This window comes from Bubalus bubalis, chromosome 18, assembly GCF_019923935.1.
Source record: "Bubalus bubalis isolate 160015118507 breed Murrah chromosome 18, NDDB_SH_1, whole genome shotgun sequence".
Taxonomy (NCBI): Eukaryota; Metazoa; Chordata; class Mammalia; order Artiodactyla; family Bovidae; genus Bubalus; species Bubalus bubalis.
Genome location: NC_059174.1, coordinates 24,936,860 through 25,202,094, shown reverse-complemented (window position 1 = coordinate 25,202,094; position 265,235 = coordinate 24,936,860). Strand labels below are relative to the sequence as shown.

Sequence of the window (265,235 nt, the reverse complement as noted above, 5' to 3'; positions counted from 1 at the left end):
ATGTATCTTAGGGACCACTCAAGGAGAAAAGGCAATGGCACCCCACTCCAGTACTCTTGCCTGGAAAATCCCATGGGCGGGCGAGCCTGGTAGGCTGCAGTCCATGGGGTCACTAAGAGTTGGACACGACTGAGCGACTTCACTTTCACTTTTCACTTTCATGCATTGGAGAAGGAAATGGCAACTCACTCCAGTGTTCATGCCTGGAGAATCCCAGGGACAGGGGAGTCTGGTGGGCTGCTGTCTATGGGATCGCATAGAGTCGGACACAACTGAAGTGACTTAGCAGCAGCAAGGAGAAAATACCTTTGGAATCAGACAGACTGGGATCCATTTGTACTTATTAATAGTTACGTGTCCTTGGAGAAGAGAATCATCTTTCAGAGCCTCAATTTTCCCACCTGTAAAATGGGCATAATAATAGTACCTTATTCAGGTGGCACTAGTGGTAAAGAACCCACCCGCCAATGCAGAAGATATGAGACACGGGTTCGATCCCTGAGCCAGGAAGATCCCCTGGAGGAAGGCACAGCAACCCACTTCAGTATTCTTGCCTAGAGAATCCTAAAGACAGAGGAGCCTGGCAGGCTATAGTCCATGGGGTTGCAAAGAGTCAGACATGACTGAACGACTAACACTTTCATATTGCAAGGACCGAATCTGGTGGCATTTGCAAGGCACACCGCTTGGCACAGAGCAGGCTCTCTATAAATGAGAAGCAGTTATTCTATATCCCCCCCAAGGATCTTGGAGGATGCAAACCACTGAGATCATCAGCCTTTGTCTGAGTGATGAAGTGGTTAATGAAATCAGTCCTTCCTGAAAGAAGCGGCTCTGGGAGTCACCAGTTTTATTAATGAATTGCTCGCTAAAGTTCTTCCTGTTTTGCTGACAGGCGCAATTAACTGCCTGCAGGCTGGTGGCCCTAACTAAATGATAACCAATTTGGGGGTTGGCCTGGAGGCAGGATATGGGTGTGTGGGAGCCCAGGCCTCAGGAGTGGGAGTTGTAGCACCTGCTTCAAAATCACCAGAGCCAAGGCCCCTTCCCAGGTCTGGCTCCCTCTGGGCATGGAGGCCTGGGGCTGCGAGGGCTGGGGAGCGGCCTCTAGCCCCTGAGGCCCGGCAGCAGGGGATGTCCGTGAGTGGGAATTCCTTTTTGGACTGACAGCTGCATCAGGCCCCGAGTGATTATCTCAGGGAATCCTCCCAGCCCTGTCACGTTGGTGTTGCCACTCTCCTCGTGCACAGATGAGGAGCCCTGAGGCTCAGAGAGGTCAGACAGTAGGCGGTCAGGGCACTCAGCGCCGCCTTTCCCCTGTGGTGGGGCCGGGTGGAGGTCCTCAAGTCCACACACTAGCAGGGACAGTCACACTTTCGCCTGATGGGCAGGTCACGTGGGGCTTTGGAGACTTATCCGTGCTGTCTCTGGTCCCATTTCACTGATGGGAGACTGAGACCCAGAGAGGGACAGAGACTGGCTTGAACCAGAGTCAGAAGCCAGAGTCTAGATGTCCTGCCGCAGCTCAGGGAAGACAAGACTGAGTAGGGCCCTGTGCCTGCCTGGGGCCTCCCAGCCAGAGAGCTGCTGTGAATTCTCACCCCTGTTATCTGTCCCTTCCCCTACACCCCTCTCCCTTCCCCCACCCCCCAACCCGACCGTGGGAAGCTACTTACCCAAGTCGGTGTCCGGGTAACACCTTCTAAGTGCTATAAGCGGTAGATGCAGCTGGTTTGAGGCTGCAAGTTCTCAAGCTTCTGGGTTCCTGGAAGGTGCTCTCATGACCCACTGCACATCCTCCCAGCCCGCTTGGATCCTTGAATCACCTCAGCAATTGCAACCCCCCAAAATCTCACAGAACAAACCATGGAGCTTGGTCAGAACACCCTTCGCTGGTCAGATGGAACTGGAGGCAGAGGGATGACTGGCCTTTCCTCCTGGTTCAACAATGGGGAAACCAAAGCCCAGAGAGGGAACAAGCCAGGCCACAGCCATACAGCCAGTCCGAGGGAGCAGAGGTGTAGCTGGGACCCTGAGTGGCCCTCTCCAGGTTAAGGAGGTGGTGGCCTGCTGGGCTGCTTTGTGGAATCCCTGCCCTCTCTGGGTCTCGGTTTCTCACCTCTAAACTGAAGGGTGGCAAGAGATTAAAAGAGCAAATGCAACAGTAATGTTGTGTTTATTATTACAGTTGACCTGGAGAGGTGCGTGAGACCTCATCCCATTTTAAAAAGATTTTATAAAGCCTCTTATGTTGCAGGCACTCTCTCAAGGGCATTACAATTATTGGCTAGTTAATTCTCCTATCAACTCTATAAGCTGGTTACTATTGTGCCCATCCCATATTACAGATCTGTCGCCTCAGGCCAGGAGAGGCTAGGTAGCTTCCCGGGTTGCATAACTCGTATGGGAGGGAGCTGCGACTTCTGCCCCGTCAGCAGTATCATCGGGCACAGTGCTGCGCTCATTTCACCAACCGTCCACGGAGGAGGCGGCAGGAGGTCCTTACAGTGGCAATCTGGGGACAAGTGGACGGAGGTGAGGTCACTGAGAGATGTGCCAGGAATTGAGGAGTCAGGCTCCACTTTCCTGCCTCCGTTCATCTGACCTTTTGCTGAGTTCTGCCGGCTGTATCTGACTCACTTCTGCTCACTCCGTCTCAGAGGATGCCAGCACCCTGGCAATGGTACACTACAGTGCAGACAAGCGGTAGGCTGGATGTGTGCAGACACTGGCATCATTAAAAAGAGAAGATTTTCTTTGATGCGACCCAACACAAAACGTCCCCTCAGACCCTCCAACACAGTAGATCTAAAACTGATCTTGAGATTTTTGTTTTCAGCAATGGCAGACTTCCTTTTACCTCTGAACACAGTTTAAAATGTTGAGTTAAAAAAAATTTTATTTGAAGCGCTAGAAAGATCGTGGGGAAGCAGCAGGCTAAATCTGAGAAGAAAATATCACCCCAGAGAGGTAAACAACACAACAGAAACACCAAAGCCACTTCCGTACGAAGGGTATTGACAGATGCCACCCACTTGGGCTTCAGTCTGTGGCCTTTGGAGCGAGCAGGACAGAAGTCAAGGCCAAAGACCAGTCCAGGGAGGGGAGACGTAAAGCAGGCCCTTCCCATGTAGGTTGGGACCCCCTCCTTGACAAAAACGTAAACCAGAACTGAGTCATGCCCCTCCCCTTGGCCCCAGAAAGCAATTTGGGATTGAGAAGAGCAGAAGCAGGGGAAGAGGCCCACTCTGAGAACGAGAGCTGTGGACTGGTGTGCACACACTTCATCACCCCAGGTACAGCAGACAGGGGCAGACCGGGGGCCTCAAGCTGTGAACTTGTCTGACATTTTTCCATCTGTAAGTGTCCCAACTGCCTATCAGAGACAAATACAAGAAGGGGAAGGTGGTTGGGAGGGATGGAGTGGGAGGTTGGGGTTAGCAGATGTAAGCTATTAAATATAGAATGGAAAAACAACAAGGCCCTACTGTGTAGTGCAGAGAACTGTATTCAAGACCCTATGATAAACCGTAAGGAGCAGGATTTTTAAAAAGGACGTATACGTATGTATGACTGGATCACTTTGCTGCGCAGCAGAAATTAACACAGCGCTGTAAATCGACTATGATAGGGCGGGCATGGGGTCTCACTGATGAGGCGGCTCATTATGTCAGCCTCGCAAACAAAGAATAAAATCACAGTGATCCGCTTGACTGACCAAACTGCCCGAATGGCATGCTGTTTTCTCGCTGGCGCCTATCTTCTCAAAGCTGCGAGATCACCAGATTCCAGACCTCCGGCTCTATGACCATCCCTTCAGAGAGTTTTTCGTTGTTGGCTATAAGAAGGACCCACCCCGTCAGAAAGGGAGGACGCTTGGTCTCCTTAAGAGCCAGTCACCCCCTCTTTTCCCTCTAGTAAATTTCCCTTTTCTTGCCTGACTGCCCAGCTCACTCTCTTTTTCTCTGCACTCGCCTTACAAACTAATTTTTTTTTAATATTAATAATTAAAAAAAGAAATAAATACAAGGCTTGAGGGGAACACATCCATTCCTCGGGGGAAATCCCACAATAATTTTTCGAAGCCAACAGCCATAACCAGGTCAAAAATGACAAACTACACAAAGACGAGGGGGAGTGTAAGTCAGAATCAGCAGCAACAGATCCATGGTTACTGCAGATATTTTAATGATCAGATAAAGAGGATTAAACAACTATTATTACTATATTCTACAAAAATGAACAACAAGCTGAAAATAGCTTCAGGGAATAGTAAACTATAGAAAGCAGCATAGCACATTTTTTAAAGGGTCAAAGGAAACTTCTAGAAACTTGAAGATGGATCAGAAGAAATTATTGAGAATGTACTCCATAAAGACAAAAAGATGGAGGATACTGATAAGATGGTAAGAAACACGGAGGATATAGTGAGAGAAAAATCTAACGTATATTTCATCAGAATCCCAAGGAGAGAGGAGAAAATATTTCAAGAGATGGTGGTTGAATATCTTGAGTATCTTTTCAGAATTGATGCAAGGTACAAGTGGCCCAGCCACAGATACAAGTGGCCCAGAAAATCTCAAACAGAACAAATTACAAAAAATTGATATTTAATAGAAATAGAAAAGTAAGGAGAAAATGTTAAAACCTAGCCAGAGAGAAAAAACCGTTTACTTTCAAAGCAATGGTGATTAGACTTACAAATCATTCTCAACAGCAATGATGGAAACCATAGAAAAGTGGAATGAATGAAATCTTTAATGTAATGAAGCAGAATAACTGCCAACCTAGACTCTATACTCAGCTAAAATATCTTTCAAGAATGAAGGCCAAATAAAGACATTTTCTTTCAAACAAAAACTGAGAGTTCATCACCAGCAAACCCTCACTAAAGAAAAAGTTAAAACATGGACTTGAGGCAGAAGGAAAATTATCTAGATGGGAGGGTAGAGGGTATAAAAAAAGAATAGGGACTAAAGAAAGTGGCTAGAAGAATACCGACAAAGGACATCCCCGGTGGTCCAGGGGTGGAGGGGCTGGCTGCCAATGCTAGGGTCATGGGTTCGACCCCTGGTCCAGGAAGATCCCACATGCTGCAGGGCAACTAAGCCCATGCAGCACAACTCATGTGCCCTGGAGCCTGTGCTCCACAACAAGAGAAGCCGCTGCAGTGAGAATCCCGCACACCGCAACTGGAGAGTAGCCCCGACTGGCCTCACGAGGAAAAGCCCAGGCAGCTACGAAGACCCAGCGCCACCAAAATACATAAATAAAATATGGACAAATGCATAAAACGTCATATGGAATAGTAATCATAAAGTATAATGGAATTTAAAATGAAAATACCAAACAATCTAACATGAACTGGGAGTGGGAAACAAATAGTATTAGAATGTTATAGGATCAATGGGGTATTCAGGCACATGATAAAGGTTTGATTAATTTCAGGCTTTAATAAATTAAGTGTGCATGTTACAATATCTAGGGTAAATACTAAAACAAGGATTAGGACACTGTTCCATGGATCAGATCCAGCTTGCTTTTGGTATGGCCTGCCAAATAAGAAGAGAGAAGGAAATAGCAACCCACTCCAGTGTTCTTGCCTGGAGAATCCCAGGGACGGGGGAGCTTGGTGGGCTGCCGTCTATGGGGTCGCACAGAGTCGGACACGACTGAAGCGACTTAGCAGCAGCAGCAGCCAAATAAGAATGGTTTCCACATATGAAAAGGGCTATAAAAATCCAATCAGAGAAGAATCTATGACAGACTATCAGTGGCACGCAAAGCCTAAAATATTTACCATCAGGCTTTTTACAGAAAAAAGTTACCAGCTCCTGCACTAAAGGAATAGAAAAAGAGTATATCATTTCAAACTTATCAACAGAGAAAATGATATGAGTTAAATGATAAAACATATACAGACAATTCTTTCAAGGCCAGAAAGAAAAGAGAAAAATAGGACGAGTAAGATAAGAAACACAAAATAAGACAGTAGATTTAATTCTAAATGTTTACAGTAGATGTACATTACATTTACATTTACCTAAACACAGTCATTAATTATAAATGGACTAAATGCTCCAGTAGATAATCACGATGGTGTCATCACTGACCTAGAGTCAGACAGCCTGGAATGTGAAGTCCAGTGGGCCTTAGAAAGCATCACTATGAACAAAGCTAGTGGAGGTGATGGAATTCCAGTTGAGCTCTTTCAAATCCTGAAAGATGATGCTGTGAAAGTGCTGCACTCCATATGCCAGCAAATTTGGAAAACTCAGCAGTGGCCACAGGATTGGAAAAGGTCAGTTTTCATTCCAATCTCAAAGAAAGGCAATGCCAAAGAATGCTCAAACTATTGCACAATTGCACTCATCTCACATGCTAGTAAAGTAATGCTCAAATTTCTCCAAGCCAGGCTTCAGCAATACGTGAACCATGAACTTCCTGATGTTCAAGCTGGTTTTAGAAAAGGCAGAGGAACCAGAGATCAAATTGCCAACATCCGCTGGATCATGGAAAAAGCAAGAGAGTTCCAGAAAAACATCTATTTCTGCTTTATTGACTATGCCAAAGCCTTTGACTGTGTGGATCACAATAAACTGGAAAATTCTGAAAGAGATGGGAATACCAGACCACCTGATCTGCCTCTTGAGAAATCTGCATGCAGGTCAGGAAGCAACAGTTAGAACTGGACATGGAACAACAGACTGGTTCCAAATAGGAAAAGGAGTACGTCAAGGCTGTATATTGTCACCCTGCTTATTTAACTTCTATGCAGAGTACATCATGAGAAACGCTGGACTGGAAGAAACACAAGCTGGAATCAAGATTGCCAGGAGAAATATCAATAACCTCAGATATGCAGAAGACACCACCCTTATGGCAGAAAGTGAAGAGGAACTAAAAAGCCTCTTGATGAAAGTGAAAGAGGAGAGTGAAAAAGTTGGCTTAAAGCTCAACATTCAGAAAACAAAGATCATGGCATCTGGTCCCATCACTTCATGGCAAATAGATGGGGAAACAGTGGAAACAGTGGCTGACTTTATTTTTCTGGGCTCCAAAATCACTGCAGATGGTGACTGCAGCCATGAAATTAAAAGACGCTTACTCCTTGGAAGGAAAGTTATGACCAACCTAGGTAGCATATTCAAAAGCAGAGACATTACTTTGCCAACAGAGGTCCGTCTAGTCAAGGCTATGGTTTTTCCTGTGGTCATGTATGGATGTAAGAGTTGGACTGTGAAGAAGGCTGAGCGCCGAAGAATTGATGCTTCGGAACTGTGGTGTTGGAGAAGACTCTTGAGAGTCCCTTGGACTGCAAGGAGATCCAACCAGTCCATTCTGAAGGAGATCAGCCCTGGGATTTCTTTGGAGGGAATGATGCTAAAGCTGAAACTCCAGTACTTTGGCCACCTCATGCGAAGAGTTGACTCATTGGAAAAGACTCTGATGCTCGGAGGGATTAGGGGCAGGAGGAGAAGGGGACGACAGAGGATGAGGTGGCTGGATGGCATCACTAACTCGATGGACATGAGTCTGAGTGAACTCCGGGAGTTGGTGATGGACAGGGAGGCCTGGCGTGCTGTGATTCATGGGGTTGCAAAGAGTCGGACATGACTGAGCAACTGAACTGAACTGAAATGCTCCAGTTAAAAGGCAAAAAGTTCAGACTGGATGGGGAGAAATTTATGTTGTTTAAAAATGAACGAACACATCTAAAACATAAGAATACAGAACATTTTAAGGCAATAAAATAAAAATACTAGTTTTCAAAATGCTAGTATAACTTTATTTGTAAAAGACAAAGTAGACTTTAAGGCAAAAATGCATTACTAGAGGTAAAGATAATAACAAAACAATTTCACTGACTCAATGAATATGAGTTTGAGCAAACTCCGGGAAATAGTGAAGGACAGGGAAGCTCGGCATGCTGCAGGACATGACTTAGCGACTGAATAACAACAAAAGTTTTAATGATCACTGCAAAGTATGAAAAAGAGATGTTTGACAAAATTCAATATCCATTCATGGTTTAAAAAAAAAATCTTAGGAAACTAGAAATATAAGGAACTTACTATATCTGATAAAGGGTACATACTGAAAAACAAACTTACAGCAAATATTATACTTCAGGGTGAAACTGTCAAAAACTTTCCCTTTGAGTTTGGTAGCAAGATGAGGAAGCTTACTATTACTATGCCAGTCCTGTATTGTTCTGTCAAGACCTAGCCTGTGCAATAAGAAAAGGAAGTGAGATAAGACAGACAAGCATCAAAAAAAATTAAAAAACCTCACCAATCATAGATGTGATGATGAGTATATTTTAAAAAATTGAAAAACTATTTAAAAAAATTGACAATCTATTAGAAATAACAAGAGAGTTCAGTAAATTTGCAGGATACAAAAAACAATGTTAAAACATCATTATGTAATACTATATAGTAGCCACAATTAGAAAGTAAAATTTTTAAAAAGTCACAGTAACAGGTTCTATTCATTATATGATGGTCCAAAATGATTCTGGCTTCCTGCTATCATGCCTTTATGTAATCCCCTCCTCTTGTGTGGGCTGCACTTAGTAACTTCAGTTCAGTCGCTCAGTTGTGTCCAACTCTTAGTGACCCCATGGACTACAGCATGCCAGGCTCCCCTGTCCTTCACCATCTCCTAGAATTTGCTCAGAATTATGTCCATTGAGTCAGTGATGCCATCCAATCATCTCATCCTCTGTCATCCCCTTATCCTCCTGCCTTCAATTTTTCCCAACATCAGGGTCTTTTCCAATAAGTCAGCTCTTCGCATCAGGTGGCCAAAGTATTGGAGCTTCAGCTTCAGCATCAGTCCTTCCGATGAGTATTCAGGGTTGATTTTTCTTTTAAGATCGACTGGTTTGATCTCCTTGCTGTCCAAGGGACTCTCAAGAGTTTTCTCCAACATCACAGTTCAAAAGCATCAATTCTTCGATGCTCATCTTTCTTAATGATCTATATTCTAATGAATAGAACATAGCAGAAATCATGACATGTCATTTCTGACATTAGGTTATTAAAAGGCTGCGGCTCCCATCTTGGGTGTTCTCTCGCCCTCTCAAATTACTTCCCTCCTGGGGAAGCCAGCTGTCACGTCAGGAGGCAGCCCTACTGGTCCCCTTCACAAGTCAAGCAAAGGTAGGAGGTGGATTGGTCCCAGGCTGGACAGCTGCAGCTGGTCTCCTGCTGACATTTCAAAATGGGATACCAGTGGGAGGATTGGGTCTTGAATGGAATGCATTCTTGTGGATTTCCCGGCCTGACGCATGCACAGAGAAGGCCTTCAGTCTAGGGGAAGGATGCAAGGATGAAGAAGACACCTGCTGGAATCCATCTGGCTGAGAGATGCATGGCCACACCAGGACCAAATATGGAGATGATTGACTAGGAAAACAAAACCAATGGAAACTGCCTCTATATAAGCCACCTAAGCTGCCTCTATTGGGCTGCTCACCTCGAGGTTGCCTCTGTGCCTTTGCACACATGTATTGTTTTTTCCACACATACTTTACTTCTTCCACACAAACAATGCTTTTAACTTTTTCACAATATTGGTCTCTTTGCTGAATTCTTTCTTCAAAGAAGACAAGAACCGAGCCTCTTCCACCAGCTTTTCATCATGGGAATCAAAGCCCTTAGATAAGACCACAGCCCTAGTACATGGACTTATAATATGACTTTGCAATTTCAATCCTAGGTATACACTCAAAAGAACTGAAAATGTATATTCACACAAAAACTTGTACATGAGTACCCATAGCAGCATTATTGAAAATGTGGAAGAAAGGCAAAATATTTACCAACAGATTAAAAAATAAATAAAAGTGTGGCGTGTCCACACAATGATATACTATTCATCAATAAAAAGGAATACATGCTACAACATGGAAAAACCTTGAAAATGTACTAGGTGAAAGAAACCAGTTATAAAGGCCACATATTGCATAAGTCTATTTCTATGAAATGTACTGAATAGGCAAATTTATACAGACAGAAAGTAGATTAATGGTTGCTCGATGCTGGGAGCTTGGGTGAAACGGAAATGAGGTAATGGGTATGAGGTTTCTTTTTGGGGTAAAATGAACACATTCTAAAATTGACTGTGGTGATGGCTGCACAATTCTGCACAACCAGATCTTGTGGAAAAAACCCAAATGAACTTTTGGGCCCACCCAATACTAGAAACTATTGAAATGTTACACTTAAAAAAGTAAGACCGCAGCCCTAGCCATCAACTTGACTGCAACCTCATAAAAGACCTGAAGGCAGAGCCTCCAGCTAGGTGAATAACCCACAAAAGCTGGAGATGATAAATGTTGGTGGTTTTACCACCAAGTTTGGGGATAATTTGTTACATGTTAATCAGATCAGATCAGATCAGATCAGTCGCTCAGTCGTGTCCGACTCTTTGCGACCCCAGCACGCCAGGCCTCCCTGTCCATCACCAACTCCCGGAGTTCACTCAGACTCACGTCCATCGAGTCAGTGATGCCATCCAGCCATCTCATCCTCTGTCGTCCCCTTCTCCTCCTGCCCCAATCCCTCCCAGCATCAGTCTTTTCCAATGAGTCAACTCTTCGCATGAGGTGGCCAAAGTACTGGAGTTTCAGCTTCAGCATCATTCCCTCCAAAGAAATCCCAGGGCTGATCTCCTTCAGAATGGACTGGCTGGATCTCCTTGCAGTCCAAGGGACTCTCAAGAGTCTTCTCCAGCACCACAGTTCAAAAGCATCAATTCTTCGGCGCTCAGCCTTCTTCACAGTCCAACTCTCACATCCATACGTGACCACAGGAAAAACCACAGCCTTGACTAGACAGACCTTTGTTGGCAAAGTAATGTCTCTGCTTTTGAATATGCTATCTAGGTTGGTCATAACTTGCCGATAACTAATATAACCACCACCATTTACAACACTTCAAAAATAGATCAAGTGGCTAGAAATAAATCTAACCAGAAAGGCACACAATTCAGATACAGTTCTAAAATTTAATTGGGACATGCAGAAATAGGCCAGAGCACTCACCAACAGTTCCACACATACGTGGCTGCCTGATTTACAACAGAGCTGGCGTTTCTGAGCATCAGGGAGAGGCTGGCGTTTATATGAATGGTGTTCAGACAGCTGGGTTTCCACAGGAGGAAAAAACAAAAACAAAATTCAACCCTAACACATACAAGCCACGAAAATCAATTGCAGGTAAATTTAAAGACCTGATGGTGAAAAGCTACAAAACTTCTTGGCAATGATATAGAAAGATGTCTTCCTGACTTTGAGTCAGGGAAGAATTTAACACAAAAATACTGGCCATCAGATAAATATTTAATCAACTAGAACATAATAAACTGAAGAATTTCTGTTCATCAAAAGACTATGAGTGGGGCTGGGGGGGCTTCCCTGGTGGCTTAGTGATAAGGAATCCACTTGCCAATGCAGGAGACACAGGTTTGATCCCTGATCCCATATGCCATGGAGCAGCTAAGCCCATGTGCCACAACTACGGAGTCCGAGCTCTAGAGCCCAGGAACCATAGCAAGAGAAGTCACCACAGTGAGAGCCCTGAGCACCACAGCTGGAGAGCGCCCCCACTCTCTGCACCTAGAGAAAAGCCCACGCAGCAGGGAAGACCAGCACAGCCAAAAATAATTATTTTTTTAAAAAAGACTGTAGGGGAAAAAAGTGAATAAGATCACCGAGTGGGAGAATATAATTGCAATAATATAACCGACAAAGAAGTCATATCCAGAATACATAAATATCCCCTAAAAATCAATAAGAACAAGAGGAGAAGGGAGACTGAGACAAGGGCTTGGGTGTCTAGAAGATGATGCTCACGGCAGGTGTGAGGGGTAGAGAGAGTGAGACGGGGCAGGTAGACATCCCAATGCCAGGATGTTATCAAGGCCACTGTTGTAGGTGGTGGGACCTCCAGGACTCCTGAGACAGTCGAGAGCTGTCTCCGTGAAGGTCAGGAGCTGGGGCGCCCGCCCATCAGCTATCATGCCCCCATTCCAGTCTTTTCCACAGTGTTAGAAAAGAACGTTGACAGGCTGGCTGTCTAGCAGTGGGAGCTTTGTGCCCTGCACAATGGCCAAAATTAGAGTGATGCTCACGCCGGGGCATATGTTACAAACAACCCAATAGAAACTAGGCAAAAGATTTAAACAGATGCTTTTAAAAGGGGAGGGACGAATCCAACCAGCCAATAAATATATGAAGAGATGCTCTACCTCATTAAATTGCCTTGGAAATGCAACTTACAGTAACATTGAGATACCACTACACACCCAGCAGATTAAGGAAGGGCTTCCCAGGTGGTGCCAGTGGTAAAGAAACCACCTGCCAATGCAAGAGACTTAAGAGACACAGGTTCAATCTCTGGATCAGGAAGATCCCCTGGAAGAGGGCATGGCAACCCACTCCAGCTTTCATGCCTAGAGAATCCCATGGACAGAGGAGCCTGGTGGGCTAGAATCCATAGATAGGATCACAAAGCGTCGGACACAACTGAAGCGACTTAGCAGGCACACATGTGTGGCACCAGAGAGCCACGGGGATACTCATCCGAGCAGAGAGGAACTGAAAATTTGTTCAACCACTTCAGAAAAATGGCATAGTCTAGTAAAGTTGAAGACGCAGATGACCTGTAGCCCAGAAATTCCACTCCTAGATACATAGCTTGGAGCAACACAAATACGCACCTCTATGTACATACAAGAACACTCATCGCTTACAATACCTCAGCCTGCAAGCATCCCAAACATCCGTCCACAGGAGAAAAGGTTCAGAGCTGTAGTGTGGTCCCGTGCTGGAATAGCATATAGCAATGAACTTGAATAAAATGTATTTACATCCAACAACACAGACGAATCCCACAAATTTAATGGTAAGGTGAAGAAACGTGGATTTTGTTTATATAAACTTCCAAAATAAGAAAAACCAAAACTATGTTGTTCAGAGATGCAGATACAGGTGGTAAAACTGTCAGTGCTAGTAAGGAAGTGATGCCTTTAGACAGCAGGATGTTTTCCTGCCCTGTGCAGGAGGGTGTGGGGTGGAGAAAGGAGGATGGAGGTTTCAGGGGCGGAGGAGGGGAGTTACATGGTGATTTGCTCTATAATTTTGGCTAAATTGTGTGTATATCCTGTGAACTCTCTATAGTTTACAATTTATTAATGTTCACCAATAAAGGATTACATCAACAAAACTGATGCACACACACCACCTGCTCTCCCTTTGTGAGTTCCCCACCGCAGTTACAGACAGGCCACCCCACCATTCAGGACCCACCATCAGACTTGATGGCTCCCGCCCACCTGGTGGCCAGGCAAGCTTTCCATCCTATGGGCTCCCCCACCCAACGCCCCTCTGAGCCTCGCCCCTCCCTCCATTCCTGCTGTCAGCACAACTCTGGATGCATTTCAGGTCCACCCAAGGACAACCAGAGACTGCTACGCCTCCCTGGATGTCCCTCCAACCTGTCTCCACCCACTGCCAGTGGCCCTGTGGAAACACCACTCAGATGGGGGACTCACCTGGTCAAAGAGCTTCAGTGCCTCCCTACTGCTCAAGCTCCATGCTGGGGCTCTTATCCCTCTGGTTTCTCTCTTGCCTCTCCTAACTTCATCCCTAAGCCCATGTGTCTGCACTCTCTCTTTCTCTCTTCCCTTTACCCCCAAACCTCCCCCTCCCCCCTTCCCCTGTCCTACTCTATTCAGCTAGAAGCCCTCTCTCGTAAGAAACTTCCTGCTGGACTTCTCTGGTGGTCCACTGGTTAAAATCCACCTGCCAATGCAGGGGACACGGGTTCGGTTTCTGATCTGGGAAGATTCCACATGCCGCAGAGCAACTAAGCCCATGGGCCACAACTACTGAAGCCCGTGCGCCTACAGCCTGTGCTCTGCAGCAAAGAATGGACCCCACTGACTGCAACCAGAGAAAGCCCACATGCAGCAACAAAGACCCAGGGCAACCAAAAATAAAAATAAATTATGTGGAAAAAAAAAAGGAGCCTTCCTGCCACCCTGGGTTACACTCCTCACCCTCCCCTAACACCCCACCGAAGGAAGCAGCCCAGCCCACAGGCTCTAGGCTCTGGGTTGGTTTGTGTTTCTGCAGCCTGGGTTCCTGGGGTGATAGAGCGAAGCCAGGGCCCGCCTGAGATGAGAGGCTCCCATTGCTGGAGAGGAAGGTCTGGGATGTCTATCAACAGGTAACTTCTCATCAAAGCATCCCTGCAAACCCTGGGGAGGAGCAGGGAGCCAGCTGACTAAGAGCCCCCATGGGCTCCAATACAAGGACATCAAAGTAGTGACTATGAGGCTGAAGTTGAACCAGAGGCCCTTTCCCCATTTTCCTTCCAGGAGCAACATAAGCCTCTCATTTTTGTTTAATTCATAGGCCTTCTCCACCAATGTCAATCCCCATGCAGAAGGTGGGAAAACCCTAATGTGATATAAAAATTAATAATGAAATGTGATATTTTTGCTACCCCAATTTTGTCCACACACATCATCTTATGTTACCATTGCCTGGTATATCCCTGGTCCCACCAGATGGTGAGCCTGGGGGAGAGGGGTGGTGCGAGCAGCAGCTGGCCTCCTCCCTGCATGGGGAACCCCAGGCTGAGCAAGCCTGCTCCAACGCAGTCTCTGCGCATGTGGGACAGATAGAGGGCAGGTAGACAGAGGTTGGGTATTGGGGGGATGGGAGGATGAATGGATGGATGGTGGCCAGGTGGTGGCTGGATAAAAGGACAGATAAGTGTATTCATGAACAAATGAAATGGAAAATAAAGGAATAATGAACAGATGGACAGACAGAACGATGAATGGATGGACAGACGCGTGAATGAACAGAGACAGATGGGTGGATAAAAGAACAGCAGACATTCCCACAGAAGGATGGGGAAATCTACCAGTTTCCTTCTTTAACAGAGCTGGGAAAGCCAGGTCAGAGCTCAGATGCACTCTTGCTGGAAATGTTCCCATCTTGCAGTTGGCAGGAATGTCCGGGTCCCCTAGGTCCTCTGCAGGCTGCCTCTGGGCTCTGGGACCAGGGAGAAAGGCAGGAGTGGTCAACCGCGACCCCTGGTGGTCAGAATAGGAATGACCGCCCCCGGGCCTAGCTCGGCAGCTCTGGCCATCCTGGCCCCGCTTGGGGAGCCTACCTTCACCCTAGTTCCAGGCGCTGACCTTCTGGCCCATAGGCTGAGGTTCCCATCTAAATGTCCTCGGACAGCTCACGGCACCGATGGTGTGCGAGGCAGCAGGCCAGGCGTTCACTCACACTGAAGGGCCTACAACTGACCAAGTCACACTCACCTCTCCCTGACCCCTCAGAGCAGCCTTGGAAATAGCTACTAGGCCCCCATTTTACAGGAGAGAAACCTAAGTCTCAGAGGGGCCTCAAGAGGCTTGCCAGGGTCTACAGTGAGTGAGTTGCAGAGCCAGGATTTGAACTCAGACTGTCTCAGATTCCCTCCTAGGCTAGCTCGCTGCCTCCCTGACAGATCCTGCTGGGACAATTGTGGCTGGCTATCTGAGCATCCCTGGTGGGTCCACAGCGCAAATACACACAGCCCCTGGCTCCACAGAATGTGCCATCTGGTGGGCTTGTTCCCACCCCTTCACGGTTCTGATAAGGAACCAGAGGCTGATTTGAATCTCAGCTCCGGCACTGAGTAGCTGTGCGACCTTGGGCAAGTCACTTAACCTTTCTGTGCTTCAGTTTCCTCATGGGTGGAATGAGTCTGACAATAATCAAACTTACATCACAGGGTTGTTGTGAAAATTAAGTGAGCTAATATATGTAGGACGTATCGGGTACATAGCAAGGGCTCCCTCTCACTGGTATTCCAGTGAGCGGAATGGGGCTCAGGGGAAGAAAAGGCTGAAAACTCACAAGTGTAGCAATGCCACGCTTACTTTCATTGTTTTTCAGAAGCAAGATGGAGACGAGGCTGCGCAGCAAAATGGGGAGGATGGCGGCTGTGGGCTCTATGGCGATGGTGGCAGCGGAGGACGTCTTCCAGAAGCTTTTCGGCTTCTACCTACAGAGCCGCCCCCGGGACCGTAGACCCGGGAGGGGACATCGACTTCCCACCAGCTCACACCCACGGCACAGGGCCTGGTGCCCACAAGGTGGTCAAATCTCAGCTAAATGTGTCCCTAGTCAGTGACCACAGTGACGGAGCAAGACTTCAGCCGGTCAGCAAGTGGCGAGCCTTTGGGCTGCAAGGCTATCTTGGATCTCTTTTTATCCCACACTCCTTCCCAGGTTACCAGTGGCACTGCATGAAGCACTGCCTCTAAGTCAGCGGTCTCCAGCCTATTTGGCACCAGGGACTGGTTTCATGGAGGACAAATTTTCCACAGACCAAGGTGGGGAGGTATGGTTTGGAGATGATTCAAGCAGTGAAAAAGTGAAAATGTTAGTCACTCAGTCATGTCCAACTCTTTGTGACCCCAAGGGCTATAGCCCACCAGGCTCCTCAATCCATGGATTTCTCCAAGCCAGAATACTGGAGTATTCCCTTCTCTGGGGTATCATCCCAACCCAGGGATCAAACCCAGATCTCCTGCATTGCAGGTGGAGTCTTTACCACTGAGCCACCAGGGTACATCACATTTATTGTGCACATTATTTCAATTATCATTACATCAGCAGCACCCCCTCCCCGAGATCATCAGATGTTAGATCCCAGAGGTTGGGGACCCCTGCTTAAGTTATATTCATATGACTAAGGAAGAGACCCAAGATTTGTGGGAACATAGCAAAGAGTTTCAAAGGTATAAAGAAGTGAGTAAATGGAAATCTCAAAGTTTATTAGAGAAAATGCATTAAGTGACCCTAGGCTACCATTTTAATGACCTGACTTTGACTTGACTTTCCTTTCAGAGTAAGTGGCCACTGATTATGTATTTCAGGGTTTTTGAGCTGAAGCCATGGCATGTTATCTGGCCAGAGCTTTTTCAATTTTTTGGAAATGCCGGTTCATGGGTTTTGCTCATTTTTCTCCTAAGTTGTTTATCTTTTCTTACTGATCCATAGGGTATCTTGATACCAACTCTGTGCTTACATCTTCTCCCAAATATGGCTTGTCTTTTCACTTCCTTTAAGGTGTATTTTGGGAAATAGAATTTTTTTATTGGAGTGTAGTTGATTTAAAATGTTGTGCTAATTTCTGCTGTACAGCAAAGTGATCAGTTAGTTGTACATATACATACATGTGCGTGCTCAGCCACTTCAGTCATGCCTGACTTTTTGAGACCCCATGGACTGTAGCCCGCCAGGCTCTTCTGTCCATAGGGATTCTCCAGGCAAAAATGCTGCCATACCCTCCTCCAGGGAATCTTCCCCACCCAGGGATCAAACCCAAGTTTCTTGTGGCTCCTGCATTGGAAGGTGGATTCTTTATCACTAGCACTGCCTGAGAAGCCCACATATACATATAGCCACTCTTTTTTTAGATTCTTTCCCCATATAGGTCATTACAGAATATTGAGGAGAGTTCCCTGTGCTTTACAGTAGATCCTTATTAGTTAAACTGAATCTATATAGTGGTGTGTGTATGTCAATCCAGTCTCCCATTTATCCCTCCCCTCCCTTTCCCCCTGGTAACCATGCTTGTTTTCTGCATCTGTGACTCCGTCTAAAACCCAAATAAGCATGTGGTCAATTGTATCCATCTTTTCATCATGGTTAACACTTTTTTGATATTTTCTTTAAGGGTTCTTTCCCCACCTTCAAGTCAGAAAGATGTTAATCTATATTTTCTTCAAACAGTACTAAAGGTGTGCTTTTGACATGTAAACCCTTAATTCATCTAGAGCTGATTCTTGTTTTTTGGGGTTTTGTTTTTATATTTGGTTTTGGGGTTGTTTTTTTTTTTTTTTTTTTTTTTTCAGATTTTTGGCCACTCCACAAGGCATGTGGGATCTTAGTTCCCCAACCAGAGATTGAACCTGCGCCCCCTGCAGTGGAACCCCGCGTTTTAATCTCTGGGCCACCACGGAAGTCCCTAGAGCTGATTCTTGAGTCCACTGTAAGGCAGAGATTTGAATGGACTTCTTTCCTACACGTGTCACCAGTTCCACATGGTCCCCCCCCTTCCCTGGTCTGCCAGCTTCCACCATCATATACCAGAGTCCCACGTATGTCTTCTCCTGCTCCCAGGCTCTCCTTTCCATTCCTTTGGTCAATTTGTTTATCCCAGTGACAAATTTCCAAACATGTGGGGATTTTTAAATTATATTTTTGTTATTACCAGCTCCACTTCATCGAGTTCAAAGAATGTGGTCTAATAGCAATTCTTTGCAATTTTTTTTTTTGAAGCTTGCTTTCTAATCTAGTCTACTGTCAGTTTTTAAAAATAGCCCTTAAGTGCTTAAGGAGAATCTGATTATGGGAGACAAAATTCAGTTAATGTCCATTACATCAAATCTGTTTCTTATGTCGTTCAGATCTTCTGTATCTTGGCTAGTTTGTTCAGCTTTGCCATCCTTAATTAAGAGAAGCATCTGAGGGACTTCCCTGATGGTCCAGTGGCTAAGACTCCATGTTCCCAATGCTGGGGATCCCAGCTTGATCCCTGGCTAGGTAATTAGATCCCACATGCTCAAACTAAGACCCAGCAAAGCCAAATAAAATAATATATATATATATATATATTTTTTTTTTTTTTTAATAAAAGAGAGAGAGAAGCATTTGAAACATCCCATGTTGCTAGAGGATTTGTCAGCTTCTCCCTAGTCTATCAATTTTTAAAAATCAGATTGGTCGAAGTAAACTTGCAGATGATAAAATTCACTTTTTAAATGATATGGATATCCACAACTACTGTTGCAAGGGAAGGAAAAAGGCTGTGGAGCCAAGAAAAGGCCCCATCCTAGCCTTTGAGGTAGGAGATAGACGGGGCCCCTGGACTGGACAGCTGGTGTTTGTCAAGTGGAGTAAAACCGAAGCTTTGTTCTCACCCAGACACTCCAAGGACAAAACTAGTTGCAAAAGCTGAGCTCTGCTAAAGTAGAGATAAGGTGCCTGCTCCTGAGGTCAGAAAAACTTTCCTGTCTGCACACGTGCATGTGGGTAATGTCCAGGAAGGACACTGGGGAGCAGGAAGGAGCAGGAAGACTCCCTGGGTTCAAAAAGGGAGGGGCACCTTCCATAATAAGCATGGAATGCACCCACAGGCCTCTGCTGTAGGGTCCAGCTTAGCAAGCAGTTGCACGCGCATCTTGGGGAGGGTGCTAGGACCAGTCAGGTATAAAGAAAAAAATGAAAGAGCTGGCCTAATGTAAACAAAGACCCGGAAGGACTGTCCTATAGGAGTGATCTGAATTGCCTCTTTACCACGCAGCTCATTCAGGACACCAGCACTCCTCTCCAGGTGTGTGTCTCTGCCTTGCTTCCGTCTTAAATAAACAAACTGCTTCTGTGTGCACTCCCACACCTTATGCTGTGTCTCTATTAATAACCTTTGTACCTGTTTTTACAGTTTTTGTCTTCTTGAAACATTCTTGCTTTCAAATGGGAGGAAAGAGCCAGGGTCACTTTGCATCTCACCTCCACCCCTGGGGACTAGGATTCCTGGTTTTCATCCAGGGTTACCCAGGTTCAATTCCTGGGCAGGGAACTAAGATCTCTCTTCAGGACTGCTCACTGCTCTCTCTCCAAAATCAGCTTTACTGGGCAAGGGCAGCTTCCTGGTCCAGACAGAGAAATCAGGAGAGGCTGCCAGACTGAGGTCATGAGGCTGCGTTGTCATCTTTCTGCAAATGAAAGACCTGAGAGACAGTGTTCTGGGAAGCTTGTACAAGGCCTGGAGGTGAGGAAGGACCTGTTCAAAGAATGTGAAGTAGTTGAGTATGGCAGGAACAAGAAGGACAAGGAAGGAATGACAGGTAGGAGCCCCAGGGCCTTTCAAGCTCCAATGGGAAGTTTGACTATGACGAGGGGGAGAGTATGGAAGGGTGTCAGCAGAGAAAAACATGTCAGCTTACAGGATGAAAAAATTCCCTCTCGCTTCTGAGTAAAGCTCAGACTGGGAGTGGGAAGCCAGGGAGAGCTGTGGAGAGGAGGATAGAGGCCAGGTCTGGACCACGGTTGATGGGAGGGGCACCAGAAGGCAGAGCCCTTGAGCATCCTAGTGGCAGCCTTGACTGGCAAGGGGAGCCCGGGAAGAGAAGCCCTGAGTGGAGATCAGGACTCACCCAGGGGGCAGAGGGTTCCCCAGTTGGCACACGGTGGATAGATGTGAAGGGTGAAGACTGCACGCCCCAGACCCCCGAGCCAGTGCTCCTTCCTAAGCAACATAAACTAAGCCTGTGCGGCACCACTGCCGAGGCCCCGTGCTACAACTACTGAAGCCCAAGAGCTCTCGAGTCTGTGCTCCGCAGCAAGCCACCACAGCGGGAAGTGCGTGCACAAATAGTACTAGCGCTCCACAACCAGTGTGCACAGCAACGGACACCCAGAACAGCCAAGAATTATATTTAAAAAAAAAGCATGTTGCCAGGCTTAGCAAAAGAACTAAAGAAAAAATAAGCAGATGGAGTCTATAGGGTGAAATTTGAATTTCAGATAAACAGTGAACTTTTTTTGTATCTGTCCCCCAGATCGAGCATCTTGTGCTTTATTGGGCAACCCTCATTCAATACTCCTCCCCCCGTACACACACTATGCCTTTCTGAAAAAACAGCAGCAAAGCAACACAGAAACTGCTAGTCTGTGGCCTTTCTGGCATCGACTTGTCATCCCTCACCAGGTGCCTCCTCGGAGTCTCCGGCCCTGAGCAGCGGCCCTGCCCAGACACGACCCGCGCCATCTTCCTGCTAAGTCTGGAAGCCCCTGAAAGCTGCGCCCGATGTGGAGTCCGGGCAAGGCCAGGACCCTGCTGGGAGTGAGAGGAGGACACAGAGGCCCGGCAAGGGCTCCCTCATCCCTGCCCCCACACCCAGCTGGGGCATTTCCAGAAAGTGGTCCCTGCCCAGAGCATGAACCCCGATCGGGCTCAGGGCCACATGCCTGGGGCCGCTTCCTGGAATTACTGCCCCATTCCGTGTCGTTGTGGCCACATCCTCCGTTGGCAGCCCAGGCTTGGTAGGATCTAACAGGCCAGGTCCGGGCTGGGGTGGGGAGGAGGGAGGGAGCTCCCAGGCAAGGCCCTGCTTTACTGGGCTGCAGAGTCAGCCTGGGACACTGCTCCCTGGAACTGCCGAAGAGAGGAGATGGAGATTCCCATGATCCTCAGGATCTTCATTGGAATGGGGACCCATCCCAAGGCTGGGGAGCCTGGTACAAGCCAGAGCTGGCCAAACCAGAGGAGCTCGGATAGGGGCTCACATCACCCTGATAGAGGCAGGGGGACACTCTGCCTGGAGTCAAAGTGGGAGAGAGACCTTCTCTGTGGGAAAATTGGAGCAATTTCATGGGAGACACAATAACTGAGCCCCTGAGAATTTCACTAGATCAGAGAATTGGGGAACGGAGGGGTAGGGTGGTCGGTGATAATGGCCTGGAGGCTGTGCCACGTGGAGAATGTTCCTAAAATGACCAAAGGCCAGCAAGGCTGGGGCAGAGGCAGCTCTGGGGAAAGTGGCAAAGCCAAGGGACACAAGATGTGACCAGAGAGGAGCTGGACCTGTGAGGACGAGCAGACCTGGACCTTAGATGGATCGGCCTCTGAAACTCAGATGGCACTGCTAACAATAATAACAAATATGAATGACAGCGGTAACCATTCACTGAGCACTTACTTACCCTCTGCTAAGTCTCTTTATAACCAGTCCATTCTAAAGGAGATCAGTCCCGGGTGTTCTTTGGAAGGACTGATGCTAAAGCTGAAACTCCAATACTTTGGCCACCTCATGCGAAGAGTTGACTCATTGGAAAAGACTCTGATGCTGGGAGGGATTGGGGGCAGGAGGAGAAGAGGACGACAGAAGATGAGATGGCTGGATGGCATCACTGACTCGATGGACATGAGTTTGAGTGAACTCCAGGAGTTGGTGATGGACAGGGAGGCCTGGTGTGCTGCGATTCATGGGGTTGCAAAAAGTTGGACAGGACTGAGCAACTGAACTGAACTGAAGCCTCTTTATATGGGTTATTTTATTTAACCTTCTAAATAGGTATTACTATTACCCCTGTCTTACAGATGGGAAAACTCAGGCACAGACAGGTGGAATGGTTTGTCCATGGTCACACAGCTGACAAGTGGCAGGGCTGGCATTTGATCCCAGGCCATCTAGCTCTGGAATTGAACCATTCACCACCGAATGAAAGGCTATTCGTGTAAGAAATGAACAGAGGGCAGAGGGTCCCCCTGGGAGAAAAGGGATCTGGCTCCAGTTCCCGCCCTGTGATGTTCAAAGCCACCAAAATCTGTCTGATGGCCCGGAGCCAGTCTCTGAGAACCTGTCCCAGCCCACAGCTCCAGTGCCAGATACGCCCAGAGCACGAGACACCAAGAGCCAGAGCGGGCAGCTGTGTTGGGAAAGAGAAATGGCTATGTAGGCAGGACTGGCATTCCTCCTGCTGGTCACTCAGCACGCACAGTCCTGGAGGCAGGGCCTCTCCATCTGGTGTGTCATCTCCACAGACAGGTGACCACAGCATCTCCATTGGTTTTGGACCCCACGGCTTCTGATGTGGACCAACATCGCCCCCTGGTGGAAAGTCTGGGAAATGCGCTGGCTTCCTGAGTGGTCTCCCACTCCGTCTATCAGGACAGGTCAAGGGCAATGGTGATTCTCTACAACAGTAACAGCTAACATAGCAAGTAAGAAGAAAACAAGAATGTGCAGCATGACAAAAGGCTTGCATAATTTATACCAATTTATAACACTGTAGGCGCCTCCCAGCTCCAAGAGTATATACCAACAAATGTGAGATTTAGAACACACATCCTCACACCTACCAGGGGAAATTCAAACCTGCCCAGTCATCAAAATGCCTGGCCACTGGAGCTCAGATGGAGGGGAATGAGGCACTCCCCTCCCACCTCCAGGAAGTCCTATGGCCCCAGTCACTAGTCTAAATGTCCTATAGGGGCCTGGGGAGCACTGGAGGAGGAGCCTCTGGGAAGGACAGGATTTTCTGATCTTCGGGAAAGGTGGGCTTGGAGTTAGTCCACATAATCTGGGAGCAAAAGGAAAAGAAACTTCGGACACAGGCTGATGAGGTCTCAAACACGAGGTGGGTCTCTAAGCACTGGGCTGGGGACTTCGGCCTGGGATGACCCTCTCCTCAAGGAAGGAAGCAGGGCCCAGCAGGCCTTTCCAGGACAGGCTGGTCAAGACCCTGCCCCCAGCTGCCCTAGGCCAGCTGCCCCACCCCACTATGACCTCTTCCTCCCTGGTCTCATTTAATCTTCATAGAACTCTGGGACAGGGCAAGACCAGAGCCATCTGTCCCCAGGTCACAGATGTGGAAACTGAGGGTCAGTGAGAAATGACAGGTCCAAGGTCAGACAGTGAGACTCAGAGCCAGGCGCTGAAACATGACCTTTTGACTCCGTGACCAGTGCTCTGGTCACAGGCCTGGCCAGCTGGGCCGAGGCACCAGGGGCGAGTTGGCTGCCCCCAGGTGGGGTTGACTTGCCTCGGAGCAGATTGCCAGAGGAGGTAGAGCAACATCCTGCCCCCGGGCCTGGGGAAGTCATGGAGGTGGAAAAGGCCCCCAAGAGGCAACAGTGGCCTCTGGCCTCCAGCAGCTGGGCTGCCATCTTCTCTTCTGCAGGCAGCCAGAGAGGCTGGGAGCTCCGGGCCAGAAAGTCCAGGTAGTCCAGACTACTGCACCATCTGGGAGGTGAACACCTCCATCTCTGCCTCGGCCTCTGCCTCTGAGCGGCACCTCTGAGAGCAGAACCACAGGAAGAGGAAGAAACCTGCAAGCAAAAGACTGGTCAGTGGAAGCACCACGGAGCACGTGGGGCCTCCCTCCAAATCCAGGCACCTTCTTGGTCGGGGCGAGCCAGGCCTCCCTGAGGCCCAGGAGTAATTCTCAGAAGCCCTCACTGTAGGAAGTCAAAAGGGATGGAGCATAGGAGCCGGAGGACCAGCCTCTGCAAGCCCATAGGTTGCCTTTGTGCAAATTACAAGGTGGTGCTCCCTTCCTGTGGGCTGGTGTAGCCCCAAACCAGCCTGTTTGGGGCCAGATTTCAGCCCCTGACCTGGAGCCCTTCAGCAGTAGACCAGTACCTGCTGTCCACCACCCAGCCCCCAGGGGTTTCCTCCATGCTGTCCACAGGCCCTACCGTAGAGCGAGTTGAAGATGGTGAAGAGGAAGAGCTGCGGCAGCAGGAAGACACTGAAGGAGAAGAAGGCCAAGGCCCAGGTGGTACCCAGCAGCACGGTGAGACCCAGCACGGTGACGGTGTCCCGGCAGGCCCGGGTGCCTGGCGCCTTCTCCTGTGCCCGCAGTTTGTTCAGGACCCTCAGCGCCCAGGCCAGCACCACCAGGTTGAAAAGGGACGTGAGGCCACCATAGCCCATGACCAGGACACTGTGCACCCAGGAGCTCTGCACCCAGCATCTGCAGGGGATGGGTAAGTGCTGGGGTGGGTATGGCTCCCAAGGCCCGAGGCAGGGAAGCCACCGTCTCCTAGGCCTCTGGACTGTCTCCTGAATCCTGTCCCCATCATTTCTTGCCTGACCGCACACATGGCAAAATCCAGAACCTGGCTTTCCAGCCAGGCCACAGGGTGTGGGGGTGGGTAAAAAATGGGTAAAGTGGGTCAAAGGTACAAACCTCCAGTTATAAAATAAGTAAGTCTTGGGGATCTAATGTACAGTATGATGACTATCGTTAATACTACTGCATTGCAAGGGAATTCCCTGGCAGTCCAGCCATTAAGGGTCTTTCTTGGAAGAGACCTTGATGCTGGGAAAGATTGAGGGCAGAGGAGAAGGGGATGACAGAGGATGAGATGGTTGGATGGCATCACTGACTCAATGGACATAAGTCTGAGCAAACTCCCAGAGATAGTGAAGGACACGGAAGCCTGGTGTGCCACAGTCCATGGGGTTGCAAAGAGGTGGACACGACTGGGCAACTGAACAACAACCACCACCAGCGGTTAAGACTCCACGCGTCCACTTCAGGGCGCACAGGTTCAATCCCTGGTCCATGAACTAAGATCCCACATGCTGTGAAGTGCGGCCAAAAAGTTCAAAATAAAATAAAAATAAATAATAATACTGCATTGCATATTTGAAAGTTGCTAAGAGAGTAGAGTTCTTACCACAGAAAAATAAATTCTATAACTACATATGGTGATGGATGTAACTACACATATTGCATGGTCATTTTGCAATATATATATAAATATCAAATCATTATGCTGTGTACCTGTAATTAATATAGTGTTATATGTCAAATGTTATAGGGCTTCCCTGATAGCTCAGGTGGTAAAGAATCTGCCTGCAATGCAGGAGACCCCGATTCAATTCCTGGGCTAGGAAGATCCACTGGAGAAGGGATAGGCTACCCACTCCAGTATTCTTGGGCTTCCCTTGTGGCTCAGCTGGTAAAGAATCCACCTGCAATGCAGGAGACCTGGGTTTGATCCCTGGGTTGGGAAGATCCCCTGGAGAAGGGAAAGACTACCCACTCCAGTATTCTGGCCTGGAGAATTCCATGAACTTTATAGTCCATGGTTGTAGCAGAGTTGGACACTACTGAGCGACTTTCACTTTCACTATATGTCAATCATACTTCAACTTAAAAAATAAAACATGTAAAAAAAATTTGTAAAGAATACATACATATGTAGTAAGGGTTTTTTAAATGCAAGTGAATGAAAGTTGCAAAATGCAGGGTGAGAGGAGAGGGGGAGAGGTGAGGAAGACTCAGGAGAAGCCAGTTCTTAGTTGGGGGGCTCACTAACACCTCTGCACTGACCCACTTCCTGTCCTATGGAAGCGTCACTTCAGTTATTTTGCCCATGTCAGCAAGTTCTATAATAAAACACACATTCAAAGAGTCCTAAGTCACACTTCCTCAGAAAAACCACCCAACCCTCACAGTGAGAGGAATTAACTTCACCTCAGCCTCACTCTCAAACACCACAGTTGAAAAGCATCAATTCTTTGGCACTCAGCCTTCTTTTTTTTGAACTGTGGTGTTAGAGAAGACTCTTGAGAGTCCCTTGGACTGCAAGGAGATCCAAACAGCCCATCCTAAAGGAAATCAGTCCTGAATATTCATTGGAAGGACTGATGCTGAAGCTCCAATACTCTGGCCACCTGATGTGAAGAACTGACTCATTGGAAAAGACCCAGATGCTGGGAAAAAATGAAGGCAGGAGGAGAAGGGACGACAGAGGATGAGATGGCTGGATGGCTTCACCGACAGGATGGACATGAGTTTGAGTAAACTCCGGGAGTTGGTGATGGACAGGGAGGCCTGGCGTGCTGCAGTCCCTGGGGCCGCAAAGAGTCGGGCACGATTGAGTGACTGAACTGAATTGAAAAGCCCCACATTGTGCCCAGAACCCTCACTTTCCGGAGGCTGGGGTGGGCAGAGGTTGGGGAGTCAGCCTGCCTGTGACCAAGTCCCACCTCTGCCTGCCCCCACTGGGTCTCCCTGGGCAGGGCTCCTCAGTTGCCTGTGCCTCAGTTTCCCCGACAGTAAAACAAGGGCTGACAATAGCACCTGCTCCCGCTGTGAGGATCAGTCAGCCCTGAGCAGGCCTGAGCTGATCTCAGTCAGGAGAGGGGAAAAGGCCACATGGCCATCTGCTGGTGATGGGTGTACAGGGAGTTATTAAGCTGTTCCTTCTATGTCGCCTGTTAGAAACATTTCATCACAAGGAAAAGATTAATGTCCTAGGGCACTGGAAGGACGGGCAGAGTCTGTCCCTCAGAGCCCCCAAGAGACCCCCCTCTCTCCCACACACATACGCTGTGCCCGGTCCCTGGGTTGTTCCCGGCCCCCACAACACTCTCTTCTCTGACCAGGAGGGTTTGAGGGCTGGCGGTGCCATCCTACGCACGGGTTGGGGGTGGGGAGGAGCCAAGAGAGTGAGCGAAGCAAGGTGATGAGGAGAAAGGAGAGTCGGGTACAAGCTGAGCTCCACCGCAGAGCCTGAGAGCCGGAGCCGGTCTGGCCGACAGCTGCCAGGAGGCAGGTGCTTCCTAAAGTTAGCTGGCGGCGATGTAATAACTCATCCAGCGGGAGACCTTGAGGAACCAGCCGAAGGGCGAGGCAAAGCCCCCTGGAAACCACGCCCTCTGGAAGCCGCAGCCCCCTCCCGGCCCCGCAGCCAGCGCCCCGCCCATAGGATGCCCCATCTAGAGCCCCAGGACCTAGTGACCCTGCTGCCAGAGCCAGGGAGTCTGCCGCAGCCTTGAGCAAACTCACATGGACGTGGTCTTGAAGCCCGTGCTGTTTCCGTGGCTATCGGAGAGTTGGATCTTGCAGGGTCCGTAAACTGAGCTCTTGACGGCAAGAAGGAACAGCACTAGGAAGGCCGGGACCCCTGAGGAGTAGAACAGAGGCTCAGTGTCTTGTCAGGAGATCCCAGAAATGAGCTGCTATAACAGTTCTACTGGGCAAGTAGTGGGGAAGGAAAGAGACTGCTCTGAGCCCCCAACCACTGTCAGTGTGGTCCAGACTTAGAGGAATTAGCCCGCCTGGTGGTTTTAGAGAAGGTGATCTTCCCAGGTAGTGCAGTGGTAAAGAATCTGTCTGCCAATGCAGGCGACGTGGGTTCCATCCCTGGGTCGGGAAGATCCCCTGGATAAGGAAATGGCAACCCACTCTAGTATCCTTGCCTGGGAAATCCCATGGACAGAGAAGCCTGGTGGGCTATAGTATATGGAGTCGCAAAAGAGTCCGACACAACTGAGTGCCCATGCTCACATACACGCTTAGAGAAGGCTGATACGAGTGAGGGCTCTCCGGTGGGATTATAGCTGTAGCAGTAGTGGTCCTGCTGGGAGGGTGTGGCTGGGAGGTAATTGGAGAGAGGATCTGGGAACTGGTGGAGAAGGCAATGGCACCCCACTCCAGTACTCTTGCCTGGAAAATCCCATGGACAGAGGAGCCTGGTAGGCTGCAGTCCATGCGGTCACAAAGTGTCAGACACGACTGAGCGACTTCACTTTCACTTTTCACTTTCACGCATTGGAGAAGGAAATGGCAACCCACTCCAGTATTCTTGCCTGGAGAATCCCAGGGACGGGGGAGCCTGGTGGCCTGCCATCTATGGGGTTGCACAGAGTCAGACATGACTGAAGCGACTTAGCAGCAGCAGCAGAGAAAACAATAGAGAGGCTAGGGATGCTGATGACGGTGGTACCAGAGATGGTGGTGAACACAAGGATGAGGACGGTGGTGGTGATGGAGGCTACGGTGGAGGTGATTGATGATGGTACTGGAGATGGTAATGAGAGTCGTTCTGGAGGTGGAAGTGGTGATAAGAATAGTCATGTAGGAAGTGGTGGTGGGTGTTGGCAGGGATGGTGACCATGGTCATGGCAATGGAGGAGAAAGAAAAGGACAGAGGGGACAGACACCCAAGACCTGCGGGAAGCCTCAGGAAGCAAGAGAACAGGGAGACCGTGCTTACCCCAGCCCACGGCACAGAGCTTGAGCACGTATCGGCGGATGTAGACGTTGTAGACGCGCCCGAGTAGGAGGTAGAGGTTGAAGCCTTCAATGGCCATCCAGGTGAGGCAGCTGAGCAGCGCGTAGTGCAGGGTGGCGGCCAGCACCACGCATGCTGCCCCGGGCACTGGGGGCGTGGCCAGCACAGGGCTCAGCAGGAAGGCGATGTTGAGGAGCAGCACGGAGGCATGCAGGTTCATATGGATGCGGGTTACGGAGTCACTCTGCTTCCTGCGGGTGGGAGCATGGCCTTCTGCGACCTGGATGTCACCAGGCAGCGCCGCCCCCTGGGCTCGTAGACACATAATGACCGGGACACGGGTCAAGAGGCTCGGGCAGGGACCCAACAGCAGCCACACACAATGAGGCTGGTCTCCTGCCTCCACTCCACCCCCACCCGCCTTCTGCCTTCCGGGAAAGCCCACCTGACTCTCGCGGGGCCAAGTAGAAAAGAAGGAGGCATTCTGGGCAGCAGAGGGCAGGATGCCCTGCATGAGGGCAGGGGAATACCTGGCCTGGAGGTGCAGCAAGACAGTGAGCAGCGAGGCCACGATGGAGATGCTGCAACCCACCAGGGAGATGTAGGTGAGAGGCGCCAGCAATTCTGCGGGGACAGGGGCCTGGGAGAGTTGCTGTGGGAGAAAAGGCAGGGGCAGAAGCATGGAAATGCCCTCCCCTGCCTGAATCAAAGACCTGACAAGATTTCAGCTCCAAGCCCCCGTCCCCTACAATCCCATCCGCGATCCTGACTTGAAAACAGCCGTGGCAGACACAGTGGCTTTTCAGTCTCTCAACTCCCATCTCTCCTTCCTCCCCACCTTCACTCTCTTAGGCACTGGGGTAGACCCTCCCCTGTTCCTGCTATGTGCAGTCAAGCACACCAGGCCTGGCCTATCAGAGCCCTCCCTCCTTCTTCCCACAGTGATTGGTTAAGGGATGGACATGTGACACACTCTAGGCCTATGGGACTCAGTCCCAAGATTTTGGCTGGCAGAATTGGTAAGAAACCTGAACCCTAGTAGGACCTACAACAGGAAACACTAGCAGCCATATTATTATTCCGTGGGGAGAGCCTATCTGAGAACTAAGCTAGCACAAAGCAAGCACATTGGAGAGACTGAGATAGAGTCCTGTCTTGGTAATATTGAGTCCCTGGATCAAGCCATGCCTGAAGCCTAACCCAACCTTTTAGGGAACATGAACTCATAAGTTTTTTTTTTTTTTTAACCCCCCTTTAAATCCCTTTGAGTTGGATTTCTGTCCCTTGCACCAACTTTTACCTTTCTGCTCTGTCCTAGATGTGGGGCCCTCTGCAGCTCTGACCACCCTCATCCAGACTGGATGCACACATACCATAAGAACAGCAAAGTAGGTGAGGTGGTTGCAGCGGCAGAGCACCTGGGAAGGTGTGGGCTGCTCTGTGTGACAGCCCTCAGGGCTCCAGGCCCCCCAGTGGTGCTTGCTGGCTCTCTCTTTCCAGAAGACACAGGTCACTGTGTAGCCTTCCTAAGGGGAAATGCTGGAGTTGGGTGCATCCAAGGGGTGGAGGGGAAGGCCATGGATCAGGGTCTGGAAATTGTGGGAGCCAAACATGACTCAGCTGCACCCTTGTCAACATTTTACCAGGCACCAGCTGTGCTTTGGCATCAGACAGACCCAGATTCCAGCTCCACCTCCATCCTGGACTCTGAGAGAGACCTGGGAAAGTCACAGAGGTTCTCTGAGCCTCAGTTTATTCATCTGCAAAATGGGATCATTTATACTCAAGATACAGGCTTCCCGGTTGGTGTTAGTGGCTAATGCAGGAGACATAAAAGATGCAGGTTCAATCCCTGGGTCAGGAAGATCCCCTAGAGGTGGGCATGGCAACCCACTCCAGTATTCTTGCCTGGAAAATCCCATGGACAGAGGAACCTGGCAGGCTACAGTCCATAGAGTCACAAAGAGTCGGACATGACTGAAGCAACTTAGCACGCATGCTCAAGTCACACAGAAGGTGGAGTCATCAAAGACAATGAGGATCTTGAGTACCCAGCTCTGGCCAATATAGCAGGTGCTCTATGATCAACTCTCCCACTTCCCCTCCTACCCATGGGAACAATGATGATCCAGACCCGTCCCAGTGAGGGAGAGAGTCATTTACAGACAACCCTGATGCCAAGCCGTGTGGTTGGAGAGGTAAGGGAAATGAAACAGGCACGCCATGGAAAGCCACAGAGGGAGGGGTGGAGGAGTCCTGAGAAGGGAAGGGACAACTAGGGGACTGAGGCCTTAAGGACACATCAGATTTTCTCTAAGTGGAGCAAGGACATACCAGGTGGCGGGAACTGCAGGGGCAAAAGCTCAGAAGAATGAAATGAAATGATGATGGAGAAATTGGGAGTGCAGAGCAGTTCTGATGAGATTGAGTGAAGATAGGGCCAGAGTGTAGAAGCTCTGGGCTTTGCAGGAATGCCATCAGGGCTTGTGTCCACCCAGCAGCCCTTCTTCCTTCTTTTGGCATCAACGTCTGTACTTTCCTTGAGGACCCACCCCTCTCCCAATGACAGGTCATATGAGTCCAGCCCAGTCCCTGGGCCATGTGACCGCAGCCTGGCCAGTCCACATGTTCCATCCCCCTGGGAACAGTGATGGTTCAGGGATGGACACATGATCCAACTGGACCTTTAGGATCTGTTATGGGATCCTGATTTGCACTGGCAAGAAAGAGCCCCCTGAGAAGAGGGGAAGGAGGTCCAGCACTTCAGCTGCCATCTTGCCACAGAATGAAAAGCCAAGGCAGGAAACCACTGCTGAGAAATGGAAACTGAGCCATTATGGCAGTGTATCAGCTCCTGGATCCAGCTGTACCTGAAGCAGTCTTGGACATTTCATGTACAGGAGGCAATAAATTCCCTTTTGTGTTCAAGCTGGCTTGAGCTGCTTTTCTATCATTTGTGATTCAAAGAATCCTGACCAATGCAGTGACTAAAAGCTTCTCTCTCATTTCTTTGGCAGGAATTTTCAAAACACTTCAAATTTTAAAGCAGTTTTTTTCTAAGATAGTTCCACAGGGCTGGGTTTGCTCAAACCAATATTCAACAGGATAGCTACAAGAGGGTAGGGATGGGCTGGAAATGGGGGTGTCCCCCAACAATACCAGGCTTTGGTTGTGCCAGAAGCTGATGTTCACTGGTTCACTGAGGTTGCTCACGTATCCATGGCTCAGCTGGGCCCCCAGAACATAGTTATTGAGCAGAGATGAGTTGATGTCTTTCTGGAAGGGCAAGAGAAGAAGGGCTGACTGGAGGGAACACAAGGAGACCCTGGATGAGGTCCAAGAGCCTCCTCCCTGGATGAGAATGAGCAGCATGGCTTTCATGTGCTCAGCTGTGCCAACCTCCTAGGCTTTGCACATTGCTGCCCCTTTCACCTCCTCACAACCTCCACCCTCACTTCCCATTTGTTAAATGGATTCCAGCCTTGTACTCTCCACCTCACCCTACCCCAACTCACTTTCAAAGCCAAGCTTAAAAGGCACCTCCTCTGGAAGCCCTCCTGGATTGCTCCTTGGGAACCATCCTGACCCCACCCTGACTCATTCATCCCTTTGAATCTCTATGATTATACTTAACCTTGAGCTAAAATTAAGTCTCTAAGGTCCTGGTCTAATTGTTGAGATAGAGAGTTCTCTGAGGACAAATATCTTGTGACCTACTTGTCTGCCTCCTGTTTAGGGACACGCGCACACACAGAAGATTTCTTAAGTCTCATTTGCACATTATAATGGTGCCTTCCTACTATTCTGCTCAAACGGAGGCCCAGAGAGGGGCGCTGACTGGCTGAGGTTGCAGAAGGCCAGGAGGAGACATGGATGCCTGCAAAGCCCCCAGGAAGGGGCCAGCACCCACCCTTCATGGCCCACCAGCAGGGGCTGACCTGGAAAAAGCGGGTGCTGGAGAAGTAGATACAGATGAGACGAAGATCCCTAGAGCGGGTCCTGCAGGCATTCTGGGTCAGCTCGGCCGGGAACTGCATGGCATGCTGGGGCCGGGCCTGCAAAGGGCCAGAGACAGGCTGGGCCCCATGTCCACAGTCCTCCGGACCCACAGCAACTTCACTGTTCCCCACTCACCAGGGAGCCCTCCCGGCCTTGCCCCCAGGCACTTCCTATCTTGGAGCCTCCACCCACAGAACCCTCTCCTGCCAGGCTGCGCCTCCACCCAAACTTGCAAGATCCTAGGCCTTCCCTTCAGGCTGTTCTGGTCTTGAGCTGGGGTCTTTTCTCCCCTCAAGTGGGGCCCTGAGGATGGAACATCAGCACCCAACACCCAGGCATTCTGCAGGAATCACACCAGGGCCCTCAAAGGGGGCTACCTCACCCCAGGAACCTGCAAAAGCAGGAAATCAACCCTGAATATTCATTGGAAGGACTGATGCTGAAGCTGAAGCTCCAGTACTTTGGGCACTTGATGTGAAGAACTGATTCATTGGAAAAGACCCTGATGCTGGGAAAGACTGAAGGCAGGAGGAGAAGGGGACGAGAGGACAAGATGGTTGGATGACATCACTGACTCAAGGGACATGAGTTTGAGCAAACTCCGGGAGACAGTGAAGGACAGGGAAGTCTGGTGTGCTGCAGCCCATGGGGTCACAAAGAGTTGGACACGAATGGGCGACTGAACAACTCACAGCTATTAAGGCAGAGTCCAAAGCCCGGACTGGTGGGAAGGTGGGTGATAGACCCTGAGGAAAGTCCAGACCTTCAACCCCTGGAGCATTTGTCGGGTAGAGGCTCTGGGTACCCTCAATCCCTGGGCATCTCTGACCTGGGGGACCTTCTCCAGAGCGGCACTGCTCAGAGAGAGGCCAGAGAAGTTGCAGTTCAGCTTGAAGGCCAGTGCCTGGATGATGTGCGTCTGCAAGGTGAGGTTGTGGCCCCCGAAGCTGGCATTGAGCAGCCTCAACTCTAGGCCATGAATGAGCCTGAGGGTTAGAGAGACAGCCAGAGCCCCGGAGTAAGGATGGAAGCAAGAGGGACCCTCCACAGCCTCCCCCATCCCACACCCCGGTCACTCCCAACTCCAAACATCTGCACACACAGTGTTCCTGGCACACCCTTACCTCTTCACCAGCCCCCGCATCTCCTTCTCCCATTAACTCTTGCTTGGGTCCCATTTTATTGCCACCTCCTCCAAGAAGCCTTCCCTGGCTGCTCCCTACTGGCTGAAATGCCCCACAGACCCCACACTTCCCTGTTAAGTCATCAGCATTAGCCTGTCACCCTGAGCACCTAGGGTTTTGAGTCAGAGACCTTGGAGAGCCCAGTCCATTCTTGGAGCCCCTTCCCAGAAAAATGCACAGAGACCCACGATTCTGCACTGGTTTCATGGCACCCACAGCTGAGGACCCCCAACCAGACAGTAAACTCAATGAGAACAGGGGTGCGTCCATCCCACAGCTCCAGAGCTTGGTGCCTGGCACACGGTAGGTACTCAGTAAATGAGTGTTGAATAAATGAATGAGCAGTCTACACTGGAGTGACCCTGGGCCACCGAGTCAAGATACAGGCTGGGGGTGGAGGCAGAGTAGACTCTGGGCAGGCGAGGAGGGATACCCAACTCACTCAGCAAAAGATGTGCTGCTCCTGCTCCTGGCTGCCACCTCCATTCTCTCCATCCAGGACAGGGTCTCCTGGGACGCCTCTGCGAGGAGCGAGTCCAACAACCGCCTCAGCCTCTGTCTGCAGCTGTCCCCCCCAGCATCCCCCACCCCTGGCCATCCCTTGGCCTCTGGCTCTTCTGCCCCAGGCTGCTGCCCCAGGGCAGAAGTGCCCCCTTTTCAATCTCCCTTGGTTTGAGGCTACCCCCGCTTCACATCAAAGTCAGGGGTCCGGGCTAGGATGGCTCTTGCAGCTCAGGGAAGCCCTCTTACCTGCCAACCTTCTCTGAGACGCCAAGAGGCACAGGTAGAGGAAAGGGGCCCAGCAGCAATTCATGTCGTGTATCAAATCTCCTCCAGGAACTGGCTCCCACCCTGGAAAACGTGCATGTCTCGTGACCACAGTAAATGAGCCTCCTCTCACCCTAGGCATCTGGCCTATCCCTAGATTAGTAGGGCAGCATCTTACCTGATCCTCACACTCCTGCATTCCACAGATGTGGAAACCGCGGCTCACAGAGCCAGGGGCTTGCTTCAAGTGAGGCTGCCTGAAGCCAGATCTCCTTGAAACCCGAATCCTGGACCATTTTTACCAAACCCTGGCATTCAAAGCTCTGTCTGAGTCACTCCCTCCTCCCCAAAAATGGTCTCTCTGGGGGCCTCCCCAGGACTCTGACCTCACCCATGGGAAAGTTGGGAGTTGCTTGTCATTAACCCTGTCCAGCCCTGTTATTCACCCACCATGTGACTTCGGGCAAGAATCTGAACCTCTCTAATGAAACTGCCAGCAGCAGCCACTGTGGGGAATTGGAAAATTAGAAGGGAAAAAGCAAGAACAAAGAGTTTTGGGAGAAGGATAGTTTTGATGATAATCATGGATGGTCAGGGGCCACCAAGAATCACGACAGCTGGAGGACAACAGGAGAACCACTGCCTTTGTCCACAAAGAATTCCCCCAATGCCCATTTTAAAGTAGAACGTGATTCGAACATACTCTTAAGTACTGTATTCAACATTTGCTTTGAAACCTCGTCTTCCTTTTCACCTATTTTTGTGACTGCCAGAAACCATAGCAGCTGCTACTTATGAAATAAGATGTCAGGCTCAAATTTGTGAAAATAAATCCAATGATTTGGTTTTTTTAAGAAAAGAATCCTGTCCCTTTCTGCCATAATTTCCCTCAGGTTTAAAATGAATGGACCAATTTCTGCTTAAACATAGCAAATTTATGTCTGCCCCTGAAACTCCACTAAAATGAGACTGAATGGGACATCCCTGGTGGTCCAGTGGTTGAGACTCGGTGCTTCCAATGCAGGGGACAGGAGTTCCATCCCTGGTTGGGAACTAAGATCCCACATGTATAGTGAGGCCAAACATTTGTTTTAGTTAAAGGAAAAAAAGAAAACAAATTTCTAAAAACTAAAAAAACAACATGAGAGTGAATGAATAAAACAGACACAAAGCGATGAAAGACAGAACAATGGGAAAGAAGACAACAGCAGATGAGCGATATCAGTAAAACTTTGGCGGTTACAAAGCAGGTGGCTACCTGGTTTTAAAAAAATAAAAGCAGACCATGAAATGTTGAACCCAAGTGCTAGCGTCAGGGAGAAGTGAGTACAGGGGGTGTGGGGTCAGTGAGGGACAGGGAGAAGGCAGCGAGGTCAACCACGGGGGAACTTAGGAACTAGAGGCTTTGGAATCTCTGAAAGCGGGATGGAGGGTGAGGCTAAACATGGGGGGTGGGGGCTGTTGGTTGTGAATCTTTAAAAGGACCAGCTGGGTCTCCATATCTCCTCTGTCACCTGGAACATCCAGGAGCCTTCCTCACCACCTTCCCCTCCCCAACCCTGTCCCAACTCAAAGTACGTTCCCTGAGACAGTGCACCAGAGAGACTCGGAAGAGTCCCATTCTGCGGGGTGCCATTCTGGTACAGGAAAATGAAGCCATATCCCCTCTCCACTGCCTCCTCCAGTCAGCTTCCGGAAGACTGCAGCAGCCAGGTAATGATGCTCCAAGGCAGGAGAAAATTTTTCTCTGAAGAACCAATCATGCCAAGAAAATTATCCTCTAGTTACTGACATTTTGGTGCTCCTTAATATAACAGCAAAGACCAAACTTAAGGTGAAGCTTCACCAGTTACCAAGCCCTACCAGGCAATTAAGTTTTTAGTGCTCAACCAAGGATCCCTCAGTTCAGTTCAGTTCAGTCGCTCAGTCGTGTCCAACTCTTTGTGACCCCATGAATCACAGCACAGGCCTCCCTGTCCATCACCAACTCCTGGAGTTCACTCAAACTCATGTCCATCGAGTCAGTGATGCCATCCAGCCATCTCATCCTCCGTCATCCCCTTCTCCTCCTGCCCCCAATCCCTCCCAGCATCAGGGTCTTTTCCAATGAGTCAACTCTTCACATGAGGTGGCCAAAGTATTGGAGTTTCAGCTTTCGCATCAGTCCTTCCAGTGAAAACCCAGGACTGATCTCCTTTAGAATGGACTGGTTGGATCTCCTTGCAGTCCCAGAGACTCTCAAGAGTCTTCTCCAACACCACAGTTCAAAAGCATTAATTCTTCGGCGCTCAGCTTTCTTCACAGTCCAACTCTCACATCCATACGTGACCACGGGAAAAACCATAGCCTTGACTAGATGGACCTTGTTGGCAAAGTAATGTCTCTGCTTTTCAATATGCTATCTAGGTTGGTCATAACTTTCCTTCCAAGGAGTAAGCATCTTTTAATTTCATGGCTGCAATCACCATCTGCAGTGATTTTGGAGCCCAAAAAAATAAAGTCAGCCACTGTTTCCACTGTTTCCCCATCTATTTGCCATGAAGTGATGGGACCAGATGCCATGATCTTCGTTTTCTGAATGTTGAGCTTTAAGCCAACTTTTTCACTCTCCTTTTTCACTTTCAACAAGAGGCTTTTTAGTTCCTCTTCACTTTCTGCCATAAGGGTGGTGTCATCTGCATATCTGAGGTTATTGATATTTCTCCCAGATTTTTAAATGTACACCTTTTTCAGGAAGCTGCTGGAGGATGTGTTCCACAAAATGAGAGAGTAAATCATGAAAGAACACACAGGGTACAGGAAAACCCACCAGAAGAGATGGGAAGCTACTCCCCAGAAAATGCATGAAGAGAAGGCCCAGGTTGATGGCTGGGCAGCAGGCCTAGGGCACAGCCCATCCAGAAGGAAGCAGAAGACAGTAAGTTTCCAGGAGGGACGTCTCAGTGTGTAAAAGAAAGAGGCGAATATACAGATTGTCTGACAGGTCGGAATACATAGGAAAATTATTTTGAGAAATGTCTTACAGAAAGCTTGCAAATGAAAAATAAAAAGGAAACAATTAATTTCAGGAAAACCAAGTTGTACAGGAAAGAAAACGTAATCTTGCTACACAAATTGACATAAAGTATAAGATGTTTATAGCATTATAAAAACTTTTTTTTTTTTTTTTTTTTTTTTGCTGTATCACTCTGTGCCACATTTTAGTTCCCTGACCAGGGATTGAACCCCAGGCCCTAGCAGGGAAAGTGCCAAGTCTTAACCACTGAACTGCCAGGGAATTCCCTATATTTTTAAAATTGTATAAAGACCATATAAAAATGATTTTGACTTCCATTTATGATGTAGAGAGCCACAAGAGAACATCACTCCCATCTTGACAATGGAAAAAGCCAAATGATATACAAAACTGGTTTTTTGAGCCTGTTAGAGAACTGAAGTCACAAAATAATCAGATAAACTGGTTTCCAATGGTTGATAAGCCCTTCGAGGATGAGGTGTTTCACCTCAGTGGTTACCAAAAAAACAGATAAGAACAACTGATACCGTAATGGATTCTTTTGTTAACTCCTTATTTTATATTGGAGTATCGCCAATTAACAGTGTTGTGATAGATTCAGGTGGACAGCAAAGGGACTCAGCTATACATATACATGTATCCATTCTCCCCTAAACTTCCCTCCCATCCAGGCTGCCGCATAACACTGAGCAGAGTTCCCTGTGCTATACGGTAGGTCCTTATTGCTTATCCATTTTATTTTTTCAATCATTCAGAAATATTGTTTAATAATATTCTTATCAAAATAAAACTTACAGAAAAGTTCACAAATCATGCATCTTGGTGAATTATCACTTGGGTTTCCTGGTGGCTCAGGCAGTAAAGAATCTGCAATGCAGGAAACCTAGGCTCGATCTTTGGGTTAGGAAGATCCCCTGGAAAAGGGAATGGCAACCCACTCCAGTATTCTTGCCTAGAGAATTCCATGGACAGAGGAGCCTGGCGGGCTACAGTCCATGGGGCCGCAAAGAGTTGGACACGACTGAGCAGTTAACACACTTCATCCATTTCAAATATAGCAATGTGTACGTGTCCATCTCAAACTCCCTAACTAGCCCTTCTCCCCTTCCTTCCCCTCTGGTAACCACAAGTTCGTTCCCTAACCTGTGAATCTGTTTCTGGTTTTTAAGTAAGTTCATTTGTATAATTTATTTTTAGATTCTGAATATAAGGGGTAGCATATGATCTTAGTGAATTCATAAAGGCTGAGTATGAATGAGAATGCCAGTTTAAAACCACTGAGAGCCCCAGACAAAAGGGGTGTCTATATCCACTTGACCATTTCTTCCCACAGTCCTCTGCTGGTGCTCATGAGGATGACTGGGTGGGGGGGGGGGTGGAGGGCAGGGACCTGAGAGGGCCCCTGTGGTGACATGCGCATGCTGAGGTTTGAGGGTGAAGCCTATATGAGCCCCAGGCCATGTGTGAGTACGTGATGGTAACTGGCTGCTGCGAGAGACAGACATCTGCGCCCTGGCATTGCCGTGATGAGACCCACATCCCTAGGTCCCTGACTCGTTATAAGGAAAAGGTCTGCTGCCTCTGGCAGAGAAGCGAAAAAAGTCCAGCAAGAGACTTTTCTGGTGGTCCAGTGGTTCAGACTCCACACTTTCAATGCAGGGGGCACAAGTTTGACCCCTGGTCAGGAAACTAAGATTCCACATGCAGCACAGTGCAGCCAAATAAAAACCACCTACCCCAGACCCTGCATGGACATTAGGCAAAAGCTATCTGCCACTGGTATGGAGTGGCCAAACCCACTAGTGCCCAGGATTTTGCACTGTTATAAAACAAGGGGCTGCTTGCTGCTGCTGCTGTGAGAAAGGCAGGAACTTCATTCACACCTAAGACACCTCCACCAATACATGGCAGGGTTTGGGCTCCATGAGGGTAAAGGAGAAGTCAGCCAGCACTGAAGAAGAGGCAGAAGTTGCCAGTCACTGAATGAGAAACGGGAAAGCTAAGAAAGCCCTGGTCGTGGGGCTCGGGCACAAGCCTAGCTAAGACTGAAACTTTGAGCAAGAGAACCAGAAATCTACTGCTTCCATCAAAAATTTTGCACCAAGTAATAAGCAACAGCTGTCTACCACTGGCAAAGGGACCAGAACACAAAGAAAGATTCCCTCTGTGTTGCATGCATGCAAGGATGAAAGTGGAGTAGGATTACTGAGAAAATCCATGTGGGACGCAAGGGCTCACACTAAACACAGAGTAATGTCCGTCCATCACTGGAGAAATGTGATGCTCATGCTGCAGAGAAGGTACCTGCAACAACAAAACTGTAACCCAAATCGACCACAGACTAGACTGACTCAGTGAATGCCTTCTACTTAAGCCACGACATAAGAAATACCCCCACTTTTTGGGATAGGCATAATTTGGGATAGGCATAATTATAATTTACCTCACTACTGTGCTTTCACACAATGCCTTGGTATTCAGTCAAAGCTTATAACACACACATAAAATCAAGAAAAAATAAAATACTCTTTGTCAAAAGATAAAAGAGACAAGAGAAGTAGAGCCAGAGATGACCAAAATGTTAAAACTATCAGATAGGGACTTAAAGATACATGAGTATGGAAAAGCAGGTGGTGGAAAGGTATACTCCTAAGGACAGATAGGAAATTTCAGGAGAGCAATGGAAACTATTAAGGAGAGACAGGTAGAAATGAAATACTCAATATCATTGATAAAGAATTTCTTCAATTGTGAAGTGAAAAAAAGTGAAAGTGTTAGTTGCTCAGTGTGTCCAACTCTTTGTGACCTCATGGGCTGTAGCCTGCTAGGCTCCTTTGTCCATGGAATTCTCCAGGCAAGAATTCTGGAGTGGATTGCCATTCCCTTTTGCAGGGGATCTTCCTGACCCAGGGATGGAACCCAGGTCTCCTGCATTGCAGGAAGATTCTTTGCCATCTGAGCCATTGAAGGCCTATTAATCAGCAAACCAGACACAGCAAAGTAATCAGTGAATTTGAAGATAGAACAATATAAATAATCTGAATTGAAACACAAAGAGTAAGAAAAGTCAAAATAAAACTCAAAACGGTAGGACAAGAGCAGATGGTCTAATAAACATGTAATTTGAGTCTCAAAAGGAAGAGAAAGAACATAGAAGAAATATTTGAAGAGATAATGGCTGAATTTTTTTCCAAAATTAGTGAAAGACAACATACTACAGATTTAAGAAGTTCTATAAAACTTAGCAGAATAAATATAAAGGAACCACACCTAGACATATCATAGTCAAACTGATGCAAAACCAAAGATTAAAAAAATCTTGAAGACAGAGAGAAAAAGAAATAATAGATACAGAAGATAAGAAATAAGAACAAGAGACTTCTCAAGAAACTATACAAACCAGAAGATAACACAACTACATATTTCAAGAAAAATGTGTTAACCTAGAATTCGATGCCCAGTGGAAATATGTTTCAAAAATGAAAATCAAATAAGGACTATTTCAGATAAGCAATGGCTTAAAAAATTCATTTCCAGCAGCTGTGCTGTGCTTAGTCGCTCAGTCGTGTCCAACTCTTTGCAGCCCCATGGACTGTAGCCCACCAGCCTCCTCTGTCCATGGGGATTCTCCAGGCAAGAGTACTGGACTGGAATGCCATGCCCTCCTCCAGGGGATCTTCCCAACCCAGGGATCAAATTCAGGTCTCCTGCATTGCGGGTGGATTCTTTACCATCTGACCCACCAGGGGAAGTTCAAGAATACTGGAGTTGGTAGCCTCTCCCTTCTTCAGAGGACCTTCCCAACCCAGGAATTGAACCAGGGTCTCCTGCATTGCAGGTGGATTCTTAACCAGGTGAGCTACCCAAAAGCCCCATTTCCAGCAGACCTGCACTAAAAGAAATATTAAAGGAAATTCTTTTGGCAGAAGAACATTTATACCAGGTGAAAACATGGACCTACACAGAGAAATGGAGTGTTGAAACTGATAAAAACATGTCAAATACAGAATGAATTTTCTCAATTTTAACATCTGTCTAATGTAAAAATGTCCAATGTAAAAATGGCAACACTATATTGTGAGGCCTTATAATACATGCATAAATTTTAATGTACCACAAAAAATAGCACTATGGCCAAAAAAACCACCTATATAAGGGAAAAGTGAATAGCTTGAATTTCATCAAAAATTAAAACTTCTAATCTTTGAAGATCATTGCTAAGACAGTGAGAATACAAATTATAGACTGAGAGGAAATATTTGAAAACACAAATTTGAAAAAAAAAGTGCATCTGGACTATATTGAGAATTCATAAAATTAAACAAGAAGACAAATAACCCAATTAAAAAGGCAAAAGATTTAAAGAGTCACTCAGCCAAAGAAGATACATAGATGCCAAAAAAGCGCATGAAAAGATATTCAGTATCACTAGTCATTAGGGAAAGGCAAATAAAACCACAAAGAGAAGTCACTACATACCTTCTGGTGGAGCTAAAAACAAAATGACTGGTAATATCTTGTGTTACTGAGAATATACAACAGCTGAATTCTCATGCATGGATGGAAAGAATGTAGAATGGGACAACTACTTTGAAAAAGGGCTTCCCTGGTGGCTCAGCAGTAAAGAATCTGCCTGCACTGTAGGAGTCTCAGGAGACACGGGTTCAGCCCCTGGTTTGGAAAGATCCCCCAGAGGAGGGCATGGCAACCCACTCCATTATTCTTGCTAGAAAATCCCACGGACAGAGGAGCTTGGCAGGCTACAGTCCATGGGGTCGCAAAGGGTTGGACATGACTGAAGCAACTTAGCATGCACACAGGCACTTTGAAAAATCTGAAAACTGAAAAATAAAAACCATATGATTATCTCAATAGATGCAGAGAAAGCCTTTGACAAAATTCAACATCCATTTATGATAAAAACTCTCCTGAAAGCAGGAATAGAAGGAACATACCTCAACATAATCAAAGCTATATATGACAAACCCACAGCAAACATTATCCTCAATGGTGAAAAATTGAAAGCATTTCCTCTAAAGTCAGGAACAAGACAAGGGTGCCCACTTTCACCATTACTATTCAACATAGTTTTGGAAGTTTTGGCCACAGCAATCAGAGCAGAAAAAGAAATAAAAGGAATCCAAATTGGAAAAGAAGAAGTAAAGCTCTCACTGTTTGCAGATGACATGATCCTCTACATAGAAAACCCTAAAGACTCCACCAGAAAATTACTAGAACTAATCAATGACTATAGTAAAGTTGCAGGATATAAAATCAACACACAGAAATCCCTTGCATTCCTATACACTAATAATGAGAAAACAGAAAGAGAAATTAAGGAAACAATTCCATTCACCATTGCAACGGAAAGAATAAAATACTTAGGAATATATCTACCTAAAGAAACTAAAGACCTATATATAGAAAACTATAAAACACTGGTGAAAGAAATCAAAGAGGACACTAACAGATGGAGAAATATACCATGTTCATGGATTGGAAGAATCAATATAGTGAAAATGAGTATACTACCCAAAGCAATCTATAGATTCAATGCAATCCCTATCAAGCTACCAACAGCATTCTTCACAGAGCTAGAACAAATAATTTCACAATTTGTATGGAAATACAAAAAACCTCAAATAGCCAAAGCGATCTTGAGAAAGAAGAATGGAACTGGAGGAATCAACCTACCTGACTTCAGGCTCTACTACAAAGCCACAGTTATCCAGACAGTATGGTACGGGCACAAAGACAGAAATATAGATCAATGGAACAAAATAGAAAGCCCAGAGATAAATCCACGCACATATGGACACCTTATCTTTGACAAAGGAGGCAAGAATATACAATGGATTAAAGACAATCTCTTTAACAAGTGGTGCTGGGAAATCTGGTCAACCACTTGTAAAAGAATGAAACTAGAACACTTTCTAACACCATACACAAAAATAAACTCAAAATGGATTAAAGATCTAAACGTAAGACCAGAAACTATAAAACTCCTAGAGGAGAACATAGGCAAAACACTCTCTGACATACATCACAGCAGGATCCTCTATGACCCACCTCCCAGAATATTGGAAATAAAAGCAAAAATAAACAAATGGGACCTAATTAACCTTAAAAGCTTCTGCACATCAAAGGAAACTATTAGCAAGGTGAAAAGACAGCCTTCAGAATGGGAGAAGATAATAGCAAATGAAGCAACTGACAAACAACTAATCTCGAGAATATACAAGCAACTCCTACAGCTCAACTCCAGAAAAATAAATGACCCAATCAAAAAATGGGCCAAAGAACTAAATAGACATTTCTCCAAAGAAGACGTACAGATGGCTAACAAACACATGAAAAGATGCTCAACATCACTCATTATCAAAACCACTATGAGGTACCATTTCACACCAGTCAGAATGGCTGCGATCCAAAAGTCTACAAGTAGTAAATGCTGGAGAGGGTGTGGAGAAAAGGGAACCCTCTTACACTGTTGGTGGGAATGCAAACTAGTACAGCCACTATAGAGAACAGTGTGGAGATTCCTTAAAAAACTGGAAATAGAACTGCCTTATGATCCAGCAATCCCACTGCTGGGCATACACACTGAGGAAACCAGAAGGGAAAGAGACACGTGTACCCCAATGTTCATCGCAGCACTGTTTATAATAGCCAGGACATGGAAGCAACCTAGATGCCCATCAGCAGATGAATGGATAAGAAATCTATGGTACATATACACAATGGAATATTACTCAGCCATTAAAAAGAATACATTTGAATCAGTTCTAATGAGGTGGATGAAACTGGAGCCTATTATACAGAGTGAAATAAGCCAGAAAGAAAAACACCAATACAGTATACTAACGCATATATATGGAATTTAGAAAGATGGTAACAATAAGCCTGTGTACGAGACAGCAAAAGAGACACTGATGTATAGAACAGTCTTATGGACTCTGTGAGAGAGGGAGAGGGTGGGAAGATTTGGGAGAATGGCATTGAAACATGTAAAATATCATGTATGAAATGAGTTGCCAGTCCAGGTTCGATGCACGATACTGGATGCTTGGGGCTGGTGCACTGGGACGACCCAGAGGGATGGAATGGGGAGGGAGGAGGGTGGAGGGTTCAGGATGGGGAACACATGTATACCTGTGGCGGATTCATTTTGATATTTTGCAAAACTAATACAATTATGTAAAGTTTAAAAATAAAATAAAATTAAAAAAAAAATCTGAAAACAATACCAACTTCCATCAAGAGAATTCCCTGGAGGTCTAGCGGTTAGGACTCAGCGTTTTCACTGTCAAGGGCATGGGTTCAATCCTGGTTGGGAAACTAAGATCCTACAAGCTGCACAGCACAGCCAAAAAAATTGCATCCAATGGTGAAGATAAACAAACTGTGGTATATCCATGCTGTGGAACATTACTCAGCAATAAAAAAGAATGAGCCGCTGACAGAGGCAACAAATGGCTGAGTCTCAAAATCAGTATGATAAGTGAAAGAACCCAGACAAAAAGGAGTATGTATTTTATGATTCCACTTATATGATCTTCCAGAAAAGTAAAAGCTTCATGTGAGAGAACACATCCATAGTTTCCATGGGGTGGGAAAAAGGTAACTGACTATAAAAGGAACCAAAGCAACTTTTCAGGGAGATGTGCTCCACTCAATGGCTCAGCCGTATCCAACTCTTTGTGACCCCATGGACTAAAACTCACCAGGCTCATCTGTCTCTGGAATTCTCTAGGCAAGAATACTGGAGTGGGCAGCCATTCCCTTCTCCAGAGGATCTTCCTGACCCAGGGATTGAACCCGAGTCTCCTGCGTCTCCCGCCTGGGCAAGCAGGTTCTTTACCACTGAGCTACCTGGAAAGTGGGGATGGAAATACTCTATATCTGGACTGGGATAGACATGTATGTAGGACTCTATGTATTTGTCAAAACTCATCAAACTACTCTCCAAAAATGTGAGTTGAATAAATAAAATGAATCAACTAAACAAATAGAAAACTGTAGTAGGTGAAGCATCCGTCTATAAACCGAATTTTTGAGAGTCAAGCCAAAAATATAGTGAGAATATAGGGAAGAGGAAGTGGAAAGGTGTGGAGAGGATGAGAAAGCTAACCTTCCTCCTTCACGGAGGGAGAAAGTCACCAGAAAAGCCCCACAGAGTTCCAGGAAGGGAGAACCACAGAACTCAAACACCTGTTTGATGGTAACGGCAGAGAGAAGTAGTTAAGAGCATGACCTTTAATTTTGTTTTCTTTCTTCTTTTAAATCTTTTGGCCGTACCACTTGGCCTGTGGGATCCTAGTTCCCCAGGGATCAAACCTGTGCACCCTGATGGAAGTGCAGTCTTAACCACTGGACTGCCAGGGATGTCCCCATGACTTTTAAGTTTTTCACCATTGGATTTGCAAATGTGGTATCACCCAGTGAGAGACAAGCACACCCCACTCCCCATGAGAGTGTCAAGAGTTCAGCCTTTTCAAGAGAATCATTTGACAACACACCGACTTTTCATTCTGAATAGCCTCTGATCCAGGAAACTCATTTTTGTGAATTTATCCTATGGAAATAAGAGGGCAAGCCAGGTAAAATACATAGAAAAGTATTTATAATACCATTGTTAATCATAAAAAAGCAAAAAAACTATGTAAATGTTATTCCTCAATAGAGGAATAGTTACAAAAATTATAGTCCAATGCCACTCTGGAAAAGTTTGGTAATATATTATAAAACTAAACGTACCATATGACCCAGCGATCACACTTTTGGGCATTTAACCCAGAGAAATCAAAACTCATGTTCGCACCAAAGCCTGCATAGGAGGCCTTATTCACCATAGCCTCAAACTGGAAGCAATCCCAATGTGCCTTCAATGAGTGAATGGTTAAACAAGCTCAGCTCAGCAATTAGAAAAATATATTGACACACAACTTGGATGGGTTGCTAGGCAGTCATGCTGGGGGTGCGGGGGAAGCCAGTCTAAAAATGCTGCATATTCTATAATTTGATTTATTTGACATCCTTGAAATAAAAAAAATTACAGAGATGGAGAACAGATTAGTAGTTGTCAGTGGTTTAGGGACTGGCGATGTTTCTAAGAAGCCTTGTGGTAACAGGAAGTTTTGTACCTTCCTTGTTATACAAGAATCTACACTTCATAAAACTGCATAGAATTAAACACACATACACCTACACACACCCACGTCAGTGTATAAAAGCTGATGAAATCTGAATAAAGGTTGTGAATTGTACCAAAATCAATTTCCTGGCTCTGATGTTGTACCTTAGGTATGAAAAATGTTACCATGGAATAAGACTGGGTGAAATGTACACAAAAATTTTTGTGTACATTTTTTGCAACTTCTTGCTAATTTATCACTTTTTCAAAACTGAAAGTTAAATATAGTACAACGGATCGCCATTTCATTACTAAGAATTGTGATGTAAACAGCCGTGTAGAAGAGGAGCACAGGATGTCACTGAGTGGAATACCATGCCTGCTGCTCATTTGCAATCCCATGGACTGCAGCCCACCAGGCTCCTCTGTTCATGGAATTCCCCAGGAAAGAATACTGGAGAGGGTTGCCATTTCCTTCTCCTGGGGATCTTCCCAACCCAAGGATAGAAAGCCCAACTCCTGTGTCTCCTGCATTGGCAGGGGATTCTTAACCACTGTGCCACTTGGGAAGCCCATTGAATGGAAAGGACAGGTTAAAAATAGCTTGTGTAACATAATCACTGTGGTATTTGAACTTTTCCACTGCGGTATTTGAACTGTGGTGTTGGAGAAGACTCTTGAGAGTACCTTGGACAGCAAGGAGATCCAACCAGTCCATGCTAAAGGAGATCAGTCCTGAATATTTATTGGAAGGACTGATGCTGACGCTGAAACTCCAATACCTCCAGGTGTTATTAACACCTGCCTTATTTGCTGCATGTGCAACTTCATTATCTGCCCATTTTTGTATTGGGTTAGACTTTTCCTTATCAACTTCTAGAAACTCTTTACATAATAGGAAAATTAGCTCTTTGTCTATTATATGAGTTGCAAATATCTTTCCTTGTTTGTCATTTGCCTTTTGACATTATATATGGTCTCTTTCTTTTTTTTGCCAGGTAGCTTTCTTTATTTAATATAAAAATTTTCTATAATAAAAATTACCGGTGTTTTCTCTTTGGGCTTCTGGATTTTGAGTTTTAGGTAGAAAGACCTTCCCCATTCCAACATCATAAAGGAATCCGCCTAAGATTCTTCTAATACTTTTAAGGTTTCATTTTTTTATATTGGAATCCCCAGTCCATTTGTGTTGATCCTAGAGTATGCAATATGGATTCAAATTTTTTCCTGGTGGTTACCCATTTGTCTTAACACTATTTTTTTGGCTGCATCATGTGACTTGACTTGTATGATCTTAATTCCCCAACCTATGCCCCTGCAGTGGAAGCACAGAGTCCTAACCACTGGACCCCTGGGGAATTCCCTTAATGCTCTATATTAATATGTATGTTTATTTTTATTTTAAAAGAGAATAAAGACTATGGAGTCAGAGTGTTGGGTTCTTATTTGTTTGGCTATTAGGTTAGTATTTGAGTTTTAGGTAGAAAGACCTTCCCCATTCCAGCATTATAAAGGAATTCTCCTAAGTTCCTGCTAATACTAATACTTTTAATGTTTCATTTTTTAATTTTCATTTGGGCAATTCACTTACCCTCTCAGAACCTCAGAGATCGAAAGAAATGATTTAGGAGGACAAAGGAAACCACTGAATAAGATCATCTGGAATATTTCTGGTGAGAAAACTGAGACTCCAAGAATGCAGAAAAGATTCCCTTGGGGGTACAGATGGGGAAAATGAGGCTCAGCCAGTGGTGTGGACTTGACCTCCAGGGTCTGGACCCTAAGACTGGGTCCCCAGGCCCTTGGCCATGCTGCTGCCAGACAGACACAGGGGGAAGAGGAGTTTAATCCCCCCACCCAGCTGGGGAAATTAAGGCCAAAGCAGAAGTGATCCCTCCCCCAAGCAACCAAATAGAAGCTATGGTTTCCATCCCCTTTCCCAGGAGCAAACCACAGTCTTCACTTCTGCTTGCAACCTCCAACATCCCCCTCCCCATCCTTTCAGAGAGACCACCACTCACCATTACCCCACACCCTCAGCCATCTCATTCTCATTCAGCCATCTCAAATAGCGCAATTCACTATTTGAAGCCGTATAGGATATAGGAGGGGGCTTCCCAGGTGGCGCCAGTGGTAAAGCACGCACCTGCCAATGCAGGAGACTCAGGTTCGATCCCTAGGAGGGGAAGATACCCTAGAGGAAGGCATGGCAACCCACTCCAGTATCCTTGCCTGGAGAATCCCATGGACAGAGGAGCCTGCTGGGCTACTGTCTATAAGTTTGCACAGAGTTAAACAAGACTGAAGCAACTTAGCACACAGCACAGGAAACAGGACCCCCTTATCTGACTCCCAGGAAGGTTTCACTTGACAGTGGCAAAACTGAATACCACACAAGAATTTGCCTGGCGTTCTTCAGCAGGCCAGTGGGCAAGCTGAAACACAAACCCAGACTCCAAGTCAAGTGCTCTCCCCTGAGATATGCTGCAGCTTCCAAAAGGTGGCCGGGAGGCTGAGTTGCTACCAGGAAGAGCAAAACCCTAATCAGGTCAATAGAACATGAGGGGACAAGTGGCACGCAGAGCAGAGCCTTTGGGAGATGTAAATTCTATAACTAGTTCCGTTTTCAGCTCCTGAGCTGTGAAGTTAGGCAAGGAACTTGACCTTTCTGTGCTGCACGTTTTCTCAATGGTAAAATGAGGCTAAGGTCATCTATTTCCTAGGGTGTGCATGCTAAGTTGCTTCAGTCATGTCCAACTCTTTGAGACCCTGTGGACTGTAGCCTACTCTCAGTCCATGGGATTCTCCAGGCAAGAATATTGGAGTGGATTGCCTATGCCCTCCTCCAGGGGATCTTCCCGACCCAGGGATTGAATCCACGTCTCTTATGTCTCCTGCGTTGGCAGGCAAGTTCTTTACTTCTGGCACCACCTGAGAAGCACATTTCCCAGAGACAGAGACTCAACCATATCCATGATCCGCACTCCTGGGAATCTGAGGCTCTGACCCAGATTCCCAGCCAGGAATACACTGAGCAGGAGAACCCCTGCCTTCCTCTCCCTCTCCAGAGCTGGCTGTGTACCACCCTCTCCCCAACAGTACTAGAGCCCACTGAGCCAGTGTGCTCCTGGGTAGGGCCCCACGTGCTCCTCCCAACAGCTGCTCCTGCCAACCACAGACTGGAATTCCCACCTCCGCCTCCCCCACGGCCTGGGTGAAAGTGAACCTGTGGTCTCTGCAGGGAAGTCCTGACAGGTGCTATTATTTCCCAAAAGGAGGTCCCACGAGGGCTCAACAGGGGGGTCTATGACTCAATCAGATCCAGAGCCTTTGCCTGGAACACACTGTCCCAGGCTCTAGTCCAGGGCACTCAGAGGAACTGCACCTGCTCTGATCTGCCCAACATCAACTCTGTGCCAGCCCCTCACCCTGTCACCTGAGATGCAGGCTACTGGACTAGCCCCATTTTACAGATGAGGAAACTGAGGTCCAGAAAAGCAAAGTTCAATAACAGGCCACAAAGCGGGTAAGGGGAGTAAAGGTTTGAACCCAGAGCCTAACTACTCCTTAATTGAATTATCTATTTTTCAAAAACATAGATCTCAACAAAAAGATACTCATGTATAACACAGGGAACTATATTCAAAATCCTATGATAACCCATCTTGGGAACTTCCCTGATGGTCCACTGGTTAAGAATCCGCCTGCCAATGCAGGGGACACAGGTTTGATTCCTGGCCCAGGAAGATCCCACATGCCTGGGGGTCAACTGAGCTGGCATATGGCAATGACTGAAGCCCATGCGTCCCAGAGCCCATGCTCTCCAACAAGGGAAGCCACGGCCGTGAGAAACCCACGTACCACACCCAGAGTAGCCCCTGCTCACTTCAACTAGAGAAAGCCCATGCGCAGCCAAAACCTAACTGATTAATTAATTAATTAACTTTTAAAAACCATAATGGAAAAGAATATTTGAAAAAGAATGCATATATACCTGTAATGGAATCACTTTGCTGTACAACAGAAGTTAACACGATATTGTAAATCAAATATACTTCAAGTTAAAAAAAAAAAAAGAAATATGTCCCCACCACCACTGGAAAACAAAAGAAAACCAAAAACATAGATCACTACAGTCCTGAGATTAGGAGTTGCCATCAGAGGCCCAGGAACCGGTGAAGGGAAGGCAGGTGAGCCCCACCTTGCTGCTCCGGGGATGTCACCAGCCCAACAACCACCCAGGCAGGGGTGCGCCCAGTGCCTGCTGGGGACCCAAGGGTCAGGACAAAGTCTAGGAAGAGCAGGGCAAGGAGAGACTCAGACAGAGGGGCTGACCTGTGCGGCTACTGCTGTCTTGCTGCCCGCCGCTGCCTTCTGCAGGAAGAAGGGGAAGTTGGGAACCTCTGTGCTGCGGGCAGGCGGCCTCTGCTCGTTCACCCAACTCCGGCACAGCGCACGCTCCCTGCACTTCTTCTTTCTCTAGAAGAAGCCTGTTTGTTGCGTCCGGAGCTGACAGCCACGCCCAGCTCACCCTTTGATAGCAAACCCCTCAGAGCCTGCAGCATTTCCTAGAGGCAGCTGTACATTTGCAGAGATACTGGGTGTCAGTGGAGAGAGAGAGAGGAGGCCAATGTTGGGGGCACCCTTCAGGGTTCAAGACCCACTTGGCTCTGAACCCTCGGGCCAGAGATGAGGGCTCTCTGGGTCTCAGTTTCCCCAGGAGTAGGAAAAGGAGAATGATCCCTGCCTGAGCCAAGGATCGATGAGGCGGATGATGGTAAAGACCTCAGGCAGGCACAGGGTCACGCTGCCTGGGTTCCAACCCCAGGCCCACCATTTCCTGGCTGGGTAACTAGGCTCAAGTGATGGAAACTCTCTGAGCCTCAGTTTCCCCTCTGCACAATGGAGACAGTGACAGTACCACTTCGTGGGGTCATGTGGGGCTTATCAAGGGTAGTGCTGCAGAGTCCCTGGAATGTTCGTGAAGCCCTGGGGTGCCTGGGGCCTGGGGGTGCGGGGGGAGGACAAAAGCCTGACCCAGAGTTACCCAGTCCAGAGCCCTCTGGAGAAAGGCCTCACTGAGAGTACAGATCAGAAGACACGGCCAGAACTGGGGGGCTGGAAATGTGGCCAGCTGCTCCTTGAGCCAGGGGTCTGGACAAGCCTGTCCGACATCTGCTGCTTCCTCCGCAGAGCCCTGAGCAACAGGAAGAAGTGTCGGTGTGTCAGAGAGAAGACAGGGTGCTCTCTCTTGCCAGGGGCCCAGCCGGACTCCCTGGGAAAATTCTGACTCAGGAATGAGCTTTTCTACCCCCAGGGATGAATTAGGGATGCAGCTACAGAGAGAAACAGGCAGGTCCCAACACGGTCTCCCTCCTCTCTGCCCCTACGCTGGGGCCCCTGCAGCCTCCGCCAAGCACAGCTCATAGGTAGTTCAGGTGGACTTGGTGGGAGGAAGGAAGGGAGCTGCTCCTTGCAGGACAGGGAGACTTCAGGGAGGCGCAGACCCACATGTGCAGGCTCCCACCCCAGCTGCAGGGCAGTGACTCTGCAGGGACACCTGTATGCTTGATCCCTTGGCCACGTTCCTGCTGGGTGACTCGGACAAATTCTTGCCCTCCTCCGCACTTTGGTTTTCTGTGGCCATGACCCAGCCCTTGACCTCTAGGCTCTTCCTTTCTTTCTGAGTTCTCCTGGCCACGTCTAGGGTTGCATCCCCAGCAGCTGCTCTCAGGGCCCAGGAGGAAGCTCTGTTCACCCCAAAAGCCCCTTTATTTTTCATCTTGGATCTGGGCCTGCCTCACTACACCCTGCCTTTTGGGGGTGCTGGTTACATAGCCCTGCACTCCAGATTCTGGAACTCACTGCCAGGACACACCCCCAGCTCAAGGAGCCGGCAGTGGCTCCCGTTGCCTTTGTTGTCTAGCCCCAATCAGTCACTACTTCCACCCAGTTCGGGATGTGTTTGCCGTTGTTGTAGTTTAATTGCTCAGTCGTGTCCGACTCTTTGCAACCCCGTGGACTGCAGCACACCAGGTTTCCCCGTCCTTGCCATCTCCCGGAGTTTGCTCGAACTCGTGTCCAGTGAGTCGGTGATGGTATCCAGCCATTTCATCTTCTGCTGCCCTCTTCTCCTGCTCTCAATCTTTCCCAGCATCAGGGTCTTTTCCAGTGAGTTGGCTCCTCGCATCAGGTGGCCAAAGTATTGGAGCTTCAGCTTATTCATCCCAGTCTCCCTGCTCTTATCCTGCTATGACACACACACACATACCAGGGCACACCAGCTCCTCTCCATCCATTAGGGCCCATCTCAAGTCCTGCCTACTCTAGGAAGCCTTCCCTACTTCCAGTTCCCCTATGGAACATTCCAGATGCTTCTACTTTGGGAGGCATGCCTGGCCCTTGTTCAGTCTCCCAGGCAGGGAGGAAGGCAAGCCACCTCCCACTCCCCACCCTGAGAGAGTCATCTCCAGCCCTAGCGATGTCTCTCACCATGGGGGCTGCTCCCCCTGGTGATCTGCAAGAGGGCAGTAAGTGGCACCCCTGACAGGACAGTAGATAAACTGAGTCACACCAAGAAAAAGTAATTTACTTCTCAGTCTCTCTCAATCCCAGTGACATCCAGAAGTGTCTGTTTAGAACTAAATTATCTCTAGCCCCTTTATACCACCACCTTCTGTCCTTTTGATTTTCATTCTTCAAACTTATATTGGACATAGAAAACAGGATATCTAATGTTTAGTGATTCTTTTATTGTGGCAAAAATATACATGAAATTTACCATATTAGCCATTTTTAAGTGTACAGTTCAGTGGCATTAAGTACATTTATATTGTTATCATCACCACCCTCAAAGCTTTCCCATCTCTGGAAACTGAAACTTTGTACCCATTAAACACTAATTCCCCATTCCCCACCCACTACAGCCCGGAGTAACCACCAGTCTACTTTCAGTCTCTGTTTGACTACTCTAGGAACCTCCTATCAGTGGAATCATACAATATTTTTCCTTTTGTGTGTAGCTTGTTAACTTAACATGATGCCTTTATGGTCAATCTATGCTGTTAAACATATGTCAGAATTTCCTTTAGCCTCCTCTCAAGGCTGAATAATATTCTTTTGAATGTATAGACCACATTATTTATCCATTCATCCACCAACACACACTTAGGTTGCTTTTATCTTTTGGGGGTATTGTGAATATGCTGCTACGAACGTGGGTGTACAAGTTGTATTCCTTTCTTAACAAAGTGAGGGTTTCTAGCTTGATTGAGGATGTTGCTTATTTACATGACATTTATTTTTATGACTTTCTTCTATTTACAGCAGCAATTTAGCCTAAAATATACATCTGTTCTAAAAAAAAAGTGAAATGGTTTAAGGAAAAATGCCAAGTAAATAATAGCACAAGAGTTATGTGTTGATGGCAAAAAGTGGTGGCAGAGACACAGGACAGAGAACTGCTGATGTGTGGGAAATACTAACACAAGCCTCAGTGGAAAACCCTACTGTGCTAAACTGGGGAAAGAAACCAGATTAGTGCTGCATCCAGTAAGCTGCCAGGAGGTGCGGTTTTAGCAACAGGAATGAAATGGTAAACTTGAAAGTCAGATCTGGGCTTTAAGATCTCCCAGCGTGTGACTGGAGTTTGTCGCTTGGCTTCTAATCCCCACTTTTCTCACTACGAGATGATGGTAATACCAGCCATAGGATGGCTATGTGTGCATGCTCGCTCAGTCAGTCATGTCCTACTCTTTGCAACTCCATGGACTGTAGCCTACCAGGCTCCCTTGTCCATGGAATTTTCCAGGCAAGAATACGGGAGTGGGTTGCCACTTCCTACTCTAGGCAATCTTCCCGACCAGGGATCAAACCCACATCTCTTGCCTCCCCTGCATTGGCAGGTGGATTCTTTACCACTGGCACCACCTGGGAAGCCAAGGATGGCTATAACACTGAGCTAATTCATGTGAACTCCCAAGCCCATGGTCAGGACACAGCTTGGTCCTACAAGTGGGTAGCTCTCCCTCCCTCAACCCCTGCAACAGACACGCCTGGGACAATATTTTTGGTTCTTCTCTTTGAGACAGATAGCTCTATCATGATGATTTTATAACTGGAGCTTAGGGGACTTCTCTGGTGGTCCAGTGGTTAAGACTCCGGGCTCCCAAATGCAGGGGGCATGGCTTCAATCCCTTGTTGGTGTACTATGATCCCGTATACCACATGATGTGGCCAATAATAATAATAATAAAATAAGCTGTAAAATAACAATTGGAGGTTAGGTTCACCATCAGCTCAGCCTCCTCCATCTTCTTAATCCATATCCCTGCCTTCAGAAACTCTAGGAAAGAACTCTGGGATCTTGGTCCACAACTGTCCTTACTGGTTGTGAAACTGGGTAAGTCTCAGCCAAGCACCTCAGTGAGCATTTCCCCAAGTTTAAAATCGGGGGTGTTCCAGCTGTCTGAGTACTCAATATCTGAATCTCACAGGTCCAAAGTACACAGTAAGCAAAGGTCAGCCACTGCAATACCCACAGGTCAGTTCCTTCTCAAACCCCACATAGTGCCAGCAAAATCTGCTCTGAGCTGATTGTCAGATGCTATCAACATTCAACCATGCCAAGACAAAGCACATGGTTACGAGTGAAACTACAAATCCTGCAAAAAAGCGTGAGATTTCACGAAGTGGGTGTAAGTGATGCTGTGGAAAACGAGCAGCCACTGACCACAGAGGAAGAGAGCTTCTGTAAAAGAAAGGCCCAAGAACTTGCAGAGAGAACTGTTTGACTGTCACAGGATTCAGAGTGAACTCTGGTGTGAAACTCTCAAATATGTTTGCAAAGTGATCCTCTTGCTGCAAAGAGCCAATTCTTCATTGATGCTACTGCACGCATGATAGCAACCATAATCTAAATAGGTTCTTTACCATCTGAGCCACCAGGGAAGCCCCCAAATACAGGCATACCTTGGAGATATTTCCAGTTCAGTTCCAAGCCACCACAGTAAATCAAAGCTCACAATGTATTGAGTTACACGAATTTTTTTGGTTTCTCAGTGCAGATAAAGCTTATGTTTACACTATATTAGTATAGTAAGTGTGCCGGCAGCATTATGTCTTTTAAGAAGTACATAAACCTTAATTTAAAAATCTTTATTGATAAAAAGGGGCTTCCCAGGTAGTGCTAGAGATAAAGAACCTGCCTGCCGATGCAGGAGACAGAAGAGATGCAGTTTGGGACAGAAGAGATGGGGTTTGATCCCTGGGTGGGGAAGATCCCCTGGAAGAGGGCATGGCAACCCACTTCAGTATCCTTGCCTGGAGAATCCCATGGACAGAGGAGTCTGGCACGCTACAGGCCATTGGGTTCCAGAGTTGGACATGACTGAAATGACTTAACACGCATGCACAATGCTAAGAAAATTTTATCACTTGCACCTTCAGCAACTGGTAATCTTTTTGCTAGTGCAAGGTCTGAAATATTTTTAGGGTTATCAAAATGTGACACTGAGACAGAAAGTGAGCAAATGCTGTTGGTGCCAAGACTCGCTTTCCACATGAGAGTTGTACAAACCTTCAATTTGTACAAAACAAAAACAGAAACACAGCATCTTGTGAAGGGCAATAAACAAACATATGCCTCTATTGTTAATTATCAATTCAAACTAATTTATCTTCTTTATTTTTAGTTTCTTCTTCCACGTAAAGACTCAATACAGCAAGGTTCCCTCCACCACAACTCGGAACTTCTGGTCCTCCTTTAACACGGATTCACCTCATCGGCCTTCCAGGGGACAGGATGTGGTAAAAAGACCGCTTCCCCCCTCTCTCGAAGTAACCGCAGACACTCACTCTCAAGGCAGGAAGCCCCAAAGTGCCAAGGCGCACGCAAGTACCCCTCAAGGTACCGGGACCGCCCCCGCCTCTACCCCGTTCCCCTAGCCAGTTGAGGCCAGCTCTGAGTGGGAAGCACCCTAGCACATCCGAGAAAACCTCCGCCCGGCTCCACCCACGCTTCTCAACATGCGCGAGGCTACTGTGGTCCATCCTTCTGCTGTACAAAGGGGAAACTGAGGCCCGATGAGGTGCAGGGACTTGCTGCTCCGCATCCACTCGGTGGCAGAGCTAGCACTGGGAAGAATGTAGGTAACAAAAGCATACAAGCTTGGTATACAGCTGCACGTGCTGAGCCCGGGACAGACTGTGCCCTCTTCTGCTGCTGGGCGCCTAGTACGTCATTGCCGCTCAGGGAAACTTGAGGCGGGAAAGCCGACCCCGCGGGGCCCCCAGACCCGGCCTTCCTTCCCCCTCCTCTAGGCCCGACGGCGGGGTGGGGCCTCCGTCGGGGTCCGGCCCGTTCGGTGGCGATCCCGCCAACTCGGCCTGCGCCCCTCTCCCCAAAGTTAGGCGCGGGTCCCCCACCCAACCAACTCTGCGGGCCAGGGTCAGAGTGGGGCCGCAACCCGCCCGGGCCCCACCGCCCCCGCCCCGCCGATTCCTTTCTCTCCCCTCCCCCCGGGAGGGAGGAGGAGACTCCGCGGCCCTCCCTCGGCCCTCCCGGCGGCGGCCGCAGCAAGCCCCGTGCCCGCTCCGCCCAGCCGCGGCGGATCGGACGTCCGGAGCCCGCTGGTCGCCGGCCGAGGTGAGCGGGGGCGGTAGTGCAGGGGGCCGAAAGCCACCGCGTCCCGGGAACTCCCTCCAGGCCGCGAACCTTCAGCGGGAGGGAAGGGGTTAAGTTGGAGGGCGTGCTGGAAGAGGAGCAGCGGGAGCTCCCGCGTCCGCAGCAACCCCCAAACTCCGAGCAGAACTTCCTAGCCCCCTCCGCGGGCTCCCCTACCTCCGGAGCCCCAGCCTCAGGAGTGATGGGGCTTCGGGAGTTGGGGGAGGGGGGAGGGCAGGGCCGCCCTTGAAAAGCTGCGGGCGGGGGCCAGACCCCAGGGGGGCGGCGGCAGCGGGCGGGGGCGAAATTTGGACCTCTCCCGGGGGACCCAACGTGGTCACCATGGCGAATGCGGGACGGACGGGCGGCGCGGGCCAATCGGAGCACGGCGCCCCTGGTGGCTGCCAATGGGGGGCCGCGCGGCGGGGTGGGCGGGACCGCGTCTCGCTTGGCCGGGAGACCCTCCTCCCTCATCCCGCCGCCGATGTGCTGGGGAAGGGGAGAGGAAGTGAGGATTTAGGCGACTCTTGGTCGTGGGAGGCCAGAAAGGGAATTTCTGGAAGGAGTTGGGACAGGTGGAGTGACGGCTTAGTGTCATGAGAAGGGAGTGGGCCTCCGTTGTCCCACTATTACGATTGTGAGAACTGGTGATGTCCTGCAAGCCTCCTTCCCCACCGGGGCTTCAGTTTCTCTGTCTTAAGTGTAGGTTATGTAGGGTTGTTGGGAAGGTAGGATTACTTCGTGTTGGCACAGATTCTGCCCACTGTTTAGACAAAGCTTTTAGGTATCTTGTTAGTGCCTCTCTCCATCTTACAAGTAAGAAAACAGCATCAGAGAGGGCATGGCCTTGCAGGTATCAAACAGCATCACAGAGGTACAATTGGGGCTCCTGAGAAGTCCGCTGTACTAGAGTGTATAGTTCAAGGAGTTGCTCAGAGCCCCGGGGCTGGGGTCCACCCCATGAAAACCTCCCATCCTCTCCCAGCTGTGCTTGGCCTGATGACTGAGGACCCCATAGTGTAGGTGGTCCCAGGAGCACCTTGCCCCTCAGGTAATCAGGACCCAGGAGGGGAGGCATCCAATCCCAGCAAACCAGCGACCCCACCCACCCCCCCACCCGCCAACACACACCCAGTTTTGCTGCTGATCCTTGATGTGGACCAATAGCTGTACCTCTGGATCTCAGGTGGCCCATTTGTAAAAAAGGAGTTCTGATTAGTGGTCCAGGATATCTTTGGCTTCTCTGTCTGAGATGGAGGTACCTGGGAACAGATTAGGGGTGCCTACCCACCAGGGCTCAGGTTCAGCCTGCAGGCTCAGCTTGCCTCCCTGTCCTCTCCTGGAGGTCCAGTGATGGGAGCACGGGTGACAGGTCAGAGGGACAAGCGCCCACAGTTTGTGGGCTGACCAGCCTTGGGCCCTGCACTTATCCAATCAGGCTGTCCTCTGTGGTTTCCTGCTGGGCTCTGCTCCCTGCCCACAGCCAGGCCTGTGGCCACAGGCCAGCCCCACAGCCCCACCTGAAAGGTTCTGGGAGGTTATAGAGGGTTTCTGAGCTGGAGGGAGGAGTTGGGCCATCCCATCCCACCCCACACCCACCCCAGCCCCCTAAGCTGGGCCCCATCTAGGCCTCAGCACTGCTTACTCTTCTCACTAGGTATGAGCCATCAAAACACGGTAAGGACAAAATAAACTTGTCCCCCTGCAAGTCAGTTAGACTCCCTCAGGTAAGAGGCCTGATCCTTGACCTGGCCATGAGATGACCTCTGACTTTGACCTTGGCTACAGGCTTTGACACCTACCTGTCTCAGAGCCTGACCCTAAAGTGACTCCTGATCCTTAGAATGGTGCAACCCTCCCCGATTACAGAGAACCCCTAGCTGTCCATCTTCTACCCATCAGCCTGGGAAGCATTAATGCAGCATTTGCTGTATGCTGGGCCCTGTGCTGACAGCCAGTGAGTCCAGGGTGCCCTTGTGGTTTCTCAGTGCGGCCACTGCTGAAGAACAAGGAGGTGCCATGTTGGGAGCACTAACATACTCTTTGTATGAGGTTGGGGAAGGCTACCCAGGGGATCGTTACCCAGAGGTAGGTCCTAAAGGATGTGTAGGAGGTACTGCTAGAGAAAGGAGAAAGAACATTCCAAACAGGTCCACTAGAAGCAAGGAGCCACTGGTCACTTTGTCTAGACGAGGCTGATGAAGGCCTTGCCTGAGGCAAACATCCAGTCAAAACATTCTTCTGTCCTGGCCAGCAGCTGCCTGGAGCAGTGAGGATGACTGTGGGGCTGGGGTTCAGGAGCTCTTGAGTCCCATGTGGACCTGTGCATGCTTGCTAAGTCACTTCAGTGGTGTCCTACTCTTTGCAACCCTATAGGCTGTACAAAGCCCACCATGCTCCTCTGTCCATGGGATACTCCAGGCATGAATACTGGAGTGGGTTGCCATGCCCTCCTCCAGGGGATCTTCCCAACCCAGAGATCAAACTCACATCTTTTATATCTCCTGCATTGGCAGGTGGGTTCTTTACCACTAGTGCCACATGGTAAGCCTTCCCAGGTGGCTCTGCTACCCAGTTAAGGGGATGTGAAGCCATGGTTCTGCTTTCTGCTCTCCACCCCACCAGCCAACTTTGATCACATCCTGTGTGCAGGGCCTGTGCTAGTGGCTCCGGGTGGCACAAGTGTCCTGCCTGGGTTGGGGGAGGCCTGAACTGCAAGAGGAGAGAGGGCAGCTGGCCAGGTCTGGTTCTGGAAGGTTGTGGGGATATACTCCCCGGCAGAGTGGGGCTGGGGATACCAAGGCACTTCCGGGAGGGAGGTTGTGGAACTGAGCCTGAAGGATGGGTGGGGTTTCGGAGTCTGAGCGGGGCATCCCAAGTAGGGGATCAGGCTGAGCAGAGATCCTGAGGGTTTGAGCAGGAATAGACCCGTCTGGCTGGTGCTGGGGGTGGGGGGTGGGCACAGGAGAGGGGAGGGTGAGTGGGAAGGACTTTCTGGGCCTGTGGAGGCTGGTCCCTCCTCCACCTGCTCCATGGGGAGTGGTGACACCCTGCAGGAATCAGGAGGCCACCCCACACACATACTCACATCCCAGGGGAGGAAGACGCTGATCCTGGTGACAAAGGGCAGGCGGGGTAGGCAGTGGGAGCCAGTCTCTACAACTGCCAGCTGAACCTCCATGTGGCGTCTCTCTTGGTGAGTGTGTATGTTACCAAGGCGTGATGTGTGTGTGTCTGCCCCTAAGGCTGTGTTATGTCAGTGGGGTGGGGGTAGGGGTGAGGGGGAAGCATTGCTAGGCAGAGACAAGCTGCCCTTGAGTGTGTACGCAGGGTTCCTGGTGTGTCCAGGGGTGGGCTTCTCCAGAAAACTAACCTTGGGACCCCCCCAACCCCCATCCATTTATACATGTGTGCACACACACCCTTCAGGGGACCTGGGCCTGCAGGAAGAAAGGCAGGAGGCCCGTCCAGAGCCCCTCTGACCCCCACTCCTCCCCACCCCCTCCCTTGAGCGTGGGTGCCTGGAAGCCATTAGGGGCCTGGGTGGCGCCTGCCCTGGCCCTGCACGACAGGCTTGGGATTCCTGGAAGGAGCAGGCCACCCCTCCCCGCCAAGCCCCATTCAGGCCTGGCAGCTCCCCCAGGCAGAGAGGATGTGGCAGCAGCCCCCTCCCTGCCGCCCTCTCGGTTTAGGGGCTGCAGGAAGGGCCCAGCAGGGACCAGGGCCAGGCCCCAGGGACCCCCGCCTCACCAACCCCCATTCCCAGCACAGCTCTGGCTTCTGGCGAGGCCACCGGACTGGCACTCAGATTTCCTGCCTCCTTCCCCTCCCCCGCAGGCTCTCACATTGTTTTTCTTTTCCAAGAGCTTCTCTATGTGGAGCTGGGCCAGGAAACTGGGGAGAGGAGGGCTGCGAGTGTCCGTATATGTGTTCGTGTGTGTGTATCTATGCGTGTGTGCATTTGTCTGTCTCAGGGATGAGTATGTATCTTTGCGTGTCTCTATGTGTATCCGTGTGGGCATATGTATGTCTTCAGGTGTGTCTGTGACTCTGTATCTACAAGGAAGCATCTCTCTGAACATATATATAGTTGTTGTGTGTGCCTATGGGGCCACCTCCGTGTATGTGCGTGCCTGCCCACGTCTTTATCTATATTTACATGTATGGGGTTGCTTGTGTGTCTGGGTGTGCGCATGTCTGTGAATGCACGTGGGATCTAGGCCAGTCACCTCATTGCACAGGTGGAAAGACAGAGTCACAGTGGGTACTCAGCCTTCCAGGGATCCCTTGGGGAGTCGGGTGTACAGGGAACTGGAACCTAAGCCCAGAGGGCTGTGTCTGGGGCATAACCTAGTCTGTGCAGGTGTTACTGGGGTTGAGATAGACATGTTTGTACATACGGAACTATGGGTGGTGACACGGCATCACCACTTACTCAAAATATCCCACAGTTGGATGGTTAAAATGCAAATCTCTGGTCCCACACCTACTGAACATGATTCTCTGAGGAGTGAGGTCCAGGAACTGCATTTTAAGCAAATGTCCAGGTGAATCTGAAGGACTTCTTGCTCTAGAAGCACTGGCCTCCCTCACCCCTCACTCCAGTTCTACCAGGGGAGAAACAGGCCCAATATGGGGCAGTGATTTAGATGAGGTTGATGACAGAGCAGGGACTAGAGCTGGTGCCTGGTGAAGGAAGACAGACAATAAACTAAGGGCAAACGCGCTGGAGAAATATATTTGAATGGCCAAAAGTTTCATTCTGGTTTTTCCATAACATCTTAGGGGAAAAAACTGAAATAAACTTTTTGGCCCGTCCAATAGTAGGATCACTGAGCCGTGCTAAGGAACTGTGACTGTAAGAGTCATGAATTTAAATGAGCACTGGTCCACAGTGGTGGAAAACCTGTGATGCCTGGTTATACGGGTGAAGGCAAGAGCAGCAGAGCAGTGGAAGCAACCAGAGGCGGCACTGCCTGGAGAGACAAGAACAAGTGAGGTAGCTGGAACACTGAGGGCATTTGGGTGGGTGTAGCAAGGAGAGAAGGAACAGGGTGGGCAGTGGGGACCGTGAACAAGTCAGGGAATCGATGAGTTTTTGGTGTTGGAGCCTTTGAGAGAGTGAGTTTGGAATTGACTGTAGAGAGGGGAGGGGTCGCAGCTACTGGTAATGTCAAAGGTGGTGGCCCGTGGCACGATCTGGTTTGTGTTTTTAAAAACTCACTCTGGCTGCTGCTCTTGAGGATGGATTTGAAGGAGGCAAAAGGGGACAGGGGGATGGGACAAGGAAAGTGGTGGCTGCGGTCTCCCCAGTGGGAAATGATGGTGGTGGCCTGACAGGTTAGTGGTTGAGGACGAAGAAGGTAGGAGGATCCCCGTGATGGGTGGCAGACAGACTGACTGGACTTGGAGGTGGAGAGAAAGCCAATTCCAGGATATTCCCCACAGTGTGAAGAAGTAAAGAAGCACTCTTCTCCCAGAGAGGGCATCCAGAAGGAGGCTCCGGTTGTGGGGGGAATGGAGACAGGGAGTCCCATTTGACCAAGCTGAGTCTGAGTTGTCTGAGGGACATGTGAGTGGTTCTGGAGAGCAGCCCAGCCTGGGAGAGAGACTGGAGGTTACTGCGGACGTGGAGAGATGGCTCAGGCAGGGGCAGCCAGGAAGAAGAAGGCGGCCAGGACTGGGGTGACGCCAGTACTGCAGGGATGAGCCCAGGTTGCCAACCAGGGAGGCTAATGGGGGACCGCTGGAGAATAGGAGGAAAACCCGGAGAACATCCTGGGAAGGAGAGGTGCAAGAAAGGAGGGCTGGAAGGTGCCCAGAGCTAGAGAGGGCATACCTGCGAGAGTTGAGACATGCCCAGAGGGTAGGGCGGGGGGCCTGGAGGCCAGGCTGGTAAGGCTTGATGAGAGAGGGCGAGGAAGGTACACGGTGGGGAGACAGCAAGCATGGCCCACTCTGGATGGGCCTGGAAAGGGAGGAGACAGAGAAGGGAGGTGAAAGTGCCAGGAGAGACTTCAGCAGGGAGCAGGCTCCTTGGAGGGGGATCACTGGCTGGGGTGGGAGAAGCTGGATGGGGGGCCTCTGACCCAAGGTGGGAGAGCCCCCATCCTCTTCAGGGCAGAGAGGAGGTAGCTGTGGGGCTAAAGGCAGGACAAGGAGGGAGTGCCAGCCTGACAGCTCCTCTTTTTACCACAAACTGTGACATTAGATGTGCTGCCGAGTGGGGGGCTTAGAGGCTGGAAAAGGGTGATGAAGGGACACAGCCAGACAGTATTGGGACACTCTTCCAGTATGCTGAGAGTCCCACCAGCAGTGCCCTGATGGGTCACCCAGAAAAGGAAGGAATAGCGATCAGGGCAGGTCTCAGGGGCTGCAGTGAGGCTCTGAGGGTCAGGCCCAGCTGAATGGGGAAGGAAGTATGAGATAGCCCAAGGAGCTGTTGGTGGTCAGCATGAAGCCACTCTGAGGGAGAGTGTGGCAGGCTGGGGACAGAGTGGGCATGTGTCTCACTTATTTTAAAAGGGATGTGGCCAATGAACAGCAGAGCTCAGTGGTCGGCATGGGGGGACACCTCACCACACTGCACCCCCATCTAGACCCCAGCTTACTTCCATCATACCACCAGCACATGCATGTATTCACCAAACCCACGCCAGTGTTTGGACTTCTGGATGGTGTATCTGGATCAACTCCAGGGCTTACTTTTGCTGAGTCTCCCTTTCCTCTTCAGTAAATGTCTATAGTTGCCCTCGAGTCTGTTGAGAGGATAGCTCACATAGGCATGGCCTGTAGTTGGCCCTCCATAAATGTCATTATTATTGTCATCATGTGCTGGGACAAAGACCAACAGCCAGCCATCCCCTGCCCTCAGCAAACTCATAGCCTGGGGTGAAGATGGGGTGCTCGCAGGGACACAGAAAAATAGTACAGTGAGGCTGGCTGGTGGAGACCTGGGCAGGGGCTGACCACCTGGCCTGAAGGGGTCCTGGAAAACCTCTTGGAGAAGATGCTATTTCAGGTAAGTTTTAAGAATGGGAAGAGTCAGCCCAGCGCAGGAAAAGGGTGGGAGGGACTCCTGGCAGCAGGGCCAGCATGGAAGCACATAGCATTCCGGGTGGAGAGCAGTATAAGACATTCAATGTGTGAGATGGGACCTGAAGGTCAGGGACAGCAGATCAAGGTTTCAGATCATCCGTGGCTGCTCCAGGGTGAAGCGACTCAAGGGGGTTATCTGGAGGCCCGTGAGGAAGCGGCTGCAGGCCCTGGCTCACCATTCCAGCCTCACTGGGGCTCCTGGAGGCGACCAGTTGCACTCCTTCCACCTTTGCCCATGCTGTTCCTTCTACCGGTCGTGCTGTTCCCTTTGCTTCCCATGGCTGAGCTTAAGGATATGGGCGGTTGGTGGCCACCTCCAAATAATGGTTGTGTTCTCCCACAGGTCGGAGGGAGCGACCCCTCCCCATAGCCCGGAGAGCAGCCAGTAGCAGTGGCCATCATGCACAGTGGTATCGCATCTGCTACGCGTCCCCCGCGCTGCCTCTGAGTCCGGGACTTCCAGCCCAACACCCACGAGCCCGCCCGCCCCCGCGGCCACGCCATGAGCCACGGGCCGAGCCCCCGGCTGGCCGAGTCCCCGCAGCTGTCCAAGGGCAGCCTCCTGACCATCCTGGGCAGCCCGTCGCCTGAGCGCATGGGGCCGGCCGACTCGCTTCCGCCCACGCCTCCCAGTGGCACGCCCTCGCCAGGGCCGCCACCGGCGCTGCCACTGCCGCCCACGCCCGCACTGCTGGCCGACGGGGACTGGGAGAGCCGTGAGGAGCTGCGGCTGCGGGAGCTGGAGGAGGCGCGCGCGCGGGCGGCGCAGATGGAGAAGACCATGCGCTGGTGGTCAGACTGCACCGCCAATTGGCGCGAAAAGTGGAGCAAGGTGCGCGCCGAGCGCAACCGCGCGCGCGAGGAGGTGCGTCAGCTGCGCCAGCGCCTCGACGCGCTCACCAAGGAGCTGGCGGGGGCTCGGCGCGAGCGCCAAGAAGCGCAGGGCGAGAGCGAGGCGCGGGGCCGCGAGCTGGCGCGGCTGCGGGGCGCCCGGGGAGGCGTGGACAGGACGCCCGATGGGCCCGAGACGGAGCCAGAAAGGGAACAGGAGCCGGTGCCGGTGCGCGACGTGGGATCAGGATGCGAGAGACCGCAGGGCAGCCAGGTGCGCGGCGAGGGGCGGGGCTTCTGGGCGGAGCCTTCGCGCTGGGGTCCGGAAGTGGGAGGGGCTGATTGACCCGGGCAGGAGCGGTGGCTGTAGGGCTCAGAAAGGGAAGTAAGGTCCTGGTGAAAGGTTGTTGTTGAATCACGCGAATACACCGGGATTCTTGGCCCCCAGAGGAGAAGAATTCAATCCGGGGCCAGAGACGAGGCTTGATCGCTCAGAGCTTTTGTGTAATAAAGTTTTATTAAAGTATAAAGGAGATAGAGAAAGCTTCTGACATAGGCATCAGAAGGGGGCAGAAAGAGTACCCCCCTGCTTGTCTTCAACTGGATGTTATATAGTCACTAGCAGTCTGTTAATGAAAGAAAGGAATGTCTTAAAATTCAGAATGGCACCAAATGGTTTATCCTGGGCCATAAAATGATTAACTTGAATCTTAAAGAAGGGCAGACCACCATACAAATAGTTTCATTTACATAGATTAGGGGAACAATATCTGAGTATAACATACTGGTTTGTCAAGTAGGTTTTGGGCCAAGAGGCGGAACCGACTTGGAGACAGAGTTTGGGGTAAAGGCATAGTACATTAGCATAGCTTAAGACAAACATTTCCATAAGAAAAAGGCATTGGTTATCTCTAGGCTCAAGAATAGCTAACTTCAGGCGAAACCAGGTGTCATTATGGCAACACAGTATTTTAAGAGAAACCTCTCTTTAAATTTGTATAGAGAAGGAAAAAAGTATTGCTAGTTTGTTTTCTCCTGTCGCTTAAGAGAGATAAAAATGTCTGACACTTGCAGGCTATTTCCTCCATTTGGAGACCCCTCTCTCCTTGGGGACCCCTAGATTTCTTATCAACCTGCCTAGGAAATGACTCTCTCACTGGCATGTGGGTAGGTATCACACCTTCTGGGTTTCAGGCTCTGCCCTGCAGGGCCCCAGGTTACCTTCCTCCCACAGACCCCAAGGGCAGAGTGTCCCTGATTATGGTGGTCCCGCCGCTCCCATACCTGCTACTGCTGCTGCTAAGTCACTTCAGTCGTGTCCGACTCTGTGCGACCCCATAGACGGCAGCCCACCAGGCTCCCCCGTCCCTGGGATTCTCCAGGCAAGAACACTGGAGTGGGTTGCCATTTCCTTCTCCAATGCATGAAAGTGAAAAGTGAAAGTGAAGTCGCTCAGTCGTGTCCGACCCTCAGTAATCAACAAAACCAACAAATCATCCTCTCTGAGCAGGAGCAAGTTGTAAGAACTTACCTCAAAGGCATCCATTAGTCGCAGAGCTGAATCCGTTCATTTATTCAATTTAGAGAACGGAGTAAACATTTTAACAGGTGTCTATCAAAGCTGAGGGATTGGGGGTAGGGAGTGTCAGGGCAATGGGAGCACAGAAGGAGGCACCTGAGCCAGGCTCTGAGGAGGGAGCTTCACCGAAGCTTTTCTAGAAGCGGTCCCGTTTAAGCTGAGATAGGAGGAATTGACAGAGAAGGCAATGGCACCCCACTCCAATACTCTTGCCTGGAAAATCCCATGGATGGAGGAGCCTGGTAGGCTGCAGTACATGGGGTCGCAAAGAGTTGGACACGACTGAGCGACTTCACTTTCACTTTCCACTTTCATGCATTGGAGAAGGAAATGGCAACTCACTCCAGTGTTCTTGCCTGGAGAATTCCAGGGACAGGGGAGCCTGGTGGGCTGCCGTCTCTGGGGTCGCCCAGAGTCGGACACGACTGAAGCGACTTAGCAGCAGCAGCAGGAGGAATTGATGGTGAAAAGTGCAGGAATGCATTACAGGTGATGGAAATTCTGTGCAAATAGCGAGAGGCTGAGAGTGCTTGGTAAATCTGGGAAAAGCCTCCGTCGTTCCATGGGCACCCTTACAAAATGCTAGGCTCTGCATACACAGTACCTAGTTCATTCTCAGGGCAACCCAGGAAATAACTGACTTTACAAATGAAAACACTGAGGCGCTGAGAGGTTAATTACCAGTGGCTCCCAGCTGGTGACTGGAGTCGCTGGGAGTTGACCCCAGATGAACTTCTCAGCCCATGGTGATAATAATTAGGCCATCTGGAACATTAATGATATGTACGGAGGGCAGCCTCCTCTGAACAAGCAAGACTCGCCTGAAGGCTGTCTAGGGACAGAGTCCAGGCTCAGGTTGCTCCCAGCTCCATGCCCAGTCAGGCCAGCTCCCCTTAGCTGCCCTCTCCCCTCTCCTGCCTGTGGGCTAGAGTGGACACTGCTGCCTCCTGGTGGCTGCAGCCCCCTTTGCCGGGGCCTGGCTGGTGCAGGTGACATTCCTTGCTCTTCTTTGGGGCAGAGGATGAGCCTCTGTATATCAGCCAGCCTCGGACACTGTTCCTGTCCTCTCCGTGTTTGGTTATGAGTCACCCCAGGAGGTAGCAGGTTCCGCGGCAAGAGCTCAGAGGATGCAGCCTGAGTTTGTTTTCCAGCCCAGCCATGTTTGTGCTCGGTGACCCTTCAGCAATTCCCTTCTTCCCTCCCTGGTTCCTCAGTTGGGAATTGGAGCTTTGGACCAGATGGCCTCAGAGGCCCCTACCCGGACAGTCTGAGATAAAAGAGGAGTAGAATTTCACTCCTCAGGCCCATTGTCCTAGTCTTGATAGGGAAACTGAAGGTCAGTCAAGGAAGGGACCAGTCCAAACTCATCTGGAATGACTGTGGGAGAAGCCAGGCTGGGACAGAGGTCATGGGCATCTTGGATCTGTGGTCAGAGGCAGGCCAGGGGGCAGACAAGGGCAGAGGGGAAGAGGAGCCTGACAGGGAGGAAGAGGGCTCAGGGTTGAGTTAATCAACCCTTACTGCTTTCTCTCTGGGAGCTGGTTCTGCTCTCAGAGGCCGCCTTCCTGTGCATCTTTTATTATTGTGGTTTAGTGGTTCAGTGGTCTGACTCTTTTGTGACCCCATGAACTGTAGCCCGCCAGGCTCCTTGTCCATGGGATTTCCTAGGCAAGAATACTGGAGTGGGTTGCCATTGCCTTTTCCAGGGGATCTTCCCAATCCAGGGATTGAACCTGAGTCTCCTGCACTGGCAGGCAAATTCTTTACCACTGAGCCACCAGGGAAGTCAATGCATCTTTTACCATGTCACTTATGTTTCAGGTGATCCCACTGAAAAGTGGGATCTTTGAGCAGGAATCCCTTTTGAGGGAATCTCGTCCTTATTCCTTGTAGGAATCCCTGCTTCTGCATTCATCAGTGTCTCACCAAATATTTGCATACTTCCAGCAGCAGAGAGCTTACCACCTTTTCTGGGGAATCTTCCAGGATTCAGGGAATCTGAGTGGCTGACTCTGTGCATTTCTAAGCAGCGAAGGGGGAGGGTGTGGCCCTCCCTCTCCAGGGGTGGAGAGACAGGCAGCAGAAGAGGAAACGGGCGTCCAGAGGACTGTGTGACTTGCCCACGGTTACCCACCAAGCTGATGCCAGACCCTGGACCTGGGAAAGGCCATGATGAAGGCCAAGAGGGTGAGGGCTCAGCGATCATTAGTCCAACCTCTGCCTGAGTCCCCACAGGAGCTGGAGCTGGTGGAGAGCCTGCTGAAGAGCAGACCAGAGGAGCCCGAGGGCTGCTGGGAGGTGCGCAGCGCGGGGGCCGGGGCCCCACGTGGCAGCTCGGGCCGCCAGGAGCGCAGCCGCCTGCCCTGGGAGGACACCACCGTCGAGGAGGATGCCTCCAAGCTGACCGCCCTGCGGCTACGGCTGGATGAGTCCCAGAAGGTGCTGCTCAAGGAACGAGAGTGAGTCCCGGGAGGCAGGCAGGGGCTAGGGGGCGGGCCAGGCCATACCAGGGCCTCCTCGGAATCACAGAATGAAAGTCCATGTCATAGAAGGTGAGACTCAATGAAAGGGAATGGGACTTCCCCTTTGAGTCCCATTGATTCTTGGAACTTGAGAACAGTGGTACTGTACCCAAGGACCCAATGTGAAGGCTTTTTAAAATTAATTCAATTAATATGTGTCAGGGATCTGGGTCAGGCACTGTGCTCGGTGGGGATACAGTTATCCATGAGACCAGCAATCCCTGCCATCGTGCAGGGAGAGTGCCATGGGCAAAAATCAAAGCAGGGAAGGAGGGATAAGGGGACTGAGGGGTGGAGGCTGGGAATTTGGTTTTGGACATGTTGAGCTTGATTCAGCAGGAAGGCATTTGGGGATGTGAATGAGTCTATAGAGTTCACGAGACAGGTCTGGGCTGGAGGTAGAAATTCAGGAGTCATCATTGAATAGATGATACTGAAAACCATGAGCTCAGGTGAGAGTGGATAGGGCAGAGGTCAAAGGATGGGGCTCTGGAGCCGACCAGCTATAGAATCAGAGGAAGAAGGAAGCAGCAAAGGATACAGGAGAAGGGAGCCAGTGAGGGGGAAGCGGAAGCAGGAGGAACCGTTTCATGGATGAGGGAGCAGTCAGCTGGTCAGGTCGGAAAAGGACTGAGCACTGACCAGTGGATTTAAGACTTGGAGGTCACCAGTGACCTTGATTGGTCATTTTTGCCTGATTATGGTGAATATGTAGTAACACCCCCTTTTCCATCCAGAAATTAAACACAAAGATGGTATAAGATAACTACACACAGAAATCTTTTAAAAATCAACACAGTGCCCCTGTGAAGGTAGAAGCAGAGATCATGGCCATGCTCCTGCAAGCCAAGGAGCACCAGCTATTGCCACCAGAAGCCAGGAAAGAGGTATAGGACAGATGTCCTCTCACCACCCTCGCGTGGAACCAACACCTTGGTCTTGGACTTGAAGCCTCCAGAACTGAGACGCTGCATTTCTGTTTAAGCACAGTGAACAAAAATCAACCTGTTGTACTAACTGAAATGTAAAGTAACACTAAACTCTCAGAATGGGAGGCCAGCGTGGTGTGGGGGTTGGTCAGGAAACACTACATATGGCCAGATACCCACGGCGCCTCCTGCACATTCAGGGCAGAGTGAAGGCTGAGGGGCATGAGAGCAGTTTATGGGACTCCCACCCAGTGATGGTGACAAGAAGGCCCTCCTCCTTCAGAGAGTCACTGGAAAGTGTTTTCCAGCTTTTCCGACTGCAGAGCTGTGTGTTCACGCCAAGTCAGCATAAAAGAGATGGGGGGAGTGGAGGTATTATTTGATGGATGAGCCCAGGGCCTGGTGCCCTGGAGAACCAGTCACTCCCCACAGCAGGGGCTGGACTCCCACAGTTGTGTGGAGGGTGGAGCTCCAGGAGATTGCATAACCAGGTTGCCTGCCACAGAGTGGGGTGCTAAGGCCTGGAGCACGCAGCAAACCACCAAAAGCCAAGGAAGTGGCATAGAACAGATTACCTCTCACAACACCTTGGTCTTAGACTTGGAAGGGACTGGAGGACTATGCAGGAGGACTCAGCAGAGGGCCCCAGTGGGCTCACCCCCACGTCTCCCCTCCCCAGGGATAAAATGGCACTGAGCAGGAACATCGAGAAGCTGGAGGGAGAGCTCAGCCAGTGGAAGATCAAGTACGAGGAACTGAGCAAGACCAAGCAGGAGATGCTCAAGCAAGTGAGTGTCAGAGACCAGGGTGGGCTTCCTGGAGGAAGCAGTACTGTGTCATTGAATTTCAGCAGTGGGAATGGGAGAAAGAGGGGAATTCTATCATTCACTGTCAAGCCCCAGCCCTATGCCATGTGGTGATCTGTGGACTGGGGCAGGAGGTGGAGGAGGGGTTGTGGGGAGAAGGCCAACAGTAACCAGGTAGATAAATTCAGAAACTGTGAAATTCAAAACACAATCAGAGAGATGAGGTGGTGGGTCATAGAAAGGTCTCTCTAAGAAGGTTACACAAGGCAAGACCTAAAGTGATTAGAAGCCACCGTTGAGAAGAGGCAGGGGGCAGAGTTCCTGGCAGAGGGCACAGGAAATGCAAAGGTCCTGAGGCCAGACAAGCATAGTGTGTTCAAGAAATAGAGGCCAGTGTGGCTGGAGGGTAGTCAGTGAGAGATGAGATTGCAAGGGGATCCCACTGGCCTTGTAGACCAAGACAAGAGAAGGAGTCTGGATGTTCACTGGGCACATGGTATGAGATCTTGCTAGAGCCTCACAGCAGTCAAGGAAACACACTTGGTGTCCCCATCTTACAGATGAGGAAACTGAGACTCTAGCTGGCAGAGAGGAAATTCCACCCCCGCAGTTTGGGAACTCCTGCATGCTGGGGTCAGGCTGGGCTTCCCTTACTGCTTCCCTGTGCTCACCCTGATGGCCACCAGGGGGCGCAGCCACCCTGCTTTTCCAAAAGGTGGGTGGCTCACAGACCCCGGAGCCTGAAACTGCCCTGGAAGATTGGTCTTTAAGTAGAATCTCTTTAAGGAATCTCCTAAAATAAAGCTTCCCAGACCCTGCCCTCACTCTCCTGAGTCAGATCTTTGGGGCTTAGGTCCAGGAATCTGTCTTTTTAATCTTTTCAAATTGTGTAATCATTTGAAGAAATGTGGGATCCAACTGTGCAGTTTTACAGATACATAACTATAAAGATTCTCATTAGTATCTGGGTTTTTTTTTCCATCAACATTGCATATTTAAGGTTCATTCATGCCATTGCAAAGAGCATTCCTCTGACAATTTTCCCTGCTCTACAACAGGGACTCTGTACTATTTCAGATCACCCCAGGCAATTCTGATGTGACCAGCCCCACACCCACAGGCAGATCCCCTGGGTGTGTTCAGCCAGTGTTCACTGAGGGTGCCCAGGCCATACACGGATACAAAGGCGGGCAGACAGACATGCTGTCTCCTGTGCTCACATTCTTGGGGAGGTAGGGGGATGGAGAAGCACCCATTCTAGGCAGGGAGGACAGGAGAGGCCTCCCTGAGGAAAGGGCATTTAGGCCAATTCCTGAGAGTGAGAAAAGTCAGCCCTTCAAGATACCTCGGAAAGAGGGCAGCGAGCAGAGGGAACCACAAGTGTGAAGCCTGCAATGGACAGGAACTTGTGCATTTGAGGACTAGAGAGGAGGCTCAGGGAGCTCTGGGGAGGGGGGTGGGCAATGCGGTTGAGGGGAGATGGCTTTGTGGGACCATAGGGACAGGTTGGTTCTTAGGGAACCTGGGGTTGGGGATATGATTGGCTGTATCTTTTTTTAATTAATCAGTTTATTTTTTTGGCTGCACAGAGTGGCCTACTTATAGGATCTTAGTTCCCCAACCAGGGATGGAACCTGTGCCTCCTGCAGTGGAAGCTCAGAGTCCTAACCACTGCACCACCAGGGAATTCCCCTGGGTTTATCTTTTTTTAAAGATTAAGAAAAAAGGGCTACTGTTGCGGAAAATGGGTTTATGAGAGAAGGTCACGGGACAGGAGGAGGGCACCCAAGAATGGACACTGGGAGGCTGGATGATTATCAGGGAGAAGGTGAGAGATGTCGGAGGAGGCAGATGCATTCAGATTCAGAGTCTGTTCTGGATACCCTGTGGCCCATTTGGGCGCCACGTGAGGCTCCTTGCTGAGCCCTCCGGCACCAGCGCCCACCCCTCCCTGGAGCTGGTGGTCCTCACCTAACCAGCCTGTGCTGTATCACACAGCTCAGCATACTGAAGGAGGCCCACCAGGACGAGCTGGGCCGCATGTCCGAAGACCTGGAGGATGAGCTGGGTGCGCGTTCCAGCATGGACAGGAAGATGGCGGAGCTGAGGGGCGAGGTGAGGCCACCGGCAGGGCCTTGGGTCTGGGGGCGCCCGGGGGGCCCTGCCTCCATCAGTCATTCACTCACAGGAGGACAGGAACCAGCCACAGCCCTGGGTGCTCCAGTCTGCAAGGGGTGGGCCTCTCTTGCTCACACCCTGTGCTCTGTGAAATAAGCCTGGGTTAATTATAGCTGCTGCAGCTGGACTTGCTTCCTGGAGCCAAAACAACTGCCGGAGGAGGTGGGGAGGGGGAACCTCCCGCTCAGGCCGTGCTGTGCCCCTCCCTGTGGACCCCTCCCGCTGTCCTGCCCTGTTGCAGATGGAGCGGCTGCAGGCGGAGAACGCTGCCGAGTGGGGTCGCCGGGAGCGGCTGGAGACGGAGAAACTGGGTCTGGAGCGGGAGAACAAGAAGCTGCGGGCGCAGGTCGGGGACCTGGAGGAGGCGCTGGCCCGGCGACGGCGGCAGACAGCCAGCGCACTGGACTGCGACCTGCGGGCAAGCCAGGCTGCGCTCTTTGAGAAGAACAAGGTGGGGTAGTGAGGGGGCCGCAGCCAGGGCCAGGGCAGACCACCTCCTGGGCGTCCAACTCCAGGCTGCAGGGGGCCAGGGACCCTTGAAGTAACGACTACAGACCGAGGAGGTGATTGCCTGGCAGCGGCTCCTCCTGGGCACCCACCGTGGGCCAGGCTCAGTGATACCACCATCATAGCTGGGTTTGTGGGGCACCACTGTGGGCCAGGCTCCCTGCTGGTGCTTTTTGCCCATGCTATGGAGAATACTTGGCGACGTAGTGGTAAAGAATCCACCTGCCAAGCAGGAGATGCAGGTTTGATCCTTGGGTCAGGAAGATCCCCTGGAGAAGGAAATGGCAACCCATTCCAGTATTCTTGCCTGGGAAATCCCATGGACAGAGAAGCCTGGCAGGGTACAGTCCATGGGATCACAAAGAGTCAGACGCAACTGAGCAACTAAACACAACAACATCACTTAATCCTTTCAACAGCCCTTTTATTGGTCCACCAAATGTTTATTGAGCTCCAGCTGTGTGTAGGCCTTGTTCTAGGTGGTGGGGACACAGCCGTGAACAGACAGGAGGGATGTGGCCGCCCCTCGTGGAGCTGATAGCTGAGGGGGATATAGACATTGCTCCCTCCGTCACACACTTATGCTGGTCACACAGCTCCATGGCTGTGGCAGGGAGAGAGAAGAGGGGATGCCCAGGGACCTGGCTGAGGCCCAGGTCCTGGGGAGGTTTTTCTGAGGCAGTGACATTTAAGCCCAGGTCTCCAGGGAGAGTAGATGTTGACTGGCAGTGGACTGATTCCAGGAGGAAATTTGGAAAATGATGTGAATGAATGTCCCATGGTGACAGGGACCTGGAGCTTTGGAGGAACAAGGGAGGCTGGTGTGGCTGGAGGGGAGCAGGTAAGAGGGATGTGGTAGGTGAGGCAGGAGGCCTGAGTCACCTTTGAAAAGTGAGAGGTAGGTGTGAGCAAGTTGTGGCTCTGAGCGCTCACTGGCTGCGGGGTGGAAGACGGATGAGAAGGCAAGTGGATGAGGAGTCTGGGCCATTCCTGGGGGCAGCAGGAGATGATGGAGGGCAGGACCAGGCTGAGGTTGGTGGACATGGAACAAAGAATGGATTCAAGAGGTCATTTCACAAATGTGAAGACTGAGGGCTCAGAGAGCTCCCAGAGCTCAGGTGTGGACAGCTCCTCTCCTGGCTGCTCATCTTCCCAGCCACTCTGGCATCAGATCTCTTTGCTTCCAAAACGCACTCCTCAGCTGACCCAGAGCTTTAATGCCATTTTGATACATCAAAGAGTCCTGACTTTATCCCTCCCCAGAAAACGAGACTCAGCTCAAGTAGCCTACTGCACACCTCATGTCATCTCCAGCAGGCACCCCAGAGTTCCACGTCCAGAATGGAGCCAGCAATTCCACCCACCTCTCCCCTCATCACCCCCAGGCCTTCTCACCTCACTAGATGGCACCTCTAGCCTCCAGCTCCTCACCCGACTCTAGTGTTAGCATCTCAGAGAGGTTCCAGGGAGAAGGGACCCCAGTACCCCCAGAACCACCTGACCTCGTGGACTTCCCGGCATGAGCCATCCTCCGTCTCCGCTCCCCTGCAGGAGCTGGCCGACCTCAAGCACGTGCATGGCAAACTGAAGAAGCAGTTCCAGGAGAAGGTGGCGGAGCTGGCCCATGCCAACCGGCGGGTGGAGCAGCACGAGGCCGAGGTGAAGAAGCTGCGGCTGCGAGTGGAAGAGCTCAAGAAGGAGCTAGCCCAGGCTGAGGACGAGGTGAGCACCAGCCTGCAGACCTCGGCTGGGGCCCTGGGGGTGGCAGGGCCCTCCTGTGTCGCTCCATGCTGGGTTCCCTGTGCCTGGTACAAGCCTGACTCTCAGGAGGCACTCAGGAGAGAGTGGGTGGGTAACAGGTGGTGTGTGGGTAGGAAGATGGGAAGAGAAATGGACAGATAACGTAGATGAATGGTTGAGTAGATTAATGAATGAGTGAGTGGGTGGATGTGGAGTTGGTTAAAGGGACAGGATAACTCCATGGATGGATGAACAGATGGATGAGGGGATAGATGGACAGATGGTTGGGAGAGAGGAGAGATGGATGAGACATAACAACAGATGTCTGATGGGTGGTTGGATGAATGGATGAAGGGGTAGGTAGATGGGTGGATGAATGGATATGTGGAAAGATGGATGACTGAGTGGATAGTGGAAAGATGGACAGACAGCTGACTTTCAGTGGGTGGAAGAGTGAATGGACCAAAGGAAAGAAGGCAGAAGGATGGGTAGATGGGAAGACGGGTTTGGAAGAGTGGAAGGACACAAAAGTAGTATGAATGGGTGGCTGAATAGATCAATGGCTGGTGAGTGGGTCGGTGGGTGTCTCCATAGGCAGATGGATATTTCCATGGATGAATGGTCAGATGAACAGATTCATGGGAATATATGGGTAGGTGGGTTGATGGATGGATCAGTAGCTTGGGGCATTAGAGTGTGGGTGGATTTGGAAGGGAGAGGCAACAGGCAAGAAGAGGCAAAAAAGGGATGTTCTCCTGGAGGAGCTGGGCCTCAGTCTAGGCCTCAAAGGAGAGACAGGGATTGCTCTTGAGGAGGATCGTTCTCACAGAGGAACGGCAGGAGTGGCTGGTCCTCAGCAGATAGCAGGGCAGGTTGGCCCAACCCAAGGTGACTCCTATGCTCTTGGCTCCGTTCACCCCCACAGTTGGACGAGGCCCATAACCAGGCGCGGAAGCTGCAGCGGTCGCTGGATGAGCAGACGGAGCAGAGCGAGAACCTGCAAGTGCAGCTGGAACACGTGCAGTCCAGGTGGGCCCAGCGTGCCGCCCCAGGAGTGAGGACTCCCGGCCGGGGCGCACAAACAGGCAGGGGCGCTTCCAGCCCAGGGAGGCCCAGGTTCGGGGTTGGGGCTCCAGCCGAATGGGCCTAGAGGGGAAGACAGGGAAGGAAGAGATCCGGACGTCCTGGGGCCAGAATCCTGTCCCCTCCAAGCAGGAAGGGCCAGGGCTCGGAAACCAGGGAAGGGAGTGCAGGAAGTAAGACCAGCTGGGAGCCTGGGAGTTGTCTTGCAGCCAGCGGATATAGAGGGAGCAGCCAAAGAGGTCAGGCCCAACGCGGGGCAGCAGGGAAGGCGGGTGGATCTGGGCAGTCTCTGATGAGAAGGACAAGCAGCCCGCAAGGTCCCCAGGCTGAGGTGACTCTGGACCAGCTGGGGTCTGTGGGATCCCAGCCCTAATGGCAGCCCAGACCCCTCAGCTGCAGACAGGACCCATCCGCCTCAGTGAGGGAGGACCAGGAAGTCTGGGGGCCCACCCAGCATGCTCTGCCTCCCACCCCATCCCAACACCCCAAGAGTGGCTCTCTCCCCCGGACTCCCCTTAGAGCTGGGGTATGTCAGAGAGCATCTAGTCCAGGCCCCGCCCCATTTCACAAGCTCCCACCTGAGACTGATTTCCTATGCCAGGCCAGGCCTTTACTTCCATCCTCTTATTTCATGGAATAGACAGCACCCAGTCTCTGCTGCCAAGACTGCCTGGGTGGTGGGAACTCTGGCTCTGCACTAAGTAGCTGTGTTATTTTGGGCCACTTACTTAACCTCTTTTTTTTTTTTTTCCAGAGTTTCCTCATCTGTAAAATGAGATTGATAACAGTTTTTATTACTTCTTGATTGTGGGAATTAAATAAGCTGATTTGTGCTTATAAAAGGACCAGGCCCATGATAAATGCTAAATAGTAGCGGAGCTTTAGTATTGGGGTCAGATATTGTGTCATGGTTGGATAGCATCACCAAATCAATGGACATGAGTTTGAGCAAACTCCAGGAGAGAGTGAAGGACAAGGACAGCTGGTGTGCTGCAGCCCATGGGGTTGCAGAGTCGGAAACGACGTAGTGATTGATCAACAACATTGTGCTTTAAGAACCACGCTCCTAGGAGAGACAGGAAGGAAAATTTTTTCTCCCCCCAGGGGGCCAGCAAACGAGGAAACTAAGGCACCAAGAGGGTTAAGTCCTTTCACCACCACACAGGTGGTGGGTGGTCAGGTCAGATTGCCTCCCTGGCCGTCTGCCACCTGAGCCCTTATTTACAGAGCATGTACTGTTATATATGTGCTGAGTGTCTGTGGCTAAGAGCACAGACTGTGGAGCCAGACCTGATAGCTGTGTGACCTGGGGAGCCAAGGCTCAGTTTCCCCAGATGCTTGGGATGTTGCCTATGAAGTGTCGTGCAGGAGCCCAGTCATGAGTGCAAGTCAAGCTCAGTGTCTGGCCAGCTCTGCCCACTCCACACCCCTCCCCACCTCCCTTCGCCCCGCCACTCCAGCACATACCCCTCACAAGGCCGCCTAGCCTCAGGGCCTTCCCGCAGTCTTGGCCACATTTGGGAGCCATAAACTCCCGAAATGGGCAGGCAGGCTGGCTCTGCCCAGGCTCTCAAGTGCTTCCATGGGGAGGGTGGGGCTGCCCAGGACCGCTGCCTCATCTTATTCCCCAACTTTTTGTGCTTTAATGTTCCGGGGACAGCTCACTAAATCACCAGGCAGTAATGGAGGCCCCTGCCCGCGCCCCTCCCCGCCGTGTTAATAATTCATGCCTTCCAGTAAGATGCAGCCAGGCGGCTACTCCGCTGGGGGTGGGCACGGGGAGCCGGGGAGGAGGGGGGATGGGCATTTCCTCCACCGGCTCTTAGAGAAGTCTGCCTCGTAAATTTTGGCTTTAGGAATTTTAATGTGGGGAAGAACAAGGATGGAGGGCTTTCTCACTGACATTAGGGATGTAGGGGACTCAGAACCCCCACCCCTGGACTCTCTTCCTGTGGGCTTTGGAGCCTGGCTTGGGTTTAAATCCCAGCCGCGTTACCTTGAGCCGGCTGCTTCACCTCTTCAAGCCATGCCCCCTACTCCAGAGCCAGCCATCCAGTTCAGAGCCCAGCCCCTGCTCGCTGCTGTCTGTGGGACTTAGTGACTCAGTTTCCCTGTCTGTAAAATGGGAGTGACAGGAGCACCTCCCTCACTTCGGGGGCTTCTGGAAGGATGAAGTGAGACGAGATGTTTGTGGAAGGCCCAGTCTGGTGCCTGGCAGCGGGACGCGCTAGGGGAGGCTGAGCTGCTGTCAGCACCAGCGGAGCAGGCTCGTCTCTGACCCGCCCGTCACCCCGCCCCACAGGCTCCGCCGACAGCAGCAGAATGCCCCCCTCTTTGGGAAGATCCGCAGTGCTCGCTTTGGTGCCGAGGAGGCAGGGGACGGAGCCAGCGACCTGGACGAGGACGAGGACCTGCAGATCCAGGTGGCTTAGACCTGCCAGGGCTAGGCAGGACTGGGCGCCACCCCCCAACCCTGGGTGCCCAGGCTGACCAGCCACTCGAACTGATGCAGCTGTCCGTGCTGACTCTGGGAGCAGACCCCAGTCCCTGCCACAGACAACTTCCTTCTCTCCCATGGTGGGCGTTGGTGGTCCCGCCTTACCGACACTCCATAGAAGGGAAGCCGTGGCCTACGTTTTTTTTATATATATATTTTATATATATATATATGTCATATATATATTAGTATATATGCCTGGGGTCCTTGGACTTATTTGGTTTTATAGACACAGGACCACTCCAAGGCCCAGTCAGGTGCCCCCACCCACCCAGGACTTTCTTGCTGGGGGAGGGGGTGTCAAAGGAGAGCTGTTAGGGGCCTCCATCCAGGCTGCCTCTCTGGACCTTGGAGGTCTGGCAGGGGCTGTGACTGTTCATAGTACAATGTGATAACCCAGTCTTTTGTAATAAATGGAGTTCATGTTCTCAGGTGGAGGCCTGAGTGTGTGGCAGATGCAGGTATGCATGTGGGGGACAGACAGGATCAGCCTGCCCCGGCACCAAACCTGAGCTCGGGAATATTGATATGAAGTCACTTGAGTGACTTAATGAATGAATGTGAGAAAGAATGAATGAATGAACAGTGGAACTGATGAATGGTCTGGAATTCAGCTCCTGTGAGAGGAACAAGAAGGGATGGTGCATGTTTAATCTGCAGGACACTTCAGTTCTGACTCCAGATGAATTCAGGTATCTGCTCTGGCCCTTACTGGTTGTGCAACCTTGGGGAAGTTACTTGTCCTCTCTGAGCCTCAGTTTCTCCATCTGTAAACTGTCTCATAGAGTCATCAGGAGAATTAGATGAGTTCACCTGGAGCTCAGTAAAGGTGAATTATAATCGAAATACTTGAAGGTATGCCCTGGAGAGGAGGGATTTGCCAGCTGGGTTCAGCCGTAAGGGATGACATTCAGGCAACTGACTGGTGGGCGTTTACCCAGAGCTGGGTATGAACACACCTGTAACCCTTTCATCATTCTCCTAGCCCTGCTCCAGGTAGTGACATTATAGATTTCATCTTTTGATTCTTAATTCCTACACCTTCTATAACCAGCCAGTGTATATTGAATCTGGTAGGAAAGGTTACTCAAAGTATGGTAGCATACGTTATTGAATCTTCGCAAGTTGAGGGGGCGTTTTGAGTCACCTGCCCTTGATGAGAGTTTGACATGAACTCTTAGCACCAGGGCCTGCTTTCTGCAGGAGCAGGCACTCTCAGAACTGTCCTAGCCCACAGACCAAGGCGAGTTCCCTGTGTTCAGAGGTGAGCACAGAGAGGCTGGGCTCAGAGCAAGGGCCTGGCACCCAGTTCAGTTCATTCGCCCAGTCGTGTCCCACTCTTTGCGACCCCACGAATCGCAGCACGCCAGCCCTCCCTGTCCATCACCAACTCCCGAGAGAAGTTAAATTCAATTGATCGAGGTTGGGGGGCTCCCTGCCTTGGGGTGGGCAGCTGCAGTTAAGGACTTCTCTCTTGTGGCCCAGTCTAGAGAACCCTTGGGGCTATGGTGCTAGGACCCACAGCTGCCACAGGCCCTGGGGGCTGATAGGAGGCGCCAAGCAGGCCCAGGAGCCCCGCAGGGGATAATAAATAGGTCCCCTGTTGCCAAGACTGAACTGACCATGCTGGCAAGGTGGGGTTTGCTGTCATGCCCCAGGTCCCCTCCTGGGCTCCAAGGGGGAGAGAGAGGAGTGGGAGAAACCCCACATGGGTGTTTCCCCACAAGCCAGAGCCAGCAGAAAAGAGAAAAGGCTCTAGGGGAAGAGGAACATTTCCTGCGGGGGGTCTTGCTGTTTTCTCTCCCAAACAGGAAGTGGGCCCCAGAAAAGGCTGAAAGCGCTGCCCTTTGACCCCCGGGAGCCAGGAGCCAGGCGCTCACAGACAGCAGCCCTGAGAGCTGTCCCCCCAGGCAGCCAGGCGGACCTGCCATTCCCAGACACAGAGCAGACCGTCCAGCCCGACAGGCTCCCCCAGACTCCCCGGCACCTCTGGAGAGATAGCGTGGAGCAGTGGCCCCATTACAGCCCCTGTCTGCAGGCGGGGCCGCTCCTGAGAACCTCAGAAAGGAGAGGGTCTGGCCTCCCACCTCCCATGTACAAGGGAGCCGGGAAGTCTTGGGAGGGAAGCGCAGCCACAGACACAGGGCTGGAAGGTTCTCTGGCCCTGGAATTTGTGCTGCCTCTGAACAAGGGCTTGCTCAGAGCCCTTGCATCCTGGGGGTCATGGCAGCAACATCTACCAAACAGAAGCATCAACTTGGCTCACATCATGCTTGAAAAACGATATTTAAAGCATTGCTGATGTTAATAATGGGAAGTTTCCTCATAAAAAGTGTGGATTTCCCCCTCTTGAGACCTCAGCAGGTCAGACCACACTGGGCTCACACTCCTGCATGGCCGCAGCGGTGGAGGTGAGAGGTAGGTGCTCCCTGGAGGGGCACACAGGCACCCACGAACCACAGTCCCCACCACCCCCAGCAGCCTCACCTGCACCCTCCTCGCCTCTGTCACCACCTGGTCCCCAGAAGCAGGCACGTGTCCTGCTCCTGGCCTCGTCCCTTCTTTCTTTGAACAAGTGAGGAAAGTGAGTGACCAAGTTGGGGTGGTGGCTGAAGACTGTGAGGCACAGCCAGGCCAAGTTCACATGTCACTCTCCCTCTCAGAACTCCTGCAGGCTCCTTGTCACCATGGGCAGGAGTGCCAAGGGCTGTTAACGTGTATTGAGCCACACCGTGTGATTCACGACCCTGTGAGGCAGGGCGTCCCAGCGTCATCTCACTTTACACCAAGGATGCAGGGACTCAGAGGGAGCAAGTCACTGTCCCAAAGCCAGGGGGCTTCCCTAGTGGCTCAGTGGTAAAGCATCCACCTGCCAATGCGGTAGACATGAGTTTGATCCCTGGTCTGGGAGGATTCCACATGCCACGGAGCAACTAAACCCATGCACCACAACCATCGAGCCCACACTGGAGAGCCCAGGAACTGCAACTGCTGCGCCCACATGTCGCAACTACTGAAGCTCATGTGCCCTGGAGCCCGTGCTCTGCATCAAGAGAAGCCCCAGCAATGAGAAGCCTGCGCAGCAACAAAGAGCAGCCCTTGCTCGCTGCAACCAGAGAAAATCTCATGCAGCAATGAAGACCCAGCACAGCCAAAAAATTAAAAATTTTAGAAATTATTGAAAAAAAGGAACCAGGTAAGGAACAGATCATACAAAGCATGCTCTCAGACCACATACACACACAAAAGAGGAACTATCCCAAAGCCACACAGCTACTTAGTGGTGACCCTGGCATTCCTGGTCAGGCAGTCTGAGGCTAGAGCCCACACTCCTGATGATGACCCCCTTCCCAACCCCTCCAAGGCCAGGCCCCACGTGGTACAGCCCCTGCTCTCTGCAGCCCCACCCCACTCCACAGACCCTGCAGCTCCAGCAATGTTGAACCCCCTTCCTGCCATTCAGATTTGCCCCTTCCCCTTCAAAGTCCAACCAGCCTCTCAAAGCTCAGTCTACTTGGTTCATTTGGGCTGTGTATTTGCTTCTTCCGCCCCACCAGATGCTCCTGGAGGGCAGAGAAACGTTCCAGCAGTCAGCACAGTGCCCTGGGCCTAGTGAGCATCTTGAAAAGAGGCAAAGAAGGAAGGGTTGATGGCTGGATGAATGAGATGGTAGAAGGTTGAAGCCAGAACCACCACCACCACCACTCCCTCCACCCCCACTCCCCACTCTGACTCCAGCTTCATTGCAATACTTGCAGGACCGGTCCTAGATGACTTTCTACTGGTCAGCTGAGAAGTCTCCCAGTCACTGAAAGCTGCAGCAACCTGGGGGCGGCAGTGCCAGGGCCTCTTCTCACAGACCTGGAGTGCCCGGACAAGCTGCAGAACCTGATAGGCCAGACACTGCCCTGCCCGTCCCCTCCTCCCCCTGCAGCGTGAGGCTGGGGGCCCTGGCATCTGTCCTCCCCTTGCTCTGCAGTCAAGTTTGTGTTGCCCCAACCAGGCAGCCTCTAGGGGTCCCTGCCTTAAGATTTATGCCCAGGAGTGAGTCCCCACCTCCCAGTCCTCCAGGCAAGCTTGAGTTCTGGATCCCGCTGCTTTCTGTTTGGCTGTGTGCCTTCTGGCCAACTCCTGCCCCTCTCTGGGCTTTCGTTTCCTTATCTGTGAAAGGCAGACAGTAGCAGCTGGATTCTCCCAACAGAAGATGGCTTCACTGTTGGTGTTATTTTTCTGGCTCTCCTTATGCTCTCCATCCCCTCCAGAGACCCTAGCTCCTGGTTGGCCTGGGGGCCCACCAGCCATCCTGGCACCCCTCTGGGACAGTGGGTGCTGAGCCGGAGACAGAGGCAGCGCCCAGGAACCAGCTGCAGCTCTCAGCCCGCTCCCTGCCTCCCCCACCACCACTCAACTCCTCTGTCTACTAATTGTAGGGTTGCAAGCAGCCAGCTGCGTCCCAGGCCCCAGGCGGGTGCCTCCCAATGGATCAAGGGCTCCCTGGAAAGCCTCCCAGCTCTCCACCAGCCCCACAGACCCAGCTGCACAGGGGTGGTCTCCATGGTGCTCAGACTCCCCTCTCCTGCTCTGGGAGGGGGCCAGGAGGGGTGTAAACATGAAGCCTTTCTCAGCCTTTCTCATTTCCCAGGCTCCCCCGACGTCAGAGAGGCACATCCTGGGCCCTCCGCCCCCACTCACGAACTAGCCATGGGGTTCAGTGAGTGGGAGGGAATTTGCTGCCAATGCAGGAGACGGGGGTTCAATCCCTGACCTGGTAAGATCCCACATGCCGCGGAGCAACTAAGCCCCTGCTCTACAACTGCTGAGCCTGTGCTCTAGAGCCCAGGAGCCACGACTTCTAAGCCCACAACTAGAGAAAAGCCGGAGCAGCAATGAAGACCCAGCACAGCCAAAAATAAATAAATAGAATTATTTTTTTAAAAAAAGAACTAGCCATGGCTCTCCACTGCTGGACAGATAAAGTCTTGCTCCACATGCTGACCTGTGGGTGGGGGAGGTTCAGACATGCCCTTAAGTACATTCCCCAGCGGCCTCGGTCTCACGGCCCTGTTGCTCCAGGATAAAGTCCTGACTGGCCCCTCTTTCCTGCCCCCACTGGCTTCCACAACGTCCTCTCCATATCTGCCCCAAGGCTGGAGTGCCGATGGCACAGTCAGTCAGGCTGACAGCTCCTCAATGACCGCAGCGGTCTGCTCGCACTGGGACCTTAAGCTCTGAAGGCCGGGGCCCCGCCCGTGGAAATCTCCTTCTCCCACCCGCCTCCCCCAGGAAAGGAGGGTGAGTATCATTCGAAGCACAAGCATCACCTCCAGAAGTGGACAATGGCAAGATGAGGAAACCGAGGCCCAGAGAGGGAAGGAACCAGCCAGTAAATCACAGAGCCAGGATTCGAATCCAGACAGCTCCAAAGACCAGGTATTCTCAGCTAACAGCCCTCAGCCCAGATCTGGGCCCAGTTCAAAACAGAGGCTCTGTGCATGTTTGGGGGCAGAGGGCAGGGGGCAGAGTGTAAGATAATAATGGTGTGACCACTGTCACCAAACCCTCTTCCCTTTCGATCACTCAAGACTCTTTCTCCTCCAGCACCTGACTTGATGACTTGATGCTCTAACTTAGGCCAATCAGATTTGGGGACCTCTTTACACAGATGAGTTAAACTGAGGTCCAGAGAGCCAAGTGGTGTATGCAAGGGCACCCGGCAACTCTGTCCTTGGAATCACCAGGTTATTGTGATAGGGTCATAATCCTTCCCTGGTGGCTCAGCTGGTAAAGGATCCGCCTGCAATGTCGGAGACCTAGGTTCGATCCCTGAGTTGGGAAGATCCCCTGGAGAAGGGAAAGGCTACCCTCTCCAGTATGCTGGCCTGGAGAATTCCATGGACTATACAGTCCACAGGGTTGCAAAGAGTCTGACATAACTGAGTGACTTTCACACATTAACCTCCGTTATAATAAGAAAGCAGTCAAGGGGCTTCCTTGGTGGCTCAGTGGTAAAGAATCCACCTGCTAATGTAGAAGACACGGGTTCAGTCCCTGGTCTGGGAAGATCCCACATGTGGGGCAACTAAGCCCGGGCATTGCAACTACTGAGCCCTCACATCTAGAGCCTGTGTTCCACAACAAGAGAAGCCACCACAGTGAGAAGCCCGAGCAGCACAATAAAGAATAGCCCCTACTCCCGGCAAATACAGAAGAGGCTACACAGCAATGAAGACCCAGCACAGCCAAAAATGAACAAATAAAATAATTTTTAAAAAAAAGAAAGCAGTCAATGAGATGTGGATTCACCTATACCGCTAACTAAGCACCACCTACCTGAGCCTCAGTTTCCACGTATGTCATATGGGGTGCTGTAGGAGTTAGAAAGGACACTTGTCAAGCCCCAGCATGGGCTTTGGGATCCAGCGGTATTGCTGTTTGTCCACCTTTGTCCAAGGACTCCCACCACCGTATCTGTGTGGGAGACCAGTTGTCCGGGCAGGAAGAGTGAGTGCATTTGTGCACACTGGGGTGGGAATCTCTGTCCAAGACCCATCCCTGCCTTTCTGCACCACCCCACCCAGCCACACTCGGTTGTCTCTGCTGTCCATCGCATCTCAGAAACCTCCACCTGGTCACTCACCCAGTTGCCCAGTTGCCCAAGGTATCTTAATTCCAGGATGGAATGGGTTTTGAGCAGTAGCGCTGAGAGAACAAAGCACCTTTGTCTGCTCTTGGACCACCACCCACACCAACCCACTCCCTGGGTCGATAAGCTGGAGTTAGGAGTGTAACAAAATTCCTTGGGAAGTTGTCTGGTGGGAGTCCCTTATCAGATAAAATTAATCTGATCGCCCAGTCCCCAAGGGGTAAACTGAGGGAGCTATCAAGCTAAGGGGAAGGGTTAGAAAAAAGCCACACCAAGCATTCTGCCTCTATTACCTCTTTCAATGCTCCTGACAGCCCAGTGAGGGGACCACTGGTATCATCTCACCTTACAGGTGAGGAAAACCGAGGTTGAGACCCCTGGCGGCTTCCTGAATCCAGGCCACCGCTGCCTAGCAAGGATGCCACTTACCACTGTGCCAGTGGCTCCTGGTGTACTTTAAATATAGCTCAGGCCCCTTCCCTGGCTTCCAGGGCCTCTGCAAGTCAGGATGGTATCTGTCTGCCCAGCTTCCTCTACCACCCTCTCCCCCTCACTCACTATTCTAGCCCACACCAGCCTCCTTTCTACTCCTCCAAAACCCCAAGTTCATGCCTGCCCCGGGGCCTCCAGGCGTGCTCTTCCTTCTGCCTTAACATCCTCCCCTGGCTTCACTAGCTACACAGATAGTCCCTCTCCTGTGCCCATTAACCTCCTTCTCAGCCCCATGACATTGATTTTTCCAGATGGCTTCTCCTTCTGTAATTACTGATGTACTCACCTGGCTGGTGCTGACTTGCTAGCCTGTGAGTTCCCTAAGGGCTAGGATCTGGTTCTTATGAGTCACTTTGGTCCCCCGCCCCCAGCACCTATGCCTGCCACAGAGCAGGAGCTCATTGAGCCTTTGGTGAATGAATGAATGAGTGAATGGGTGAACAAATGAATGAATGACCATCCATGCTCCCTCCCAGGCCCCTGCTCTGGGCTCCCCAAGGCCAGTCCCAGAGGTTCAGGTCGGTCAAAAGCAGCAAAGAGATGAAGTTATAAACCAGGGCTGGCAAATGAGCTGTGCAAAGTTTTTTTAGAGGAAACTCAGAGATGCAGTGCTATTAAAAATTGATATTTCAATGAGATAATCCCTCTCTTAGGCTTTTAATTGATTGTCTAAAAAGCCTTCCTCTGTTGTTGTGCTTCTTTATTTGCAGGGACCATTAATTTTTTTATGGACGATCAAACCCGGATACAGTGGAAGGGCCACCACATGGCTGATTCAGAAACAGTAACCAAGGTACCAGGGACACACATCTGGAGGTCAACCGGGAGAGGCAACGTGGCCATGGAGCTGGCCTTAGTTCTGGATCTGTGGCAGGGGTAGGGGGGAGAGGAAGCTCCTGCATGTCTGGGACACAGAAACACACACACACACACACATACACACCTGCCCAGGTCCCCAGGCCCAGTAGACAGGCTAAGGGGAGGGAAATGGAACCAGAGGTGAGGACTCCAAGGGCATGGGCAATGGCTATGAGGGGAAGCCTTGCTCCAGGAGTTGGGACCCTTAGTGGGTGGCCAGTTCCCCACCATTCCAGGCCTCTGTTCCCCCATCTGTCCTTTGCAGGACAAGTAAGAGCAGGTGAGTGGAAGTTGGAACCTCTCACTTCTGCTGCTTAATATCTCTGGGCCTCTGTTTCCTCATCTGTCCAGTACAGGTGTTGCTGGCACCTGGTTTGAGGTAGGGACACTGAGGAAGGGCCGCTGGTGCTCACATTGTTGTTAATATCTCTCTCTTAAAAAAAATTTTTTTTAATTATTTTTATTATGCCAGGTCTTAGTTGCTGCACACAGAGTCTTTAGTTGCAGCATGTGGGATCTAGTTCCCTGACCAGGGATCGAACCTGGGACCCCTGCATTGGGAGCACAGAGTCTTAGCTGCTGGACCACCAGGGCAGTCCCTGTTGTTAATCTCAGTATCCTTCTCCTGGCCCTCAAATCCATGCCCTTTATCCCTGAGGGTGACCTTGCCCACCTCCTTCCTCCTCCCCCTGGGATGGCTTTGAATCAGCCTCCCTGCTCTGCTGCAAGGCTTGAGGCTGCAGAGGTGTTCTGTGCATGCCTGTCTACCAGGCCTCTGGCCGCGTCTGCTTCTCTCCGGACCCCATCCATCCACTCCCTCAGCCTGACAGGCAACCTCAATGAAGTCCCAGGGGATCCCCAGCTGGAGCAGCCACAAGCCAAGGCTGGGCTGGGCTGGGCTGGCCCCTGGCCCTTTCTTAACTGCCCTGCCCACAAGACGGCCTCCCTCCTTCCTCTCTGCTGCTCCATTCCCCTGGCACCTCTTCTGGAAAAGAGAGGCTGGCCACGTAGGGTCAGATTCCTGGACATGTGGCCAGTGCAGTCACACAAGGCTCCGCACTCTGAAGGACCCCATGCTTGGTTTAATGCTCTGTTGTCACTGTCTTGAAATTACTCATAATTTTGCAAGGAGTCCCACATTTTCATTTTACACCAGGCCCCAAAGTTATGTAGCCAGTGTTGCTGTCAAGGCTCGGATCTGCTTCAGGAAATAGCCAGAGGGTGGGTCCTCAGGGACCCTAGAGCCCCTGCCTCTAGCCATCCCCAGCACCCCCACATCTTCCCCTCCCCACTTTCCCTAGATCCTCCAGCTCAGTGGCTCCCATCTCCTCACTGCAGGGGTTCTGAGTAGGGAATGACTTCTCCAGCCATCTCTCTGGGAGAGGACTCTTGGGAGGGGTCTTGGCAGAAAGCAAAGTCTTCCTCAAATCCTTATGTTCCGCCCTGCCACCCCCACCAGACTGGTACCACTTTTAAGTGGAAGTGCAGAGGCCACAGGACAGATGAGACACAAATTCATTTCAACGATCTGTGGAATTCATAATAGCCTTCACTCAATATGGTCTTCTTTTTTCCCCAGGCAGCGGAAATTAAAGGTACAACTGCTTTGACCTTCTAGGCGTCGGTGAGGTTTCCTCCAGCAATGTGCATCCTCAGATGGTCAAAGCGTAGAAATCCCCACAGAGCAAATGCTGGCCAAATGCTGCTAAAACAAAGACAGGTCATTTTTTAGAAACCTCGCTTAAGGAAGGCTGTAAGTATGTGTAATATAGAGAAGCATGGGTACAGATATTTAGCCACAGAGCACTCATTGTGGCATTGTTTACAAAAGCAAAAATAGAGACAACTAAACAGCCGGACGGTCAGGGGCTGGGGAAGTAAATGATAGTCCTTTTCTCCAGGGGCATGCTAGACAGTCAGCAAGGAGACTCTTGTTAAAGAAGAGGGAGCGAGTGAAAAATCAGATTTGAAGACCCTGATGCTGGGAAAGATTGAGGGCAGGAGAAGAGGATGACAGAGGTTAGGTAGCATCACGGACTCAGTGGGCGTGAATCTAAGCAAACTCTGGGAGATGATGAAGGACAGGAAAGCCTGGCGTGCTGCAGTCCTTGGGGTCGAAAAGAGTTGGACACGACTGAGCGACTGAACAACAACAAGAGCGAAACACACTGCAGTCTTGGTTTTCTCTCTGTTTGTGTAGAAGAATCAAACCCACAACGTTAGTGCTGTTGTTTTCCTTTTCTATCCCTGATTCTCCTGGCTCCTGGTGGCCAATCACCAAGGAATCAGATTATCCCGGACTTTCTGAGGATGTCTTGCCACCACCTCTCTTATTACCCAAGCTAGACCACCTTTCTCCTGTACAACTTGCCTTCACTTTCTGTCCTGCTCCCCACAATTCCTTTGACTCGCCCCCATGGCTTCTCTATAGGGCAATCAGAACTTTTCCAAAATGAAAATTGGATCCTATCCTGTTCTCTGTTTAAAACTTTTGACTATCTCCTTGTTACTGTTATTTTTGAGGAACCTCAATACTGTTTTCCAGATGTGTGTGTACTAAGTTGCTTCAGTCGTGTCTAACTCTTTTTGACCCCATGGACTGCAGGCTCCTCTGTCCATGGAATTTTCCAGGCAAGAGTACTGGAGAGGGTTACCATGCCCTTCTCCAGGGGATCTTCCTAACCCAGGGATCAAACCCAGGTCACCTGCATTGAAGGCAGATTCTTTACCACTAGCACCACCTGGGAAGCCCCATTTTCCATAGTAACTATATCATCTTACACTCCTGCCAATGATGTACAAGGTTGTTTTTTTTTTTTCTTCACATCCTTGCCGACACTTGTTTTCTTTTGACTCTTAATAACGGTTGTTCTTTTTTTTTTTAATTAATTTTTGACCGCACCCTATAGCGTGTGGGATCTTAGTTCTCCCACCAGGGATCGAACCCACACCCCTGGCATTGAAAGGCAGAGTCTTAACCACTGGACCATCAGGGAAGTCTTTCCCTGCTACTCTTAAAATGGAGACCAAACCCTTGAACTGGCCGTCAAGACTCTGCACACAGCCAGCCTCATTGAGCAGCATGTGTCCCCATCTCCCCGGGCGTTCCAGCCACCCGGGCATCCTCCCACGCACCTAGACAGGGCAGGTTGTCTTCTGCCACAGGGCCTTTGCACTTGCCATTCCCCCAGCTCAGAACACTCTGCCATCCCTCTCCACCTAGAGAACTCACCCTTTTGCTTCCACCTTAAGAATCGCTTCATCTGTTAAAAGCCTCCCCAGGCAGGTCAGGAGCTCACCACAGGTTTTCCAGCACCCTATAGTCCCTTCCTCTCCCACTCTCTCCTCGTATCTTGTACCTGCAACTATGGAATTCTTAGATCAATGCCTACCACTTAAAAAAAGAAAATCACTTCATTTGGTTGCACCTGGTCTTGGTTGTGACATGCGGGATTCTTTAGTTGCAGCACATAACTCAAGTTGCAGAGTGCAGGCTCTAATTCTCCAAGCAGGGATTGAACTCAGGCCCCCTGCGTTGGGAGTGCAGAGTCTCAGCCACTGGACCACCAAGGAAGTCCCAGCCCCTGTCACTTTTCCTAGACTATGAACTCCTCAGAGGCAGGCTGTTCTTGTTGACCACGGTGTCCCCATTGCCCAGCGCCTGGCACAGAGTTAAGTGCTCAGATGTTTGTTGAATGAATCAGTGAATCAGTGAGGGAGGGGAAGCTGGGCTGAGCCTGCAGCCTCCTTTTACTGCTGGCTGGCATGCCTGTCCAGGGTATAGCATGTCAGTCCTGAGAGTAGCATATGACATGTGTGCTCAGGAAGGCAGCCCAGAGAGAGAGCTGTCTTGGAGAGGGCCTCGCACTGGGAGGTGGGGCTGGAATGTCATCTTCCTAAAAGCGGCTCTCCACATCCATCGGAAATGGCCCCTAGCCCAGTCTCCTTGGGAGGAAGCAGAGGGAGCAGGGGGGCCCCATCTCCTTCCTCTCCACCCCTCCTGGCTTGTCCCCTTTGATGTGAAGGTTCCTGGGGAGGCTGGTTTGTGTCACTGACCAGCGGGGGGAGGGAGACCATTCAGGGAGACCGTTCAGGGCCTTGTCTTGAGTGGCAAACTGGCCCAGACCTCAGTGTTCCGGCCAGCGGAGGGGCCCGGGACTCTTACAGATGCCAGCCACTCACCAAGAACATCTGAAAAGAACTCACCTATCTGATGGCTGCCGTGAGGTTGCCTGAGGTTCTGGGGCCTCCTCCCAGCTCCGGATTCCTTCTCCTCTGGCTCTGCCTTTGGCTCTGTCAAACCCGCCCTTTTCCCAGGAGCAGAACTGGGGGTGTGGGAGGAGTGAAGATTTTGCTAGAGGTTTCCCAGGAAACCAGCATGGACAAGGATCCCCATCCTTCTAGGTTATGTCAAGGCCCCAAGACACAGAGACTACACGGTGTCTCGTTCAAGTCCTGCCATGGCCATGTCATCTTAGACAAATTCATTTGGGTCTCAGTTATTCTACCTGTGAAATGGGGACTACGATATCTACTCAGGATTGTTGCAGTGAGGTTCAACAAGCTCCCGGTGTGGACTCACACCACCGCGGCAAGTAGAATGATGGCAGTGACACCCCGCAAATCACCCCTAACCGCCTGGGATCATGCTACACAGAAGCGAGTCTCAGTTCGTTGTTTTTTTTTTTATCCTCTGCCAGTTTCAAGAAGGAGGTCTCAGACAGGTGGTAGCATGGGTTAGCACTTCTCTAACACTTGCTAAACTCCTTTAACAAAAGCCTTGGAGCGAGCTTTCCAGGCAGGTGAGGTTAGCCAGCACACATTGAATGCATTTATTTTATTTTCCAGGTATTTCATTTATGTAGTTTGCTCTTGAAGCAAAGAGAAAATTGTGAGGTGATTGAAAGAAAGGCATTGAGCAAATAATGGCACAGGAGACACTTGAATCTGGGAAAAATCACAAAGTGGCTGGAGTGGCTGGGGTTTGGGAAATACTGTTCTAGCAGGGTGAAAGCACTTTAGGTGAAAATGCTTCAAAAACTCTCAAGTGATATACAAACAAGGGGTGTGGGCGAGGGACCAGAAGAGTCAACACCAGAGAAGGGCTTTGAGTTTCCTGGGAGTAAATCTCAGGCCTGAGTATATTATTCCTGATTCAGAAACAGGAGCGTGTGGCCCTCCTCCACTCTGTACACCAAGCACCGAGAAAGATGTTTCCACTGATGTGATTTTATCTAGCTCTCATTATTCCCATTTCCGGGGGAGGAAATTGAGGCTCCAAATCATGGAGGGTCTTGCAGCACAGCTAGGAGCTCCCATGCTTCCCAGTCTCTGTCCTGAGTGAGGATTTTCAAGTACTGGCTCCCAGTGGCATGCTTGGGTGAGTTCCTAAAGTCTGGGCTGCACCCAGGAGGCAATATATACCTGGTGTGTGTTTAGTCACTCAGTCATATCCGACTCTTTTGCAGGTCCATGGACTGTAGCCCACCAGGCTCCTCTGTCCATGGGGTTCTCCAGGCAAGAATACTGGAATGGGTTTCCATTTCCTGCTCCAGGGGATCTTCCCAACCCGGGAATCCAACTGCATCTCCTGTGTGGTTGTCCAGAGGCAGCCTGAGGGTGCCAGGCCATGCTCTTGCTGTCCTCTTTCCTGGGAAAGCGGGCCCCCGCCCTTGGCCCACCTATCCAGCTCTCCCTGGCTGCTCTCTGCCGTCTCCAGCGAACCCCTGGGGCAGAGGAAGACGCACCCTCCCCATGCACTGTCTCTGTTTCTGAGCCTCACCTGCTCCTCCTGCTTCACTCTTGATTCAGTGAGTGGCCTGCGTGCCTGGCCCTCATCCCCACCCCTGTGTGTGTCCAATGTGGGGTCCTCATCCCCACCCCTGTGTGTGTCCAATGTGGGGTCACATGGCTTTGGATCAACCTCTTGGGGCTTCAAATAACCCTGTTCTCTTCAAATGTTGGGAGATTCAGGGAAATGCAAAATTCAGTCTATGGCTCAAAATAGGGCTTTCCTGTGGCCAAAAACTTGGGCCCTATAGAAAATTTAGGAAAAAATTTCTACCCCTGTAGAAAATTTAGGAAACAGGCAAAAAGAAAGAAAGAAATGCTGTGGATTACTAACCAGCCCGTTTGAGGTACACCCCACAGGCAGGGTCCTCTTCCAGGAACTCCGAATATATTTCCTCACAGCTCATCGTCCCCACTTTACAGATGATAAAACAGAGGCACAGAGAGGCTAGGTAAGTTGCCCAATTGGTGAAACCAGGGCTTGAACCAGGTGGTTTCGTTCTGGAGCCTACGTGCTTAAGACACTGCCCTTGTCTGCCTGGAGCCCTCCTGTCTTTAGGAGGACAGCCTCTCGGATGGGCCAGAGGGAAGTGGAGGAACAAAGCTAAATTCACACAGCCGACTCCTTGTCCCTTATTCATGGTTTCCGTTTGCCCAGACACCACATCCTTACTGGAGGTACTGACTGCTGGTCTTCATCATTCCCTCATTCCCTCCCAGCTGAGACGTCTGGAGGGGAGCTGGGGCAGGGGTGTGGGGGTGGGGTGTGTTAAGGAAGGCAAGAGGAATGCTGGTGCCTGTGCTTGGACCCTGGGCACACAGGTGTTGCTATCACAGCTCTTGGACTTAACCATTTGCTGCCCAGAGAATGCCCAGCTTTTACTCCATCACACTCCATTGCCACTGTTTGGGATCACATCCCTCCCCCTAGACAAATCAGTCATGAGCCTGTGCCCAGAGCAACTGAAAGCCTGGAGTGTGCTCAAGTGAGAAGCAAAGCCAGTCTACCCACCTACAAAGTGTGTTGGCTATAGAAAGAAAATGTAAGAAAATAAAATCGGCCTGCCCAGTGGGGCTGAGTGGCGCCACTGCTCAGCAGGCTTGAGCCTCAAGGACTTGATAAAGCAAATACAGCCGGAGACCAGGAGACTCCCCCAACCCCATCTTGGGCCTCTCAGGCCCAGCATCAATGCTGGATTAAAACTGGGGCTGGGAACCCCGGCCATGAGCTGGAGAGCCAAACCCACCTGGCACCATCCTCATTTAACCTCCTCTAGCTGGTGCTGGAAGATGGAGGGGCCATTCACCTGTAAATTGGGGGGCATTCTTTGTCCCACCCATGATTTTAAAAGGAGAGTGGTGGGATTTCTCTGGTGGTCCAGTGGCTAAGACTCTGTGCTCCCAATGCAGGGGGCCTAGGTTCAATTCCCGGTAGGGGAACTAGATCCCACATGCTGCAACTAAGACCTGGCGCAGCCAAATAAATAAATAAAATGAGGGTGCTGAGGTTCTGGGAGGGGAGATAATTTGCCAGTGGCCTCACAGACAGACATCTCCAGTCTCCACTGAAGGTTTTCCTGGTAATCCACAGCACCCTAACCTCCCCTGTGCTGTACTATTCTTAGTTGCTCAGTTGTGTCCGACTCTTTGCAACCCTGTGGACTGTAGCCCACCAGGCTCCTCTGTCCATGGGATTACCCAGGCAAGAATACTGGAGTTGGTTGCCATGCCCTCCTCCAGGGGATCTTCCCCACCCAGGGATCAAGCCCAGGTCTCCCGAATTGCAAGTGGATTCTTTCCCATCTAAGCCACGAGGGAAGCCCAAGAATACTAGAGTAGGTAGCCTACCACTTCTCCAGAGGAGCATCCTGACCCAGGAATTGAACCGGGGTCTCCTGCATTGCAGGTGAATTCTTTGCCAGCTGGGCTACCAGGAAAGCCCGAACTTCCCCTATCCCCAATTATACTCGGAAGTTGAATGAAGACATACTGTGGGCAACCTCTGAGTTCAAATTTGGAAACTGACTCTTAGGAAGACTTTTCAGAGTAGTGTTTTATGCATACTTGATTTTCGGTAGCACATGAATGAAATAGTTCCATGCTTTAGATATAGTGTATATGTATGTATAAAATATGTTATATTGTGGGGGGAGTGTATGTGTATGAAATCACATAATATGTACTCCTTAATTCTGGTTTCATTTATTTTCACTCAATGTAATTATTTTGCAATTCATCCATGTTGTTGCATATAGAATATTTCTTTGTTTTAATTGTTGTTGTATTTCACTGTATGTATTTATCTGCACAATTAGTAAAAAGTGCAAACTAACATACAGTAAAAGAAATCAAAGCAATGATCGTCCACGGACTGATGAGGGTGGGGGAGGAGTAAAGGAGACACGAGAGGGAAGGAGGAAACTATGGAAGGATGAGGAGGTTCATTATCAAGGTTGTACTGATAGGTGTACTTACATAAACCCTTGCCACACTGTACATTTTTAAAATAATTGTATTACTTATTTATTTTGGGCTGTGCTGGGTCTTCTTTGCTGCACGGGCTTTTCTCTCCTTGTGGCAAGCAGGCCTACCATCTAGTTGCCGTGTGTGGGCTTTTTACTGCGGTGGCTTCTCTTGTTGCAGAGCACGGGCTCTAGGTCACAGGCTCAACAGTTGTGGCACAAGGGCTTGGTTGCTCCGTGTGGCATGTGGGATCTTCCCCAACCAGGGATCTAAGCTGTGTCTCCTGCATTGGGAGGCAGACTCCTATCCACTGAACCACCAAGGAAACCCCACACTCTACATTTTAAATATGGATTAGAAGACTCAACATAGTAAAAATGTCAGTTCTCCTCAAACTGATCAAATTTGAAGATAATTTCTATCAGAGTCCTAGCAAGATTTTCTGTAGCTATAGACAAGATTGAGCTTCCCTGGTGGCTCAGATAGTAAAGAATCTGCCTGCCAATGCAGGAGAGCCAGGTTCAATCTCTGGGTCAGGAAGATTCCCTGGAGAAGGGAATAACTACCCACTCCAGTATTCTTGCCTGGGAAATCCCATGAACAGAGAAGCCTACGGGGCTACACAGTCCATGGGGTCACAAAGAGTTGGACATGATTGAGCAACTAACGCTTTCACTTTCATAGATAAGATTATTCTAAAATATGTAAAGGCAAAGGAGATAAAATAGCTAAAACAGTTTTCAAAAAGAATAAAGTGAGAGGACTCAGTTTACCTGATTCTCAAGACTTATTGCGTAGCTTCAGTAATCAAGCCTTTGTGCTATTAGCCAAGAAATAGACACATAAATCAACAGAACAGAACAGAAAACTCACAATGGATCCAACTGATTTTTTATAAAGTTGTAAAAAGAATTCAATGGCATAAAGAGAAGGAAACTTTTCAACAAATGGTACTGGAACAACTGGACATCCATGGGTCAAAGGGGGTGGGGAAACACAACATCAACCCAAGTCTCATATGTTCTACAAAATTTAACTCAAAGTGGATCACAGACTTAAAGGTAAAACATAAAATGATCTAACTTTTAGAGTAAAACACAGGAAAAAGTCTTTATGATCAAGGGCTAAGCGAAAAGTTCTTAGACTTGGCACTGAAAGCACAATTTATAAAAGGAAAAACCGATAATTTGGACATCACTGAAATTAAATTTCACTTTGTGAAACCGTTTTAAGTGGATGAAAAGACAAGCTACAGACTGGGAGAAAATACTTGTAGACCACATATTTACAAATATGTGGACAAGGACTAGTATCTAGAATATATAAAGAACTCTCAGAACTCAACATTAAAAAAGCAAATTTTCAGATTAGAACATGGGCGAAAGACATGAAGATTTCACTGAAGAAGATACACAGATGGCAGATAAGCACATGAACATATTTTCAACATTAGTCAGTAGAGAAATGCAAATTAAAACCACAACGAGATATCCCTATACACTTATCAGAATGACTTGAAAAGAAAAAGAGTGATAACAACAAATGGTGGCAAGGATGTGAAGAGATGAGGTCACCAAATTATACATTGCCAGTGGGGATGCAAAATGGTACAGCCTCTGGAAAGCAGTGCAGCAATTTAACCTAAACATACAATTGCCATAAGACCCAGAAGTTGTGCTCCTAGGCATTCGTCCCAGAGCAGTAAAGATTTATATTCACACAAAAACCTATACATGAATGATTATAGCAGCTTTATTCATCACAGTCAAAAACTGGACCAGACATCCTTCAATGGGTGTGCAAACAAACAAACGGCAACACATCCATGCCATGGAATATTATTTGGCAATGAAAAAGACAAACTATTAATACAGGAAACAGCTTGGATGGTTCCCCAAAGAATTACACTGAGTTAAAAAATAAAAATAAAAAAGCCAGTCCCCAAAGATTACATACTTACAATTCTGATTTTACGACATTCTGGAAAGGACAAAAGTACAGAAATAGAGAACAGATTAGTGGCTGCCAGGGTTAGAGGGGGTAAGGTGGGAAGGGAAGTGGGTTTGGCTGTAAAAGCCCAGCAGGGAGGATCTTGTGTGATGGAAATGTTCTGTACCTTGAACATGCTATAGTTGTGATACTGTTCTCAGTTTTGCAAGATATCATGAAGCTAGGTAAAGGCACATGGATTCTCTCCATAACTTATAACTGCATGTGAATCTTCAAATATCTCAAAATAAAAAAGTTTAATTAAAAAAATTAGGTGACAGTACTGCAGACAGAGAGTGCATCGGGGAAAAATTAAGAGAATGAGAGAAGGAAGAAGTTTGAGAAACCCTACTCTAGAAAAGATGCTTTTTTATTATGAAAACTCTCTTGGTGGTTATTGTTGGCCAAAACTCCTCCAAAGGTTTTTTGTTGTTTAGTCGCTCAGCTGTGTTTGACTCTTGTGACCCCATGGACTCCTCCAGTCTCCTCTATGCATGGGATTTCCCAGGCAAGAATACTGGAGTGGGTTGCCATTTCCTTCTCCAGGGGATCTTCCCAACCCAGGGGTCGAACCCACATCTCTTGCATTGCCAGGTTCTTAACCACTGAGCCACCAGGGAAGACCCCTCCAAAGGTTACTGGTGGTAAAAAGAGTTTGCTGTGATGAATCAAGTGCTGGAAGCTTTACGAGCTGTGGTTTGAAGCAAAGCAGGTGGGGTCAAGTTTGAAAGAATCATAGGGAGGTCAGGAGGTCAAGACCCAGGCCAGCTTAGCTGGCAAGGACAAGATGAACGTGGTCCCCTCCTCCCCCTGGCAGCGTGGGACTGGTTAGCTCAGGACCAGGGTGGAGGCTGCTAGGAGCCCTTGAGGCTCCCTTGGTGGCCACTGGCATGAGAGTGGCCACCCTAGGAAGTATTCAGGGGAAGGCAAGCAGCCCCCTAAGAAGTCCTGTGGGCCAGATTTAGACTGAGGCCCAGTGATTAGAAGGCAAGGGCATGGGATCCATGAGTGCATGCTGTGGTTCTTGGACCCTTGGTGCCTTGGGCTCTCCGCTCAGAGAAAACCTGGTCAAAGGTTAGACTGGGAAGCATTTTCATGTTTAAGGATTTCAGCTGTTCAGGTGTGGCCTCTTGTTTTGTTTCGTGTACTTGGTGTAAAGCAGTGTTTAACGTGCATCAGAGTCACCTAGGGGCTTGTTAAAACGCAGATTTCTGGGCACTAAGCCTAGAGATCCTGATTTCACAGGTCTGGGCTGGGGTAGGGAATTTGCTTTTCTAACAAGTTTCAAAGTGATACTGATGCTGACCCTTCACTCTGCAAACCACTGGTGTTAAAGGGTGCAGACCAGAAAACCAGAGGGGTGACAGAGTCCCACCCCTGGGGAGGCCCTAGGCGACCTCTGCATGCTTGCCTGGCACAGCTTATGCAAGCCTGCGGTTTGTGATTCCAACCGGGCAGTAATTAGACTGACGAGCTGTGAGGTGAGTGCTGGGGGGGGCGGTGATGGTGGGCCATGGGATTTAGAAAAGTCTCAGGGAGATGCAGGATGGGAGTACTGGGTGATTAGAGGGTGGTGTGGAGGCTGGGGAGGAAGGAGAGGCTCGCCTGCTAGGGGAGCTGACAATCTGGGTGAGAGGCGCTCATGCAGCTACTCCATTGTGCGGGTGCGGTGGGGGGTGCTGGAGAGGGGCGATAGGGGGTCCCTGGGGGTGGGGGGTCCTCCGGAAGGCTAGACTGAGAAGGGCCCATGGAGTCCTCTAGGGGATAGGGGAGCAAGGAATGTGTGTATGATTCCTATAGAAATGGAGAGAGGGTGGTAGAGATCTGGGGACCGGGAGCTGATGTGGAGTTCAGATTTCAGGGGCTGAGAGGCGATGTGAGACTGCGACTGGGGGCCCAGGAAGGGAAGGTGAGGCTGAGCCGGGGGTGAGGAGGGCCACCTGATGGGGCCCGCGGAGGCAAGCAGGGAATGGCGGCGGGGGTGGAGGTGGGAGGAGGCGGGGAGGGCAGGGAAGCCGGGGCAGAAGTTGGTGTCCCTCAGCTCAGAGGAATACGGCGGGGGCGGGCCGCCAGGGGGGACGGGGCGGGGCGGAGCGGCGAGGCTGAGCCGGGCGGCGGGGCGGCTCCGCGGAGTCCCAGCCGGAGCCAAGCTGGACGGCCGCGCCTCCCTCACCGTCCCCGCCCGGAGCCCGGCGCCGCCGCTGCCCCGCCGCCCCGCCGCCCCCGCCGGTCGAGCCGTGACGCGGGCATGAGCCTGGCCTGCCGCCCGCTGAGCCAGCGCCCCCAGCAGGGGCCGCGGCTCCCAGGTAACTAGTGGGGCGCAAGGCGGGGAGGGGGCCTCAGGTCGCGCAGGAGCCCTCCAGACCCTCGGCGACTCCCCCGTGAGGACTCTCCAAGCCTATGGGACCTTCCTACCCCGTGGGGGTCCTCACGGGTCCACTTCCAAAAGCCAACCCCAGCCCCCGGAACTACCCCTTGAGCCCCGCCTTCCCCCAGCTCTCTTCTCCAGGGGACCCCAGGTCAGGGCTTGACCTCACACCTACCCAGCACCTACCCTACACCTACCCATCAAAGGAGCCCAGGCCCTTGTGCTCCCTGGCCCTGCCATCTCGAAGGGGCACAGCTCAGCTCATCATAGCTTGCCTCCGCGCACCCTTTCTGCTCTCATGGCCTCCTACTCTCTCAGTACCCCCCGCCCCTAAATTCCTAGAGACTCTCCAACTCCCCCACCGTCCACCCCACCTACAGATGATTTCTGCCCTATAGCTTAAACTCGCAGCCAGCTGCCTGCTTTTGTTGATTGTTTCTGCCTGTTCCTGGGATCCTGTTCACTCTCTCCTCCAGGGCTCCCAAAGTGTGGCTTCCCGTTAAATGCTTGCTGTCACTGCAGAGGGGTATGAGCAGAGGCCGGCACCTGGGCCATATCCCAAGCTGTGGCTGCGTGGCTGTTGCCAGGAGACTCAGATGGAGGATTTCGGGTGTAGGGGTCTAAGAGTCAAGGGCAGTGACGGGCGGGCAGGATCCACAGTAGCAATTTGAGGCTGGGCTTATTTAGTGCAAAGTCCTTTTTTGCCCCTTTCAAGAGATGTGGCTCCAGTGCAAGCCAGTCCTGTCCCCCAGCTGGCATGGGTCTCAGGAGCTGTGCCCCCAGTTGCTTGTCCTTCTGAGCATGGGCAATGGCTACTTCTAGCTCTTCTCTCCCAGGCAGGGCAGCAGAGCTAGGCATGATCTCACCCAACAACCAGGGCCACGCTGGGGCCACCCAGCCAGGCCCGGACATGGGGTGAGCAGTGCTGTCTCCCCTGGGTCAGCTCTGAACCAAACTGTGGGTCCGGGGCCCAGGGAAATGGGAACCCACCGCTGCCCACATGTCTTTGGAAGCTGAGCTGGGTCTGACCAGGTGGATATTGGTGGTGGTGGTGGTGGGAGAAAGGATGAAGAGGACAAAACAAATCCTGGAGATAATTACAGTTTTCAGCCCCCATATACTGAGTACTTACTCTGCACTCAGCAGTAAAGACTCCACCAGCAATGCAGGAGATGTGGGTTTGATCCCTGGGTTGGGAAGATTCCCTGGAGAAGGGAATGGCTACCCACTCCAGTATTCTTGCCTGGGAAATCCCATGGACAGAGGAGCCCAGCGGGCTACAGTCCATGGGGTTGCAAGAGTCGGACACGTCTGAGTGACTAAACAACAACACTCTGCACTGGGCACCATTCTAGGTGCTAGGATGGAGCTGTTAATTAGAGTAGGCTTAGCCATCAGGGAGCTGACATTCTAGGATGTTGTTGGAGACAGTGGCCAAGCAAACCAGCAGATGAAGAGGTAGAACCTGTGGGGATATGTGGGGAGAGTGGAAACTGGGTGTGGTGGTAGAGGCTGACTGGGGGCTCCCTTTGGCCAGGGTGGTCAGGGAAGGCCTCTCTAAAGTGATGGTCTTTAAACTGATGCGGTAGAATGAACCTTGGACCATCTGAGGGAACAGTGTTGTATAGGCAGGGAACAGCAAGTGCAGTGATCCGCATGGGTAGGAGTTAGGCATGTTGAGGAACATCCCCCCCCCGCCCCCGCCGCCTGGCAGGGGGGAGATGAGGCCAGAAGGGTGGGCGGGGGACTGGAGGAAGACCAGCGGCAGTGGTCTGGAGACATAGCACCACCTTCCTGGCTGGAGGGCCCAGAAGACAGTGACTGTTCTGATGTCTTTTTCTGCCAGTCTTCTCTTCCCAGTTGGTTTTGGATCTGACTTTGCCACCCACTTTCAGTCCTGCGGTGTTTCAGGTGGTGGTTGCTTGTGAGGATTTGCAGGGGTGGAGGAGATCAGGGATGGGGCGCTCCGGGGAAGGGAGGACCTCCTCCCGGCCCCTGATAGCCATCACATGTGGGTAGAGAGAACCAGGTTGGGGTGGGGGATGGGAAATGTCCCTGGTGCTGGAGACAATCCGGTCGATAGGATCTTTGCCAGCGGGTGGAGACAGCGAGCCGTCAGTGAGCCGGGGTCCAGGCAGGGCTGTCCCCAAGCCCTGATAAGATCCGATCTGTTGCGGGCTGGGGAGGCCCAGCCAGGCCGACAGCCACTCCGGCTCAGCCATTGGTTGCCAGCAGCAGCAAGTAGCGTTTGTTCTGGAGCCAAGCCTCCAGGCAGAATCTGGGTGCAGGGAGGGAGTGCTTAGACGGCTGTCCCACGGGGTAGGTGGGCAGTGGCCCCGCCCCACCCCTCTGCTGGGCACCAGGGAGTCTCCTACCCATTCCGCACAGGACGCCTGCTCTTCCTGGGAGAGGGGGACATTTCAGAGTCCAGCTGTCTCTGGAGGAGCCAGTGGTGTCCTGGTCGGGGGCAGGTACCATTTGTGGCTGAGCAATCACATTGATGCTAGGCTGGGAGGAGGAATGGGGGTCCTTACTCCTTCCCTGTTGAGGAGCTGTGTTGAGGGGGTGCTGGACACCCTGCTTAGCCTCTCAGAGTGCTCAGAGCTGACCTTACAGACCTGAGACCACAGTTAGTGGGGCATCTTTCCCTGCTGCAGGCTTATGAGCGCCAGAGCTGCTGGGGGTTCAGTAGTGATGGGGAAAGTGGCCCCCGTGCGGTAAGGGGAGGAGGGCTGCGGGGGCACCTTCCTGGTTCCTGCCTGCTGTGCTCAGCCCTCTGGCCATCTCTTGATGCCTGATTGGGTCTGCACAGGCTCAGCCAGGGGGCCGCGTCCTTTGGGGGATTTGTTGGTTCTGGGTACCCACCCCCCACCTTGATCCCATTGCTCATCAAATGTAAGTCTACCCATTGACCCTTCCCCCTCTCTCCCCGCCTCCCCAGCTCTCCTGTGCTGTATCACTCTGGGCCCCAGCTTGGGTCTTGCTCTTGCATATTTATTTGGAACCGAGTAAGGTCAGCACCACCTGTGACTCCAGGCCAGCATGAGCTGCCGGGCGCCCTGCCACCCAGGCTCTCCGTGGAAGGTTACTCTTCCCGCTGGTTTATTTCTAGGGCCTGGAGCCTAGGGCGGGGTGTGGACCTGTGGACAGACATGCCAGGGGTACTCCCGAGAGCTTGGCGGCTGCAGTCACTCAAGGGGTACGGCGGGGAAGGTAACGGGGAGAGGCAGGAAGGAGCAGGCCTGTGTTGGGCAGGTGGAAGGCTGGGCAGCAGCTCTCGAAATACAGACAGCCCTTTGGGTTTTCAAGGCAGACGCTCTTGGTCCAGCATGGGCAGGCAGGTGCCTAAGGATTCATTTCCTCATTTTAAATGGGCTAATTTATCTTTTTTTATTTTATTTTACTGGTGGGGAAATTGAGGCGCTGAGATGTTAAGCGGCTTGCCCAGGACCTCTTGACGTTAAGTGCGTGTTCCTGGCTGGGCCACATCCAAAGCTGCCCTGGATGAACCCCAGGCCCATGCGTGCTGGTCAGTGTGTTCTGAAAGGGGCCTTCCTTGCTCTGGACCCTCAGCCAGCGGCTGGCTGGCCATCATCTCAGAGGGGACTTTTACAGAGCTGGTCCTTGCTGGGGGGTCAAGGAAGCCCCAGATGGTGGAGACAGAGCTGGGAAAGCTTCTCTGAGTGCCAGCACCTGGGTCTGGCAAGGCTGTTGGGGGGGTGGAGGTCAGTACCAGGGAGGGACCCCACAGCCGACCTTACAGGAGGAAAACAGATCACTTGGGTGTGGCAGGGTCTTGGCCCCCAGGGAGCTGGGAGAGAAGGCGTGGATGGGCACGGAGGCCGCTGAGGGGTGCTGGAGGAGCTCTTGGGGTACACGGGGCATAGAGAGCATTACCCTCTGTGTCCCTTTGCCTGTTTGCATGTGCGCACTGGGGTAGTCACATCTGTTCCTTGTTAGGGACTCGACAGACAGGCCTCCAGAAGATTAATTAATGCCAAGCTGCTGGCAGCTCCAGCAGGACGCTTGCCCCAGGGTCCTGTCCTGGCAGCACAGATGCCCAGCTGACCCCAGCAATGCTACTACATTCTCATCCAGAGATGCCATGTTGCGGGCACAGCCCTGCCCCTGAGCCTGGGTGGCAGAGAAGGCTAAGGCGGTGGTGAGTGGCCAGAGCCAGGCGGCAGAGCATCCCATCCCCAGGCCCGCCTCCATCACCCGCTCTGGAACTTATTTGTCCCTGGCTGAAGCCTGGACTTGCTCTGTGACCCTGGCCACGCCGCCTCTCCTCTCTGGGCAGCTTGCTTTTCCCCAACCATAAAATGATCTGAAATGGACATTGGGCTGGGTCATCACTGAGACACCCCCCTCCACCAAGTCTGTGTCTTTGTTATCTGCCGACCTGCCTGATTCCAAGAGCCCCAGGTGGCACTCCTTTTCCAGCTGCATATGGACTTCCCCTTAGTCCCCCTCAATGTGGTCCAGCTGTGTCCTTTGCTCCCAGCCCAGGTGTTTGCTAGTTCTCCGTGTAATTAACTCCTGCCCCGGTCGAGGACACGGGACACCGAGAGTCCTGTCCAGACCCGGTGCCCTCACAGACCAACCCGGCCTTCCCAGCGCCAGGGCAAGGCAACCGCTTCGAGAGTGGCCACTGCCAGCCTGCCCAGCACATTCTTCAGGCTTATCTGCAGGCCCGTCCCATTGGACTCTGCCCTCCCACCCAGGAAGCAGCACCCAGACAGGCTGCTCAAGAGTTCCAGGGGGCGGGGAGAGCAGGGTTTGAGGGGACAGTTCTCAGACTCTTGCCTGGAGCTGGGGAGATCCAGGTATAGAACAGAGTGGGACAGAGGGCCTGGGGTGGTGGGGGGGCTGTCTGCTGAGACCGACGGGGTGGATCATCTAACCTTGGGGAGCATGGTCCCAGAATCTGTGCCATCTCCCAGGAGCCCGTCTCCTGGAAGGCTTCCTGCAGGGAGGTGCCCGCGCAGGAGGGGGGCTTGCTGGAAGCCTGCCCCTCAGCTGCAGCAGGAGCTAGGGCCCCGCCGGCAGCTCCCCAGCCACCTTTCCCTCTGCCCCCACCTCCACAGCAGGAGCCAGAGCCCATCCTCCCAGGAAGGGGTTAACCGTGTGAGGGAGGGGACTGGGCTAGACCATTTTCCTCGTAGAGGCCTCCACCTCGGGTTTTCCTGAATGGTTCTGCCGTCCTGGGGTGGGGAGGGAAGGGAAGGAAGAAGGGCGGGCAGAGGGAGGAAGGGAGGGGACGAGTATGGGTAGAGGAAGGAAAAAAAGATCGAGACGGCCAGGGGAAGAGAAAGATGTCACTGTCTAATCTCCCTGTCATTTTTATTTCCAGCAGGCGCCGGGCGAAGGAGCTGCTAGAACAATGCTGAGGCAGGCGAGGTGAGGAGCAGCTCTGGCAGCAGCCCCGTCGGAGGATCTTGAACAGGTGATCGGAGGAGCCGGGGAAACCGAAGCCACCTGGGCATCCCTCCCCTCGGTGCCTGAGAGAGACGAGCCTCAAAGACACGGTGGAGAAACCATGGCGACCAATTTCAACGACATCGTCAAGCAAGGCTACGTGAAGATGAAGAGCAGGAAGCTCGGGGTGAGCCACTTTCCAAGGGGCCCTGGGTCTGGCATCTGGGATGTCGGGGGTGCACGGCCACCCGCCGGTTCCCGGCCAGCCATCGTGCATTGCCGGTCTCTCGAGGTTTCTGGCCGGCGGGCTGCCTGGCATGTGCCTGGGCCCGGCTCTGCCCACTGCAGCCCCCACCCCAGCCCGGCTGGCTGGAGTCCCGGTGGCTGGGCCAGCGGTGGTGGCCGATGGGCAGGCGGCTCGCCTGCTATTGTTGAAGTTGTCGCCCGGGCAGCGGCTGGAAATGCCGGGCTGTATCTGAGCTGAGACCAGCTTGTCACTTCCCCTTGCCATCACCTCCTCATCTCCCCCTCCCCTCCCCTGGCCTCTTTTCTTTAAAGTACCTCGTCTCTCCTGCTTCCCGTGGCTTTCTGTGTACCGGCATTTATTTATTTTGTCTTTGGTTGTTGCTTCTACGGTTGAAGTATTGGCCAAGGAGAGTGGTTGGTTGTTGGGGGTAGGGCGGCGGTATAAGGGGCACAGAAGCTGGCATTTATGTGGTTTATGAATGAGCACCTGGGTGGGATGGCCCGTGGCACTGGGCCCAGCTGCTTTCCTCCCAGGTTTTGGGGGCTTGGAGGGCCTATGGAGATGAGGCCTCAGATGCACCTTTGCTGGGTGTGCACCCTCTCCCACCCCCTACTGCTGAAACCCCCCCCCAAAAGGCATGAGCAGGGGCCCCAGGGACCAACTTAATAATCTTGGTGAGGTTGTCCCAAGAGCTGCCTTTATTCCCTGACTCTCCCCGCTCTCTCCATTGAGGGGTCTCCCCAGTAAGATGGAAACCCTGACCCCTAAGATAGCCCAAGTCTTGTGTTTACCTGGGCCCCCTGCCCACCTTCCCCTCCCCCATGGCCTTGGTAGGAGTGGGGGTGCGATCTGACTTTCAAGGCTTCCTGGCTCAGCAGAGTGGGCTGGCGGAGGAGCTGGGCTCTGATACTCTGGGGCCCCTGCGTGGGTACCAGACAGAACAGGACTGGCCTTGCAGCAGGGTGGTTCTTGCGCCCCCTTCCACTCCTGTGGCCCTCACCCCAGGGCCCCTGTTGGGGGCTCTTCTGTCCAGGCAGGGGGCAGCCACTTAGCTGGTGGGCATGTTGGGGTCTTACCTGGATTTGGACTGTGTCCCAGCCTGGGCCTTGGTGGCCATCAGCCACTGTGTTCTTGCCCTGAGAGAAGGATGGAGCCCACTTGGAGCACAGAACGAGGAGAAAAGCTAAGGCTGAGTTGGGCAGGCAGGGGGCAGGGGCCCAGCTTCTAGTGTGGCTCCTCCTTCCCCAGGGCCCAGACCTGTCAGGGCCTTCAGGTCCCCAGGGGCCAGCTGGGCCGAGGGCCGGTCCAGAGCAGAGTTTCCCAGAAAGCCAAGGTGAGGTGGTCACTTGGGCTTAGAACCTGGCTGTTTCGGGGGAGGCCTGGGAACCTATGGCGGGCACAGTCAAGGGCAGGGTTTAGGAGCTGGGCTGTGGCCAGGCCCCGTCTGGAGTCACCCCCACTCAGGGAACTCAACTTGCCCCTGCAGATCTGCTGTGAGGGGCTGGGGCCACCGGGCCATTCTTGTCTCAGGCCAGCCATTCTTGTCTCAGCCCACAGAGGTGAGGGGGGGAAGGGCTGAAAGAGATCAGGAGCGGGCCCTCCTACCTGCCAGGGCTTTCCTCCCAAGGCAGAGCTGTGGCAGCCCGTTTCTGAAGCGCTGATCAAAGACCTGTGAGAAGTGGGGAAGGAGGGCTCTTGAGCACAGTGGCTCCCTGGGGCTCTGTGTTCGTGCGAGTGTGTGTGCGTGCGTGTGTGTGCATGTGTGTGTGTGTATCTTGTAACCAGGCAACCAGAGCGCTCAGGCCCCCAGGGCTTCTGCCCCTGCAGGCTGCACAGAGCCCCGCCTGGCAGGGCATATCTGAGTTGGCAGCATTCATGCATTCATTCATTCATTCATTCATCCATCCATCCATTCACGGTCCCTACACATGATCATTCACTTGTTCAGCAGGCTCTGTTCACCAGGCTACTGGGATGTGAGGATTCTGAGAATAAAATACAGTCTCTGCCCTAAAAGAGCTGCTCAGCTTAGAGCTGAGGCCTGCTGGGGTTTATGTGGACAGGCCGAGGGCTGAGCCAAGGTCAGGGGGGCAGGGACAGACATGTCTCCTGGAGTCTCCGGAGCCTGAAATAGCCTGGTGTGAGTTGCTTCTCAGGATGGAGACTGCCTCAGCCCACCGCACCCTGGGAACCTGCCTGCCGAGGACCTGGTGCCCACATAGCAGGGCAAAGAGGAGGGCCCCTCAGTCTCCATGCTGCCAGTGAGAGGAGCACTGGAGATTCCCGTGGAATGGCTCTGCCAGCCTTCTAGAGTGCTTGCTGAAAGAGTAGGTACACCCCAGCTGGACTTTGGGCTGGAAAAGAGCCATAGGAGGAAGAGTCAGAGGCCCAGGCAAGTGGCTAGGGCCACCAATGTGGCACCTCCCCGCTCCCTGGCTCCTTTGCCCCTCGGATGGGGTCTGGGAAGCTATAGAGAATTTAGGTGGATTTAGGCAAGGGTCACTAGCTGTGGTTGGGGCAAAGAGTGATGAACCTCACTGGGGAAGGCTCTGTGCTCTGGGGTGATTACAGGTTCCTGGCTCTGCTCCTTGACCTCTGAGAGCGCCTGGTTTTCCAGCTGGAGCAGGAAACTAATCCTGGTTCCCTTCATTCCCAGGATGGTCCTAGAGACAAGAGGGGGTGTTACCTACATCAAGAGCTGTCCCCTGGCTCTAAGAACAAGGGCTGTGGTGATGTGCAGGCTGGGAGCGGGCTCGGGCCTGATTCCTGTCCGCATGACATTGCCTCTGTCCTGGCCGGTGCTCCTGGGCTGAGCCTTAGCGCAGTGGTTTCCCAGTACGGCCTTGGCTCCAGGCAGCCAGTTTTAAATACCAGTTCTACCATTCATAAGCTGTTTACTCAACTCTTGGGTGCCTCAGATTCCATCTGTAAAGTGGAGATGATAATAGAACTGACCTCAAGAGTGACCCTGAGATTAAATGTGAGGAGTGCTAATAACAAAAAGCACAAATAGGAAGCACTCAATAAATGTTGGCTACTTAGATTAAACCCAGAGCTGAACTCATAGTAAACAGTAACTCAGGAGCAACTTTTATGGAGCCAGCCAAGAAATGACTGCCTTTTCAGTTTGGGGAGGGGTCTCTTCCCCAGGGTGGGGTGTCACACTGGTGTCAGCTGTCCCAGGTCTCCTGGGCCTGAGCCCCCTAGAAGGCTATGTGGCACTGCCCCTCGTGGTAGGCAGGGAAAACTGCAGGGTCACTTTGGCTGAGCTGGGAGTGGTCCAGGGTCCATCCCCCTGCCATCTCGCCCCACAGATCTACCGGAGGTGCTGGCTGGTGTTCCGGAAGTCCTCTAGCAAGGGGCCCCAGCGGCTGGAGAAGTATCCAGATGAGAAGTCTGTGTGCCTCCGAGGCTGCCCCAAGGTTAGGGGGCCTGGGCCCTAGCTCCCCAACCTGTAAGCAGCGATGATTGTTACTCAGAGTCCTGAGGGCCAACAGGACCTCCTGGGGGTGGCAGAGCTGCGGGGGATGTAGCGGGAGGTGCTTCACCCTGGCTGAGTCTCCTGTGGATGCCGTGCCAGGTGACAGAGATCAGCAACGTCAAGTGTGTCACACGGCTCCCCAAGGAGACCAAGAGGCAGGCAGTGGCCATCATATTCACTGACGACTCAGCACGGACCTTCACCTGCGACTCAGGTGAGGGGATGGGGCTGCAGGTGGTGTGCCGGTCAAGGTCCAGTTGGTAGGGGGCAGAGCCAGGCTAGCTCTCCTGACGGGGTGTGAGGTGTAGGGGAGGAGGGCGCTTTTGAGGGAGCCGCCCCCCAGGATGAGGTGGGCAGGCAGGCAGAGTCCACTAGCCTTGCCCTCTCTGCCTTGCGTGCGGGGACTACCCCAGCTGAAGCAGGTGGGGTGGGCTGCCGAGGGACCCTGGGTTGGCAGCATGATGAGATACTGTTTTCTCCAGAGCTGGAGGCAGAGGAGTGGTACAAGACACTCTCTGTGGAGTGTCTGGGGTCGAGGCTCAACGACATCAGTCTGGGAGAGCCAGACCTCCTGGCCCCAGGAGTGCAGTGTGAGCAGACAGGTGAGGCCTGGTGCTGGCACAGGGTGGGGGTGGGGGGACCTCCCCCCACCCCCCGAAAGCTCCAGGCCCTCTTGGCTTCTCCCCTCCAGATCGCTTCAATGTCTTCCTGCTGCCCTGTCCCAACCTGGACGTATACGGCGAGTGCAAGCTGCAGATCACCCACGAGAACATCTACCTCTGGGACATACACAACCCCCGCGTGAAGCTCGTCTCGTGGCCCCTCTGCTCACTGCGCCGCTATGGCCGGGATGCCACCCGCTTCACCTTCGAGGCTGGCCGGTAGGACCCACTCGCCTCCCTACCCTCCAGCCATGGTCTTGATGGTGGCTGCCACTCACTTGTGTTGGGCCCTGTGCTGAAAGCTCATTTATCGGCATAGCATCCTGAAGGGGAACATAATATTCCCATTTTACAGATGAAGAAATCGAGGCTCCCAGCAAGTACGTCAAAAGCTCAAATCAGATGCTGGCACTGGCACTGACCAGCTGTGTGATGGCAGACCTGTGTCTCAGTTTTCTTATCTGTCAAATGGGATAATAAAAGTACCTAGCCTCATACACTGGGTGATGATGGTGACTGGGTGTATCTTGAACTCTGGAGGAGCCTGCCTAGACTCCAATTCTGTATACTCCACCATGTAACTTTGGTTGTTACTTAGCTTCTGAATGCCTCAGTTTTCTCATCTATAAGATAGTTTGAGAAAAACTGTAGTAATGAGGAAACTAATCGCAACAGACCAGGTGGTGGAGAAAACAGAATGGATTAATTCTCGTAAAGCATTTAGACCACCACCGGGCCCATGGAAAATGTTCAGCACATTTGAGCTGGGTGGTCAGGCCCTCAGGTAACAGCCCTGCCTGTTCCCAAAGGAGAGCCTGACTGAGCATGTCACATACGTGGGACGCGCCCACCACCGTGCTCTCTGCTCCCTGTGTCCCCAGGATGTGTGACGCTGGAGAAGGGCTCTACACCTTCCAGACGCAGGAAGGGGAACAGATTTACCAGCGGGTCCACAGTGCCACCCTGGCCATCGCCGAGCAGCATAAACGAGTCCTGCTGGAGATGGAGAAGAATGTGAGGGTGAGGTTGCACACGTCTCAGTCCAGGGTAGGGGACGGCGGGCGGGCAGTCAGGACCGGGAGAATGCCAGCCGTCTCCAGCTCGTGTGTATGGCAAAGGCAGGCAGGGTCTTGGGCTGGCTGCCCCTGGGCTTAGCCGCTGACCCTTCTCTGCCCCACAGCTGCTCAACAAGGGCACAGAACATTACTCATACCCCTGCACGCCCACTACTATGCTGCCCCGCAGTGCCTACTGGCACCACATCACAGGTTCCCAGAACATCGCCGAGGCCTCCAGCTTCGCCGGTGAGTCACTGCTGTGCGTCACCCCCACCAGCCAGGAGGCTCTGTGGAGGACAAGGCATGCTGGGCAGGGGTCTTCTGTCCCGGGCCCAGGTCCTCAGCCTGCGTCTGTGTCCACAGGTGAGGGGTATGCAGCAGCCCAGGCCAGCTCAGAAACGGACCTCCTCAACAGATTCATCCTGCTAAAGCCAAAGCCCAGCCAGGGGGACAGCAGCGAGGCCAGGGCCCCTTCCCAGTGACGGCAGAGCTAGCGTGCCTGGACGACCGCTGGGGCTGCCTGCAGCGTCTCGTGGACGGCCTGCAGGGGCTGTGGGCCAGGAGCCCAGAGAAAGGGAGCAAGCCGTCCCTTCTCTGCCCCCAAGGGTGAGACTGGACCAAGGCAAAGGGCTGGCCATGCCACCTGAGCATGTGTGAGGGGCTGGAGCTACCATAGGACTATATACGGTTAATGATTTTAATATATATGGCTTATGACATTATTCTATATTAATAAGATTTCCCCCTCTGTCCCTCCCTGCCACCACATACACATTTTTTATCCCCATGACCAGGCCAGTCAGGGCTGTTTCTGAATGTGAGGGCGGTGGTTTTTCCTGTCCAAGGGGTACCAGCCCTCCTGCTTCGGGCCCGAGGAGGGAGAGTCCACACTCCCTGCGCCTGCTCTGGCTGCTGGCTTTCCCACGCAGCCCAAGGGTGGAGAAAGCAGGTGGCTTCTCGGTCCCTCTGGGCCTGGTGGCACAGGAAGGATCCGAGCTTACACTGTGCCACTCGGCAGCCTTGCACTTGGGAGTTTTACACAGAGGTGACATCTCGCCGACACCTCAGGTGAAAATCTGGTTTTAAAGTGGTTTCTGCCCAGGCTCTTCCTGCTTCGTAGGCGAGAAGACGCCCTGGGGGCAGGGTGCTGTTACCTCAGCCCAGGGAGAGTGGCCCTTCCCGAGCTCTCTCCTGCTCCAGGGCCAGGCCGGCCCCCAGGAGGACTGAGGGGTCGGGGGGAGCACCCTGCTGCCCCCTCACGGACCAGGTGGGCAGCGCTCCCATAGAGGGTGCCCCCCTGCCCTGTGTGGCCTCCCTCTGGCCAAAAGGACTCAAAAACCAAGACCGCCCCATTTCCTCCTCCCGACATGGTGCTGAGGCTCCCTGCTGAAACGCAATTAAAGCAATTGATTTTCTAGTGCTGGTATTTATTGACTACCGTGCAGAAGGGCTATCTTTCTACTCACATCAAACCTTTGGTTGTGTGTGTGTTGGGTTTTTTGTTTTTAATATTTTAGGGTTCTGATCTGTGGGAACAGACCCTGTTGTAAATAACCACTATTCGAGCCGTGGCAGGAGGATGGTAAAGCAAGAGGCCCCTCCAGACAGAGCCCTGGAGCCAGGGAGGGACTACGGCCCGTTCAGCTCTGAACCTGACCCAGGGAATAACCACCCCAGGAGTAAGCTAGCCTGAAGAAGGGCACCCAGAGGCCATGGGAAGGGAGGCAGAGCTGGCTGGCTCGGTTCGTGGCTCGATGACGCATGAAGGAGATTACGTACGTTGTGCTCTTTATTGCCAAAAATAAAAACTTTCAAAAGACAACTACTGTTAATAAATAACCCTTCCTTTCTGTACTAGATTTCCGGTTTTCTCCAGGCTTCTCCTGCCAGGCTGCCTAATTAACTGTGTTGGGTGTGTGCCTACCTACAGGGCTAAGGGCTCAAGGCCAGATCTTCATTAAGGTCCTTGTCCTCTCCCCCGCCCCCCACCACACACAAATTAAATCATCTGGCCATTGCTGGTGAAGATTGAAACTGATGGGTAGAGAACAAAATACAAGGTTTACTGGGGGGAAGAGGGGAATAGCCTGGGACTAACACTACTCTTAAGAGGTTCTCAAATTCAGGACATTTGAGAATCTGAGTGAAAGACCAATAGGGTGGCCGAGGCAGGGACTGGAAGGGCGCTCGGGCAGCCCGAGTCAGGATTCAGAGTCAGTCCCTACACACGAGCCTACAATGGTGAGCACTCCAACTCATGAACAGAAAGGGTTCAAAGTAAAGAGCTGAAATGACCCAAAGATGAGAGTCCGGCTCAGTGGTTGTCAACAGGGGAGCCCTATGGCCCCTGAGGCACACTGGGAGACAGGGTGGAAGGAGTGTTTCAGGGAGCATTGTTGCCGACCCACAGGCAGGCCCAGGGATGCTAAATGAAGGGGAAAACTGTCCTGCAGGCAATGGCAGTGGCGCCCCCGGTGATCTGTAACCGATCAAGGCTGGCATGGACCTATCCCTCCCTGCTGCTGCCTTGCTAATTGGTACTGAAGGCTTGCCAAGAAACTTGAGCAACAGCTGTCCAGTCCCCAGGAGCCAAAAAGAGTCTCAGAAGAGACCTGAAATCCAACTGTTTTGCTCCAACAGGTGAGCTGCAGCTAGTTTATGGTGAGGACGTCACTCTGGATCTCGTGGCTTAACTGGGTCTGTAAATCACTCAGCTTCTTCTTTAATCCAGAGAGGGCTGAAAGGACGATGGTCTCGGGGCGCAGAGAGCCACAAGACTCCACATTGTAGTAAAACCTGAGAGGCAAGAGTCCAGTGAGAGCCCTCCACAATGCATTCAGGCCAGCGGGCCCCAGCTTTGGCCAAGGGCCTCCCTACCTTCTAGGTCCTGACTCCTTTCTCCCCATGAATTTGACCTTGTCCCAGGGTTGACCTCCATCCAGCTTCTTAAAAACAGTGGTCCCAGCGCACTCTGTAGGACCTCAAGAGGGCCATAGCGGCCTCAAAAAGATACTGTGTGACAATCTCAAAACACTTGTGTACAGACACATTCCACACTGAGGGGAAGGAAGATAATAAGCAGTGCCACTGCTCCAGCGTTTTCAGCTTTGTCACTAGAAGGCTTTGGACAGTCTGGGGCCCTAGGTTTGATCTTATGTTGGTCTTTCTTTGGGGGCTGAATAATCACAAAAGGAACAGTCTGGATAACTGGAGGGCCCCCTTCTCCCAGTGACCAAAAGGGGGACTTAAAGGGGGTTCAGCAGTTACCAGCCCCTCCTCAGCTGAGGGGAACTGGACAGGAGGGAAAGGGGCTCCCTAACTCAGAGGCTGCACCAGACCTGTGACCTTCGAGTGCCAAACCAGAGTCTTACCTCTCTGGCTTGCCGTTGGGGTCGTAGGGTGCCTGCGACTCATCCTCATCCAGCTCTGAGTACTCACTCTTTGGCCTGAGGTCAAACAGAGGTCAGCACAGGGTTGCTATGGCCGCTTTCAGGGGACCTGTGTCTCCTAGTCAGGCTGCCCCATCTGGGTCACTAGGAGCCACTTCCAAACCCACCCACCCAGCCGGCCTTCAACTCCCACCAGGAACATACCATTCCTCTGGCTTGGGGTACACCGTGTGCCTCAGGGCATTGTCAGGGTCATACTCAAAAGCCACTCCTGCAGTTGGGTTCCACTTGGCATGTTCCTTGCCAAAGCCTTTTTTGGCATAGGCTCGCAGTCTCAGCTCCTGGCCCTTTCTCAGCTTGACAATGAGAATGTCTGTGGGGACAGGTGACAGTCAGTCGAGGGCCGGCAGAGGCACAGTTCTCCGGGTCTGACCTGCAGCCCATGGAAGACCAGACAACACGAGAGGCTGGGTCTGGTCTCTGCCTCTCTCGGGGTGCCTTACCGTCCTGCTCCACGTAGTCGTTGGGGTCATTATCTCGGTTCCTAGATGTCACCTGCAGGGAGTCCAAAAGAGGCATTTATTAGCAGCTGCTCATCTCACCCAGAAATCGTCCAGCACCTCCAGGGATCCCGTCTGTGCTGGTGACTGGCCTCTAACCCCTACAACCTCCTCAGTCAAAATAGTACCATGGTCTTCAAAAGGGTCCTAAGGGGGCAGAGGGCCCACAGCACCAATGTTTCTGCCCATCCTGGCAAGGGTCCAGAATCATTAGCACTTCTAAGCATCAGGCTCACATTAAGGCAAAGGGTAACACAGGGAAGTTGACATCTTCTAAGAATCCACCCCAATCTGGCCAACTGGAGCCAGGAGAACAGCAAAGGTCCCAACAGGGAAGGCCTTCCTGACCGGAATGACCCGGGGGCTGTTGGAGATGAGGTCTCGAGATGTGACGTGACGCGTCTGGTCTTCATTGCACCGCACGTCCAGAGTGAACTCCACCGAGCACTCAGGGCAGAACTCTTCACATGTGCAGTCCTGAGGTGGGAGAGAGACAGCAGTGAGTCTGTGGACAGACAGTGAAGTCTGGCTTGGCTCCCCCCTTCTAATACCCTGTCCTTGAAGGTTCTTCATCTGATGAAAGGGTGGACCACAGCCGCCAGTCTCTTGTCAGCTGTGTCCATCCACACACCACTCTTGGGCTGCTAAACGGCTCTTCCTCAGAGAACCAAGGCACTAACAGAGGAGGCTTTCAGCCCGCACAGTTCAGTACCCATGAGCTGGCGCTAGCTTGGGAATGCAATTACCACTTAAAACAATCTAGAAGACAATAGAAAAAGTACCTTTTAAGCTCCAGACTACTGACCTTTTCTAAAAAAGTTTCATACATTCACAAAAGCAGAGAAGGGTATAAGAGTCTGCCACCATGTAAGTATTGCTCAGCTTTAATAGTTCTCAAGTTTGCCATTCTTTAAACTGATTCTTGAAACACTCCCGTCTTAAGAGACTAGCTGCCACCATTTAACGTCAGGCAAGAAGAGAGCTACTAGAATGTAGTCAAGCAAACTGTTCTCCCCTCATATTAGTGAGGAAAATCCAAGCTACTTTTGATGTTTTCAAGACGATGAAGGAAATCTATGGGCCACACCTGGCCAGCCTGTAATCACACACAGGTGGGACAGGAAGGCAACCTAGACCCTCCAGATGGAATCACTCTTAGAAATATGAAATTAAAGAATCAAAATGTAATGGAAGACAAAAATATAAAAAGGTACTCAACCTAAAAAAAAAAAAGTACAATGAAAAGAGAAGAGTCTGTTCAAGGAGATCAAGAGACTAAAGAGGTGTGACAACCAAATGCAGTGCATGCATCACAGATCACAAACAGCCAATCAGGGGGAATTCCTTGGCAGTCAGTGGTTAGGACTTGCCCTTTCTCTGTCAAGTGTGGGGTTCAAACCCTGGTAGGGGAATAAGATCTGGTAAGCCAAGCAGTTCAGCCAAATAAAAAAAAAATTATGGACATTTTGAGTTTAACTAGGAAAGTCTGAATTTAGACTGTATATAGATAGTACAAATCCACACTTATTTTCTTAGGCATAATATTGTACTTAGGTAAGAAAATATCCTTATTTTTAGGACACACATGCTGATGTAGTTAGGGGAGAAATATCATGATTTCTGTAACGTTCTTTCAGATGGTTTAGCAAAAATCACAACATCTATATGAAACATAAAGCAAATATAGCAAAGTATCAACAACTGTAAATTAAAAGTGAAATGAGAATGAATATGTATTCTATTTTTAACTTTTCTGCAAATTTTAAGAAAACACAAATGAAAAATCCAGGCCATCTTTATTCAGTAAATGCAATACTAGAAAAAAATTTAATGGAAGAAACTGTTCAGTCACGGGGGATGCATATCTTTATGTAAGATATGGACTAACTGCTCTTCAATCGGTGGTACAACTGTCTTTACCAATATACATGATGTTTTATTTCTTAAAAACAGACTCTGGGGACATGAAGCAAAAATGATGAAATGTCAAAATGTGACAGGTGGTTTGGTGGCAGCACGCCTATTTGTTTTATTAGCTCCACACTTTGCTGTGTGCTCGAATATTTAAAAAAAAACACATATATGGACTTCCCTGGGGGCGCAGTGGATAAGAATCCACCTGTCAATGCAGGGGACACAGGTTCAAACCCTGGTCCAGGGAGATCCCACATGCGGTGGAGCAACTAAGCCCGTGCACCACAAGTACTGCTGAGCCAGCAGCAGCAACCGCTGAGCCCGCCTGCCGCAGCCACTGCAGCCCTTGAGCCTGGGGCCGGCGCCCGCAACGAGAAGCCCCCACAGTGAGAAGCCCGCACACTGCAACCAGGAGTACTCCTGCTCGATGCAAATGAAATAGCTCGAGCAGCAACGAAGACCCAGCACAGCCAAAATAAATAATTAATAAAACAAACAAATAGCAACACACATATACATTTACAAAATATATCAAATTAGCCATTAGCACACCAAAATGATGTGCCCCTGGGAATACCAGAAAAGGGGTTGATTCAGGACCACCGAAAGCCATCAAGAAGGAATACTCTCAAGCTGTCAACTAATGCAGCTCTGGTGAAAGGATGCAGGTAACCTGATCCTATCCTACACGTTCCCTAGTTCTGAGTCTGTTAATATATCATGGAAGTGGCAAACGTCACCCCAGAGGAATGGAGCCATGTTTCAGGAAGACAACCTATAGGGTGAGGCATACAGCTGGCAGACAGCTGCTGCTCTGCAGAACAGTTCTCACTCCCTCTGCTCCCTGTCCTCACCCGCTATCCTTCTGTTGATGCCCTTTAGCCTCCTAGGCCCCTGTCCCTGGGAAGAGATGCTCTGGAAAACATTGCACACCAGACGCTGAAGAGAAACAGCTCCATCCGTTCGGTATAAATGAGCATCCAGGTGTATGTCCCCTCTGGCTAATGAGACTCTCTGATGCCCCTTGAGCCTCATCAATCTGTGGTCCCATCAGAACCAAAGACCGATGCCTGCCTTGGGCTCCAGACAACATCTCCACGCTGTCTTTCTAAAAGCCGAAATCGAGATGGCAGCAAAAAATCTCCTTGGGAACTGAGTTCCCTGCCTCCCCCGAGCTCCCCAAGCACACAGCATACCCGGGAGTACTGCAACTTGTCCACAATGTCGTCACTGGTGAGAGGGATTAATCCTGGAAGACACAGAAAAGCACAATGAAGAAGGCAGGAGCCAAGCTAAAAGGAGTCCACAAGTCCCCTTTGGAGTGAGGACGCTTCTTCCTCTGAGACTGGCACAGCCCCCTCCCTTAACTCTCCAAACCCAGCACTCACCAAGTCTGTGAGCAATGAACTCGTCATGAAGGACAGAGGAATTGGCATCAATCTGAACCCAGTCAATTGCTAAAGAATGAAGGAAGCAGAAAAAGCAGACAGGCAGATTAGCCACCAAATTTTCCAGATTTAAAAATCATCTGAAAGTGTTAGTTGCTCAGTCATGTCTGACTCTTTGCAATCCCATGGACTGCAGCCTGCCAGGCTCCTCTGTCCATGGGATTCTCCAGGCAAGAATACTGGAGTGGGTTACCATGCTCTTCTCAGAGACTCTTCCCGACCCAGGGATCGAACCCCGGGGGCTTCCTGCACTGAGGCAGATTCTTTACCATCTGAGCTCCTCCAAATCATCTAGTGCGTACTAAATTGCAGAGGCCGAGTCAGGCTGCCAGAGACTCTGATTCCACAGCTCTGGAGTGGGGCCCAGGAAGCTGCATTTTAATAAGAACCACACACACACACCGCACCACACTTCCCTGCTCAGGCAGTTATGATGCAGAGTTCCCTGTTATTACCCCAAAAACACTGACCTAAAGATACCACGAGAATGGGAATGTGTTTCTTAGAGCTGAATATTTCTGTGGGAAGCACTTAAATCTGCTACTCATGCCAACACCAGTAAGAACACAAACTATTTGGGCACTTGAAAGTCGGACAAACCTCAGAGAAGTAACAAAGACTTATGGTCCACATCTCCTTTTGTGATATGACTAGATTACCCAAATTAATACTTGATTATCATTCAACCAAATCATGTTTACACAATTCCTTTAATGGGCAAGGCATACTAATCCCTACCAGCCATGAGCGAGGAGGAGAACTATAGTGTCACACACAATTGACTTAAACACACATTTACTCATTCATTCATAAATATCTGTACATAAACAATTAAATTCAGAAATCAAAGGGCAGTGAGACCAACTGTCCAATGAGGGGCAGACACTAGGAACAGAGGACCAGATATGACCAGACCCCCACCTGCTTGTCCTTCTGCTTCCTAAACCTGAGCCAAGAAAGGACTAAGAGCCAAGCTTTTCTGTCTCTGCCTTTCCTCCCAATGGCCTGCCTTTAACCTCTCCTGTGCAGGATTAAAAACCCTGTGAGTTTCCCATAAACCAGGACTTGCCCACCCTCTGTGATACAGAGATGAACACTCTCTCCCGGGAAGAAGCTACTCTCTCCTAGAACTCTGTCCATACTTCTCTTAAGACACTTTTCTTAATTGCGTTATATTTGTGTGCATCTTGCTTCCACTTCAAGCTTCAAAACTTCTTTGGGTCTTCAGATGTCTTAATTTCTGTATTCCTAACTGGGGTCTGGATTGCAAGAGGTGCTTCATGCTACTTGTGGGAAAAGTGGCGCTTGAATGTCAGTGTCTAAAGCACAACTGCCTCATTTTACTCATGATGAAACTAGGGTCCTGAGACCCCACGGGGTGACTAGGCAGAGAAGGAGAACCAGCACTCCAAGCTCTGAGTTGAAAAAGTCTCTGGGGGGTGGTAATGGTGGAAAAACTACAATGTCCTCTGCTTGCCAAACAATTGGCCTGTTTATCTCTTAGGAATTTGCACACTTGATGCAGTAACTGGCTTACATCTCTTTTTCCTAAACCAAACTCTGAGTTAACACTCAGAAAATATTTGTAGTATATCTGTAGACAGGCAGAACACTCAGTGAAGAGTGGCTGGAAGAAATGCAGAAACAGATCCTTTCTCCTCAAAGCGTCAAACCCACTGCAGCTATGGTTCTCCTTAAACCCTAAAAGAATCTGCCTGCAAATGCAGGAGGAGAGGGTCTGATCCATGGGTTGGGAAGATCCCCTGGAGGAGGAAATGGCAGCTCACTCCAGTATTCTTGCCTGGAGAATCCCATGGACAGAGGAGCCTGGTGGGCTACAGTCCATGGGGTCACAAAGAGTCGAACACAATTGAGCAACTGAAGATGAACTCCTAAAGAACCCTGTACTTTTCAGCTCTGCGTTTCCAGTGCCTAGCACCACTGTCTGGATGCTCCCGAAATGCAGCTGACGGAACAGATTCATATCTACCGGCACTGGAGACTCACTGACCACAAGGCACAGAGATTATTCCCCTTAATCGTTAACGTCGCCCTGACAACTATTAGCGTCCGAACACTAGAGAGGGGGCTGTAACAGAGTTCAATAGCTTGCCCAAGTTTCGCAGCGATAGTAAGTGAAAACAGTTTCTGAGTCCCAGTCCACAGGCTCCTGAGCCCATGCGATTCACCAACGCACGGAAAAGAATGGAACTAAATAAATAGCCCGTGGAGCCAGAGAGGTGGCCAGAATGGCCCTGGGCCAAGGGCCAAGGGCCCGATCAAGTCTCCAGCACGACTGTTCTCTTAGCGCCACCAGTCCGTCGAGCAAACCAAGGCTGGAGGCAGGAGCTGCAAGGTAAAGGGAGGGGTGGAGTGGGGGGGGGGGGGGGGGGAGAGGCCTGGTAGCCCTGGCAACGAGACTGGGGTCGCTTACCTATTATGGGCACCTCAGCGATGAAGACCCTCCGGATAGAATTTGCCACCCTGAGGAATGAAAACCAAGCGGCGTGTGGGTACCCCAGCCTCGACAGGCCGGGCTCGCGCCCCACCGTGCCCAAGCGGAAGCCCTGGCCCTGGAGCCAGTTCTGAAAAGACACGACGTCCCGCAGGCTGGGGCCCCCGGCTCTCCAGAACCGCCAACCTCTTCCCCCAGCAGTCTTACGCCAGGTCCGTGTTCTCGATGATGAACTTGACATTCTCGTCGGTGAGCTCCGTGATCCGCACTGTGGGCTGGTTGGCGTACGGCATCGCGCCCCACCGCTCGCTAGGCCTCTGGCGTCAGCTCTGCCGGGCCTGCGCAACTCCGCCAGCGGAAGTCCGTCAGCGGGGCCTCGCCACTGGCGCGGAGGGGCGCTCACAGCGCCGCTCACAGCGCCGCCTGCTGCTCGGAGGCCCGAAATTTTCTACCCACCCCTCCCACCACCTTCTTGAAGAGGCGCCAGGTTCAACCATTCGGAGGGCGATTTGGCAAAGCATGCACACATCCTTGATTCCGCAGTAACACTTCTAAGAATCCATACTGCACAAATGTTTGCAGTTGTAAGCAAACATACATGTACAGGGACGTTCACTGCAGCTGCTGCTGCTGCTAAGTCGCTTCAGTCGTGTCCGACTCTGTGCGACCCCATAGACGGCAGCCCACCAGGCTCCGCCGTCCCTGGGATTCTCCAGGCAAGAACACTGGAGTGGGTTGCCATTTTCTTCTCCAGTTCACTGCAGCAGTCTGTAGCAAAAGATAAATAAAACTTGCCCATTGACAGAGACCTGGTTAAATATACAAACACAGGAATACTGTGTAAAAAACTGTGTAACGTTTTTTAAAAGGATGAAGTGTGTAAATTTATGGAAGAACTAAAGTACAGTTGGTCCTCCATATGCAAGGGTTTTGAATCCAACCAAGTGAAGATAAAATTCCATAAAGTTCCAAAAACAAAATAAATTTGCTGCACGACCAGCAATTATTTATATAGCATTTACAACTATTTACCATAGCATTAAACATTGTATTAGGTACTGTAAGAAACCTAAAGATAAATTATATGGGAGGGCACATGTAGGTTACATGCACAGAGTACGCAGTGTCTTAAACAGCCTGGAAAGAGTTTGATGGGTCTTTTTTTGCTTTTGGTTGTGCCACATCCATGTCCCCTGAAATGAAGTAGAGTCCTAACCATTGGACCGCCAGGGAATTCCCAGGTGGCAGCAGGTTATACAGAGAAGTCCTAAAATAGAATTTGGCAGGGGACAACATGTAAGGGGCAGAGAAAGAATAATCAGAGGGGATAGAGAGGCGTTTGCCTTAGCAAGGAGTGACATATGAGACAGAGAAGAAGAGCATTAAGGGGGCCCTAGCACTAACGCCTGTATCATCTCAGTAAATTAAGAATTAAGGTTGTCTGTTGAGTGTGAGATGGATGCTATAAAGGATAAATGAGGGAATGGAACAAAATATGGGATAGCTACTGCAGGCAACTTGACAGGATGTCAAGATAAAAGAATTAGGTGCAGAAAGGGCCCAGAGGAAAGTGCACAAGAGACAGGAAATTCCTACTAGCCATTACTCCCATCATCATTCAGTCTACTTGGGTAGGAGACAGCAAAGCAGAAGACAGATGGCTGCTGAGTGCTGCGTGTACAAAAACGGTGAAGCCCCAACTCCTAATGTGAGGATACTTGGAAATGGGGGTCTTTATGAGGTCCTGAGGATAGAATTCTCAGGAGATTAGTGCTCTAACAAAAACAGGAAGAGGCAACAGAGCACACTTGCATGCTCTCTCTGTTGTGTGAGAATGTAGGGAGAAGGTGGCCATGTGTGTCAGGAAGAAAGTGCTAAGAATCAAGTTAGCTGGCACCTTGATCTTGGACTTCCATCTTCTATAACTGTGAGACATTTCACCATAGCAGCCTGAACAGACTTATACAAGTCTGTTCAGGGGCTGAACAGAATTAACCGGACTTAAATAGGGGGCCCAGCCAGCACAGAGGCTGAATTTGTAAAGCTAAATACTGTGTCAAGGAAATAGTCAGTGATGGGCAGGAGGAGCCAAAGAAGCTAACCGGGAGGGGAAAGACCCCCGTCACCCACATTCTCCTGAAGGGAGGCCCGGGCCCACAGGCCAGAGCTGTCATAGCTGCCAGCAGCGTTCCACAGCACCGGGGCCCCAACTCAGGTCTCCTGACTGCCAGCTGCAAGCCTTCTCCAAAACCCTGCTCTCTGCTTCTGGGGTCTTGGACAGCTGCCATGATCTGTATGGAAATTCCCTACACAACAGGAAACTGCTTCAAAGATATTTATTATAATATTTTACAGACTCTAAGTTCACTAATAACCCTGCAATGAGTGCTGTTTTAACATGACACGGGGCCTGGGACCACACCTCTAGCTAGGCTGAGCACCGGCAGGCACCTGTCTCAGGTGAGGCAGCCTGCCCGGGGGGTTTCCCAGTGCAACGGCCCAGGACACTGGAGCATGAAAGGGCAGCATGGAACCCACAGGCCTGTGCTGTGCTGTGGGGGATCTGCCACAGGGGGTGGCCTCAGATCCGGACTCTGACTTGGGAGCCCCAGAGGCAGGTTAAGACATGGTCAAAGTGCCTGAAAGACCACAATAGGGATGTGTTGGGTTTCCATGATTTGAATGCTTGATTGAGTGCCGCATTTTTCAGTCCCACAGCTATGGTGCCAAAAGGCATCAGGAGGCCTGGCCTGGCATCAGGAACTGAAGAAGTGGCCCAACTCTGGGCTACACCTGTGCTGTCCAGTGCCCTGTGGTTCCCAGGTGGCTGTGGTAGTGTTGCAGAGTCCTTTGGTGCTTTCTCGTTGACACCCTGTTCCATGGAGGGCACCTTGTATGTTTCAAAGCCCTTTGGATACATCCGTGGGTTTTCTTCCGGGTACTCTAGCTTATAGCCCTTCTTGCTCACCGGCGCTGGTTTAGACCTGTCAGGTTCTTGAGCTGACAACAGGATGGAAACAGAGAATCATGAGACCTGGCCCTGCCCCCAGGACTCCAATGGCAAAGACTGGAATTTCCGAGGCAGCCTGTGTGGCTATGATGCAGAGATCTGATGTACCAGGGTCCCAGGCATAAATTTTGTCATCATGCCAGTAACAAACAGAGGTGAGATATTTGGGATCTAGAGATTGGGACTGAATCACTGCCAGTCATAAGATTAGCTTCCCCAATTTAAGGCTACAAAACTACCTGGGGTGAGTGACATGCGTGAGGATCATGGGACTGGAGCCAGCTGGGTAGGGACGAGACGGGCGGTACTCACCGTCACTGCTGCGCCCATGAGTCCTTGCACCAGGGCCTCTCCGGTGGACTTGACCTAGAAGGAGTCAGAGTCAGGTTCTCTCAGGCCCCCACCACTGCTCAGACGTGAGACAGGGAGGTCTGATCAGTAGGCTTACTAGCCCCTACAGGTAGAATCAAGAGGGCCTGTGTCCTGGAAGAAGAGTCTACAGATAACACAGTAACAAAGGGACCACATGTGGCTCTTAGGGAAGGGCTGGGGTGAGGAAGAACCAGTCAGGCTCCCTGTGAAGGCCCTGGGGACTGTCAACTGAGGCCCAACGGGAGCAAGAGAACAGACAGGTGACGAGTTTGGCCCAAGAGGACAGAGCGCTTAGTGAGGAGGCTTCCCAGATGCCGAGCCCCGAGCTACCTGCTTGGCAGTGTGGCCCATGTTCATTGCATCACTGATTCGGTTTTCCAGAAAGCGCCAGGTGTCCTCGAAGTCTGGGGAGGAGTCCTGCATCATCACCAGCTCAGTGGTATTGTAGATGCCAGCCAACACTGCTCGGCGGGTATACCAGTTAAACTGCAAAGAAACCCATCCAGGGGGATAGGTCACCACTGTCGCTGCAGGCTGGGGCAAGTCTGAGTGATTCCTACCCAAAGCCCCGGCACTCCTGGGCTCCCTCCTAATTTCCCCTTTCCTTCACGGGTACACGTGGCCCTCTGGACAATGTGGCTGTTCCCAAACTAGGCTGGGTGTCAGAATCACCTGGGAGATTGAAAATGCAGGCTCCTGGGCCCAACCTCTTAGAGCCCAGAGTCAGCAGGTCCGAAGTTAAGTGCCAGGATTTGGATGTTTATTAAGCATCCCATATGATTTTGCCATCCCATGGACAGAGGGGCCTGGTAGGCTGCAGTCCATGGGGTCGTGAAGAGTCGGACACGACTGAGCGACTTCACTTTCACTTTTCACTTTCATGCATTGGAGAAGGAAATGGCAACCCACTCCAATGTTCTTGCCTGGAGAATCCCAGGGACGGGGGAGCCTGGTGGGCTGCCGTCTATAGGGTTGCACAGAGTCGGACACGACTGAAGTGACCTAGCAACAGCAGCATGATTTTGCTACATCCGCTCAGTTTTGAACCCACCAGTGAAAAGCCCACGTCTCTGGACATCTAGGTATTTCCCTGGTGGCTCAGATAGTAAAGAACCTGCTTGCAGTATAGGAGACCCAGGTTCAATTCTTAGGTTGGGAAGATCCCCTGGAGAAGGGTATGGCTATCCACTTCAGTATTCTTGCCTGGAGAATTCTGTGGACACAAGGAGCCTGGAGGGCTACAGTCCACAGGGTCACAAAGATCTCATGTAATTTTCAGGCTTCCCTGGTGGCTCAGAAGGTGAAGAATCTGCCTGCAATGCAGGAGACCCAGATTTGATCCCTAGTTAGGGAAGATTCCCTGCAGAAAGGAATGGCTATCCACTCCAGTATTCTTGCCTAGAGAATTCCATGGGGTCTAAGTTCCAGGGAGGCTCTGTGATCAGGCAGTTGTGACCAAACTTTGTGTCATCCATCAGTGATGTGAGGGCTTGAGGCAGCATCAGGGACAGACTGGAACACCTGGGAGGAGCTGAGAGTTCAGGTCCTTCAGCAACTTCTGGCTGTGGCTATCCTGGCCAATCACTCTTCAGAGCACTAGCTTGGCTGCTTCCTGTTTTACCTCCCTGATTTCTGGGCTTTCTAATTTCATTTTCCAACCATCTCTGTTGGTGGTATATTCCCGTATGAGGGAAGTTTATTAAAGCACTTTGTTAGAACTGTGGTAGAAGCATCTCTCTGCCTTCCATCCTGGATCCCACCAAGTACCATCGCATATTAATTTCTTTTATGAAGGTGTAGATATATACATGTGTATATACATTTTTAATTTTCTACCAGAAATATGATAGTATTAATAAGTCAGATTCTTTCCGGCTGCCTGTTTAGAGGCTTATTGATCTCTGAGCAAAGCAGGCCAAGATGGGCTGTAGGGAGGGAGTTTCTTTTTAAAGCAATGTCTTAAAAAAAAAGTCTTAGAGGATGTCTCTACGGGCATCCTTTTTTTTAAAAAAATCAGTCTCATAAAAGACATACATGGAGGAAGTCTGCCAAAGAATCTAAATTTTAGGAGACTGAGGGGAAAATGGTTATAAAACGGTAGCCGTCAGCCCTCTGATGCCGTGTGTCACACTCTGGGGGAAGAAGCACTGATGTGTGCATATAGCACTGGTCCCTGAATGAAGATGACCTAGAGGCTACTGTGGCTTGTTGAGGGACCCTCCTCATACGTTAAACTCTCCTTCCTAAGATGGGAATGACTCTGGAGTCCTTCTGAAGGGATGTGTGATCAAAGAAATTTCACAAACTTCTGGAGAAAATGCTTAACCCAGCCGTCCCCACCCCCTGCGGGCCTGAGGAGAGCACTCACGTCAGTGGACTGGTCCCCAGCGTAATGCCACATGTCATCCACCATGCTGGTCAGCAGGTTCAGGCTGGGTGGGATGTTGTGAGGCAGCATGAGGATGCTGAGGGCCTGGGGAGAGACGACACAGGAAGGGGTACTTGCACACCGGTAATGACAGCGCCTCACTGTTCAGTAGAGGTAGTAAGGGGCCCGCCCAGCCCTCCTTCTGAGACGCACCATCTCCACCCACAGCTGTGAGCTCCTGGCGTCTAAGGCTCCCTCCCAACTACGGCTTATGGGAGCCGGGGCAGAGTACCCTCTGCTGCCCAATCAGATCCTCAATCCCTGGCATGTGAACTTGGGAATGCAGACAGCCAGGTCTAGTTTGGTATCTTTGAGTAAGGATGGAGGAGGGCACCCCCATTCTGTAACATGGAGAAAGAGACAGGGATAGGAGGGGAGTCTGGGGGAGGTTTCTAGGCTCCGATTCTAGGCCATCCTGGAGCACAGCAGCATTCCCGCCCTTGATGCCCTGCCGTAGCTCATGATAAACTCCTTCCAGTTTTTTTTTTCTCTAACTCAAACTGATTTCTGTTACCTGAGACCTCAAAATCCTTTTATATAAGCAGTGGCACAACCCAGAGATGCCTCCATTAGCAGATATCAACACGGACAGTCCAAGGGTTGTCACTTTACCAACTCTGAAACCCACTGGCTGTGGCCTTGAGAGACGTCCCCGATTGGCTGGAAAGTTATCTTGAAATAGCCCAGGAGGAAACATGCTGAATAAGAAGGCAACCAGAGCCTACTTCATGCACTTGTTTGGCTTTAAATGCAAGGTGGAATGAGTCAGTCCACGAAATCGAGCACGCGAGCACGGGCAGGGTGTGGGCCTTGACTCCGGGCTGAACCCCCTCACACCAGGTGCACAGCTGAAATTAAATGCCCAACCATCTCCCAGCTGGGCAGCGGATACCAGTTGATCTGTGGGTTCTCTCAGTTCTGATATATATTGACTTTCTTAACCGAGAATGGCCCACATTGTGACACACTTCGAAAAGAGGAGGAAAAATGGAGCTTTAGAAAAGTCGGGGAAAGCCCTTGGAATGAACACTCCAATTCTCTAAGTGTCACACTGACAAAATGAAAAGAAGCCCCACTCCCCTGAGATCTAGAATGCGAAAGGCCTGTTAATGATGATGGTCAATAAAATCTTCTGACTTTTCTAATCTCCTTCATGGAGCCCTCCTCACCAAAAACCCAGTGACATACTCAGGCCACTAGCAGCCCACCAGGACGCGATCTAGGACCAGGCCGCTCACATCTCCAGGAACTGAGACACAGGCGGCTCAGAAGGCCCTCTCTTTGGCTCTCAATCTGACACTTACTGTACCAGTGCACTGCGCACCCCTGGGTCTGCGGAGACCAGCAAGCTAACTTCTGAACATTGTGCCAGACCTTCCACGTGAAGGTGCTAAGAATCATAAACATGAACACACTGTCACCCTGGGGCCTGGATGTGGGTGGACCATGTACCCGGGGCCAATGCTGAATGTACGGGATCAACATTCTCAGTCTGGTTTCCACAGCATCCCTCAAGAACTTGTCTGTTTTCTTCTTCCTGGAAGAGAGAAAAGAAAACAGAGTGTCTCTGGGTTGAAGGCAGGGGCTCAGTGCTACCCTGTCTACTCGGACGGAGGGGTCCACCAGCTAGAACAAGACAGGCAGCTACATTTCCATCCCATTGGAGCAGCTGGGGTGCTCAGCGCTATCCTGCAGGCTCTGCTTGGACTGGCCTCCTGGGGACAGCTGGTGGGGTCCGAGTCCTCCCATCCTTAGCTGCTACCCCGAGCAATGACGCTGTGGGACTTACTCTGCCTGGCCCAGCTGTACCAGCTTCTGCTCCTCCTCCAGGACACGGGTGAGCCGAGCATTGCACTGGGTCACGAAATGCAGGATCAGCTCACTGCCGTCATCCCCAAACATGCTGGCGGCTGCACTGGAGAGACCCAGGGACTACAGAGGGGGAGGGGGAAAACAGGGAGGTGGCGGGCAGGTGCAGTGGTCAGTGGCTGCCTGTTTATCACTAGCACCTCTTCTCCTGGCACCAGAAGCTTGGCTTTCAGTGCGACACCTCCACTCCTCATTCTTGGTCCATGTGATCTGGGAGACGCTGAGCACTCGTCCCTCCACACTCCATCAGGCCCCCGGGTGTGATGCAAAGTAGGGGATCCAGGCCGGCACGTGTGGAGTTCACAGTGCCTAGTTCTGGGACATGCACGTGACCAAATCTAGTCCTATGAGGCTGCCTCTGGAATTCCGCTAGTACCGACAGGGAAGAGGGACTCGCTCTCCTCTGGGGTTGCTGACTCTCTCAACTCATGGGAAGCCCCTGCTGAGAATGAAGCTCACGGAGGGGAAAGCAAAGCAGATACGCCATGGAGACAGCTCCCAGCAGCACAAGATAAGAACGCTGAGCCAGAGCCACTTTCAGACTTTTCTGTTATTAAATGAGCTGAAACACTCTGTCTTGCTTGAGCCAGTTCAGAGTTGAGTTCTAACACTTGTAACCTAGAATTGTAACTGTTGTGAAAAGGGCCTTGGAAAAACCACTGTCTTTCTAGCTCACTTAACCTAAATCTCTTGGAAAGTAGGTCTCTCGGTTATTAAAAAAAAAAAAAACAAACCCACAAACTTTTCTTACTGAGTTGTCAAGGAGTTATTTAACAAAGCCACAGAGGCCTTTTACTACTCCTGTTAAACAACAGTCACTGAGAAGCTATGGTCGGAAGAACCCTGATGACAGCAGGGATGGAGGACAGAAAGAAACAAAAAGACTTAAAAAATTCCCACCATTGGGAGTCGGGAAGGAATTCTCTTCTGGCGGAAGTACCCAGCCTTTTTGGGCTTCCTTGGTGGCACAATGGTAAAGAATCTGCCTGCCAGTGCAGGAGAACAGGAGGAGAGCTACTCTCTGTAGGTGCTACCTTGAGGATACCTTAATGTTCTCTTTATCCTTTTGGCTACCTGGTTACCAACGTCACATCTAGTTAACAATGCTTCGTGTTAAATTCTCTCTATTCGAGTAATTTCTTCTGATTGACGCACTCCCTGAAAGACCAACTCCGCTTCTCAGAATCTGTCCTGAAGAAACCAACCAGAAATGTACTTAATTATGTCATACACATAGGTTTATAATACTAAAAAAAATTAGAAACAACCCAAATGTTTATCAATTGAGTTCAAGTAAATACAACAGGTATTATGCAGCCGTATGAACAGAGATATGCAGAGTGGGGGGAGGGGGGCGGTAAAGCCAGGTAACCATAGAATAATCAGTTGAATCAGATTTTCCCAAACAATCCTGTTACATTTCTGTTCTCTACAGGTGCTACATCTTTCTCTAATGATTCTCTCAAACCTCCCCTGCCACCTCCAAATCTTTGTCTCTTACCACTTTTTCCTAACTTCAGGTTCATGAGACAACCACGCCTACTTCAGAGAAAACAGAAGCCATTCCCTGAGAACTCAAAAGATTCTTCTAAAATGAAATCTGCAGCTGTCTTCTCCAGCTTTGCCTCTAATACATCGAAGGCCAATCTTTCCACCTGTTTTCTGGACTTCCTAAGTCTTGCCTTCAAGGAACCTCACATTTGTAATTTTGCCATTTCTCCTGTATCTTTACCATCACCCGTGTTTCTGCATCATCCGGCTCCCACTTCCATCCCACTTCCCCCGCTCATACACTAGCTCGTACACCAGCTCCCCTCTACCCCTCCCTGCCACACGCCTCTCCATTTCCTTACCCTGCACTCACTCCTCAACCCACCCCGTCACCGCTGCCCTGCACTCCCCTCCGATGGCTGCTACTGCAGTCCCCATGTCTAGTAGCTCCGCCCACATGTTGCTGCTTGGCCTCCAGAGCCAGGCTCTTCCACCTCAGTCTCCTTTGCCACCCCACCCTGCTTCACCCACCCTTCAATGTCAGTGGTCCCCGAGAACCTAGACTCCTCTCTCTTTTCACATGACACTCCTGGCACACTCACACTCGTGCCACCCGAGGCAATCTCACTCACATCCCTGGTTTAACGATCACATACATACACTCTAGTCCAGGCAGCTCCTCCAGTTTCAGGCCTGTATGCTCGAGGTTTCCCAATGGCTGACCCAAAGATCCCTCAGACACAACAAAGCTCAGGACTGTACCCATGATCCTTCCCCAAACTTGGACCTTTTCAGGGGCCCTAATCTTAGAAAACGGCACCGCCATGTACCCACACATGCAAACCAACAGGCAACTCTGTCACTCCCTCCTATGTCATTCTACCACCCATCTCCATGTTTGTTGCACTGTTCTAGGTCAGAAAGCCCCCCTCTCTCCTGCATGACTGGCAGCAGGCCCCAGTGACTCGCTCTGCCTCTAATCCTTCTTTCATCCAGCAGCCAAAATGATGGTTTCTGAAATGTCAAATTTAATCCCATATCTTCTGTATCTTCAGGTGGGGCTAGTGGAAAATAATCCACCTGCCAATGCAGGAGATGCAGGTTTGATCTCTGTGTTGGGAAGAGCCCCTGGAGCAGGAAATGGCAACCCACTCCAGAATTCTTGCATAGAAAATTCCAGGGACAGAAAAGCCTGGTGGCTACAGCCTATGGGGTCGCAAAGAGTCAAACACGACTGAGCACGTATCTCCAATTATTCTTAGGACAAAAGACATTGTAACTCTTCAACGTGACCTTTGGATCTTGTCTGATTTGGCCTCAACTGACCCTTCCCCAGCCTCACTCAGCTCAGATCTCTTCTATCACACTACCTATGATCTGCCTTTAGAACCTAACTCCCAAGATCCAAATGCATGGTATATTCTTTTTATATTAAAAAATAATCTAAAAATAAAGCCATTTCTACTCTACAGAGGAAAAACAAGCAAAACCAGAGTATCTGATAGCAGTGAGGGGTTCTGGGACTCTGAGCTGGGCTGGAAGAAAGTGTGAGGCCCTCTGCTCTGGCCGGTATAACTCCCTCCTGGCTGATCCGGTCAGGCCACCCTGCCCACACCCATACACACCTGGGCTCCTTCTGCAATGGCCTCTGCCGTCCACCCGTGGGCAGGCACGAACTCCAGGGCTGCTGTCAGGATGCGGTGCTGCAGCTGCTCCTCACTCTCATAATCCTCCTCCTCCTCCCCGCCCTGGTCGGTGTACCTGAGACAGACAGGGGGACAGAGTCCTCACTCCTCCTCTCACCGCCTCCTGCCGAGCGACACAAAATGTGCCTGGCCAGAAACCACAGGCACTGTGCCTCCTCTCAACGCGTGTCAGGAGGACATTTACTTACATGTCAGTATCAGTGTGTGAATGCCGACAGAGCAAAAATCACATCATCCTTCACCTCCCAAAGAGTCACCGAGAGAAAGGAACCAGTGAGCAAGGAGGTCACGCGATAGGAAGGGACACACTCTCGCAGCACCCTGGATATCCCAGTCTATAGCCTCACGGCACCGTTTCTTTATCTAGATTTGCACCAAACTGTAATCCATGAGGACAGGGACAATGGTGACATTATTCACAGGGCCTGGCACAAAGAAGACCCTCTGAACTGAAATGAAAAGGACATTCACTGTGAAACTGGAAAAATGACTGGGAACTCTCATTTCAGAGCCGGAAGAGCTTCTCGGGGGCATGATTAAGTAGACAGAACGTACCTAATGGAGACGGAAATTATTATCTCCTTTCTGCCAGGCAATTTGGCCCCACAGATGTGAACAAAATTCATAAGGTGCGTAACCTTTGACTCCGTGCTCCCACTGCTGATAAAATCACACACTTGATCACACCATTTTTCGTGATGTGAATGAAATCTAAATATCCATCAATAAAAGGTCAAATAAATTTTGGTACTTCCATTTGTTGGAATATTATACAACCATTAAAATCATACAATCTGTGAAAAGACATTAAAGATGTCCTGCTGAGTGAAAAAACAGGCTCTGGAACAACAGGTATAGTACACAGTGTAATTAATCATTTATAATATACATAGGGCTATATATGAAACTTGCTTAGAGAAACATCTAAAAGGATAATCACAAAAACGTTAGCAGAGTTATTCCTTGGTTTGTGATTTCTGGTAATTTTTTGTTTTATTTTTGTGAACATCTTTGTATTGTTCAGAACATTTTAGAATGTATAGGCACCATTTTCATAAAATAAACAAAGAAGTTCTTTCCAAAGATAGTTTTGAAAATGATGAAAGGTGTGAAGAGGGTGGAGAGGAGAAAGAAAGGAGAAGCACAGATTCACCCAGGCACTTAAAGTGGACAAAATGGGTGGACAGGTGTTCTGATGCCTACCTGGGGGGTGAACGCGGAGCCTCTGGATTGGGTTCCTCTGCGCCCTGTGCCTCAGACTGTTGCTGAGAAGAAGAGGGTGGGGGTTGATTCTTCTGCTGATCCAAAGACCTTAGCTGCATAGCTGAAGCATGGAAGGCACGTGGGGCCAGGGCTGATCGGCAGCGGGGCACTGAAACAGAAACTGAGCTGATCAGTCAAGGACACTCTTGACTCAAAAGCAGACCCTTTGAGACCCAGAGTGGTAGAAGGGATGGAAGAAAAGCAGAGGAAAGCCAGAACCAAGTGCTGGATCCTAGACAAAAATCTTAGGTAAACTGGGAACCTTCTGACATGGGTTCCCATGTGGTGGCAAAAGCATAAACCAGGAGAACACCTGTCTTCTAGGCATGTTTCCATCATTTGTTAGGTTAATGGACAAAGAGCATGACTTTAAAATATGCAAATTAAGAGAAATAATCTCTATTTACTCAATGAGAATGCCTGTGAGGCTCAAACAAAAACTGAAAGTGACTTAAAAATGTTACATATTTATATATCATAGCAAGAGCACTGGACTAGAAATTAGGTCTGAGTACCGACTCCCTAGTGTTTATGGGGTGTCTGTTTTCTCATCTGCAATACTGCAACAGCCCCATTTACTTCAGGCAAGGGCTTTTAAAAGGTACAGTACTGTGTTCACTAAGGAAAGGCTAATACTACGGTTTTCTTTCCCAGCATTTATACAAAAAAATTCAAACACACAGACAAGTGGAAAGAATTGTGGCATGAATGCCTGTATATCCACTACCTAAGTTCTACACAGCTATCCATTACACTCTTCCTACATTAATCTATTTCTTGATGCATTTGTTGCAAACTTCAGTATTCTTTATTTCTAAACATTTCAGCACACACATCCTTAACTAGAGTTAAAATTTTTACTTTTCTTTTATTGAGGTGACATATATATTCACCTGTTTAAAATTTTTCACTCTAGTCTTGCCTGTCCGAGAATTTCATCTATATAGAATCCCACTGTAGGTTCTGTATATGTATAAGACTTTTTTTGCCCAGAATGTCTTTTAGATTGATTCATATTTTTGTGTAGATCAGTAGGTTGTTACTCTTTTACTGCTCAGTAGTATTCCATTAAGAAACACTGTTCTGTTGGGCTGTTTCAGTGTTGGCTATTATAAATAAACGTGTTATGAACGTACTTGTTCAAATCTTGTTGCGGACATATGCCTTCATTTCTGTTGGGTAAATATCTAGGAGATTTTCTGAGTCACAGGCTTTATTTGTACTTCTACTGAATATAGTTTGGAGTTATGTATAAAACAGCACTCATTAAAGAAAAAAAAATCTATGGACCAACTCAGAAAACAATGATTTTTAAAAGAAACACAGCATGGGGCAGGTGAAAAATATCAATTATTTTAGTATATGCACAGAAAAAAATGGAGCAAATATTCATAAAACTTTGAAAAGGGTGTGGGAGATCCCAAAGCAATATTGCAGAACCCCTGCAGTCCAGGAGATTTCAGGTGGACTACAGGAGATACAAAAGAACATTATTTCATCTGTTATATACTTATATATGTTAATACATAATTTACTTATGGGAGGTGACATTTGTTTTCCATTTATGGTAGTGATATAAAGGTCAATATTTTTATAAAATCAGATGTATAAACAAAACTACTGACTATATGGAGGCAAAGGTGATACGTAGATACTGAAGAATTACTGAAGTGGTGGGGAAATGACTGACTTAGGAAAAAGTATTAATAAACGAGGGGCTCTCTTTGGCTGTTTCCTGTGATCAGGACCCAGGGATTTGACATCAGAGTCAAGAGACTTGGGCAAGTGTGCCAGTCTGCAACGGACGAGCTGTGTCATCTTGGGCGCCCACAGCCCTCTCTCAGGCTCCGTCAACTCCGTGAAATGGGAATGACAGGCCCTTCCCTGATGCTCTTGCTCCTCACAGGTCCAGAAAGTGGTCAGAAGCCAGCCAGGCGACCACTTCAAGCCCGGGTCGCCGGCGCGAGCCGTTATGCCCTTCACCTCACCTTGCTCTCGAGCCGCCCCGAGGCTTCTTCAGCCCCTCACCCAGACCAGGTCGGTTCCCAGCACCCCACCCCTTCCCTCCCCTCTCCCGGGCTCGGCCGCCCCCTCACCGGGCAGGCACCGCAGCTGAAGGAGCCTCCAGCCCGCCCGGCGTAGGGCGCCAGAAAACGCCACCGTCGCCGCCATCTTGGAAGTGGGCACGCCGCCTACGGCGATGCAATGGCAGCGCTGAGTGGCCACTTCTGCCCGCCCCAGCGCAGCGGGAGTTTCCTCCTCTCGCGAGAGGCGCGAGGTGTGGAGCCGGCGGATGCAGAGAAGCTGGGAGCGAGCTCAGGGCGGCAGGTGAGCGCTCTTCTGGTGGTCCGTGAGCTCGATCGTCCCCAACAGTCCCCTCCCGACCCATTCTCTCCTCTACATCGGCTCTTTTCCCATTTCCAGACCCGTCCTTCGGCGGAAACGTGGCCGTGGCCACCTCCCTGAGGACCACAGCTGGGTTTCGCCCGGAGGAATCCGGTGTGAGGGGCCGGGCTGGCCCTGTCTCCCCCGGGGCCCCTGGAGTGGTGGCTTCGGCCCTTTCCGGGCTGCCTTATCTCCCGCGCAGCCAGACCCAGCCTGAGGCCCGGGGGACAGCGCTCAGCTGGGGACCGGGAGATCAGAGTCTGAGACCCACTTCTGCTAGTAGCAAGCTGTTACGACCTTGAGTCTACATCCTTCTTGGCAAACATCGGGGAAGCTGAAGTTTCCGTCTTGGGGGGTCCCTGGAGCCCCAGGTTGTAAATTTGAACCTGTGTCTTCCCTGAACCTCCAAGGTGTTGAGTTGGTATAATTGAGTATTCCCAAACTTGCCAGGTTGGAAAAGCCATCAGGATACTTGTTAGTAAGTTGGATGCGGAGATCTTTCTCCTGGAGAATCGATTCAATACCTCAGAATGTACCCCTGGAATCTTATTTTAGCGTGCCTCCGGGTGATTTCGATGATCTCCAAGTTTGGGAAAGGCTGCTGGCCTTTATTCTTACATTGAGTGCCAAGCTCTGCATGACTCAGGGAGGTCATGGACTAGTCACTGAACAGACATGTAAATACGGAGTGCCTCACTGGGAAATTAATCAACAAGGAAGGCTTCATAATAGTCGGAAGAAGTAAATTGTTTTGGGGGTTAGAGATAACGGAGGGCAGGAGCTAAACATGCCATTCTGTAAATTTTGTGCAGTTAGACCCTTTTCTCTTTTGCATCTTTGCAACTTTAATCTTTTCAGTTAGCTTATCAACTCTAGACTTTTCAATTACCTCTTCTCCCCTGTGTGAGTGTGGGGGAAGCCTCCCCTTAAGCCAGAACTACTCCCCAGATGTTAAAATTTCAGATCCATATTTCTAGATTTTGGTAAAGCCCTACTGATCTCCCCATGAGGTTTTGTTTTCTGAGTTCTGTCCACTCATCTCTGAGTGAATCTCTCTTGCGGAAAGTCTAGCATTTGCTTGGAGAAAAAGTTGCCCATTTTTCTTTTGAGTTTACTACTTCCTTACAGGTTATCACCTTTTTTTCTGTGTGTGTGTGTTTCAGTTTATTTGAATTAAAAATTTCCTGATAACTGTCAGTATTCTCAGAATTTTTTTTATACATTTGACTTGAAAGGATTTGATCCTTGGTTTGAACTGAAATCCAAACTTCAATCTTTTTTTTTTTTTTTTAATTCTCCCCCCCCTTCATCCTTAAAGGAAGCCAAATGCTTCAAGATTTGATGTTTACAGGTGTCTTAAAAATAAACAAGTGAATCTCCAGAAGTTGTTCTCAGATAAATCCATTGACGTGACAATGACTTCTACTCTACCATTTTAATGAAACTGGGCCTCTGAGTCACACTTCCAAGTATGTTGACTTAGGTGCCAGACATTTTTTCCCTTATATCTTTTTAGAAAAAACATTGACAACAACATAAAACTCTGATGATGAATAACATCACACTTTCGCTTTTAGATATTTAAAAGAACACTGTGTCCCATTTTATTCAGAAAATGCTGACTGCAAATGGTGGCTGTGTCTTGTTTTTTGAGGGTTAATGTTTAATAAATGTATTTTATGAGCTCCCTGTTGCCATAAGAAGATTAGTTTCAGGGGATATGGAACACAGAGCACTTTCCAGTCTTCTAATTTATGGACAATCCCACTGGAGTAGTGTATAAGATGTCATAAAGTGTGGCTCTCATATTGTGTAATTTTAACAATGAAAAAGCAGCTTCACATCTCTCCTTGGGGAGTCCTCCCAGCTGGCAAGGCTGAAGAGGAACAAGATTTTATAGGACTGTTTGAAGCAAAGGCAAATAAATTGGCCCCGGAGAGGTGGAGGCTCAGAGTTCTCTGAGAACATTATTTTATTGAGCTTTATGTGCCAGGCCCTGCTGAGCGCTTTGCATATTTTTATATTCTTATTTACTTCTTGCCACCACCTTGCAAAATATAAGATCATTATCCCTACTTTATTAATGAGAAAAGAGAGAGGCTAATCACAGATCCATGGTTATGTAGCCAATGAATAGAAGATCCAGTGCTAGATAGAATCCCAGTTCATTTCTGTTGGAAACCTGTGCTCTATAAAACTCTGCCTCCATTAAGTTTGCTGAAAAGGTCTAGAGATCCGGCCTTTTGTGTTTCTCCTGCTAATGAGTAGCCTTTGGCCCCTCGGTTCTTGCATGAGGGTTTTTCTGTGAGTACAGTGCAAGGTTGGTGTAGTGGGAAGGGATCTTTTTCCATGGCCCCCAGGGAGAACTTGTTTCAACATCATTCTAGAAACAGGTCATTTATTTCTTATACCTTCATGCCCAGCAGTCCATATTCCTGTCTTGCAGTCGGTTATTAAATGTGAGACCCCAAGTTGTTCACTTGAAAGACTTTTAAGGGTTCTTCCTCAACATCATGTTACAGTTGAGAGCTTAAAGTTTCAGTTCTTGATTGTGTGCTTTTTAGGGATTAAAAAACCACAATTTAGTGAATAAGGAGTCCTGTTTGTCTGATAACACTTGGCATCCTTTTACTGTGCCTTGAAGGCAGGTTAGGATAATAAAGATATTCCACAAGGAAGGAATCACATAAAAGGCACAATGGAGTGAAAAATGCCAGGATTTTCCATTGAACAAGGGGAGGTAGGAGATACAGGTAGAGCATCTGGAGATTACAGAGCACCTGGATCCAGAGGACTGAGGAGATTTGACTTTGCTCTAGAAAATAAAAGCCTTAGTAACTCCTTTAGAAGATGAACGACAAAATCAAAAGTCCTATTTTGATTTTGTATCATATTTAAGGATGCCTGGCTAACCTCAGCATGTTTTAGTAGGCTGAAAGGCAAATCATTTGAAGGGAACATTTTGAAAGAAGGAAGAGTGTGTGTGCCTGGCTTAAGCTCAGTCTCGGAATGTTTGTGGTGACATAATTGTTACTGGGTTAGCCACCTCTCAGAAGACAGAAGTGTTCCGCTTAAGACTGATCCATGCATGACCTCTCTCCTATAGCTTCTGTCTTCGTGTCATCTGGTAGAGCTATCTGCAGGCAGGGACTCAGTGTCATTAATGTTTAAGAAAGAAAAAGGGAACTAAGTAGACTGCTATCTTGCTGACCTGAGTGCATCGTGAGGACATTGTATACTTGTCTGAGTATCAAGTGAAAGAGAAAGTTGACTCTGGTGGGAGGAAATTTCCATAGGTTGAAAGCATGGGTTTTACAGTCATACAGACTGGGATTCAAATCCCAGCCTTTTCTTTATCCACACAACACTTACCAGTTATGTGACCTGGGCAAAGTCAACAGCTTGTGTCCTGACTAAAATGGGAGTATTACCTAGTTTAAGGTTATACTTGGGTTCAGTTGAGATAACGTATATTAAATGCTTTGAAGAGTTTGGCTAATTTTAATTGTTAAAGAAAGACATGGTAGATACCATTGGTCACTGCAGAGTCAGTGGAATTGAATTTTCCTATCTTGATGAATGGAGAAATATCATTATTCAGTTTGCTAAATTTACATATGTTGTCTCTTTTTAAAAATATCTCAGCTTGTGGTTAGGATATGGCAGCCAACTTATTTGCCTCCCTTGCTTAGTCATACTTATGCTTAATTAATGTCCTGTGTGTTTTATATTCTGTTCAAGCTGAGTTTTCATATCAAAGAGAGAATAATCGTTGTGCCTTCAACCTCCGTACTTGACTCCCCAGTCACGATTCTCACCGAGAAAGCCACCTGCCATGTTTGGGAATGTTGGGGTTATGAAACCTTGGATAATGGGTTTGTTTGATCACACTCTGCTATCTACAGTGAGATTTTCTAATGGGAGGTCAAAACTAGGTGTAATTCTAATCATTCCATGTTTGTCTCTGCTCAGTCTTGACTCTTTTTTGGCCCATAGCTTTTAGGTCCACAGCACTGCGGGAATGGCAGATTTTGGGATCTCGGCTGGCCAGTTTGTGGCAGTGATCTGGGATAAGTCATCCCCGGTGGAGGCTCTGAAAGATCTGGTGGATAAGCTTCAAGCCTTAACTGGCGATGAGGGCCGAGTGTCTGTGGAAAATATCAACCAGCTGCTGCAGTGTAAGTACCTGCCCAGGTTGTCTTTCAGGGCAGACAGTTATGAGGGGGGTGCTGCTTTCCTGTCGTTCCTTGATGGCTGGGTTTTTGTTTCAGGTGGCACATGATAGTGGTTGTTTCAGCTGAGATATAGTGGACTTAGATAGAGTTGATGATCTGTGTAAGTAGGTTCTTATTTCTTATTACTTTGTGCTTAGCCGCTTAGTCGTGTCCAACTCTTTGTGACCCTTTGGCCTGTAGCCTGCAAGGCTCCTCTGTCCATGGAATTCTCCAGGCAAGAATACTGGAGTGGGTTGCCATTTCCTTGATCTTTGCCATTTCCAAGATCTCCAGGGGATCTTCCCGACCCAGGGATTGAACCCATGGCTCCTGCGTTGCAGGCAGGTTCTTTACTCATTGAACCTGTTCCATATCTTTTTTTTTTAAAGCTTGTTTTTCATCCACCTCTTTTTTTAATTTTTCCCGAGCATGTAAAAGAAGAAGTTAGTAAGACTGAGGGAGAGCAAGCGTCCTTGCCCCACTTGCTAGTAACAGTGGTATAATAGACTTTGCAGAACAGGTAGGTGTTTATTTTACGGGGCCACGTGTGTAGCTTTTGTGGGGGCTTGGCCGATGGCTTCTGGGGCCCAGGTGACCACTAAGTAGGTCTTCCTTCTTTTCAGCTGCCCACAAAGAATCTAGCTTTGACATTGTTTTGTCGGGTATAATTCCTGGAAGCACCACTCTGCACAGTGCTGAGATTTTGGCTGAGATGGCCCGGATTCTTCGGCCTGGTGGATGTCTTTTTCTGAAGGAACCGGTAGAGACAGCTGTAGGTAAGGAGATCTTCACTTAAAAGACTAGATCTTCACTTGAAAGACCCACTTAAACCCTAAGACTTAACAGGGTTGAATCTTAGGTATGTTTGCTGCATCTCTCTGAGTAGCAGGTATCATTTGGAGATCAATATTCCTATACTAAACCTTATCCTTAGGGATAAGTTATTGTAAAACTCTGAACCACACATCTGAATAAATTGTGATCTTTGACCTGTTAGTTGTAAAATAGAAGGAAACTGGTCATCTGAAAATGGCTGGATCCTTCAACAGGTGAATGGTTTAACTGGTACATCCACACAATGGAAAACTACACAGCGGTGAGAAAGGAACAAACGCTTGCCACATGCAGCAGTTTGGATGAGTCTCAGGGGAATCATGCTGAGTGAAGGAAATCCAGTCTCCAAAGCTTACATGCTGTATGATTCCATTCACAGAACATTCTTGAAATAACAAAGTTATAGTGACAGGGAACAGGGTGGCCATTGTCAGCTCTTAGGATCAGGAGGGAAGGGTGTTCATGAGGCTATAAAGGGAACAGTGTAAGGGTTCCTTGTGGTGATGAAGACTATACACACACACATGTATGTAAAACTGGTGAAATCGGGATAAGCTCTGTGGACTATATTATTACACGTGACAGGTTCCCAGCCTTCATACTATATAATAATTGTATAAGATATTACCATGGGGAGGTGAGGGGAAGGGTCCTCCGAACCTCCCTGAACTTTTTTTTAATTTACTATACATCTATAGTATTTCAAACTCAAAAATTAAAATATAGTCCAAGAGTGATGAGGTAAGTATTGATTCATGTGAAACTAAAGATAGAATCCAAGAAATAAAAACCTTTTTTAATTTTTTTTGCTTAGTGGTAAAGCTGTCAGAGTCATTCTAGAGTTTTAGCATTTTAGACTTTCTATCAAAATGTGATGCATTATTTCATCAAATATGATAATAGAAATGAAAGTATTTTGAAACATATAGAGGTGTTTATGTGGAAACACAGACTTGTGATGTTAGGAGCAGATACAGCCTTCTTTACCAGGAGGTAAACCCTGAGTGGCTAAACACAGCGTCTTACCAGAACCGTACAAAGATACTTGTATACAGTTTCTAATCCTCTTTCTCAGTCATTATCCAGCAGCCTCTGTAAGGTTAAGTATTTCTTAGAAACAGAGAGTGATAAGAAACAGTAATAAAGGATTCATTGTATAAGAGCACTTTGAACAACCAAAAGGTTTTCTCTAATTAAATTATCATTAAAAATATATATACATATTTATATTGTATATAAATATATTTACATTCTATTGAACAGAATAGGTTATTATTATTTTAATGCCCTGTTGACTCGATTAGGATAGAGCCTTTATAATTTCTCCTGCATTGGCCTATAACGCTACTAATTGGGGTTTTCCTCTTAGCAGTTAACAATAGCAAAGTGAAGACGGCATCTAAGCTGTGTTCAGCCCTGACTCTTTCTGGTCTTGTGGAAGTAAAAGAGGTATGTTTGTAGACGACCTTCTTCGTTGGGAATTTAAGCCTTGGGTCACTAAGCCCAGTATCTCTTTGTCAGACGATACAGAGAAAACCCGGGAGAAATAGCAGCCCTAAAGGTGAGGTCAGCTGCGTCACTTAGACTAGCAAACAAACTGAGAAGACACCTGATGCCTCAAAGGAGGAGACCCCTAACGTCAGCCTCCTCTGGACAGACTCAGCTTGGGCCCATGTGGGCTAGGCCATTTTCTGGTCTCAGTACTGGTGGTGATGCCTGAGGCAGAAAGGGAGCAACACATCTCTTAGTGGACACAAGTCTTAGGCCCACGGGGAAGGCAGTCGCCTGTAATTATTACACAAATCTTACAGTTATTTTCCTCAGCTTTTTGGTGGGAGGCTGGAATAGGTTAGAGGGGAAATCCTTTTCTGACAATTCAGTAGAAACATTAACATTAAATAGAGGTATTCATGGTTCTGCATTCTTCTCCCATGCTGAAATGTTCTTATGTGAGAGATAGGTGTTAAATCACAATAGTTGTTATACTTGGATCTGTACATGGCCGCGGGCCTGTTTCTTTATACTTTCCCTTTTTAATTTTTCTTTTTAGTTAAAGTTCTTCCCTTTTTTAATTCTAAAATACGTGATGTTCATAAAACTTCAATTAAGACCAAAGAATTTAAAGTGACGTCTCAGAACTTGCTTACACTTCCCTCCCTAGAGGAAGCCACCGATACACTTTTTGGTGTGGCTGTTCAGACATTTTATGTATTTACAAGAGTGTTGTGTGTGTATGTCTACACATTGTTAATGTAAATCAAGCCACATTATACATTGTTCAGTCACTAGCTCTTTTCTCTACCTTTAGATACGCTTGACATTTATCCATATCAGTGTATTCCCCACTTGGTTATTAATGATGGAACAACATTCAGTGGTTTAATGGACTCTGATTTTTGTGGCCATTCATTCCTTAATTGTTGGACGCAGAGGTGGTACCCGCTACTGTTTTCCCTACCTTTACTGCCTGCTGCTTTGTCTCAAGGAACATAAAAAGCATTTCCCTCCCCCTTGGTTCGCTTTCTCTACTACATATTTCATTTCTAGCCTCTTTATCGTGGGCATGCTTCCCCGCTATAGGCTTTGATCCTATTCAACACACCCAGTTCATCTTGACAATAACAATTATTACAGTCCCCACAAGGCCTCGCACAGCGCCTTGTACCCAGTAGACCGCTATCTGATAAATACTTTCAAACTCTCCATGGGATGGGCTAACTGTAAACATGCAGACAGAGGTCACGCTCTGGAGAACGTGAGGCCCGAGGCCCTGTCTGTGACCTCCCACTGTCGTGTGCTTCCTCCAGACGCGAGCATTTGACACCCGTGGGGGGACATGGTACCGTGTCACACTGTAGAAGGACTGTGATGTGCCCTGATCCTCTGCTGTCTTGAATTCCAGCTGCAGCGCGAGTCCTTGAGCCCTGAGGAGATTCAGTCTGTCCGAGAACACCTGGGTTACCACAGCGACAGTCTGCTGTCTGTGCAGATCACAGGCAAAAAGCCCAACTTTGAAGTGGGCTCTTCTAGTCAACTTAAGCTTTCTACTGCCAAGAAGTCTTCCGGTGAGATGGCCTAGGGACGTGTCTATCTGAGTGGCTTAGGAGGTCCTATTAGAAACCGAGCCAGAGATCTGAGTGAGGTGGTGAGAACTTTATAGTATCAGCTCCTTCCTTAATTTCTCTCATTTCCAAATAGAAGGATGCTTAATGTACTGCTGTCCTGGGCATATTCATAATCCGAAACTCAAGTGGCACGTGGATATTACCTAGTTCAGCCCCTCCTCCTGCACCAGAGGATGCTGAGGCCTCCAGGTTCCAGAGTCCAGAGTTCTGAGTCCTGTGGCTTCATTATCTAATGAAGTCTTTCCAGACCCCAGAATCATGACACTTAGCCTCTGAAGACCTCCCAGGGGCGGTCATGGCAGATAAGAGTGCCCTGTTCCTCTTCCTGTGTGTCCTTTTCTCTGTGCCACTGAAGTCAGCTTTTCTTTCTTTGAGGATCTTAAGACATTTATCAAAGTAGCTCTTCTGTTTAGAAAATTACACCCAGTCCTTTGTCATCATTCTCACCCTTCCTATCACTTTCTTTTAATGCCCAGGTTGAGAAAAATTGTCCCAGCTGTGAGGTAGACAGAAATTTACAAGTATACATTCACACTGCTGTGTTTTGGCTGTCCAACCTGAATCTTCAAGAAATTCTTTGGCATCCTAACCTTTGGATTCATAGTTCCAGAGCAGCTAGGATCTGCTTAGATGACCTGCCCTGTGGGGGTCTGAGCATCCAGTTGTGACAGTGATCACAGGGGGCACACTTTGCCCCCCAAGCCCCCTTCATGAGCCAGCCCACACTGAAGCCCCCGGAAAGGGAATCAGGAGGTGTAATTGTCACTGATTTGTTTTTAAACTACCACCATCAGCTCCAGAGCCCCTTTTCTTGTCTATAACAGGTTTACATGAGACCAAAGCTTTGCTATTCATAATGCTTTTTGGCACACTTTCTCATTTAATCTGCAAATCTCCTGCTGTGGGTATAGGGGATACTATTAAGCCCCATGGTCTAGGGACTGAAACTAAGAGGAGGAGGAGAAAGCAAGCCGGAGTGGAAGTTTAAAGCGTTAGGCAGACTGTGTCTGTATTTGTGTGTATTTGTGGCTGTATGAAACTGGCCCAAGTATCTAAATCTGTTTCCTCATAAGATTAGGATGACAGATAACTTTCCTCATGAGGTGGTTAGCAAGACTAAACCAGATAACATATGTAAAGTGTTTAATGTGTAGTATTAATATCTGGCACAAAGCACGTGCTTAACAAAGGATGACTTTTATTACCATAAAGTGATGGGTCCTTTATAAGTGGTTGAGCTGGGCTTTGAGCCCAAGTCTTTTGACTCCCAGTCCAGTGTGTTCCCTGCACAGCCTTAAAGAGAAGCACTTAATATGTTTGTGGACCTTGTTTCTGGCTGCTTTTCTGGAGCTTGTTTTCTTTTATTGGTTGAACTCAGGGAAGCCTGCTGTGGACCCTGCAGCTGCCAAGCTCTGGACCCTCTCAGCCAATGATATGGAGGATGAGAGCGTGGTGAGTCAGCTCTGTGGTCACCTGATTGCATTCTTTTAGGCTTCCCTCAGCTCAGTTGGTAAAGAATCCGCCTGCAATGCAAGAGACCCCGGTTCGATTCCTGGGTCGGGAAGATCTGCTGGAGAAGGGATAGGCTACCCACTCCAGTATTCTTGGGCTTCTCTTGTGGCTCAGCTGGTAAAGAATCTGACCGCAATGTGGGAGACCTGGGTTTGATCCCTGGGTTGGGAAGATCCCCTGGAGAAGGCAAAGGCTACACATTCCACTCTTCTGTCCTGGAGAATTCCATGGACTGTATATAGCCCATGGGGTTGCAAAGAGTTGGACATGACTGAGTGACATTCATGTTGGGTAGGAGTGGTCATAGTTTGGAATGGACTCTCTGAATTCCTAAGTGTGAAAGCATTTAAAGCCCAGCCTTGTGGTGGTGCCTGACTGGTATTTTTGATTCAGAAGGAAACTCCACATTGGTGGCCTCTTACATTTCGTTTTCAGCATCTTTCTCCACAGATTTTCTTGTTCTCACTTCATGTGATATACTGAAGGCTCTTGTAGGCATGTGTAAACCTAAAAAGAGTTTGTCAGCTAAAATATTTTTTGGCTTCTTCATCTGGACAAGATACCAAATGCTCACTGTCTTAAAATCTCAGATCTGTGCTTTCTATAATAAAATGCTTCATTTCTGCAACTATCGAGGTTAGTGGTAAGCAAAATAGGTGATGGTTTGTGTCCTCATAGAACTTACAGATTAATTGTCCTCACAAATTACCCAAGTGTATATATTATTATTGCCTTTTCCCCTGAAATTATATGGAAAATATTCCATCCCCTTTTCTCATGTGACAGTCCTTATATATTCAAGTACATGTAACAGTTCTCTGTTATTCCTGCTCCCTCCCTCCCACCCTCCTCACACATATTCTCTGCACATCATAAATGAGTTCCCAGGCCCCTCACAACCCAGTACAGCTTCTATGCCCGCAGTTTACTTGCTGTGTGGGTGGCTTGGGTGCAATGATCAACCCTGGGTAGGACGGTGGATGCCTTCTGACACACAGGGGTGAACTGCTGCCGTGGCCCGTGACCACATCAGCTGTTCATAAGCAGAGATCACGACTGTGTCATTCATGGCCTCCAACACTCTCCAGGATCTTATCGACTCAGATGAACTGCTGGATGCGGAAGATCTGAAGAAGCCAGACCCAGCTTCCTTGCGGGCCCCTTCCTGTGGGGAAGGGAAAAAGAGGAAAGCCTGCAAGAACTGGTAAGCCTTGGGGTGCGCCAGGGCCACCTCACTGCTGCCAGCCGCTTCTGACTCTCAAAGAATCACTGTATTTTACAATTACTAAAACATATCTTACTGGAAAGTGTGTCAGATGTATAGAAGAGTGTACTAAACCGGTACATTTTAAAGAGTACTAAAACTAACACCCAGGTATTGACCACCCAGGTTAAGAATCGGGAACCTTAGACGTTGCCTCCGCTGGCTTCCTCAGCTGCATTTCCCTCCATCTGCTCCCAAGAGGCTACATTCTCCCCAAGTTTGGGCTCCTTCTTCCTGACTTGTTTCATAGATTACTATCTCTGTGTGAATCTCCAAACAATACCTTATTGAGTTGTGGAGCCCAAACCTGACTAGGCCAGGAAAGGTCCATGTCTGGATATGTAAAGGCTCAAGGGGAAAGGAGGTCTGTCAAGGATTTGGGTGGCAGGAAATCTCACTCATCAGCTCCTGACTTCCCCCAGCACCTGTGGCCTCGCAGAAGAACTGGAAAAAGAGAAGTCGAGGGACCAGATAAGCTCCCAGCCCAAGTCAGCTTGTGGAAATGTGAGTATCTGGATGGTTACTCAGTATTCACAAAGGACTAAAGCATACACAGACCAGCTCCAGCTTTACAGAAGCTACTGCCCAAGTATTGTAACAATAGGTGGACATGCGAGACGGTGTCTCCAGGGAGTAGTGGGGAGACGGGTTATCACCTGAGCGTGCGTAGCATGCTCAGGCCCATAGGGAGGCAGGCGCCTGTCATTTCTTATTTCTGGCCCCTTTCTTTCTGCTTCACATGGGGCCTGAAGCTGCCTAACCATTTGCTACGTGTGGCTATGATTTGAACTGCTGAGAATCCAGAAGTATGTCCACCTAAGGAACTTTCTCTAGACCTTTGTCTTTCATGAAATCAGAGATCTTAAAGACTCTCAGTCTGTGGGTCTCAGCTGGACCTACAGATACTCCCGCTCATTCTCTTCAGGCTGCTGTGGCCATATTATGATATCATCTTCCAGCCCATATCTCCGGGAGAGCTGACACTCAGCTTCTCTCTAATGGGTCTCTTCTCTCAACAGTGCTACCTGGGTGATGCTTTCCGCTGTGCCAGCTGCCCCTACCTTGGGATGCCAGCCTTCAAACCTGGGGAGAAGGTGCTCCTGAGTGACAGCAACCTCCACGACGCCTAGGAGGGCCTGGCCTGGGGCACACCTGCTCCTCCGCCAGGTCCCGCCCCTCACATCCCACCACATGGTTCCCCCCATCTCCTCTGACTTAGGTCCCTGGCCGGGAGGGTGATCAGGGGACAGAGTGGAGCTGGCCGGGGCGCAGTGGTGGGGAGTGCTGCCATCGGTCAAGACCAAGGTATCCTGGGGCCCTGCCACCTGCGTGGGGACCTCCTTCACCCAGTGTTAGGCGAACGGTGCTCATCTCCAGTGGGCCCCTCTCCCTACGTCAGAGTGCTGACTGTGACTCTCGGACCCCGCCGCCCTTGAGTATTGACACTGACAGGGAGGACCCTGTCTCATCCTAAGCTCTGCAGCAGCGCCCACAGCTTATCTCCCAGAGTTGGGGGTTTATTTACCATGCAGTTTTTGGTGACATGAGGCGAGGGTCTTGTGACCTCAGAGCACCAAGGGAATCACTCATGGGTTGCCATGATCATATCCAGTGTCCTGCTCCCTCCACTCGTCTCCCCCCATCCATGTGTTAATGTGTTACATCTGTGTCCTATTTCATTTCTGTTCATCAGCAGGTATTAAAATTTATGTACTTACGCATATTCGCTGTGAAGAGCGTCTATGTCTGTGTGTCTGTGATGTCTGACACAGCCATCTAAGCTCACCTGGGACCACAACCATTTTTGGAGAGACTGAGTCACACCACAGGGAGCCATTCCTGCACTTAGAGATCAGGACCGACCTCCATCGCCTTTTGAAGAGTCCGTGCTGGTGAGCATTTAGAGAGAAGCAGGGCAGAAGCAGAACCAACAGTAAATCTCTGAGCAGGAGCTCCTCCGTTCTTGTTCCCACCTACACAAACATGAAATTGATCTTGCCAGATAGCAAGAGAGATTGTGTAGATAAAAGAGACCCACGTTTTTCTATTTTAACAATAAAGAAAAGTGCCCGTTGGTATTTGTCCATTCTGATGGATTTTAGCTATGGGTATGGCTTGATTCTGAAGCCCCGTGGTAGACTGAGCAGGACCTGTGAGGATGACAGGACATCACTGCTGTGATTGGGTTACACTGTGTGGTGGATATGGAAGGATTTGCAGATAAAGTCCCTCATGGAACCCTCATACACTGTTGGTGGGAATGTACAACATTGGCGCAGCCACTGTGAAAAACAGTATGGAGATTTCTCAAAAAACTGAAACTACAACTGCCATATGACCCAGCAAATCTCCTGGATTTATATCCAAAAAAACCAAAAGCTAATTTGAAAAGATATATGCACCCCAGTGTTCATAGCAGTACTATTTACAGTTGCCAAGAATGGAAGCAACCTAATGTCCATCAACAGATGAATAATAAGCAACATTGAAGATGGTATATACATTGGAATACTACTCAGGCATAAAAAATGAAATTTGCCGTTTGCAACAGCATGGATGGACTTGGAGGGCATTAGGCTAAGTGACATGAGAAATGATATCAGTTATATACGAAATCTAAAATATACAACAAACTAGTGAATATAACAAAAAAGCAGAAGTCAGATACAGAGAACAAACTAGTTATGAGTTCAGCAGGTGGGGGCCAATGTAGGAGTAGGGGAGTAAGAGGTATAAACTATTAGGTATAAAATAACTGCATAGATATATTATTGTACAACATGGGGACTATAACCAATATTTTATAATAACTAAATGAAGTATAGCCTTGAAAAATCATGAATCACTATACTGTATACCTGTAACATATTATACAGCAACTATACTTCAATAAAAATAATTGGGGGAAAATGTCCTCCATGGACCTTCAGCCTTTTAAGAGGGCGATTGTCCTTCGTGGGCCTGACCTAGTCAGTCGACCCTTTATAAGAACTGGAGGACAAGTTTCTCTTGCTGGCCTTGAGTTGCTGTGTTATGAGGGATCCACAGGCAAGGAACCACAAGCAACTTCTAGGACCAGGGAGCAGGACCTAATGACTGTCAAAGAGAAAACGCCCTCAGCCCCGCAATCACACCTGAGAACAGAAATCTGAACTGAATAATCAGGAGAGTTCAGAAGAGGACCCAGGTTTCAGATGAGACCCAGCTGGTGGGACTCCACATGGGAGCCCAACCTTGTGGTGCCTGGACTTCCAAGCCACAGAATCTGAGATGACAAATGTGTGTGGTGTTAAGCCACTAGATTGGGGGTGGTTCATTATACACCCATGGTACCCACTCCAGCCCCCAACTAGGCTTAAAGTGAACAGATATTTATTAAGTCAAGCCACGGGATGGGATGCTGTTAGTGGCTCCCACTGCAGTTCCAAAGTGAAGGAGGAAAATCTCTACCTGCAGGTTGAAGAGAGAAGATCCTGAGCCAAAGAGCTGGGCTGGGTTTAGCAGAACTCCAGGCAAGTGCCACCAGTCCTTGCTGATTTGATTCTTGTTCTGCGTCCGCGCCACTGCTGGCAAATTGGGTGATGCTGCCTCCTGTCGGGCAGTTCAAGAGTCGCAGGCAGCACTGCTGGGTCGCTCCACACGAGGGCTCAGAGGTGGGGCCAACATGCTGCAGAGCAGCCTGGCTGGCCAGCAGTGCACACGCGGCCTCGGTGCCCAGCTGCCACACAGCTCAGTGAGTCCACGGGAGGTGCACGGGCCCTCACACCTGTGGACTTTAGAAGACAGCAGCTCTGAGAGGAGGTTTTGGAGCCAAAACAGTCTCAGATATCATTGAAAACCACAATTTACATTTGGAGACTGGGTGAGACCCAGAGAATGAGCTGTGACCATCACCTGATGACCTTTAAAGGCACAGGTGACCCAGGTCCTTGGACATTTTGTCACTGGGCCTGGGTGGGGCTGAGGAATCATTTTTCGGTGAACTCTTTCTAAGGTCATCTCCAAAATCTGACAGCAAACAGTTGGGGTGTTCCCCTTTTCTTTGAAGTCACTTTAAAGCACCTAGTGGTGTGGGCAGCAGAGCAAACCACACCTTCCTTGGGGTTAAGACACAGCCGAAACAGAACCACAAGAGGAACCACAAGAGACTGGAAGGGTGCTGAAAGCAGGGCCTTTGGGGCTGGAGAGTGGGAGGAAGAGAACAAGTGAGAGCCCAGACCTGCTCCAAACCGAGGGGGCACTTGAGTTACAACATCAAGCAGGGGGTTCCGTGTGCAGCCAAGCATCCCACGGAGCAACCCTGGCCGGCTCAGATTGTTGGCAGGAGATCAGAGACCTAGATTTGTTATCCACCTACAGCTGCCTGCTTCCTGTGTGGGGGAGGGGAAACTACACATGGATCCACTACCAAGTATGGGTGAGGGCTCAGCCAAGTGGGAAGTTTTCACCAAGGGTGCTGGAGTTGGTTTAGGCCATTACCCCTAGAGTGTCAATTTCAAGGTGTGTACTCATTTGTTCAGTTCAGTTCAGTCGCTCAGTCGTGTCCGACTCTTTGCAACCCCATGAATCGCAGCACGCCAGGCCTCCCTGTCCATCACCAACTCCTGGAGTTCACTCAGACTCACGTCCATCGAGTCAGTGATGCCATCCAGCCATCTCATCCTCTGTCGTCCCCTTCTCCTCTTGCCCCCAGTCCCTCCCAGCATCAGAGTCTTTTCCAGTGAGTCAACTCTTCCCATCAGGTGGCCAAAGTACTGGAGTTTCAGCTTTAGCATCATTCCTTCCAAAGAAATCCCAGGGCTGATCTTCAGAATGGACTGGTTGGATCTCCTTGCAGTCCAAGGGACTCTCAAGAGTTTTCTCCAACACCACAGTTCAAAAGCATCAATTCGTCGGTGCTCAGCCTACTTCACAGTCCAACTCTCACATCCATACATGACCACAGGAAAAACCATAGCCTTGACTAGACGAACCTTTGTTGGCAAAATAATGTCTCTGCTTTTGAATATGCTATCTAGGTTGGTCATAACTTTCCTTCCAAGGAGTAAGCGTCTTAATTTCATGGCTGCAGTCACCATCTGCAGTGATTTTGGAGCCCAAAAAATAAAGTCTGACACTGTTTCCAGTGTTTCCCCATCTATTTCCCATGAAGTGATGGGACCGGATGCCCTGATCTTAGTCTTCTGAATGTTGAGCTTTAAGCCAACTTTTTCACTCTCTACTTTCACTTTCATCAAGAGGCTTTTGAGTTCCTCTTCACTTTCTGCCATAAGGGTGGTGTCATCTGCATATCTGAGCTTATTGATATTTCTCCCAGCAATCTTGATTCCAGCTTGTGTTTCTTCCAGTCCAGCGTTTCTCATGATGTACTCTGCATATAAGTTAAATAAGCAGGGTGACAATATACAGCCTTGACGTACTCCTTTTCCTATTTGGAACCAGTCTGTTGTTCCATGTCCAGTTCTAACTGTTGCTTCCTGACCTGCATACAGATTTCTCAAGAGGCAGGTCAGGTGGTCTGGTATTCCCATCTCTTTCAGAATTTTCCACAGTTTATTGTGATCCACACAGTCAAAGGCTTTGGCATAGTCAATAAAGCAGAAATAGATGTTTTTCTGGAACTCTCTTGCTTTTTCAATGATCCAGCGGATGTTGGCAATTTGATCTCTGGTTCCTCTGCCTTTTCTAAAACCAGCTTGAACATCAGGAAGTTCACGGTTCACATATTGCTGAAGCCTGGCTTGGAGAATTTTGAGCATTACTTTACTAGCATGTGAGATGAGTGCAATTGTGCGGTAGAGCGAGCATTCTTTGGCATTGCCTTTCTTTGGGATTGGAATGAAAAGTGACCTTTTCCAGCTCTGTGGCCACTGCTGAGTTTTCCAAATTTGCTGGTGTATTGAGTGCAGCACTTTCACAGCATCATCTTCCAGGATTTGAAATAGTTGCTCAGTCATGTCCAACTCTGCAACCCTATGGACTATAGCCCTCCAGGCTCCTATTTCCTATTCCAGGGGATCTTCCTGACCCAGGGATTGAACCAGAGTCTCTTATGTCTCCTGCACTGGCAGGTGGATTCTTTACCACCTTCGCCACTTGGGAAGCCCTATTAGTTTTAATAATGGCCATATATTAGAATCACCTGGATAGCTTTCCACCTCCAAAAAACAACAAAAACACCATTGCCTGGAATCCTCCCTTTCCAAAGACTAATTAAGTCAGTTTTTCGGAAAAGGACTGCAGGTGGTCCATTTTGGCCAAGGTTTCCCACGTAAGTGTCCCCCAGAACCACTGACCTAGAGAAGAAATTCTTTGATACCTGTACCATAAGACAAGCTAAAAAATGTTTAAAGCAGTACTATTTGTAATAGCAAGAACCTGGAAATAATCCAAGTGGTTACCAAGCGGATGGGTGAAGGGTTGGTCATCATGTGGGAGAAAAAGATGAGCCACAGCTGTCCATGCACATCAGTGGGAAAAGAACATGGAGCCACAAAAGCTCCATGAGCAAGTCACAGAGGAGCACGTGTATGAGATGTGTTACATTTACATAAAGTTCAGGAGTTGAAAAACATACATGATACATCAATATATCATTAGGAATACACACACATGAACGTGTATTATGTATATACACACATGTGACAAACGAAACAAAATCAAGAACAATAAACACTAAACTCAGGAACAAACATGTCTCTGGAGGCTGATAGAAGGATGGGCATATATCTGGGTAAAACTAAACATTCAAAAACATACATGCACCCCTATGTTTATAGCAGCATTATTCACAAGAGCCAAGACATGCAAGGAACCTAAATGTCCATCAACAGAGGAATGAACAAAGATTATAAATGTACAGTGGAATGTTACTTAGCCATAAAAAAGAACAAAATAATGCCATTTGCAGCAACATGGATACAATTAGAGATGATCATACTAAGTGAAGTCAGAAAGAGAAAGACAAAGACCATATGATATCACTTACATGTGGAATCTAAAATAGGACACAAATAAACCTATCTGCGCGTTGCAGCCAAAACACAGACGGCTGCGACCGGCGCGCCAAAGCGCAGGCGAGAGGAGCCACCCCACGTCCGAGGTCAGGGGCAGAAGCTGGGAGGACCCCATGCCCAAAGGGCGGCGGCCAAGAGGAGTTACCTCACGTCCGAGGTCAGGGGTAGCGGCCGAGAGGAGATACCCAGCGTCCGAGGTCAGGGGCGGCGACGAGAGGAGTTACCCCGCGTCCGAGGCCAGGGGCGGCAGGCAGGAGGAGCTACCCCACGCCCTTAAGCCCGAGGCCAAGGGCGGCGGCGGGCAGGAGCAACCCCACGACCGAGGCCAGGGGCGGTGGCCGGGAGGACCAACCCCATGTCCAAGGAGCCATGGCTGCGCAGGCGCAGGAGGGCCTAGAGGAGCTCTCCCACGTTGAAGGTCAGGAAGGGCTGAGGTGAGGAGATACCCCTCGTCCAAGGTAAGGAGCAATGGTTGTGCTTTGCTGGAGCAGCAGTGAAGAGATACCCCATGCCCAAGGTAAGAGAAACCTAAGTAAGACAGTAGGTGTTGCAAGAGGGCATCAGAGGGCAAACACACTGAAACCATACTCACAGAAAACTAGTCAATCTAATCACACTAGGACCACAGCCTTGTCTAACTCAATGAAACTAAGCCATGCCCGTGGGGCAACCCAAGACGGGCGGGTGATGTTAGAGAGATTTGACAGAATGTGGTCCACTGGAGAAGGGAATGGCAAGCCACTTCAGTATTCTTGCCTTGAGAACCCCATGAACAGTATGAAAAGGCAAAATGATAGGATATTGAAAGAGAAACTCCCCAGGTCAGTAGGTGCCCAATATGGTACTGGAGATCAGTGGAGAAATAACTCCAGAAAGAAGGAAGGGATGGAGCCAAAGCAAAAAGAATACCCAATTGTGGATGTGACTGGTGATAGAAGCAAGGTCCGATGCTGTAAAGAGCAATATTGCATAGGAACCTGGAATGTCAGGTCCATGAATCAAGGCAAATTGGAAGTGGTCAAACAAGAGATGGCAAGAGTGAATGTCGACATTCTAGGAATCAGTGAACTAAAATGGACTGGAATGGGTAAATTTAACTCAGATAACCATTATATCTACTACTGTGGGCAGGAATCCCTCAGAAGAAATGGAGTGGCCATCATGGTCAACAAGAGTCCGAAATGCAGTACTTGGATGCAATCTCAAAAATGACAGAATGATCTCTGTTCGTTTCCAAGGCAAACCATTCAATATCACAGTAATGCAAGTCTATGCCCCAACCAGTAACGCTGAAGAAGCTGATGTTGAACGGTTCTATGAAGACCTAGAAGACCTTTTAGAACTAACACCCAAAAAAGATGTCCTTTTCATTATAGGGGACTAGCATGCAAAAGTAGGAAGTGAAGAAACACCTGGAGTAACAGGCAAATTTGGCCTTGGAATATGGAATGAAGCAGGGCAAAGACTAATAGAGTTTTGCCAAGAAAATGCACTGGGCATAACAAACACCCTCTTCCAACAACACAAGAGAAGACTCTATACATGGACATCACCAGATGGTAAACACCGAAATCAGATTGATTATATTCTTTGCAGCCAAAGATGGAGAAGCTCTATACAGTCAGCAAAAACAAGACCAGGAGCTGACTGTGGCTCAGACCATGAACTCCTTATTGCCAAATTCAGACTAAAATTGAAGAAAGTAGGGAAAACCACTAGACCATTCAGGTATGACCTAAATCAAATACCTTATGATTATACAGTGGAAGTGAGAAATAGATTTAAGGGCCTAGATTTGATAGATTGCCTGATGAACTATGGAATGAGGTTCGTGACATTGTACAGGAGACAGGGATCAAGACCATTCCCATAGAAAAGAAATGCAAAAAAGCAAAATGGCTGTCTGGGAAGGCCTTACAAATAGCTGTGAAAAGAAGAGAAGCGAAAAGCAAAGGAGGAAAGGAAAGATATAAACATCTGAATGCAGAGTTCCAAAGAATAGCAAGAAGAGATAAGAAAGCCTTCTTCAGTGATCAATGCAAAGAAATAGAGGAAAACAACAGAATGGGAAAGACTAGGGATCTCTTCAAGAAAATTAGAGATACCAAAGGAACATTTCATGCAAAGATGGGCTTGATAAAGGATAGAAATGGTATGGACCTAACAGAAGCAGAAGATATTAAGAAGAGATGGCAAGAATACACAGAAGAACTATACAAAAAAGATTTTCATGACCCAGATAATCTCGATGGTGTGATCACTGACCTAGAGCCAGACATCCTGGAATGTGAAGTCAAGTGGGCCTTAGAAAGCATCACTACGAGCAAAGCTAGTGGAGGTGATGGAATTCCAGTTGAGCTATTCCAAATCCTGAAAGATGATGCTGTGAAAGTGCTGCACTCAATACGCCAGCAAATTTGGAAAACTCAGCAGTGGCCACAGAGCTGGAAAAGGTCACTTTTCATTCCAATCCCAAAGAAAGGCAATGCCAAAGAATGCTCGCTCTACCGCACAATTGCACTCATCTCACACGCTAGTAAAGTAATGCTCAAAATTCTCCAAGCCAGGCTTCAGCAATATGTGAACCGTGAACTTCCTGATGTTCAAGCTGGTTTTAGAAAAGGCAGAGGAACCAGAGATCAAATTGCGAACATCCGCTGGATCATTGAAAAAGCAAGAGAGTTCCAGCAAAACATCTATTTCTGCTTTATTGACTATGCCCAAGCCTTTGACTGTGTGGATCACAATAAACTGTGGAAAATTCTGAAAGAGATGGGAATACCAGAACACCTGATCTGCCTCTTGAGAAATTTGTATGCAGGTCAGGAAGCAACAGTTAGAACTGGACATGGAACAACAGACTGGTTCCAAATAGGAAAAGGAGTACGTCAAGGCTGTATATTGTCACCCTGCTTATTTAACTTATATGCAGAACACATCATGAGAAAAGCTGGGCTGGAGGAAGAACAAGCTGGAATCAAGATTGCCGGGAGAAATATCAATAACCTCAGATATGCAGATGACGCCACCCTTATGGCAGAAAGTGAAGAGGAACTCAAAAGCCTCTTGATGAAAGTGAAAGTAGAGAGTGAAAAAGTTGGCTTAAAGCTCAACATTCAGAAGACTAAGATCATGGCATCCGGTCCCACCACTTCATGGAAAATAGATGGGGAAACAGTGGAAACAGTGTCAGACTTTATTTTTTGGGGCTCCAAAATCACTACAGATGGTGACTGCAGCCATGAAATTAAAACACACTTACTCCTTGGAAGGAAAGTTATGACCAACCTAGATAGCATATTCAAAAGCAGAGACATTACTTTGCCAACAAAGGTTCGTCTAGTCAAGGCTATGGTTTTTCCTGTGGTCATGTGTGGATGTGAGAGTTGGACTGTGAAGTGGGCTGAGTGCCGAAGAATTGATGCTTTTGAATTGTGGTGTTGGAGAAGACTCTTGAGAGTCCCTTGGACTGCAAGGAGATCCAACCAGTCCATTCTGAAGGAGATCAGCCCTGGGATTTCTTTGGAAGGAATGATGCTAAAGCTGAAACTCCAGTACTTTGGCCACCTGATGGGAAGAGTTGACTCATTGGAAAAGATTCTGATGCTGGGAGGGATTGGGGACAGGAGGAGAAGGGGACGACAGAGGATGAGATGGCTGGATGGCATCACTGACTCGATGGACGTGAGTCTGAGTGAACTCCGGGAGTTGGTGATGGACAGGGAGGCCTGGCGTGCTGCGATTCATGGGGTCGCGAAGAGTTGGACATGACTGAGCGACTTATCTGATCTGATCTGATCTGATGAAGCAGAAACAGGCACAGAGAACAGACTTGTGGTTGCCAAGGAGAAGAAGAGGTGGGAAAGGGCTGGGCTGGGAGTTTGGGGTTAGTAGATGCAAATTGTTACAAATGAAATAGATGGATAACGGGGTCCTACTGCGCAGCACAGGGAGCTATATTCATTGTCCTGGAATAAACCATAATGGAAAAGAATACAATAAAAAAATGTATGTGTATATTATATATATATATATACACATGTATAAATAACTGAGTCACTTTACTGAACAATGGAAATTAACTCAACATTATAATCAACTATACTCCAATAAAAATAAATAAATAAAATGTACTCATGGGATTTAAATGTATGTAGGTGACTCAATGCCATTATTACTTACCTTTCCCAAGAGGAGGGGCCATGCCAGCCCACACAGGGCAGAAGGAGAAGCGTGGGGAAGGCCGAGGCCACAACCCTTATGCGGTTTCCATGGAAAAAGCAAGGCAGGAGTGGGGCAACGATTGAGAGCCGGCCTGTGGGAGTCATGATAGCGGGTTTTGGAGCGCGGGCACTGTCCCTCATTTTCTGGTACCCAGCGCTTGGTGATTTGGGGAAATACTGGTTTGGGAAGTGAGTTATATAAAGGAGATGGCTGGGGGGACTTGGGATTGGTTGAAGAGTTTGCAGTATGATTTTTGCGTCCCTTCGAGAGCCAGATCACAGGAAAGGTGTAACTTGTGACAAATGTATGCCAAATAGACAAATTCAGAATCTAAAAAAACACGGTGAAAAAGCCCTAGCTCAGTGCTCTCAGCACTGCCTACGTTGCATCTGGAATTAGCGGCCCTGCAATCCCTAGCAGTGGTTTTCCTTCTTCCTCTTCATCCTGTTAACCCCTGGCAGTGTTTCCCTGTCCAGTTCCCTTAGGAGAAGAGCTGGCCAGCCACAGACACGCTGACCCGAGGCCTTGAGCAGCTATAATCCGACGTGGGTGACTTCAGCCCCTGGGGACCGCGCTGAGGCCAGGGCCCTGGTGGTCAGGCACATCCATCTTTATTGAGAGCTGGAGCGCCCTCTGATGGGCAACTGAAGAGCAGCGCAATTCTGAAGAGGATCGCAATTCTGAACTCCACGTCAATGCCTAGACTGAAGCGCAGTTACCTTGTGCGGGCACCGCTCCTCTGGGACCTTCTTTCTTGACGTGCTCCTCATGGGATTCACACGGGGGCTTGTTGATGAAAATATATATCTCAAATGTCCACTAGACACAAAGGACTTCCTCCTTCTCATAAATGAATCAGGAAGTACCGGGTTGCCTGTCAGAAATACCTGCCCCAAGGAGCTCATCAGGGAGTCAGATTTGCAAGTAACTATATTTACAGGGGACAGTGTGATAAAGCGAAAGCGAAAGCAGGGAGCTGGAGGAGGGCGCAGAGTGGGGCATCAGCTGCAACCAAGGAGGTCAGGGAGGCTTCCTGAGGGAGGCAGCATTTGAGCTGAGCTCAGAAGGGGGGCTGGATTTCAGATGCAGAAGAGATGAAGCACCTTCCAGGTGGAAGGAACAATGAGAGGCCAGTGCGCCTCCCAACTGTTCTGTGTTCTCTGGTCCCTGCCCTGTCCTCTTGCTTCCTGCCTCCCTACTTTTGGGCGAGTCTCCCTGTCATGATTCCTTAAAATGGCTCCTTCCCAGGGGAACATGGTGGCTGGTTCCATCTCCTGCCTCTTCCCCCCACCTACCTTACACCTGTCCCTGCTGGTAAACACCTGGATTCCGAATCCTGCATGTTGTTGCCAGTCCTGGCTCCACCTCTCTTCCACTGAGGGACCTTTAAGCCACACACCCCCTTGCTCTGTGACCCTCAGGCCACCCCGCCCCCCGCCCCGCCCTTTACCTGTTCATAGTCCTCTACTTATCCAAGTTCACAATAAGGGCCTCAAATGGCAACTCACTCCAGTGTTCTTGCCTGGAGAATCCCAGGGACGGGGGAGCCTGGTGGGCTGCTGTCTATGGGGTCGCACAGAGTCAGACATGACTGAAGCGACTTAGCAGCAGCAGGAAGATTTCACTAGGAAAAAAGTTCTTATTCTTTTAAGGCGAGTTTGCAATGCACTGGGATTACATGCATGATCTCTGAGTGTCTCTCTTCTTCTTCTTTTTGGCTGTGCCGCGTGGCTTAGCAAGATCTTAGTTCCCTGACCAGGGATTGAACCCAGGACAACAGCAGCAAACGCGCCAAGAGCTAACCACTGGACCATCGGGGAATTTCCTGAGTGTCTTTATTGCAGGGTGAGGAGGTCTAGGCTCCAGCCCTTGTTCTCCCTTGCTGTCACAGGGGCATCTCCTTGCCTCCCCTAATTTTGAGATCATCTTTTCCCCACCCCTTACACTGTGGATCCAGACAACATTTCCCACAAAGGACTCAGACTGGGCTGCCCCAAAAGACTCTGGATCAGAGGTGATTGTTCGAGGGATACTCCTTGGGACCAGGGGCAGAGAAAAAGCCCAACTGTGGCTGAGAAGACCCTGGAGTCACGGATAAGATAATTCACCACCATCATCAACCTTATTATTATCATCACTTTTATTCGTTGGTTTGGCTCTGATGTCTGCCCGTCAATAAAACAATTGACCACAAGGGGGCAGAAGAGGGCCCGGAAAAGAAAGCCCAGCCAAATAACACCGAATTCCATGAGAGAAGGACACACTGCCCCTGTCCCTAGACTTCACCCCAGAAAGAGAAGCCACAGGCCCACGGCTGGTGAGGAGAGTGAGACAGATCTAGAATCTGAAGATTCCAACTTCTGTCCATTCCCCATGACTCCAGTCCTCAGCTGGGCCTGGACAGAGGGGTTTGGGGATGGGTCCTTCTCCATCCTTCTGAGCACATGGGCTGTGGATTCTCTAGGGGGACTCACTGAGCTCCCAATATGATGGAGGAATCAGGACTACAGACCCTCACAGGAGTCAACAGGAAAACAACCCCCATGGGCTGCCCTAGCGTCCCGAAGAGCAGGAGAGGTGGGAGGGGTGGCAGCCAGGATGGCTTCTCGCAGGCTGGCTTGGGTTGAGGCTGGGTGCAATGTCACCTGGTAGGCCGGGGCTCACACTTCAGGTCAGCAGGAATCACGGACCATGTGGGAAGCAGCCTGCTCAGAGTGGGAGATGAGGGCTGGGAGCCATGGGACTGAGTGGGTGCAGGGGTGAGGCTGGGGCGGGGTACTCAGGACAAGGGGGAGTAACTCCAGCCTTGGGAGCCAGCCTGGAGTTGGAGCCAGGAGAGGGGGTGCGCAGCTGGGCTTATAAAGACCCTCTGGGGCTGGCTGGGCTGCAGTTTGTGGTTGGGGGGGCTGAGAGGTAGGCAAGATGGAGAAGGGGCTGCAGGAGTCCCTGGCGCCAGGGAGCTCCCCAGTACTTGGCAGAACCCCAGCCTGCCTGGAAAGAATCCTGGAAACATTCGTAGAATTGGGATCAGGCGTGAGGACGCCAGGGGCAGATTAGATGGGAGGCTAGCTGGAAGCCCCTTCCCAGGGCTTCTTCCTGCTCTCATGCAGCAGAGCTGGGGTGGGCAACTGGCCTCTTGTCACCCCTGCCCTGCTCATCCCACATCCCTCAGCCCCACCCCTGCCTCCATCTCTCTCCCGGGGCCCCCTCTCCCTGAGGGTGGTCTGCACCCGAAGCTTCAGCTTCCCTCTCTAACGTGAACAGGGAGAGACTAGATGTTCTCTGAGGGCCCTTCCAGGGCGACAGGCCAGGGTGGACAGAACACGCTGAACCCAGACTGGGGGAGAAAGACTTTAATCAGAAAAGGGGACAAGGGGCCTCTTTATCCTTGTAGGGCCTCCTCTGGCTCCAGGAGCTGGGGGTTGGGGTAATGAACATGGAGGCGGGAGGTCTACAAGAAGTCCAGGAGGGGTCAGGACTCCTGGAGGGCCAGAGCAGGTGGCTTCATGTGTTTCTGCAAGTACTTCATTGCCTTCTTCACCTTTTTGTCCTTGGGGTTTGCACAAATGGTTCTACCAGAGCGAGTCACCAGCCTACATGGAGGGAGAACACCATGGTGGGGGGTCAGGGCAGGGAGGCCTTCTGGAGTCCTGGCACAGCCTCGCCCTGTGATGACCAGGACCCAAGCCCCCAAGAAGGGCTGGAACTCGCCTGAAGTCACCCAGGGTGGCAGCAGCAGTTCTGGGACCCCACGCTCTGTCCTCAGTGATTCCCGACCCTTCCAGGGAGCCAGGGCTGCACCGGTTTGCTCCCCACCTCAGACCATTTGCATCCACACAACCCTGGGGATGAGGGGTGCCTGGGAGGGGCTCAGGGTTCGGGCCCAGGCTGCAGAAGCGACCACGTACGGCTCTGACTGTCCCTGTGCATGGGGCTGTCCCGTGTCTCTCAGGGCCTCCCTTTCCTCATAAATGTATAAAGAGCTTAGACCTCACAGCCTGAGGTCCTTTGGGGGTTCACGGAGTGTGGAGTGGGAGTGGCCCTGAGGAGCAGGACCAGAGCGACAAGGGATGAAGGCCCCGGTCTGTCCTCTCCCCTCCGCAGTGGCCCTTCCTGGAGCTCCAGGGTCCACCTTCTCCCACATTCAGCTCCTGGGGTAAGAAGCGGGGCAGAGGGGAATGGCAAGGGCAGACTTACACAATGGCTTTGTTGGGACAATCGTCCGAGGTCTGGTACCAACCCACCAGCACCTTTTGGGGAATGGATCCTTTGTAGAACTGCAGGCAGCACTCCCGGCCCACGTTGCCTGCTCGAGCTGCGGGGAAGGCCAAGCAGGAACAGGTATGTGTGCTCAAGTCTGCTTGGGGAGGGTCTGTGAGGGCCAGAACGTGTGTGTGTCTCTGTGGTGAGGAGTCTGTGTGTGTGTGGCATCATGTGGGTCCTTGCGTGTGCGTTTCTGCATGTGTGTGTCTGTGTGGTTGGGAGGGGTCTCCTCGGGGGGCTCTGTGATCGTGTTTCTGTGTGGGGGAGTATGTGAGGGGTCTGCACCTGTGTCTCTGTGTGTGAGTCTGTGTGTCAGAGTGTGCATGTTTGTGTGCATGAGGTCGTGTGTGTGCTTTGAGGGGCCCTGCGGTGTTTGTGTGTCTGTCTGTGCACATGTCTGTATGTGTTTGAGAGGATTTGTGTACACATGCCTGTGTGTGCGTCTTTGTGCGTGTGCACATTTGTGTGTGGAGATCTGTGTGCAGGTGTGAATCTTTATGTGCCTGGGGAGTCTGCGCATATATGTGTGTGTCTGCATGTGTGTGCATCCATGCGTGCTCACACTCAGACCAGCCCCGAAAACCAAACGTTGACTCTGGACCAGGCTCTGGGCTGACCCTTGGCTGCAGCTGTTCCTTCAGTCCTTAAGCACACCTGGAGACAGGTGCTGTCACTACCCCATTCTACAGATGAGAAAGTGGAGGCCCGGGTGTGAACACACTTTCCCGGGGCTTGGTGTCCTCAGCAGGAGAAAAAATATCCAGCATCTGCAAACCGGCAAACAGACGATCTGTGACTTCAATTCAGACCACCACAAGGTGCTTTCTGAGAAGCCTCGGAGTGTCCTCTTACCATCTTGGGGGTGGAGCTTGGTTTGACTGACACGGAGCTGGCCAGGCCCAGACTTTTACAAAAGTGAGACATGCAGCCAACTGTGACGGTCACCCCAATTAAGCTAGCCCCGAAGACTGCGGCCCTGCCACTGTGCCACCACACGGGCACTAACCAGCTTTGTTTCTCTAAAATAGTCATCTTAGCTCAGCCTTCCTTTCCCAACTGAGTATAAAAATCTCTTTTTTTTCACCTGCTCTGGGGTCGTGTGCTCCTGCCTTGATGCCAGCCCTCTCATTCTATATGCTGTGCTGTGCTTAGGTGCTCGGTCGTGTCCCACTCTTTGACACCGCATGGACTGTAGCCCGGCCAGGCTCCTCTGTCCATGGGGCTTCTCCTAGCAGGAATACTAGAGAGGGTTGCCATATCCTCCTCCACGGGATCTTCCAAACCCAGGTCTCCCAGCATTGCAGGAGGATCTTTACTGTCTGGGCCACCAGGAAAGGCCATGAAAACTGGAGTTTTCCTATTCCTTCTCCAGGGGACCTTCCCAACCCAGGAATCGAACCTGGGTCTCCTGCATTGCAGGTGGATTCTTTACCAACTGAGCTACCAGGGAAGCCCCTCATTGTATATAAAAACCCATTAAATAAACAGACTCTTAACAAATACTTGTGAGAATTGCTCCTTGTCCACTGTCAAAACACAATCACAGTCACTGCCTCATGACATTTGCAGGGGGAGATGTGCAAGCAATTTTTTCCTCAGAAGCTGAGCCCCAGGTTCTAGGACATTCATCTTCCTCCTCCCCGTCTTCATCATCGTTATTTTCCTTTGAACGCCTCCCTCTAAATCCTATTGCTGCCAGCCTCTCACACCTTTGCAGGAATAATGTGCATATGCAGCTGCTGTGGTCTCAGCGGCCCCATCCCTCCTTGCCCAGTGTCCCTTCCTCCTGTGTCTCTCCTCTGCTCTCACCTGCGTGGGTGTCCTGCAGAAGAGCCCCCAGGAGGACGGCGACCAGGAGCAGTGTCTTCAGGGGAGCCATGATGCCAGGAGCCGGGGAGAAGGTCTCTGCGTGTGGGTCCCTCTGCTCAGGGGAGACCAGGGTGAACTCCCAGGGTGAAGGTGACCTATTTAACCTCTTTGGGGATCTTGCCCCGCCTCTGATCACCTCACCCACATCTTTCCCTAGACCCGTGGAATTCAAAGAATTCGGGATGATTCAGCAGAAGTCCAGTCTTGGAATGTTTGCGGCTTTCCAGAGAATGGGCACTCCGTTGGGGACAGAGGTGGGGTATGTGTATCCGGGGGCCATGCACACTTCTCCTTTCACAGGGGACATTTCTTGGTTCCTCAAATAGAACTGAGACGCCTCCATCCTCAGCTGGCTGCATCCCTGCTCAAGCTGGCCAACGTCCTTCATGTTTGGTGCACCCTGGGCAAGGGGTAGGGGCAGCCAGGCTGGAGCCAAGAGGGACTGCCCACCTGGAGGAGCTTTTGGGTGCTGGGAAGGCCTCCTCTGGGGGTCAGCAGGCTGCACGGACATCATTCTGCAGGGGTAGCTCCATTGCAACCTGAGAAAGGCCTGGGGCCCAGACAGCCTGGGTGTGGGTCCTTTACCAAGTTGGGCTTTGGACCACAGCAGGCCAGAGCCCTACAGGTTTTTGTTTTTTATAGTTTTATGTATTGATTAATTTTTGGCTGTGCTGGGTCTTTGTTGCTAGGTGGGCTTTTCTCTAGTTGAAGTGAGCAGGGGCTACTCTGGAGTTGCTTCTCATGGCGGTGGCTGCTCTTGTTGGGGAGTACAGGCTCAATAGTGTTGGGACCAGCCCAACAACAAACTGACCTGAGGGAGTGGTGCCGCAGAAGAATAAAGAAAAATAAGACTCAGAAATAAAGTGGGGATCGGGGTCAGAAGCCATTCGCAGGCAAAAGCCCAGATCCTAATCCATGCGTGCCTTTATTGGTAACATCTACTTCCTTGTACATGCTCTAGAGATATCTGTTTTTTACAGTCTCAGATTGGGGATAAGGATATACAATGCACAGTCCACACTGTCAGAGCTTCAGGCCTTTCATGAAGCTTTAGCTCCGTTTAGCCCATCAGCTAGTGACAACCTTTCTCAGCAACTCCCTCAAGGCTCTGGTCACGAGAACAGTCACTAATGGTTTTCCATCAGTCACATCAGTACTTCAACATCTTGTTTTCAAGATGTTTTTCCACGTTGTACTTTTTACTGCTCCCAGCCCTTCGCCTGGGAGTGATGAGAAAGTCATTCTTATTTTTCAAAGAAGCCCTGCTAATTATAGTACGGGCTTGTACGGAGCATATTCCCTATGTATCCCCCTTTTTTATTTTTAGAAGCTTTTTTTTGATGATTGTTGATCATAGAAGCCAAAGCGATAGTCGCCGACTGCTGTTGTTGTCTGTTGACTTTCTTGGTGATTTGTTGCCAGACTACGTAGAAACAGAAAAAAAGGCACATAAAAATTAACATGAAACCAGCCATTGATCCTCTGATAGTTTTCAAGTGAGGAATGGGATTTAATTGAGAAATCCCATCAGCTGCTGCTTCCTGCAGATTAGATCTTTGCAAAAGGTGTAGTTTCTGAGAGAAAGTTTCCATAATCTCTTGCTGTAAATTATTACTATCCAGAGATAGATTACCTTGATTTAAGAGGTGTTGTTTAACTTTGTCCCAGTGAAATGAAGATTCGCTGCATTTGTGAGGAGTGACACAAAAAGAAGCAATGTTCCGATCACACTTAAGAGGAATCTGTTTTTGCAGACTGTTTACGATCACCGAGTAGTGTAACAACCTGTTGTAAATCAGCCATTTGTGCAGCTGATTTTCCATCTATTTGTCTTTGGATAGACTAAAGAACATCAGAATCTTTATGCCATTCCTGCACAAAGTGCACTGTCTGTACACGCGGATGTGATGCCGCTCCTGCCACAGCTGCTATAGTAGCTATAGCAATAATTCCTAAAACGGTAGCAATTAACAGTCCAGTTAACCATTTAGTGCATTTTGACACTTTCTTTAAGGATTTCGTCTACCGTATAGACTGTGGGGCTATCCTGCCATGGTCTATTCATTTTTACAGGAAGCCATACTCCAGATCTGGTTTTTAGAATATATAGAGAACAGTCATTCTGAAATTGGAGATAAGAATTGATACAAGTGTAAAAGGAACAATTTTGACAAGTAAGTAACCCAGAAGAGGCATTATGAAAAGTAGGTCCTATCAAAAATACGAAAGGTAAACAAATGCTTTAATCCAATGGGTTGATTTTTTATCAAACTGTAAGAAATGACTGGATATTGTTGAATTAAATTGCCCCTTCCATGCTGTTATGGGTTGGAAGACAGCTGATATTTTCCACAATTCTGATTGTAAAGGCATATAAGGTAATTGAGGCAAGGGAGGGGAGAAACTCTCTCCATGCCAATATATGGAGCTATTAACAATGTTAGTCATGGAGTCATAAGTACTGTTTAACAATATAGGCAAATCCAAATTATTATTTTTATCCAAAGGATCTCCTTTGGGACTCCAATCAATAATTTCTCCAGCAGAAGTATTGGCCATAATATGTCCAGTATTCAGTTCAGTTCAGTTCAGTTGCTCAGTTGTGTCCGACTCTTTGTGACCCCATGAACTGCAGCATGCCAGGTCTCCCTGTCCATCACCAACTCCTGGAGTTCACTCAAACTCATGTCCATCGAGTTGGTGATGCCATCCAGCCATCTCATCCTTTGTTGTCCCCTTCTCCTCCTGCCCCCAATCCCTCCCAGCATCAGAGTCTTTTCCAATGAGTCAACTCTTCGCATGAGATGGCCAAAGTATTGAAGTTTCAGCTTTAGCATCAGTGCTTTCAAAGAATACCCAGGACTGATCTCCTTTAGAATGGACTGGTTGGACCTCCTTGCAGTCCAAGGGACTCTCACGAGTCTTCTCCAACACCACAGTTCAAAAGCATCAATTCTTCAGCGCTCAGCTTTCTTCACAGTCCAACTTTCACATCCATACATGACCACTGGAAAAACCATAGCCTTGACTAGATGGACCTTGTTGGCAAAGTAATGTCTCTGCTTTTGAATATGCTATCTAGGTTGGTTGTAACTTTCCTTCCAAGGAGTAAGCGTCGTTTAATTTCATGGCTGCAGTCATTTTGGAGCCCCCAAAAATAAAGTCTGACACTGTTTCCACTGTTTCCCCATCTATTTCCCATGAAGTGGTGGGACTGGATGCCATGATCTTCGTTTTCTGAATGTTGAGCTTTAAGCCAACTTTTTCACTCTCCACTTTCACTTTCATCAAGAGGCTTTTTAGTTCCTCTTCACTTTCTGCCATAAGGGTGGTGTCATCTGTATATCTGAGGTTATTGGTATTTCTCCCGGCAGTCTTGATTCCAGCTTGTGCTTCTTCCAGCCCAGCGTTTCTCATGATGTACTCTGCATAGAAGTTAAATAAGCAGGGTGACAATATACAGCCTTGACGTACTCCTTTTCCTATTTGGAACCAGTCTGTTGTTCCATGTCCAGTTCTAACTGTTGCTTCCTAACCTGCATATAGGTTTCTCAAGAGGCAGGTCAGGTGGTCTGGTATTCCCATCTCTTTCAGAATTTTCCACAGTTTATTGTGATCCACACAGTCAAAGGCTTTGGCATTGTCAATAAAGTAGAAACACATGTTTTTCTGGAACTCTCTTGCTTTTTCAATGATCCAGCAGATGTTGGCAATTTGATCTCTGGTTCCTCTGCCTTTTCTGCTGCTGCTAAGTTGCTTCAGTCGTGTCCGACTCTGTGTGACCCCATAGACAGCAGCCCACCAGGCTCCGCTGTCCCTGGATTCTCCAGGCAAGAACACTGGAGTGGGTTGCCATTTCCTTCTGCCTTTTCTAAAACCAGTTTGAACATCTGGAAGTTCACGGTTCACATATTGCTGAAGCCTGGCTTGGAGAATTTTGAGCATTACTTTATCTGTAGAAGCCTGGCTTGGAGAATTTTGAGCATTACTTTACTAGTGTGTGAGATGAGTGCAACTGTGTGGTAGTTTGAACATTCTTTGGCATTGCCTTTCTTTGGGATTGGAATGAAAACTGATCTTTTCCAGTCCTGTGGCCACTGCTGAGTTTTCCAAATTTGCTGGCATATTGAGTGCAGCATGTCCAGTATTAGCATTACATAATTTCCATTGTACCCAATGTCCTAGTCCAGATTTTATAGAGATAACACAGTTAGGTAGATGGCACGGAGACACAGTAGTATTTTCTCCTGTGATATTAAAGAAAAATGCCTCTAATAAGAAAAAATGAATTTTGTTCCCTTGAGATTCTTTAACTATAGATAGCCAACTTTGTAATCCTCTTTTAAGACAATGAGTTTCTGCTCCCATACATATAGGGGTCAGATCTGTTCCCACAGTATAATTAACACTAACATTTGAAAGTTGTCGGCCCTCTTCTTCTGGTTTTAAAGGAAGGCTTGGGTCAAAAGATCTGGGTAGCCAAGAAGAATCATTTATGAAAACTGGAACAGAAGAATCCTCCCACATAGTTGATCTTAATAGGGGAGGATTGGGCACATATGCCCAATAAGTATGATTGGCACCTACCATGGTAATTACCACAGATAACATAGCCAAGAACAAGGTAGCTGAGGTCAAAGGCTGTCGCTGTTCTTTGACCAATTTTTCCCTTTCAGTGGTCAGTTTCTTCAATTGACCCCAAGTAAGTGGTTTGGCTTTGTTGGTCCTTGGAGTCGGTTCGGAGTGATTGCTGATCGTCAGTCTTGTTATCCCCATCACTGGCGGCTCTCCGGGAGGATCGATGTCAAACCATGTCCTCCTCTTTCCTTACTTTGACCTGCCTTCCTGGTATCCAGTGGTGTTGTCTGTCATCTGAAATGACAAGAGCATAACTTTGTCCTTTCTTAAGTCTAAGGCCCTTACACCAGTTGTTCATAGCATTTTCCCACCATACCGGAGTATTATCTGCAATCATTTGACCAGGGGTATAATTTTCACTAAGAACGGTGTTCTGAAAAATGCAGTGTTGCTGCTGGCGTTGTATAATCCAATCATAAATAAAAAAAATCTAAAATAAATAAAGCTTGGGCTAATTTCTCTTTTGGTGTTATCAATATGCCATACTTTTCTCCCCCTTTCTGTTTAAATAACTTATTTTTTACAGTACGATGAGTGTGTTTAATAATAGCTTGGCCTTGAGAATTATATGGAATGCCTATAGAATGAGAAATATTTAAATCAGATAAAAATATTGCAAAACCATGACTCACATATGTAGGGCCATTATTGGTTTTAACATGTTTTGGTAGAGCCACGTAAGAAAAGGCTTCCAAAAAAATGTGAGATAACATGAGCAGATGTTTCTCCAGAATGAGCAGAAGCAGAAATCATGCCTGAATAAGTATCCACAGAAACATGAACATCTCCCAAACGTCCAAAAGAAGGAACATGAGTAACATCAGTCTGTCAAATATCGTTGGGATAATGGCCTCTGGGATTAACCCCTGTAGTTGTAGGAACGTGGTGAATAACAGTACATGTAAGGCAGGCAGAAACAGTATTTCGGGCTCCTTGTCTGGATAATTGAAATTTATTCATCAAGCCAGTGTATTTGAACGTGTGAGTTGATGAAATTTATAAGGAGTAAGAAATGCAATTAGCAAAGAGTCCGTGGGATCATTGCTCTTTGCCAATGGTCCGGGCAAATTAGAACAAGATCTGATATGTGTAACGTAAAAAGGGGCAAAACGAAGCCTTACTATATTTTTTAATTGAGATAATATGGTAATAACAGATGATTTAGAAGAAGCCTTTGGTAGAGATATGGTTTCAATAATTTGTGTTATCCGTACAGCATATTGAAAATCTGATATAATATTTAATGCTATAGAAACATCCTGTAATAAGATAGCAATAGCCTCTAATTCTGCTTGTTGAACAGAGGCTAGGCTAGATTGCCAAACCTTTGTTGTGGGTCCAGTATAACCGGTTTTGAGAATTTTATTTGTGTCAGTAAAATACACGGGGGCGTTAGTAAGAGGAATTGTTTTAGTAATAATAGGAATTATCCATTTGTGTTTAGCAGCAATAGTACTCAAAGGTGACTTTGGAAAATGGTTATGAACCTCAACTATGAAATCAGCAATGGCAATTTGCCAATCCATACTGGTAACAAATAATTTGATCATTAGTGAAAGGAAGAACAATTTCATACTGATAATAACCAGAAAAGTTATATACATCTGGATCTCATTTTTGAAATAAGAAAGGAAATAAGCATTATGTAAGTAGTCATTATTTTCTTTGGAGTGTGGGATAAAAATCCCCATTCAAGGATACCCTGTGGTTGCTGTAATATTCCTGTAGGGGAATCTAAAGTAGGGAGAATAAGTAAAGAAATTGGCACAGTCAGATTTACTGGTTTAAGCTGTCTTTGCTGGAGAGCTTGATTTACAAGATCCAATTCCTGTTTAGCCTGTTCTGTTAGTACCAGGGGGTTATTTAAATCAGAGTCTCCTTGTAGGATTTGAAATAGGTGTGTTAAGGAATGACTGGGAATTCCTAAAGATGGTTGCAACCAATTTATATCTCCTAAATGGCAACCCACCCCAGTAGTCTTGCCTAAAGAATCCCATAGACAGAGGAGCCTGGCAGACTACAGTCAATGGGGTCACAAGAGTTGGACACGACTTAGTGACTAAAGAGAAGTGAAGTCGCTCAGTTGTGTCCAACTCTTTGCAATCCCATGGACTGTAGCCTACCAGGCTCCTCTGTCCATGGGATTTTCCAGGCAATAGTACTGGAGTGGATTGCCATTTCCTTCTCCAGGGGATCTTCCCAACCCAGGAATCGAACCCCGGTTTCCTGCATTGTAGACAGATGCTTTACCGTCTGAGCCACCAGGGAAGCGACTAAACCACCACCAATAATTTCTGAAAATCATTTAAAGTTTTCAAGGAATCAGTTCGAATTTGTATTTTTTGTGGTTTAGTAATATTTCTTTGGAATATATATCCTAAATAAGTATAAGGTTCCTGCTCTTGTCATTTATCAACAGCAATACGCAAGCCATATTCTTTTAATTTAATCTCTGTGTTTAAGAAAATACGTTGAAGTTTCTCAGCAGAAGGAGAAGCTAAAAGAATATCATTCATATAGTGGATAATATAAGCATGAGGGAATTGTTTTCTAATAAATTCAAGTGGTTGGGAGACATACAATTGACATAATGTAGGACTATAAAGCATTCCTTGTGGCAATACCTTCCAGTAATATCAAGACACTAGTTTTTTATTATTAATTGATGGTACAGTAAAAGCAAAACAGAGAGCATCAGATTCTTATAGAGGAATAGTATAAAAACAATCTTTAAGATCAATGATTTTTATTTTCCAATTTTGCGGTATCACAGAAGGTGATGGAATGCCTCGTTGTAAAGCACCCATAGGTTTGATTATAGCATTCAGTTCAGCTCAGTTCAGTCGCTCAGTCATGTCCGATTCTTTACGACCCCATGAATTGCAGCATGCCAGGCCTCCCTGTCCATCACCAACTCCTCGAGTTCACCCAAACTCGTGTGCATCGAGTCGTTGATGCCATCCAGCCATCTCATCCTCTGTCGTCCCCTTCTCCTCCTGTCCCCAATCCCTCCCAGCATCAGAGTCTTTTCCAATGAGTCAAGTCTTTATATGAGGTGACCAAAGTATTGGAGTTTCAGCTTTAGCATCAGTGCTTCCAAAGAATACCCAGGACTGATCTCCTTTAGAATGGACTGGTTGGATCTCCTTGCAGTCCAAGGGACTCTCAAGAGTCTTCTCCAACACCACAGTTCAAAAGCATCAATTCTTCAGCGCTCAGCTTTCTTCACAGTCCAAGTTTCACATCCATACATGACCACTGGAAAAACCATAGCCTTGACTAGACGGACCTTTGTTGGCAAAGTAATGTCTCTGCTTTTGAATATGCTATCTAGGTTGGTCATAACTTACCTTCCAAGGAGTAAGCGTCTTTTAATTTCATGGCTGTAGTCACCATCTGCAGTGATTTTGGAGCCCCCAAAAATAAAGTCAGCTACTGTTTCCACTGTTGCCACATCTATTTCCCATGAAGTGATGGGACCAGATGCCATGATCTTCATTTTCTGAATGTTGAGCTTTAAGCTCAACATTTCACTCTCCTCTTTCACTTTCATCAAGAAGCTTTTTAGTTTCTTTTCACTTTCTGCCATAAGGGTGGTGTCATCTGCATATCTGAGGTCATTGAGATTTCTCCCGGCAATCTTGATTCCGGCTTGTGCTTCTTCCAGCCCAGTGTTTCTCATGATGTACTCTGCATATAAGATAAATAAGCAGGGTGACAATATACAGCCTTGATGTACTCCTTTTCCTATTTGGAACCAGTGTGTTGTTCCATGTCCAGTTCTAACTGTTGCTTCCTGACCTGCATACAAATTTCTCAAGAGGCAGGTCAGGTGGTCTGGTATTCCCATCTCTTTCAGAATTTTTCCACAATTTATTGTGATCCACACAGTCAAAGGTTTTGGTAAAGTCAATAAAGCAGAAATAGATGTTTTGCTGGAACTCTCTTGCTTTTTCAATGATCCAGTGGATGTTCACAATTTGATCTCTGGTTCCTCTGCCTTTTCTAAAACCAGCTTGAACATCAGGAAGTTCACGGTTCACATATTGCTGAAGCCTGGCTTGGAGAATTTTGAGCATTACTTTACTAGCGTGTGAGATGAGTGCAATTGTGCGGTAGTTTGAGCATTCTTTGGCATTGCCTTTCTTTGGGATAGCATTAATTTTTCTTAAATCAGTCAATATTCTCCATTTCCCAGATTTCTTCTTAATAACAAAGACAGGAGAATTCCAAGGACTAGTAGTTGAGGCAATATGATTAAGAGATAATTGCTCCTCTACTGGCTGTTCAAGAGCCTGTAACTTTTCATGTGATAGGGGCCACTGCTCTGTCCAAATAGGCTCCTCAGATTCCCATGTCAATTTAAGTGCTGTTTTTCATTGTTTGGCAGTGGCCCCCACAACCTGTGTATTTTGAACAGGATTGTATCTCATATTTGCCATAATTTGTTTAGCTTGAGAAGATATAGTAGGAATTGTTACATAAGTTCCCCATTGCATCAATAGATCTCATCCCCATAAATTAATAGGGATATCTGCAACTAAAGGTTGTAAAGGTGCAAGTTGTTCGGGGCCTGAACAGGTCAAAATATTAGTACTTTTTTGAATATTTTGCATAGTTCCAATTCCAGTTAACATAATAGGGATATCTGTTAAAGGCCAAGAAACTGGCCAATGCTTTTTAGATATTATAGAAACATCAGCTCCAGTATCTATAAGTCCTGAAAATTGCTTATTATTAATATATACAGATAATGTGGGTCTAGAATCAGATACAAAAGTTTGCCAACGTACCTATTTTCCTGTCCTCCAGTTTTCCAAATCCTCCAGTTTTTTAAATATGAGATTTACTAGTAGTGATATAAGGTAATAATAACAACTGAGCTATACAATCTCCTTTTATTATTTGATAAGGACACTCTGTTTTCATCATAATAGAAATTTTGCCCTCATAATCTTCATCTATAACCCCCATTAGGACTTGAACTCCCTTACTTGTTAAACTACTGTGTCCTAATAATAACCCCACACTTCCTTTATATATTGGACCTTTAATTCCTATAGGGATTTTATAAATTCCCATAGCTGGCATAAGAAGTAAATTATCAATGGCGGGGATATCTAATGTTGCACTCCCGGATGTTGCAGGAAGGAGGTTGGCAACCCGGGTGTATGGTTTGAAAGGGCTGGATGAGTTTGCTGTTCGCTGGCTGGGTACACAAAAGGAACAGCTTTCCAGGTTTGTTGAGAGCTCATATTGTTTGACAGGCCCTGAGCGGAGCCCTTCTTCCAGTTTCCCGACAAAGGGGATCCAATTTTATGAATTTAGATCTACACTGATTAGCCCAATGATTTCTTTATTATAGCAAGGGCATAATCCAGGTGTCTTTTCATTTGTGGGAGTAGGCTTATTAGGGGTATTTTATTAGTCTTGCAATTTTTCTGCACATGTCCTCTCTTACCATAACTAAAACATTTAATCTCCTGATTCGTTTATTATTTCAAGCCCGTAATGGCTTGAACCAACAATTGCATCTTATAGGGTTCTGTTCCAATATCATGACAAGCCTTAATATAATCCTCTAGAGGCTTTCCTTGTGTTTTGAGAGGCTGTAAAACCTTTTGACATTCTGAATTCATATTATCATAGGCAAGCATCGGTAATAACATATCCCTTAATTCAATTTGAGCAATAGTTCTCACTAGATTTTGTCTTAATTGGGTGATAAAATCAGTACAAGGTTCTTCATTAGATTGTTTTACATTAACAAAAGAAGGATGAGACTGTCTTGGGGGGCTAACCTTTTCCCACGCCCCAAGACAAATGAATCTTATTTGACTTATAAGTTGATCATAGAATTATAGTTGTTTCTGAACCCCTTGATATGCTCCTGACCCCATTAATTGTTCCACAGTAATATTAAGAGGAGGATTAGCAGCTGCATTTCTTTGAGCCTGTTGAGAGGCCTCATCTTGCCACCATGTTCAGAATTGTAAAAATTCCGAAGTGGATAAGCAAGTTCTAGGAGTCGTTTCTCAATCATATGGAATGAGTTGTTCAGACTGAGCCAACCCCTGAATAAGACCTGTGGTGTAAGGAGATGTAGTTCTATACTGTGTTCATGCCTGTTTAATCTCCTTATTAGTTTTAAAAGAGAGAGGAGTATGTTCAAATTGTACCCCGCCTTGTGAAAGTTCAGCATTAGGGGGCACCTCATGATAACAGTCACGATAACAGGCAAAACCAAAGTACCAAGGTCACCTTCTTGCCTCACTGCTCGTAGAGCTTGTTGAAAAGATGAGAGAGCAGGCGCATACGTCTTTGGTATTGTGACTGCGGCTGTAAATAAGTACCCCATCATCCAATGGTGTATCAGGATCTGGTGGACGGGGTTCCTGAGCTATAGGGGGCTCTGGCCAAGGGGCCGAAGGCTGTGAGACTGGTGATAAAGGGAAAGCTTGAGGATGTTGTCCCGTACCATAGTTAATGTGAGATTTAGGACTCAAAAATCAAGCCTCTCTCTCCCCTTCCAAAGGATTATATTTCCCTTTATCCAGATTTTCATAAATATGAGGCAGCCAGACAAGCGGCTCCTGACATGCAGGAGGAGCAGGAGTATCGGATTCTGAATCAGAAGAGTCAGACCGTTCAGATTGTAAAGGAGCCAAAGTAGTATATAAGGTTACAAAGAGACCACACACTTATAGGAATGGGTTCCCCAGACTGATAGGCTCTACGCAAACAACGCATCACTTCTTTCCACTCATTAAGACTCAAAGTCCCTTTTTCTGGGTTCAACTAGTAACAGTGCTTATGAATTGCCTGAAATGATTCCCCCAAATTCTCTTCTTTCATTTGCACTCCAGAGCTGTGTAGTAAGGTTTTTAGAAGCATAATATAGTCAGCATGCTTAGAAGGAGATCGCCCCATTGTGTCCCTGATTGACAAATCCACAGGGGTGTCCTCACCGAGTACTTTCACTGTCCTCCGATCTCTCGGCTGGAATTCTCCGTGTCTTTTGGCACTGTCAAAAAGCCTTGAAAGCTACTTGCACCCTCAGGTCCCTGTTTGGGCGCCAAATGTTGGGACAAGCCTAACAACGAACTGACTGAGGGAGCAGTGCTGCAGAAGAATAAAGAAAAATGCACAGGCAAAAACCCAGATGCTAATCCTTGCATGCTTTTTATTGCTAACATCTACTTTCTTGTACATGCTCTAGAGATATCTGTTTTTTACAATCTCAGATCGAGGATAAGGATATACAATGCACAGTTCTCAATGTCAAAGCTTCAGGCCTTTCATGACTCTGTTTAGCCCATCAGCTAGTGACAACCTTTCTCAGCAACTCCCTCAAGGCTCTGGTCATGAGAACAGTCACTAATGGTTTTCCATCAGTCACATCAGTACTTCAACATCTTGTTTTCAAGATGTTTTTCCACGTTGTACTTTTTACTGCTCCCAGCCCTTTGCCTGGAGAAGGCGATGGCACCCCACTCCAGTACTCTTGCCTGGAAAATCCCATGGATGGAGGAGCCTGGTAGGCTGCAGTCCGTGGGGTCGCTAAGAGACATGACTGGGAGACTTCCCTTTCACTTTTCACTTTCAGGCATTGGAGAAGGAAATGGCAACCCACTCCAGTGTTCTTGCCTTGGAGAATCCCAGGGATGGCAGAGCCTGGTGGGCTGCCATCTATGGGGTCACACAGAGCCGGACACAACTGAAGTGACTTAGCAGCAGCAGCAGCCCTTTGCCTGGGGGTGATGAGAAAGTCATTCTTATTTTGCAAAGAAGCCCTGTTAATTATGGTACAGGCCTGTGCGTAGCATATTCCCTACAAATAGTTGCGGCGCACAGGCTTAGTTGCTCTGCAGCATGTGGGATCTTCCTGGGTCAAGGATCAAACCCTTGTCTCCTGCATTGGCAGGCAGATTCTTTACCCCTGAGCCACCAGGGAAACGTCGCAACAGGTTTGAATCGCCATTTAGTCCTAATCTGTAGAGACTGGGAAGCCAAGTTCCCCCAAATGGGGCATCTCACTCTAGGCTGCAGAACGGAAGGGAAGGATCCTTGGGAGAGAATGCCTCTGGCTCCTAGGAGAGTCAAGTCAGCTTGGAACACATGATCAGGGGCTGTCCTCAGCCAGGCCCTGAGCAGACATTCCATGAACCCCGTGGGCTGCGGGTGGGTCTCCTGGCCACCAGAGAAAACAGCCAATTGTCTGCTCGGTGCTCCCCAGGCCAGATTATGGGAGTTCCTTACCTAGAAGGAGAGTCCCATGCCCCCCTCCTCAACCTACATCTCATAGGGCCACCCTGGACTTTGATTCTGACATGCAGGATCTAAGCCTGGCTCCACCCTGTCCCTGAGCAACCAGCGGCAGCTCAGAATGACACACACCCACTTCTGCAATGGGGTGTGAGGTGCATTTGACCCCCTCACAGCCAGCTCTGTGTTACTCACTGAGCCATTACCATCATTTCATTACCAGTGATGAAAACAACAGCAGACACTATTGTTTTTGTTTCTAACTGAAGGTTAGTTGATCCATATAACACCATGTGAGTTCCAGGAGCACAACGTAGTGATTCAATATTTCTATGCATTATAAAGTCATCACCATGATAAATCTAGTTACCATTCATTACTGTACAAAGTTATTACAATATTATTGACTATATTCCCCCACTCTGGACCTTTCATCCCAGTGACTCATTCATTTGGCAACCTGGAAGGTTGTACCTCTTTATCTCCCTTACCTATTTCACTCCTCCCCCTGCCCTTTCTCCCTTCTAGCTATCACATGTTTGTTCTCTGTGTCTAAGAGTCTGTTTCTGTTCTCTTATGTTTGTCCATTGGTTCTTTGGATTCCACATCTGAGTGAAATCTTATGGTATTTGTCTTTCACTGTCTGACTTATTTCACTTGGTACAATCCCCTCTAGATCCACCTATGTTGTCACAAATGGCAAGGTTTCATTCTTCTTAATGGCTGAGTAATATTCCATTGCATATACAGGGGTGGTGGTGGTGGTTTAGTTTCTAAGTGGTGTCTGACTCTTTGCAACCCCATGGACTGTACCCCACCAGGCGCCTCTGTCCATGGGATTTCCCAGGCAAGAATACTGGAATGGGTTGCCATTTCCTCTTCCAAGGGATATTCCTGACCCAGGGATTGAACCCAGGTCTCCTGCATTGCAGGCAGATTCTTTACCACTGAGCCACCAGGGAAGCCCTCCATTGTTTATGTACCATATCTTTATCTGTTCGGCTGTCGATATACATTTAGGTTGCTTCCATGTCTTGGCTATCGTAACTAGTGCTGCTACAAACATAAGGGTGCAAATATCTTTTCAAATTAATGTTTTTGTTTTCTTCAGATAAAGTAGAAGAAAGAATTAGAGTTGTTGGATTCCATGGTAGTTCTATTTTTAATTTTTTCAAGAAACTCCAGAATGTTTTCCCCAGTGGCTTCACCAACTTACATTCTCATCAACGCGGCACAAGTGTTCCCTTTCCTCCACATCCTCACCAATACTGTTACTTGCTGTCTTGTTAATAATTGTTCTGAGGCCTGAGGTGATGTCTCACTGTGGTTTTGATCTGTATTTTCCTAATGATTAGTGATGCAGAGCAGCTTTTCACGTGCCAAATGGCCATTTGTATGTCTTCTTTGGAAAAATGTCTTTTCAGTTCCTCTACCCATTTTAGGGGGCTTCCCAGGTGGCGCTAGTGGTAAAGAACCTGGCTGCCAATGCAGGAGACAGAAGAGATGTGGGTTCAATCCCTAGGTTGGGAAGATCCCCTGGAAGGAGGGCATGGCAACCCACTCCAGGGATTCCTGCCTGGAGAATCCGTGGACAGAGAAGCCTGGTGGGCTACAGTCCATAAGGTTGCACAGAGTCAGACACGACTGACTTGACTTAGCGTACACACACACACACCCTTTTTTTTAATTGTTTTTTTTTTTTTTTAATTGAGTCGTATGAGATCTTTGTATATTTTGGATAAAGAAAGAAAGTGAAAGTGAAGTCGCTCTGTCGTGTCTGACTCTTTGCGACCCCATGGACTGTACCCACCAGGCTCTTCCATCCATGGAATTTTCTAGGCAAGAGTACTGGAATGGGTTGCCACTTCCTTCTCCAGGGGATCTTCCCGACCCAGGGATCGAACCCGGGTCTCCCACATTGCAGGCAGACACTTTACTATCTGAGTCACCAAGGAATCCCATATATTTTGGAGATGTTAACCCCTAATTAGATATATCAGCTGCAAATATAATCTCCCATTCAGTAGGCTGCCTTTTTGTTTTGTTGATAGTTTCCGTCTCTATGAAAAGATTTCCAGTTTGATGTAGTCCCATTTCTTTTTCTCTGTATGTTTATTCTTTAATTCTTCCAGGTCTTTGTTAATTGATTCTTGCATTTTCTCCATTTTGTTTTCAAGGTTTTTGATCATCTTTACTATCATTATTCTGACCATTTGTTTTTGATTTTGTTTCCCTTTCCTGAGGAGACATATAAAAAAAAAATTACTGAGGCCATTGTCAAAAAATGTACTACCTGTGTTCTCTTCTAGGATTTTTATGGTTGTAGTTTTACACTTAAGTCTTCAATCCATTTTGAGCTTATTTTTGTATAGGGTGTGAGAGAGTAGTCCAGTTTGATTTTTTTTTTAAACTTAAAACAGTTTGATTTTTTTTTTTTTTTGCATGTAGTTGTTCAGTTTTCCCAACATCATTTATTGAAGAGGTTGTCTTTTCCTTGTTGCATATTCTTACTGCCTTTGTCATAGATTAATTGCCCACATAAGTCTGAGTTTATTTCTGGGCTCTCTAGTCTGTTCTGTTGATTGATGCATCCATTTTTGTGTGGTATCATAATGCTTTGATTGCTGCAGCTTTTAAAAAATATTATTTATCGGTTTGACTATGCTGGGTCTTAGTTGTGGCATCTAAGGTCTTCAATCTTCATTGTGGCATGCAAATTCTTAGTTGTGGCATGTTGGATCTAGTTTCCTGACCAGACATCAAACCCAGGCCCCCTGCATTGGGAGCCTGGAGTCTTAGCCACTGGACCACCAGGGAAGTCTCTACTGCAGCTTTGTAGGGTAGTTTAAAATCAGGTGCCATTTGTTGAAACCCAACTCTACCAGAAGCAGTGCTCAGACTATAATCTCATCAGCCCTCATGGCTCACCTGTGAAAGGAACCCATGATGCTCAACTAGACCATAGGATAAGGTCAGGTGCTCCTCCTTCTCCTCCCCCAAGGCCACTTTGGAGGCTGGACTGCTTCAATTCCTGGTTGGGGGAGTCCTCCCCTCCATGGCAGAACCACCCTGTGGGCAGGATCCTCTATCATGGCTTTGCTGTGTGACCTCAGGAAGCTCACAGACCCTTTCTGGGCCTCAGTTTCATTACCTGCAGAGGGACTCAGGGGCCCCACCAAAATTTTAGATCTGAGAAAGATGGGATCTGCCCTTAGAGAACCTCACACGAGAATCTCTCTGTTTCTTAGAGTCACAACCCATGTCAGAGACCCCTTAGCCCCACCCATTCCTCAAGCCACAGCCCAGGAGGGTTCTCTCTGCCCCCAGTCTGTTCCGCTGACCATATCCTCTTATCCCCAGGGCAAACTTTGGCCTGGAGACAGAGCCTGGAGCCCAGAGGAAACACAAAATCCCAGGGTTGCCTGGGGAGGGCCTGCGTCCTAGGAGGAGGCAGAGGGAGCATGTTTATTGATGCAGGCCCTCCTGGCGGGGGGAGTCTCTAGACCCAGCATGCCCTCTACCCAGTGGCATCTGCCCACTGTCTCATGGCTGCCCCACCTCCCAATGAGGCCCCCATGCTCTTCTCTGCCGGACAACAGGGAACTGTTACCATGATGATTAGCAGTTTATTAACCATGAGGCTTCCCCAACCCCCACAGCTGGGGAAACTCCCTGAGTGGGTTTTGAGTCCCCTTTGTTTTTGCCACCGACTCAGAACTCTTCTCTGGAACAAGCCAAGTTCCCCTGCCCCTTCCAAGGAACAGGTTACATGAGAAGACACAAAGGATTCTGGACCAGCTCCGGGCGGGTGCAGCTTGCCTCGCCAGGGACAGGGAGCAGAGCAACCAAGGTGCCCGGGAGCCCCTGCCAGGTGCCTGGTGTGTGCTGGGGTCATGGACGGGCAGAGTTCAGAGGCCAGCCCTGACCCCGGGGGAGTTCGCAGGAGATGAGGATGGAGAGACAAGGCCCGGCCCCACAGGGGAACATGCAGGTGAGACGAAGGGCCAGGGGGCCTGGAGTGGGGAGATGTTGCTTTTGGCTACCTTGGATGCCACAAGGAGGCTGCAGCCAGTGAGATGGGCCGGGTGGGTGGAAGGATTCATACCAAGGGAAGGAGGAGTGGGCATTTCACACCAGGGAAGCACTGAGCACAGATAAACGGGGGGAAACAGCATGGGATGCTGCTGGAGCAAATGGTCTGGGTGTGACGCTGAGGCAGTCAACTCCGTGGGGACGGGAGGGTGTCTGCTTTGCTTACCACTATGTGTGTCCCCAGTGCCAAGCATGGCGCCTACCACCCAGTGGGCTCCACAGTGAGGCTCGACTGAGTGAGCACAGGCTGGAAAGGGAAGTTGATGACATGGAGCAGAAACGGAGGGAGAAGTCCTGGAGGGCCGAGTGCATCTTTCAGCCTTCCTTGGTAGGCAGAATGGACCAGGGACATTTTTGAGGTGGTTTCCTCACCGGGGATTAACCCATTTATTCCTCTTTGGTTCTCCCAGCTGTGAGACAAACTCCAAGGGACCTTCCAGATGAGTGTCCTGGAGTCTGGGCCTGTGATCAGGGTCTCAAAAGACCTTTGAGGTGCTATGAGGACTCTGGGGCTCCAAGGTCTGTCAGGGGCAGTGCTGGGGAACCAGGAATGCTCCCTGGAGGAAGTGACAGGGAGGGGCTGCTGGAGAAGGGGTGCAAGGGAGGGGGTGTAGGGGAGGGGTGCTGCAGCTGGAGGAAGGGAATGGGTACAGGAGGGAAGCAGGCCAGGTGCAGGCCTGTTGGGAGAAGAGCATCAAGGTGGAACTGGATCTGAAGGGGAGGAAGCAGCGATGTGGACTGTCTTAACAACTCTGACTCAAGCTGGCCAGACACCTGCCTGTTCACCTACGGACCCTCCTGCCCTAACACTGCTACCACGGGGAGTGCCTTGAGGATTAAACCAGCTGGAGGGCTCAACATCCCCCCAGCTTTAGCCTGAAGGGGTCAAAGTGGCCTGATTCTGGGTCTTGCACTTGAAAGGTGGGGGGAGGGGTCCTGCCCCACCTCTGGCTCTACCGCAGGCTGGGCGGGACCATACATGCAGCTGTCACACCTCCCAAGACTTAGCCCCAAGCCACGGAGCAGGGACCAGGTTGCTGGGGTGTGGAAGCTCTTCATCACCTTCAAATTGCATGTGACAACTGTCACTTGGCTGGCAAAGCTGTCATGTGGGTTACTTGTGTCAGTTGAGGCTTCAGGAGGTGCGACGACTTGTCTCCTGCAGGACATGTATGTAGCATTGTACACACTCGGCTCCGTCCTCTGGCAGCGGAAGCGAGGTTCATCCTGCCCCGCCCCTGGGGGCTGAGGTGCTCAGGTCCCCAAATTTATCTCCATCTTCCAATCCCAAGACGTGTCCCACTCCCCTGTCCTGAAAATCTGACCTGCTCACTGATGAATCAATTGTTTTGATAGGTTATGGGTCTGCTTGATTCCTCAGGTCAGAAATGCAAGGGCAGTCCCTGCCCCAGGCTCTCCTTTCCCTCACCTTACTGAGTCAGCCACCCAGACATGACTTGAATCCATCTCTTTTTCACCATCCACATGGCCAGCCCTCCATTTCTCTCCCGGACCACGGTCCATATCCATCTCCCAGCTCCCAGCCTTGGCCCCAAGTCCATCCTCACTAAAGCCCAGTCATCTTCCACAAACACAAATCTCAGCAAGGCTCTCCCCTCCCCAAATCCTTCAATGCTTCCTCATTACCTTCAGGATGGAGTCTAGATTCCCACCAACTTTTCAACTTTTGCCCCCAGCCCTGCCACCCACATCACTTTGTTCCAGTCACATCAATGTTCTTTCAGTTCCTTGAAAAAGGCCAGGCTCTCACTGACACTCCTCAAGCCTTTGGACAAGTCTGCCCTACCCCTGCTTCCTGTCTAGAACACTCTCTTGCTCCCCACACCCTACCTCCATTCATTCCTTCGCTCCTTCAGATCACAGCTTAAACCTTCACTTCCTTCCTTCAGCCCCAACTTTTCTCTGTGTCCTCAAAGGTCACTGACTTCCCCATTATGCTGTCTTTTCATTGCATTGTTATACCTGGCTTATTCCTGTGAACTCCTTGAAAACAGGAACTCTTTTGTCTTTCAACTTGTACCTCCAGGACTTAGCACCCAGCTGATATGCCATAAAATATGTTTATTGTATGGATGAAGCGTTGGTGGTTGGATGGACGGGTGAACAGATGAGTGATTGGATGACGGATGGATGGACGGACGGATGTGTGGCTGGGTAAGCGGCTTCATGGATGGATGGATGGATGGACGCTTACGCAGTTCTGAAGTACAGCTTGGACTCAGCTTCTGTTCTATCCCAGCGGCTTCTTCACCCCAGAACAAGTGATTTTTGATCCAGTGTATGTGTCCCCTCAGCTCATGAGATACACCTGAATCCTCTGTTACGAATGAGGTGGAGGAAACCAAACAAGGCACTCTTTTGACCTTTTTTCCACCTAGTTAACAGCTTCCTTGTGGGTTGTGGCCATTTCTTGCTTCCTGCCAAACCTAAATTGCTTCAACTGTGGCTTTGATCTCATTCGTTCTTCGTCCTAGAAGGGTCTTCCTCCCTCCACATGCTCTCACCCCTTGGCTTCTGACACTATCCCACCTCAGGGTCCCCTTCCCCTCTGCCGATGATGTGATCCCTTTTGCCTGCTTCCATAAAACCTCTCCTTGACCCCAACTCCCCTCTCCCCTAGCCTCCAGCACTCCAGCATGCTTTCCTCCTATTTCCCCTTTTATTTTTCCCCTTTTACGAATATGACCAAACTTCTCCGATGTGTGGTCTACATCTCCCACTACCAATTTCCTCTCTGCCCACATGTGATTGAATTCTTAGAATGTGGCTTCTGGTACTGACACTCCAGGGATGTGACTCTCTCTGGGCAGCTCAACCCCTGCACCCTGAACTTCTCATCCTTTCCCAGAGGACAGTGTGGGGCAGTGGTTACCAGCAGATGCTCTGGGAGCAGTGTCTACAGCCCTGGGCCCCAGTCTATCATCTACCTGTTCCTGGTTATGTGACCCTGTGAACAAGACTAGGAATCTCACTGTCCTTGTTTGTAAAATGGGCATGTGGGTAAGATTCTGCCTCATGGTATTGCTGGGAAAATGAACTGAGATGATGAAGGTAAAGTTCTCAGTCTCCAGCTGGATGGATGAGTCCCCTTGTCATCACTGAGCACCCATTTCCCTTCTTGACATTCCTCCTGTGGGATTCGGGACATGCTTTTCTCTCGCTTGAGCTCTGTGTGGGCTCCTCTCCTCAGTAATGGGCTTCCCAGGTGGCGCTATTGGTAAAGAACGCACCTGCCAGTACAGGAGACAGAAGAGACCTGGGTTCCATCCCTGTGGTGGGAAGATCCCCTGGAGGAGGGCATGGCAACCCACTCCAGTGTTCTTGCCTGGAGACTCCCACGGACCGAGGAGCCTGGCGGGCTAGAGTCCATGGGGCCCCAAAGAGTCGGACTTGGCTGAAGCGATTTAGAATGCAGGCACTCACACTCCTCAGTAATGTGTCTGAGCTCTCACCACGGGCGGGGCAGGGTTCTTAGCAGTTACGCTGATTAGTTTCCTTTGTCCTCACAACAGCCCTAGAAGGTAAGAACTATTTTTATCTACATTTTATGGATGAGGAAACTGGGGACCAACCGCAATGGTTGAGAAACTGGTCCAAGGGCAGAGCTAGCTCGTGGTACAAGTGTGCTTGGGACTCTGTCCTAGGATGTGTTTTCACCTCAAGCAACCCTTTCTCCTTCCAAGATGTCTCCACTCAAACCTTTGATCTTAGCATGGATGCTTCCATAGCATAACAGACCAGACACACAGCCCAGGACCCCGCTGTCTCCTTTGGCGTTCTCCTGCCTGCACTGTCGGATGCCTTAGCTCTCTGCCTTGCCGTCTAGCTGGTTCTGTGTGCATCTGCCACCCACACTGGACTGGGGGCTCCAGAGAGGCAGAAAACTGTGTCCTCATGGTTCTCGCAGCCTCAGGAACCAGAAAGGCAGAACCGAGTTCCCTCTCAACTGACTTCCCTTTTTTTCTGTGTAGGTTAGCCTCATTCCCTACCTCCCCATATGTCTCACTGGTCTGAAACTTTGCCCTTGACTCATTCCTCGCCTCCAGCCCCCACATTGCATCAGGCACAGACTCCACTCGGTAATGTCTTCAGGCAGCTTTCAGCTTTCTCACTTCCTCCTCATTCCCACTGGCTCAACTCACATCCTTCATGCCCAGACAGTATACCAACACTCCCAGTATATTTTCTCCTCTCTGGTCCTGCAGACACCACCCACCTCCCTGCCTGTATCTGGTGGGTCTTTCTCAAGTGCTGCTCTGACTTCGTACTGCCCACCCTCAAGAACCATCACTGGTTCCCTGCTTCCTTCCACCTCCACTGGAAACTCTTCAGGCCAGTCTTTAAGCCCTGGCATCAGTCTGGTCCCTCCCTCCCTGGTCAGTCTCATCTCGAGTTTCCCCAGGGTTCAATTTCTACTCTGTGCCTGGGTTTGCAGCTCCTGTCCTCTCTTTTTCTGGATTTACCCACCTCCTATCCCCAAACCAAATTCTGTCCCTTTCTTATCTATATGTGTATTAGTCACTGCTGCTGCTGCTGCTGCTAAGTCGCTTCAGTCGTGTCCAACTCTGTGTGACCCCATAGATGGCAGCCCACCAGGCTCCCCCGTCCCTGGGATTCTGGGCAAGAACACTGGAGTGGGTTGCCATTTCCTCCCCCAGGGGATCTTCCTGACTTATGCATCAAACCCAGTCTCCTGCATTGTAGGCAGATTCTTTACCATTTCTTATATATGGCATGCCATAAGAGATTAAGCAAGAGGGTTACTGTGGAGCTGAGGGGCTGGCAGTCAGATAACCCAGGTTTAAATTCAGCTCTGCCATCAGCAAGCTGGGGGACTTTCAAGAAGTCACTCCTCTCTGAGCCTAGGTTTCACATCTTTAAAATGAAAATAATAATAGTAACTGCATTAGAAGGTTTGGGTTTGCTTCAGCTGCCTTAGCACTATATCTGGCAAAAAGTATGTGTTCCTGACTTTAAATATCATCTATATGCCACCGAATCCCAAATTCCTCCCGCCAACTCCAGACTTGTATTATCAGCTGCCTACTCAACATGTCAAACAGATGTCTCAAACCACCAAGTCTGAAGCTGCATTCCCCATTCCCATTCACCCCCATACCTGCTCCTCTCCTGTTCTTTGCCAACCCCTACATCCTGTTACTTGGGCCAGAAACCTGGGTGCCATCTTCTACACCTCTTTCTCTCACCCTCTACTTCCCATCTGTCTGGTGATCGCCCAGCTCTGCCTTCAGAATCCAACCAGAGCCCAGCATCTCTCTCCTGGATTCCTATACTGCCTTGTCCATCATCTCCCCACCTCTCTCCTCACCTCCTACAATCTACTGTCAGCACGGTTGTCAAACGGAATGAGAGTGTCCTCTGATCAGAGCGTCTCTGTGGCTTTCCATCTGACTCAGGGGAAAAACCAAGGACCCCACAGCAGCCAGAAGGTCCTGTGTGCTCTGCCTGCCTCCTGACCCTGCTAACTCTGGCATTTTCTTTCCCTGGATACTTGTGTGACTCATTCCTTCACCTCCTTAAAATTTTATTTAAATGTCACTTTTCAGTGAGGTCTACCCTGTTTAAAATTGCAACCCACCCCACCTTTTCCTCTGCTCAATTTTTTCTTTTGCTTTTTGCTGTATATTTAATACTTACTGCCTTCTAACACACTATATCCCATTGGCTTACTTATTCTGTCTGCTGCTGTTTGCTTGTCTCCCACTCATATCTCCCTACTCCCATCTCCACTGGAATGTAAGTTCCCAGGGACAAAGGCCTTTCAACAAAGCATATCCCCTGGCACATGGAGGGCCCACCATACATCCTGGTAGAATCCAATGAGAGGATGAATAATGGATGGTATTGTTCCGGGAAGCACTTCTCATGGTGTCTCACTCTTCCCTGTGATGAGCGAGGGGAATCTCACTCATGCCTGGAATCTCACTCACTTCATCTGGGCTCCCGCTCCAGCCCTGTAAATCAGTTCCTTTTATTCACTGCTAGAATCCAACTCTCTCTCTCAAGGGAGCACTTTTCCCAGTTTCCAAGTATTTTCACAGGCAGGTGTTTGGTCTCCTGAAGGCACCGGGATCACTCTAGTTTGGGCTGCCAGTCCAAGGCACTTAGCCCTCAGGAGCAATGACAGACCTTTCATTTGGATGTCAGAAGTCTGCGGCAGCCTGCTCTGAGCCTGGAAGCCTGCCTGGCAGGGTCCTTCTTATCCAATCTGACACTTGTGCTCCCAAGGTTTGTTCAGCACCAGGGTCAGCTCTCAGAGCCCAGCATCCTGGAAAGAGAACATGGCACCCTGTCTAGGGAGCCTGGTGAACCTGGCCTCTTTGAAAGGCTAGGGGTTTCCCCACATTCCTGACCAGCCTCAGCCACTGCAGACAAGCCAGCAGGGACAAGGCCAGCAGCACTGGGGTGTATGACACGTGGCATAGACCTACATGGATTATGGCTCTCCCAGTGGGGGCAGAGGGTTCATAGCAGCTGTGGCCATATCTGAGCAGGACCCAGACCTGGGAAGAATGGGCCCCAGAGGAGGGGGCCCTGTTCCCTTTCTAGAGAGAAGCCAGCACTCTGCAGCACTCCAGGCCTGGCCAGATGGGTTGTGGCTTGTTCTGCCATACACGGGGCTTTCCCCTCAACCCCACTTGTCTCAGCATCCCTCCTCCTTCCTGCCTTGTCTCCGTTCCTTCAACACTCCAGTCTCAATTTTTTTAAACTAAAACTATCCACACTAACTCCAAAATTAATTTGGCATTTTTATTGGGATTATACTGAAAGTATAGATGTCCTTAGGGAGCTGGGCTCCCACCCACTCCCCATCCACTCCCTGAAGCCTCTCTCAGCCTGTCTAACCTCTCCTCCTCCAGCCAGCCCCTCCTCATCCCTGCCCTCCCCATGGGCTGCAGGCTGGGGAGTGGGGTGACTGGCTCTCTTCACTGTCTGAGGTTGGGCTCATTAAAGATGTGTTTCCAGGGTAGATGGGGAAGAGCATGGGAATGAGGGCAGGAAAGGGACAGAAACACAGAGAAGGTGAGACTCTTCCAGGAAGCTTCTTCTTGGCCCCAGAGAGGCTCTAAAGTGAGAGTTAGAAGTGAAAGTAGCCAAAGTGAGTGGGGCTTGGGGTGGGACACCAGCACAGTTAACCATTTCCATGTGCCCATCACCAGGTAAGAGTCAATATTTCTGCTCAGGGAAGCCCCATGCATCTCTCCTAATCCATTCCTCTATGGACTAGAGGACTCTGGATGGGGCACCCGCTAGTCCCATGCATTTCTTCCTATTTTACTAATATGTGTGTGTCCCTAAATCATATATATCACTGTTTATGCATGCTTTTATGCTTCATATTAATACTGTCATATGGTATCTGTGCTTTCACATTTTGCAGTGTTGAACTTGAGAGTCATGTATGTGGACAGGTACCAATGTATTTCTTTGCTTTTACCATTGTATGCTATTCTGTACAATGACTATGCTACAATTGACAAAAAGAAGAGTAGGGTCTTTGAAGTTGGGCTGTCTGCCAGGTTGGTCAAGGTAAGTACCCTTAATCAGTCTGGGCCTCAGCACTACCATCTTGAAAATGGGACTTCTATGGACCTCCTCTTAGAGCTGGGACAGGGATTAAATGAGAAAATTCATTCAAAGACTCACAGTGGTGTGTGACAGGGATGGTGAACCTCCCACTGAGGAGGCCAGTGTCTTAGTCATCGGTGTCTTCAGCAATAAATAAACTCTTCCTCTTTCCCATGCTACCCACCCTACCTGGGAGCCCCACTGCTTCTAATCCTGACGCCCTGGAAAGGCGACCTGGGGGCTGCCTACTGGGCATCTCAGTGTTCATATGCATGGAACCCCAACTCTGTCAAGCTAATGGTAGTCATGATGATTTATAAAACCAGGAAACAGGCTGCACAGGTACAGTGAGAGCCAGAGGTGGGGAGGAGAAGGGAAGACCCAGGCAAATGTCCAGGCAGGCAGAAGCCTCCACAATGAGACGCCTGAGATCCCAGGGCTGCTGGATTCCCCTGCTCACTCCTCTGTGGGTCTGCGTGACAATCAGAGCCTTGACCCAGTCCAGGCTTCCTGGGGGTCCTTGTTGGGCCTGAGGAGCAATTTATTGATGAGAATGTGGTGGAGGAGGTTCAGAGGGCTTTTGGGGTGATCACATCTTAACAGAAGGCCACTTTAAGTGTCTGACATCACTTGGAGACAATTAAATATTTTCACCAGGAAAGGCCTTGAAATGTACCTCCCGCCCCCCACCCATGGATGGGTAGGCCTCCATAAATCAGAAGGGGCGTGGCACAGGCATCAGGTCAGAGAGTGCCAGTGGACACAGATGGCTGTGGGCCCTGGCTCCGCCCCTCTTTCTCTCCTTCCAGGACCTGTGGTGGGTGGTGGTCACTGGAGCACAGACCAACACACACAAATGCCTGCTCTCATGGATCTTACAGAAATTAGCCAGGTCATGTGAGGGTTATAATGAGGATGGGGGAATCAACATCAAGGGAAATGAACTGGAGCCAGCAGGATGGTTGAAATGCTCCAGGAAAACAAAAACACCGAAACGAACTCGTCAGTCCCTAGAACTGTGCCAGATTTCTGTGCCAAGAAGCCAAGGTTACCCTGGTTGGACTTCTGGGTTTTGGAGCTATGTTAGAGACTGGTTAGTCTAGATCATCTGGCAAACAGCTGGTGCTCAATCATTTTCATATTCTTCTCCACATTTACTTCCTTGTCTGCTGCAAGGGATCACCAGCATATCTGAGTCATTAGAACTCCTCAGCATCAGTGTATTTCAGAGGAGCTACAAAACGCTTCTTCTTTCCACCTCCACTCAGTAAGAATTCCAGATTAAATTCATTAATAGCTGACAGGCTAAGGGTGGCCTTCATCTTGTCTGCAAACAGAGCAAGGACAGAGGGGCAAGTTTGGTCTTGGAAAGCCTGTTTACCCCAGTTAAGGGAATGGTTCAAGTTTTCAATAGTATCATGCAGGTAACTGACAAGTCATTCCTGCTAAGTCCAGGTAATATATTTCTTCTTCCTGACTGCCACATCAATCAGGATAGGCTAGGTTACGCTGCAATGACAAATAGCCTCAAACTCTCATTGGTTTAAAACTGCAAAGCTTTGTTTCTTCCACATGGAGCTGCTGGGGCTCTTTCTGTGGCTGGAGGTTCTGAGTCACCTTCACTCTGGGAACCAGGGTAATGGACCAGTCAGTCATCATCTGGAATATTGCCAAGTTCTGGCTCCAGGAACTAAAAGTTCTCAAGGGTTTCTCACCAATAATTAAATGTTTGAATCTGGTTTGACAAACTTTATTCCCACTGCCAGCTCAGAATTGATTGTTTGGCACCTCACCAACCCCAAGGGAACAAGAAGAGTGGCCCTCTTGAGTGCTTAGGGGAAGCAAGCCAGAAATGCTCGGAGAAATTGATGTTGAAACTAACTTTCCTTTCTGTCCAAGTCTCAGATTCAGACATCTTGCTAGTCTGGTTCTAATTAGGATGCCAGTGTTTTGACCTTGCCAAGTTCAAAAGAAATTTAGAAGAAAAAAAGTTCCATCAACTTGAACAGCATCCATTAGCTTAGGGGAAAAATTATGCAAGTCATAAATTATTTTTATCTGCTTGCTGACACTATATCATGTCTTTATCTTCCTTTACTGAAAACCAAGAAGACTGATATATATCTCTCATAATTCCACAGTCTTATTTGGGTAACCAATAACAAAACTGAGTAGAAAAAGGACGTTTCAAACTCTTTGATCGTGAATTCTACTTTACTAAAGTAGAACCAAAAGCCTGGAAAGATTAAGCAACTTTCCTAAAGTCACACAGCCAAAGATCACCATGTTACATTCCACTTCTGTATTGCTAAATAGCAAGATGCTCATTAGAAATAATTCTGTTCTTTCCCCTGGGGACAAAAGATCCCTTGAAGGTAAGAGAGAGGCATCTCTTCCCACAGGTGCCCTGCTCTGGAATCCTCCTAGGTTCAGAGGTACCAGCACTTCCAGCCAATTTGGTAAGGTTGATGAGATCCTGCGTGGGTCTGGCAGCTAAAGTTTGCGGTCATCTGGGGAAAGGCATTCTGGCCCTAGATCTCTTCTTTAATCCCAGTACACAGGAGCAGCAGGGCATGTGTATGTACACACACACACACACACTTCATGGCTCCCAGGAGCTTACTATTCAGCCTCACACTGGAAATTCCCAACCATTCATTTGTGTTTTTCTGCCTGGCCTCACCCTTTTGGGGAATGTACAGAGGACACAGGAGAGGCAAAGGGGAATAACAGCAAAGGGCAGAGGGTGAGAGGGCTGCCGGTAGCTGTCGCCCAAAGGACCCTGCATGCCTAGGTGGGGTGGAGGCAGGTTGGCCTGGTGCGGAGGGCTCTAAAACTCTGGCTGGGTGCCAAATCCCCTAGTTTGGAAGGCAGGGCAAGGCGGGGAGGGAAAGAGAGGAGAGGAAGGCGGGAGGAAAGAGGCAACGGCTTGAAAGTGCAGACTCTCAGCTCTCCCATCCCTGAATTCAGCAGGGCTGAAGTGAGGCTCGGGAGTCTCTACTTTTGACAATCTGTGGCTCACAATTTTAGAAACGGTGGTTAAGATTCAAGTCCTGGAGAAAGACTTCAGGTTCCAGTTCTGCTGCTTACAGTCTGTTTGACCTTAGGCAAGTCCTGTGGATTTGAAAACCTTAGTCTCATCATCTGCAAGTGGAAGCCCTGGTACATAAAGAATTTAGTGTATTGCCTGGCATATGGTAAACATTAAATAAACAAAGGCTATTTTAATAACAATAATAATATTACTATTATTATAATATGATATTATAATAATATTATAACATAATAATATTCCTTGGAAGGACTGATGCTGAAACTCTAGTACTTTGGCCACCCGATGGGAAGAACCAACTCATTGGAAAAGACCCTGATGCTGGGAAAGATTGAGAGCAGGAGGAGAAGGGGATGACAGGGGATGAGATGGTTAGATAGCATCACAGACTCAGTGGACATGAATTTGAGCAAACTCCAGGAGATAGTGGAGGACAGAGAAGCCTGGCATGCTCTAGTCCATGGGGTCGCAAAGAGTTGGACACTACTTATCGACTCAACAACAACAGTGATAATAATATAAATAATATTATATTATTAGTAATAGTATATTATATCTCAGAGCCCTGATCACTCTATCAAAGTTTTCAGAGGCCTCAGGTGACTCAGATGGTTAAGAATCCACCTGCAATGTGGGAGACCTGGGTTCAATCCTTGGGTTAGGAAGATCCCCTGGAGAAGCAAACAGCTACCAACTCCAGTATTTTGGCCTCGAGAATTCCATGGACTATATAGTCCATGGGGTCACAAAGAGTCAAACACGACTGAGTGACTTTCACTTCCACTTTCAAGCCTCCATCAAACTCTGCACTAATTGTGGGGAATCACTTCAGCTAAAGTTGAGGTCCACAACTGAAAGAGAAAAATCAAACCCCAAATCCCTAGGGAGTTGGTCTGGACTGAAGGAGAATGCAAATTTCTTTTGCTCTCCATTCTCTTCTGGAACATGAAGAGCTTGACCTTATCTGAGAATGTGATGAAAAATCAGGGACAAATCTTTTCATTTCAAAGCCGCTGCTGGTGTTGCATGTTGCTGAAAGGCTGGTGTTCAGGTGTTGAGGGGATATGACTTTGCCTCCAGCTCCTTCCTGGGGGTAGGAACGGGCAAAAGCAGGAGGGACTGGACTTGGAGTGGAACAGGAAAGCTATTGTGTGCTGCTAAGGGCAGTACTAGAATTTGCAGGGACTTCCCTGGTGGTCCAATAGTTAGGACTCTGGGCTCCCACTGCAGGGGGCATGGGTCCTATCCTGGGTCTGGGGAGTAAGATCCCACAAGCTGAGTGGCGAGGCAGCAATCTCACATTCTTGCAGAAACTTCAAACCCAAATGTCTATGGAGCTCAGCACGTGGTGAAATGAGGGAAGCTGCATGTTAAGAAAAATTAAGGGCCCATCATATGCTGTCTTTCCTGGTCCCGCTTTTGATGAAGACTTGGGCTAAGAGAAAAATATCCTCTCTATGAGAAAAACAAGAGAAGGGTGATGATAAATGGCAATTGACATGGCCATTGGAATCCGGAACGCCAAGAAGTGGAAGGGGTGGTAGAGAACTCAGGATTGTCACCCTGGCCTGCTCCATCTCAGGGCGCAGCCACGGCTCAGGCCCTACCCACCGTCGTCTTGCGGGTGACAGCACACAGTGGGGCTGAGACCTTCCGAATTACTTAAGAGAACCTAGAAAAGTGGGCCGGTGTGTGTAGTTTCCTGTTTCTTAAGTGTTGCCTCTAATTAAAAAAAAAAAAATTCCATGTAGACATCAAACCTAAAATGCCTCTAATGCAAAACATTCTGATATTTAATAAACTACCAGTAGAGAACAAAAGACCTGTCAATTAAACTGTGACAAGTCATTGACTGTAAGACACATCTTGATTCCAAAGGTAGTACAACGTGAAAAAAGAAGTGTGTGTCTAAGAATCCATGCAATTATTTGTTCATTCGCTCACTCATGTCCAAATCTTTGAGACCCCATGGACTGCAGCACGCCAGGCTTCCTTGTCCTTCACTGTCCCCTGGAGTTTGCCCAAACTCATGTCCACTGAGTCGGTGATGCCACCCAACCATCTTGTTCTCCTTCTCCTCCTGCCAGCATCAGGGTCTTTTCCAATGAGTCAGTTCTTCACATCAGGTGGACAAAGTATTGGAGCTTCAACTTCAGCATCAGTCCTTCCCATGAATATTCAGGACTGATGCAATACTGTATAATAAGCTGGACTTGGCCTTTGGCACGTTGCACAGTTTCCAATCTACACAACTGTACACAGCAGCTCATGATGCCACCTTGGGCACTGGTGGTCCATACTTGAGTCACACCTCTGAGTACCCAAGTCCCTTGAGAAGTAATCCTTCTTTGATCTTTATCTGGACCAGCAGTGAGTTGAGGCTGTAAAGAGGAAAATGTGGCCCAGTTTGCTCCCATGGGTCACTAGATCCCTAATGGTGATACCAAGGCCTTCAAGATGGTTGTTTATAGAGGCCTGCGCAGTGGGAGGGGGCAGGGTGGGGGACTTCATAAGGGAATCTAATTCCTGCCAGGGATGGAAGCTGCTGGAAATCTCTCACCTGGTTTTTTAATATCTTTAAAAAAATTTAAATTTCTTATAGTGAAGTATAGTTATTAACAATGTTGTGTTAGTTTCAGGTGTAGAGTGAAGTCTCACCTGATTTTATGCATGCCCAGTGTCACATACCTGGGCACAGCATAACTAGGCTAGAGGCTCAGCCGTCCTCACCCCTGTTCCCAGGGCCCCTTCTCCTGCTACCCCTCTGCCCCAGGGGTCTCCAATGCTTCCACAGAGAGTCTTTTGTTTATTTTGGCCACACCGCCCTGCAGCATGCGGGACCCCAGGGCCAGGGATCGAACCAGTATCGTCTGCAGTGGAAGCATAGAGTCATATCCACTGGTGCGCCGGAGAAGTCCCACTTCCCCAGACAGTCTTGGCTCCTCCTTTGTTCCATCGTCCCAGAGGCCCCGGTTGCTGAGTCTGACCCAGGAAAAACAACTACATTGCACACTCAAGACTTTTCAGTTTTATTAGTAAAATACAAAATGACACAGACGTTGGCGATAGGGTTGGAAAAGCAAAAGCATCAACCAACTCCTTCCAAAGCCCTCCCCACATTGTCTTTGTTCCTGTCCTTCTCCAGAGGACCTCACAAAGTCTGTGGAAGGGGGACCTGTTGTCCCCAGCCGCATTATCACAGGTGGGAGCCCCATCACTGGAGCCCCATCCCTTGAAGGCTCCCCATCAAGAAGAACCCCAAAAGTGCATTCAGATCTGCTGTCCTCCTCTCTGAGTGGTCAGAGTGCCCCCAACCCAAGCCAGACCCTCACGGGCATGGAGGAGGGCCAGGCAGACAGGGAAAGCTGGCTTCCCTCTCTCTGTGGACCAGAGCCACGTGTGCACTCTCTCAGCATCTGTCTGCAAAGGACCATGCCACCTGTACATGGAAGAGCCTGGCCCATGGGAGGCTCCTCTGGTGGGGTGCAAAGAACACCTTCAGAGACAGCCAGAGGGAGGTGGGGAGCTGCCACCAGAGACCCTGAGGGGTAGGACTTGCAGGTCTGGCTCTGATGGTGGGGTGCTGGCCAGTCCAGAAAGCCTTCAGCCTCACCCAGGCCTGCCTGAGTCTTCAGTGCCTAAAAGGGAACCTCTGACGTCATGCCCACAACTTCCCCTCCCCTGCCCATCTCTCCCCACAGGACAGAGTCCCTTTCAGAAATAAACATGGGAACCTCAGGTTTCCATGGTAGATTCTGATCTCATGGAAAACATCATGGAAATTCCTGGCCCTGCCTGTGGTGGGGGTGAAGGGGAGGCAAGAAGAGCTCAGAATACAGAGGACAGTGTTTTCAAGGAGTGAGAGGTGGAAGAGGAACCCAAGCTGTGGGAAAGAAAGAGAAAACGCTGGACCTGGGTCCCTCATGAAGGAGTGGAGGAGGAAGGGGTGTGGCTACTGCCTGCAGCTGCTCCCTGGCTCCTTTCTTGGAGCCTGCAGGCCTCTGCTTCTCCCACAGCCTGTCACTTGTGACCTGGTAGGCTGTCACAAGTCGCCGGGGGGCAGGGGGTGGGGGTGGGGGCTGGACCTCCTGGCCACGGCATCCATGGATGTGCCTGTCTCATCGATGCTTGAGAGCATCTCTACTGCTGAAGGTTGAGAAGCTGCACCCAGGGTCTGCAGAAAGGGGTCTCTGGATCAACTAGTGATGCCTGACAGGGATAGAGGTTATTGCCACATATCTACCATCCCTCTTCCCTTTCACAGATGAGACACCAGAGGGATGAATGTCTTGATGGACTGGTGAGGGCCTGGGACTAAACTCCCAGCCTTTACATTCATAGTCAATGTTCCTTCACAGATGCGGAGGTCGGGGGTGGGGGGTGGGGGGTGAGGGGTGGTGAGAGTGGAATCCAAGCCAGCAGATTACTTCATCTCTCATTCCCAAAATGCCTGCCCAAGGGCAGAACCTTCACTGGGAGCAGTCCCAGGAAACACCACACTAACCTCATGCAAGAAAAGACAGGTCCCCTCCTGGGGCATGGGGTCTGTACAGGGGACATGAAAAACTAGCACCGCAGGTGGCCGGGGTGGCTGGCGACCGCAGCGGGACCAAGAGATGCGATGAGGTCCGAGGGAGTGGGCAGGAGAGGCCTGATCTGAGGCTCATTTGTGAGATGGAATGTCCATGGTAACACAGGGGGAGTGGGTCAAAGGGGCTGGGCGTTCAGTAAATAATTGTTCATGGGGGCTGGCATGGTGTCTAAGGGACCCTCTAACCAGCCAACAGCAGAGGGGCATTTTTTGTCCTGGGACATTGGAGTGAGCTGGGGAGGCCACCTGTTTTGTCCACAGTAGGTCACAAATGGTCAAGGGTGGCCCCCAGGAGCTGGGAGAAGACCCACCCAGATGACCTTGCCTCCTTGCTCCAATCATCCCAGCTTGGACCAGGCCCTTGGGTGAGGGTGTGTGTGAGGATGGGGGACCCCGGGCCGCTGAGTTGAATGACTGGACAGATGCAGGCAAGAGGGGAGCTCACACTGGCACCAGGACATACGAGTTACTGCCACAGCTCCGGGGGACATAGCAGATCCCTTCCACCACATCCCCCACCATCTTGTGGGGGCAGCTCTGCAGTCTCTGGTAGGCAAACATGGCCACCCCCAGGCAGAAGAGGAGACCGAGGAAGGCCAACAGCCCTACGGCCTGCCTTCGCGTGGCCACTTGGGAGTCGGGGACAGACGTCATAAGGATGCCCAGACTCCGGGGGCCTGCGGTGGTGAGAACGGGTTCCTTGGCCTTGGGGAGCTCCTCAGTCTCAGGGCCCCAGCTGCCCGAGGCCAGTGCATCCATGCTGGGGGTCCCTTCAGAGGCTACAGTGACCTCGAAGATGCTGGACACAGTGGCCGACCCCAGGAAGGCATCCATGTGAGCTGAAGAGGGACTCATTTCTTTGGACCCTAGAGAGTTCTTTGAAGAGTCCTGTACCTTGATTCCCACAGTTAGGCTTCCAGGCCCACTGCTGTCCTCTAAGACAGTGTAGGAAAGAGTCGGGGCCTGGGTGGAGGGGACCGGGGTGGAGGAGACCAGGGAGGGGAGGGCCTGGGTGGAGGGGACCCAGGTGGGGAGGGTCTGGGTGGAGAGGGTCTTGGTGGGGAGGGTCTGGGTGGAGGAGGCCTGGGTGGAGGGGGCCTGGGTGGAGGGGACTGGGGTGGGGAGGGTCTGAGTGGAGGGGACTGGGGTGGGGAGGGTCTGGGTGGGGAGGGTCTGGGTGGAGGGGGCCTGGGTGGAGGGGACTGGGGTGGGGAGGGTCTGGGTGGAGGGGACCAGGGTGGAGGCGGCCTCAGAGGCTTTCCCCTCAGTCCAGAGGCCTGCCTCAGGTTGGTCGGCAGCAGAACTCTGCCAAGACGTGGTGGTGGTGACGGCAGCCTCGTTGAAAAGCTCAGTTTTCTGAGTCCCTCCATCTGGAGCTTTTGAAGTGGAGGAGGACCTGGTCCCCATGGAACCAGCCACTCCTGGCGAAGTCCCCAAGGCACTCTCTGCCCCCAGATCACTGCTTTCGCCTGTGAAGTTCACCTCTGAGGCAGCAGACCGGTACATCTCCCTGGCGCCCAGGGTGGTCCTGGGCTTGCCCTCACTGGTTTGCCTCTCAAATGTGCCACTCTTTTGAGACACAGCAGCCTTGTTGTCTAGGTGCTTCATGGCTTTCTGGACCCATTCCTCCTTTGGGTCAGCACAGAATGATTTACCCTTCACAGTCTTCAGGCTGCAAGGAAGGAAGACAAGGGAGCCAGTGATGCTTAGATGCCACGTGGAGTAGGAGCATCACACAAAATCTCTGCAGGTGAGCTGACCTAGCTGGAAATCAAGTCCCCCCCACATACTAGCTGTGAGCTGTGAGCTTCTTACCCAAGGCAGCTCAGCTCACAGAACTTCTGTGTTCTCACCTGAGAACTGGAAAGAGAGTCCTGTCTTCTGCAGGGTGACCAACCATCCCAGAAAAACTGGGACTGATGGGGTCTTTTTGTGACAATTCCGGCAAACCAGGACAAGTTGGTCACCCGCTTCTGTGTTATTGTAAAAAATGAAAAGGATGTAAAGCACCTGGTTCAGAGTGTGTGCATGAGAACTCAGTCGCTCAGCCGTGTCCAGCTCTGTGCAGCCCCATGGACTGATATGCACCAGGCTCCTCTGTCCATGGAATTTCCCAGGCAAGCATACTGGAGTGGGTTGCCATTTCCTACTCCAGGGGATCTTCCTGACCAGAAAGACAATAAAAATGTAAGTCATAATGTCATGAACGTGAAGATGGGGGCTCTTCGCTGTGAGTTTTCTGATTGGGAGATATCCCAGGTGTTCTCTGCCACGAGGTGTGTGACTGGCAAGCTTGGTGGTGGAAAAGACTCAATGTCATAACCTCCTCTTCCTCCTCTCCTTCAGTTGAAGGCTGCCCTCTGGACCTCTCTCCTCTCCTAGAGTGTATCCTCAGGCTACAAGGGCCCCTAGGGTGCTACAACTCTCTATATGGTGGCCCTGATGGGGCCCTGAAAGTGAAATGTGAGTGAAAGTGTTAGATGCTCAGTCATGTCTGACTCTTTGCGACCCCATGCACTGTAGCCCACCAGGTTCCTCTGTCCATGGAATTCTCCAGGGAAGAATACTGGGGTGGGTTGCCATGCCTTTCTCCAGGGGATCTTCCCAACCCAGGGATCAAACCCAGGTCTCCTGGATTGTAGGCAGATTCTTTACCATCTGAGCCATCAGGGAAGCTCAAAGAATACTGGAGTGGGTGGTCATTCCTTTCTTCAGGACCCTGAGTTCCATCCAAATCTTGAGCTTCCTTTGAAGCCTGCATGTGGCTTAGTACCAAGACCACAGCTCAGAACTGGCTGGGACCCCTGCTCCACACCCTGGCCTGTGCTGGAAATTTTGTCTGGTTAAACTTCATACCCTTTCTGCAAGATGGCTACTATATACATCCCCATTTTACAGATTAGAAAACTGAGGCTTAGAGGGGTAATAAAAATGTGCCTGTCTCCAATATGCTAGGAAGCCAGAGAGGTCCAGAAAGCGAGCATGACCCTGAAGGACCCACAGGCGCAGTGCTGTCCCAGTGCCGTCATCCCCTCTCTGGAGCATCCCACTTCCCCTTCACCTACAAAAGAGAAGCAAACATATAGGGTAGCGTGGGGGAAGTGAGGTTTGACAGATGAGCAGAGAGGTCAGGCTGTAGCGCACTTGCCGTCTTAGTAATCAGTGGGAGGAAGTACAATTTTCTTTAGCTGGGCTAAAGAAAGCCTGCTTTAGCTTGGGAAACAGGCTTTGAACAGGCTGTTTCCTGTTGCCAGGAGTCAGGGTCTGGCTGAGACTGCTTTAGGACCCAAAGGTCAGTCCTGAGGAAAGGCCTGAGGGCTGGGCGACTGGGCAGTACCCAAGAGGGACCCCAAATTAGCAAGCAGCCAAGATGGCCAGGAGTCCCAACACCCAGAGGGGAAGCCGGCTTGGCTTGACCCCTCCTGGAAGTCTGAAGTGTGGGAGGGATTCTGTTTCCTTATTTGTTCAATGGAGATAATAACCTTGGCCTCTCTTATTGTTAGCAGCTTCCAGGCACACTGCCAAGAGCTTTAGTTTCACTATCTCCTTTCATTCTCCTCAAAACTACCCATTTTAACAGATAAGGAAACCAGAGCCCAGAGGGTAGGTAAGATCACAGGGGCCACCCAGACTGTAAGCGGTAAAGGCAGCATTCACACCAGATCTGCTGGCATCTAGAGCCTGCACTTTCAGAACACTATGCTTTTCCTCTCCCATGAAACCCAGCAGGTTCCAGTGCTGCATAAAACACCCTTTGGCCCAGTAGGAATTACCACCCCGGATGGCTTCTCCAGGCTATTCAGGAATGTCATGGCTCACGTTTGCTCAGGGCACAGATATTAAGGTCAGCGAGGAGGCTAGCAGGTCAGGAGCAAGAGGAACACTTGCTGAAAGCCCTTGCCCAGGAGCCCAGTTGGGGTGACAGGATGTGGACATGGATTAGCATAGACCAGGGGCTGAAAGGAATACAGAGGCTGAGAGGGCAGTACCTACATGACAGCTCCATCATTGCAGGACTCCCGATTTCGTTGGTAGCCGACTAGACGAGACACGGGAATCTTCTGGGTCATTTTGTTGCAGGAGAAGTTACACTTGTTCACACCGTGTTGCTGCCCTGACCCCACAGAGGCCCCCAGTCAGCGGGACTGCCTGTGGACATCTGGCTTCCCAGCCCCATGCCAGCTTGTCCCAGACACACCCTCCTAGCCAGAACCAATGCCCCACACCCTTGACCTCAGCCCTCTGTCCCCGGCCAAACTTCTCTAGGCCTCAGTTTCCCTACCTGTAAAATAGGGACAGCAGTAGAATCTACCTCACAGGTTTGTTGTAAGGATGGAGGAAAATGAATTCTTATAAAGCTCTTATTGTCTGTCACATCTTATTTAATTTTAAAATTCAGTTGCTGGAGTGGGTTCACCAGGGGAGAGGAGTGTGAAACTGACAAGGATCTACCTGAGGTTACACAGCCAGCAAGTGACGGAACAGGCTCTCCTGCCAGACCTGGCTCCCGGCCCTTCTGGACCCGTGACCCTGCCATTCCCCCCACCGTGCTCTTACTCTAGTAAGTCACCTGCTCAACTCTCACCCCCTCGCATTGGGATCCCATCCCTCCATCTCAGCCTGATCCATTTCCACAGCCTCTGAGACACCCCTAGATCTCTGTCCATTCACATTCCTTGTGTATTCCCTGTATACATTACAGTCACCGGCAACTACCGTAATGACACATATATATGCCCAACAACAACAAAAAAAAACCACATAAAGGCATACATGCCACCAGGCCGAAGTAGCAGGTAACAAAAAATTTAAATATATAACGATAACCACCTTCTAAGCAGTGTGCTGAGTAGACAATCCTTTGTTCTGCTGTTAAGAGTCAGGATGAGGGTTTCCTTGGTGGCTCAGTGGTAAAGAATTCACCTGCCAAAGCAGGAGTCACGGGTTCAATCCCTGATCTGGAAAGATCCCAGATACTGTGGAGCAACTAAGACTGTGCAGTAAAACTATTGAGCCTATGCTCTATAGCTGGGGAGCCACAACTACGGAGTCTGAGTGCCCTCTGGCCTGTGCTCAGCGACAAGAGAAGCCACTGAAATGAGAAGCCTGAGCACCATAACTAGAGAGTAGCCCCTGATCACCTCAACTAGAGAAAGCAGAGTGCAGCAAAGAAGACCCAGCACAGCCAAAAAGCGAATACAGAAATAAATAAATTGTCTATAAAAAGAGCCAGGATGAATTGGGAAGCAGCTCCTGAGAGGAACCAAATGGGCCATTTGGATTCCCAAGACAAGCTGGGGCAGCAGGAGTAGGGAGGAGGGATAGAGATGGGGTTGTGCATGGGGTGGGGGCAGAATGGGATAGGCGGGGACTTAAGATGGCTGGGTCCCACGTGGAGCCAGACAGAAAGCCCAGGACAGAATGACGGTGACTCAACAGACAGTTGAGAACCCAGATATTTTATATAAACATTCAATGTGGTTTGCACTGCATCTCTACCTTCCCCTAAAATCTCCAGCAAAATCTACTCTGCTTGGTATAAGTTCGAGAGGGGCAGGTCTAAAAATGAAGAGCTTGAGTTTCCGATCAGAGTCAAGGTCATTTGCAGCCGAAGCAAGACCTCAGAGGGTTTTGAAAAATCTAGAGGTTAGGACTTCCAGGGCAGTGGAGCCGAAAGAACAAACTTATTTTATTTCTGCAGAGCTTGGGAGGTCCCCAGTGATCCCCGGGGTTCCACCAGAACACACATTGCTCTTGCACAAATACTTAATGCACGTGGACACAGAAACCAAATATGCTCCGCCTTCCCAAATACAGGTGTGCACGCATACCTTCTAAAATCTGCCGCCCCTTCTCTCATCACACCCCCTGCCTCAGCCCACCCTGCCTTGTGGGGAGTAGGGGGAGTCAGGGCTTGCAAGGTCAGGGCCAGGCCATCAGGGGGCATCACTAGTAGCCCCCCGAGGTGGGCAGGGGGGCTCCCCGCAGCAGGTCCCTGAATCACCAGCTGCCCTTTCTCTCTGAGGAACCAGGATATGAAAGTTTCCTTGCCTTGTCACCCTACTTTCCCCACAGCAGGACCTCAGAATGACTCAGCAGCAGCCTCCCCCAGTCCTGCTGAGCAGAGTCAAGAGTCAGTCCTCGGGACTGGAGTGGCAGGTGACTTCCGGGGGGAATCCCCAGAAAAATGGTGCCCCTGATGACCTGGAGCCAGGAGGAGGCTGCCCAGTGGGCAGGAGGGACAAACTAGGGAAGCTCAGTGCCCTCTTCTGACTCTGCATCCACTATGCCCACTTCTAGGGCTTAATGAGCCACAAAGGCAGCCTGTCTCACAGTCCCCACCCTCTGCCACGATGCCTGATGGCCTTGGCCAGGTTCTCTTCTCGCTTTTGCCTGGGAAGGTGGTGTAACCAACCGAGCGGGCTTTCCTTCTAGGAACTGAAGTTTTCTTTTCTGTAACTGGGGATAATGTCTCAACCAGCCAGTCGTCTATTAACTGTCGTGTGAATGCAGGAGGACAGGGACCTTGAATGTCTTGGTGTCACAGTGTTTCTCATCATCAAGCTTAAGGTGGATATAAATATTCATTGCATGAAATAATGTCTCAGTCTACTTATCCCTCCAGCCACCTGCCTACCCGTCTATCCATCCATCCATTTATCTGCCCCCTCTTGTCAATCTGCTACCCATTCCCTGCCATCCACCTGTCTACCTCCCACCCAGCCCTACTCACTCCAGTCCATCAATCTACCCGTGCCCCACTCACCTACCTACCACTTGTCCACCTAGGCACCCTCCACCCCCTTCATCTACCCATCCCTCCATCTCTCTCCAGCCCACTCACATATCCTTCATCCATCCATCCACTCCCTGATTCGGCCAACATCTGTTTGAGTTACTTTTGAGTATCTACAAAGACCCAGGCCCTCTTGTCCTTAACTCTGAACTCCTTCTCCCAGAGGTGCTGATGCTGAGCTCGGAGAGAGTACCTCAATCCCAATAAATGCTATCAGATCACCGTGTTCACTCGGTCAACCAACAAATGCTGACTTGCCTCTGGCCAGGCCCTGTGAGGAGCAGAGGGATGAAGAAGGCCCATCTCAGCCTCAGAAGTCTCTCAACCTGATGGACGGCTAAGAGAGAACCACAGAGTATCAGAACTTTTCTTAGCAGACCACCTGTGGTGTATTGGACACTACGCTCAGCCCACACACATCTGTTGTCATTAATTCCTGCAAAAAGATTACTTTTATCCTCATTTTAAAGATGTGGAAGCTGAGAATCAGAGAGCTTTAATGACTTGCCCAAGGCAACACAGCTGGCAGATGTGGCAGATCTGGTTTTCCTCCCAGCCCTTAAGACAATCCACTATTCTACTGCTGCTGCTAAGTCACTTCAGTCGTGTCCGACTCTGTGCGACCCCATAGACGGCAGCCCACCAGGCTCCCCCATCCCTGGGATTCTCCAGGCAAGAACACTGGAGTGGGTTGCCATTTCCTTCTCCAATATCCACTATTCTAGGCTGCCTTAAACGCCAAGAAAAAACACCATGTTCTAGAACAGACCTCAGAGAAGCTGCGGTTTACATGAGGGAGAGACCACCTGCAATTGCAAGTGATCAAGGAGGTTTCTTGGAGGAAGTGTACGTTAGGCTGGAGCTCAAAGACTGTTCGGAGGGTTATAGGCAGGAAAGATGGGAATGTTCTGGGTCTCTGGGTTTTTGGGTGATAGAGAGCTTGAGCCATTGCTCAGCTGTGTGTCTCAGACGAGTCACTCAGGTTCTCAGAGCTTCCGATCCCTATAAAATGGATATGATAATAACTGCTTCATGGGATGGTTATGAGAATAAAGCTTTTAAAATATCTGGACCCTTAGAGCAGGGTTTTCTCAACAGCAAACACCACTGACATTTTGGACCACGTGATTCTTTGTTGGGGAGGCTGTTCCATGTACCGTAGGATGTTTGGCATCACCCCTGGCCTCGATGCACTAGGTGCCTGAGTACCTCCCAACCAAAACATAACAACCAAAAATGTGGCCAGAAATTGCCAAATGTCTCCTTGGGGGCCAACTCCAGCACTGAGGACCACTGCCCTAGAGATACCCACATGATTCTCTCCCCTGCCCCAGTCAATGTTCCCTTCTCCCCTGACTCCCTACGTAAAATCTCAACATCTTCCATACCACCCTTCGATCCCTGTTTTTTTTTTTTAATCACAGCATTTTTTTTTTCCTTCTAACAGACCAAATCCTTTACTAATTCATTTTGAGTATTACCTGTCTTCTCCAGTTGATGTTCAGCACCCCAAGAGCTGGGATCACTGGCAATTTTATTCACTGATGTGGCCCCAGCACCTAGAATTGTACCTGGCACATAGTAGGGGCTTATCTACCAAATGAATTAACAAAATGCACAAGGAAGCCACTTTGTACATGTAAAATCCCAACCAACAGGAAATAGAGGAATTTTTAATTTAGATTCGACCCGGGCCTGGATCTGACACTCTTGATTTATCCTCCTCTGCCTTTCCCACCCACCCCTACTTCTAATCAGGGGGGCAGACGACAGCAGCTTAATTCAGTTTTTTTTTTTTTTCCCTCTTTCTTGTCAGAGCTTGAGTGGGAGTGAATGCGTCAGTGCTCAGGGAGGAAAATTCTCTGTTCTGACTTGTATCTGCAGGTTTGTTATATAAAGCAGAGGCGCCTCCTGCCTGACACAGCCCCGCAAACCCACATTTGGGAACTGACGCAGCCACCCTGCACCAGCCAGGGCGGTAGCCACAAAGTCCCCAGCTCCCCCCCCCTCTGCCTCTCCAGCTTGTGGTCCAGTCCCTAAGTCCTGTAGGGGCTCCCAGGGGGTCTCTCTGAGCCACACATGTCAGCATGGCTAAGAATTTTCAAGATGAACCTAGCCAAATGCCCAGTTGTAAAACGGGAGAGACGGAGCCTCAGAAAGATCAGAATAATGAGAATATCTCCCAGCAAAACCAGTGGCCAAGATTAAGGTGGGCCCCTGATGGTTTTGAAGACTCAGGCTGCTGGATAGAGCTTCCAGAGTGCCCCCCACCCAGGATCCCTCCTCCATCCTAGCAGAGAAGAAACCCACCCCCCAACCCAGCTTAGTAGAAGCGATCCTCCTCTTTCTCCCACTTGCCAAGTGTCCTCGCCTCACCACGCACATATAGGCAATAGCTATATTTAAAGGTGCAGCAGCTGGGACCAAAGAAGGCAATACTGTACTCAGGGTCACAGCTATGGCCAAGCAACCTCCACCTGACTCCTCATCTTCCAGTCCTCACTGTCCGCATACACCTCAGGGCTCAGAGGTTCAAGCCTAGGAAGCAGGAAGGTCAGTAGCGCTTGGCCTGCACCATCTCCACTCACCTGCTCTCTGCCCCACCGGTGGCTTTTCCCCAAACAGAGGGACTCGGGGGACAGTGCGCTCCATAGAGGTGTCCTGGAAGCCAGAGACTGGTGATCATTTTCCCAGACTGGCTGTGTGCCCTAAGGCAGCCTCCCACCCTCTCTGAGCCTCAATCTGCCAGATGGCCTGGGTATTCCCAGAGGATAGGGCTGGCTCAAACAGCTCTTGAAGGCAGTGAGATCCACAGAAGTGGGCGCGTGCATCCACGCTCCCTCCTGCACCCACTCTTACCCTTTCCTGTCCTACCTGCTTGCTGGCTGTGCATCTTCAGGTCAGTTTCTCAACCTCTTTGGGCCTCCATCTTACTTATGTTGGGTGGGATCGATACATCATACCCTCCCAGGTCCCAGGCTCCAGAAAGCAAGTGACTGGAGGTGAAAACATTTTCTAAACTGTGCTTTGGAGGAGAAGGACAGTACCCTGAGAGGGGGAGGTGGGGTGGGGACAGACATGGGCAGAGGGATTGGGGTCTAGACCAGAGGCACAGTGATGAGCCCAATTCATGAGCTGCAATGACCTTGACCTCCACTGGTCCTGGGTCCCTTCTCCTGGGGAGGCCTTGAAATTGGGCAGGAGAAAGTCCCAACTGTGGCCTGGCCTGGGGCCAAGCCGAGTATATGGGAATCAGGACCGAGGGTTACATATTAACCCCGGAAAGGAAGATGAGCCCAAGGTCTCCCAGGGCTCCATCCGAGTGCCCACCGAGAGGCTCCTCAGGCTTCCCACCACCCCCACTCTCCCGGCACCCCACACCTGGCATTGTCTGCTGCCCACACCACCTCCCTGCACTGCCAAGTGGGCCAGGCAGGGACAGTCTCTGGTGAGAGTAAATTTTTCCAGCCGGTGGGCAGACCACACAACCAGAGAGGTGTCCAGCCACATCCCCCTCTACCCCCGCACCCAGCTCCTACTTCCCCCACCCGGCATATATGTCAAGAAGGGGCTGCCAGGGATCTCAGCCTTACCCGGGGAAGGTTCTGGGGGCCCTGATGTCAGGCTTGAGGGGCAGAAGTGGGGCTAAGGGCTCCCCTTTACCCGGCTCATGGCTGAGTCCACCCCACTCACCGGCTAGCAGCGCAACCAAATGGCAGAGGACAGCCAAGCAGAGCGGCCGCGAGAGAGGCGGAAGACCCATGGCCGGGGCGGGTGGGGGTCCAGGGGCGCCGGGCAGGCAGCAGGGGCGCTTGTCGAAGCTCAGCGCTGGTCCCCTGGCCACCTGAGCTCTGCTGCGATTTATAATGGGGCTCCTCTGCCTCCGCCTCCGCCTCCAGCCCCCGCAGGCAGCAGGCAGGCGGTGGGAGGGGAGAGGAAGGGAGCGTGTGCAGCAACTGGATTCCTCAGGATGTTGCCAAGGAACCGAGCGAGCAGCTCCCTGGCTCTGGGTGAGCGGCTCGTGGTGGGGGGATTGGGCTGGCTCCACATATGGGGACCTGCCTGGGAGGCTGGACCCAGCCTGTTAGGGTTCAAAGGGCTTCCTCTCCTCCCATCTGCTGAGGCTGCCTTCCTACTGGGAGCTGGCACATGTCCTAGGGTCTGTGCTGGGGCCCTAGCTCCTAAGTGGACCGAAAACAAAAGGACAGAGGACTGGAGAGTGCAGGCGGCAGGCAGGCAGGCCGGCCAGGAGGACTCTGGGGTCCCGCCGCCTGGGGTCTGATAAACTCTCCCCTGGTCTGGAAGGGAGCTGTCCGATGCCAGGAAGGACCTCTAACCCTTAACCTCTCAACACCCCAGCACCTGGGGGACCTTGTTCATCAAGGTGTTCCCCGAGGCCAGCATGGAACCTGGCAAACAGTAGGGGCTCAATACAGCAAAAGCCTGTGGAAAGAAAGCGCCAGCCCCACTTCACAGGGCAGACAGGGAAACTGAAGCCCTGAGAGGGGGCCAAGTCACAGAGAGCATCAGAGAAGAGAACCCACCTCCCCCGCCACAGAGAAGAGCAGGCAGGCCCAGGGGGCGGGCGGTTCAGGACACGGCAAAGAGCCTGGCCTCCCCACTTCCATCCCCACTACCTCTCCTTTCCTCTTTTGCGCTTTCCTCATCTCCTCCCTCCCATCATCCACTCGCCTGCTGTGAGCCCAGGGGAAACACATGGCTGTCACCCCTGGTAACTTGGGGCCCCTCAGGTAGTCCTGAACTCAGCAGCATGCCCTGAAAGATCCCTGCCCCTCATGAGGCCTCGGTTCTCCCATCTGTTCAAGGAGGGAGTTGCGTTGATCACTGAGGAGGGGGCTTCCCAGCTGCAACTTCCCAGGCTCTCTCTGTCAGAGGCCGTGACAAGAGGTACAGGCACGACTGGCCATCAGCTCCCACCAAACTGGTCTCAGAGCTTGCTGGTGTGAATGGGCGCTGCACAGCAGCTTTCGAGGCTGCCTTCCCCACAGGCAGTGGCAATAATCCCCAAGACTCCAGGAGACTCTAGCAGGAGCCCAGTCAGTCTGGGGCAGGAGTTAACCGTAAACGCACTCCCATCGAGGCGACGCTGGGCTGCCAGCCAGAGCAAAGCCAGTCTGCCTGTGAGCTATGGCTGCAGGCTTTGGAGCCAGTTGGTTTAGGTGGGGCTGGGCAGAGGGGTCATAGCTCCCGGGGCACCTCTCTTTTACCCTAAAGCTGTCTGGGGTATGGAGCTAGAAGGCTGGACCCTCCTTGACAGGGAGGGGCATCCCTGGCACTGGTCAATGTCTACTCAAGCTCAGAGAATCTGTCCAGCCCATGCAGACATGAAGTAGTAACCTTCACATTCCTCAGTGTATAGATGGGGAAATTGAGGCCCAAAGAGGGACAAGAAGTGATACAAACTGATGTCCCAGGCTCTTTCTGTTCTGCCCATGATGAGAATTGGGGCGGGGGGGGGGGGGGTGCGCGGGAGGAAGGGGAGGAGGAACAGGGAGGGGCCGGGGAAGGGGAGGAGGACATTGTTTAGTTGCTAAGTCCTCTCCGACTCTTTGTGACCCTATGGACTAGGCCGCCAGACTCCTCTGCCTATGGGATTTCCCAGGCAAGAACACTGGAGTGGGTTGCCATTTCCTCCTCCAGGGGATCTTCCCGACCCAGGGACTGAACCCATGTCTCCTGCATTGGCAGGTGGATTCTTTACCACTGAGCCACTGGGAAAACCCAGAAAGAGGAGGAGGGGGAGAGAAAGGAAGAGGGGAAGGGGAGAGGGGTGAGGGGAGAGGCAAGTCCTGGGAAACCCCACATTTCATAAAGGACAAGAACCAGGTTGGACCAAATATTTGGGGGTAGAGACCCTTGTTCTCTTGGCCCCATACTATGCTCCAAAGAAGGATTTAGAAAGCAAGACTTTGGGGTCAGATGATCCTGGTTCTGGCACTATCTCCATGCTGTCTCAGACAGCTACCCTGCCTCTCTGATTTCACACTTAATCTGAGATAGGCAGTGTTTTAAGTGCTTTCTATGACTAATTCAGCAAATTATGGCACCAAACCCAGGTGTAAGCAAGATGCCATCATTGTGGTCCATTTTATGGATGGGGAAATTGAGGCATGCCAAAGTTAAGGTATTTTCTGAGTATCACCATCCCAGAAGTGGGAAGCCTGGATGTGCCCCAGCCAGCTAACTCTGGAGTCTGAGGTCCTGACTCCAGATTACACTTTTCCCTCCACCCCCACTGCGAGGACTGCTGTGGGAATTGAGTTTGTGTCCTTAAGGTACCGGTTCAGAGTCTGGCATGGAACAGGTACCAAAACACAGAGATAGCACTGCTTTTCTTTGTCCAGCCCTTGGGAATGTCCCCTGTCCTCTTCTGGCCCAGCTTTTGCTCCCACAAATTTGGAATGGTCACCCCACCTGTCTCATCCGGGTGTTAAGAACTGAGTTTAGATTCAATTCAGACACAGTAGCCAGGCTTTTAGGTTGGTAGGACCTGAGACAAACATGACTCAACCACGTATGAGGGGTATCACCTTGAGCAAGTGACTTAACTGCTCTGAGCCTCAGCTTCCCCATCTGTAAAATGGGATGCTAATAGCCCCCTCACCGAATCACTCACTCCCTGGGGAGTTCACAAATCTAGGGACTTTCACGGTGCCTGACACACAGGAACCATTGGTGCTTGTTAGTCAACCCTGATGTGTGCCTGGCACTGTGGTGGACAGGGAGGGGCAGGTGGGGCAGGAGGGGAGGTAGGGAAATAAGTCAAAGTTTTTGCCCTAAGGAGCCCCAGTTCAGTAGTAGAAAGAAGATGTGAGTCCTATCAGAGATTCGAAGGCTGTGGGTCTTGGGGAGAGAGAGAAGCCTTTGTTCTTGTCTGGGAATCAACGAAGGTAGGAATGAGAGACATTTCAGCCAGAAAGTGGGCAGAATTTTGCTTGTCTTTTTACATTATTGTTTTGAAAAATTTGTAAACAATAAAAAAGGGATGAAACAAAGAGCTTTCCTGCATTTTTCCATATTTGATTCATCTTTCTTCTTTTTGCCAAGCCATCTCAAAGTGGTTGCCTGATACTTTGCCTCTGAATTCTTCAGCATGTACCTCCACTGTATAAGGACATTGTCTTACATGAACAGGATACTATTATTGCACTTAGCAAAACTAACGATTCTTATATCTCTTATGACATTTAGTTAATATTCAAATTTCTCCAATTGTCCTGAAATGTATTTTAAGTTTCTTCTCCTGTCTTCCCTCTTTCTCTCTTTCTTCCTTCCTATCTATCTATCGACTATTGAGCCATGGTCCCATTTAGGTTCATGCATTGCTTATGGTTGTTTCTATTAATCCTACATTAGACTTCTTTTACATCTTTCATGATTGAATTCCTGAAGAGTCAAGACCACTGTCCCGCTCACTGTTTTTCTCACTGTGTGTTGTCTCTGAGGAAGGAATGGGCAGGAAGTCTGCTGTTAAACACTTTGAAGCTGGAGTGAGAAAAGAGGATGCTATTCAGGGAAAAAAGGAAGCTGGGAATCTTCTGAGCTGAAGAATCACCAGAGCAGCACTGGGTAGCAGGGAAGAGGGTTTTTGCAGGGTCAGTGGGATGGTAGGGAGAGAGGTATTCTCACCTATATTCTGCAGACCCATTGGTGGCTGGGACCCTCTATGGATGCCTCAAAGAACAGGGAGGCTGCATCACTGTTGTGGAACATGGGGGATTCTCCCAGCATCGGAAGCAGGACAGAAACAAGTGGGGAATGGGGTGGGAAGCCCAGGGCATGCCTGTGGGACCCCAGGATGGTAGGAGGAATGTGGTGGCCAGTGAGATGTCTCTCCAGGTCCCCCTGGGGGCTGCACTCCCTGCCCTAGCCAGCCCCACCCAGCTTACCTTTTCTGACCTCTAAAGAGGGCAACACACATGCTCCAGACATTTCCCTCTATCTGTGCACATGCCTGGCCACCCCCTCTTTTTATTGTGGTAAAATAAACATCATTTTGCCAACAAAGGTCCATCTAGTCAAAGCTATGGTTTTTTCAGTAGTCACATACAAATGTGAGAGTTGAACCATAAAGAAGGCTGAGTGCTGAAGAATTGATACTTTCGAATTGTGGTTCTAGAGAAGACTCTTGAAAGTCCCTTAGACTGCAAGGATATAAAACCAGTTAGTTCTAAAGGAAATCAACCCTGAATAGTTATTGGAAGGACTCATGCTGAAGCTCCAATACTTTGGCCACCTGTGGCAAAGAGCCTACTCATTGGAAAAGACCCTGATTCTGGGAAAGACTGAGGGCAGGAGGAAAAGGGAATGAGGTGAGATGGTTGGATGGCATTACTGACTCAATGGACATGAATCTGAGCAAACTCCAGGAGATGATGAGGGACAGGGAAGCCTGGCGTGCTGTAGTCCATGTGTCGCAAAGAATTGGATGGGACTTAGCGAACAACCACATATATCACTTAAAAATTAACATTTTAACCATTTCTAAGTGTTCAGTTCAGTGGCATGAAGTATATTCACATTGCTGTGTACCCATCAGCACAATCTATCTCCAGAATTTTCTCATCTTGCAAAACTGCAAGTTTGGACCCAGTGAACAATAACTCCCATTTCCTCCTGCCACTGCTCCTAGCAACCACCAATCTGCTTTCTGTGTCTAGGAGTCTGACTCCTTGAGGAATCAGACAGTACTTGTCTTCTTGTGACTGCCTTCTTTTGCTTTCAAAGTTCATCCATATTGTAGCAGGTGTCAAAATTTCCTTCCTTTTAAGGCTGAATCATATTCCACTGTAGGTTTAGACAACATTCTGCTTATGCATTCATCCATCGATGGGTGCTTGGGTTGTTTCCACCTTCTGGCTATTTCAGAAAATGCTGAAGTGAGTAATGGGTGTACGAATATCTGTTCCTGTCCCTGCTTTCAATTCTTGTGTGTGGATGCCCAGAAGAGGGATTTCTGGATCATATGGTAGTTCTATGTTTAATTTTTTTTTTTGAGAAACAGCCATACTGTTTTCTTCAGCGACTGTAACACTTTACACTCCCATCACCAATGCACAAAGGTTCCGATTTCCCTACACCCTCACCAACCTTGCTTTTTCATAATATCCATGTTAATGAATCTGAAGTATCTCATTGTGGTTTTGATTTGCATTTCCCTAAATGGTTAGTGATGTTAAGCACCTTTTCCTGTCGCTGAAGAGGAAGAAAAATTTCCTTTACACATCTAGGTTCTTCTGCCCAGTCTAAGAATTAAATTGACATGAAACAGATTAACAGGAGAAAATCAAACAAGAGTTTAATAACATTATATTCACAGGGGAGACCATGGAAAACTGAGTAACTTGCCAAGAGAGCTGAAGCCCTCATATTAAATACCATCTTCAGCTGATGACAAGAAAATGTTGGGGGTAGCAATTTGAGACTTCAAAGAGGAGGAAAACAATTCACAGGGAGGAAGAAAAAGCGCAAATGTTTGGTAAATAAACGCTTGCTGCATCATGCAGAAACAATGAGACACAGACTGGATGTTGATCTCTAGACCTTCCTCAATTTCCCCGACCATGCTTAGCTCCATATTCTTTGCAGATATAGCTCTAGTGATAGTTCTATTCCTGTCACAGGTTCTTTATCTAAAATCTTTCAGGCAGTCAAGGGGGCAGTAACCAAAAAATTTCCCAGGTCTTCTGTTTCTTAAAAATAATCAGCCTAAGATTTCCCTGGTGGCTCAGTAGATGGGAATTCACCTGCCAATGCAGGAGACACAGATTCGATCCCTGGTTGGAGAAGATTCCACGTGCTGCGGAGCAACTAAGCCAGTGCACAACTACCAAGCCTGCGTCCTGCAACCGCTGCAGCCTGAGAGTTCTAAGCTGTGCGCTGCAACTACGGAAGCCGTGGCAACCTAGAGCCCGCGCTTCACAAGAAAAGCCACCTCGATGGGAAGCCCACGCACCGCAACTGGAAAGTAGACACAGCTTGCCACAACTAGAGAAAGCCAGTGCAAAGCAACGAAGACCCAGAGCAGCCAAAAATAAAGTAAATAAATCAGCCTATAGGGTATAAAGAATGAATTATATTTTCCAATGAGGTTATGTTATGAGACCATGAAATGTAATGCTCTAGAATTCTTTGAAAAAAAAAATTTCTGTTAAAGGTCAGAGGATATATTAAAGTTGCTATAGGCAAAATATATTAATGATGTATAATATTTAAATGAATGTTAATAAGAAAGATAGAAGCAGTTCTTTACTTATGTAGATTTGCATATTAGTTCAGTTCAGTCACTCAAGAATGTTCAACTCTTTGCTACCCCATGGACCACAGCACACCAGGCTTCCTTGTCCATCACCAACTCCTGGAGCTTGCTCATCCTCCTGTTCATCGAGTCGGTGATGCCATCCAACCATCTCATCCTCTGCCAACCCCTTCTCCTCCTGCCCCCAATCTTTACTAGCATCCAGGTCTTTTCTAATGAGTCAATTCTTCACATCAGGTGGCCAAAGTATTGGACCAGTTTCAGCATTAGTCCTTCCAGTGAATATTCAGGACTAATTTCCTTTAGGATTGAATGATTTGATCTCCTTGCAGTCCAAGGGACTCTCAAGAGTATTCTCCAACACCACAGTTCAAAAGCATCAATTCTTTGGCGCTCAGCCTTTGTTATGGTCCAACTCTCACATCCATACATGACTACTGGAAAAACCATAGCTTTGACTAGACAGACCTTTATTGGCAAAGTAATGTCTCTGCTTTTTTAATATGGTGTCTAGGTTTGTCACAGTTTTTCTTCCAAGTAGCAAGTATCTTTTAATTTCATGGCTGCAGCCACCATCTGCAGTGATTTTGGAGCCCAAGAAAATAAAGTTTGTCACTGTTTTCATTGTTACCCCATGTATTTGCCATGAATTGATGGGGCCAGATGCCATGATCTTCACTGTTTGAATGTTGAATTTTAAGCCAGCCTTTTCACTCTCCTCTTTCACTTTTATCAAGAGGCTCTTTAGTTTCTCTTCATTTTCTGCCATAAAGGTGGTGTCATCTGCATATCTGAGTTTATTGATATTTCTTCCGGCAGTCTTAATTCCAGCTTGTGCTTCATCCAGCCCAGCATTTTGCATGATGGACTCTGCATATAAGTTAAATAAGCAAGGTGACAATATACAGCCTTGGCATACTCCTTTCCCAATTTGGAACCAGTCCATTGTTCTATGTCTGGTTCTAACTGTTGCTTCTTGACCTGCATACAGATTTCTCAGGAGGCAGGTCAGGTGGTCTGGTATTCCCATCTCTTTAAGAATTTTTCATAGTTTGTTGTGATCCACACAGTCAAACAGTGAAAACAGTGACAGACTCTACATTCAGATGGATATATCTGTCCTTTTCTCCTTTGCCTTTTGCTTCTCTTCTTTTCTCAGCTATTTGTAAGGCCTCCTCAGACAACCATTTTGCCTTTTTGCATTTCTTTTTCCTGGGCATGGTTTTGATCACTGCCTCATGTATAATTTGTGAACCTCCATCCATAGTTCTTCAAGTACTCTATCTATCAGATCTAATCCCTGGAATCTATCTGTCACTTCCACTGTATAATTGTAAGGGATTTGATTTAGGTCATACCTGAGTGGTTTAGTGGCTTTTCTTACTTTCTTCAATTTAAGTGTGAATTTAGCAATAAGGAGTTCATGATCTGAGCCACACTCAGTTCCTGGTCTTGTTTTTGCTGCTATAGACCATCTCCATCTTCAGCTACAAAGAATAAAATTAGTGTGATTTTGGTATTGACCCTCTGGTGATGTCCAAGTTTAGAGTCGTCTCTTGTGTTGTTGGAAGAGGGTGTTTGCTATGACCAGTGTGTTCTCTTGACAAAACTCTGTTAGCCTTTGCCCTTCTTCATTTTGTTCTCCAAGGCCAAGCTTGCCAATTACTCCAAGTATCTCTTGACTTCCTACTTTTGCATTCCAGTACCCCATGATGAAAAGGACATCCTTTTTTTTTTTTTTTTTTTTTTTTGGTGTTAGTTCTAGAAGGTCTTGTAGGTCATCATAGAACCATTCAATTTCAGCTTTTTTGGCATTAGTGGTTGGGGCATAGACTTGGATCACTGTGATATTGAATGGTTTACCTTGGAAATGAACAGAGATCATTCTGTTGTTTTTGAGACTGCACTCAAGTACTGCATTTCGGACTCTTTTGTTGACTATGAGGGCTATTCCATTTCTTCTACTCCTGCATATTAGACAAGGAGTATTTTAAAGTGGTTACTTTTTATGAATATGCACAAAACTGAAAATATTTTTATTAGTCCCCAAATAGTAGAATAAAAATGTTTTTAGTGTTAAAAAAAATAACCAGCCTGAATTAATCCTCATGTCAAGGAGATACATTTTGGAGTGGCAAATATTGCCCCCACTAAGAATGTGCTTATTAACCAGTTGAGTATCTTCTTTGGAGAACTGTCCATCCAAGTCTTTGCCCATTTTGTTATTGGGCTGTCGGTACCTTTTTATGCCATCAGATTCTCATAAATACATGTACCATGTGCTTTTATTGCCCACTATTCACAGAGGCAGAAACTGAGGCTCAGAGGGACCAAATAACTTGTTCCAGACACACAGCTGGTGAGAGTTCCTATGTCTGTCTGAACCTGTGACCTATGCCCTTCATGATGCTTTTCCATGCCTCTCAGTTAGTGTTTCGGGTGTCTGGAGCCTCAACCCTGGAAATCTCACTGTAAGAGCCAGATCCAAAAGGGAGCAAAGGCCACTTGTGCCAAGATATCCATGGAACAGACTGCACACTGAGGAAATAATGAAGATGCAGCAAGAGCAGAGAAGTCCTTTTTCTGGTTGTTTTTGGCAGAGTAAGCTGTGTCCAGGAACTCCTCCAGGGAAGCAGACCCATTTTAGGCCCCAGGGAAGTTTGGCACCAGATGAACTAGATACTCCCCAAATCCACTCCCTCTTCTTCCTGGATATACAGCTTGGCTGTACTTCCCAGCATCCTTTGCTGTTAGGGAGGTCATGTGACTGAGTTCTGCCAATGGCACATGGGCAGAAGTGATGAGCCCGTTTCTGGCCCAGCTCATGAAGTCTTCCCACAAGCTTCCATTCTCTTTTCCCATCTTCTGGATGATGGATAGGAGACCTGGTCCTGGAGGAGGTTGGAGCCATGAGAGGGAAGCAGCTTGGGTCTTTGAATGACCACATGGGTTGGAAGGTCACCACAGACCAGGAATGCCCGGTCAGACTTCATGTGAGAAGACAAAACCTTGTATGGAGTTGAGCCACTGAGATTCGTGGGGTTGTTTTTGCAAGTAGCATTTCCTGACTAATACACTCTCCTCTGTCTCTGTGTTCTTCCTTGAAGGGGGAAGGTTAAGGTTGGGCTATTGAATGAGTGAATGAATATGCTTCTCAAAGATCTACACTTGAGGACTGAATGAATGATTTCATCAACTCCTACTGTCAAGTGGTCCCAGGGTGGACACATGTCTGGGGTTCCCTGCTGGCACCTGCTCGGCTACTTCCCAGGTCCTGAGGTCTGGCTGAGACTCCCCACCCTCTCACAGGGTGACCTTGTGCAAGCCAGCCCATGTACCAATGTCAAGGGCTTCTCCTCCGGGAGAGAGGGGGCCGTGGGTCTCCTGCCCCACCTCACAGGAACAGCACATGCCAAGGAACAAAGCAGACACTGTTGCAGAGGATTTATTTTCCAGAAGGCCTGAGGGGCAGGGGCAGTGGCATGGGCAGGACAGGAGCAGAGGGAGATCCCAGAACATTTGGAGGCCATGTGCATGGGCAGCGGGCAGGTTAACACTTCTAGTACCTATAGTGGACAAATGCCCTTGGGCTGTAGGAGGGGACAGAAGCCCTGAAAGACACTGATGTTTATGCCTGGCAAAGCCACATTCTCTGTGGCTTCCACCTGAGCCTAACAGCAAATCCCTTCGGATGGGTATTCCTATTCTCAGGTGAGGCTCAGAGAGGTTAAATGTTCTCCTCAGGGTCACACAGTGACAACCACCCTGCCATGCTGCATCAGGGTCCCTCAGAAAGGAAAAAGCACAGATACCTGGGGAACCTGTTGTCCCCAAAGAGCTCCAGATGAGTCCCAAATCCCAGTCATTAGCCTGGCCACAGCCACCTGAGAACAACCTCCATTCGAGGCTCTTTCCCTTAACTATACCCCACACATTCACTTCAGGGGTCAGGAAATCACTGCCTTGTTCCCATCCCACACATTTCCTAGAAGTTCTTCCCATCATTTATTTGGCCTTTTAAGCATTTGCCTTCTTTACTTACACAAATATAACTAGAGCTTATAATACCAAGCCAAGTGTAGTCATTCACACTGTAGCATGAATTTCATTATTAGCTATTTGGGAAAGGAGGAAGAAAAAATGAGGGACTGTGAAGAGTCCCTCTGAAGAAATCAGGCCTGGATGTTGGAGGTTGGAGGGGCAGTAAAAACCCAAGGGAAGCAAGAAGGTTAAAGACCTTTAACATGCAGGTAAAATGGGGGAGAAAAGTGATTCTGGGCAAATTTGAGGCTTCCTAATGGACCCCACCAGCCCTTCTCTAGATGACCTTAAGTCTCTGTATTGATGCATGAGAGCCTTTGGGAGGCGGGAGAGAGAAACTACTTTCATTGACTCAGTCTGCAGCCTGTTACTGAGCTCTGATTCTGAACCAGCCCCTGTGCTCTGTGCTGGAGGCCAGGAGACCAAAGTAACTCAGGTGTGGATGTTGGTCTAGCTGGTAGGGCTGGAGGACAAGCTCCCAAGTCCTGAGAATTCTGGGCAGATGGTGATCAGTGTTGTTAAAGAGAGGCAGAGGGCCCATGGAAATTTAAAAAACTGAATCTCAATTACTGGCTGCTTAGGTCAAGTGATGATGCCCTGGAGGACAGATGGGGTCGGACAGGTGCAGAAAATGGAAAGACATTCTGGGTATCAGGAGCAGCCCAGGAAAAGAGCCAGAAGTGGAAAGGTATGACATGGGTTGGGAGAACAGGGAGCTGGAACCCAACATGCATGAAGGGAAATGAGGCAGGACTGGAGACTGAGGTGCCAAGCTCAGGAGCTCTGACCTCAGCTGAGGGCAATGGGGAGCCATGGAAGGGTTTGGAGCAGAGGAGTGACTGACCAGGATGGTGGATCCTCTGGCTTTGGTGGGGCAGAGGGTGGGTTGGAGGGTAAGAGGGGAGATGAGAGTCACAGCTGGAGGCTTGACTGAGGGTGACAGCTGCAGGGATTAAGCTCTCTCAGCACTGAAAGAGTCGTTGGCACAGGCTCATGTCAGGAAGCCGCTGTAACAGGAGGGAGGTGGGGATCTGTGAGCCTTCCTGGAAGAACCAAGGCCACGGTCATCAGAGCAGGGCCTGCCTCATTGGTTCAGCTTCTGGAGAATCTTCTTCACCCAGTGCTGTTTGGGGTCAGCACAGATCTCTCGGTCCTTCACAGTCAGCAAGCTGGAAGGGAGAAACACCAGGGGGAGAAGGAAGCCTCATTAGCATGCAGCAAGGATGCCATGGTCCACTGCAGACGGTTTGCATACAGCAGGTGACTCATAAATGCAGGTGACTCACATGTCTTAAGAAGGACAGGGGGAATAAACATCAAGGACTTCCCATACCTTCAGCCCCAGCCCCAAGCGCCAGGACAGGCCAGGAAATAGAATGCACATGAGGCTCATAATCACTGCTGACACTGTCTTGGGAGAGAGTATCGGGTAGTGGATAGTGGCCAAGAGCATGAACTTTGGAACCAGCTTATCTGGGATTAAAGTTCTAGCTCTACCACTTGTTAGCGAGTCCCTTAACTTCTCTGAGCTTCTGTTTTCACATTTGTAAAATGGGCGCGATAACTATGGTCCAACTTCCTGGGAATCTGATGACGATTTGATGAATTAATATATAAACTGATGTGCTCACGACAGTGCACAGCAGACAGTAGATGCTATATAATTGTGCCATGAGCTGGCCCAAAGGTCTGTTTTTAACTTTTTTTTAAAAGGCAGAGGAACCAGTGATCAAATTGCCAACATCTGCTGAATCATCAAAAAAGCAAGAGACTTTCAGAAAAACATCTATTTCTGCTTTATTGACTATGCCAAAGCCTTTGACTGTGTGGATCACAATAAACTGTGGAAAATTCTGAAAGAGATGGGAATATCAGACCACCTGACCTGCCTCTTGAGAAACCCGTATGCCGGTCAGGAAGCAAAAGTTAGAACTGGACATGGAACAACACACTGGTTCCAAATAGGAAAGGAGTACATCAAGGCTGTATATTGTCACCCTGCTTATTTAATTTATATGCAGAGTACATCATGAGAAGCGCTGGGCTGGAAGAAGCACAAGCTGGAATCAAGATTGCCGGGAGAAATATCAATAACCTCAGATATGCAAATAACACCACCCTTATGGCAGAAGGTGAAGAAGAACTAAAGAGCCTCTTGATGAAAGTGAAAGAGGAGAGTGAAAAAAATTGGCTTAAAGCTCAACATTCAGAAAACTAAGATCATGGCATCCGGTCCCATCACCTCATGGCAAATAGATGGGGAAACAGGGGAAACAGTGTCAGACTTTATTTTTTGGGGGCTCCAAAATCACTGCAGATGGTGATTGCAGCCATGAAATTAAAAGACGTTTACTCCTTGGGAGGAAAGTTATGACCAACCTAGACAGCATATTAAAAAGCAGAGACATTACTTTGTCAACAAATGTTCATCTAGTCAAGGCTATGGTTTTTCAAATAGTCATATATGGATGTGAGAGTTGGACTATAAAGAGGGCTGAGTGCTGAAGAATTGATGCTTTTGAACTGTGGTGTTGGAGAAGACTCTTGAGAGTCCCTTGGACTGCAAGGAGATCCAAGCAGTCCCTCCTAAAGGAGATCAGTCCTGGGTGTTCATTGGAAGGACTAATGTTGAAGCTGAAACTCCAATACTTTGGCCACCTGATGCAAAGAGCTGACTCATTTGAAAAGACCCTGATGCTGGGAAAGACTGAAGGCAGGAGGAGAAGGGGACGACAGAAGATGAGATGGCTGGATGGCATCACCAACTCAATGGACATGACTTTGGGTAAACTCCAAGAGTTGGTGATGGACAGGGAGGCCCGGCGTGCTGTGGTTCAAAGGGTCGCAAAGAGTTGGACACGACTGAGTGACTGAACTGAACTGAACTAATAAAAGTCACATAATATAAAACATACTATTTTAACCATATTTAACTGGACAGTTCAGTGGCACTAAGTACATTCACATTATTGTGCAACTCTTACCATCATCCATCTTCCGAATTTTTCACCTTCCTGAACTGAAAGTCTGTCCCTATTGAACACTATCTCCCCACCCATCCTCCCACTCTCTGGCCCCTGTCATCTACCAATGTACTTTCTGACTATGAATTCAACTATTCTTAGGTACCTCATGGAAATGGAATCAAACAGGATTTGGCTGCACCTAATGTATATTGAAATGCATTTTTAAGGTTCACTTGGTATATGTTGGCCTGAACTTTTAACATTGATTTTCTTCATAAATCCTTCAACGACCCTGTGAGCCTCCAGTATTCTATCTGCTTCATAGTGAGGAAAGTGAGGCCCAATGAGGTAAAGGAACTTGCCCAAGGGCCAGAGCTGGTAAGACCTGCCTTATCGTGCTTGCTGTAAACTGGATGCTCTGGGGCAGGGCCTTCAGAGAACATCCCCATCCGGGCCCGCCCTGGAGAGACCTGAGAGCAGACAAGAGTGGGGAGCAACAGCCCAAGACCACGTGGCAGTTGTGGGCTCGGGCTTCCACTTTTGCCAGAGCTACAACAAACACCCCTGATCTGCACACGTGTGTGCACACATACACACAGATGACCAATGAACAGAAAGAACAAAAAAGGCAGCAAAGCAGGATTGATCTTGGCCATGGACAGCCTGCCCTGGCTGCTCTGTGGCACCGGACAAGGCCTGGCCATTCATTGAACCACATTCCTTCTAGAATCCCTTCTGGCTCAAGATCTAATAATCACATGTGTCCCTGGTGGCTCAGTGGTAAAGAATCCATGTGTCAAGGCAGGAGACTCAGGTTCAATCCCTGGGTTGGAAAGATCCCCTGGAAAAGGAAATGGCAACCCACTCCAGTGTTCTTGCTGGAAAATCCCATGGACAGAGGAGCCTGGTGGGCTACAGTCCACGGGGTCACAAAAGAACAACTAAGAAACTGAGCGACTAAACAACAGCAACTGCCTCTCACTGAGCATCTATTAAATGCCAGAAATTGAGTATTACACCTCCCACTTCCTATTATCATGCCCTGCGACGCTCAAAAAGGCCCCATAACTCACTGTGTCCATTTACCCACCTGTAAAAAGGAGATTTCACAGTACCTGCTACACTGAGTTGTTTGAAGGACTACTATTTATTAATATTTATAAAGTGTTTACAACAGTAACTGGCACTTAACAAGCACTCTCTACACGTTTGATAAAAATAAATGAAGGTGGCCATTCCCATTATACTGATGGGGAAACTGAGGTCCAGTATTGAAGTAACCAAGACCCTAGCAGGGCTTCCTGCTTCAGTCTTCTTGCATTTTACCCCTTTGAGGGGTGGAAGATGAATGAGAAGGATGAAGATGAGAAGATGACACAGACCCAAAGGGGCTCATGAATCCCCAGGTTCAAACATCCCAGCAGACTCCAGGCCAAGGAAAATGAACCAAAGAAGCTGAGAGAAAGCAGCAAAGGAGAACAAGGACCCAAGAGTCCTGGTTCCAGCCTGGGCAACCTTGAACAAGTCATTTCTCCTCATCCCATCCTGAGGCTGTTTCTCTATCTGTGAAATGGAAATAATAGCACCTCCTTGTAGGATCACTATGAGAATGAAACAGTCATGCTCAGAACAGTGCCTGGCCCAGAGGAAGCACTTAGTGTCAGCTCTTAATATTCTCCTGGTAAGCATGGGTTGCCTCATTGAAAAGGAATGAAATAATGCCATTTTCTGCAACATGGATGGACCTAGATGGCACCCCACTCCAGTACTCTTGCCTGGAAAATCCCACGGACGGAGGAGCCTGGTAGGCTGCAGACCATGGGGTCACGAAGAGTGGGACACGACTGAGCGACTTCACTTTCACTTTTCCCTTTCATGCATTGGAGAAGGAAATGGCAAACCACTCCAGTGTTCTTGCCTGGAGAATCCCAGGGACAGGGGAGCCTGGTGGGCTTCCGTCTATGGGGTCGCACAGAGTCGGACATGACTGAAGCGACTTAGCAGCAGCAGCAGCAGCAGAGATTGTCACACTGAGTGAAGTAAGTCAGACAGAGAAGGAGAAATATCATACAACATCCCTTATATGTGCAATCTAAAAAGAAATGATACAAATGAACTTACTTACAAGATAGAAAGAGACTCACAGACTTAGACAACAAACTTATGGCTCCTGCGTGGGCGAAAGGATGGTGGAGGAGGCACAGTTAGGGAGTTTGGGATGGACATGTACACACTGCTATATTTAAAGTGGATAAGCAACAATGGCCTACTATATACAGCACATGGAACTCTGCCCAGTGTTATGTGGCAGCCTGGATGGGAGGGGAGTTTGGGGGAGAATGGATATATGTGTATGTATATCCCTTTACAGGTCCCTTTGCTGTTCATCTGAAATCATCACAACATTATTTGTTAATGGGCTATATCCCAATAAACAAAAAGAAAAAAAATTAGAATGGATTGCCTCAAATAACTAAATCTCAGGGCACTGGGGATCAGCCTGTCCCCTGCACCCTACGTCTACAGCAGCTCTACACTACCTATCTCACCATGCCCGCGGATGCACCCTCTGTGATCTCAGAACCAGGCACGTGCTGCCTGGCACAAAGGAAGTGCCCGATAAGATCTGTCGAATGATCACATGGGTTTGTTTTTTTTTTTCCTTGGTACACCCAAGCCTCAGCTGAGCCATCTAGTCCAGCCAGGGGCTCCCCCTGGCATCCGGGCGTCCGGCTGCATTCCTCCAGCCCCTGGTAGAGCCCACCCACGAGCACCTGGATCCTCCCGGCCAACACCCCTCAGGCTCTTTAGGGCCTTGTCTCCCCAGCTTCCTACTCACACCACGCCAGGTCTCCGGCAGGAATTTGAAGTCCAGTAGTAATATTTCACCAAACGCAGGGGCAGAGGGTAACGGATGTAGTCCCGGCAACAGACGCTGTCCTCCACGTTGGCACCGTAGGGGCCTGGGGGAGAGGGGTGTTCAGAGGCGTCACAGGCTGGTCTCCCTTGGCCCTCACCTCTGTCTCAGCTTTTCTGTTCTCATGCAGAAGGTTGGTGTCCAAAGGATTCTGGGCCCTCAAAGACCCCACTGGTGGATCTCTAAGAAGCCATTAAGCACCCAGAGTCTACACTCTGCATCAGCCAGCTCAGGGGGAGAGGGAGTCAGACTCACTGAGCATCAGCCATGCCCTAAGGTGACTTCCCTGATGGTCCAGGGGTTAGGACTCTGTGCTTCCACTGTAGGGGGCACAGGTTCGATCCCTAGTCAGGGAACTAAGGTTCTTTAAGTGGTATAGCACTCCCCAAAAAAACAAACAGACAGACAACAAAAAACAATGCCTAGTGTGGCCAAGAATGAAAAACCCACCAAAACTCAACCAAACAAAGGGAACAATGCTGAAGCTCTAGATGGGATCCAGAGACTGAACAGGAAGGAGCTTTAGAACTTTGCTATTCGACGTGAGGTCTGTGGATCCTCATCACCATCACCTAAGAGCTTGTCAGAAAAGCTCGGTGCCTCGTCCCAGCCAGGCTGAAACAGATGTGCACTTTGAAGAACTCTCCAGGTCTTTGGAGAATTTCCCTTCAGCTCACATCTACTTTAATCCCCTTCCTGGAGCAAATGGTGAGACTGGGGTCCAGAGAAGGAGGCGGATTTGCCCAGACCACACAGCAGGACCCGGGAGAGTGTCAGGTCAAGGGCTCAGACAGAGTCCAGTCACCCAAGCCCCGGTTCGAGTCTTACTCTACTCTGAATCACGTAACATCTCTGAGACCTAATTTCCTCCTCAGATCCAGGGGGTAATAATAGTACCTACTCTCTGGGGCCTTTAATGCAGGGAAGAGTGCTCAGGAACCCCAGTAAATGAGCAATCATTGTTCCTGACTCCCAGCCCAGTCCTCATTCCCCTACCCAACAAAGGGCAGAAGAGCAGACCTTGAGATGGAAAGAGAAATCAACAGCCCAGTGCTGAGGGGAAGTTCCGGAGCAAAAATGGAGCAGTGAGAGGGCAGGACCAGTCTTCCAAGGGAATAGCCCTTACCCCTGCTCCCACCTTTCCCCACCCAGGCGGTCCTCCTTCAGGGGCTCCTTCTCCACACCCCAAGACCCTATTCTTGAGTTCTCTAGGGGGACCCTGGGCCATGCCCACCACCACCCCTAACCCAGCTGAGGCAGATCCTAGACTCCAAGCCTTCAGCACTGCTCATTTAACAGATGTAAAGACTCAGGTCTGGTAGAAGCAATGGGACTAGCCCAACAGCTGACAGACTGGCGTCTTCGGCTCTCAGTTCAGTACTCTCTCCACCACTACTGTCTGACCTTGACTTCTGCAGAGAGCCCTGCCTCTTCCCAATCTCACCTGCCTCTGTTGCTTGAAGTATCATAGCCAGGAGGATGAGGGCAGCCAGGAGAGGGGTCTGCAGGCTGGCCATCGTTTTGACCTGTGTCCCAGCTCAGGTGTCTACAATCACCAAAGGACAGGGAGGTCTGGTATTTAAGCACTTGCTACACCCACAAGCCTCAGACACTCTTAGTCACCCGTGAGGCCAGAGTCTCTGACATTCACATTGTGAAAGAAGAACTCCCGCTTCCTTCAAAGAGGAGGAAATTCTCTGTGGCCAGGAATCACTCAAAGGGGACCCCCACGCTCACCTCTCCCTCAGTCTCAAGAGATGTGAAATCCCCCTTGAGCTGGGCGTCTTGGAGGCCTGTGCTCCCTGGGGTCTGCTGGCTGTGTGGTCTTGGCCATGTCACTGGACGTCTCTGGGTCTCAGTTTACCCATCTGGAAATGGGGGAGATGTTTTCAGAGTCCCACTGACTTACCCCAGTGGTTGTTTGTAAATCAAGTGAGAATGGGGACAGGAGACAAACAGCCCCAAGCCCTCACCTGGAACTGAGGCCCATCTTGTCCCCTTGGTGACCTTCATCATGGATGTGTCTTCAAAGGGAGAAGCCTATGGACCCCTTGGCTTATTTTCTCTCCCACATCACCAGCATTCTCCAGGGCTTATCACAAGGTCTCAACTTGGGCCAGTTCATGGTCATTTATATTTCCAAGTTCCCTTGTGGCTTAGCTGGTAAAGAATCTGCCTGCAATGCAGGAGACCTGGATTCCATCCCTGGGTTGGGAAGATCCCCTGGAGAAGGGAAAGGCTACCCACTCCAGTATTCGGGTCTGGAGAATTCAATGAGTCACAGAGTCAGACACAACGGAGTGACTTTCACTTTCTTTCTGTCCTTCTTTCCAGCTGTCTCTACCCTCTTCCTCAGCTACCCCCTTCTCAATCTACCACCATGTCCCACTGATCCTACTTCCTAAGTCTCTCTCAGATCTGTCCCCTTATCTCTGTCCCCATTGTCCCTACCCTGTCCTGGCTGCCTCCACCCCAGGCTCAGGTGCTGGCCCCTCATTCCCCACTCCACAATGCAGTGACCAGAGGGAGCAGCCCTGATTCCAACCTCCACACGCCTGCTTCAAAACCCTTCTGCGCCCCCGCTAAACCCATTCTCCTGATTGTGACCTTCAAGACCTCTATTCCAGATACGACCCTCCCCCCTAAAACTGGTCTCCCTCCCATGAGGAATCACATCACTCTCCTCACAGTTCCTCAAAGAGGTCTGTGGCCTGTCCCTGGCCATGTATGCCCTTTCCACTTCCCTACTGCATAAACTCCTACTCGTGCATCAGGAGCCGTTTGAAATGTCAGCCTCTAGGTAAGCACACCCCCTCAGGACTTAAAATTCTTTGGGGTGACCTAGAACATGGACTCAAATAAATTACATCATATTTTCTCTTTCTTGGGCTCCTCCCAGAAGCCAAATTGACTCATCTCTTGGAAAGCAGGGTCTCCATTTATTTTCTTGGCAGTCCAGGGTCTCCCAAGAGTGGGGTACATTGTGGGTGCTCAGAATACATCTAATGGAGGAGAAAAAAGGGACTTGGAAGTAAGTGGCTGAGCCAGCCTGGAGTTCAGGACTCAGCAGTACTCTACTTGTAAAGGGATCCAGCCATTCATTTATTCATCCATTCAACAAATACTTATTGAGCCCTTGGTAGACAAAATAATGAACCCCCCAAAACGTCCACATGTAATTCCCTGAACTTGTGAATATGTGACCTTAAATAGTAAAAAGGACTTTGCAGTTGTGTTTAAGTTCAAGCCCTTCAAACAGAGAGACTTCCGGGATTATCTGGATGGACTCAATCCAATCTCAGGGACATTATAGGAAGGGCCAGCAAATGCATCAGACACAGACAGGATAAGGGATGACATAAGCAGAAGTTTACATGATATGATGCTGTGAGCCCAGGAATGCAGGCAGCCTCTAGGAGGTGGGAAAGGCAAGGAAACAAATTCTCCCCTAGGGATTCCAGAAGGAAAACACCCCTGCCAACACCTTGATTTCATATCACTGAGACTGATTTAGGACTTCTGACTTTCTAAACTGTGCATGGGTGCGTGCTCAGCTGCTTCAGTAGTGTCTGACTCTTTGCTACCCCACGGACTATAGCCCACCAGGCACCTCTATCCATGGGATTCTCCAGGCAAGAATACTGGAATGGGTTGCTGGGCCCTCCTCCAAGGAATCTTCCGCATCCAGTGATCAAATCCATGTCTCCTGCATTGCAGGCAGATTCTTTACCCACTGAGCCACCTCTGAACTGTAAGATAGCAAATTTGTGTTGTATTAAACCACCATTTATCACAGCACAAGGGGAGACTAATACAATAACCCGCCATGTGCAAGGTACACCACCAGGATCTGGGGACACAGCAGTGAACCTTGGAGACAGACAATAAACAGAGGGAAAAAAAAAATAAGCAAGGTAATGTCAGGCTGCAGTGAGCACCGTGAAGGAAATGAAACGGAGCAAAACAGACGGTGGCCATGGGAAAGCAGGCTGTGTAGTCTATGAGGGGTGACATGCAAGCTGAAATTCAGATGATACTAAGAAGCCCACCAGGGAGGAAAGGGCAAGGGTCAAGTGTGAGAGGGCTGAGAAGCTGGGGCAGAGTGAGTGCGGGAACAGAGGGCAGCCGGCTGGGAGAGGCGGGCGGGGCCTGTTCAACTACGATTCCTATGGGCTTCCTGATGGATCTGCCCTGGAAGTGCATAGCATTGCTTTGGAAGACCTCGTCAAAAGCCACTCACAGAAGGACAAATACTGCATGATTACCATTCTGTGGGGTTCCTGGAGGAGTCAAATTCATAAAGACAGGAACTAAAATGGTGGTTACCAGGGGCTGGAGGGCAGAGGGAATGAGGAGTTAGTCTTTAATGGATACAGAGTTTCAGTTTGGGAAGACAGAAAAGTTGTGGAGATGGATGGTGCAGATGGTTGCACAACTTGGTGGTCCAGTGGTCAAGAATCCACCTACCAGTGCAGGGGACACAGGTTCCATCCATGGTCCAAAAACTCCACATGCCGCACGGGGCAACTAAGCCCGGTGCTGCAACTACCGAGCCTCAAACAAGAGAAGCCACGGACTGCAAGGAGAAGCCTGAGCACTGCAACCAGGGAGCAGCCCCCGCTGACAGCAACTAGAGAAAGCCTGCCTGCAGCAGTGGAGACCCAGCACAGCCAAACTAAATAAAGAATTTAAAAAGTGAATGTATTTAATGCCACTGAACTGTATACTTAAAAAGTGATTACAACGGTAAATTTTACATGATGTATATATTATCAATTAAAAGTAAGAAAACAAAAGCATATGAAAAGATATTTCACATCTTATGTCATCAAGGAAATGCAAATTAAAGCAATGAGGAGATACCACTACACACCTATGAGAATGGCCAAAGTCTGGGACACTGACAACAGGGAGGCTGTGGAGCAACATGGATCCATTCGTTGCTGGTGGGATGTTAAACAGTACAGCCATTTCGAAAGTCTGGAGGCTTCCTACAAAACTGAGTATGCTTTTACTGTCTGGTCCAATGATCACAATCCTTGGTATTTACCCAAAGGAAAACTGAAAACTTATGTCCTCACAAAAGCCTATAGTTTAGCAACTTTATTCCTAATTGTCAAAAATTTAGGAGCAACCAAAATGTCCTTCAGTAGGTGAATGGGTAAAATGTGGTACTTCAGACAATGGAATTATTCAGTTCAGTTCAGTTGCTCAGTCATGTCCGACTCTTTGCGACCCCATGAACCGCAGCACGCCAGGCCTCCGTGTCCATCACCAACTCCCAGAGTTCACTCAAACTCATGCCCATTGAGTCGGTGATGCCATCCAGCCATCTCATCCTCTGTCATCCCCTTCTCCTGCCCCCAATCCCTCCCAGCATCAGAGTCTTTTCCAATGAGTCAGCTCTTTGCATGAGGTGGCCAAAGTACTGGAGTTGCAGCTTTAGCATCATTCCTTCCAAAGAACACCCAGGACTGATCTCCTTTAGAATGGACTGGTTGGATCTCCTTGCAGTATTCACTGCTAAAAAGAAAAGAGCTATCAAAGTGTGAAAAGACACGGAGGAAACTTAAATGCATATTACTGTTCTTGTTGTTTAGTCGCTAAGTCATGTAGCCCACCAGGCAGCCCTGTCCATGGGATTTCCCAGACAAGAATCCTGGAGTGGGTTGCCATTTCCTTTTCCAATGACTAGCTAAGTGAGAGAAGCCAATTTGAAAAGGCTAACTACTGTATGACTCCAACTATATGACCTTTCAGAAAAGGCAAAACTATGATAAAAAGATTAGTGGTTACCAGGGGTTAGAGGGAAGAAAAGATGAATAAGTGGAGTGCAGAGGAGTGTTAGGGCAGTGAAAATACTCCATATAATACCATAACGATGGATACACATCATTGTATTTTGGTCCAAACCCATACACCACACACCAAGAGAGAATAAACCATAATATTATAAACTATAGCCTTTGGTGGTTACAATGTGTCAAAGTAGGCTCATCAGTTGTCACAAATGCACACTCTGGAGGGGGATGTTAATAGCGAGGGAGCCATGCATGTGTGGCGGGAGGGAGTACACAGGAAATTTCTCTACCCCCTTCTCAGTTTTGCTGTGAACCCAACTACTCCAGAAAATTGTCTTGAAAGAAAAAAGAAAGGTGTTACCCAGAGTCTAATCAAGCTCTAGCCCTGAATCCCGTTTTATAAGAAATACAGGGTCTAGAGGAAGATGAATGATTCCACGAGAAGGCAGATAACTGCAGAAGGTGGAACCTTCCAGGCCTCCAAAAAGACAGCTGTCTGGGGATCAACACATAGTCAATGTTCTTTTTTTTACAAAATGTGGATTAGGGACATTGAAGATTAAAAGTGATTTAAGAGACAGTCAAATATGTACAATGTATAGACTAGTTGAATCCTAATTTTGAGAAACAGTTATAAAAGATCTTTTGAGGACAAACATGGAAATTTATTTATTTTTCTTTTTTCTTTTATTTTTTAAATTTTATTTTTAATCAGAGGATAATTGGTTAACAGTGTTGTGTTAGTTTCTGCTATACAACCACATGAATTAGCCATATGTATACAAATATCCAGGCATCCCCGGTGGCTCAGCAGTAAAGAATCCACCTGTAATGCAGGAGACACAGGAGATGTGGGTTCAATCCCTGGGTCAGGAAGATTCCCCTGGAGGAGGAGATGGCAACCCACTCCAGTATTCTTGCCTGGAAAATCCCATGGACAGAGGAGCCTGGCCAGAAGCAGTCCATGGGTTGGCAAAGAGTCGACACAACTACAGTGACTGAGCACACAGGAATACATATTTCCCTTCCCTCGTGAGCCTCCTCCCCACCTCACCCCGTCACACCCGTCTAGGTTACCATAGAGCACAGAGCTAAGCTCCCTGAAACCAGGAAATTTAAATGTAATATGAAATTAGGGCTTTATTGTTGATTTTCTTAGGTATGATAAAGACTATAAAGGTGTGTAGGAGAATGTCCTTGTTTTTAAGAGATGCACCTGAAGTTTTTAGGGGTGAAATTCATGATGATCTTATTTTCAAAGAGTTCAGTTCAGGTGAGGTATTCATGTATATGAGTACATATTGATGTGTGTATAGAGAGAGATGTGTGTATATATGTATGTGCATATATGCATACGTATGTATGTACTGCATATACATATAGGTGCACGTGCATACAAGTGTGCATATGCCTACATCTGTGTGTTGTATACATATACATGTAAGTATGTACACTTGGTATGTGTGTGTGCGCATGCATATATATGTGCAAATGTGAGTTACGTGTGTGTGTGTATATGGATATACCTGTACAATATCCCAAAGAAAGCAAACACAGCTAGATGTTAACCATGTTACAGTGCAGTGGTAGATACACTGGTGATCCTTAAACTGCTCTAACAACTTTCCTGAAATTTTTAAATGTTTCATAAGAAAACACGGGGAGAAAAGAAGAAGTATTTTTTAGATGTGGAAGTGATCTTGTGAAAAAGGGACCATCACTGGAGGGAGAGGCACAGAACTGGTCTAATGGCTTTTCATCTGAACTCGGGGTTTCCTTCCACAGGGCCTCAGGGGGTGGGCTCAGGGGCTGCCCCCTGGAGAGCACCTTTGTCCCCAGCAACGAGGCAGGGCCCCCAGCCTTTCCTGCTGACTCAGCCTCTGCTCCCCAGTGCCCCATTTCCCTGGGGCTCGGAAAGAGGGTGAGCCTCACCTGCGCCAGCCAGCCTGCGCTCCCCCAGCCTGCTCCCCCTGTGCAGGAGGAGAGCCCTGAGTTCACAGACAGGGCTCAGGGGACCAGCTGTCAGAAAAAGGCAAGGGGAGTTTCTCTCGGGCTGAGGGTGGGGAATCCCCAGCAGTTACCAAGGAAGGGGATGTTTTCCCTCTTCATGTGAAGAAGTAGAGCTGCCTTGTGCTTCTGTCCTTCCACAGTGCTGGCAATGCATGGGAGGCTCCTAGATCAAGCTCTCCTTTCCCAAAATGTCCTTCTTCTTCTGTTTAAATTATTTTTTGCTTATTAAAAAAATACATAAAAGTGGAAACCACCCATGTGTCCATCAGTGGAGGAATGGAAACACACACACACAATGGAATATTACTCACCTGAAAAAGGAAGGAAATTGTGAGCTGTGCGACAACATGGATAAACCTTGAAGACATTAATGCTAGGGGAAATAAGCCAGTCACAAAAAGACATGTGCTGGAGGATTCCCGGAGGTATCTATGAGGTACCTAGAGGTGGTGAAATCCATAGGCACAAAAAGTAGAATGGTGATTGCCAGGGGCTGGAGGAGGAGGGAATGGCGAGTTATTATTTGATGGGATAGAGCTTCTCTTTGGGAAGATGAAGGAGTTCTAGAGGTGGAATGTGGCGACGGTAGCACAATGTAAATGTGCTTAATGCCACTGAACTGTGCGCCTTAAAATGGTTTAAATCTTTAAAATGACTTAAAGCTTCTGTTATATATGTATTGCTGTTTAGTTGCAGAGTCGTGCTGGACTCTTTTGTGACTCCATGGACTGTAGCCTTCCTGGCTCCTCTATCCATGGGATTCTCTAGGCAAGAATACTGGAGTGAGTTGCCATTTCCTTCTCCAGGGGATCTTCCTGACCCAGGGGTCAAACTCTCTTCTGCTTGGCAGGCAGATTCTTTACCATTGTGTCATCTGGGAAACCCCTATGTATATATTACCTCTACAAAAATATAATTATATGTAAATATGTATTTACACAAATGCTTAGCTTACATCTGAAAAGATATACAACCGAGTCATCACGTGAGCTGCCTCTAAGGAGGGAACTGGGATAGTGGATGGGGGCAGCTGTTTAGAGGAGGAAAGGTTTGCTTTCCACCAAATACCCTTTTGAGTGATTTGAAGTGTTTTCCATATGCATGATTAACCTATTCAGAAAGAAAAAAATTTAAATTCATGCAGCCAAAAAAAAGAAAAGGATAGGCTGAAAAGCAATTTTCTTACCTCTGACTTCCCCTCCACATTTCATTTCCCTTTCTCAGAAGCAAACAAACTTGATGATTTCTTATTTGTCCTTCAAAAACAGTCTATGTAAGCACATATACAAAGGCATTTCTTTGAAAGAAATGGGAGAAGGGCCTAAATAAGCAAGGGAGGAAGGGTGGGAAGGAGGGCAGCATATGTGTGTGTTAAGTTGCTTCAGTCATGTCCGTCTCTTTGGGACCCCGTGGACTGTAGCCTGCCAAGCTCCTTTGTCCATGGGATTCTCCAGGCAAGAATACTGGAGTGGGTTGCCATGCCCTCCTCCAAGGGATCTTCCTGACCCAGGGATGGAACTTACGTCTTTTACGTCTCCTGCATTGGCAGGCAGCTTCTTTACCACTAATACTGTCCTGTTCCTTGCTTCTCTCACCTGAAATGCATCTTGGAAAAGTCCCTATCAGTAGTCTAGATCAGCCTCGTTCTTCCCAGTAGCCATCTGGTTTTTTGCTGTATGGACCTACCAAAATTAATATAGCTGGTCTGCTTATTGATGGACGTTTTGGGGTTTTCCAGTCTTTTGCATTTACATGCTGTTTGCTGTTCATGAAAGGGGACACATCTGGTGGATAAATTCCTAGAAGTAGTGTCTGGACTTTTGCTTCCACTGAGAGGCAAAGAGAAAGTCCCTGCCCTGAAGAGCTGCTGCCTCAGAGCTTCCTCTTTTCAGCAAAGCCGGAGGGGCCCTGGAGAGCGCTCCTCGTGGGGCTCTGAGGACCATTCCAGGCTTCTGATTTCTGAGTGGCTGGGATCCCCACCCTGAAATTTTCTGGGGGAACAGCCTGTCACCCCTTTACATGGCAGGGAGGAGATGAGCACCCCCAGACTGTCCCACAAACAGAAGGAAGGATATGCACGTTTATCTGAGGGCCTGGGGCAGCAGGTGGACAAGCCTGGGCCTTTGTGAGCAAAGAGAATTGGTCAAGAGCCTGGCCAAGAGGTGACTGAGTCCAGAACTCCACCTGGGCCAGACAAGTGGACTGAGAAGCAAGAGGGAAAAGGAGAAGGAAGGGTGAGGAAGAAGAAGTAAAAGATTCGGGGATCAATTGGCACAGTGGCAACCACTACAGTAATAAGAGGAAGGAGGAGGAGGAGGAGGAAGAAGGAGGAAAAGGAGAAAAAAAGATGAAGACAGCCCATGGGTACTCACTGAGTGCCAGAGGCACCATGCCTTGTTTTTCATACCAACTGTCTCATCATCCCCGTGCTGAGAAGGGGCCACCATCCTCATCCCCAGTTCTCAGATGAGGAACCTGAGATTCAGAGTCCACAGCCAGTGAGTGGTGAGGCCTGAATTCACACTCAGGTCTGATGCCAGAGTCTAGGTTCATTCTAATCACTCATCGCTGTAGCCAGACAAGACCGAAGGCACCAGTGAGAGTAAGGAGCCCCATTAGAAGGGCTCAGATGGTGAGAGTCCCTCTCAGGCCAGTGCAGCCAGGGTTACCAGAAGTGCCCTAAGATGAGGAACCAAAGCTTCAAGAATGGAAGCCTGCTGCTAGGGCTACATGGAGTCTGGATTTGATCCTTTCTGTCATTGTGGTTGTTCAGCCTCCACGTCGTGTCTGACTCATAGCGACCCCATGGACTGCAGCACACCAGGCTTCCCTCCCCCTCGTCGTCTCCCCGAATTTGCCCAAGTCTGTGTCCACTGAAGCGGTGATGCCATCCAACCATCTTGTCCTCTGTCGCCCTAAGCTTTTTATTTTGTTTTTTGAGATATAATTTATGTACTCTAAAATTCACCCTTTTAAAGAGAATAAAGGAAATATATAATTCAGTGGTTTTTTAATATATTCACAAGGTATGTGTATCCATTTCCACTAATTCCACAACATTTTCATCACCTCAAAAAGAAGCATAGTGTCCATCAGCAGTCACTCTCCATTTTTCCCCCTCCCCAGACCCTACTTTCTGCTTCTATGAGTTTGCCTTTTATGGACATTTCATATAGATGAAATCAGGCAATAGGTGGCATTTTGTGTGTTTCATTTTAAGTTTTCAAGTTGAATCCATGTTGTAGCATTATCAGCACTTTATTCTTTTTATGACTGAGTAATACTTCCTTATGGATATAACATATTCTGTTTATCCATTTGAATCCTTTCAAATACTTTTGGGCTATTATGAATAATGCTACTATAAACATCTATGTACGGGCTTTTGTATAAATCTATGTTATATGTGTATCTAAGGAATACACATATTCCTTAGGAAATGCATTCCATAGGAAAAGAATTTCTGGCTCACATAGTAATTTTATGTTTAACTTTTTGAGGACCTGCCAGAGGGGCCTGGTGGGCGACTGTACATGAGGCAGAGAAAGAGTCAGACATGACTTAGTGACTAAACAGCAGCAACAGCAGAGTGTTTCCAAGGGGGATCTAACATTTTACACTCCCACCAACAATGTGTGAGGGTTCCAATTTTTCAATTTTCTTGTGAACTCTTGTTATCATCTTCCCGTTTGGTTATAGCCATCCTGGTGGGTGTGAAGTGGTATATCATTGTGATTTCAATTCACATTTTTCCTAATGACTAATGATGCTGAGTATCTGATCATGTGAATATTGGCTATCTGTATATCTTCTTTGGAAAAATGTTTATTCATATCCTTTGCCCAGTTTTAAATTGGATTGCTTATGTTTTTGTTGTTGAGTTGTAACAGTTTTCTATGTATCCTAATATTTGATCTTTATTTTCTTCCATTCTTTGGCTTGTCTTTTCATTTTATTGATAGTGTCCTTTGGAGCACAAAAGTTGTAAATTTTGATGATACTAATTTATTTTTTATTTGGTTGCTTATAACAAGGAAAGAGTCATATGTAAGAAACCATTACCTAATCCAAGGGCATGAAGACTTAGCCTTATGTTTTCTTCTTGGTACTTTTAGCTCTTACATTTCCATCTTTGCTTCATTTGGGGGTAATCTTTGTATGTGATGTGAGGTAGGGGTCCAGTTATATTCATTTGCATGTGGCTGTCCAGTCCCAGCCTTCCTTGCTGAAAAGAATCATCTTTCTTCATGGACTTATCTTGGCACCCTTGTCATAAATCAGTTGCCCCTAAATGTATGCTGTCATTTCTGGACTCTCAGTTCTAATCCATTGATCTGTATGCCCATCCTTGTGCCAATACTACTCTGCTATGACTACCATATTTTCTAATATCCTCAGAGGTTGTTTTTTTTTTAACTTTCAAATGAAATATTTCAAACATAGATAAAATTAAAATAAATTTGGGAACCTACAACCTAGATTTAATAGCAGTTGATATTTTGCTGTGTTTTGGTTCACTTTTTTTTTTCATTAAGAAGTAAAATAGTTTAGGGCTTTCCCTGGTGGTTCAATGACAAAGAATCCACCTGCCAATGCAGGAGACACGGGTTTAATCCCTGATCCGGGAAGATCCCACGTGCCGTGGAGCAACTAAATCTGTGTGCTTTAACTATTGAGCTTGTGCTCTAGAGCCCAGGAACTGCAACTACTGAGCCCTCAAGCTACAGCTGCTGAAGTCCACGCACTCTACAGTAAGTCGCCGCTTCTAAAGAGCAGCCCCAGCTCACCACAACCAGAGAAAAGCAAGCACAGCAATGACGACCCAGCAGAGCCTATGCTGCTGCTGCTGCTAAGTCGCTTCAGTCGTGTCCAACTCTGTGTGACCCCATAGACGGCAGCCCACCAGGCTCCCCTGTCCCTGGGATTCTCCAGGCAAGAACACTGGAGTGGGTTGCTATTTCCTTCTCCAATGCATGAAAGTGAAAAGTGAAAGTGAAGTCACTCAGTTGTGTCCGACCGTTAGTGACCCCACGGACTGCAGCCCACCAGGCTCCTCCATCCATGGGATTTTCCAGGCAAGAGTACTGGATTGGGGTGCCATTGCCTTCTCCAGCAGAGCCTATAAATTAACAAATAAAATTATTCTTTAAAAAGAAATAAAATAGTTTAGATATAACCAAAGTTATCTTATTCCTACCCCTAGCCATTTCCCCTCCCTCTGTCTCCATGGGTAACCACAAACCACCACTCTGAAGTTGCTGGGGTTCCTTTCTGAGGATGCCATTATCCTTTTATAGCCTTTTATTATGGTATTATTTTGGGGTCTTAATATTTTACGTAAGTAGCATCATACTGAACGTAACCTTTTACAACTGGCTTATTTCACTCAAGTTTATGTCTGTAAGCTTTTTTTCCATGTTGATCCATGTGGATCTAGTACATTCATTTTCATTGTTGTATTTAGCAAATTCTAAATAGAACTAATCTATTGTTTGTTTCATCCACTCCCCTGGTAGTGGACATTTAGGTTTTTTCCAGGTGTTGACTATTACTGAGAGTTCTGTAATGAGTGGACATCCTTGCCGGTGTCTTCCTGTTCTCTTCATCTTTTTGCTCACTTTTTGCTCTAAGCTGGGTTCTCCCCTGAGGACTCTGATTCCCCTGTAGCCTTCTTAGCAAGCCACAGTTCTCTCCCTGAGGACCGCATACCACATGATGGGCACGGGAGAGGATCCTCTTCACTCTTCATAGCTCCTCCCAAGCCAGCCATTCTTCCCATCTTCCCCATAAAACTCCCAGATTCTTTGACATGCATGTCAGCAGACTCTCCACCCATTACCCACCCTTTGTTGCAGCCTTGTACACCACTAGTCACTCCCCGTCCCACAGATAACACTAGCTACCAGCTCATTGTCATTCCCTCCAGCATGATCCTGTCATAGTCATGATGATTTCAATAACCAGCCTCTCAGTTCCACGACCTTCTCTGCTCCAATAAGCTTATCTTCCACCTACTTCAGCCCCTTACTCCTAAGATACATGTTGACCATATCACTACCAGTAACTGCAGCTGTATAATTTCAGTTTCACATACCCCACTCTCCAACTACCATCACCTCTCAGCCCAGCTCGTCAGCTTGAATATACCATTCCAACAATCCTTCCACCACACTCAAACCAATCCCATCCCTTTCCCCTGTCCCTTGCTCTCCACTTAGGTCTTTGCTTCTCTCCTTATTCAACTCAACTTCCTTGGTCTTTCTTTTACAAACATCATTTGTCTCAAGTCTCTTTCCCAAATAACTTCAACTATCTGCTACCCATTCTTGCTACATCCTAGCAAATCCATGACTGGATGGAAACAACTCTTCACTCGTTGCACTTGCACTAGTGTAGCTGAACAAGGCTGGAGAAAAGCATCCAGTCATGCCAACCAAAAATTCAAGATCACTGATCTCCCACGGTCCTTCCATTCTGCCCCCAAAGTCCTGCTGTATATTCCTGGCTTGTTTGCTTTTGCATCCTCCTAGACTACTTCATCCTTTCTTCCCTTCACTCAAACCTTTAATCCCTTCTCCCTGATCCTCGCTCTCAACTGATGACCCTGATTCCTCTTTTCCTGAGAAAAGGGAAGTTATCAGAAGAGCACACCCACCTGCAAGTACGGCATCTACCCATGGATTTCCATCTTCCTTGCTTCTGACTAATCCCCTCTCCTACTTAAGGACGTTACTCCTCAGTTCTCCCATTCTTTCCTGCATCATCAATTTCCTCCTCTCTACTGTATCTTGCTCATCTGAATGCAACATACCATTACTTCCTGCATCTTAAGAAACCAGTGCCTTGACCCCACATCTACCTCGAAATACTGTCCATTTAGAGCAAAACTCAAGAAGCGTCTATCCTTGCAGTTTCAAAGTCCCCTTGTCCTTGCCTCTCTATTCCCATGCTGATTCCAAAGATTCCTTTGGCATTCCCTGTGATGGAAGATTCGTGAGAGAAGATCCTTCAGAGAGAGGAGGAGGAGAAGAAACTCTGGAGCACACTGTATTTCAAAGGCATTGACAGAGGTAAAAGAAGATATTTTTGGTCTATGTAGGATGTAGAAATTGTTAAACACATGAAGGATATAAAATGTCTTTAGTGGTTTTAAAAAACTATTGAAATTAAGTAAACTAACATGTATTAGATAATGGAATACTAGATGGAATACAAACAACCCCCAAATTATATAATGGCTCAGATATGATTAAAAGTTTACTTCCCACCATGTGAAGTCCAAAATAGGTGTTCCTGATTAATGGGCAGCTCTTCTCCAAGTGGGGGCAGGTGACTCAGTGGTAAAGAATCTGCCTGCCAATGCAGGAGACACAGGTTTGATCCCTGGGTCAGGAAGATCCCCTGGAAAAGGAAACGGCAACCCACTCCAGTATTCTTGCCTAGGAAATCCCATGAACAGAAGAGCCTAGCAGGCTACAGTCCATGGGGTCCCAAAGAGTCCGACGAGACTAAATAACAGCTTCTCCAACTGATGATTCAGGGCCCAGGCTCCTTCCATCTGTGGTTCTACTGTAGTTAATGGAATACAGTGCTCACCTGCAGGAAGCCAAAGAAGGGAAAATAGAGCAGGGAATGAAGCACGGGAGGCTTTTATGTCCAGACCTGGAAGTTGGGGTGCATCTGCTCTGCTCACATTCCATTAACCAGAATTAAGACACATGGCCTTGCTTAACCACAAGGAAGGCCGAGAAATTATCTAGCTGACTGCCCAAGAAGGAAAGAAAACAGGCTTGATGAAGAGCCAGCCAGTCTTTGCAAACAGTGGAAGTCCTCCAAGGACTTCCAATGAGCAGGCAAAAAGAAGATGATTCATCCTCCAGCATCTTATCCTGAATGAACAGCTTGCTCTGGCCTGGATTCAGAGAGCAAGTCCCATTGTAAAACCACATTTGTTTTTTTCTGGGAAGAAATCCCTTAGAAAAGTAAACAATTCTAACATTACTTTTATCTCTGCTGCCATTTGATATGTTTTATGGATTTCCAAATATGGTTTTTCAGTGTTTCATAAAAACAAGGGCACCTTAAAGCCTGTAGGGTGTGACTCGTGTGGCTGTACCCTAAGACTAGGACTATGGCATAGCTCCACTTCCAACTGGCAGCAAGAGCTTGGCTAACAAACTTCACACTCTTGGGACTCAAGCTCCAATTCTGTGGAATGAGTAACCCTTGCCACGGCCATGTTGTTGGGGAATCAAAGACTTGCTCATTCTCTGCTCCCAGGGATCCTTACAAGAGCCCTTTGGAGCTGAAAGGGCATGAATGGTTATTGCTTATTTCACAGTTGGGGAAAGTCTGAGCTGGAGAGGTGACATGCCTGACTCAGGGAAACCCCACTTCACAGTCCCCAGGCAAGAGGTGGTGACTTAAGTTATGAGAGGAGGTGACATCAGAAGAGGGAAGCAGAAAAGCATGAGGAATGGTGTGGAAGGAGGAATGAAGAAAACCCACGAAAGTACATCCCTAAGCCCAGGGTTCTTTCCATACTGCCTCCTAACCCTCACTTTCTTGTGATTTGTTTTCTGTGATGCCTGGTGATCTAGTCAAAGAGGGAGGACTATAGAGAAGTAGAGTGGGAACTCAGGGCATCTGGAATCCCCAGAAGCCTTCAGATAGGAGGCAGATGTAGATCAGTATTGCTCCCATGGTCAAAAGCTGCCTGTTTGAGGAAAGGATCCTAAAGGAGGAACCATGAAGTAAAGGAACCCTCCTTTTGCATCCTTTTATTCTGAGCTCCAGGGAGTTGCTGCCCAGGGATGCTGTATTTCTGCCTAAGCCTGTACCTCTTATCTGAAAAGGGAAGATGATTAAAAAAAAAAAAGTGACAAAACCTTAACCATGAATCAAGGTGATGGGAATATAGGAATTCTTCATACTATTTTTGCAAGATTGCTATAAGTTTAAAATCACTTCAAAAACAAATCAGAAGATTATAAGCACCTAGAAGCCCCCTTATGACCTCTTCCAATCAGTACTCCTTCAAGTGATGCCCCCATTCTGACTCCTAATATCTAGACCAGTTTTTCTATTTGAATCATGTAGAAATCATAATTTTGTGTCTGAGTTCTTTCTTTTAGAACTGTGTTGATGGGGGACTTCCCAGATGGTCCAGAGGTTGAGACTCCCAGCGTCCACTGTGGAGGGTGAGGGGAGTGCGTATTTGATCCCTGATCAGGGAAGCTCCTCGTGCCACATGTTGAGGCAAAAAAAAAAAAAAAGTGTGAATGAGATTCAGCTATGCTGTTTGCTTTTTTTCAATTCACTCATTCTCATTTCTCTCTAGCATTCCATCGTAAGAATTCATCATATAGGGGTGGGATTTCCAGAATGACTGAGAACCTCTGAAAACCCTCACTCCAAAAGATCAATGGTAAAGCTATGCAAAATAGCCAAAAGCAATCATTTGAAAACTGGAAATTTATCAAAATCATCCATGGTAGGCAGAATAATGACCTCACAAAGATGTTCATGTCAGAATCCCCAGAAACTCTGAATACATTGTTACACGGCAAAGGGGAATTAAGATTGCAGATGGAATTAAGTTTGTTAATTAGCTGACATAAGATAAAGCCCTTCCTTCATTGGAAGGACTGATGCTGAAGCTGAAGCTCCAATACTTTGGCCACCTGATGGGAAGAACTGACATTGAAAAAGACCCTGATGCTGGGAAAGATCGAAGCCAGGAGGATAAGGGGATGACAGAGGATGAGATGGTTGGATGGAATCACTGACTCAATGGACATGAGTTTGAGAAAGCTCCGGGAGTTGGTGATGGACAGGGAGGCCTGGGGTGCTGCAGTCCATGGGGTCACAAAGAGTTGGACACGACTGAGTGACTGAACTGAATTGAACTGACTGATAAGATAAATGCGGGCAGTCTCTAGAAGCCGGAAAAGGTAAAGAAATGCATTCTCCTCTAGGGTCTCCAGAAGAAAGTAGCCCTGTTGATACCTTGATTTTATTTTATTTTTTTTCCAAAGATATTTATTTATTTATTTGGCTGCTTTGGGTCTTAATTGTGGCATTCAAGATCTTTGTTGCATCATGAGGAATGTTCTGTTGTGGAGCTCAAATTCTCTAATTGTAGCTCAAGGGTTTAGTTACTCTGAGGCAATAGGGATCTTGGTTTCCGAGTCAGGGATCAAACCCATGTCCCCTGCATTGGAAGGCAGATTCTTAACCACTGAACCACCAGAGAAGTCCCATTTTGATTTTAATGAGACCTATTTTATATTTCCGACACATAGAACTATAAGGTAATATATTTTTATAATTTTAAGCCACAAAGTTTGCGATAATTTGATATAGAAGCAACAGAAAACTAATATAGCATACAAGAAATTGAGAAACATTTACTTAAGAAAATCAACTAAACTTCAGTTAGGAGAGTATACATCTGTGGTGTTCAGCCTGAGGCTATGTCCATATTTCTCCTCCCTCAGCTTCATGATATATTAATAGAAGGCCTATCAAAGTGGTGGTAAAGAGGTGACTGTATTGGAGCAGAGTGCAGAAAATTCCATGCCCAGAGGCATTATCAAAAACAATAGTGATCTCAGTGTCATGCAATCAGAGAGACAAATATCAAAGTTAGTCTAAGGTCTCTGTACTGGTTAGGAAAAGCAATAGACCAACAGGTCAGCCAAAAATTTTAACAGGGATATCTGGAGAACAAGACAGCCAAAGTTCTCAGTAAGATTTTACTGGCAGGTGATGTGCATACGAAAGACTGCACAAATCTCAGGAGATATTAGAGGTTAGAGCGAGCTACTCAGCATGAGCCTTGAAAACACATGAATTAAAATCTGGAATAAACTTGTAAACTAGCTGTACCCTGAATATACACCTCAAAACACAAATAGATCATTCAGCAAATGGTAGAAGTCTTATTGGCTCAAGAGATTTAAGCACAACTTATGGCCAATCAAAGAATGCTGACCCAGAGGCAACCCCTAGTACTAGGTTTATAAAAACAAGAATAAAAAATAACTGAGCAGAGACATCATCAGCCACATGCTTGGAGGAAACAAAATCCATAAAATTAGTCCAGAGAAGTCACCAAAAAAACAGAAAAGAAACTAACAAGAAACAGACAACAATAAACAGCCCAGGTGATGGGGAAGGGGTAACAGAAACCAGAGCTGCTGCAATATATGGTCTAAAACAGCAAGCTGTCAGCAAAAAGCAAAACAGTCAACAGAAACTGTCATTGGGGGGATCCATATGTTAGAAGACAAAGTCCTCAAAGGAGCTATTATAAACATATTCAAAGAACTAAAAGATCATGTTTAAATAAAGGAAAGTATGCTGACAAAGATTTATCAAGTAGAAAATAATAACGAAGACAAAGAAATTATTTATTTACTTTATTTTTGGTTGTGCTGGGTCTTCCCTGCTGCATGGCCTTCTCTAGCTGCTGTGAGCAGGGACTACTCTTTGCTGGGGAAGGTAGGTTTCTCATCGTGGTGGTTTCTCCAATTAAAAGCAGAGTTTGAAGAGTGTATTTTTAAAAGTATGATCCCACTATATTATGTCTACAAGAGATACACTTTCCAGCCAAAGATACAGATATTTTGAAAGGAAAAGGATGAAAAAGATACAAAATGCAAAAGAGATATAAATGTTAAAGAAAGCTAGGGTATCTATAATATCAGGTAAAGTAGACTTTGAGGCAGAATTTGCTACTAAAGTCAAATAAGAGTATTTTATAGTGATAAAAGGGTCAATCAATCAGGAGGACAATCATTATAAACATATATTCACCTAACAGTACTTCAAAATACACAGATCAAAAATGGACAGAATCCAAGGGATAACTCAACAATAATAGAGACTTCAATGCCCCATTTTAAATAATGAATATAAACAGGTAGAAGATCAATAAGAATATAGAAGACCTGAACAATACTATAAAATAACTGAAACTTACAGACGTCTATAGAACATTCTACCCAACAACAGGAGAATAAAGATTCTTCTCAAGTGTATGTAGAACATTCTTCAGGATACCATATGTTAGGCCATAAGACAAGCCTCAACAAATTTTAAACGACTGAAATGATCCAAAGTATGTTTTCTAACCACCATTAAATATAATAACAGAAGGAATTTTTGGAAATTCAGAAACTTAAAATTTAAACAACAAATTCCTAAATAACCAGTGAGTAAAAAAGAAATCACAAGAGGAAATTAGAAAATACCTTGAGTTGAATGAAAACAAAAGCACAAAACATCCAAACTTAGGAGAACTTCCCTGGCGGTCCAGTGGTTAAGAATTCGCCTGCCAATGCAGGGGACAGGGGTTCAGTCTCTGGTCTGGGAAGATTTCACATTCCTTGGGGCAGCTAAACCCATGTGCCACAGCTACGCAAGCCCCTGCTCCACAAGGCAATGAGAAGTTATGCACCATAACTAGAGAGAAGTCCTCACTGGCCACAACTAGAGAAAGCCTGAAGACCCACCACAGCCAAAAGGAAATAAATAAATACTAAAATATTTACAAAGAAACTTGGAGAATACTGCTAAAACGGTGCATAGAGGGAAATTTAAAGATGTAAATGCCTATTTTTAAAATGGAGAACAATCTCATCAATAACCTAAACTTACGTCATGAGAAACTAATTTAAAAAAAGAGAAAACCAAATCCAAAGCAAGCTGCAGGAATGAAATAACATAGACTGAAGAGGAAATAAATAGAAAAACAACAGAGAAAATCAATAAAACCAAAGGTTGGTTCTTTGAAAATAGTAACAAAAGTGACAAACCTTTAGCCAGGCTGACCAAGGAGAAAAGAGAAGACATAAATTAACAAAATCAGGGATGAAACAGGAGATATTCCTACCTAGAAAATACAGTCAGCAATTGTATGACAATAAATTAGATAACCTAGATGAAATGGACAAATTCCTAGAAAGACACAAAACTGACTAAGAAAGAAATAGAAAGTCTAAATAGATAAATAACAACAAGCCAAAAGACTGGATTAGTAATCAAAAAGTTTCCCACAAAGAAGAGGCCTGGCCCAGGTAGCTTCACTGGTGAATTCTGACAAAACTTTAAGGAAGATTGAACACCAATCCTCAAATTTTCCAAAAATAGAAGGAATACTTCCCAACTTATTCTATTGAGATAGTCTGGGACTTGGGAACCTGGCATTCGGGGCTTTCCCTGGAGTGCTTGCACCTGAACAAATGCCTCCTGGAGCAACAGAATACCAAGAAAAAATAAGGGGCTAAAAAGAGCTGCATGCATGCACAAGTAGGGCAAATTATGTATAAGATACAAGGAAGCCAAAAACCAACTGCCGTTTCTGAGGTGCCAGGAGCAAAAGCAGGGTACTGCACATGATCCCTGCACACAGCACCACCAAGACAGCACACCTAAGCCATCCTTCTGATGACCACTGGTCACCCCACTACCCTCACCCCATTTAGGAATCAGCCCGCCCTCCTCAGACAGCAGGCAAGGACACTTGTTTCTTGTTTTCACTCCCTTGTGCTGCAGCCCATAAAGCCTTGCCTGAGTTTCTCGTCTGGCCTCTTACCAACTTCCACTGATTGAAGAGTTCAAGTACCCGGGTCAGTAACAAAGGGAAGCCAACGCTGTTCTTGTGTGTGCTCAGTTGTGTCTGACTCACTGTGATCCCATGAAATGTAGCCCGCCAGGCTTCTCTGTCCACGGGATTACGCAGGCAAGAATATTGGAGTGGGCTGCCATTTCCTCCTCCAGGGCATCCTCCCAACCCAGGGATCAAACTCACGTCTCCTCAGTCTCCAGCTTTGCAGGTGTATTCTTTACCACCAAGTTACCTGGGAAGCCAGAAACCAATATTACTCTGATAGTAAAACCAGAAAGACAGAGCACACCCCCCAAAATTAAGGAATAAATAAAACTAAGAAAACCAACATCCCTTATGAATCTAAACGCAAAAAAATCCTAACATTAAAAAAAATTAGCCAACCAAATTCAGCAAAACACAAAAAGAGTTAACTATGATCAGGTGGAATTTACGTCAGGGATACGTGGTTAGTTTAACATACAAAAGCAATCAATGCAATATACCATATTAACAGAATAAAGAACAAAAACCACATAATCGTCTCAATAGATCCAGAAAAGGAATTTGATAACATTCCACACCCTTTAATAACAAAAAATTACTCAACAAACTAAAAACAGAAGGGAACTTCCTCTATCTGATAGAGGGCAACCATGAAAAACCCACAGCCAACACACACATAATGGTGAAAAAGCGAATGCTTTCCCCCTGAGATTTGGAACAAGACAAGGATATTTCTTGTCAAGAAATTAAGCAACAAAGAGAAATAAGAGGCACTCATACTGGAAGGGAAGAAGTAAACATAGTCATATATACAAAAAATTCTAAGGGGATTACAAAAACACCCAAAACAAATAAAACTACAAAACCATAGCAGAAACAGTAGTAATTCTGTTGACTGCAGTGTAGAAGATCAATATACGAAAATCACCTGTATTTCCATATGCTTATGAACAACCCACAAATGAACAATTCCATTCACAGCAGCATCAAAAGAATAAAATACATCAGAATAAATTTAACAAATACAGTGCAAGATTTCAAAAGTGAAAATTATATCTTTGCCAAGACGGGTAGAAATCTAAATAGAGAGATATTCTACGTCTATGGATTGGAAGGCTCATTATTTACGGGAAATCCCCTTCTATTTGATCAATAGATCTAACTCAATCCTTATCAAAATTCAAGCAAGTCTGTTTCCTTTCCACACAGATTGACTGTGGCTGCTTCTAAAGTTTATATTAAAAGGCAAAGGGCCTAGAATAACAAAAACAATCTTGAAAAAGAAAAAGAAAGTTAAAAAAAAAAAGAAAAAAAAGAAAAAGAAAGTTAGAGGACATAACCTTCCAATTTCCAAACTTGCTACAGCAATAAAGAGAGTGTAGAACTGAATAAGGCTAGACATACAGATCAATGACACACAAGTGAGAGCCCAGAAATAAACACTGACATTTACAATCAGTTGGTTTACAACCAAGGAGCCAAGAGGCAACTGGCTACCTGCAAAGAAAAGAATGAAGCTGGACTCCCTACATCACACCATTCACAAAATTTAACTCAAAATGAATGAGACCTAAACGTAGAGTTAGAACCGTAAAACCCTTAGGACAAAATCTTGGTGACCTTGGGTTAGGCAAACATTTTGTCACCAACAAAATCCACTGGGGTCCCAGGGAAAAATAAGAGAATTTAGGTGATCAGGTCTCATTTCTTTTGTGCTTAGTTTCCAATTGCCTGTAAATGGTCTTGCCCTTAACACAAGGGACTAGAGTTTCCACCACAGAATGGCTGTGCCCAACACCTCCAGCTTGGCAGGGCTGTACGAAAAGCATGCACAGGGCACTTCAATTCAAGATGGTGGAGGGGGGGCAGCATGTGCATAGACCCTTCACCTGGCACTGCAATCTGGAGCGTGAGCAACACTCCTGTGCCAGACCCATAAGAACCGCCGCCTTCCACACTTGACCATAACCCTATAAGGCAGCCCGGCCCACAGCCTTTCAGTGGGAAAGGGAGCTGTGTACTCTAGAGTCAGGGCTCACACCTGTCCCTTCTTTGATTTGATCAAAGCCTAAAACATGCCTTTGCTTCTATTGGCACAACAAACATGGGGAAGGAGAATCCTTGTTGGGGCTCTCCTCTGAAGGGGTGGTAGCAGTTTCTTAGATACAACAGCAAAAGCACAATCCACAAAATTAAAAATTAATTGAATTTCATCAAAATGTAAAACTGTATGAGTCACCATCATTGGAAGAAAATACTGGCAAATTATACATCTGCTTGAAGATGTGTATCCAAAATATAAAGAACACTTTATAGAATACCACTCAAGAACACAACAAGTAACCCAATTTAAAAAATTGGCAAAGCAACTGAACAGATATTTCATTAAAAAAGCTATATGAGCATCCAATAAGCATATATTAAGATGTTCAATGGGGTTTACCCAGTGGCTCATTGGTAGAGAATCCACCTGCCAAGGCAGGAGACTTGGGTTCCTGAGTCAGGAAGATTCCCTGGAGAAGGAAATGGCAACTCACTCCAGTATTCTTGCCTGGGAAATCCCATGGACAGAGAAACATGGCAGGCTACAATCCATGGGGTCGAAAAAGAGTCAGACACAGCTTAGTGACTAAGCAACAACAAGGTGTTCAATATCATCAGTCATTAGCGAAGTATAAGCTGCAATGAGATACTACTTCATACCACAAGAATGATGAAAATTAAAAAACGACAGATAATAACAAATGATAGCAAGGATGAAACTAGAGTCCTCAATAATTTGGAGGAAATGTAAAATGGTACATTCAGTTTAAAAAACAGTTTTGCAGTTTTTTAAGAAGTTAAATATATGTGTTTTTCTATATGACCCAACAATTCACTCTTCGGAACATTTACCCAAGAGAAAGGAAAATTATATGTCCACACAAAGCTTAAATATGAATATTCAGAGCAGAATTATTCATGATAGCCAGAAACTGAAAGCAACCTAAATGTCCACTCATGGATGAATGAACAAAGTGTATTTTACAGACACAATGGTATACATTCAGCCACAAAAAGGAATGAAGTACTAATATTTGTTAAAACCTGGATGAACCTCACAAGCACTGTGTTAAGTGAAACCAGCCAGGCATGAAGGGCCACTGATGGTTCCCAGTATGTGGGATGTCCAGAAAGGACCTATCTATAAAGACAGCAATTCGATTTAGTAGGTGACTGGGGCTGGGGATGGGAAAAGGGGAGTGACCGCACATAAGCATGAGGGATCTTTCTGGAGTAATGGAATGTGCTAAAATTTAATTGTGGTGACTGTTGCACAATTTTTAGTAAAAATTATTGAATTCTACGCTTATAAGTGAGATAGAAAGACCCTGCAAAATCAACAACAAAGAAGAATATGGAATTGCTTTATTCATTCTACTATTAATAAATATTTGGGTAGTTTCCAGTTTGGAGATATTATAAATACTGCAGGTATGAGCATTCTTGAACATCATTTGATGGATATAAGTAAACATTTTCTTAGGTGCATGTTTAAGAGTAGGATTTCTGGATGGTAGAGTATGCATATGTTGTGCTTTGGTAAATTCTGCCACAGAATTTTCCCAGATCTTCTATAGATGTACATCTCCGTCAGCAGTGATGAGACTTCTGGCTGCTTTCCATCCCAGCTGACACTTGGCACTGTCTGTCATTTTCTTTGTAGCCGTTCTTACGAGTACATAGTCGTGACCATAGTGGTTTCAGTTCGCACGCCTCTGATGATTAATGAAGTTGAACCCCATTTCAAGTTTGGCTGTTTTGTCTCTTTGACCATTTGGAAATTCTCTTTGTGAAATGCTGGTTCAAATAATTTTGCCCCCCTTTCCCTCTAAGTAGTCTGTAATTTTCTTACTGATTTTTGTGGGAGTTCCTTATATTGAGTTGGCCCAAAAGTTAGTCTGGGTTTTTCCATAAGATGTTACAAAAACACCAGATGAACCTTGGGGCCAACCCAATATGTTCTGGATGAGGGTTTTTTTAATACCACTCTCTGACATGATTTTTCACTTCCTTAGCAGTGTCTTTTGATGAACACAAATTTTTGCTTTAATGTGGTCTAATTTAATAATTTTTTTCTTATGGTTAGTGTTTTTTGATATCCCCAATTAAGAGATCATCTCCTTACTCATAAAGCTATATTCTTGTTTTTTCTAAAGTGGTTATTGTTTTACCTCTCTAATTTCGATCAACAATCAATCTGAAATTGATTTTATACATATAATTTGAGATATGGGGTAAATATTCCTTTTTTTTTCCATTTGGATAATTGATATATACACCACGTTTTGGGGGTTGTTTATTTTGTTTTTTAAGCACAGTAGCTTTAGTAAGTCTTGAATCGGATGGGTGAGTCATTCAGCTTTGCTTTCCTTTTTCAAGGCTGCTTTGGCCATTAAGTCTTCCACCTCTCCAAAGAAGTTTTAGAATCTGCGTGTAATAAAAACTATCCTGGGAACAAATGATCCTAAAATTTGTATGGGATTACAAAAGACCTCAAACAGCCAAAGCAAACTTGAGAAAGAAAAGCAAAGCTTGAGGCATTATGATCCTTGTTTTCAAATCACATTACAGGGACTTCCTTGGAAGTCCAGTGGTTAACACTCAGAGCTTCCACTGCAGGGTCACAGGTTCAATCCCTGGCCCCCTGGTTGGGGAACTAAGACTCTGAGATGCCGTGTGGCCAAAAACAAACAAACAAGCAAAACATAAGAAGAATGAAATCTTGCCATTTGCGGAAACACGAATGCCCCCCCTACCCCCACTGCCCAAGGAGGATGGAACCCACGTCTCCTGCATTGGCAGGAGGATTCTTTACCGCTGAGCCACCTAGGAAGCCCCCACATTAGATACGTAGATGTTTGTTACACACTATATGAAAGAAATTTTAGACAGTGTGTTCTTTCAGTGAGAAGAAGATACACTCATTGATGATACTACATTCTTAAATATTTCAAACGTATTTTTCTTTCAAGAATAGACATTCTAGGGATTTTTGACTGGAGTTGCCTTAAACCTATCAATCAGTTTGAAGAAATGAGAAATAGGTTCTATAATCCTGAGTGAAATAAATGAAGTAAGTCAGACAGAGAAAAACAAATACTGTTTAATGTCACATGTTGAATTAAAAATAAAAAACAAGTTTATGAATACAAAGAACATGTCAGTGGTTGCCTGATTGCCAGACATGGGAAGCAGGGGTGGGCAAATGGGAGCGTGTGTGCCCCCGACCCTTTGTGACCCTATAGACTCTAGCCCACCAGGCTCCTCTGTCCATGGGATCCTCCAGGCCAGAATACTGCAGTGGGTTGCCTGTGCCCTCCTCCAGATCTTCCCAACCCAGGGATCAAACCCAGGTCTACCGCACTGCAGACGGCTTCTTTATGGCTGGGCCTGGGCAAAGTGGACAAAGGGAGTCAAACCAGTTATAAAATAAAGAAGCCATGGGGATGCAATGTACGGCATGATGACTATAGTTAATAACACCGTATTGTACATCTGAAAGTTGCTGAGAGAGTCACCTTAAGAGTTCTCTACACAGTCACCAAAAATTATAACTATAACATGGTGACAGATGTTAGCTAGATTCATTATGGTGCTCATTTCACAAGTATATACAAATATCGAATCATCAAGCTCTCCACCTGAAATATAATGGTATATGTCAATTACACTTCAATATATTTTTAATTAAAAAATAAATTTATTATTAAATATTTAGAGAAGAAACTGTTTCAAATGATTATGAAAAAACATTTTTATAATAATGTAAAAAAACAAAAAATAATACTTTACAAGTGAATTGTGGATATCATGACACTCTGTTCTTTTTTATATATATATTCAGTAAGTCATGCATGTGGTGAATTGTGTAACAAGCCTGTTCAGTTCAGTTCAGTTCAGTCGCTGAGTCATGTCCGGCTGTTTGAGACCCCATGGACTGCAACAAGCCTGTAGCACTATTGTTTCCAAGGTTACCATAAAGCTGTGAAAAGCCTCACTTTCAAACAGGAAAAGGAGGTATTTTCTGTATCCTTGTGAAGACTTTCCCCACATTAAATGTATACAGAATGTTTCTCACAAGCTTGTTGTTGTTCGGTTGCTTAGTTGTGTCTGACTCTTTGCCACCCCTTGAACTGCACCATGCCAGTCTACCCTGTCCTTCACCATCTCCTGAAGTTTGCTTAAACTCATGTCCATTGAGTCGGTGATGCTACCCAACCATCTCATCCTCTGCTGCCCCCTTCTCCTCCTGCCTTCAATCTCTTCCAGCATCAGGGTCTTTCCTAATGAGTCAGCTCTTCAAATTAGGTGGCCAAAGTATTGGAGTTTCAGCTTCAGCATCAGTCCTTCCAATGAATATTCAACGCTGATTTCTTTTAGGATTGATTGGTTTGATCTGCTTGTTATCCAAGGGACTCTCAAGGGTCTTCTCCAGCACCACAATTCAAAAGCATCAATGTGGAGAAAATTTTAGACACAGTGTTCTTTCAGTGAAAGGAAGTTATAGTCATTGAGTTAAGCTTGGAGTGAATTGTATAACAGACCAGTACCACTGATGTTTTTTTAATTCATTTTTTAATTGGAGGAGATAATTTCTTTATAATGTGCTGCTTTCTGCCATACAGTGAGAATCAGCTATAATTGTGTGTGTGTATATATATGTTTATATGCATCCCCTCCCTCTTAAGAGCAGTGGCGTTCTAAAAGCTACTTTGAAGGTGGAAAAAGCCTAGCTTTCAAATAGGGACAGGATGTATCCTCTTTTATGTCCGCAGGCAAAGACATGTTCCCACATTAGATTTAGAGAGATGTTTCTTACAAACTGCATGAAAGAAATTTTAGCAACAGTGTTCTTTCAGTGAAAGCAAGTTATACTCACTGAGTGACACATGTAATGAATTGTATAACAGACCTGCAGTACTGTGTTTCTAAGGCTATATTAAAGCTGGGGAAACCCTAGCTTTCAAACAGAAAAAAAAAGTATCTTCCTTTCCATCTCCATGTAAAGACTTCTCCCTGCATTATATGTATGTGTGCGTGCTCAGTTGCTCAGTTGTGTTTAACTCTTTTTTGACCCCATGGACTGCAGCCTGCCAGGCTCCCTTGTCCATGGGATTTCCCAGGCAAGAATACTGGAGTGGGTTACCATTTCCTACTCGAGGATATCTTCCCGCCCTAGGGACCAAACCTGTGTTTCCTGCATTGGCAGGAGGATTCTTTACCATTGAGCCATCTAGGAAGCCCCCGCATTAGATACATAGATGTTTGCTACATGCTATATGAAAAAAATTTTAAGCAACGTATTCTTTCAGTGAGAGGAAGTTATACTCAGTGATGATACTACATTCTTAAATATTTCAAACGGATTTTTCTTTCAAGAATAAAGACATTCTATATATAGGCAAAAAAAAGTCGGGTTTTTTTATTGGAATTGCCTTAAACCTATCAGTTTGAAGAAAGGAGAAGCAGACTCTATAATCCTGAGTCTTTCAGTCTCTGTTCATAGTATATTCCTCCATTCATTTAGTATCTCTTTCAAATTTTTTCAAAAATATTTTGCAGTTTTCAATGTTGAGGCTTTGTGCAACTTTCATTAGATTTATTTCTAGGTTTTAAATTATTTATAGTACTGTATAACATGTTAAATTTTCATGATTGTCTCATCTTCAAGTATCTATTTGTATGTTGCTTGTTTATAGAAATATAATTAACTTTTGAGTATTGACCTTGGATGCAGTGACCATGCTAAATTCACTTATCAATCCAATAGCTAGTCTATAGATTCTTTTGGAAAGTTCTCTATACTCAATCATAGCATATGAATAAGGATTATTTTTTCTTTCTAATTCTTTTTCTCCCCCCCTAATTCTTGTGGCTTTTATTTCTTGACTCATTGCACTGGCCTCCACACTAGCCCAATGTTAAAGTGGTGACCTAAATCACATGTCGTATACTATTTGTAGGAAAAAGGGAACTGGGACTTTCAAGTACATATATGCTTAGAATCTTTGACTCTTTCTGGAAAGATATGCAAAAAACTAGTAACCTATCACTAAGGTGGACTTCCATAGTGGTTCAGCGGTAAAGAATCCACCTGCCAAGGCACGAGACACAAAAGAGTTGGGTTCAATCCTTGGGTTGGGAAGATCCCCTGAAGAAGGAAATGGCAACCCACTCCAGTATTCTTGCCTGGAAAATCCCACGGACAGAGGAGCCGGACTCAGCCTGAACGACTGAGCACATCACTAAGGCAGCAACTGCTGAAACTAGGGGTTAAATTTAGAACCAATGGTGACTTCCTCAGACCCGCCCCAGGCATGCTCTGGAATGCAGGAATAGCCTGTCCCATTAGATTTGAAAACCCACAGAGTAGAATCACAGCCAAACTCTTACACCAAGAGAGAGGTCCAAATGGGAGGCAGGAAAGGGGGCATTTACCATTGTCTAGAAGGGAACATGAAAGTGAAAGTCAATCAGTCGTGTCCAACTCTTTGAGACCCTATGGACTACACAGTCCATGAAATTCTCCAGGCCAGAATACTGGATTGGGTAGCCTTTCCCTTCTCCAGGGGAATCTTCCCAACCCAGGGATCGCACCCAGGTCTCCAGAATTACAGGTGGATTCTTTACCAGTTGAACCACAAGGGAAGCCCTTAGAAGTGAAAGTGGCCCAGAAAAAAAAAAGACTCTTCCCTCTAAAGCAGGTTTTCTGGACATTTCATGGTCCTGCTTTCCTACTGCTTTCTCTTGGCACTTTTCATCAGCATCTCAGTAACTCTCAAATCAAAGATCAACATAAAATTTGTTGTTGAAGAAACAGGCAAGAGTAGTTACCTCTGGGAAAGGTAACCAGGGGTCAGGGGAGGGGAGGGAGGTTTGTTTTTACTATTATACCACATGCATGTGTTATGGACTGAATGCTGGTGTCCCCCCAAAATCTATAGGCTGAAATCTAACCCCCAGTGTGATGTTGGAGGTGGGGTCTTAGGGAGGAACTTGGGTCCTGAGGGTGGAGCCCTCATGAATGGGATGAGTGTCCTTAATAAGAAGCCTGAAAGCTCAGTTCACTCCCTCTTTCCACCATGTGAAGATACAGTGAGAAGTCAGTAGTCTACAGCCCAGAAGAGGCTCTTCAGCAGAACCTGACCGTGCTGGCACCATGGTCTTGGACTTGCAGCCTCTGAAACTGTAAGAAACAAATTTCTGTTGTTGGTAAGCCACCCGGCTCACATTATTTTGTAATAGCAGCCCAGCTGACTAAGATAACATGTAATACTGATTCAAAAACAAATCTAGGATTTATTTATTTTATAACAAATAATGCAATTAGATGTTAAATCACCTCTCAGTTGAAGATGATTGTTGGAAGCACCTCTTCCAGAGAGTAGGGGGAGGGGGGCGACGGGTGTCAGCCCCTCTCCCCAAGCCCCACTGTGCTTCTGATGTGAAGAGAGGGACACGGAAGCCAAGACCTTCTGTGGGAAAGCAGTGAGCAGGGGCCACACTCGGTGAGGGATGTGAGGATGGGGTGCCATGGCTGCCCTGGGAAGACTGAGTAAGGTTTTCTCTCTAGCCACTTCAGGCATGTCTGACTCTTTGGGAGCCCATGGACTGTAGCCCGCCAGTCCTCTGTCCCTGGGATTTCCCAGGCACAAATACTAGAGTGGGTTGCCATTCCCTTCTCCAGGGGATCTTCCCAACCCAGGGATCGAAACTGGGTCTCCTGCATTGCAGCCAGATTCTTTACCAACTGAGCCAGCTGGGAAGCCTGGGGAGACTGAGCCGCCACAGAAAAAGACTCAGAGACCCAGAGAGATGCTGAATCACAAAGACGGCAGGGTGCCTGGCACAGGAAACAAGGAGTTGCCATTCCTTAGTGGGGAGGACCCCCAAGGTATCCTTAGAGAGTCCCATCTCCTCAAGTCCTATTTCCTGTGTGTCCATATGACACACCCACACCCCAGAAGTCCTGAGCATGTCTTGTTTCTCAAAGACACTGGCTCAGGTGGGGCTCTTCCATTGACCCTGGGGTCACCTTGGGAAGGCAACTGCCTCTTCGGGCTCTGTACCCACCCTGCTGGTCAAGGCTGGCTGCTGACTCTGGAGGTCTCCTGCCTGCCCCAGACCAGAGGAGGGGGCTGAGCTGCTCAAGGAAGCCCCAGGACTGCTATGATCTTCCCTCTCTTCCTGACCCCAGGGGCATTCCATGTCCCTGCATGGGAGGTCCAGGCAAATTCTTTCTGTGTTTACAAAAGTCCATAAACCGGTGACCTCCATCTAAAGCTGACCAGTCCCATTAGAGTTTTCCGGAGCCCTTACGCAAGAGGGCCCCTGCTTAGGGTGGGGGCATGTTTCTGTGCTCCATCTGGAGCAGACCCCCTTCCTATACTCCCACCTTCCCAGAGAACCCCCTCCTCCTTATGTCCTAACCCCTGGGGTTGGATCCCAGTCTACAGTTGGGACTTTCCAAAAGCTCCATTAGCCCTTTTTCTGGCCTCCCCCCCTTTCCAGGCCACCCATCAGGGATCTTGAACACTGGGTGAAGTGAGGAGCAGGTTTCTCAGAGCTCCAGAGAGCAAGATAGAGGCAAATGCAGAGGAAAGAGCACGAGATCACCATGCTGAAATTCTCCCTGAGCCCAATTACAGCATTAATCATAAAAGTTGATAATAGGCAGCTCACTCGCTTTTATGTGAATGCATTTATTTAATCCTCACAAAAACCCTTTGAGGTGGGTACTACTGTTTCCCCCATTTTACACAGAGGTAGGCACAAAGAGGTTAGGATGCTTGCCAAGGCCCACAGCTAGAAAGTGGCAGAGCCAGGATGTAAACCTAAGTACTTTGATTCCAAAATCTAGGCTTTTGACTCATTCATTCTGCTTCTCACAGCCCCTGGGGAAGATCTCACCTCTGAGCTTTGGGTCATGCTGTTCTCCCCTTCTGGAATGTTTCCTCCCTTCTCCACCTGGCAAAACGTACCCTTCCGTGTACACCCAAGAGCTTTCCCTGGTATGGTCCCTCTCCCCAACTAGACAGAATTGCACAGCATCCTCCTCTGGGCCACCAGGCTGCCACTTCCCTCCACCATGGGGTGGACATGTCACGAGGTCTTTGCCCAGTCATAATGTCACTCCCCACTGAGCCATAAACATTCCCAGGAAGGTCCTGGGCTTTGTACATCTTCATGTCACCAGCCTCACACTGCAGACCTCTCCAAAGAGGTTCAGTGTTCCACATGGGGCGGGCCTCAGCCTCTGACTTTCTGCAGAATTTTGGATATATCACTGCCCTTCTGTGGTCTCCAAAGTTCCCAGGAGTGAGATTTTTCTCTGATCCTCAGTAGCTGAAATCCCCATCTCTCCCTGCCAAAGAAATCACCTGGGGACTTTTTTCTCCACACTCTGCTCTGTGGGAGAGAGACTGAGAGCTGTCAGGTGGGCCAGCCCTGGGATCTCAAATTGGACTTGTCCTAGAGGAAAGCCTGAGTCACCTTCCTGTCTCAAGATGGAACTTGGCTGCTTTCTCTTGGGTGATGAAGGGCCAGGAAATGTACTAACTCCTCCACCCAAACCCCCACTCCTCCTGCCCAGGCCTGAGGAGGAGGGTGATCTAGTTACAACACCTCATTGATAATAATAACTGTTATTAAGGATCATACTACATATACCGACCCCCCATTCATTCACAGTATGTGAATTCCCAAGCCTGGAAGGCAGAGGGGTGGGATGATTAGGACAACAGGCTGGGTTGAGCCAGAGCTCCAGCTCCAGGGCTGTCTTGTCGTCACTTCTCTAAGCCTCAGTGTGCCCATCGGTAAAATGGGTTAAGTGCCTTTCCTCATGGGTCATCATTGTGAAAAGATACACATAAGCCCCACAGTGCCTGGCACATAGATATGGCTGGACGCCTGGCTTAGACCACTGTACGGATGAGAGGATCTGTGAGCAACTTGGGAGCACACAGCAGGTATTCTATCCAAATCCCTACTCCCAGCACCCCGTGCATGATAAATGTACAAAAGTAAAGTGTTAGTCGTTCAGTCCTTCTGACTCTTTGCGACCCTGCGGACTGTAGCCCATCAGGCTCTTCTGTCCATGGGATTTTCCAGGCCAGAATACTGCAGTGGGTCGCCATTTCCTTCTCCAAGATGTACAGAAGACAGTAGGAAATGTTCCCTTTTCTGCTCATCCCAGAGGCTGTGTGTCTTTGGGCAATCTGCTTTCCCTCTCTGGACCCAGCCTCTTTGTCTAGGAAATGTGAAGCTGTCTAAGCTTACACTTGAATATCAGCAACCAAGGGAATGGTAGGTCACATTAGGGACTCTGTGGTCGGCAGAGCTGGCCTGGTGTGATTTCTGTCTCCAGTGTTAACTAGCTTTGTAATAAAGGGTAGTTCCTTGACCTCTCTAAACCTCAGTTTCCTTGTGTGTCCAGTTTCTTCCTTCCTCTCAGTGTTGTTTTGAAACTTCAGCACACAAAGACTGATTGGCACAGACCTGGAACATCAGAAGCGCTCAACTAATTAAAGATTATTTAAGAGTGAAAGGAGGAAGTGGTGGGGACTGGGGAAGGATGGTTGTAAATCGTGTGTTGTGGGAACCCAGAGAAGCAGCAACTAATTCCAGCTGGTGAGGCGTAGAGAGGAGCCTGGAGGCCCAGAGAAGGAAGGTGACCCAGCCAATGACACACAGCTGTTGTGGCAGAGCTGGAAGGAGGCTCCATAGATTTGGCCCCATTTTGGACGGAGAGGCAGCATCTGTTATGGGGCAGGCACTGATTTACAGATGACCCATAGGGAAGGCGAATGCTCTTTTCTAGTGTGTACTTGGGAAGTTCTGATTTCCTTTCTTCTGAGAACCAAGGGTTCCTGAAACAAACAAATAAATCTATGTCTAAGCTCTGTTTCACTCAGTGAGTTTATTTAAAACAATATCTCTTAGTGGAGACAGTTTATCCCTGCCAATTTCACCCTCGAACTTGAGGAATGTACCCCAGACTGAGGCAAGATGGGGTTCCAGAGCTCTCTGAGCCTCAGTTTACACTTCTATAAAATGACCAGATTCTTTTTTTTTTTAGAGGATAGTTGCTTTAGAAGGTTGTATTTGTTTCTGCCATACAACAACGTGAATCCGCTATAAGTATACACATATCCCCTCCCTCTGGAACCTTCCACCCACCCACCCCACCCCAACCCTCTAGGTCACCACAGAGCACATGCTCCCTGTGTGATTCAGCAGCTTCCCACTAGCTATCTGTTTTACACATGGTCCTGTTGCTGGAAGGAGGACCTCTTCCAGGGCCAGAAAGCAGGCTCTTGTCTAACACTCAGAAATGAATTGTCCAGGGAGACACATGTGCTGACAAAGTAAGAGATTTTATTGGGAAGGGGCGCCCAGGCAGCGCAGTAGAGTAAGGGAACCCAGGAGAACAGCTGTCACGTGCCTCACAGTCTTGGGCATTATGGTGATGGGCTTAGTTTCCGGGTTGTCTCTGACCAATTATTCTGACTCCTGGTGGCACACACATTGCTCAGACAATATGGATGCCAGCGAGAAGGATTCTGGGAGGTGGTCGGACACGCAGCATCTCCTTTTGACCTTTCCCAAACTCTTCCAGTTGGTGGTGGCTTATTAGTTCCGTGTTCCTTACCAGGACTTTCTGTCATAAAACAGCTCATGCAAATAGTTACCAGGGTGCATGGCCAGGGTGGGCGGCTTCAGTCAGTGTGCTTCCCCTAACAATTCCCCATTGAGAGAATTCATATTCAACATACTTCTTGGGAATTGGGGCAGAGGTTTCTTTCTTCTGTAACTTCTTCCTACTGTGCATGGGCATAGTCCTACCTAGCAGAGTAGAAGTCTCTCTCTACCTGATCTTAGTTGAGGTATTCTGTATCTGAAACAGGCTTCCATCCTTGGATTAACAGCAATTTAGCCTGAAACTACTGGACCCTGTCAAGAGATGAAACAGACAGGGGCCAAACAGGAGATCTGACAGGATGGTCACCACTGGTCCTCAGAAAAGGAAGGTAAACTGTGGGGTGAGGGCTGCAATATGTGCAACTTTCTTCTGATTGGTTTGGTAGTGAGGCAAGGGGGAGGTGCTCCAGGAATCCTGTGCTCAGCCTAAAGTTACCGTCCTCCACCTGGGTGGGGGCCCCAGTCCTGTAGAAGAACACAAAGATATTGTTATGCATATTCCTTGAGTAGGAACCAGGATCTTGTCCCAAGGCAGTACCTCCTTTGTTTGTGTATCCCCTCCCTTCTCTGATCAGCAACTGTTTGGATCTGCCCTTTGAAACTCAGGGAAGGTTAAGGAGGCTGAATGAAGTCTATGTCCTACAAATAAGAAACGGGAAACACAGAAAGGATCTGTACTCCAGAGCCCCATGGAGTCCCGCTCAGTTTTAATTCAGGGAACTGGGCAACTATGACTCTGATATCCTCCTGTCAAAATGGGGCACAGGACTGCCTCAGTTTGGAGAACAGACACTGAATTGGAAGTATTTCTGAGTTCCAGGTTCTAGATATGAGTCTTGTATGATTAAAATCTCAGTCCCTTGGTCTACCATTTTGGTGTAGCAGACCCAATTAGAAGTAGTTGGAGGAGTGGCAACTGGAATTTTAATAGACAAAATAAACCTCATTTCTTTTCAGAGGAATAGGCCTGAAATCCAGTCTAGACCTGGCACTTTGGGGAGACTTGTAGCCAGTTGCCTAGTTTTATAAAAAGTAAGCTTGCAGTTACTAGCTGCCAGCAGACATTGTTTTAAGAATGTCTAGGGTGCCATCTATGGGGTCGCACAGAGTCGGACACAACTGACGTGGACTTAGCAGCAGCAGCAGCAGTGGCATCCAAGCCGGACACGACTCAGAAAACTCAAGTTTTTAGCAAAACAAGGACTAGTCTGAAATTACATCCATAGTGTCACCTAGTTGTTTCCTTGGATGTCTGAACCATAGCTACTCTATTTCGACTTTTAATTGTAATATTCTCCTTAGTAGCCAAAGTAGACATCACCGTTAATGATGACAGTGTTTCTCTAGGTATGAGGAGATGCAAGAATCGGAACTCATAAAATCTTCTCCTGAAAAGATCTAGCTATCTAAAGGCCTGTTCTGCCAGTTTTTCCCAGAGCACAGAGTGCCTCATTCTTGATTTCCACCCTGAACTCTTGTCAGCGCTGTTGAAGGTCAGCAGCTGCCATGACCATGATTTAATCTTTGTAGAGGTAGATGGCAAGTGTAGGTTTCCAGTTGGCAGGACCCTTTCTTGGTCATAAACTTGACCATGATTTGGGGGGAGGGGGGCGGTATTTCATGACCATTTCATCCCACAGTGCTGAAAATGTTCATTCTCAGGTCTGGCAAAGATTCTGTTGACAGGCCACTCCATGGGCTGTTTTCTCTGGACCACCTGTCTTAGGAACCTCTTGATCCATGAAAACATTCCCTCTTGTTGCCTCTTCCCAAATCTAGAGTTACACTGTTACCATCATTGGTCTCATATGGAACTATGAGACCAATTTTATTTTATCAGAGGCTCAGTTACACATTTGGCAGTGTAAGAAACAGCAATTTTGCAAAACAGGGGAAATACAAATAGCATACCCAGAAGTATTAGTAAAGTCATAAATAAGACTTAAGCTAAGAGCTTTCATTAAATGTAGCCCAGTATATTCCAGGTGGTCTGACTTAGTCTATTCTGTATGAATCCTTATCTTCCAGGGAATTTATATGTTGGCATTGTCTACAAGGCACATAGCCCAGTTTCCTAGTGTTATTAGACTGATTATCCTTAGTATGATTTAATTGTTTCCAACATAGAGGAGACTAAACCTAAATTACCATAGCCTGGTATTATTTATACAAATCCATCCCATAATTGTGGGAGATTTTTTTCCTTTGCTGAAACTTTGCTTGTTGCCTGATTGAGCCTGAGTAATGCAAGAAAACTCAAATTTATGGCCAGGGTCAGAGCAGGCATTATTAATTGGCCAGGTGAGGGGATCTCATCTAGCAACATCAATAGTGACCTGAATATGGCTATAATTTTTCTTTCAAAGTAAATTTTTTCAAGGCCAACCAATTAGAGCCTTGGGGTAGAGAAATTCACCAAGGTAACCCAGAACTAGACACGAGTAATTGGCCACAAACTCAACAATTGGACTGATTTCTAAAACTAGCATAGGATCATGCCTATGATAGAAAAACATTTGATTTATATGCAAAGGTCCAAGAAGTCAAGAAAACACTATAAATGATCATATGAATCAGGTCCAGCATCTTGGGCAAGTCATCTACTTCTGATGTCATCTTCTCATCCTGCTGCTGCTGCTGCTACTAAGTCGTGTCAGTCATGTCTGACTCTGTGTGACCCCATAGATGGCAACCCACCAGGCTCCCCCGTCCCTGGGATTCTCCAGGCAAGAACACTGGAATGGGTTGTCATTTCCTTCTCCAATGCATGAAAGTGAAAAGTGAAAGTGAAGTCGCTCAGTCATGTCCAACTCCTAGTGACCCCATGGACTGCAGCCTACCAGGCTCCTCCGTCCATGGGATTTTTCCAGGCAAGAGCACTGGAGTGGGGTGCCATTGCCTTCTCCACTTCTCATCCTAGTATAGTGCAGTTTCCTCTGTTTGAGCATTGTATTAAGGTAAGTTCAGGTCAGCAGTGCTCTCTATAGAGTATTCCACTGTAGAGGCTTTTGGAAGTGGAAATTAATTTAAGAGTCAATTTCCCTTCAATTTCACTGTGCATAAGCTAGTTAAGAGTACATGATAAAAATGTCCTTCCAACCAGGTTGGAGACAGTCCCTTAAATTACGTCTTTTTCCAGTCTTGGTTGCAGGTCGTGAGGCATCTGATATTCATCCAAAGATAGATTACTGAGATAAGCTTCAGAAACAAACTTAGAATATTCTTTAATAATTCAATTAAAGTTTACATTAATAATGCATAATAGCAAAGAACTATCCAGGAAATGAGTCTTAGTAGATACAAACCTCCATTAACAAACTGGGATTTAACAGTTATTTAAATATCTTAATCTCCCTAAAATTACCCTCATTTTTACCAAATGTAACCAAATTAAAGCTAGTGTGCTTGCAAAATAGGTCTGCTCTCAATAAATTTGGCCTGATGATTTATAGAACCATAATTGATCATAGACTTTTTGCTTTGCCGAAACTTTTATAGAATCTCAGACTAAACTTTTAAAATAAAACCTTTCAGGGCTAGGAAAGTCATGCCAAAAGTTTAACACAGATTTTGCCTAGCAAATCTAGGTGAATTCTTTCCTTTTCAAGGTCTTAAAAATTCCTTGTGATTTCTGTATCTATTAGTGAGATAACCTTCCTCACTTATCTGATAAAGTTAATGGAAACTTAAGAGTTTCCAATCTCTGGAGGAGTCATATAGAGAGAAAATATAATTGTTTCAATTTGTTTATAACATATAGTTTTATCAAATTACTATCATAATTAGTTTGAGGGGAAGGTTTTCCCTACTCCTGGAAAACACAGAATAAAGCCTGTAATTTTTTTAGATAGAAACCATTAAAGTTATAAGCATATTCACTGGCCCATTCAGTCCTTTTGTTAACCTTTGTGAAGTCATCAGGTTTCCCATTAGAATACCAGGACATATCAGAATGTTAGGAACTCCATATAATTTCTAGGATATATAAATTACTAATATTTACCATACAATATTGGAGAAGGCAATAGCAACCCACTCCAGTACTCTTGCCTGGAAAATCCCATGGATGGAGGAGCATGGCAGGCTGCCGTCTATGGGGTCACACAGAGTCAGACATGACCGAGCGACTTCACTTTCACTTTCCACTTTCATGCATTGGAGAAGGAAATGGCAACCCACTCCAATGTTCTTGCCTGGAGAATCTCAGGGACGGGGGAGCCTGGTAGGCTGCCATCTATGGGGTCGCACAGAGTCGGATACGACTGAAGCCATTTAGCAGCAGCCGCAGCAGCAACCATACAATATAACCGGAGAGGATTTATTATTCATTTGATAATATTTTCCATGTAATTTATCTAACCAAACAAACACAATTAGTTTAATATCTCTCTTTGGGGTGTTTTGGGGGCCCTCTGAAGCATCCCAAAGTTAGCTAGAGGTCCAAAGAACTTCAAGAGAATTTGATTTAGGAAGTTTTGTCAAAAATAATCAGTCAAAAATGTTTAGAACATTCAGTCAGATTTAGCCAATGCTGGTGGGTGTAGCACTTAGCTTGCTGACATGTCAAAGTGCATATATACTGAGGTTCAAGGTCTAGTGAAAGTAAACTCCACCATCTTGGACCTACTTGGCTCTAACCAGTTTCCCTTTGGCTGTGTCATTCCTAACAAAATCCATTTATCCAACTAATTGTAATCCAATTTTAGAAAATCCTGATCATGCATAACTTTTTTCAGTATTTTTTTTCACACCTTTTACTGAAAACACACCTTCAATTCAGTTCAGTTCATTTGCTCAGTCATGTCTGACTCTTTGTGACCCCATGGACTACAGTACGCCTGTCCATCACCACCTCCCGGAGCTTACTGAAACTCATGTCCATTTTTTTCCCTAAAGTATTTTCCACAATGAGGTACATTTCTGATTGACAAATTTGTAACAGAATAGTCTTATTTGACCTCTAGTAAACCTAGGTACAATAGAAGTATTATACTTGTTGATGGTTCTGTTAGGTAGTTAGAATAGGAAAAAGGAGTCCAAAATGGTGGTGGCTAAAAGACAAAGGGGAAAAGCCCGGGAAAAGGGAACAAAGGAAAATCCACGGTCCAGAGTGAGAACCTAAGGTGAAACAAACATGCCCCCTTCCTGGTTAGCCTGAATTTACATAGAGCAGACTCAGGGGGGAGGAGACAAAATGTATAAAAAGAAGGAGCCAAGATGGGGTTGGGGCCTCTGCTTTGGGGTTAGCCTGCCCTCACGCCTTGAGGGTATGCTATCCTTTGTTTACTGAATAAAACTGTGAGCTGTAACAGAGCTATAACACTGGCCCACCATTTCAAATCTTTGTTGTGGTGAGACAGAACTGAGGAAATTACACATTCTCCAGACAGTTCTAAAGACATGTCTATGCTACCAGGTATTAATTTCATACTGAATATGTCCCAGTTCACATGAACCTGAATTCATTTAGCTTAATTTAGAATTGTTTGATTTGTAAGCATTTGCTTTTCTTTAAGCCAATTAAATAGAGCTCATTTACAAATTAATCTCAAAAATATTATCCAGAGGCAAAGACATACTGAAACATACACATATTCAGACAGACACAATGCAAGATCTAGCTTCATTCTCTAAACTTAGTCATGAATTAGATATTGCAATATAAAATTTACTAGTTTATAAATAAAATTGAAATAAATAAAAAATGTAAGAGCTTCTTCCTGTTTTTATTCAGTCTCAGGAGTTAGAGATGGTCGAGATAAGTGTTCCTGAGAGCCCCGGTCTCAAAGCACAGGGAAAGAAAATCAAGTTCTAACAAAGTGGCAGCAGGTCTAAACGAAATGGCAGCCACACAGAGCAAAACGGCCATCATAAATCCCCACAGAACACAGAGTATAGAACATACACACAGACCTGGCAGTCCTCATCAGACACTCCCTTAAATACAAGATTACAGTCTCTCAGAAAACATCCTATAGAGACACAGAACTTCAGATCCAAGTACTAACAGAGTAGATGAAAATATCTCAGGTCTTCAAAAATTTCAGAAAGGAAAGGAAGCCAGGTTGAAAGAAAAGGGGGTAGGAGGCGGGAGAGGTGGGCAAAAAGGGTGGCCTTACAGACGTCTCCTGCCACCTGCAGATAACCAGGTGTTACTGGACTTTACCCTTGGCCCTCAGAGAAGGGAGGACTGGAACTCAGCCCTACCAGAAACCAGGTCAGACCAGACTGGAACCAGAATTTAAACCAGAAACCAGACCAGAACCAGAATTCAAGTTCTCTGCCAAGAGGAGGTGATCAGCCTCCAATCCTCAGCTCAGGCTGAGGCCCTTCGACCAGATTCCTGCATCCAGGACCGGGGGACTAGAAAAAAAGGGATAGGATAGGAAACATTAAGAAGAGGAAAGAAAGAGGGAAGGGGAGAGAGGTCAATAAAGTCTCTTGCTCCTTACTCAGTTGGGGCACTCTAGCCAGTTGTTCGCATCAGGAGGAGACCAGGGACAAGAGGGTCCCAGTTGCGGCTGATGGGTCTGGTCCATCAGTGGGCAAGCTGGTCCCTGAGTACCCAAGTGGTCAGGATGTCAGTCACAACGAAGAAGAGTCCCAGCAGAGTCACCATTTGTTGCAGGCAAGGAAACCCCCTTCCTGCAACAGTACTGTATATATGAAAATGACCAGATTCTATAGGCCAGCAGTCCCCAACGTTTTTGGCCCCAGGGACCTGTTTTGTGGAAGATAATTTTTCCATGGTTGGGGGCAGAAGCAGGGAGGAGGGGAAGAGACGGTTTAGGTGGTAATGCCAGTGATGGCGAGGGATGGGAAGCAGCAGATGAAGTTGTGTTTGTTCACCTGCCGCTCACCTCCTGCTCTGCAGATTTGGGGAGGAACAGAACAGAGTCTGTAGGAAACTACAACATTAGGAGGAGAGGGAGGGGAAAGACCGGTATGTATCTGCTTATACGTGCAGAGATGTCCTGGAGGGCTGCATGAGGAAGTAGTAACAGGGGTGGCCTCTAGGGCCGGAAACTGGGGTAAGGGAATGAAAGAAAAGTGTTTCACTGTTTATCCTTTGTACCTTTTGAAAGTCAAATTATGTCAAGTTGTTGTTGTTCGGTTGCTAAGTCATGTCTGACTCCTTGCCAATGTAACACCTGTTAAAAAAATTGTTTTAATATGTAATGCAAAAAAGATTAGGTTTTAGAAGGGGCAGCATTTTAGTACTTTTAAAAATTATATAGCAATGACCACAGTTTTTGTTTCTTTTTTCACACACTAAGGATCAAATAAGAAAAGCCCCCAATGGGCAGGCTCTTTGGCCAGAGATTTCCCAATACCAGCGGGGGAGGAGGCTGGAGCACAAAGAGGAAGAAAGGATACAGTTCAAAAATTTAAATTTGGTTTTCAAAGGTACAAAGGAAAAGTGAAATAATTCTCTTTCCTTCCCCAGAGATAACCTCTGATTTAAAATAAGTTTTTGAGATTCCTTGCCAGGCTGAGGGGAATCTAAAGCAATGAAAAGAAAGGAAAGCAAAACAGGCACTGTGAAAGGCAAGTTTCCATTTAATAACTTGACTTTCCTT

The 265,235-nt window shown here is 48.5% G+C and overlaps 9 protein-coding genes and 1 long non-coding RNA gene across 28 annotated transcripts in view; 3 read left to right on the top strand and 7 right to left on the bottom strand.

Annotated features, from left to right (window-relative positions):
* Positions 1-22,112: 22,112 nt before the first annotated feature.
* ADGRG5 (adhesion G protein-coupled receptor G5) lies at positions 22,113-51,194 on the bottom strand. Of its 7 annotated transcripts, XM_025268727.3 has the most exons (13): positions 51,058-51,194; positions 38,385-38,456; positions 34,556-34,657; positions 34,248-34,326; positions 33,451-33,607; positions 32,561-32,677; positions 31,782-31,898; positions 29,996-30,148; positions 29,153-29,274; positions 28,605-28,873; positions 27,395-27,512; positions 24,288-24,565; positions 22,113-23,918 (listed from the first exon to the last, which is right to left on the bottom strand). In XM_025268727.3, exons 2-13 carry the CDS (start codon positions 38,401-38,403, stop codon positions 23,821-23,823), a joined length of 1,629 nt encoding a protein of 542 aa, XP_025124512.2. In that variant the 5' UTR covers positions 38,404-38,456; positions 51,058-51,194; the 3' UTR covers positions 22,113-23,820. The 7 variants fall into 7 exon arrangements, with proteins under 7 accessions (XP_025124512.2, XP_025124507.2, XP_044787857.1 ...); XM_025268722.3 differs by having other exon boundaries at positions 28,605-29,274; XM_044931922.2 differs by lacking the exon at positions 29,996-30,148.
* Positions 51,195-57,212: 6,018 nt separating this feature from the next.
* Positions 57,213-79,586, top strand: CCDC102A (coiled-coil domain containing 102A). Of its 3 annotated transcripts, none has more exons than XM_044931916.2 (9): positions 57,213-57,367; positions 64,827-65,588; positions 69,120-69,352; positions 71,024-71,132; positions 73,149-73,265; positions 73,570-73,779; positions 75,387-75,557; positions 76,501-76,604; positions 78,961-79,586. In XM_044931916.2, exons 2-9 carry the CDS (start codon positions 64,986-64,988, stop codon positions 79,088-79,090), a joined length of 1,677 nt encoding a protein of 558 aa, XP_044787851.2. In that variant the 5' UTR covers positions 57,213-57,367; positions 64,827-64,985; the 3' UTR covers positions 79,091-79,586. The 3 variants fall into 3 exon arrangements, with proteins under 3 accessions (XP_044787851.2, XP_006059112.3, XP_044787852.2); XM_006059050.4 differs by having other exon boundaries at positions 57,214-57,367; positions 69,129-69,352; XM_044931917.2 differs by lacking the exon at positions 57,213-57,367 and adding an exon at positions 60,459-60,581.
* Positions 79,587-99,534: 19,948 nt separating this feature from the next.
* DOK4 (docking protein 4) lies at positions 99,535-112,041 on the top strand. 9 transcript variants are annotated; one of them, XM_025268715.3, is made up of 9 exons: positions 99,539-99,696; positions 105,112-105,363; positions 108,738-108,845; positions 109,004-109,118; positions 109,387-109,506; positions 109,596-109,785; positions 110,448-110,586; positions 110,747-110,870; positions 110,988-112,041. In XM_025268715.3, the coding sequence occupies exons 2-9, from the start codon at positions 105,298-105,300 to the stop codon at positions 111,104-111,106; spliced, it is 981 nt and encodes a 326-aa protein (XP_025124500.1). In that variant the 5' UTR covers positions 99,539-99,696; positions 105,112-105,297; the 3' UTR covers positions 111,107-112,041. The 9 variants fall into 9 exon arrangements, with proteins under 9 accessions (XP_044787850.2, XP_044787844.2, XP_025124500.1 ...); XM_044931915.2 differs by having other exon boundaries at positions 99,535-99,696; positions 105,115-105,363; positions 110,747-112,041; XM_044931909.2 differs by having other exon boundaries at positions 99,535-99,696; positions 110,747-112,041.
* Positions 112,042-112,400: 359 nt separating this feature from the next.
* POLR2C (RNA polymerase II subunit C) lies at positions 112,401-120,758 on the bottom strand. Of its 2 annotated transcripts, XM_006059054.4 has the most exons (9): positions 120,598-120,757; positions 120,370-120,419; positions 117,876-117,944; positions 117,684-117,736; positions 114,922-115,050; positions 114,517-114,568; positions 114,218-114,386; positions 113,996-114,070; positions 112,401-113,420 (listed from the first exon to the last, which is right to left on the bottom strand). In XM_006059054.4, exons 1-9 carry the CDS (start codon positions 120,681-120,683, stop codon positions 113,276-113,278), a joined length of 828 nt encoding a protein of 275 aa, XP_006059116.1. In that variant the 5' UTR covers positions 120,684-120,757; the 3' UTR covers positions 112,401-113,275. The 2 variants fall into 2 exon arrangements, with proteins under 2 accessions (XP_006059116.1, XP_025124504.1); XM_025268719.3 differs by lacking the exon at positions 113,996-114,070 and having other exon boundaries at positions 120,598-120,758.
* Positions 120,759-122,709: 1,951 nt separating this feature from the next.
* COQ9 (coenzyme Q9) lies at positions 122,710-134,781 on the bottom strand. Its single transcript, XM_025268718.2, has 9 exons — positions 134,626-134,781; positions 132,470-132,638; positions 131,186-131,321; positions 127,990-128,132; positions 127,653-127,737; positions 126,141-126,245; positions 124,103-124,258; positions 123,713-123,766; positions 122,710-123,390 (listed from the first exon to the last, which is right to left on the bottom strand). The coding sequence occupies exons 1-9, from the start codon at positions 134,699-134,701 to the stop codon at positions 123,355-123,357; spliced, it is 960 nt and encodes a 319-aa protein (XP_025124503.1). The 5' UTR covers positions 134,702-134,781; the 3' UTR covers positions 122,710-123,354.
* Positions 134,718-147,584, top strand: CIAPIN1 (cytokine induced apoptosis inhibitor 1). Of its 2 annotated transcripts, none has more exons than XM_006059056.4 (9): positions 134,718-134,857; positions 138,911-139,092; positions 139,752-139,904; positions 141,335-141,411; positions 142,865-143,027; positions 144,466-144,539; positions 145,688-145,803; positions 146,286-146,367; positions 146,883-147,584. In XM_006059056.4, exons 2-9 carry the CDS (start codon positions 138,936-138,938, stop codon positions 146,991-146,993), a joined length of 933 nt encoding a protein of 310 aa, XP_006059118.2. In that variant the 5' UTR covers positions 134,718-134,857; positions 138,911-138,935; the 3' UTR covers positions 146,994-147,584. The 2 variants fall into 2 exon arrangements, with proteins under 2 accessions (XP_006059118.2, XP_006059117.2); XM_006059055.4 differs by having other exon boundaries at positions 141,332-141,411.
* Positions 147,585-160,441: 12,857 nt separating this feature from the next.
* Positions 160,442-163,326, bottom strand: CCL17 (C-C motif chemokine ligand 17). Its single transcript, XM_006059057.3, has 3 exons — positions 163,176-163,326; positions 161,301-161,418; positions 160,442-160,696 (listed from the first exon to the last, which is right to left on the bottom strand). Exons 1-3 carry the CDS (start codon positions 163,243-163,245, stop codon positions 160,576-160,578), a joined length of 309 nt encoding a protein of 102 aa, XP_006059119.1. The 5' UTR covers positions 163,246-163,326; the 3' UTR covers positions 160,442-160,575.
* A 30,575-nt stretch (positions 163,327-193,901) lies between these two features.
* On the bottom strand, positions 193,902-206,341 carry CX3CL1 (C-X3-C motif chemokine ligand 1). Its single transcript, XM_006059058.4, has 3 exons — positions 205,974-206,341; positions 199,478-199,598; positions 193,902-197,156 (listed from the first exon to the last, which is right to left on the bottom strand). The coding sequence occupies exons 1-3, from the start codon at positions 206,041-206,043 to the stop codon at positions 195,926-195,928; spliced, it is 1,422 nt and encodes a 473-aa protein (XP_006059120.4). The 5' UTR covers positions 206,044-206,341; the 3' UTR covers positions 193,902-195,925.
* Positions 206,342-216,231: 9,890 nt separating this feature from the next.
* Positions 216,232-224,047, bottom strand: CCL22 (C-C motif chemokine ligand 22). The gene is made up of 3 exons (XM_006059060.4): positions 223,928-224,047; positions 222,406-222,529; positions 216,232-217,769 (listed from the first exon to the last, which is right to left on the bottom strand). The coding sequence occupies exons 1-3, from the start codon at positions 223,998-224,000 to the stop codon at positions 217,685-217,687; spliced, it is 282 nt and encodes a 93-aa protein (XP_006059122.1). The 5' UTR covers positions 224,001-224,047; the 3' UTR covers positions 216,232-217,684.
* Positions 224,048-256,526: 32,479 nt separating this feature from the next.
* The window catches only part of LOC123330236, an 11,400-nt gene continuing 2,691 nt past the window's right edge, over positions 256,527-265,235 (bottom strand). Inside the window, exons 2-3 of the long non-coding RNA XR_006545982.2 lie at positions 257,730-258,120; positions 256,527-256,823 (exon numbers count right to left, since the gene is read on the bottom strand). This is a non-coding gene — a long non-coding RNA (uncharacterized LOC123330236). The remainder of the gene's footprint in view (positions 256,824-257,729; positions 258,121-265,235) is intronic.

What these genes read in the sequence shown, in the direction of transcription:
- ADGRG5 (XM_025268722.3), bottom strand. An exon ending in GCTCTGTGCCGTGGGCTGGG is followed by an intron (nt 27,513 to 28,604) that starts GTAAGCACGGTC and finishes TCTACTCCTCAG; the next exon opens with GGGTCCCGGCCTTCCTAGTG. An exon ending in GGCTTCAAGACCACGTCCAT is followed by an intron (nt 24,566 to 27,394) that starts GTGAGTTTGCTC and finishes CATCCCCTGCAG; the next exon opens with ATGCTGGGTGCAGAGCTCCT.
- CCDC102A (XM_044931916.2), top strand. Translation starts at nt 64,986, where the DNA reads ATGAGCCACGGGCCGAGCCCCCGGCTGGCCGAGTCCCCGCAGCTGTCC. An exon ending in CGCTCTTTGAGAAGAACAAG is followed by an intron (nt 73,780 to 75,386) that starts GTGGGGTAGTGA and finishes GCTCCCCTGCAG; the next exon opens with GAGCTGGCCGACCTCAAGCA. An exon ending in TAGCCCAGGCTGAGGACGAG is followed by an intron (nt 75,558 to 76,500) that starts GTGAGCACCAGC and finishes TCACCCCCACAG; the next exon opens with TTGGACGAGGCCCATAACCA.
- DOK4 (XM_044931915.2), top strand. Translation starts at nt 105,298, where the DNA reads ATGGCGACCAATTTCAACGACATCGTCAAGCAAGGCTACGTGAAGATG. An exon ending in GACCTTCACCTGCGACTCAG is followed by an intron (nt 109,119 to 109,386) that starts GTGAGGGGATGG and finishes TGTTTTCTCCAG; the next exon opens with AGCTGGAGGCAGAGGAGTGG. An exon ending in AGTGCAGTGTGAGCAGACAG is followed by an intron (nt 109,507 to 109,595) that starts GTGAGGCCTGGT and finishes TCTCCCCTCCAG; the next exon opens with ATCGCTTCAATGTCTTCCTG.
- POLR2C (XM_006059054.4), bottom strand. Translation starts at nt 120,683, where the DNA reads ATGCCGTACGCCAACCAGCCCACAGTGCGGATCACGGAGCTCACCGAC. An exon ending in CGCTGAGGTGCCCATAATAG is followed by an intron (nt 117,945 to 120,369) that starts GTAAGCGACCCC and finishes TTCATTCTTTAG; the next exon opens with CAATTGACTGGGTTCAGATT. An exon ending in CCCAACGGCAAGCCAGAGAG is followed by an intron (nt 113,421 to 113,995) that starts GTAAGACTCTGG and finishes CTTGCCTCTCAG; the next exon opens with GTTTTACTACAATGTGGAGT.
- COQ9 (XM_025268718.2), bottom strand. Translation starts at nt 134,701, where the DNA reads ATGGCGGCGACGGTGGCGTTTTCTGGCGCCCTACGCCGGGCGGGCTGG. An exon ending in CCATTGCAGAAGGAGCCCAG is followed by an intron (nt 128,133 to 131,185) that starts GTGTGTATGGGT and finishes CCCCCTCTGTAG; the next exon opens with TCCCTGGGTCTCTCCAGTGC. An exon ending in TCATGGGCGCAGCAGTGACG is followed by an intron (nt 123,391 to 123,712) that starts GTGAGTACCGCC and finishes TCCTGTTGTCAG; the next exon opens with CTCAAGAACCTGACAGGTCT.
- CIAPIN1 (XM_006059055.4), top strand. Translation starts at nt 138,936, where the DNA reads ATGGCAGATTTTGGGATCTCGGCTGGCCAGTTTGTGGCAGTGATCTGG. An exon ending in TATCAACCAGCTGCTGCAGT is followed by an intron (nt 139,093 to 139,751) that starts GTAAGTACCTGC and finishes CCTTCTTTTCAG; the next exon opens with CTGCCCACAAAGAATCTAGC. An exon ending in TACTGCCAAGAAGTCTTCCG is followed by an intron (nt 143,028 to 144,465) that starts GTGAGATGGCCT and finishes GGTTGAACTCAG; the next exon opens with GGAAGCCTGCTGTGGACCCT.
- CCL17 (XM_006059057.3), bottom strand. Translation starts at nt 163,245, where the DNA reads ATGGCTCCCCTGAAGACACTGCTCCTGGTCGCCGTCCTCCTGGGGGCT. An exon ending in TCTGCAGGACACCCACGCAG is followed by an intron (nt 161,419 to 163,175) that starts GTGAGAGCAGAG and finishes CCTTCCCCGCAG; the next exon opens with CTCGAGCAGGCAACGTGGGC. An exon ending in TGTCCCAACAAAGCCATTGT is followed by an intron (nt 160,697 to 161,300) that starts GTAAGTCTGCCC and finishes CCCTCCATGTAG; the next exon opens with GCTGGTGACTCGCTCTGGTA.
- CX3CL1 (XM_006059058.4), bottom strand. Translation starts at nt 206,043, where the DNA reads ATGGGTCTTCCGCCTCTCTCGCGGCCGCTCTGCTTGGCTGTCCTCTGC. An exon ending in TTTGGTTGCGCTGCTAGCCG is followed by an intron (nt 199,599 to 205,973) that starts GTGAGTGGGGTG and finishes CTGTGGGGTCAG; the next exon opens with GGCAGCAACACGGTGTGAAC. An exon ending in TGCAATGATGGAGCTGTCAT is followed by an intron (nt 197,157 to 199,477) that starts GTAGGTACTGCC and finishes CCTTCCTTGCAG; the next exon opens with CCTGAAGACTGTGAAGGGTA.
- CCL22 (XM_006059060.4), bottom strand. Translation starts at nt 224,000, where the DNA reads ATGGCCAGCCTGCAGACCCCTCTCCTGGCTGCCCTCATCCTCCTGGCT. An exon ending in ACTTCAAGCAACAGAGGCAG is followed by an intron (nt 222,530 to 223,927) that starts GTGAGATTGGGA and finishes CCTCTCCCCCAG; the next exon opens with GCCCCTACGGTGCCAACGTG. An exon ending in TGCCGGAGACCTGGCGTGGT is followed by an intron (nt 217,770 to 222,405) that starts GTGAGTAGGAAG and finishes TCTCCCTTCCAG; the next exon opens with CTTGCTGACTGTGAAGGACC.